This window comes from Corvus kubaryi, unplaced genomic scaffold (assembly GCF_017639235.1).
Source record: "Corvus kubaryi isolate FWS band 111438036 unplaced genomic scaffold, C.kubaryi_AGA036_p1.0 69, whole genome shotgun sequence".
In the NCBI taxonomy this organism is placed as follows: Eukaryota; Metazoa; Chordata; class Aves; order Passeriformes; family Corvidae; genus Corvus; species Corvus kubaryi.
In genome coordinates, this window is record NW_024582057.1 from 8483781 (window position 1) to 8772138 (window position 288358).

The 288358-nt window shown below is 39.8% G+C and overlaps 2 protein-coding genes across 2 annotated transcripts; one reads left to right on the plus strand and one right to left on the minus strand.

Moving 5' to 3' along the window:
- The first annotated feature begins 10854 nt into the window (after positions 1 to 10854).
- Positions 10855 to 26730, plus strand: IRF4 (interferon regulatory factor 4). Its single transcript, XM_042049160.1, has 9 exons — positions 10855 to 11289; positions 12867 to 13161; positions 13633 to 13819; positions 14580 to 14668; positions 15223 to 15364; positions 17118 to 17225; positions 18535 to 18888; positions 22824 to 22936; positions 24873 to 26730. The coding sequence occupies exons 2-9, from the start codon at positions 12958 to 12960 to the stop codon at positions 25014 to 25016; spliced, it is 1341 nt and encodes a 446-aa protein (XP_041905094.1). The 5' UTR covers positions 10855 to 11289; positions 12867 to 12957; the 3' UTR covers positions 25017 to 26730.
- Positions 26731 to 53535: 26805 nt separating this feature from the next.
- EXOC2 (exocyst complex component 2) lies at positions 53536 to 182200 on the minus strand. The gene is made up of 28 exons (XM_042049176.1): positions 182109 to 182200; positions 167474 to 167629; positions 162598 to 162774; positions 161038 to 161164; positions 150300 to 150413; positions 145730 to 145854; positions 134151 to 134231; positions 130114 to 130259; positions 129935 to 130016; positions 129329 to 129431; positions 126203 to 126321; positions 114502 to 114627; positions 111216 to 111340; positions 107820 to 107888; positions 107399 to 107556; positions 104200 to 104321; positions 100567 to 100628; positions 98233 to 98313; positions 97260 to 97319; positions 96345 to 96406; positions 95380 to 95446; positions 93248 to 93364; positions 89239 to 89380; positions 64445 to 64500; positions 61269 to 61391; positions 58940 to 59001; positions 57053 to 57112; positions 53536 to 55109 (listed from the first exon to the last, which is right to left on the minus strand). Exons 2-28 carry the CDS (start codon positions 167589 to 167591, stop codon positions 55016 to 55018), a joined length of 2778 nt encoding a protein of 925 aa, XP_041905110.1. The 5' UTR covers positions 167592 to 167629; positions 182109 to 182200; the 3' UTR covers positions 53536 to 55015.
- Positions 182201 to 288358: the final 106158 nt, after the last annotated feature.

Consider the following 288358-nt stretch of genomic DNA (forward strand, 5'->3'; position numbering starts at 1 on the left):
ATGTGGGAAGAGTTTATGAAGATTGCCTTATTTATTTATTTATTTAAACAAGGTTACTGATGGAGTGTAGCCCAAAGTTATTGTTTCAAAATATCTTCCAAAAAAGGTGGTGTATCCTGGCATCTGATAGTGGGAACAATAAACATGAGAGTAGTTTGAATTATGCAGGTATCTGCTGCGATCATCTTTAAGAGTAACACATAACATTTAATAGAAGAGAAAAGCTTGTAGTCATTGTATGACTTTGGGTTGTCATCAAATTTCTCTTTTTCCTACGGTCTTCTAGAGCTTTGCATCAGTGACTCTCAGTTTCTGTCACTGTTGGTGTGTTGGGCAGCCGTAGTGCACACTTGTTAAACCCCTGGAGGTGAACAGTCATACCAGATAAGCTGATCTTAAGGGGGTTTGTAGTGCTCTAGCTCAGTGAAGCTAAGAGAAAAGCATAACCATGTTTTTAGAGGAAAGCCAAGTCAGGCTTTGATTTTGCTCTGTTGGTTTCCTGCTGCTTTATCACGAGAGAAAAACTCTACAAGCAGACAGTGGCACTTGTGGGAGCTGGAAGGAAAAATTGGAGGAACTTTCAGGAACTGTGTAAGTTTCCTGAGAAAGACACACTGAGGGAGAGTAAAGGTTTTGTTCTGGAATTACTGAGAGGGCAAGAAAAGATGTCTAATATTGTTTGTAATCAGGAAGGTGAAAAGAAAAGGACACTTACTTGGAGAATTACATTGACTATTGTATCTCAGTGCACCAAAACCGCCCCCAGAACCCAACAATGAAAACATGACTAACCAAACTGATGGTTCTAGTCCAGAGTGAATACACAAACTGGCTGCCAGTGAGCTGCACTTGACAGGCCAGTGGTTAGAGCCCCATTCCAGAATTTCTTGTGTGGAGCAGGAACATGAGGAAGGAGCATAAATGCATCGGTAGAGAATATTGGGCCCAGCGCTGTTCAGTATCCTCATAAGTGATCTGAGTGATGGGATCAAGGATACCCTGATGAAATTTGGTGATGATACCAACCTGAGAGGGGAAGTGACACTTTGGAAGCGAGAGCTACCCTGCTGGATAGATTGGAAGAGCAAGTGAACAAGAACCTTATGAAGGACAAGTGTAGTATCTTGTACCTTGGAAAACATAATCCAGGACTGTATCACGGGTTGGGATCTACCCAGCTGAGGGGCAGCTCTGTGGAAAGGGACCTGGTGTCAGTCCTGGTGAACAAACAACTTGAGCAAAGGCTCAGAGAGGACTTTATCACCACATCCCAGTATTTATAGGGTGGCTACAAAAAAGATGGAGACCCCTTTTAACAAGGAGTCATATGGAAAAGATATGGGGTAATGGGTACATATTACTCTTGGGGAGATCACTATTGGTCACAAGAGGGAATCAACCACAGGAGTAATCTCCCCAGGGAAGTGGTGGATTCCCCAGCATTGGACACTTTTAAGATTCAGCTGGACAGGGTTCTAGGTCATCATGTCTAGACTGTGCTTTTGCCAAGAAAAGTTGGACCAGATGAGACTTCAAGCCCATTCCAAACTGATATTCTGTGATTCCATGGTAAGATTTAGGACTTGCAGACTTAGGCTACATGAGCCCGTGCTGACTTCTGATATTCTGAGCAGGTCCACTTGGTACTGATATTTTATATTTTGAACTCCTGCCTATGCAGAGAACTGAAAGGACCTGACAACCTCTGCTCCCTTAAGCTCTGAGGAGCTTCATGGAAGTGCACTAAGCTGAACAGTTTTTCTCAGTTCTGCAGGTATGACATCAGATCGTTTGTTTGTGCTCTTTAGTGGCACCAGCAATTATCCTCACCCCAAGGCAGTGGAGGCATCTATGACCTTCTTTGAATGGCCTCTGTGCTCTGGAAATGTGAGTTAATATTTTGAAGTGTAAATTTATAGACTGAGAGTTGCTAAAAGGATCCTATTTTATCTCTGGTGAGTGTAAAAGTTATGAGAACTCGATTCAAGAGAACCTTTGAGGGAAGAGGAAAGAATTGGTCTCAAGCAGAGCCCTTTTAATATGGATTCCCAAATGAGCCTTGGGCAGCAATAATGATGTTCTTGAGTTCCCTGAAGTGTCTCCAGACACTTCTTTTTTCCTAATGAGGACAGCCTGTCCTGCTGCTTCTCCAACACTATATGATATGTTCCTCATTTGCCTTATGAAAAATAAACACCAGTCCTTGGAGCTTTCCCAGACTCTACTAGAGAGGACTTTATCTGACTGCCTGATGTGGAAGCACACACCTATCCCAAACATGGCATGACTGGACTACCTAGGCACTGCTCTCTGTCAGACATTACACATTAAACAGATACTGGTCTAGGTTTCAGGCTGGAGTTTAGATGGATTGGGAACAACACCACTGAAGCTGTGTCCTGGGACTGCTGTCAGTCATATGGTGCTGCCAGCACTGTGGAGACTTGGAAGTAACTGTGGCAGTAAAGTCCTCGCCCCAGAGATGTCTCAGAAACCCAATACATGTGCCATTTTATGTGGAGCATTTACTGTTACTCAAGAAGCTTTACTATGTCAGCAGGGAATTTTGTTTGCATCCCCTTAAATGCTGCTGTCTGTTCTTTTCAAAAAGTCTTTTAAAAAGTCATTGCCTCGCAGCTGTGGAGGGAAACCTCATAATTCACAGCTACTGGGGCAGTGTAGCAGCAGGCAGCCCCTTGCATTGGCAGGACTGGGGCTCTCTGTACATGTGCAACAGGCAGCTCCTGGCCTGGACACTTTGCTCCCAGTGAAGCCAGAGGGGGAACACCTTCCTAGTTCAGTGACAGTAGGATCTGACTTTTGGTGCTTTGAGTAGCAGTTTAAGGCCCCCAAATGGTCATTTCTTTCTTTTAAAATTTTTTTCCCCTTTCTCAAGGCAGCCAGCCTGCAGCACCAGTGTGGGAGAAAGGCTCATGTGGTACTAGAGAGATGTAACAGGATTTTGCCTTACATAGAGATGCAATGGGATTTCATCCTGCTTCTCATATCACCAATAAATTCTCCCATCTTCAAGGACTAAGTGAAAGAAAAGGGTTAGAGAAACTTTAAAACAATGAAGCACATTTGACAATATGCTTCTTATAGCAGCCACTGGCAGTGACTTGTGTCCTTCTGAACAGTAAGACCTGGGGAGCACTGCAAGAGGATTCTCAAGGACTTTGTAAGGCTGGTAGGTCTGAATATCCAGAGGTGCTAAGGAGGGATGAACTGTCCCATGATGGGCCAGAGATGCTGCAATAAAACCAGTGGCAAGGTATTCATGCCATCTTGCTGGGACCAGTAGCCCATGGTGCCTTCCCGCTCAGTCACAGCCAAAATTGCATTTGCTATTAACAAATACAACAGACAGCTGGGTTTTTTAAGGGCCAGTGTATTTATTGACCCAATCCACAGCAAAAGGAAAAAAAAGAATAATTATGTAACAAAATGAGTAATGCTGAGTGGGTGAGGGAATTTCTTGGTGTTTTCTAGCATGCAGCTACCTTGAGCAGAAGTGTGTGTGGCTAAGCTTGCATCACTGACAAAGTGAAAAAAATTATTTTGCTTCAAAAGGGAAGCATTCCCCCATGCTAGTAAGTCACCCTTCAGAGCATCCTTCCTGTTCATGCCAACCATGAGTAGCCATGCATGCAAAGATCTCTTCTTCTTTCACCACTAGAAAAGAGCAACCTGGTACAAAAGTCAATGAAAGAGGCCATCCAGGCTGCATCAGCTGTCAACAGTCGCTGCAGCTGTTCAGTCCTCAGAAGGCACCGTGGGCCTGCATCAACTGTCAGGCAAACTTAGGAGAATATTCAGAATTTTCCTGAGATAAAGTGAAATGAAGCCATGCAGGCAGTGTGTCTAAAAAGGGGAGTATATCCCATGTCACTGGAAGGAAAGCAGCAGTTCACTGCCATTGAAAACTTCCCCCTCTACCTTTGCAAATCCGCCCTTGGTGATCCCAAATGCTGTTCTGATGAGACAGTTGTGGATGCAGAACTAAAGTTGCCATGGCCCTTCGTTTTACACTGATACCAAAAACTGCTGTGATCTGGGGTGGAGAAAGGTGGGAGGAGATGTAATAGTGTATTGTTACTCTAATTTCACATAGTCATTGTTCTGGGAGACATTTCCAAAAGCAGCCAAGTTTCTTTTTCTGAAGTGGCTACAATGTCACAGTGTTGTGAAGTTTCCTCCTGTCTTCTGACAACACTTCAGCTCTTGTGTATTTCACCTCACATTTAGTGAGTTTATCCTCCATCACCCAGGATGAAAAAATGCCAAAGCTGCTTTAGGCTGAAAGATGCTGACATCCCAGGAGAGAGAGGTTTCTTCAAGCTTGTCAAGTACTCTCCATGCTCTCATTCCCTCTCATTTATAAAGGTACCCGACAAGGAGGACTGTAACACAAATGTCCCAGTTGTCAGAGGACTGCAGAAGGATAAATTTCCCCCTGCAGGATATTGCACCAAAGCCCCTGCCCAGGACAGCTGGCCAGTGGAGTGCTTTGTGGGGCCTCCTGATCCAAAGGCTGGAGCTGAAACCACTGGGCATCCAGTGGTTCATCTGGTACTGTGCTGTAAAGTGATTTTTGGTTGGATTTGCTGTAACATGTCTTTGAAAACTTTTAGAAAGCCTTCACCAGTTTATGTATGTGGTAGACTGATCACTGATAGCAGGAGAAATTCTGACTTGCTACCCTCCGTTCTTGCCCTCCACTGAAATCCTTGTTTACAGAGACTTGTTTCCTTTTAAATCATTCTCCTGCATATCTAATGCGGCTGACCTGCTTCTTTTCAGAGTGAAATACCACTGTACATTCATTTAGGGCTTGCTTGCTCACTCCCTGTAGATCACAGCCAAACTCACATTGTGCCCCTGTGAATGACGAGCCAGGTCTCTCCTCAACAGAAAAGTGTAGGCAGGTTTTTTTTTGTTGCTGCCTAAAGAAGAGCAATAGATAACTGGATTTTTCTTTTTCTTTAAATACTTTAGATTATAGCCCCCCTTGATCACTAAATATTTTTCCTTTGGGGCTCTGGGTTCCTCTTTTGTCTATCAGAAAGAAGAATGTAACAAACTGCTAGACCATCACCACCTCCTTCTCACAACAATCTGCATGTCATCACCATCTGCTCAGCAAGTCTGGGTTGAGGATTTACCCCTCGCTAATCAAGACAGGATGAAACTGAATCATGTTTGAAATTGTGAAGTTCCTTCCACAGTGTTGTATGTGCCACAAGTGTGCCTCTGGGGATCCTCCCTGTTTCTTTAAAGCAGGGAAATCCTAGTGGAAGCCACATCTATGACTTCTGTGGAACTTCCCAAAGCTCCCTTCCATCTGAGTTCCTTTCTCTATCGTTTAAATTCCTGCTTTGCACTGCTTTTCAGAAAGATGCTCCAGTTCAAAAGGACGGAAACCCCAGACAGTTTTATATTTAATGGACAATTGTAGTAGGTAGTAGGAGCAGGATGGATGCAGTATATATCTTCTGGGTTTTTTTTAATATTCGCTGCTTAGTTTTTAGTGAGTTTTCTTGTTGTGCCACCCTAATCCCTCCCCTCTCCAAGTAATTTTCTTTTTTAACTGGGCTCCTTGCAGCTCACTTTCTTTGAAGTGGAACCTCAACCCCAAAATATACAAAACCATGTTGATCTTTTGAACCCAGGAAATTATGTGGGTTTGAACTTACATACCAAGGAACCCAAGCACATTGCTTACATATCCTGGTGTGAAAGCTGGCAACAATTGGTTAAAGCAAAAAGGACTTGAAGTGGTCGTATATGCAGCCTCCCTTCCCCTGGGCATGGGGCTCTCACAACGTCCCAGGGTGTCCAACACTTGGAGTGTCATCCAGCCACAGACTCTTGACAAGCTCAAAATGTGCCAGGAATCAAACAATGTGTCAGTCACACAGCGCTCAGTGCTCCCCAATTCCCTGGAAAGTCACTTCTTCCTTGCTGGAGGAATGGACTTAAGACAGTGATGCCGTGGGGCGTCCCAGCCCAGGCACACAAGTGACAACACCCCTGTCACCAGTTCTGTACTTGTCCCACTTCCACAACCGTCAGCCTGGCCCTCTCCTTGTGTGTCCCACAGTTTGGAAACGGGCTCCAACCATGGAATGTGTCCAAGGCAGGAATTCAGTCTTTACTTTGTTCTTTGCTGTAATAAATCTTGTTTAGATCAGGTACCACCTCTGGAGCAGTCCCACTTCTCCACTATGGTCAGAGTCCATCCCTAGCCTGGCCTAACCTCTGTGATCAAATTGCAGTAAGTGCTTTTTTGTCAGTGCTCATCATATTTGGGATGTCTTTGAGTGCAGTTTGTAAACTGCATTTATGGGAAATACTCTGAGGACACGACATGGCTGAAGAAGTTTGGTCAGGTGGGCTGATGGTCTGAAATCCTACCTGTCACCCCATCTTTTTACTGCAAATAAAGGAGGTTGGATATGAAAAAAAATTCCTATAATTAGGATTTGACTCTTCCACTGGATGAAGGGTAACGGAGGTTCCCAGGTGACAGTGAGCTGGGCCTGTTACTCCAGGGAATAGGGGACACATGGCCACGCTGTGCCTCACATCACTGGCAGAGGACCATGATTCCCTTGCCTCCATATGAGCAGTCCTGGGCAGTCCTTGGTAGCTGCCCCGCAGAGGTGGAAGTCTCAGATTATTTGAGTTAAGGAAGAGGTTGTTCTCAACAGCTCCTGGCCAGCATCAGGTGCTTTCCTTACTTTTTTTATTTGAAAACTACTTAAAATTGTTTCTTTTCCTATAGTTTTATTTATTTCTTTTTCTCTTTAGATTAATGACTGCTGCTTGCTGATGAAAGTAGCTGGAATAGCATAGTTTGAAATGCTTTGGGGAGACAGGTAGGCTGTTCAACTAGGAGGCAAGGAGCCTTCTTCCTTGAGGAGATGGAAGTCCATAAAAATTTTGCTGTTGGTTTTCAGAGGTGAAGGTGTCAACCCAGGGTTTCAAGCTCCTGGCCTGACAACTGGGCACTGGGGAAGGTCACCATGCTGCTTGTGTGCCACACTGGTTGGATGTGCTGGCCAACTTTTTCTCTTCAAAGAAAAGCCACAGAATAGCATTTTTGGTTTATGTGATGTTAATTTTCAGATTTTTCAAAAAAATAGATTTTGCGGTTAATGTATTGTCTTATATTGCGGTGGACTTGGCCAGTGCTAGGTTAACAAGGTTGCACTTGCTGATTTTAAAGGGCTTTTCCAACCTGAGCTCGTGATTCTATAATATCTCAGGAGTGAGGACATGTGGAGAGGAGCTCTTTCAGTCCTGTGCACAGGCTGATGTACAGAGGCATGTAGACAGCTTAATGAGAGTTAGTTTGAAATATTCTTAGCTATGAAGCAGAGGGGACGTACAAGAAAAGAAAACAAAACATCCACCAAATCCACCTAAAATAATGTCAACTGGGCTGTGAGACTCTTCTGCTTAAAAGACATAGCTATGCTCACTGGTTTGCTTTATTTCTAGTATTTAAAATGTCTCTGCAATTAGTATTATGGAAATATATGACTGGCTAATACTGTTTTAGGAGTCACTATTTTAAATGGAGGAACTGCAAATACCCTTCCAAAATGAGAAGGCAGTTCTTATGACATCAGAAGTTGAAGTCGCTACGATAGAAGATGCTTAAAATTGTTTCTTGTGAATCATGTCAGGCTGCTTATAGAGCAAGTGCTTTGCTGAAATAAATCAATGTAGTCAGAAATCTGCCCCAAATTTCCACAGTGTCTCTGAATTCAGTCAATTACATCTGCACAGGTCTTTCTGATGTATAAATGACTTTCGAATTCAACCCCATGCCTCAGAGCTGTTGACTGAAGTGTGGTGTTGGGAGGCTTTAATAGTGCCCCTGTTTGGGGTCTGAGTTGTGCTGCTGCTTTGGGTAGCGGGGGACATCCTTCCACAGGGACTTGCAACTGTGGATTTGCAAGGACTTCTAAGGGAAGAAGACCCTGTGGTAGAAACCTGTGCCAGCAACCTCCATCTCAGGAAAGGGGTTTTGGGACAGCTAAAGGTGTAGACAGGTAGCTGCGGGCTTTTCAAAACTATTTTTAGGGGTTTAATGCACTTCTGAAAATGTATTTACCAGTGTCATTTGCCAAGGGCTTCAGCACCAAGCTTTGCTGGGTTCCTGAAGAGCCCTGGTCAGGGTCTTCACTCGAGAGGAGAGCTGGGGAAGGAGCTCACTTGCTGCCACGCTCCTGCTCACCTGGGTCTGCTCTGGGCTGCAGCCAGAGTGCAGAGGGCCAGACCTTTACGGAGCACCGGGACCTGCCCCCACGAGCAAACTCCCAGCAGAGCCACAGGCAGATGTGATGCCATGGCAGCCAGGGCAGTCCTCCCACCCCGGGGCGGAGCAGTGCCAGGGAGTGGGTGCCCCTCACTCCCCTCTGTAGGTTCCTCTTCTGCACCGCGGAACTCCCCCTGTGCTGATGCCTGAGGGGATTTCATGGTCTCCAGTGCAGAGAGGGCCCCTGAACAAGCCACAGTCCTCAAAAGGTCTCTGCTGCCAGACATACTGCCTCTGGCATATCTCTAACAGGTCCCCCTGGCTTAGGGACTGAGTTCACTCAGTGGTATTTTAGGGAGACAGGAGACCCTTTGTACCCAGAGAGGAAGGAAAAACGTTTCTGAAGAAAAGGAGGAGTGAACTCCTGGGTGCAAGAGCATTTAATATGTGTGCCCTGTGGCTCAGCACTGCCCCTTTCTGTAGGGACGCACTTCAGAGAGCCCTTGGCAGCTGTTTTGAGGTGACATCTGTCTCTCTTTGCCTTTGTACCTTGTGTGCAATTCCCAGGTGAGTCAGCTGGGACTTCAGAGGGGTTTGGTGAAAGCAGAAGCCATCTCTCTGTGCGTTGAGGGCTTGTGAGCGACTGTTGAGAAGAAACAGTCACTTTTCCTGGCATGCCTTTAGTCAGTGTGACCTTAAGAGTGTGAAAAGCAGGGGGCCCGGCGGTGACTGCCGTGGTTAAACAGCAGCAAGAGCATTTTCACAAGAGGACTTCAGTCATTAACTCAGAAAACTTCCATGAAGGCAGCAGGGCTTTTGGGTGAGGTTTGAAGAGTCAGGCACTTGCAGTGGTGTGGAAAATGCCAGAAATGGATGAACAGGCTGTGAGCTGCTGGAGTGTTTGTATCACTAGCAAGGCTGGCTGGGGAGGAGTTGTGTCTTAGGATATGCAAAAAGCACCCAGCGATGCAGCATTTAATGGGGACACCACAGCCGTGTTCTTGATCAGAGCTTTCTACTTTGCAGACCAAAATGGTGGTCCTACATATTTTTGCCATCTTAAATGGAAATGGTTGATGTCCAGAAACCCTGAGTAACTAAGTCAGCAAAGCTAATGAGATTAGAATGTTTTACTCATGAGAAGACTGATTTGCAAAGGCCGAGTGTGCATGTAGGGGTCTGGCTTTAATCATCTCCTCTAACATTTAGGCAACTGGAGATAGTTTTGTAATAGAGTTCTTGCTGCACAAAGCAACCAACCACTCAGCCAGGTAATTTCCTACATATGTACTCTCTGGGGATTTCATGATTGACTTTATCTTCTCTTAATATGCAACTTATCTACCTCTCCATCTATACATGGATTTCTTTGGGCAAGAGCAACTTTTTTAAAAAAAATATTCTCCAGCATTTGAGAAAGAAGGTTTTTATTTTTCTCCTGAAGGGTTTGACCTAGTATGGATCCAATCTGCATGTTTCACCCTGGCCCAGAATTTGCTGGTTTAAGAACCACAAAGGAGAAGACACGAGAAGTGTTCCTTTTACAGTGATATATTTCAAGATGGTTTTATACTTAGTCAAATTACAGCTGGCACCCTGAATACCACACAGTCTTAATCCTGCAAATTGAAATTGGATTTTTAGAAAGTCTTTCAGATGCCTTTTGGTAAAGCTGTGGTTACTTGTCTTGATTTATGGTAGCAGTCACCTCCCATCTCAAAGATATATTCCAGTGTTTCAAAGGTACCTTGGCTCATGACTGAAAGGATTTTGTACTGGCCCTGCCAATGCTTTTTTTAGAGGATGGATGGTGTTTTGCAAACCCAGTACCTGAAGACGCCTGCACTTCTCACTTCTTCCTCCAAACGTGGTGATAATTACATTTAAATTTCAGAAGATGGCGTTGAAGATTTGCAATTAATATCCTACACCGTGCGTGTGCCCGGCTTGCCGGCGGCCTGCCGGCGCAGCGCGGTGACAGATTCTGCGACCTGAGACGTTGCAGCGGAGAGGATGTGGATGGAGGTGCGCTGGGGACGTTAGAACAGAACAACACCACCAGTGCCGCGGCACGAAACACGTGCTTGAAACCCGAAAAGCGGCAAGAGAGACTTTCATGCAAGCCGGGAGCTTGCTCATTCATCCACCAGCTCCCACCACGCTAGGGCAGGAGGCTCTGAAGGCAGGCGAGAGAGTGGGTTCCAGCCTGGTGCTTCACGATGGGCTTTGCGGAGGCAGCATCCCCTGGGCTCAGCGGGGCGGGAGTCGCTCCCGGCCGGAGCTGGCGGCTGGCCCTGATCCCGCTGCTGCCGCCCCGTCGGGGCTCGCTGCCTGCGGGACCGGCGCCGCTGCTGCCCCCCTACCTTGTCTCCCACTTCACACCTTTCGGGCTGCAAAACACGGTGTGGGCTGGACGGGTAGAGCCCGAGCCCAGGGGGGAAAGGAGGCGGGTGTCTGTCTCATGCCACTCCGCGATCCCGGCTGTGCCCCGGGCAAAGTGGGGTTGGGTCGCAGAGGGTGCCGGCAGGGGGTACCGACCCCGGGCAAGGCGTGGGTGGGTGGGCGGATGCCCCCGCGTCTCCCCGAGCATCTCGGGGGCCCGGCCGGCGCCGTCTAGGACGTTTCTGGTGGGTGTAGCGAGCTGGGTCTTTACAGTAAAAGCCGCCCGGCTCTCACTGGTAGGAGTTTCCCCGGGCTATTTATGTATGTCCGTCTGTCTGTAGAGATTAAAAAAAACCCTACCCAGCGGGGACGCGGAGAGGGCGCCGATCTGCACGCCCTCCCGCCCGCACCGTGTTTACCAGCAGCGGTATGTGTCACTGCCTCAGATGTTTTCCAACTCGCCAAGTCCCCGCTCCCCTCCACCGGCTCCACCTCCGGGCCCGCCTTCCCCCGCCCGGCACGACGCCCTCCATCATATAAAGAAACTTCCCGGTGCCACCGGCCCAGTCGCCCTGCGCCCGGTCTCAGCAGCCGCCCGGCACCGGCGGCCCCTGCCCGCTCCCAGCGCTGTGACAGAGGTAAGCGGGGGGCGGCCGAGCCGCCCGGGACCCCCAGCCCGGGCACAGCGCTCCCGCCGCAGCACCCGCGGGCCGGGCAGGGAGGCGGGGTGGGCGGTGCGGGCGTCTCGGCTTCCCCCAGTCGGGGCTTCTCCTGTGGCTGTCGGCACCTGAGCGAGAGCTTTGCCTTTTGGTTTTCTTCTTTTTTTTTTTTTTTTTATTTCCCCCCCTTATTCTATTTTTTCCTTAATTTAAAGCAAAAAAATAATACCCGCCCGTTACCTGCTCCTGAGGTGACGGCGTGCACCGGCCCCCAGCCCGGCCGGTTCCCGCGACCCTCGGGAGGGTCGCAGGAATGTGTGGAAGGGATCCGCTTCATGCACAGTGAAAGGGGGGAAAGTGACTTTTTTGGGGTCTTCGCAGAGACTCCTGCGGGCTCCGTGCTGGGTAGCCGTGGTCTCGAACCCTTCTCCCCGCAGACGCGCCCATGTGCAAGGGAGATGCTGGAGGACCGGGTTTGGTGTCCGGGGCAATGCTGCCCCTGCGGAGGGGTGTAAGAGGTGCGGAGCGGTGCTGCCCATCTGCCCACAGTAGTGTGCACCTGTCTGGCAAGGGGCTTGGGAAGACTCCTCGTGGGTAGGGGCAAAGATTCCCGGGTGAGGAATCACTTTATTTTGCTAGATGTAATAGGGGGAGGGAGTGAAGTGGGAACCCACGAAACTAAGATTTCGGGCATTCAAGCATTTTTCAGATTGGTGAGACAAACCTGAGGCCACGTCCCCATCACTGGTGCCGGTGTCCTGGCGTTTGCACCTTCCCAGTGGGCGCCCATCCCTGCAGAGCCACGCCGCTCTCTGTGAACGCCTGCACCTCTGCGTGCAGCTATAGGGCTCTGCGTGGTGGGCTGCAAGCTCCCACGTCCCTGGGGACATAAGTGCCCTTATGCCAGGCTCTGTGGGTTGCTGTCTTTCCACTTTTAGGTATATGCAACATATAGATTTGAGCGTTGCTATGTGTGTGTGCTGGGAGCAGTTGGAGGGGTAGATATGTATAGGACATCATGTGTTCAAGTGTGCCTTGCTGAAGTGAGCTTGTGGAAACTAGTGTGATGTTACAGATAGATGCCATATAAGTCATAACTGCATGTGAAGCCCTCGGAATCGTGTGCGTGTGTCTGATATCACATATGTGCACGATCATATGCAAATACATTTTAATGCAACTTTCCTCTTTTGGTTGAAAAGTAAACCCCCAGTTGAACTCTCAGCAGGACAAGGGAGTTGTGCCTTAAGTTACTTGCAATAAAAATTTTAACGACTGATGTATGTTCATGCAAAAGAGTGTCGGGACAGGGGGAAGTCTGTCAAAGTCTGCAGCACAGGCAGTGCCTGGGGAGGGCTGTGGGGGGCTGTGCCCAGTTTCCTGAGGCTCTGTACCGTGTTTCCCGGGGCCCCCAGGGCCCCCTACATGCCGTGGCTGCTGTTTGGTGTGGTGTGTGTGGCATCAGGGACCGGGCACCACTGGTGTGTACTTTGCCCAGCGCTTGACCTGCGGGTTTTCCTCTCCCCACATCCTGCCCATTTCCCCCTCCCCCACAGCCTCCCAGAGAGCCGGTGCTTGGACGTGTGCAGAGAGGTCAGCTTGGTGGGGCACCCCAAAACTCCCTGCCCAACCTCTGACACAAGTGGCATGAACTTGGAGCCGGGCGAGTGCGGGATGAACTCGGTGAGCTGTGGCAATGGGAAACTCCGCCAGTGGCTGATTGACCAGATAGACAGCGGCAAGTACCCTGGGCTGGTGTGGGAGAATGACGAGAAGAGCATCTTCCGCATCCCCTGGAAGCATGCTGGCAAGCAGGACTACAACCGGGAGGAGGATGCTGCCCTCTTCAAGGTAAGGCTCAGCCTGGGCTTGGGATTGCGGAACACTGGCAGGGCAGGAGGGATGCCCCTCACCATCCCATCCTTGCCACCTGCCTCTGCAGGCTGGTTCTGCTGGTTGGCTGCTGCTGGACGCTGCCTGGCTGGTAGCGCTGGCTGTGGCCTGGTGTCCCTGTGTTTGAGGGACAGCCCACCCTTCCACGCTTCTCTGCGTGGACTGAAATGCTTTTGGGACTGCAGCACATCTGTTTCCACACTCATTCCCCTTTCTTATGCCCTCTAAACTGTTTTTGATACCTTACCATGCTGCTTTTTTTTAGCCTAAACCTGTAGGGAGTAAATTCATGCACAGTTCATGCACATGTAAGCACACACACATATGCTGTTTCAAGCATTGTGCCTTGTAGTTGATTCTTTTTTTTTTTCTTTCTTTTTTTTTTTCCCCCCATTTTCCTGCTCTTTTGATTATCTGAAATGTTTCCAGGCTTGGGCTCTTTTTAAAGGAAAGTTCAGAGAGGGCATTGATAAACCAGATCCCCCTACCTGGAAGACAAGATTAAGGTGTGCTTTGAACAAGAGCAATGACTTTGAAGAACTGGTGGAGAGAAGCCAGCTGGACATCTCAGATCCCTATAAAGTGTACAGAATAGTGCCAGAAGGAGCCAAAAAAGGTAAAGCATCTTAAATTCCCTGTGTAACAGAATGTGAATATGGCTCATTGCAAGCATATGAGGACTGAAGTGTGCTTTTCTGGAATGGCCCTGCAGGCTTTTTAAGTCTTTTAAGGGACAAAAATGAGGGCTCAAGTGCAGCTTGTTCTGATGGCTAGAGAGGCTGTGTCTGTGGGAGGACCGCTGGCGTTTGAGTCGGAGCATTGAAAGGGAGCACTTGCAGGAAGATGCAGACAGGCGCCTGCACATCACTGGAGGAATTGCTCTTTTAGCTGGAGCCTCTCTGCCAGTTCTGTGTAGTGAGAGCCAAGCAGGCGGCTCAAGGGACAGGCAAAAAAAAAAAAAAAAAAAAAATTACATGCTGGATCTAGGTTGGGAATACAGGGAAGAGCAATTTTGAGGCAGACAGTAGGTAACTGCCTTGAGGGGGAGGAGCTGGGAGTGAGGGATGCCCAGCCTGCAGCCTCCAGGGCAGGGGCAGGGCAGTGCCTGTTCTCCAAGGAGTCCCTGGTGCCAGGCAGGGCCTGTGGGAGGCAAAGGCTTGGCATCACTGTGCACTAGGCTGGGCACTGCGGGACAGACTGCTTCCCGGAGCTGACTGCGAGGGGGGCCAGGGAATCCAGTCCCAACTGGGCTCTGGAAGGCATTTTGGTCTTCTCTCTGTTCAACAGCAGGTTGTATGGATTTATCTTTAATGTGCCGATTGCAGATTTCCTTAAGATGTGGTTGACATTTATTTTCATCCCTCTGGTGAACACAGGTGCAAAACAGATCAACATGGAGGAGCAACCATTAATGATGAACCATCCCTTTCCAATAACATCTCCTTACACTGCACTACCATCCCAGGTATGGCATTAGTTGAGTGTTTCTCTTGGTGCCTCTACACTGAGCAGGACAATTTCTGCGCTCTGTGCTGTCTGTCCTTGCTGGTGGGGCTCTCAGGTTCTCTCTGTGAAGAAACTTCATTATGAAAAGTGAGAAATTGAGAAGCAACTTTTCTAATGTCAGATGAGGCCACAGGGCAGTTGATTTCCCTTGGTGTTGTTTATCCCAGGGTAATAGCTCTTTTCTGTTGGACGACAGTTCCTAGTGCACTGCCATTCTGTTGATGCCAGAATGCAAGCATCCAATGAAGCCTTGCTCTTTCAAGCAGACATTTAGCAGCAGTGCTTTGACTGCCTTTTGTTATTCCACTCCACTTATTGTTTACACCAGTGGTGAGAAACTCATTTGAAAGCCTCATTGGTGGTGGTGGCGGAGTGCCATCCGTGTAGCCTGGGCTCAGACCTCCATGGGCTTTGGCAGGGAGAATCAAGGAGCTGAGATGAGAAAGCTGATGCAATGCACAGCATTAGTTTTGACAGCTGCCTACTAAAAGAATACCTCGTTAAATTGAATAGGTACCGAACTACATGGTGCCCCATGAACGGAACTGGAGGGAGTTTGCCCCGGAGCAGCCGCATCCTGACATTCCCTACCAGTGCGCCAGCGTCCCCTTCGCCGCTCGCGGTCATCACTGGCAAGGGCCCGGCTGTGAAAACGGTAAGATGCCCCTGTCTAGGGCTGCTTGCTGAGGCTGGCCACCTGGAGGATCCTCAGGTTCCAGGTTTATTATTTGTGGCTTTGACTGGAATTAACAGATGTGGATGGAGAGGAGTGCTGGGTTCCCTTCAAAGACAGCCACCTTTGTCCTGGCTTTTGCATTCACTGCCACTGAATGTGTGGTGTGTGGGCTGTACAGTCCTCTGAATTGATAGAAATTAGCCCCCAAAAGTCCTCAGCTGTCTCAAAAGCCCTGAGCAATAAAGAAGGCAACCAACCCTCACAAAAACCCCAAATGGGAACTTTAGCTTTTCTCTCTGATTTTGGACTTTTTGAGGTACACACCAGTGAGGTTTTCCCTCCAGCCTTGTGGGTTAGACTGGCATTATTCTCCCTAGAAGAAAGCTGGAATTACTACTTTATTTTAGTGCTGTGGAAGTGGGACAGCTTGTCATGGATTGAGACTCTCTTGGGGCTGGTACAGCAGAAACAGAATAAAGGGATGTTTCCTTCCCCAAAGATCTCACAGTACCAGAGCCTAACATAATCATGGCTTTCCAATATCTGCATCCATAAGAAAAAGCCCAAATTGTGAAAATCAGCAGTGCTGAAGCCTTCAGGGAATAAAACATAAGAGAAAGGGAACTGTGTCCTGTCGACCCTTGCAGGATAGCTCACCTGGGGATGCAGGCATTTGCTTTGTGAGGAGAAGCAGCTGGTTCAGTAGGGCAGGAAAGGATGGGAAGTGAGAAAGGACTCCAAAGAAGAGATGCTGTATTTTCAGAGGACAGCTCTCTACTGGTTTTGATGCAGAGAAATCTTTGGATCTGCTAAAAAGTAAATGCTCATTGCACTGCAACTTTTGCTGGCAGTATTTTGGAATTATTAGGCAGAATGCTTTGCTTTTAGTTGAGTTATTTGCTAATAAAAAAATCAAGGTTGCAAGCAGAATGAGCTCTGCCCTGAAGTACATCCTCTGCAGCAGTTAAACACATTTGGATACTTGGCTGAATTTGTAGGCAGTTGTTAGTGGTTGATACTGGGTTTCTCACTGGGCTCTAAAATGTGTCAAGAGATTGAGGGTGTTTTTTATCCGCATTGCTCCAGCTCCTGATTGTGGTGAGTTCTGCCACTGGGAAAGGTAACGCGTGCTTGTCTGCAAGTCACTTGCATCATCCTCCAAAGGCTTTTATTGGCATTAAGAAACAGAGGAAAACATCAATTGCCCGTGGTATAATCCACTTACTGAAAGGCATCTGTTGGAACAGTTTAATAGTAGTTCTGCTAATAAAACCCTAATAATCTCCTGCCACGAATTTTTATTTACCTACATTTAAACAGTGTTAGGCCCAGCTTTATTGTTACACCCGTCATTAGTAAAATTTCTTGTAAAAACAAATTGTTTTATGCTGGTGACTTTTAAGAGCACTGTAGTCTAGTTAAAAATGTGAATTATTTCTCTAATGGAATAACATGTTAGGTAAGGAAAAGGACTAGGGGGAATATTGAAGTGCAAAGGGACTATTTCATGCAGACCCAAAGAAAAATACAGTCCAGGTAACATCTGGAGTGACTGGTAGAGTTGGCCTGCCTGGAGGAATTTGGAAATAAGACCTTTTTAAGAAGAGGGGGAAAGAGAGAGAGAGTTCCTGTTGGGGCCCAGGAAAACTCGCTTTTTCATTGCTGTGATCTCTGCCCTAGCTTTTCTCTTAGGATTTAGGCTGCTGTCACTGACTTTTGTTTGTGAAAACAGGTTGTCAGGTGACAGGAACCTTTTATGCTTGTGCTCCTCCTGAGTCCCAGACTCCTGGCATCCCGATTGAGCCAAGCATAAGGTCTGGTGAAGCCCTCGCTCTGTCAGGTAAGGTCCGTAACCCCCCAGGCTTCCTGGGGAGCTTGAAAAGAGACTCCCACTTCTGACTTGCCCAGGCACCATCCCTCCTTTCAAATGAAAGGAAAAAAAGAAGCAAAAAAATAAAAGTAACCTCTTTAATGAATGAATTTGGTGTATGGTTTTAAGTCTCTGTTTTCCAGGATACTTAAGCACTTCCAGCCCCAGCTCCAAGGGATGGAGGTGGTTAAAGTTAATGGAAGTGCTTCACTGGCGCATGGTATTAGTGCTGAAGTGCTCTGGTGAGACACCAAATCAGGCCTTCCCAAGGCAAATTAGGAGTATCTGTGACTTAAGGCTTAGGTTTTCATTTAGGAGGAGCCTAAATGGGTACCTTGTAGTGCTCCTGCTGGTGCCATCTGGCTTTGCTCTGCTTTGTTATTCCTGGTGGAAAAAAAAAAAAACATTCAGGAAAGGAAAGGGAAGTTATTTCAGCCAGGTTTGCAGATGTCTGGATGCTGGGGAACTTTCTAAGTAACTCTGGGAAAAGGTGTGGGAATGTGCTTTTCACAAAAATAATGGATAGACCTGTAATGTGATACTTGGTGGGTTTCTTAAGTGGGATTGCTCTCCTGAATCAGGGTCAGTGTGTGTGTAGATGTGTGTGCCTTTGTGTATATGTGAACATATATTGTACACACATGTATATATTTTATATATATATATATATATATATATATTCAGTGCTGTGTGAATTCGTAGGAGTCAGCCAAGTTGACCAAATGGCCATTTGAAAGCAAGGCAGGGGATTTTGGGTACAGCCCTGTTGGAGCTGGAGCCAGCAGTCACTTCTCTCCAGGCAGCTGAGTGCAAGTTTGCAGGTCCCCTGTGCAGAAGCCTTTTCTATGCAAAGTCTGGGGGGAAACACAGCTACTTCCTTATTAAATCTGAGGAAGTGCACTGAGCCGGTGGGTTTAATTGTGACGTGAACTTGGAAAATGTGACCAATATCAACTTCTTGTGTGCAGATTTTTCCTTTTAAATGGAAATGTGAAGTTTGTGGGATTCTAGTTCCTACCAAATTCCCATGCATCAGTAGCCCTTTCAATAAGATAAGAGAGCATTAATGGTACTGTGCCCCAAAAATTTTAGTATTTATATTGTTTTATATGTTTTTATATTTTTTACTAATATGAGCTTCTGGGTGGTGCTGACCATTGGGATCAGAAATCTCATGCAAACTTGTCTCTTGGCCTTAGCACAGATCTGAAACATAAAACATCCATGCTAGTGCATCACAGTGATTGTTTTTTGTTTGTTTGTTTGTTTCTCCTTGTAGACTGTCGACTCCACATCTGCTTATATTACCGTGAAATACTGGTGAAGGAGGTGACAACTTCCAGTCCTGAAGGCTGTAGGATATCCCATGGCCAAAGCTACGAAGTCAGCAGCCTGGACCAAGTTATCTTCCCTTATCCAGAGGATAATGGCCAGAGGAAGAACATAGAAAAACTGCTGAACCACCTGGAACGAGGAGTAATTCTATGGATGGCACCCGATGGCCTCTATGCTAAGAGACTTTGCCAAAGCAGGATCTACTGGGACGGGCCTCTGGCACTCTGCAGTGACCGGCCCAACAAGCTGGAGCGGGACCAAACATGCAAGCTCTTCGATACTCAGCAGTTTTTAGCAGGTAATTCCCACCATGGCTTTGATACTGTTTTGGAAATGTCACCCTGTGGTCACTGTCCACATCAGCTCTATGGGAGTGCTCTTTTCATGCTACTTTATGAATTACAGTGAGAATTGCCCTTCGATATTTCTGGGCAAATGCAGCCAAGGAGTACTTGAATCCTGAGTAATCCTATAAATTTCTGTACTCTCTGCACATTCAGTGCCCCTGCACAGACCAGCAGGAGTGAACTGAGGCTCAGCTGGTGACACCCAACCCCCCACATTTCTATACGAAGCATAAAGAGGAACCTAGCAAAATAATTTCTCCATAAATTGACATAGAAAAGTGGATGCTGATCTTGGATTTGCTAGTCTTAAGTCCTGGATAGGTCTGTGGTCTGCACTCGTGCTCCTCTCAGCTTGACCCAAAAAAAGCCTGAGGTCTTGCCCAGAGTATAAAAATTTCAGTAGCAAGCCTTCTTTTCAGACTGTGCCAGTGTCTAAAAGATATCTGGGAATTGAAAAGGATTTCACAAGCTCTGGAATTTCAAGAGTGCCTAATATTCTGAGCAAGGAGGTGCGTACCTCACCAGAGCTCTCTGGGAAGGTCTCATTTTGCACAAGGCAGTGCAGAAGGAGCAGGGGAGTGCTTTAGGACAGTGCCTTCCCCTTCTAGCCCATGAAGGGAAGGGACAAAGCCTCAACCCCACTTCCCAGCACACCTGAACAGTTAGAGAGAGGAGAGCTGTCCACCCAGAGGAACTGGTGGGAGATAGTCATTGTTCCAGAGGACAGCTTGGGCAGCAGGAATAGACATTGGCTCTTCTTTGATATTTCTGGCATCGCTTAGAGGTGAACTAAGTGGCTATGATTTGGTGTGTTTTCTTACTAGAACTGGGCATCAACACTGGCATGACACTCTCAGGGGAATAATGCCTTGCAAAATTTAAAAAAAACCCATCAAACTAAATCCAAATCAGCAGCTTTAGCATACTTTATATTCCAAGGTTGATGTACTCTCCTAGAGAAACAGTCAAGAAAAAATGTATTTAAAGAGAGAAATCTTATATAGATGTGAGAATTGACAGTTAGAAAGGGGAATTTGAGGTCAGGGTGTTGGCTTGTGCTTCAATCACATGCTAATTTAAAGATGTATAATTCTGCGCCCAGTGATGGTTTTGGAAATCCCTTTCCCTTTTCTTGGGTGGTTTTTTAGGTGTGCTCTGGGTTCTTCCAAATGGTTGACAGGACATCTCTTTTTAGACACCTAACCCCAAAGATAAGCTCAAGCAATAGTTATTTTTCACCCCTCCTAAATTACTTATGCACCAGTGCCTGTGCAAACCCGTGTGTGGTTGCAGTCACAGTCTGTGGCGTGTGCAAAGTGAGTTTTTGCATGTGATGATGCTCAGTGAAGTTTGTAAGTGACTTGCCGTGGGCCTGTCACCTCTGCACATTAATTGAATGTGCTGAGGTCCCAGCCTGCAAGCAAGCTCAGGGATTCCCCTACACTGGGAAACTGGGGCTCCTCTGGGTAGAGAGGCAGGAGATCTCTGCCAGGAGAGGGAATCTTGAACAGCAGAGAAAGGGACAGATGCAGAACTGCTATGGACCAGCCACAACTCTTGGGAAACCACTGAGGAGCTGAACCCTGCAATGAAAACTGCACTGGAGCATCGGGGCCTGTGCTGAGAAGCCTCTGCTGCTGAGAAAGCTAAAATGGGGCAATAAATCAGAAATCAGGGGAATGGTCTCTGTGGAGAGAGATAAATGCATTGTAAATGTTGTAAATTGGGCTGGCTGGAGAGTAGGAGGACAGAGACTTGAAGTTTGAGGGTGGCAGCCAGAGAATGGTTGGTGGGACAGAAGGAGTGGCAGCTGGAGCCAGAGTATCAGGAGATGGGAAAGGTTTGGGGAGGCACATGGGGAGCCCTTTGGTGTTGGAGGATGCACTTGGGCCTGGAAAGGAAGACAGAGCAAGTGGAAGGTTTTGGAGAAGCGCTGGGCTGACCTCAAGCCATGATTACCCTGGTGGTGGGAAAGAAAGGGCTTTCTTCTCCAGGTCTGTGCTATGGGCACTCCCACAGGTATTCAGGACTTGGAGAATTGCTGAGGCGAAGTAAAACAAGGGAAAGAGGAAGTTGAAAGAAGTTGCACATTATCAGTGTGGTTGGATTGGGCTTGGGTGGATCATCCTTCCCTGTCCTGTACCAGCACAGAGGGAAGCAGGGTCCCATGGAAAACATCTCTTCTTTCTTGCCTTATTCCCAGAGAGCTCATGGCACTCTTCAAGGGTTTTTAGGGAGACTTTGGGGAAAGCTATGCTTTACTCCATGTTTTAAGTGAGATGCCCATTGTTCTACTTGTGTAACTGACCCTCTCAGTAAAACTGGTAGTCCAAGCAAGCGTTGGGATGCTGTTGTGGTAGCCACTGAATCCACCTTGGTCTGAACAGCTTGCAGTTAGAGTAGGAATGGCAGGGGTGTATTTTGGGAAAACATGCATTTGTCATGTCAAGTTCAAAGGCTCTCCTTTCCCTCTCTAGCAGGGAGGGTGCTCCATTATAACACATTGGCTTTAATATTAATTTCAGCTTTTTTCAGAAAGCATGAACAGGGTTATAAATGAAAATGATATCTTTATCAATCAGCTGTGTAAAAATACGGCACTTAACACAGACTTTAGCAAGGATATGTTAGATGGAATGTTCTCTTTTCAGGATGGAAATGCAGTGTCTAAACCACAACATTTGGTCCACAGCACTGGAGATTTTGGTTTGAGTGGAAGTACCTTATAAATGCCTGCCCTGCTACCTTTCACAGGGGACACTGACTATTAGAATAATAATATAATTTGACCATTTCACTTTGCACAAGGCTGTGGGTTAGTGAAGAGGGTGCAGGAGCACAGAAGACACAAAAGGCTCTTTTGCTGGCTCAGTACATGGCTGAAGTGCAGCCCTTCCCCTTTCCTTACCTCAGTGTCCTGCACCAGGCACAGTGATGACAATGGCTGGTGGCTAAACTTTGTGCCTGTCAGTGCTTTGTGTCTCTGGCCGCTACCAAGCCATTGGTTTCAGTGCTGCTCTTCTGTGTCTGCTTGGATGGTTCCCAGTTACCACTAGTGTCTGCTCCAGGGGCTCTGCTGGCGGGGTCCCACAGTAGTACTGAGAGACATGTTGGTTTGTGCATATGAAATTAATTGTGAGACAAAGCAAACAGAAAAATTGCAGTGTTGTAACTAGTTCCCCCTGACCCGAGGGAAAGTCTCCGAACTCAGTGTCTTGTGCTTACCTCTTGTCTTTTTCCTGACCTCACTCATCATCCCCTGGAGTTACTTTGTCTTCTCTCACTGTGCTCCAGGGTCGTCCACAAAGTCTATCTTACTGGCCTATACTGGTTTTGACTGGGGCAGGGTTAATTTTCTTCATAGTGGTCCATGTGGTGCTATGGTTTGGATCTGTGACCTAAACAGTGCTGATAACACAGGGACAATTTAGCTGATGTTGAACAGTGCAAGCACAATGCCAAGGCTTTCTCCGTGTCTCACTCTGCCCTCACAGGCCACAGTCTGGGGTGACCAAGAGTCTGGGAAGGAGCACAGCCAGGGCAGCCAACCCCAGCTGAGGGATATTCCATTCCATATGACCTTGTGTTCTGCAGTAAAAGAGGGCTTGGGGGAATTTGCCAGAGGTTGCTGTTGCTTGGGCACTGGCTGTGTGTAGGTCAGCTGGTCATGAGTGATTGCTTTTTCCAGTACTTGTTTTTCTTTGTTTTGTCTTCTTTGTTTTTTTCTTTTTACCATTAAACTGTCTTTATCTCAGCCCATAATTTCTTGTCCTTTTGCCATTCTGTTTTTCTCTCCCATGCTGGAGCTGGGAGGAAGTGAGTAGCTGTGTGGTGCTTGCCTGTCGTCCATGATTATTCCACAGCACGGTACTTTCTCTCTTCCCAGAGCTGCAAGCCTTTGCTCATCATGGACGTCCACTGCCAAGATACCAGGTCGCCCTGTGCTTTGGGGAGGAATTTCCAGATCCACAGAGGCAGAGGAAACTAATTACAGCCCATGTAAGTAGGATTTCTGCCTTACCTAAAACAAGCACACTCTTTGGCAGATATGAATCTGCCAGTCAGGCTTTTGTACCTCATGTGTATTATGAGGGAGGTAACAAACTGTTGAAAGTGCAGCACTTTCCAGAACAGGGTTTAATCCCCAGATCTGCCAAGGACTGGTAGCCCTCAGTAGGGCAGAGCACCTGATTTTCCCTCTCTACAGAGTGTGTCATTTGTGATCTGTTGCAAATCCCATCAAACCCTAAAGCTGAAATGTGCCGGGAACTGCAGGGCCGTGTTGTTATCACCAGCCCAGATGTGCAGCTCCTTGGACTGCCTGGCTGGTGCAGGATGCGGTGCTTTTACACCCACTGCACCTGCAGGGGCTCCAGAATCCCAGCCTGCATTTCCAGGACCTCAGCCCTTAACGGGACACAGGGGCTGCCTGTGCAGCTTCAGGGCTCAGTAGCTGTCAGGCTCACGGGCTGACTGACCACAGTTCACACACACTCAAAGCTGCTGTTTCGGGATGCTCTCTGAGAGAGGGTGATGACAGAGACTGAGACCAGGTACTTTCTGAATTGGCTCTATTGGTCCATAAAACCACAAGACAGGTGGTAATTCACACATTAGTGGCAGGGCTTAGCTCACTGCATCCTTGATAAGAAAACTGGTGTCTCTTTAAAATTTTTTGAAAGCCCCTTCAGTAGCAGCACAGGTCCCAAGTCAGACTTTTGCCCTAAGCTGTGGCCTCTCCTCAGCTGTGTAGCTTTCATGCTGCCACACTGCTGCCTAGCAGGTCTCTGGGGTGGAAGTTGAGAAGCTCACAAATCCATCCTGAGCTGTGTAATGACTAGTTAGAGATAGCTGCCCCTTCCTGACTCTCCTTCAACTCTTTTCCATTCCTGTTTTGGCTTTGCAGCTTTCCGTCCCTCCTTCCTAGCATCCTCTCTTCAGTACCCTATCCATCTCCTGTCCTGGTATCTTCTCTGTGAGCCTGTACCTCCTGGTCTTTCCAGAGCTTTGCTTCCCCTTTACCAACTGCTCAATCTCCTCATCTTCTTGATCTGTCCTGACTTGTGGGCTGGTGGGACTCTACCATCCCACCAAAGAGTTATGCACTGGAAGCTGCCTGGCTCAGCTGTCCCACTGCCTTCCCATCTCCACCATCTCCTCCAAAACAGTGCCTGTGTCTTTTAATATGGAGGGATTGGCTGACCAGCAGGAGAGGATTGTGGACAAGTGTCATCCAGCCTGTCCTCCACTGAGAGTAAGGAGAGCTTCAGGTGTTTGTTCTCAGTGTACAGCTCAAATATTTACAGTCAGAGCCCAAAGCCCTGAGAGGGAGTGGTGGTTTCTGAAGAGACAGAAGTGAAGGCATTGTTAACTCATACAAATCCCACTTGGTGGTTGATCAAATTCCTCATCAGAGCTTGAATGAACAGAAACAAGAGTAACCTTGATGTTAGGTTGAAATCTAACTTCAGACACAGTCATTTGGCAACGTATCTCAGCTTACCCAAGGGCTCCAACATTTCAAGTTAAGTCCTCAATGTGCTTTGCAATGCAGACAAGACTCTTGGTGTGTTCAGTATGTGTTTAAACACCTCGAGTGGCTGTGGACATCTGTGTCCTGTGGGCATTGCTCACATCCTGGGGCTGGCTAAGGGACTGCAATTTTTGATACATCATTTGTGTCACTACTACAGTCCCTTTTAAATGAAGGCAGTGAAGGTAAGGAGTGGGAGGCACTTGGCAGGAGAGCTATGCTAGGCTAGGCAAGACCTAGCTTAAAACAGAGATTAGTGAGACTGCTGAAATTGTGTTCCCATTCTGGTAAGCAGAACTGTTTTGTCCTGTCTTGGTCTTAACTTAGAACCACCGTAAATAACTAAGATAAGGAGTGTGAAGTTTTGTCACATGTCTGATTAACATTTTGTCTGTTCTTAAGGTTGAACCCATGTTTGCCAGGCAGCTGTATTACTTTGCTCAACAAAACAGTGGACATCTGCTGAGAGGCTATGATTTACCAGAACTTGTGCCTAGTCCAGAGGATTATCACAGATCTATTCGCCATTCCTCTATTCAAGAGTAAGACCCTCAGAAAGAGTGGTTTTAAAGGCACTGTAAAGATTGTGGAGAGTGGAAGAGCAGATCTGGGTCACGATTTGGAGATCCACAGTCCCAGCTGGATGTGTTCAGGGTTTCAATGATAGGAAAGTGAACAACTAGAACAACTGTATTGTACAATAAAAGTGACGGGTCTTCAACATTTGGATGCTACGTCTCACATAGGGTTCCACTGTTGCTGAGAATAACTCAAAACTGACAAAATGATTGCTGTGTTTACGTTTGCTTTATGTTCTCCTCGGCTTTTGAGGACTGATCCTTACCGAAGACTTAAATCCAGAGTTTACACTGTTACCTTTGCAGGGCTATTTATTTTGGATTACTGATCTCAGGGAAAGTACATAAATTTGTGGTGTTCCCAATTTGAAACTGTAGCTACTGTAGGTGGGTAGCAAATGTAGATGGTTTATTGAGAATAGCTAATACATGTAAGTGGTTATAAATTTAGATTCGTAAGTGTGATGCCTATATTCTTGTATAGAATATTTCAGTGTATTTTTTGAAAACAATGCAATTCTTCAGAGACATATTTTTTTAATGCCTGACTGACATTTGTCTTGACAATTAATTCTTTTGCTGCCGTTGTTGTTATTGGATTAGCCTCCATGATAGCAGTTTTAAAGTGATGCATTTATGGTACTGTGTTAAGAAAAGTGACCGTTCAACTCATATTACCTGTGAATTTAGTGGATTAACCACTAAAATTCTAGAGTCCCAAAGAACAGGTTTATAAATAAATTGCATTTTTCTTGTAATTGTAAGCTACTATGTATGCATTATACATACATATATATGTATGTGTGTGTGTATGTATGTATGCATTAGAATGAAGTTGGCAGACCTTGCAAATAGCACAGGAATGGTCCCACTGCCCCTTTTTTTGATGCCACATGCATGAGCCAGCTTAAAATAACCACCACCTCTGACTTATACAGAGCCAACTCTGCTGTTTGTGTGCACTCACAGCTTTGTTCCAGTGGTACTGAAATGAATGTGAAGGGAGAGCTCAAGGAGAGCAGCATTTGGCCTCCTGTACTAAGACAGTCAAGGAAATAGTTGTTTGAATGTTTGTAGAATTTGATGCAGTTTGTAGCTTTCAGTGATAGGGTGCTGTTAAAAAGACCAAGAGGAGAGGTCTGGTGGGTGTGTGTGTCAATGAAATTTCCTTGCTGGCAGGCAGACCATGTGATCTTAGCAGCTTTCACTCTAGAACGTGATCCCCCTGTACTTAGCAGACATACTTCACTTGACTTCCTAAATGAGGAAGAGAAAACGGTACTTGGTCTGGCAGCAGACTTGTGTTCTAGGGACTTTGAATTTATACATCTTAAAGATGCATCCTCTTTTGGGATATATTATCCCCCTCCTTCTCCACAGTGCCAAGCAGAATGAACAGATCAGTTCTACTTTGTTACTTGAAAGATTTTTTTTCCTGGCTTAAAGATTTTTGTAGGGGAGACCTCTTTCTTAGACATTAAAAGCAATGCTCTAGGTGACCTTCTGAGCTTTGCCTGTGCTTTTGTCCTGCACATACATTTTACTGAAAGGGACTTCTGTGTTCAGACTTAACTGGTACAATACAAATATTTGATGTGTTTTTCACTTTTTTTCTAGTGGTTGTTGCTTCATATGCTCATTGCTTCAGCTCACGTCTTGGAATAAAGTTCTATTTCCCTACCAACTTGGTGCGTATGTGTTGCTTTCAGTAGTGGGACAAATCTAATGTGTGTGGTTCTGCACTGTGAGCCTGGGCAGTGCTGCTGGCTGTCTATGGGGAACTCTGTTCTAAGCCAAAAGTGCAGAGAAAGGTCAAAAGGTAAGGATTTTTGTTTACGGAAATGTCTGCAATATAAGCCACAGGTAGCAGAAAAAGGGAAAATAGGGAGGTTCCCCTTTGGCTGTTGGTTTCCAGGTCCATGGACATGGCAGCAGAGCCCTGAAGCTGGGGATCTGGTGCTGCCATGCTGTGCTCCTGCCCCTCCAGGGCCTCTGGGGCTGGGGACCTGGCTGGTACCCTCCTGCCCAGCCCAGCATGTGGGGATCCTCTGACTGCCACTTAGTTCCTGGTTTGTTATAGTTTCCAGTGCACTTTCAAGTGAGTAAAGCTAGGAAAGGGTGAGAAGGAGGATGGTGAAGTGAACTAAAGTAGTGAAGTTGCAAATAGGAGCGAATTTACCAGGTAGCCCCTCTTTGTTGGAAACCAGGGTCCTGAGAGGGGTTTTCGGGTACAGATTACAGAGCAAGCAAGGTGTGAAATACAGTTACGAGATCTGTGAAGCGTCTGAAGATGGGGGGGAGAGTTATTTTCTCTTTTTGTGCCGACTCCTATTGATAATCTAGGTGCATTATCAGTTTTGGCTTTGGAATAAGCTTTTAATTATTTTCCTTGAAGTAGCATAATTTAGGTCTAGTGGCTGTGGAGAGGGAGGGAGAAGAGCACCATCTAATATCTGGCCAAACACAACTTGCTTAATTTGAATGCAGAGAGAGGCAGGTGAAAGGCTTATTTTAACTGGGCAAAGAGGCTGAGATATTTCCCTTGGAGCGATGGTGCAGGGGGGTGAGTGGAAGGAAAATCAAGCTGTTATTTGTACCATAAATTGTTTTGCATGTGAGGACTTAAAAGCTGCATTTACTTTTGTGATGATTTCTTACTGTTCAAAATAACTATGAATACCTAAAGTGGGGAAGAAACAAAAAACAAACAAAAAAAAACACCCTGGAAACATTTTCTCCTTTTAGTATCTTTTTTACAGTCACTACGTGAAAGCATTTTAGGTACTTCCTACCTCTGTTAAATTCTGTTTATAGTTTCTGAGGTCTACTTCCTTCCTGTTATGATTTCGGTGGCGTAAATGACATGTTTTACTCCTGTCAACACTGAAGGCATAGCTGTTCGGTTTTTTTTTTCAAACGTTTCTTGTGTCATTATTGGTTTTTCTGATTTTAATCCAGCCACAGTTGCAACTGTTTCTTGAAAGGGCTTTGTAGCAGAGAAGCACCTATATTCCAAATTTGATTCTTCTGAGTAGTTTTGCCTGATGCTGTAAGCTGTATTAGCCTCAGAGGGGTTGTAGGTTAACCAGAAACAAGGAGATATATTTTAAGCTGAACTACAGTGCAATGGGGTTTGTGGAAAAAACACAGGATTCACGTGAAAACCCCTGTGGCCTTTTAGACGGGGGAATATGCATGGTGTTTACATCAGCATTTGTCAGCAGCGTGGAGGTGGGGAAACACCACCCTCGGCAGAGGGCTTTCAGGAAAAAGTAAAGCATTTTCTCTTGCACGCTCTCAGATCACTGTCTGTGTATACTTGTAGAGAGGTGGGGGGGAGGGAGGGGGAAGGAAGAGAGAAAGAAAGAGCACTCATCAAAAAGGCCAAGCAGATTGAAACAATTGTATCTCTTTTCCCAGGCAGAACTCTGTGTCAATTTTAAATTAACTTGGATGGCAAGATACTAAAGATCTCCAGAGTGGTTTTTATGTGAACTCTGATCTGGCTGGTAGTAGGGTGAGAGTTACTGATTTTTGATTTAATGCTTGTGAGTTCGGCTGGCTCTGAAGAGATGTCAACAGGTCCCTGTGACTCGGAACAGTTGGGAGGTAGCTGGTGTGCAGCCATCCAAGCACTTAACTTCCAAGTGTGTACTCAGGGGGGCACATCCTTGTTGCATCCCAGGGGTGTGGTCACATCCACTGTGACCCACAAGCAGCTTCACTGCTGAGCTTCAGGAGCCAGCTGGCCCAATGCCTGCAAAATGCTCCATGCCCTGACCATGCTGAAATGACAGTGAAGGAGGAGCTAACTTAGGTGTCTCAGAATAAGACTCTTGGAGCTACAGACGTTAAATAACTTATGAATTGATTGGATGGGTTGTCACTGTCCTTTTGGGAACTGGCAAGAGGAAAATGCAATCACCTGTGCTCAAGTGGAAACTTAAAAACAGGCCAGATGCCTTGGTTCTGGGTTTGGACTTGTTTTTCTGCTTGGCCCTAGCAGAGACTGACTGGAAAGCTGATGTCTGAGTGGCTCTGCACAGGGTGATGTTCTACAAAAAGGCCATTGTCAAGAATGCATAGAGCCCAGTCCAGGTTTTCATCTCTTAGACAGGAGTAGCTTCATGCCCTGGCAAAAAATGGCAATGGAACACAGGACTTCATTTTGCAAATGCACTTTTATTGTTTCTGCACAGCACGGCTGCCTTGCATGTCTTTGCAGGCAGCTGGCAGCCTCCTGCCACTCCAGCTTACAGTGCTGCCAGCTGAGGCCAGACCTGGTGTGCTGGGCACTTCTCTTAGATCAGTCTTCCAGGCTTCAGCTATCGTTTCCTGCTCCCTTCAAAAGATAGGTCATGAATTATGCAAAAATTCTGTATTTTAATCTAAGAGAACGACAGATTCAGGTGACTTTTCACAAACCACAGATAATGCGTGTCCTCCATATTCTTGGGAAGCGTTTTCATCTTTGACCCTTGGGATTTCTCTGTTTTGGTTTTGAGACCAGTTTCTGAATTCTTGCTCTAGGAATGTCTGAAATCCAAAAACTTATGGTCTCTGGTTGTCCTGTCTGCTGACCCCAGCCTTTAATTCCTTTCCTGGCCAGGCAGAAATGATGTCCATGTAGTATTGATGAAACCACCTCCCAGAGGAAGTTCTGTGAATGTCCATGTGAGCCTGGTGAGGTTAGAGCAGACGCATCTTACTGGAAATACGCTTTCCAAGCTCTCTCAGCTGCGTCAGTGCAAGCACAGTGTGTACATCACCACATGCATCAAGCACCTTTCATCCCATCCTCACCATATAGTTCATCTTTCTCCTTCTCACTTTCTTTGTGAAGAGCAGATGTTTAAATGTGGATTTAAAGCCCTGATTTCTTCCGGTCTGCAAGATGCAGATTTTCTCTCTAAGCTGGGGATGGCCAGTGCAGCACAGGCAGTGGTCAGATGCTTTTAGGTTCTGCTGCTTGTCCAAAATTCATTAGCCTGTCATTGTCCATGGATAAGTCCTACTCATATATCAGGGACTATTTATGTCATATACATCAGGGATTGTTTATCTCTCTTACGCCTCCTCTTCCTGGTCTAATATGCCTTGGCAAATGGTCATGAGGAAATTTCCTTTTTTCCTAGTGGTTGCAGCCATCTAGTAATGTGCATTGCTAGGTACCTTGTTGTGGGTCTAGCTAACCCTTTTGGCTCCCTCTTGGGTCCTCTATCAGTTTTCCTCTGCACTGGCAGTGCCTCTTATTTGTGCATGCCAAGCATGCTGGGGCACAACCTTTACAGTTTAGTCTCTAGACAACACCACGATTTCTATAACTGTGAGTAGGCTGTTCTTGTGTCTTCCCAGTTGTGATTCTGACCCTCAGAATCATGAACTGCTCAGCAGAATATAATCATGGCAATCATCTATGCTAGGCTTTCCCGTAGGAAGCTGGTGTGCAGCTTCTCTCCACCCGAGGCACCACATTCAAATTACATTTTCTCGAGGAGGTGATTGAATCAATGGTTTCTCACGCTCCTGTCAGAGCCATTCATAACTGTCTCATAAAAGCAAAGGCTGAGCATTTCTAGTTTCTAGCACAGAGCATATAGACTCCAATAAAATTGCTTTTAGAGCTGGATGTCCTACTTTTTTCCTTTCAAACTTCTGGGTTTCACGATTTTATATCCTCAGAAACCAAAGTTATGGGTCAGGCCCTGTTACATCTGCAATAGCTCATTTTCATTTCCTTTTTTCACACACAATCAAGAGGTTTAGCCCTCTTCATGACTGTCCCCTCCCACAGAAAAAAACCCATGCAAGGAGTAGTGAGACAGAAAGACTTCAAAAACAGGGTGAGTGACCTCATCATGTATCTGCTGTGGAGACGTCAATCTCCAAGAAATAGGAGAGCAAGGGGGTTTTCACAACTCAGCTGAAAAACCCAGACTGGGTCTGAAGAGTTCTTGGTGCCCTCATCCTTTATCTCATCTTTTCCCAAACTCTTTGGTGACCCTCCATCCAGAGAGGTGGCTGCTCTGCGGTTTTTAACATGGATTACCATCCTATGTTCCATTACTTAACATGGACTTTCCAAAGGAAAGTGGTGAAATAAATGACAGATTTTTGCATGGGAATATTGCAAATCCTTTTTACCCTTTTAAACCAATCACATTGTTTTCTTAGAGCTTCTTCCACCCCAGTATAACTGAACCCTGGAAGTTTTAATTGCATCATCTTAAAAACTTTATTATTTGAACTAATTAGCCGGTTTGGTTGCTGAGGTTTGTGCAGCAGTCTGTGTGGGACAGAGGCGGACAAGCCCTCTCGGCGGTGCTGGCAGGAAGCCGGAGGAGCTGGGAGCTGTCTGTGTCCCTGGTGCCGCGGGCCAGGGACAGGGTTTGCCTGGTGTCACTGCGTGTGGATGCAGATCACCCGTACCCGCAGACAGCGCCAGCCTGAAGGATGACTCTGAAGTCTCACTTTCCTTTAAAACCATCACTCTACAAATAAAATGGCTTACCTACAATCCCCACACAGTTACAGGCACTGTTTAAATATAGCAAGCATCGATGTCTATCTGTAAATTACAAGGAAATGAATAAATCGAGGCGACATCAACCGCAAAAAGGAAGTTTGAAATCAGCCTGGAGCTGTTATAGGCTGGCGTCTGCCGAGGGACCCGGCCGAACCTGCCCCATCCCCTGCAGTGGCGACGCCGCCGCCGGCCCTGGCCGGGCTGTCCCGGCTCCCCGGCACATCCATGTGCTGCCGCTCTCCAGGGAGCTGGCCCGCGCAGCACGGTCTAGACCTGTGTCCCGGCGGCACCTGCACCCCCGCAAAAGCCAAAGGCATCCCGGGCACCTGGGGTCCCTGCTCAGGGAGGGGACGGTGCGGCGTTTTCTGGAAATGGATGAGTTCATTTCTGGGAGGCAGTGGTGGGAGCTGCTCCAGCACGCAGGGGAGCGCAGGGAGGACGAATGCAGGAAGTTGAAGCATGACTTCTGTGCTGCTTACCATCCTGCAGCCTGCTAGCTGCAGATATCTGGCAAAGTTTTTTGGCCTGGCTTCATTTTTTTATTGCGAAGGTTGATTACTTCCTTTGTTTGCAATATTTATATCAAAGCCAGAATCATTAAGTTAAACACAAAGGTATTGCATACTGTGTGTGTGTGTGTGTGTCTGCGTGTGTGCACGTGCAGCTAGCAAGCCACTCTCACCCCTCTCTAATAATCTTTTACACAATTGGCAGGGTTTATTCCCATGTGACTGAGGTGCTAATGACACCCTAAAAATTTTATGAAAATACTGGGCTGGGGAGAGGAAGAAAGATCAAGTGCAAATCAGCATCTGCTGCAGACTCTCAAAACATATTAGGCACTTAATTTTTCAGACTCCACCAGGGGAGGAGTGTCCTTTGATGCCTTGTGCCTTATTAACTGCACTGCAGGACATGGCCTGCTAATTCTGCTCCTCCAGAACTACATCTTACCTGCAAGGTCTTATGGAAAACAAACCACATACCCCAAGGGCCCAATAAACCCACTTCTCCTCCTTCCACATGCTAGGTGTTCCCAGGATGAAGGTTGTAGCTCTTGGCACCAACAACCCTTTCCCCTGGCCAGCAGCTTGAGAGGTATGTTGACTGTGGGCAGGGGAAGGTGAATGCTCATGTGCAGCCTCTTTTTCCAGCCCCTCTGGCACACCCCTGTGGATGGGGTAGTACTGAAATTAGTCTAGCAGGAAGCAAGGATTATCAGCATTGCTCTCTACCATTCCAGCCAAACCGTGTCTTCCCCAGGAATAACTCTTCATCTTTGGACGGGTAAGGCAGAGGACAGTGGCTGCAGCCATGAACCCAGTGAATGCAAGGAGCAAAGTGTGAGGAGGGCAGTGGGTTGAGGACAGTTCAGTTGCAGGTATAGCTGGGGTTCATTAGGGCCATTTAATGAGTTCTGCCTTTCACAAGGGCCTGATCTGAAGTAGAGAAGTGGGTTTTGGCCAGGAGGAGAAGTCAGCTTGTTCTCAGAAATAAGGCAGCAGGTGCAGCATGGGGAGCAGGGAAGCCATAAAAACATAAAAATAAAAATCAATGCATAAAGACAGGTCTCCCCCTCCAAAAAAAAAAAAAGAAAAAAAAGAAGAGAGAAGCTAAATCTGGCTGGAAAAAGAGGTGGACAGGTATGAGCTGCTGCTTGTGGCCACACCGGGTCAGTTATGGGGGGGGTGGGCGGAATGGGAGCTGTTAGGAGGGCAGGTCTGGAAGAGCTCTGTGAGAGTTGAGAGAAGGATACCACAAGGGAGTGGACCAGGAGCAAGCCTGGAGACCATCCTAGGGGAGGATGGAGGAGGGAAAAGGGAGTGAAAGGGCCCTCCAAGGGGCAGCAGTGGGGCCTTGGCTGTGAGGGAAGGTGACAGTGGGGCTGCTAAGTGTGGGTGTAAGTGGAGAGCAAGGGGAAGTTTGAGAAATACAGTATAGCGAGTCATGGTTGGAATAGGGGACGGAGCTTGAGCAAAAGCTTGGAGGGAGAAAAGGAGCAGAAAACCGCACAGCAAGAGGGATGCTGCAGCCACTGGTGCTCTGGCAAGCAGGGGAAGGGAGGCCAGGAAAGAAGATGGAGGATGATGATGGTCAGAAGTAAGGAGCTGGCTGTGTTTAGGGGAGTAAATGTTCGGTGTGTGGCTGGGTCTAAAAGAGCTGGAGGAGAGGGTTATTGGAAGGCTTTGCCAGGAGGCTTTCATCCACTCTTGGAGAATGGGGTAAAAGCAGCTCATGAGCTGGGATAGAGACAGCCAGAGTGAACGCAGTGCTGCAGAGATAAAATCAGGAGACTCGGAGCTGTTGGAGAGGTCCTGAAGGATCTTTGTGCAGAAGGACAAGGGGATGCTGAAAAAAAGCAGCAAAGCCACAGCCAGTGATACAGCCGAGGTCACAGTAAGGCCAGGTGGAGAGACAAGAAGATGATGCTGAGGGAGAGACAAAGGTGGCCATAGAGAAGGAACTGAGAGCCCAGAGATCAGATAAGGAGCAGAGCATAGCCTGAAGAACGTTTTTAAGAGGAGTGAAAGTTAGCAAGTGGTCCTGATGTGGTGAAGCCTTAGTGAAAGTGGGATGTTGAATATTTCCTCAGTTCCTCAACAAAGTCAAGTGAAGCTTCCTTGGCTTCAGGTAAGCATCTTCCCACAGACACCCACGTGCTCCTGCTCCTGCCCAGCCATCTCCAGCTCCATGTTTGAAAGTAGAAAGAGTATTACTTTTGGAACAAAGACAGCAGTTCCTGTGCAGTCCACCAGGGAATCTCATCAAGACTGCCAAGGGTTTAATGGGTCAAGAAGGCTGATTTTAAGTAGTGAATAGTTCAATAAATCATTGATTTTATGGCCGATGATGCGAAAGTACCAGCTGCCATTGCTAGTCAACACTTCTTTTCTTGAAAGCCCAGCTCCTTGGACTGGCAATGCCATGACCATGCTCCCAGCAAGAAGGTGTTGCTGCGAGCTGCATGGGTGCAAGGAAGTGCCATGTTCCCAGAATGCATGGGATTGCTCTGCATCACTCAGTCCAGCAGAGATGTTTCCCTTTCCATGAGCATGCAGCCGAGCCTTACGCATCAATTGTCTCCATCTCCCCTCAAGCCTCTTGCACTCCTTCTGTGGGCTGGGCTGGGGGAGACACTGCTCCTCTCCCCCATCCCATGGGTGGAGGGGAGAGGCTAAATGCATCAGGCAAATGTCATTTACTGGATGCTTGAGAAGGATTCGTGCTGACAGCAGTGCCTGTAAAAACCTCTTCAGGCTCACAGCCCTTGTGTTCTGGGTCTTGTACAAACATGGGACAAGGTCTTCTGCCTGGCAAGAGGGAAAGTTAACCTGCCCCCAGTGTGTGTGGGGAAACACCTGCTGAGGTTTGCTAAGGGGCAGAGAAAAATCTGGGGTAGGGGCAGAGAAAAATCTGGGGTAGGTCCAGAGTAAGCCCATGATTAAAGGCTACCCAAAGCCATCCTTCCACCCCTAAAATAGTCCTGTGCTTTGTGAGAAATCATTTTGGTTTGCTTTTAAACACACTGAAGGCAGATGAGTTTTAAGATAAGTACACAAAGCAAATGGGCCATTTATCACTTCTTACGCTGATGATTAAAGCAAAGGTTTTCTTTTCTCTCCAAGGAATATTGTGAGCTGTGTGCAATCATGTTAATGACAACAGTAACAACAACAGAATAAGCATTATTTTAGTGGAAACTGAGGTGTTGGTGAAACACAATCTAAGAAGCTGGAGCAGGACAGGGCTGGCGTAGAGGCTCAAAATCCTTATTCCACTGACTTTGTGGGGTGAGATGTCACCCCAGAGAGAAAAGTCTGTTTTTTAAAACCAGAGATGACTTCAGTTATTTGGGAGTGGGTCTGTTACCTAACTGCTGAGGACATCCCATGAACCTCACAGCTGCCTGCCTGTGTTTTGATGGCCAATTTGGAACTGAAGCAACTGATGTGGTGGAAATAATTAACTCACCATCTGATTTAGTCACTCCGGCAAGGTGTTTGCAGAACGTAGCTGCTTTGTATAGGATTACAAAAAAGCAATGGGCTGGCTAATTCAATTAAAAGCAAGTAACTACAGTCTAGGCACTGACAGCATGTGGGAGGAAGTGGTGTTGTTTCCACTGTGACTGGCAGCGAGCGACTAGCGAAAACAAGGTGGTTTGAGGAAGGCTTGCGTGTTAATGGCATTTCCCTGTTCTGTTTGTCAAGCAAAGGTGGGAATATAGTCACAATTTACTTGAATCAGTTCCTTTACAAGAATAGCTGGGGCGCTTCCATGGGAAAGGTGCCGACTCACAGGCAGCCCTGAGCTCTCTGCACAGTGCCGTGAGTGTGAGGGGCAGGTACTCGAAGTCGCTGTGGGTGAAACAGAGCAGAAGACACCAGAGCTGTGCACAGGGCAGGCAGGAGATGGTGGTCTGTCTGAGCTGCTTTCTCTCTGACTCTGTGGCAGCAGGCTCCCACCGCCTGCTGTCAGCTGGAGCCTTCTACCTAGAAAAAGTCTGCCTGTGGCGTGGCTGATTCACTTCGTACTTGCAGCAGTCGTAGGCCCACGCTGCAGCCACGGGCTCAGCAGTCTGGCTGTGGTGTTGGATCAGAGTTTTCCAGAAGTGAATCAGACTCTGCCTGATGGCTGTATCAGGTGTGATAACCCAGAAATGTCTAATAGCACCTTCCTCTGTCTCTGCCTGTCTGTGTTCACCTTGCCATCCTTACTAAGATTAAAAGGCTGCCTGTACTGATTCTGGGTGCTCCATCCTATAGGACAGCCTATGGGATGTTAATTCCCTCCTAACCACCTCAGATGACTTTGCATGAGGAGAAAATATTTCCGTATCAAAACTCGCTCTAAAAGAAAATTGCCCATAAATAATTAATTTCAGCCTTTCAGTGGCTTACTCTTTCAGGCAGTGTCTTGAGAGAGAGACAGAACTGAGGTGCAGCACAGAGAGGGACAGTTCCTGGGCTCTACCCAGGGAGGGTGGCAGTAAGCAGCGATGGCAGCTCTTGCCCATCACAGGAATGTTTTGGACCTGGTGTGCTCCCCTCCTCAGAGAGCTGTCTTCCTCCTTCATTGTCCTGCAGGGACCCCAGCAGCTACCTTCGGTTTGGCAGGAGCGTGGTTCCATGATGCACAAAGACAGCAAGCAGTGATGGAGACGACCCTGATATGCATGGGAGGGAGCACTAGAGAATGCCCTGAAGGGTGAGCCTTCCTCACCACCCACCTGTAGCAGTGAGGGGACAACAGACAGTGGCTAGCAAGTCCCTCACCCCTTGGCGCCCTGTGGAAGCAGCACATACGGCAGCCAGGGCTGTAGCTTCCTCTGCTACATCTGATGCTAAAGGAGTTACACGTCTCCAGAGAATCGAATGCATGTGTGCAGAGGAGGGGGCAGGAGCTTCTCAGCACAGAGATTTGGCTGTGTTTGACAAGGTACGAGCTCCCAACTACATGATGCCTCTCGCACTGGAGCAGGGTGCTGTGCTCCTACTCACAGTGCTTACTCTGGTCTGAAATCTTACACACCTGGCTGGTACCAAACTCCTCACTGTAGTTCAGGCTCAGCCTTCTAATAGGTCTTGTTTCTCCTCAAATGCGTGACAGCAAAACTAAAAAAATATGTAGCTTCTTCCCCTCCCACACCAGCTAATCTATTTTGTCAACAGAGGGATATGTTCCAGACTTAGCTCTGTGATTTCAAAGTTGTACAGAACAGCGTAAATCTGGAAGAGCTCAGGCTTGAGCTGGCATTACCTCTGGCCCGTCCTGATCTTCCCATGTTGGCTTTGGTGAGTTTTTTGTCTGCGTCTCGTCTTGGTTCAAATCAGACCACAAGCTCTCTGGCACAGTGCATGGGCATTTCTCTGGCGCTGAGCACTAAGATGAACTGGTGGCTCCAGCTGGGAGCTCTGTGTGCTGCCACACTACCAAGGCCAGGAGAAGGTGGCAGGGTGAATATAACAAATGCAGCCAAGAACTGGCGTTGCAATCACACATCTTACAACACACAAAGCACCAGCACATGCTTGCTGGCATGCTGTAGAGCACAACCATCCTGGGCATGCTGGGTGCCTTGGAAGACAGAGCTTGCAAGCGTGTCCTGCAAAATCCTCTGCCATCAGCCACAGGGGCACCCCCAGGAAAACAGTGAGAGGAGAGGCAAAGAGGCATTGCATCTCTGTGCAATCAGACATGCCTTAATACCACTAAATGAGTGCCCAAACCTCTCCAGGGTGTTAAAAACCCCCATGACAGCATAACCCAAGGATGTGCCCAAAGCAAAGCTGACAAGAGCATGGCTGTGTGATACACATGTTTACACTACACAGCTCCAGCTGTTCCAGGGCTTTGCAGCCCCGTGTACCCAAACCGTGTCCACAGCTGATGATATTGGATGTTTTGTCTGTCTGAAATGGTTTCCATTTCCAGCTGCCTCTGGGAAGGGCAGCTCCTGATGATCAGTAATGGGGATTGCATGAGCTGGGCACTGCTAGGAGGGACCAGGATGCTTCACCTGCAGGTAAAACTCGTATTGCTGTTGGGGGCCTGCTGGAAGAGAGAACAGCTACTTGACCACATTCACTTATACAAAAGGGTAGTTCCTTTTGTTCTGTGGTTGGCACCAGGAACTTCACGCCAGTGATTTTTTTTTTAAAAGTTGTTTTTTTCTCTTACCCGGTTTGAATGGGGCTGCCTTCTGCTCTTTGTTCCCCACTACTCGTTTATTCTCACTCACTGCTTCTGCCTCCCTGTAATTCAGCAGCACAGGCCGAGGAGGGAGGCAAGGTGGCTCACTGGTGTTCATTTTTTTGCAGCAGCTACATTGTCTCTGCCTGTGCTGGTTTGGCTTTGACAGACAGCAAAACAAACTCCTTGGCGTTTGCATGGCCTCGTGCTAAACCCCTTTCCAGCCCCATGGCATGTGGGTGATGGGAAAGTCTCTGGCCCCACACTTCCCAGCACCTCGTGGCTCTGCAGCCTGGGCAGTGCTCACAGCAGCAGTACCTTGGGAATTGAGCTGCATCTCAAGTGGAAGTGTTTGTGGTTTTTCTTTCTTTTTTGCCTTTTTTTTCTTTCCCACTGCTGCAACAGGTCTGTCTGCTTTGCCTCTGCCTGTCAATAAGTTGGGGCTGTGGGACAATAAGAATTCTGTTTTGCAGAAGAAACAGGGAGTTTTTTGACATTTGGAATTTAGGCTTTTGTTTGTTGTCTAGTTTGTTTTTTTTTTTAAATTCAGCAAGGGATGGGGGGAAAGCAAGATTTTTCCTGGGGAAAAAGGCCTTCAAGAAACAATAAAAATAAAATAAAATATAAAATAAAATAAAATAAAATATCAAAGGGAAGCCATTCGAAAGTACTTCACACCAGTAAGAAAGTCTGAAATCAGGAGCGGGTGTCTGGCCCAGTCCGGTGTGGGACTGTGTGCCTGCTCTGGTGTGGACACCCGTGCCATGCATGGATGCAAGTGACTCAGCAGAGATATTGAGATACCCAGACACTCCTGTCCCTGGAGGCAGCAGCCAGGGATGAGCAAAGGAGGCTTGAACTCGATGGAGAAGAGGCTCACTGGTGGGGAGGACACCTCTTCACCCCTGCCAAAGTCAGTGACTACAAGGCTCAGCCCTCAGCCCACGGGGAGTCCTCCTGGCTCTCCAGAGCTGTGCTCCATAAGTGCCCAGAGAAAGCCCAGCAGAGGGGATGCCTCCCCAGGAGGCGGGGCTGGTCCTGTGTGATTCAGCTGGAGTGTGGTTTTGGGTGCTCGCAGCGAGGCAGGGCCTGGAGCAAAAGCAGCCCCACCGCAGGCGTTCATGGCAGCACAGCGGGGCTGAGTCGCTCAGGGGCTGGGTGTGCAAAGCTGGGCTTCTTCTAAAAACAGGAGACTTACTCAGAAGCAGAATCGAGGTGCCACTTGCCTTTACTCCAGCTCTTTTATATATAGTCCCCGTTTCTCCTGATTTTACTTCAGCAGTCGCTGTATGAATTGCAGCTTTGAAGTGTGTGTAGGGGGGATGCAGGGACAACTGAGTGCTACTGGCCAAGCTGGAGCTGCTGGTTTGCTGCTGGATGTGGGGTTCCCTCTGCAAGGGCTGTGCTGGAGAGCAGACTTCATCCTCCAGATGGTTGTTGGGGGCTATGGGGGCTTATGTCACCTTAAATGAAAGTGGGGAGTCTTCTTTTTCCCCAGGGATAGACCAAGAGTATTTTTATTAGTGTTTTCCTTCCCGTTGCTCTTCTCTTCTTTCTTTTTTCCCCCCCCCAAACTTTTTAAAGAAACATAGCCAAGCTGCAAAACTAAGAGGTTTGTTTCCGTGCAATGCAGGATGATGCAGAGCACGGATTATTCTTCCAGTCTTTTCAAGGGAGGTGTCCGATGCCAGGAAGCATGTTAGCTCAAAACCTGTGCTCAAAGGGAAGGAAAGAGAGCAGTGGTGGTTTGACCTTACCTCCAGGAACCCTGGTGCTGGAGATGGCAATAGGACTCTCAGTTTGGCTGAAACTCAGAAGATCCCCAGACCCACCAGCCAAATGTCTCGAGGAGCTGCAGCGTTCCTGCTGCCCTTTCCCAGCACACGCCATGGTGATGTGAGCTGGTGCTGCTTTCACTTCAAGGATTCCCAAACCAATTAATCCAGGCCTCGGTTTATGACAGCAATTCCGAACACATAAATGGGAGGCCAGCTCCTTTCTCTCTCGCCACTTTTACAAAGCTATGGCAACAAAACCAGGGGGTCGTACCAGCCAGCAGAGAGCTCAATGGAGCAGTCTGAAGTGTTTTCCTAGAAAAGATTCACATAGACATGAGTCTTTGGCCTACATGATTATAAGCAGAGATAAACAGAAATGTTTATCTCTTTTTAAACATTGAAGCTGCCCTACTTGGATTTAGGGAATTTAAAAGTAAGGGATGTCTTTCCATTCTGGTCACTTTAAAGACTTGAGTTAATTTTCCTTTTTCCAGCAGTAATAGCGCAACTTCCAAAAGAGGAGCATGTCCTGTGTGAAGTTTCCTACTTTGATTAATAGAAACAGGGCACAATGAGCACACGTGTATGAAGAAGACACACACAGATCAGGTCATCATGCTGGAGTCAAAACAGACACCAAAAAACCCAAACCCAACAAAAACCCTCAAAAAACTCACAGGTTTGATTTCACCTCGTGGGAAGGTGAGCTTGAGACCATCAAAAAAAAACTTTCAGGCATTTGGTTGCTCAATTTTTATTAATGCTCTCTTCTGCTTTGCTGTCTAGACACCAAACCAAAATGAGGTTGGCAGCTGCAGTAGCTTTTAATGAGTGACATTTCTTGCCCTCAGAAGCTTCCTGTCTAAGTCAATGGGGCAAGTGGCAGAAGAATGGAAACATTACTAACTAAATTCCTCCCCCACCACCTTTGAAAAAGTGATACCATGAGCGGTTGATAAGAAAAATATTATGGTTTTGATAGTTGAAAAAAAAATTTAAAAATATGGACAGCATTTTTTGAATGGAGTCATATGCCTACAAGACCTGGAAATCACACCATGGACCCCTTTACAGTCTTAGGCATGGGACCTGTGTCTGCCCTGGGTACTCAGGGCTGCTGCAAGGAACCCTCAGGGTGCCCAGCTCCAGGAAGGCTCCATAACTTGCCCTCATGAGCTCACATCTCAGATATTGCCCTTGCCCAGGTAGTGCTGTCCTAGCTGGTGGTGAAGGGAAAATTTCCAGGAGCTGGTGCTGTTCCCTGTTTCTCCTTGCTCACTGCCAGATGAGAAATGAAGGACCAGGCACAGCTGCAGACAGGGCTGGCAGGAGGCTTTTCCAGCCCTGCTTTGACAGTCAAGGTCTCAACACAGTGTGCAGAGATGTGGTGCTGGTGGGGAGCTTGTGGCATCATTTTACAACCTGTCACTTCCCCAAGGACTCCAAGGTGCTGGCTGGACCAATGGTGGGATGGTGCCTAGTGGCTCTGTGGTGGCAGTGAGAGGCAGCTCTCAGCCCAGGGCCTTGGAAGTTGCTTTTGTCTGGTCAGAGTAACCACCAATACCTACCAAAAGTAAAACCAACCAAACCCAAGCCCTAGCAACCTATTTCTGTGAGCAATTGGATCCATTATCGTAATTAAGAAGGAAATTCCAGGATTCTGAATAAGGATTGGGATTGACTGGAGTGATTACCCACCATCTCCTTCCAGTGGCAGGTGCCTCTGTGGGTGCAAAAGGAGGCTAAAAGAGTTGAATGAAAGCGTAGCACATGAAAGGTCTCTGTCAATCTAGGGAAAAAGAGCAGAGATAAGGGATGGTTTTGGCACAGGTCTCAGAATATAGAAAGGCCTCATGGCCCATGATTCAGAGGTGCTGGTCACCACTGTAGCTGCGTCTGACGTGGTGGGTGTTCAGCTTCTCAGAAAGTCAACCCTTTATTTACAAACCCATCACTCACAAGTCTGCTTATTTACAAAGCCTTGAACTCTTGAAGGAAATCTCATTAATCACAGAAGTCTCGGATTGCTTCTTTGCTTTGGGTTGGTTTTTCTTTTATTCCTATTTTGCACTTCACTTACAGTATTATGCAGACAGAGGAGAATATTATGAAGGCCACATGGGCAAATTTAGGAGATGTCAGCGTTTGACTTATCTGTGCGGTGCTGGTGTGCCTGGGTATGTGGTTCCCTTAGCTTAAGGAGACAGAAATGGAAGGGACAGCAAACTTGAGCAACAAGATGGGATTCCATTTTATTGGACCCTTTTTGGCTGTAGCCTGATGCTGCACCTCCTAGATGTACTCTGAATTGCCATCCTTATGATCAGTCTTCATCCAGTACGTCCCGATATGCTCCAGGCACTTGCCCCTTTACTGCTTCCCTTTCCCATCGCCACCAGCTCTAAGGCACAGTTCTTCCCTCCATCTCTCATCCCTCATCCCACTCCCAGCTCCTGCCTTGCCCCCAGCAGCTCTGGGGCTCAGGCTGCTGCTGCCAGCACTGTCGGTGGTGGGACCTTCCTCCTGGGTGAGACCCCAACAAGACCCACTCCCTGGTGCTGCAACACAAAGTTCCATGCACAGGGACTCAGGAGCAGACCCCAGGGGGCTCATGGGGAGCCCTGAGTCTGGAATAAACTAGGGAGGATTTTTTAGCTGTCCAGCTCTAGAGAGTGCTTATGAGCAGGATGATTTATTTCTTCAGAGGTTTATAACTTGACAAAATTTGGATGGAGGTTTTTTGCAGGCAAGCAGCACATTCCTGACACACAAGCCAAAACCCTGCCACATTTCAAGTCCTCTTTCCAAACCCTGGGGACATGAGGAAAAGGTCACCAAGTTTCTTGAAGCATGGAGCAGGGGAGAAAGAGTATATTTTCTTCCAGCTAAATGATCAGCAAATACTTAAAATTTCCAGGCAGAGAAAATATACTGGGGCAGACTCCAACCTGGGATATTTTAGCCCAAAATTACAGGCAACTGTAACTAGGAAGCAAGAGGCAACTGATGGATTTCCTTGTACCCCATTTTTACGTTTTTCGAACACTAAAAGTTGCTGTGCAGTGTGTTTGCTATGGTTGGGAAGAATCAGCACCCTGCTTTGCTTCCCCCCCCACCTTCCTTTTTTCTGAATGAAAGTGTTTTACAAATGAAAAATGAGGTTTCCTGAAATGAAAGGTTGCCTTTTATTCTGAGTTGGCTTCCATGAAATATATTTGTGAGCCTTTCGTCCTTGTTTCTGAACTTTCAGGGGGGTGACAAGTGACCATACTGTCCTGGTCAGCTTGGACAGGCAGAGACCAGCGGGGCATTTGAGGAGGTTCCGGGCAGCCCCAGGGAAAGGCTTGTCACTCTTTTTGTTGCCTGTCCCCACATTCAGAGTCAAACCTCGTCTACCTCTGTTTCTCCTCAGGGTGCATTGGACACCTGGGGAGGCACAGGCTGCAGGAGGGCTCTGTCCCTGTCACGCCACGGGGTCACAGTCCCAGCCAGTGCACCCTCCTCATGACATCCTGGGGAAAGGCTTGGCTGCCTGGGTGGCATCACCCACCCCACTTGGTCACCAAAGGGTTCTGGTTCCCCAAACCACAGCAGGGGAAGATGTTCCTGGACTGCTCACCAGGTATGACCTTCACTTGCCCTGAGTGCTGCTGGCTAAGTCGCTCTTCCTTACACTTTCTGTCTCATCTCCATCACTTTTCTCCAGGTCTTTACTCCCTCTATCTCTTCAATGACCTCCCTTTGTGTCCTAGTCCCTCTTTCTCCCTTAATTGCTACTTTCCTAGAGTGCCACGGGGAAGGGTGAGAAGTGGTAAGGAGTCCCATTCCCTGGAATAAGAGAACAGAAGTGTTTCCAGAAATGCAGCCTGACCTGCATGGCCCTCTGGGCAAGTGACAGGGTGAGGAGGCACTGGGTATGTATTGGAGAGTGTGGGCCAAGGCCACTGTGACTGTGCCTAGGAACAGCTGATACTCATGAGGGAAGGCTCCATATGGGAATGGCAGCACCCCAGGACACTTAGAGGTACTCGATAACACAGTGAGCACCAAAACTCTCCCTCCCAAGGAAAAAGCAATGCAACTGTGTGTGATAAACTGTTGCATGGGTTAGGATAATAGTCTAAATGGCACATGAGCACAGGAGTTAAAACTTGTAAAAAATCCCCAAACTTCCTCACTCACTCTAATCTGTGGACTCAGTGCCACAAAGCATTGCTGAGGCCAAAGCTCCACAGGAAAATTAAAATCGTAGTAAGTCAACCCCTTGCCCCTCATCTATATGGCAGCTGGGAAGAGCACAGCAGTACAGCAGAGGAAAAGCCATCTTGGTGCAATCTTGTGCAGGTGGTAAGAGCTGCAGGGATGCTGCAGTGGAATCTTCCACCAGGTATGCAGGAAGGGCAGACGATGGTCCATAGAGCTGGAGCACTTGCTCCTCCTCATGCTCAGGAAGGCATTGTGCTTTTTAGAGCAATCCTAGCTTCAGTTTTCACCCTGTGGGACAAACATAAAAGCAAAAGGATGTGTATTTGTGTCTGTGAGCAGGGGTAGATCTACTGAGGAGACTGAACCTTTGCTCACCCCTATCTAATTCCTGCTGGCCTTGTGCCTACCACACATCCTCTTCTTTCCCAGGGCCAAAATGGAACAATTTCAAATGTGATATAACAGATTGTGTATAACAGATTCTGTTTTGCCAGAGAGAGAACCTTTGTTATGTTGAAGTTAAGCTGAAATAATATATTGGTGAGAAGTGCAAATTTTTTAAAAAAAGAAAAGATATTGCCACTGCAAAATCCCCTTCAAGTAATGCCCTGCTCCAACAAATCAAATACATAAAAAAACCTCTTCCCAATATAAGACCAAGCAAAACACATGAGACACAAACCCCCAAAGGAAGAACCAGCCCCAAGACTCTGACAAAATGGCAGCAAGTGCATTTTATTGGAATACAAGGAACTGAGTAGATGAAAATGCAAACAAAATGCGGATATGGAAAATAGGAAGAAAACACACAAAAAACTCAACAAGATGAAGAATAGAAGGAAATAAACACTTGGGGCATCATTCCAAAAAGCCCACACTTTGTGGTGTGAGTCACTTCAGATGATGCTCCACCAGCCCACTGTGTCTTTGTTCTCCTCCCTGCTCTCTGCAGCACGATAAAAGCACAGGAAGGATGTTCCATGGCAAATTGGCCATCGGCCACTTTCAAAGGGGAGTCATTTAGTGAGATTCACTCATATTTGTATAGGCTGAAACAAAAAAAAAAGATCAACATGTGCAAAGCAACCAGACTGATCTTGCAAATACACTTCATCTTGGATCTGGCTGATGGGAAAAACACTCTGTTAGAGAGAATGTGACACTATGAATACAGAGAACACCTCCCTGCAGGCCTTAAACACCTATTTCTAGATGAGTATTTACCACCATGTGGTCAATCATGGCTGACCATGTCATGTACGAGTCTGATTATTACAGCCCTAGTGTATTAGTTTTACTTTTCTTAAATATAGGCGTGTATGGGGGAGAGGGGGTGGGTGTTTGACTCGCCCTTCATTTCTGTAGCACAATGGAGCTGTCAAGCTTAGACCAAAATCTGTGAGCTGTTCTTCCCAAAGTGGTCAACCTGATAAAAAGGCTCCCCAGAAAGGTGGAACCATTTTTATCACTGAGTGTTTATCACTCACTATTGTTGGTAAAAGCTAGCTAGTCAGACTGAAGGTCATAAGAGACAGAGGAAACCCACAACATTTCTTCAGTTATTTGAGTGACATGCTGCTCCCGGAAAGGCTGAGAAAGCTTTTGAAGACTGAGTAGTTTTTCATTCATGCGAACTGAGTTGGTTTTTTTGTTTGTTTGTTTGCGTGTTTTGGGGGGGCTTTTATTTTTTCTTTCTTTTTTTTTCCCCCTTTTAAACCTGTCTTACAGATAAAACTTGACACAATTCACCGCAGGCAGGAAACCCTGGAGGGTGCGGTCTGCTGGGTAGAGGAGAGGCTCAGGGCTTTGAGTATCTCACTTCCATCCCTGCCACTGGCACGGACTCTGGCTGCTGGGGGTGAGTCACCTCCTGGCTGCACATCTCCTAGGGACATGGTGGCACACCTGATGGGACAGCTCTGCTGTTCAGGACAGCCAGTGCCAGGCACATGATTTGGGGGCTGTCGAAGCTGATGGGGTGGTGTCTGTTGGGTTTCACAAATTCTGGTGTTCATTCCTGCAAACTGCACTCGGAGTCAGAGATCAAAGGCCCAGTGTCACAAGAAGCTACGCTGGATTTGTAAATTGAGTTTTCAGTATGTTCACAGATTGCATGTGAGGGTGGCAGAGGAGTGAGAGCACTGCTGCCTTCAGTGTAGCATCAAGCATGCCTTGTCATCTATGAGCCACCCTGACATACCATGACTTTGCTCCAGGAGGACTTCAGGTTCATGTCTCTGCTCTTGCATCAACGCGTGTGGTCACAGGGGAGGTACCAGGGCTGATCTCATGTCAGGAGGGGAGCCTTGGGCACTTTGTCCCACCTCAGGCAGGGCTGCTCTTGACCCACCCAGCTCTAGACCATGTGTTCCTTGTCCCAGCCCTCTTCTTTGTGCCAGCCCTTGTGTTTGGCAAGCATCTGCTCAGTGATCTGATGCAACTAATGATGAATTCGAGGCAAGGGTGGAGTGCTTGGCCAGGGTGGCAATGCAGCAGCCTCACACTCCTCAGAGCCATGAGGTGAAGTGTTTTTTTCCAGCCTTGCAATTCCTCAGTCCCACAGCAGAATCCACTCTGAACACCATAAGAAAAGCACAAAGAAGTGTCTCAAGAGCACATAAGCTGCATGAAGAGGCACCTACACAAGTTGTTAGAAAGTCAGAAGTTCATGTTTAAACAATCCTTAGCTGTAACACTTCATCAGTCTTCAAAACTGAAATGTTGACCTTCACCTGTCCTCAATTCTTACTTTGAGCACCAAAACATCACTTGGCTCCTTTTTTCTGACCAAAAAAATCTTGAATTCATGGACTCAAACATAGAATGGTTTAGGCTGGACCTTAGGCCTCATCTAGTTTGAACCCCCTGGCCATGGTCAGGGACAGTTTTCACTAGACCACGTTGGTCAAAGCCCCATCCAATCTGGCCTTGAACACTGTCAGGGATGGGGCATCCAAAACCTCTCTGGGCAACCTCTTCCAGTGTCTAACCACCCTCACAGAAAGAATTTCTTCCTAATATCTAATCTAAATCTCTCCTCTTTCAGTTTTAAGCCATTCCCCCTTGTCCTACCACTATACATCCTTGTAAAAAGTCCCTCTCCGGCTCTCTTGCAGGCCCCCTTTAGGTACTAGGCGGTGTCTCCAGAGCCTTCTTTTCTCCAGGCTGAACAACCCCAACTGTCTGAGCCTGTCTTCATAGGAGAGGTGCTCTCAGAGGAGCCCTCTGATCATCTTTGTGGTCCTCCTCTGGATTTGCTCTAACAGGTCCATGTCTTTCTCATGTTGAGGGCCCCAGAGCTGGATGCAGTGCTCCAGGTGGGGTCTCACCAGAGCAGAGCAGAGGGCCAGAATCCCCTCCCTCGCTCTGCTGCCCACGCTGCTTTGGATGCAGCCCAGGGCACCATTGCCTTTCTGGGCTGCGAGTGCACATTGCTGGAGCTTCTTGTCCACTAGTTCCTTCCTGCACAGCTTAAACCATGGGAATCAGGGCTCCTTACCCTAGCACAACCTACAGCAGCCTACATCCCATCTTAGGCGTCCAAATCTGCTTGTGAAGCTGGGCGCATAAAGCGATGGGATCAGTACTGGAAAAGTAAATACAAAAGTTCACATATGCGATGGGGTGGGTTCCCAAGTACATTCAGGAGGCTGGACTGAAGCATGGGTTAACACAACTCAGGTGGGTCTCTGCAATGAGTACTCTCAGGAGCAGAAAACCACACACACACAGCATGTATTGCACTGGCACACAGGCTCCCCAGGGAGTGGAGTTTATCAAGGTTTATAAAGAGATTCAACATTCACACATATGGGACCCTAAGAAAAATTGCGTATTTGCCCATGAACTAATCCATGAACCACCTGGGTTTGTAAAGCTGTTGCTGACTACACGAGCTAGAAATCAGTTTTCCCGTTTGACTCAACACTTAAATAATGACCCAAAAAGGTCAACCTGGGCAATGCTGCAGCACAACGGTAAAATGTGCCTGTGAGAGATGTCTTCCTCACAGATTGTACCAGAACCAGTCCAGTTGTGCTGCTGATTTTGGAAATTTCAAAATGTAGAGTAGGTTTTATCCTTGTGAGACAGAAAATTTTGCTGGGGTTCATTTTATTCAGTTTTGTAGCATTTTTAATTGTTACAAAGAATCTCACCTTCCGCACCAAGATATCACCTTCTCCTGTTCCCCAACACGGGTGGGTGGAGATGTCTGAAGAGACAGCGACGGAGATTCCCTTTCCTGTGCAGGCTGTACCAAAGAGAGCTAGAACAGGTGTCTACCAACATTTTTTACCCAAATGGTTCAGAGCTCTCTCCAAATTTATTTTCAAACCTATGTCTGCCTGTAATTGTATCAGGTTCTAAAAATACGCAGCACCGTTAACATTTTGAATTTTAATTATCTGCTGAATATCTAAAAAGATAAGCTGGAACGGGAAGCCCCTCTGTGAGCAGAAGTACAATCTAGTTAAATGAGTGAAATTTATCAGAAAAAATGAGTAATGAGCAGTGAGAAAGACTGTCTCATTTTGCTAATTTTACTTTATAAATTATCTGATTTGACATTCTGTGCTAAAAATCTGCTTACGAACCAAGAAAAGTGAGGCATGTGCTCCACTTGGTTGAAGCAGAATCTGTGGCTGCAAAAATTCTGCTGCATTAGTACTGCAGCATGAAACCCTGTGCCACCAAAACAAGGCCTCTCGTGCTTGTTTCTAGATCACCGTGTATTTAGAAACAAACACGTACACCGGGCTTCAGGTTTGAGTCTATGCTGAGCCCCCTGGTTATCTGCAGTCACATCAGAACTGCAGTAATTTCACCACACAGGTGTCATCAAAGCACGGAAGCATGCAGCAAAGCTCTCCTTTCCCCTACCTGCACCCCATTTCAGGAATAAAGGAAAAGATAATTCTTAATCCTTAACTTGTATTTAATGCATTTTTCATGAGCTATATTGAGACCATCAGCCCATTCTATTTGTGCACTTTTGCCTGGGAATGGCAGTGAACTTTTAATATTAAAAGTTTTTTCCAGAAGAAAGAGGTGAAAGGCTGCCAGAATAGGCTATAAAACTAAGCATGTGTTAACAGCATCTGTTACAAATAAGGCTGGATTCCACTTTCCATTGTCTTACTCCTTTTTCCTCAAGTTGTTTAAATTTTCCAATTCAAAAGGAATTTGGCTGAAGATTTCCCTTACTTGGTCTTGAGCTCAAGGAGGGCTGCTTGCAGAAGAGTCGTACAAAACCTATTACAAGCCTTTAAATACTGAGGGTATGAGAGGAAACGAATACAGTTGTCTTCTGGGATGTTCAGACTAGAAGTAATTAGGTACAACAAAGAAGCCCACCCAGTCCCCCCATTTGTTCCCCAGAAACTCCCACAGCAGATCTGTCGGTGCTGCTGCTCCAAAAGCTGTTCTGTGCAGTGATAAATGTCGCCAACTGTGGCATTTAAGTTACTCACCAAGGCACATTATTTTAATGGACTTCAAGGTTGCACTGGTGATTCTCCAAAGGAAAGCCCCCTTGGGTTGTCACGTAATACTGAAAGGAGTATATAATTGACATGTATATGTAGTATATAATTTACATGTTCTGAAATAAATATACCATTTTGGACATGCCCTCCTAATACCTTCATTAAAGACAAGGTTTGGATCTCTGCAGCTCAAAACAGCACAGGAGAAATGGAGCTGAATTGCACATATCTCCTCTTTAACCCTTGGCAGTACTATATAAAACCAGAACTTAAAAGAGGTGAAGACAGAAATGGGTACCGTGTTCCTTAATGAAACTGTGTTCCCTGTTACTCCCAGTTTTGCCTTTCATTTCATGCCAAAAAAACTCTAGCAAGCGATGCTAAGTTAGAAAACAGCCTGTCAACCACATGAAGCCAAAATACACTTAACACGTAACACAGCTTGTGCAAAATTATTTTTGCCTATAATTAACCATCTAGCTCCCTTCTTTCTGGCTCTCTTTAAGAATGCTGAAAGAAGCAAAGTGTCCTGTGTTAGCACTGCAGAAGCATTCCTAACTACAGCCAACCTCATGTGTGCACACTTCGTACTAATGTTTGACACAGAAGAACAGCAGAACTGCTAATGAGGACATGGCAGGTAAATTGAACCATGTCTTTATCACTATATGGACAGGCTGGAATGTAACTAGGCATATTTTTATCCTTGAACAGTAAACACACCAAATTCTCTCCTAAAAATCTTTTAATGGAATTTACAAGTTACAATTATTTTTTATCTTCAGGTGTGGGTAGTCACCCAGAACTCCCCTAGTTACACAGCTAGACCAGAAATGCCGGAAGTCCAAAGTTGTATTTGAAGTCTATCATTATGTTTAACAAATTTCCAAATACTTCAATCTATCTGGAAGCGTGACTAATTCAAATAATATTTGCATCTTACTAGTTAAATAATGCATGTGCTATGGCTTGTTTTGACAGTAGTCAGAGTCTATTACTAACTCCTGACTGATGCTAAAATTTTAAGTGTCATGCAGAAACTACAGTTCCTAAAAACCAGAAACAGATTGCAGATACTATATATCCTCAGGGGTCTCTCCTTCTATCCCTGGATAAGATGCACCTGATCAATCAGATCCATAGAGCCAAAACTTTACAAGGTTAAAGATCCAGACGTGAATTCTGAATCTCAGGCTTCTGCAGGGGCACTGCATTCAATTTTCAGTTTCAATGTGTCCTGATGAGGTTAAAGATCTTAGATCTTTTCCTTCTAATTTTTATAGATGTTATAGAATGAAAAGAGCAAAATAGCTGTTACGTTTATAGTGTGGAAAACATGTAAACCCCCTCATTTCTAGTGAGTCCAGAAATCTGCTTGGATACAAAGATCAGTATTTGCACCCATTGATACAATCAATATTATACTATTTAATATTGTCAGGAAAAACACAGCTAAGAGTATTTTAGCTGGACATATCCAAAGCTGTTGTCTGGAGTTGACTTAAATATGGTCTGGCAGTAGGTTTGGAAGTATAAATCCCCTGTGCAGGACTATCTCTGATGATCATGGTAACCATGGCAAAGGATTCTTGAAGCTTCCTTCTTCATGAGGCCAAAACTGTATCTAGGAAACTGCAATCTTCTACCTTCTCTTGGATTAGAAACAGAAAATGTCTATCAGTACCTCCAACATTAAGGAGGAGTTGAATTTCAGTACATTCAGTGTTAAAAAGGAGTTGAGTTTGTAAATATCTTTACAATAAATTTCCTAGGGCACTGCTTAGCTAAGTATTAAGACTTTTGCAGAGGAGGGATTTTGTCATTTAGTAGGTTCAGCAAAAAGCTCCACAAAATTCTTCTATCATGATTTGAAAAAAATATTGCCATTATACCTGCCTTTATATCAACAATCAAGACTTACTCTCTTTTTTTTCCTGAACATACATAAGAGCATTTTTAACTTAAGTAGAATCAGAATAAGCAATAATTGTTTTCCTTTTTTCCCCAGCCTTATGTTCTGTACAGTGTTACACTAGTTTTTATAGGCCTATTTTATCTGCATCAGACTACTTACCAATAGAGCAGGGAAACATGCTGTTGCTTCAGAAACGTTTCCTTGGCTCTGGATGGCAAAAGTCTGCCTGTGTAGAAAACAAAACAAAAATCTCACCTTCACCATAAAGTACTCTCTCTTCAGGGAGATGCAATAGTTTTGGCAAAGGTTGAGAGATTGGACCTGTTTTACAAGGCCAACAGTCACACGTTATTGAGCAGCCATAAGCCCCCTGCAAAGCACAACTGCTTCTTATTTCCTTCTTTGTTGCCATACAGTGAAATTAAACTGGCAGAGTCCTGGGAAGATGCAAGGGGTTTAGCACACAGAATACAACCTGCCTGATCCTCAGTCATCTCATGCCTATTCTCATCCTTAAAATTCAGCACAGGCATGAAAAGTAGCAGGACTGTGGTTCCTTCTATATTACTAAAACAAATGGCTTTTAAAAAGCTATAGGAAGATGTTTAACTTGGACAATGACACACTGAGCACATTTCATAAACAATTTCTAAAGAACGTCAATGAAAAAAACATTTTGTGAGACAGAACAGAATTTCTTCTTTCATGCTACTTATTTGAGCTATTCCATTAAGTTAACCCCCAGATATATAATGATTTTTCCCTATTTTTTTCCCATCACTTTTATGGGGGATTAAAATATTTTTTCCTGTGTTGTTCCCTAATTGCACTGATGCAGCATTTGTTTTTTATTTCCTCTTTGCCTACCTCTTGAACTACTCATGACTATTCAAAATACATGTCAAAATACAGTAATAGAAGAATGCCTCATCATCTCCAGAGGCTGAATATTTCAACACAGCATATTATGGTTGAATTTTCTTGTAAGTCTTTACCTATTTTTAGTAAGATACATTTTACAGCCTTATTACTTCCTAAATTTCTCTCTTATATGAGAAATAAAGCTCTCTAGGTTTTTACTTCAATGACAATTTTTTCCAGTTTGTATCTACTTTGGATTTTTCTAGAGGTTCAAAGTTAATGTAATAATTCAATTTATTTTCCTTTGTACTGTTTTCAGCATCTACCTTGCCTTAAATGTCAGAGCCTTTCACTTCTGTTACTTTGATTTCCTTGCAGTACCTCTTCTCTGCAAGCCGTAACTGATGGTGTATTCTGGTGTGGTCTCCCCATCTTTTCCCACTTTCAACAACACTTTTTAAACCTAATTGTATCTTCTAACAGTTTTTTATTGCAAAACCCACACTGACCACTTCTTGTTTTTTGTAATCTTCTTGTCAGAGGAACTGCAGCCTGCTGTACATTGGCTATGAAGCCTCAGCAGTCCCAACTCCCCTTCCACGCAAGGGATTCCAATACCTCCTGTTGCAGCGTGATGCTCGCCGACTTCCTTAATCCACGAAGTGGATTTATTCAAATGCAGTGCTCTGACTTGACTGATGGAATTCAAGGAATATTTTGATCGATTCCACGTTATTCTCATTGCCGTCAATGAGATGTTCTGAAGTGTAAGTTACTACAGAGAAGCAACTACACAGAAGTCTGACTTCAGGTTTTAAAGACAAGCAACAAGCTGTTGTAATAAAAGATGAGTAAGAGAATGATCTTACAATAAAGAGATGTCTGAATGTGTGTTAATCCAGTATAGACAATAGAATAGGTTTTCAATACTTAGAACATGTCTGATACAAATACAGAAATGGTAGATTAGCAAAATTCAAAGAAATCACATTATTTTGGGAAGCGAGGGACTCAAGAAGAGCTTATGACCATATTTCTTAATATTTTATTATTCTGAAGTGAAATCTTTTACAGAACTGGATGACTATTTCAGTTAATACCAGCAGCTGGGACCATGACCACCTTAGAAAGGACAACAATTAAAACAACATCGCTCCAGGTGCTTAATGATAATAACATATATTTGAAGTCTCACACTTCCATTCAACATGCTGCTAATACTTACACAGAACTTTTTAACAAGTGACTACATGTGCATCAAACTTTCTCCAAAATTACGTATTATAGGAATTGTACACTGTATTTTTAAAGCACATAACTTAACTGGCAAAAGAAAAGAGCTAACACTAAAAAATTGCTTGAAAACTATGCACTATTCATGAAATGATTTATTCAAAATGACTTTAATTACAGGAAGAATATATTATTACTGCATTATTTAATTCCCAGCCATGATATCGGTTATAAAATTAAACTGACTTGTTACCCCCCAAAACAATGGCAGCCAAACTGTTCTTCTCTCCTGAATCCCTATTTCCCCCCATACAAATCCAATAACTAGTGGTGAACAGAGGAAAAGAGGACTGACTAACAAGAGGAAGACAGTGGTAGTAAGCCTGTAAGAGCAAGAAAAAACAAGAAGAGTAAGAAGGAAGAAGCAAAACAAATTACATATTGTGCTCTCCTTACTACGTGAGAAGCTATTAACTATTCTACTCCTTAACACCAAAGAATATTTTACTTGGACATTTTTTCTACTAATCTTATAAACTCGGAGTGCTTTTCTGCTAATTGCCAATGAAAGTAGAGCTTATTTCAGATGTGACGGTTACCATCAATATTCCAACAGAAGGGAGAAACATGAGAGGCAGCAACATGTTTAATTAGAAATAAGCAAGAAAATAAAAGCCCCCAAGAAATCAGACTTACAAACACTGAAACTGTAGATCAGAACAGAAAAAAAAGTTATCATTTTTAAATGCAAAAGAAGCAGTGTACTTAATATGGTATCTGGACAGTTTTTAGTCAGCTCTAGGGGGCAATGCTCATTACATACTTCTCAATAGTTTATAGAATTTAAATCTTCCAGTCACTTCAGTATTACTCTACATCTAGAAATTAAGATTGATACACTGAACAACATGAGTAATACTCAAATTTAAGGTGACATTTGCTAAAAATACATTTCAATGTATTATTAACAAGTGAAACTGAGACTGAAGAACAACGATGAATAGTTCTTCATGAACAAGTGTATGTAAACAAAATTGACTTAATTCCCTCCACAAAGCGAAATACAGTAGACAGAAGGCCATTTTATCAAAGTACATAGGAACAGAAGTCTCACTCAGCAGGACATCCCATACCATTACTGAAAAAGTTGTATCTCAATTTATTTTCCAGTGGAATTCCTTTTGTTTTCTTTAGGGTGTTCAAAGGAATTGAAGTAGTCCAGAAAAAATGGACAATCTTTAAACACATTTGTCTGCATTGTGCTGTTGTCTATGTTTTCATCATGGCTGATGAAGAAGCTTGAAAACAGGTCAGTTGCAAGTGCATGCTGCTTTTGAATTTGTTTAGCAACTCTTCTAGTAACCTGTAAAGGGAAAATAGTTACAACTTTAGGAGATTCTGAAAAGGGAGCAATTACTGTGAGTTTTGACTATTCTGTCTGGGACTTCAGGTACACTGTCTGCTTTTCTTCTGTGTAGCTGAATTGCAAATTTCAGTTCTCAGCCTTGTCTTTGGAAGTTATTTTGTAGATTTCTCTTAAGTATCATGACTGAAAGATCAGAGATAGTATGACTGTTCTAGGAGAAACATTAATTCACCCCAATCATGTGGTTTTGTCCCTAATAGATAAACTGTGTACGAGTTCATTTGGAGGCATAAAAATGGTTAATTTAGATCTACTGAGCTGTCCTCAGGTACATGAAGGTACCTGGTGCAGTGAATAATATTTATTATAATCCACAAATGACAGGTGTAGGAGCAGTGGTATTGATGGGCCTGTCGTAGAAAATATTTACTGTAACAGTGGAGATGCATTAAGTTATTTTACAGTCTTGGCTGGGTGTTTTATTTTCTCCTTTTTCTAGGGAATAATGTGATCTCTGAACTTTCTGCCCCATTTCAAAAACAAGCCACCTAGGGCAGACATGTATCACCTGAACTCTTTGGCATGCTGCACTACTGAACAGCCAGTAAGAGAGAGAAAAAAAAATTATACTGTGTGGTAAAAAACCCCCAAACTAGCCCAAGAATAACAACTTAAACCAAAAAATCAGTATCTGCTTCCTCAGCGGGTCCTCTGGAAGATGACTGTGTCCACATTCATCACTTAGCATCATAGCAGTGATTGTGAATGAACACACATAAACAGCTCTCAGAGCACAAACGTGTTATTTTACACAAATACATGTAGGTTACAACGAGCTGCCTGAAACAATGACAATTGTCACGTTGTGACCTGGGAAACAGAACAAGTTCTGCACTCTGGGACTCAAAACTCTGAGGAAGATGTAATAATGATGCAGTTCTTGATTCTCATCTGTCTCATGAAGCTCAGATGCTTGTAACTAAGTGAAAAAAAAATTTCTACAGGTGTTTTGGAAAATTTGAGTTAAAAGATCTGTCCTTACTCAAAACTGATGTCTAACAAAGCACAAGAGCTAAGTAAGATGAGGAGGTATCTTTAGACTTGTGGCTAGTGAAGAGTAGGTTTGACTAAACAGACAGAGGACAACTGAAACAAGGCACAGCCCACAGACCATGAGCTGCACAAACAGTCTCTTTATGTGTCGACAAAATATTCTAAATTCTGACTGCTAAGGGCAAACTGATTTGATGCAGGAAAGTGCAATGAAACCAATATCTAGTTCAAACCATTTATACTTACACTACTCTGCTCATTACAAATCTGTCCTAGTTTTACCATACTACTCTTTATTAAGCTGTGCTTGTAAAATAGGCTACCAAATACTAGGCTGGATGCAGCAATGGAACCTGTTCGTCAAAGGTTGTTATAGTGGAAAAGGAAGAACCCCAAATTCCTCCTCCTGATGTTAAGAAAGAGCCAAAGACCTTCCTTATTTGTTTTTAAAACAAAACACGCCATTTCTGTGAGTTCTCCATGCATCAGCTTGCAAAAGCCTGACCTTTGTTCTCGGCCATTTTTTTAATTACTGCTAAATTCGGTAATATAATACAATGGAACTCAAAGAAACCTTAAGATTAACAAGGAAGGCTAAAATAGACTGATACTGCAAGACAAATACAAAGCTGCACTGAACTGGTAAGACTAGGATGGGCAAGCAGGATATGTCACAAAGCCATTGGCTCTTCTGGGTAATTTAATAGCCCATGAACAAGGCAAGGACTGAGCTTATTCTTTACTCTGTCGACAGAGGCCTCTGCTCTGGAATTTGGAAGGGTCAAATACAGTGAAAGTTAACCCTCCTATAACAAAGTTTTCTTACAAGTGTAAAAAGCAATGGCTCCAAAGACCATAAAGGAAACAAGAAGGTGTATTGTACTCACTTTCTGTCAGTTCCACTTGAGAGCTGAGGCAAGGCTTCCAAAGCTTGCTTAAAGCTTGACCTGCAAGGAAGACAAAAATACTCATATTCTGCTAGTAAAAGACTCAGCATTTATGGTTTCCCTCTATAAATTCTACAGAGAAATGCTATATTTTATCCATTAATTTTTTTCAATAAATTGACAGAATATTTACCTGAGACCTGACATTCATGTGCAAATTGAACATGAAGTAGTGATGGGGTCAAGCAAGTATCTTGACATTCCTAATGCGATGTACATCATACATCAACAGGAAATGTTAAAACAGCAGCCAATTTAAGACTGTGCTTGACATCCTGGACTGTTCAAGAGTTAACAGGCAGTGGCCAGCCTGCCTTCTGCCTGAAGTGACCACCAGTGTATGAAGAACAGATAAAACATTGATTTTCTCTTTCTGCGCTTAGTAGGGCCACTGCATTCTGCCTTACAGAAAGGTGCCTACAAAGAGAATTACAGTAGGTTTGCATCAAGGTAACACAGAGTCATAGAACAATTTAGGTTGGAAGGGACTTCAGGTCCAACCCTGATCTCAAAGTAGGGCCGATTTCAAGGTTAGAGGAGATTTCTTTGGGCCATTATCCAGTCAAGTTTTGAGTAACTCCAAAGATGGGGTTACCACCCCACTCTGGGCAACAGATGTGGAACAGAAGTGAGGCAACAATGCAGGACCTGCATAGATAGGTAGAGTCTTGTCAGCAAAAGATTAATATGGTGACCTGTGGCAACTACTACTAGTGACAAGTCCAGGAATAAAAAAACCTCTACAATGCTCCATCTTTCAGGGTTCACTGTGCTTTGCCCTCCGATGATTACAGACAATATAGTTTCCAGTTTATCCAACCTGAGCCAGTGCCAAGCAGTGTTCTTTTAGAGGCCTTTGTCACTATCAGACACTTAGAATAGGGAAGTGAGTACTCCGAGTTGGACTGCAGTGACACCACAGGACACCGACACTGTGAAGACACATTAAGACTTGCAAGATCTACAAAACTGTTGATTAGGTAAGATGACCAAATTGCCACCTGCAGGGACATGTAATGCAAATCTTAAAAGAAGTGAAGGTTATTAAAATAATGAATGAATCTGCCCATATCCAATCCTCACCATAATCACCTAGAAATTTCAGTCAATCAACTTTACTCAAAAGTTCTGACAGCTATCATAGCCTGTTTTCACACGCCTTGGCTGCATCAACCACTATTGGTGCTAATGCTTTTCCTTCCCCCTTTATACTAATGTGTGTGTGTACCCCACACTATTTATCTTTGGTCTTGCCTCAGTGAGAAATGACAAATTGCTGAAAGCCTTTTGAAGGTGTTGATTCTAGGAAAGAGTGTGAACCTGAATTCCCTTTCCCTGATTAGGTGTGTGGAGAAGGAGTAGGGTATTATATAAGACTATGGAGAGCCCTAATTCTCCATATCCCTATAAGGGGACCCTGCCAGTGTCTGGATCTGTAACCTCTCTCATGCCTCTGGGCAGGTTATTTGTTTTATGCTTTATGAGATTGCTGTAAAAAACTGGATAAAACTCATCAACAACATCTGCTTGTATCTGGCTTTAGCATAATTATCCTCAGCAGCTGTACTGCTGTTAAGAAGTTTTACAATTTTTTTTGGTGGCAAATAATAGTTTGTGTCTAAAAGTCCAAGTAAAAAACAACAAAAAAGTAACAATTTTCTTTCAGCTTATAAAATCTTGCTAGTCATCTGTTTCGTATATTTACCCAGTAGATCACATATTCTACTTGAAGCAAAATTTCTTCATTCTGAATTTACATTGTGTGTTTTTTGCATGTTTACAAGGATGCCATTACACTGCAAAAAGTGACATTACAGCACATCTTACTTGCTTTCAGGTGTTAGGTATATGGCCACGGTATCCCTCAATGCACAGATTTCAAGTTTTGCCTAAAGACAGAAATACAAAAATTGAAACAATGACACAGTGGCCTTTCACCAAGTGTATACCAGTATCCCAGAGCTTCACCTTCTTGAGAGGCAAATACTATTGCACACTGCAGTTGTAAGCAGCCTTGGCTTTTAACAGGTTATTTCCTGTATTCTTTGTTGCCATGCTGCTCTGTCAGGAGACTGCTCAAAGGAACAATTTCATACTTTTGATTCAAGCCAAACTGTTTACGTAGTCACTGTGTAGCAGTCAAAAAACACTGGTTTGTCTTTCAGTAACAGCACTAAATCTTCAATTCTGTTCCACCTTCTCTGTACTGTGATAGAAAGACAGAAGGATGCAACTTTTGGGTTTTTTTTGTGAAATACAGTGAGCTTAACTTCTCACAGTACTGCTTAGCCAGGGAGGAAGGAAATACAAAAGTACAAAAATCTGTCAATACACATTTTATGCTTGCTTCTTCTGTTGAATTAATTTTTTTCCATCAGATGAGGAAGTAGAATGATTGTACTTTGTTTCTTGTGTGTTGCCAGGTGGGCACAAAAGTTTGGGGATTTTATTCCTGTACTGTACTGCGTGCTCAAGTATTAATTTTCACTTAGGCAAACTGTGGAGGAGCCTGAACTCAAAGATTAAACAAATTTCATAGATCATCCTTTGGTCTTTGAAGAGCAATCATTATCATAATAACTTTTATATGAAATACAAACATTCTGCAAGAGATCATTAAGTAATTTCATTTAAAAATATAAAGTGAACTTCATAAAAATTCACATTCTGTTCTTTTAAGCAGAAAGATGAAATTTAATCCAGTTAGACATTACAGTAACTGATCTACATTTAGACACAACTAGTGACATTAATCTTCCAAAACAGAACTTTTAACAATGCAACACAGACAACTAATTCCAGTTCTAACGAAAGCCTTTGACTTCTAGGTATTTTCCTCACCTCTCCTCCTAGGTAGGAAGACAGCTAAAAGTAATGGTTTTTTAGAGCCAGAACTTTCTGGCACAAAATATAACATAGCCACCCACCAACTCTATACTCATAACTTTTTGCAACGCAGAATATTTTACCTCTTTTTTATACTGTGCTCCAAGCTCAAGAGTTTTGGACTTTTTAAAGTCCTATACCTAAGATTCTGGAGTCTTTTTTACATTTTAGGAGGTACCAATACCCCATTCTCAAGTACCCCAGCCTAAGTAAACCTGGTGGAAGGGCGAGCCTGGCAAAACTGTGGGTCATGGGAGGGGAACACAGAGTGAGGCTTGATTGAGAATTTTTTGTTCAGCCTGACAAGGCTCTGGTGACTCTCACACTGCTGCTGTCTGTCAGACAGGATTTTCCATGTTCAGAGGAACAGAAAATGACCATGAGTGACAAACTTACAGTAAGGAGAGAAAATCCTTTCAAATACGGGTTTAGGCAGCAAGTCCCTACAGTGGGTTGTTTAGTCAGACAAAAGGGATGTATTCATAGCTTTGTTGTTATTCATGGATTTGTTTTAAATAGGGAGTCAATCTTACTTGGCTGCAATCTTCCTATACTAATTCTCTGTCCAATGCCATTACTACCAGCAACTGGAAAATAAGGCTTACAACTGGATAACTATTTTCCCATCATAATGCAAGAATGCTGTCATGTACAATGAAAATAAGGAGTTTGCTCTTTTTCTGTTACAACTATAGCAATCTGATTCAAAGGGATTTTTTAAAAAAAGGTGTTTTTCTTGGAGTCCTTTAAAGCTTACTCAACACCAAATACAACTACCAATCTAGCTGTAAATAAAACAAGCAAAGCTATTCTACCCATGTTACAGCAACAAGGTATTGTAGAGAGAATATAACAAGTGACTAGTTCTGCAAAGTCTTACAAGATCCTACTGCATCATGTTTTCAAGATTTTTAAACCTCAAAATATCACTACATTTTTTCTTTTTTTAAAGTGTTTTTTTTATGTCAGGCCAAAGAGAGTATTTAACAACATTTCAAAGAGATACCATTATGATGCTTTTTATCTCATAGGATACAGGTAGCCTTTTAATCCTGTCTGACACAAAGATAACTCTAAAATATAATCAAACTCAAGAACCAGTATCCCAAAGGGTATTCATCCATGAATCTGAAATAGGTTGTAAACTAATCCTTTTTATCTCCTTGCTTTCACTGCTACAATAAATCAAACAAACACCCAGATGATACCTCTATCTGTTATTCTCAGTTTTCTAGATTCAGATGTTTGACAACACAAAGTATTCAGGTACCTGTAAAGCTCCATTTTTGCTGAAGGATGAAACACACTGCATCAGTCGACTCAGTTCTTCAGAGACTGCTTCTACAACCCTTGACATTACCCGAGGAACTAAGTCTTTGGAAATGGTAAACACCTAAGTTTTATGAAAGAAGAACCATGAGCACAACATCTACATTAACAGAAACATTTTCAATACTAACATTTCAATAAAAAACATAAACCTCTTTGACTGAAAGGTCTCCTTCATTTTTATCAATGTACAAAAAAATTTCAAAAGCAACTAGAATATGAAGGATGTCTTTTGATGCTTGCCCTGCACTTGGACCAATCCCCTCTGTTAATAGCAAAGTTGGCTATATGATATGTGATAACCTTCTTGCAACACCAAAAAGCAGCTAAACTTCAAAATATGTGCTCTTGTCTGACGGATGCAGGTAGTCAGGTGGCTGTCTTGACTTGATAGACTGCTGTCTTGTAGATAGCACCTTTAATTCAGAGTTGTGTGACTGACTAACACAATTACACATTCAGCTACTTTTTACCCATATATTTTGCTATTTCTTCTAGACTCCTTTTTATTTGACCACTGTTGAATGGCTAGTGTTGTTATGCTCTGTGGCAGAGATAAACATCTGACAGCCTGTGGGAGTACCTGAGTGTCAATGGATTTTCATTTAGATTCTGCCACTGCTGTCATTTATTAGTTCCCTGGCAAAAAAAAATTAAACCTTACTGGTTTTCCCATGCATCAAGGCCACCTTTTTAACTGCTTATTTGTATAACTTTTTAAAGTGGCACTTTCAGAATAGTAACTGCAACACAAAATTATTAGATCTATGCTTGAAGCGAAGTATGAAGAGACCAATCTTCCTTAAAGGGAGCTTTACAGAAGCGAGAAATTGTTGGTGGATTAAAAAAAAAAGGGTATGATTTTTCTACACAGAATTGGGGAAAACGCGGGCCAAGAGGTTGGAATATAGGAGGAAGTGAGATTATAGGTTAGACACACCAAACTTGTGTCAAAGCTTAAAGGTGATGATAAAGCTGCATAAAACTGCACAGGGCTGGGAGAGAAGATGACACAAGAAGCTGAAGTGATGTATGGAGTGGTGTATGTAAGCTGAAGTGTGTGACTGGAGCAGTGCAAGAAGGAAAATGAACGTATAAAGTTTTGAAACACTTCCCCAGTTTCTGCTTTGAAATGGTCTAAAGAATTAAGTAGTGGAATGATTGTTTTGCTAGAATACGTTTGCTTTTACGCAAAGTTTAGATCTCATGTCTGACAAGGACATTTAGTGACTGACAGAAGATACCAATACATATGTGTAAAAATAAATTAAGGAAAAAAAAACCCAAAGAAAGAAAGATTCCTACAGAGTTTTCAGTGATTAAAATTAAGAATTGTGTACCAGGCATTCCATAAGGCTGACCATTCCAAAAAGCAGGTCTGCACCACAGGCTAAGTACACTGACCACATAAATGTCAGCTGCCATCTGTTACCAGTGCTGGAAAGGGGTTATCTTACTCAGCACCAAACACTGATGACCAATTCAACACAAACATACCAGGAACATGCCCAAAGATCATCTACTGAGAAGAGAATATTTCTGCCTGCAATGAGCACTCTTGAAGTTACTTTACAGAATCCAGGAAAAATAATTCTCAGCAAGGGTGAATCATCACAAATTTGCAATAAGAAGCCCTTATTTTGATTTCAGCTAAATTTGAATTCAGCAGTAGAGAAACAATTTCCTTTCCATTTCAGTCTATCCTTGCTGTTCATCTGATGGTTAATTTTTGCTGTTTCAAACTACAGAAACTTGCAGCCTTGCTAACTAAACTTAAACCTGACCCAGCTTACAGAATTTCACCAGTCGAAATGGGAGTTTCATCTTGACACACGTTCTCATAGTTCTGTAATATTTTACATCTAGAAATTTACAAGGCAATGCTATTTAGGCCAGAATCAGTATCGGTCTCAATGAAGAGAGCACAGCAACACACCCTTCTGCTGCAGCATTTTAACAAGTATGAATGTTTACAAGACTAGCTCAGTAAGTCACAAATGCCTCCAAATTTTTTAAAGCAAACTCTCTAATTTCCATTTTAATAAATTTCCACTACCCTGTAAAACAATATTAAAAACTATTACCATGTTGGTATATGTTTTTAGTGTTTCTTATTCCCTCATTTGGAAGTATTTGGTAAAATCACGATGCTTCTGTGTAAGTGCTTCTGCTATAATTTAACACTGAAATTGTATCAAAAACACTGCAAAGCAAATTTGAAGTTCCTGAAATATTTTGCTTTATATGAATCCTTGTAATTTAAGAAGTAATAAGATAAGTAGAATCCTCAAGTGAATCTCATTATATTTTAATTACAGGGAAAAGGTAGAGCAGCCATAATTGTGGTATTTTGGAAGGTAAGAGTAATATTACTACCAATGTTTCTACCAGGAGCAACGGTAATCTGTTAACACTCTTGATGATTAGAAGGAATGATTATGTAAAACACAGGCTCTGATATAAAGAACCATAGAAAATTCCTGCATATTATCACAAAAGGCTAAATAATTGCAGCTCCTCCAAGCTTATTACATTATAAGTAATGTTTTAACATGCACTCCCCAGCCTAGGTAGCCATTACCCATCTTAAGTATTTCAAGCACTATTTGTGCTGTACAGAGACTATAAAACTTTCTGGGTTTAGCTTTCCTATTTCCATTGTATGTAGAAGACTGACATATATTGGCTTTTCACTCTGAGTGGCATGTGTTGAACATATCTTTCAAGGTAAAACAGAAGTTCATTTACAGATGTTTTGGAAAATAAAGGTAATCAGAGAAAGAGAGCATCATAACTACCTATATATCTATATATTATCTGCATGGAAAGGGAGAATTTAGCTTTAGAATTTGGCTTTCCTCTTTATCAGATAATGGAAACAAAAAGGTGTAATGGAGTGTTACTGAGGATAAACAGGAACTGCTCATCTCCTTCTGCCCATAAAAAAAAAAGTTATCAGCTGCGTAACAGGCTGGCTAAACCTAATCTAAAACACATCTGTAATGAAGACACTTCAACAAAAGGGTGAAAAACCCTGGTGAAAGGCAGGATTTAGCAGGAAAAATACAATGAAATCATATGAATATAAGCATGAAACAATCTGAAGTTTCTCCTCACCTCTGCATGCACAGCAATGATATTCACTAGTGCTTCTTTCAAATAGTTTCTGACACCTGAAACAAAACAAACAAAATAATTACTTTCATTCTGTTGTCTCAACAATACCATAATATTCTGCTGTTCAATACTGTACTTTTTATTTTCATTTTTTACTACTACTTTTGCAATCAGAGGCAGAAAGAGAAAGTTCCATAGCCACACCACCAGTCTATTTCCTTTTTCAAATCAAATGGAGAAAGGCACATTTCCTTACAGCAGAAGGTTAAAGAAAGTCAGTAGGTTCCTGTTTTAGTATTCTTCTCTAGCAACATAATTTCACCAACTTTGCAATTTAATAAAAAACTAGCATTATTAAAAATATATTCTGGATGTTTTGCCATGGCAGAGAACATGCACCACAATTTGCTAGGTTCTAAACAACAAAGACAAGGGGCTTTGTTTGTGTAACAGTCTTCAAGATCTTATTACTTTATCAGCTTCTCTATCTGTGAATTATTATAGATAGGAATAACAAGGACTTGTTTCTCTGAATGCGGTTCAGAATATATTACTCATGGCAGTTTATAGGAGATGTCATGCCTTAGTAGAAATTTCCTTTTGGGGAGGGTAGAGAAGTCAAATAAGCATTTTCTTGCCAAGCTTATGAAATGCTTTTCAGTTTATACTAAGAAGTGAATTCTAAACAGAAGACCATCCAGCAGGGTGTGCTTTAGTTAGGACAGGCTCTTAGTACTCTCTGCTGCTGTAATTCTGTAACTTTCCCAGCCTGTACTCCAGTCATCCAAGATTTAAAATAGGCAAAAATCTAAAACTGCCTCACTTGTTTTTATGGCCCCTTCACTTTGTAGGCAAAGGAAAATTAGCAAGCATTTAACTCATTAAAGCATGTATAAATGCTGGAAGTACAAAATAATGAGAAAGGGTTACTGATCCACATGACCTCAACTTCTGATTTTGATTATTCTAGCACAAATCAGAGAAAGTGCAATGACCACATCACCCCTTCAATATATTCAGTTGACAGTAAAATATGAGAATCATGGACAAAGACTGGTGAAACCACACAGCTTGAAGATCACAGTGTGATTAAGGCTGCTGCTATAAAAATTACAAAGTGAACCTTTAATCAGTTCATCTTACTTACTCCACCTTTCCTCAGATAACACCAATGTAGCAACTTAGTCCTGCTACAAAAAACAGCTTTAAAAGGGGTTACCCAAGATCATCAGAACGAGTTATTCTGTGAGAAGAGTAATGTCTCACAACTGCCACCTCAGTCATGCTCACATCTTTAACCATTGGTCCCACAACTTGCCTCAAGATCTAAAAAGGTGACACTTCTCTTTGTTAGACAATTACAGACAAACATTTTATAATAGTAGGACTCAAAGACAACAGGACCCTCTTGCATGAGGAACAAACATCTAGGATGTGCAATGGGACATAGCCTGGGCGTTAGAAAAATACAAGCCTTTCTCCACACATTCCAAAACATCTCTAGTGCCTTTTCTCTTTACCTTTATTATTCTCCTTGAAAAATCTCAGTAGTTTTTTTCCATTTAAATTAACCCAAAGACAAGTCAAACAGTATTGTACACTAGGTTGCAAACTTAAAATTTCTTTCATCTTAGCAAGAAAGTGAGGGAGGAATAAAGCAATACCAGAAATTTTATGAAACTGACTTTTTTTCTCCTGCCCTGTAACCTTGCAAAACAAAGCAAGAATGGTACACACCAATACTTGAACCACACCAAAAGATCACAGGTATATGTGGAAATGCAACACCCCCTTCCTTTTTCCTCTTCTACTGTTTTCCTTCTTTTACTTCAATCTGCCCCTGTTTAAGTCCCCTGCATGCTTCATATCACAGAGGGCAAAATTTCTATCACATCCCAGAAGCAAATACAACTTGACCAGACTCTGAACAATGGTATGCAAATCACATCATGAGGTACAGGGTGAATCTGGGAGCTGATTTGCAATTAACCTCAAGGTGCAGAGTGTTGCTTTTGGTCTGTAAACCTATGCGGTATTCAGCTTTTGTCTGCCTACCAGCCTCATCTTGTGACAGTGGGATCTTTCATGTGGAAACTGTGATTTTACTTTTGCACAAATGCTGCACAAAATTAAGACTTTGACAGTCTCCCTTCTCCAGGAGCACTGTCATGGCATGTTCCTCAGTCAAACCAAATTTCAGTCATGACCTAAGCAGCATTTCTTTGGCCCAACTGAGTGTTCCCTAATGAAGTATCTCACTCAAACCCTGCTACTGCTGGGGAAAGTAGAGAGAAGGGGCTGCCATGTCAAACAAAGAGGGCACGTGTGTCTCCTGCAGAGGTGGGCAGCAGGCTGAGCTGGGAAGAAGTGTTACCAAGGAGGTAAGTGAAAAGCCAGAGTGGATAGAGACTGAAGTGGGTTGTGTAAGAGGGTGTTGTGATTCCAAGGAAGAATCCTCATTTCCCACTTATCCCACCTAAACCCCCGAGGTAGGGTGCCTCTTCTCATGCATTCACGCAACTTGGCTCAGGGTAGGAGCTGCTAATTCTGTTGGCTGCTGTGAGCACCCAAATTAAACAGCTTTTGGCAGTACTGGTAAAAGTTGGCTATCACTATGTCTGCAGAAACCTTCCATAACATATTTCATAAAGAGTTAGTCACTGAGTTACCATAACTGTTATAACTACATAAGAACTGTTAATTTCTAAAAGCATGACATAATAATATCAGCAACATTAGCTCCAGGTGTTGAATGCCGTTGTCTGATGGTGCACAGCTAAGCTAAAATGGTTATTTATGTCAGAGCTCAGAATGAATAGAGTAAGTGGAATGGAGATGGATGCTATGGTAAAAATGAAGTCACAGTAGCTTAGTATTGCATATTGCTAGCCTATCCCAGCTGCATGATAAAATTGTTAACTTAAACCTCAGTGAAAGGGCATAAGCAGACATATTTTATCTTTCATTCTTGTACCACACACAAGGACAAATGGGTGAACTAAGAATTTAAAGGAGATTAGTGTTACTGGGATTGCAAGAAATAAATAGGGTTTTCCTGACCTTTCATAGAAGGCTCAGTCCTGCAGTGACTTCAGGATCAGGGATCAGTACCAGCACAAACATTGCCTCAGTTTCTTAGACAAGTTTTACAATTTAAGAGCAAATAATTCAGCACAAACAGTGCAAAGCTATGCAGTTTAGAGACAGTCCATGTATACGAAATCGTAGTTGCCTTAATTGCAGCATTTAATAACCTGAAAGACCTTGTCTTGGTAAGCTAAACAAGCCAAAGACAGAAAGAACATGCAACTGCACTCCAAAAATGCCAGTTAGGGGAATCAGACAGGGAAAGAAGGGAGAACTATGCATGTTGAAGAACAACATAGGCACAAGAAAGAAAGAAAGGTATAAATGAATTGACCATCAGTGGAGTTAGGCTGGAAATTATGTGGTTTTATGACAACCATTGCTGTCGGGGAGTCAGTTTCCTACCATGAATAGAATATAAGCAAAAAGGGTATTTCCCAGCCCTTCTTTTTGTCTTATTTGTGAAGGATTTAATTTTTGGATGTGGAGACAAAGCCAAACATATCAGAATGTCAGGACCTGCAGGCATAGTTAATAACCGTATTATATTTTGAAAAGTTACGATTAAAAAATATCCAATTTCTGATTTATATCACTGCACTGTTTGTGGCAGTCTTTGTTGAAGCAAAGTATTACTTTTCTGGAGTATGATTCACTGGAAATACAAGCAGTGGCATCCAACTGTGAATTTGTTGTGAAATTCGTTTCAAAATGAAAAAATTCTGTCTAGAATAGAATTTTTGTGCAGCTTTCTCTACAACTGTTCAGCAGCCCACGCGATTACAGTTTTTGGGACACCATGCTGCCAGTCCTATTATACAGCACTGAAAGCTAATGCACCATGTAACTGTAGGTAGCAACTATTAGGCTAATCAAGTGAAACATAACATTCTTAAGTCTAAAATACCTCTTATTTAGCATATTGAAGCACAAATACAATGCCTTTCCATTGCTTCTGACAGAAATGTGTTAAAGAAAGTCTCAACAAGCCCTTGCAATTTCTCTGAGGAAAATCTTATTATTCTGTTACAACATAAATGCATTCCACTCCCACTCTATTCTTAATACCAAAGACTGACTTGCTGGAATTCTAGCTGCCACTAACAAAAGCCCCAGCATTGCTTTAAAGAAAAATGGATGAGAAGACTTAAGACATAAAAATGAAGGACAATTTCAGCCATCAGCTATCATAATGGCAGGCAGAAACTTCAGAGTAGCATCTTCCAATTCTGGACCTTCCACTGTACTTTTTACTGGAGAGACATATAACAAAATTATACCCTAATCTCCAGTTTACACCACCTACTAATTTTATTCCTTTTTTTTTCCCAACTTAAATATGTCAGTCTACATTTCAAAGCAATTTTAGCAACACTGTAAAGCCGTAGCAAGGATGACTCTGTGAATGATGGGAAAAGCAGAAGGGAAAAAGGTTTGTGGTTCTGAGGAGTAACAGAAACCAAACTTTTAGCTTGCCAATAGAGGAGTATTCAGGAGATCTTCAGATGGTGTAGTGCTACCAGCTGTCCCACTTGTAGTTCTCAGAGATATGTTTCCCCCAAGTACTTATATGACATCTTTATACTACGAAACCCCCAAAGTGATTGAGTAAGCATGCAAGAGCTGGGACTCCAATACCATGTGTAATTCTAGAACACAGAGAGGCTACAAAAACTTGCATGCAAGAAAAGAGCAAAGCTTGCACACACAGTAAAACGGAACTCATCAGGCTGCTTTTTCTGTGCCAGAAGCTAACATGGGTCTTCAAATGTTCCCAGTCCTTCTACAGTAAATTGATAGTGAGGGAAGATATGAGCTTCAAACATTTTTTAAGCCTTCTGCAGACTCAAGAGTTCAAAGAATGAACTGAAGTTAAGTGAGGACAACTGAAACACAGGAAATTTTAACCCAGGCATACTGGGTTTGGCATATTTTTAACTCTTTTGAGATTGGAACCTCATTTGAGTTGGGCTACTGGGAATCCAACCTTGCCGCTGCCTCTCACCAAATCAGCCTTTTAGCTTGCCTCTCGTGCAAGAAGGAGAGGAGGATAAATGCACAGAACCATTCAGAAAAAGCAGGTGATGTCAGCAGGTACCTCTGCTTACCAAGCAGTAAACCAGACATGAGGATGAGATGCTATGAAGGGTTAAAAGAAAAGAAGAAAGTCCTGAGGTAACTTTGGTTAAAGAGAAATCATGCAGGATTATTGAAAGCTACTGCTCCTCTGTGGAGGAGCTAGAAAAGCCATCCACAGGAAATTTTACAGTTTGACAGCTGTCACTCTTTCTTTTTTTTTTTTTTTTAAATAAAGTTGAGAAGATTGAACAGTTCTTAATACATTGACTAAGCTACCAGTCCTGTTTCACAACTGAATTGACTGACTTACTAGAAATCTAAGCTCTGAGGGACTGAAACAGAAATGAGTGTTGGGTAGGCACAGAGCCACCGATTTAGGGAAAAACAGAGAGCATTCTGTAGGAGGTCAGTACTTAACTGGGCAAGCAATTACTGCTGGTGGTAGCAATATCTCTTAGTGCTTCTGAAAAGATAGCACTAAAATTGTTGGCTTTGAGGCTTGAACATGACTTGGTAGAGATAGGAAAACTGATGCCTGGGAGTCTGAAATTTTGCATTTTAAAACACATCCAATTGTATGCAGTATTTTTTACAATTTATTGTTCTGTTTGGTGGGTTATGCCAGTAACAGTCTGAAACCTCTTTTTTTCGTGATTACTTTATAATGAAAACTTTCCTGAAAAAATAATAACATACAGAATTTGGTGATCCAAACAGATTAGTATTTTTCATACTCAGCTGCAGAACACCAATACTTGCATTTTCCTGGACATTTCATTTGCTACTCTGATAGTAAATTTAGAGGAGGGTGAATGCAGAGAAGTATTTAATCTGTTCTGTTCTAAAGGAGGAACTGGCTTTATTTTTTTTTTTAATATATATTCTTTTCAGTTACATTACATCCTATTGCCAGATTTAAGCAAATCAATATTGGAAATGTTAATTTCCAAGCTTCAGATATATCATGCCAAACTTTACAGCAGCTCACACACACAGCATTCTGAACTGTATGTCAGTTAAACTCCTGCAGCTCTTCTGTAAGTTTTTAATCTGCTATGTGAAACTGCTGGAAAAAAAAGCTGCACACATCTACTGCAAGTCGTTAATCAGTGCTGCGTAGTGCACATTAAAAAAGAAACTAATGAATGGCATCCACAAAGCCATGTAACTTCTTTAAACAGTCTGATTCTAACTGTTAAATTTCCTCTAGGTTCTGGCTGCATCACAGCTGCAATAGCAGTATTTAATACCTGCTTTAACTAAAATGATCCTGGCACCATTTCTAGTGTGGTCACACTCTTCCTCAACGCACCTCCTGTTACAGAAGCAGTGCTATGGGCTAGCAGGATTCCTTTTGGGATGGCAGACAATTATTTGTATTTCTGCAGCTCTTGAAAAGGCAGAGTGTGCTCTGCAACACACCAAGTGAGCACTGTCCTGCCCTATGCAATCCATGTGGGAATTTCAAGCTTAGATGGATGCCTCCTGACAAACCAAGCTGCCCAACACACACCACAGAATTCCACTTTTCAGTATAACCTAAACAATAACTTCCAGCTAAAATCAAGTAATCTCTTTCTGAAAACCCAAAATATAAACAGGTAAGGCAGAAGAGGTGGGAGGGGGAAGAGGTTCTACAGAGTATAACACTAAGGTCACAGCAGGTCAGTACAGCAGTCAGCACTGCCTCCATTCAAAAGCTGCTGGAACAATTTTAAAAAAGGTTATCTGTGCAAATGTGTCTTGGTATAAAAAGTTTAATTTAAGAGATCTACAGATAACTCCAGGCTTCCCATACTTATGGATGAGACACCTCCAGTGCATGGTAAAGATCTATCAACTACCTTATCCCAAGAAATGAACAGGAAGCAGCACAGACTAAAAGTGAAAATTCAAATGAACACCAAAATATTTTTATTTTTAGGGTGCAGGATTCCAAATAAACATGACTTATAATGTACCTTACACGTAAAATATTTCAGGACTCAGGCTACTGGACCGTGAAGTACATATAGCAAAAACCAGTTTACACTGTGTTGGTATTGTGAAGGTATTTATCAAGGAATATTCCTTATATGAAGGAATAAACATATTACTTGAATTCTTCTGAGCACTTAACTTGGATTTGAAAAAAAAAAAGAATACAAGCAATTTGGATATCAAATCAAGCGCCCAGGATAACATGAAACAGGGTGACATCTGCTATCTATGAGGACCAACAGCACAGCACACCTGAGGCTGCATTAAATGCATTTGAAATAAAGCGTTGGCCCCCAAAACTATTCAGAAACTTAATATTTATAACCAGGGAAAGTTTAATGTGACTGACAGTCTGTTAAATTTTCTATGTTCTCAGAACAACAAACTGTATTTGCCTCATTAGAAAATGCCCTAAATTATTTAATGTTTCTGGAAAATTATTTTAAAAGCTAGCAACTATTTGCAATTACTACAGTAAATGTGATACCTCATTTAGCAAAGTAGTCTTTTAATTTCCAAGCAGCCTACACCTCTCAAGATAGTCCCCAAACCATGGAATAGACAGAAACCTAACTTGTTTGCAGGCATGAGCCTTTCATGAACTACAGCACTGGCACATGAGTATGTCATGCTATTTTACTGAAGTGCCCCCACCCACACAGTGTATCATCTAACCTGACACCCCACAGATGTTAAAAAAAATATATATTAAAAAATGTAGAGACGTGACTTGGAATTTCCCCATGGACATACCAAAGCAGCTCACCTCTGTTCTTTACAGCAACACAAAGGTTTCTCCCTTAAAAGACAGTTGATAGGAAATCAGCTTCAGATAACAGTACTACGAGTGGCATGTTTTCTAAATTAAGGCAGATAGACAAGCCTGCTTGTTTCTTCCTAATTACTAAAAATACATTTGCTATCATGCTTTGTTGTTTGCCCTGGATAAAAACATTTCCAGAAAACTGCTTGCAGGATGCTTAGAGCAGAACATATACCTGGCAGTAGCTCTAAAAATACAGGAGCTCCACCAGGTCACAACCTTTACCACCACCTAAGTGGCTTTATTTGTTTATTATATTCCCTCCTCATTTTGTCTCACTAATATTTTTCAAGTTGATTTTAAAAAAGTTAATAATTAGCAGCTGTCAAAAATGAAATAATAAGCAGTGCAAATAATGACTTTCATTTACTTGTTACTTCTGCTTTGCCCAAAGAAATACAGATACCACCTCTAAGAATTAAATGGACATTATCATGTTCAGTAAATTCCTTACTTCACAATAAGATTTATGCAGTCTGATTAATAACATTATTTTTACAACCTTCAAACAGGATTACATGTATTTTTAAAAATGTGTGCATAGTATATTAACAAATAAATACAGCACCATATAAAATAAAAAGGTAAGTTGGAGGAAAGTAATTATTTAAAACCAGTCTAGAACAAGACATAATTACAGCATTCACAGAGTTTTATGGATCCATACGATACACCTGAGCCAAGTTAAATGTCATGCAACTGCTCCATTGTCATTAAAGCAGAAAAAAACCACTTGAAAACAGGGACTCCAGAATCTCACTTCAATTTAAACAAGAATGTAAAATTTCTCACTAGGCCACTTCCTGCTATTGCTGGAAACATTCCCTCCTTTAAACGGAGATGGATTTCAAGGTACTGTACTTAATGTTGTTTTGAAAGTACATTAAGAAGAAAATGTGAATGTGTAGGCAAACTGGAAACTCTCTGGAGAGATTACCCACTTATTTAACCACATTTCCTGTTTTTTAACCCATTTGTCCTAAGTCAGTCCTTAGACTGCTGACAAAAATAGATAAAAGTGTGCTATAAATAGTTCATTAGCAGGTTTTTCTCGGTAAAACTGAATGTTTTGATAAATCTATTGTTCTTACCAGATCCATACTAATTAAACTGTGAATCAGATTAATGTTTTCTTGAAATTCTTGTCTACATAGCTCACAGTAATTATAAATATAGAGTGCCTTAGGAATCTGTGAAGAAGTCCCAAGAACTAATAGTGACCTAAAAAATAGCTATCAGTAATTGAAATTTAATGAAGAAATTACTGTTAACCTATGTGGGGAAGTTCTGAACAACAGTTCTGAAGCAAGGGAAGAGGCTGATCACGCAAAGTCAGAACCTTCCTAAATATTTTGAGATCTGAAGGCCAGAATGTTACATCTTTGAATTAGTCATCTTGCACTTAGTTTCAGCCATGGTACTGTGTTGATCTAACACAGTCAATGTCATTAGAAGGACCTGACATAAGTAGCCACAAAACTAATTTCTAAAAATATTAAATGTGAAGGCTTTTCAGACTTATGTTACCTGTAGTCTTTGAACTATTTTAATTCAATCAATAGAAATTATGCCATGACATACAAAGAACCTGAAAGTTTCTGTTTCAGCTGCCTTGGAGTAGCAGGAGCTCTAAAGACTGCCAATACTGTGATTAATACCGGTGCCTATGCATGAACTTCAGTCTACAAGAGCAAAACACTAAGAGAGTAATACTGGTTCTGTGCCTTCTTGCATAGCCCAAACCAAGATGTCTTTAAAATTGAAGCTGCTGAGGCTGTTCTGAACTTTCTGCTACCCCATTCAAACCACACAATGATCTGAGGGACAGCTGAAGAGGTCTGCTGCTTTCCTAAATCCCATGGCTTCTGGGATGCGATAAAATATAATTTCCTTTATTATTAAGAAGGAGCAAAATCTGTAATTGTGAAAGACTGCAACAGAAAATACAAAGCCCAACAGTGCTTCACTTGGGAAGGAGAGTAATGTGTTAGCTAGCATCAAATATTTAAAAGAGGTGCAGGTAGCTGAAGGCCAATTTGATATGTATGCATGTTTTCGGGAGAGTTTTGTTAAGAGATGGATTTATTTTCACTTCTTCCACCAAACAGCAAAAAAACATTTTACCAATTCAGACCTGAAGGTCTTGACCAAAAGATGCTGCATATCATATTTAGAATTGAACCATAAAGACTCTCCAACTACTCAAATTATTGCAGAATCAGCCAAATTTTGACCCGCTAACCTGGCAACAAGAAATGTAAATGGTGAAAGAACAACAAACAAAAGCCTCAAACCCCCTTAAACTAAAAACTCCAATGCACTAATGTAAAAAAAATACCTACTTTAGAGGTTATAGCCATTCACACCTCTTCACCTAAGCATACACAGGTATCAACTCACCCAAATCACCACTGGTAAAGAAATTCATTGATGATCCTTAGATGAACCCAGTACTTGAGATATATGACCCACAGAAATTTGTCTATTTCTTGTTGTCGTTTAAGTAATAATAACATGGTCTGGCAGAGCTACAGCCTTTACAATGCTCTACAAGTGCAATTGCCCCACCAATGTGTGGCTGTAACCCATAAAAGCAACCTGGTGTCAGAACAAGAATACAAACACTTCAAAGCCAACAGTGTGCTCCCCTATAGATTTAGCACTACTTAAAAAATACCTTACCATTTCTACTTCAGCATTAACAGCTTTGGGGATGATAAGTCTTTTTTTTCTGTCGTTGAATTAAAGTGGCTATATGCTTGACTTAAGGGGAAACCCAACAGTATAAATTAATTACAACTATCAGATATTAAAATAGGTGGTTTGAGGCAGATGAAAAAAGAATTGCACTACAAGAAAAGCCATTTCACCCAACTAAAACGCAACATCCAAACCAAACCTGAATGGAAAAAAAAAAGGTTCTGAAGAATGAAATACATGCTTGAGACACTTAGATATAACAAACCCTCCTTCTTGACACGAAAATGAATACATCTAAGGATGACTCAGTATTACCTGAACTTTATCAACCAGCAATTCATTCGCTGTAGGATGCAGCTTCATTTTCCAGAAGAAAAATTTTTAACAAATTTCTTCCCTCTGCTCCCTTTGATTTTCAGTATATAATAGTCATAGCATTATGTATCTCAGTTCTACTATCACTAGATTTCCACTGTAAGAATAATTTTAATGCTAAAGGATTTTCTTTTGATAAAACAGAGACTACCAAAAGCTAACAGGTAAGGTGCTGAAAACAGGGCACAGTCCCTGGTATGACTAGGCTCCCCACTGATTTTAGCAGTTTGTGAATTCTGTGTGTATCCAGGAAATGTACCAGAGTAGAAACTTAATGGCTCTTTCCTGGTCACAGAACATTCTTAAGTTTCCAAAGTTTGTGGGCAAAAGAAACAGAGGCAAGACACAATATTGCACATAAGAGGGAACAAACTACTAAGTATATATAAATATTTGCTATGTATTGGACATATTTTCAAATAGCCATGTGCATCAACAGTTTTTTCATGAAATAAATTTAGATTATGCTGATCAAGAAACTGCTCTGCTGCTTAAAAGCTCTCTTCCTATTTTTTTTTTCAGAGTGAAAAAAATGGAGAGACTGCGAAACAGACCAGCTGGTGGGTGGTAGCCAAATGAAGAGCATCATCATCTTTTAAAACTAGTGCCTACATTCTTCTGCAGCTTGGTACTCATATAATTTCCAGTACTGTAACCTGTTTCCATTTATTTTCCAAATTCTTCACAAGTGAGCCTCTTGAGAAAAAAGAAACCAATTGTACCCCTTTGATATAGGCTTCCAAAAGTCTGAGTGTGATAACTCATCACACTTGGAGGTCCTTGCCACTCCCAGATCTCTCTCACTTTACAGAAGTGAAGTCACACATACAGTGGTGTCAGTGTGGATCAAAGTCAGCAACATGGATTAACCCCTTCAGACGGCCCCCAGAGGTCCCCATACAGGAAGATTTACATCATGACAAGAATGCCAATTTAAAAAGGTGTTTCACAGACAAAAGAGTGTAGCTGTATGCACCCCATGAAGATTCAGGATGACCAATTCAATGGGAAAAGCAAATCGCTTCCTTAATTGTAAGGTAGACTAAAAATCAACATCTCTATCAAAACTAAGAACAGTTGAATCCAAAAATCTCAAGCAGTATTTCCTTTCATTAACACAAACCAAGCATAGTCTGCAGGAATATTCATTTATTTCTTTCAAACACATCATTTTTAAGGCACCCTGAAGGTGTCCTTTCATGATTTTATAAAACCTAAAATTATTAAAACCTTTCAAAACACAGACTCACTCAGGAAACTATGTGTTCTTCTCATAATTCCTGAAGTCACTGGTACTGTAATAATAGCCTGTCAAATGCAAAATGACAGCAATTTCAAAAATGAAGAATGGGCTTAGAGATATACTATGTTTATGAATTTACTTTGGCTGTCATTCAAATATTATTATCATAAAAAATGAGAAAACCTAAGTCAATTGATCCAAAAGAGACTAATTTCACAAATAAAGTATTTGGAACAATACAGACACTAGTAATTTTAGTGTCCAGTTTTGCTCTGCATCTCTCTAACCTTCAAGTTACTGAAAAAATTTTAATTACCCATAAAACATATCCTGCATTTATTACAGTGACTTAAGACAGATATACTTGGGTAAGTAAAAGAAAAGGCAAAATTGGCAAGAGAAAGTAGAGTATGGACATTTTAAAAGATTTTTTTTTTAAGTAAGCAACTTCCAAAGTGGTGCTTTGAGAAAAAGCTTATGAGCAGCATTAAGATGCACAATTTTCATGTTTTCTACAGTACATTTTGTAAGTAATAATGATGATTTTTTTGGAAGTTGCTATTTCTATTGAATTATACAAATGTACAAGGATAATAAGCAGGAGGCAATGCATAATAAAAAAACCCCAATACTTCTGGACCCTGATTCTGCAAAGGTCTGTGATGCTCTTAACTCAAAAAATGCAAGTAGTCACCACACTGAAAGAAAGCACAGAACCAGTTCTAAGTATTTTCAAATACTTTCTTCCATATTGCTTTGTGTACCAATTGTACATGAAATAATGAAAGAGCATGAAATTTTTATTTGTCTTTAGTAACTAAATTCAGCAAATTGGCAACCAAATCAAAGCCACTGTATTAACTTATAAACACTAATAGGGAGCAGTATTTAGCAGGCATGATGGAAGTATCGAGTCATGGGAAAAAGCTGACTGCAGAAAGGGACTGATTTACAGATAGCGTGGATTCTTTGGAAGATGTAGTAGGAGGTTGTGCTCTGCTTCATTTCACCAAATTCTCAAACTTGATTTCTATGGTAAAATCTAGTTGTTGTTTGTTTGGATCTTTTTCCACAGACTTTGCAACTTGGGATGACCTTGAAGGGGTAGTCACCATTTTGACTTTCAGCCAGTCCTTACTTCTACCAATGTACGTATTTAAAAATGCAACACGTACTGCAGCCAAATGCATGTAGATCAGCATATCAGGAATAATTACTCACAGAGTATACCTTAAATTTATGGCAAAAATTGCTCTAAGTTGAATTTTATGTATAGCTTTATTTACCTGTCTGCTTAAATAACCAGTGAGTTGGAACCAGGTAAGAGCAGCTTTTAGATATGTTACTGCAGAAAAAGAAAACAAAACAAAACCCCAGAAACAAAACCCCCCAACCAAATCCCAACAATCAAATAAAACAAAAAACCTTACCCCACCTTACTGGCTTCTAGTCTGCTATGAAAAAGGAGAAAATGAGAGAAAATTGTTGCAAGACACATACAGTATTTGGTGAGATCCCATATTAATCCTATTTATTAGTATGAAGGTGAGAACTTGCACTGACTTCCAGTTTTACTATTTAATTTTTTTCACTTCCAAGCTTTACTGAATCCCTACAGCATTTTGAAAATGGCATGGATTTGAAATAAAGAATGTTTCTGCATGACCTGAACAATAGATTCTTAAAATTATTTAATCCAAAATCAACATTTGGAAGCTATCTTGACTCAGGAGTGACCCACAATAACTGGAAAGCTTAAGATTTTTCACACTTCAAAGTAAAGGCTTTTAATATTTTTGAATTACTTCAACTGCTGAACAAGCCCAACACTAATTTCATCCACACATCAATAAAGTTTAAGTGTTTCATTAAATTTAAATTGCTATTCGTTGTGTAAAGACATTTTAAGCTAATGAAATGTTTTTTATTACAATGGATCTGCTGTACTGTTAGAAGCCGATCATATTTTCCCACTTAAAAAGTAAGACTTCAAGAGCTTGATAACTTGGCTACTGAGAGAATATGCTCCAGGCTGAATTTTGTATAGAAGTTTTGTATAGAAAGCTGAGGCTTTCTGTTACACTAGAATTTTTAACTTAAAAACATGCACACACCCCTGGGCAGAAAGTGTTATGAAGTACTGAGGAGACAGCTATTTTCCCACTGTGCTAGTAGGCCTCTGCAAGTCTGTCCAGTGGCAAGGTTCATTTTGGAGACTGTATTTGCATCAGTGTTTTTAAAATGTTGAAACGACAGCATCCTTAACTACCGCATACATTCAGCGTTTAGAAAATAATAGCTTTTACTACTCCTCGTTCATCTTGAAATCTGTATTGTTTTATGCTTGACCATAGACCCCTTAGGCAAAACTTCAAAGCATAACCAAGAATGTGAACTGACCAGTGGGTTCACTAAGGGCATCAAGGTTATCAACCTGCAGAGTTGTCTGGGGCAAATTCCAGATGTTTTAAGATGATTGCATCTGCACAGGAGGAAGTATAATACTGTATTTTATATGGCCCTTGAAGAACCTCCACCACAAGACACTAAGCACCTTTATCAGGGGAGATCACTCATGGTTATGGATTGTTTCTAATGAGTACCTACATGCTAAAGGTTATTAAGATGAAACCATTCTCTAAGCACAACACTGTGAATTACAGAAACCACACAGGCAGGTACATGCACAGAAAAGTCTGGTTATTTTGATAGAGCTTAGTTTATTTGGACCAATACCAAAGTTTTAACCTGGGACTTTCCATTTAAATATCACACATAAATCTCCAATCCTTAATAATTTGAGCTAGAGGACTATGACTTAGCTACGAACAGCTGCAAACCAACCTCTACTAGAGATCGACCTTAAATGAGGGCCACATTCACCTATGAATAGGTAACAACACCACAATTAAATTTCCCAAATATTAATCATGACCAATAGATGCTTCTTGATCTCACAGTGCTACCATGCACACTGCCTTCTGAAACTGTGACGATGACCCCAGTACCATCTGTGTAAAGATTGCCAGAGGGACTTGGAAACAGTTCTGGGTACAAGAAGAGAGCAGTCCCAAGATCTTTTAGCAGCTAACACTACCCAACTGCATATTCTGAGAGAAAGAGAAAAGCATCTACAATTAGCACACCTGTGGAAATAAATCTTTGAAGGAAGAGAATAAATCCAAGCTAAAAAGCCTAACCAGGAACTCCAGAACAGAGCTGATACCACAGTTTGGGACTACAGCCAGTTCTACTTTTCATGTGACTTACCCTCCCCACTCCACTAGTTTCATTACACCTCAGTTTGTTAAAGACTGCCACAGAAACTACCTTGAGAATTACCAAGGTAATAAAAAAATCTGGTTTCTAAGGGTAACAATTGAAGGAGCAGTCTAATACAGCCCACTCAAACACCTCATTCACAGCCAAGGTTTGAATGTATTTTGGCTTATAACCCAACTAGTAATCAAATAAAACCAAATAATAGTAATAGTGACTATTGACTTGGAGTTCTAAGCTTTTTGGCCTATGATCTTCTCATACCTCCCCTCATCTCCCTAGTCTTCAGTTCTGGCTTTCAAACCCATGTAAACCAACCCCGTTGAGTTCTTCCTCTCACACATGTCCATCCGCTCATTTCTGTTCAGTTATCTAACCTGCAAATCCAACCTGCCTGTGCTCCAAAACTGCTCCCTGCATCATTCCGTAACATTGGGGCACCCAAAGTAATCAGTAAACCTCACAGGAAACAAAGGTGCCATTTGTGCCTATCAAATACAAAATAAACATGAGAACATTCACTATGCCAACAAGCTAGAGCACCGAGTATTGTTTTGGTGATGATACAATTTATTACTACTTTTGTTTTATTGAAAGGGTTGAGGCAGTACAAAACCTGTGTGGATATACCCTCATTCATGCTTGTAAATAAAGGGTGCTGGAAGAGGGGGGAAAAAATGCTTGCCCTTTCTCCTGTATGCATTATCATTGATTCCAATCTCCAATTAGCTTTCTGCTTTGAGCAATGCAGGGATTAGATCCTATTATCAAAGACAGTCATAAAAATACTAAATGATATTAGAAGATCTTAAGTGTTTCTCAAAGGGTATGCTTCAGGGGCTAAAAAAAGTTTAGGTCTCCTTGTAAAAAAATCAAAACAAAAAAAGATTGTTGACATTAACACATCCTCACAGAGACTGACCGCATAAACTAGAAAATGCTGAACTGATGACAAGTATCATACAACTTCCTACAACTGTCTAGACAACAGAAGAGACTTCTGAGTTGTCAGACATGTCTGATAAATAAATCCTCTGAAGTGGCAATAACTATCATCTCATTCAGGTATTAGAGTGATGTGTAATACCACCAGTTAGAACAGGTATGTGAGGAGACACAATTCTCAAGCTACAAGACTAGGCTGCCATCTGACCAAGGAATCACAGCAAGACTTCATTTTAGAGATACAAAGATGTTGCACTCATGCTCTTCCTATCCCTAAAGCAATATAAATGAAGTCTGGTTTAGGTCTTCAAACTTTTCAAATGAGACAAACACTTTTCCCAAATACGTTATTTCCCTTTTTAAAATACACCTTGCTTAAACAGCCAATTTTCAAATTTGCAGACCACTTTTATTTTGTAGTTTGAGAAGAATGCAGATTTTCCAACTTTTATTGAAAAAATACCGAAGATAAAATGTTTTTTGGAGCTTAATTCATGGAGCTTAATAGTTTTTAGCAAAGCACAGACATATAGACAGAAATGCCACAAGGTATCCTATCAGGAAGTTTGACAGATAAAGCCAAAGAGAAGCTGGAAGAGTGATGGACAGCAGTCTAGTAAACAACTACTGATAGACTTAATAACAGAAAATGCCATAAATCAGAACTGTGAGTGAAGGCAGATCTGTGAAAATCAAGAGGAAGCATAAGGTATAAACCAGTTAAGTTGCAGATAAACTCTACTGCATTCTTGTACATGTGGAGTCTAGAGGCTTCTGAGACCAGCCAACAAAAACTTGAATCAAAATTAGCAGCACAAAATCTTGCATGCAAGAAGTTGGAGAAGCACAAGAAATTGGCAAGCTGAAGGGCCATTGCCTTCTCCTGTTCTCATCTTCTGCAAGGACATAGAGGGTACAACGTGCATTCCATTTCACCACCTAGAATAATCCTTAAAATTTACAATTCAGACACCAATATAATATGACAACACAATGTTGACAGAAGTGAGAAATAGAATGAAACCCGAATGCCTGAAATTGAAATTGAAGAAAAATTTCACGTTAAAATTGAATAACAAAAATGAAGGTATTTTGAAACATGCATTGAAATTTGTGCTTATGTTTCAAGCAGCAAATTAATTTTTTTTTACAAAAAATGGCAAGGCTACAATATGAGGGCCCCTGGCTTTACAATTTTAGTACATGATTCTGCTCTGTGAAGAATTGTGTAGAGTAAAACAAATGCAAGAACTGTAGTCATTCAACACATGGATTGTTACACTTGCTGATTGATCGGTCATTTAAGGATGAATGAATTCAACTCATCCTAATACAAATTTAATTGTTATTTGGTTGGTATTTCCTTACCAGAAGCACGAAACATCCATTTACTAATGTATGTTGCATGAGTAGTTAGCTTGAATGAAAAATAACATATTTTAACTGGACTATTTAAAGACTACTATGTGTTAGAATCCTTGTGTCATAAACAAACTACTGGTATTTTGTAACAAAACCCCCCAAACTGACAAGACCTTTAGCAACTTCATTTGCCAGTGCAGAATACTCTTCTTCCTTAAAATTATATGCAACAGACCTGCAAAACATCGTTTTCTTTCTGTTCACGTACATAGTATATTATATCCCTGCATCAAAACACCAGAATTTGGCCTTACTAAAGCATAAAAAGTCAGACAATTCCTAAAGAGAGGACACCAACAGTTTGAGGACTATTGGAGTTCAAAATCATCTACTTTATTATTCTGAAGCCACCCATTTGAACGGTTAGGAGAAATCTAAAGGGTTACAGAGATTTCAAACAAAACTATTTTGCACATTTCAGTCAAAAAGTAATTGCTTATTTCTAACAAAAAAAAAAAAAGGAAGAAAGAAAAAGAAAATGATTTGTACTATATCCAAATGTTTTTAAGATGTAAATGCACTTGTCATCTTTCATGTAAGCAGGGTGCTGGTGCCCCAAATTAAACAAAAGAAGAAAAGTTAGGGTTGACAAGTATGTCACTGCGTAACTACAAATTAAATATGCCTTTTGATATTTAATTTTTAACTGTTGAGTACCTTTTCATCAGGCTATTGCCATTAGAAGTTTTTTATTAGATTAATAAATTAGACAAATAACAGATAAAAGATGTGACAAGTATAACAAATCTGATTTAGCAGATCTGACGCACTTAATCTTTTACTGTAATAGTGGCATTTGATATATTTGAAATGTTTCAAACAATGATCCCTTAACACACCAAAGAAGAAGAAATTCAGATTTAACTCTGCTATATTCAATTTATGCCAAGTACAGAATGAATATCTAAAAACCACAATCAACTTTCAGTTGAAAGTGCAAAATCACCTAAAACTTTCAAAGCTCTGTGAAATTTTATATACTACAACCCCCCTCCCCAACATCTGACAACACAAGCGAAACACAGAAGATACATATTTAAACGAGATTGCTAGAACAGCAGCTGAAAAACTGTATGCTTGTGAACTCCGAGTGAATGCTGGCTAGACTGCACAGCAGCCAGCATTTCAAAATAAGTTATGAAGAGATATTACCGTATCTGAATTCCTCAGAAAAATAAATGAACATCAACCTTTTGTGTGGTAAACAAATCCTCACATACTACAGTCTTTCATAAATTAATATAGTAGTTGCATATGTAAACAACTTAAATACAATCAAACTTGCCATATTATGAAAAGTAATTTGAGATTTGCATGCAAAAGCTCACATTAATAATCAAAAAGACTGAATGCCCACATACCACAACTACCTTTGCTTGTATTGCACAAACAATACACAGAAATTTCTTCTATCCAAATTCAGAGCAACCACCTCATTCCTTCTCCAAAAGTCTACAGCTTTGCAAGTAAAAAAAGATCAATTTTTAATATAAAAAAATTATGTAAAAATATAAACAAAAAGCTGCCTAATTTTGTCACATGAATAAGACATAACTTATGCTTTTTAAGCTAGAAATAAAAAACCCCCAACAAACACAATTTACTATCAAAAAAGAGAAGTATGAACAGGAACAAAAACCCCCCTTGTATGTTAAACTATCAGATTGACCAGTATACACAAAAAACAATCTAAAAACATACTTGGCAACTGATTAACACTATGTTTCCTATTGTTCCTTTCATCTCTTTTAATTATGTTAATAATGTAGAATAAATTAGAACAATGTTTCAAACAAGAGAAAAGAACTAAACTAGATTTCACTGTTGCTGCATGTTAAAATTGAAATCTGTTGTAAAGACTCAGAAGTCTACATTGAAACTAAAATGAAAACTTAAATGAGTTATTTATTAACAATAAATCTAATTAAGCTAATAAAACTGCCTTCTAACACCAGCAGTCACACCTTAGATCAAAATAAAGAGCCAAATATAAAATTACTTTGTGCACAAGCTCTGACATTCAGATCTTTCATACTGAAAAGAGCATGCATGTTGAAAAACTAAACAGTAAAAATTTTAGCACATAGGCTAAATGAAAATTTGCCCCATGCAAACAATTGATCCTTTTTTTATACTTAAAACTGTAACAAAAAGCATATGTATAAGGAAATATCTGATAATTATAGGACAATTGCCTAAATGAGCAAGGCATAAGCTTCTTCCACACTGACAGAAACATGGTACCACACTTGAATAGTATATATTTTTCAAAGCTTCCTCAAAAGACAGGCCTCTTAATTTTTTCTAAATTCTTCTTCAGAACTGTTCATTTAATGTTCTTCTCATTCTTGTATTTTCCTATGAATTTTATGATGCAAGGAAGTGTTGTCCTCAGTACTTACAGACAGATCCCTGCAGAGCTGCCAATGATAAATAGTGTCAAGGTTTTGGGATAAGATTTTTCTGAATGTTCTATACCTTACAAGACTTTAGCTAGTCAAATTAACCATGAATGTTCAAACTGACAGGATTCAAAGAAGGCATTTTAAAGATAAAGACAAAAACGCTTGAGTTATTTACATGACATAGCAAACTCTGAGGACAGAAACCTACCTGCACCATTTTTCCCCACCCAGATTATGCTTTATTCACTTCTCAAATGCTGTAACAGCTCAGGATAGATTTTTGCCTGTATCAGTTCCACTTAATATAAAAACCAGTTGTATTTCCAAATCAGCTGTCATTTTATGTAGCAAGTCAAGTGCACTCATGTGGGAAAAAATATTATTTAAAGATGGAATTATAAATTATTGCATTTGTGTAGTTCTTCTTTGTAGATAATTTTTACTGATATGGAAAAGAAAACAAACAAAAAACCAAATTGGAAAACAGAGAATTCCCTTACTGCATTGGTCTACATGGCTAAACAACAATATTGGCAATAAATAGATGTAATTTCTGTACCAGAAATTTATGTGGATTTGATTAATTTTGCTGATGATACAGACCTTGACTTTTGAAGCCTTGATTCTCAAAAAGAAAATGTTGATAGCGCTGTCAAGGCAAAACATTTAGGCTATTGCTACTTAGTGGTATTGCCTATATATAGCATTGCCTGTAGTGATACTCCAAGTATACAATAATTCATACATAACTTCTGTAAGCTGTGCAAAGAAAGTAATCAGTAATACAAATAGGCTGTTATCCCTAAAGGATGAAAGTGCAAGATCGAGGGGATTTCTTCAATTACACAGCAGCCTCTCGTAAGCTCACTTGTCTAGTGAATATCAGATTTCTCTGTCCTTTTATTTGCACTTCAAGCCTGTCTCTTGTTTGAACAGTCCCGTGCAATCCATTAATTTACCTAAATAAAAATGGATTAATTAATTTCATTTCTAAATCCTACCCTAATTTACGTTTTTAACTTGCTCATCCGGTCCCGGTTTCCTACCTTGCTCCACCTCCATTCCTTACTTGATACCAGTCTTCATGACAAGCTTTTTGTTCCAGTCTCTCCCTCTCTTGCAGTTACACTATTTCCTATCTCAGCATTAGCATCCTCCCCTGAATTATTCCATCTACCCAAAAGCATTACTTCCAATAGTCCAGATCAAGTGTCCTCTGCAGACAGCTGTTCAGAAACAGCCATAGTCTTGAAGCTCTGGACTGGACAGCAAATTCATCACCAGAAAATTCTTAATCTTGCTCCTAACCAAATCATGAGTGTTTTCATATGCACATTTTCAAAAATGTCCTTTGCAAAAGATGTATCATGGCATCAACATGCTCCCATTCTGGTGAGACTTTCAGTGGCCAGATGGGTGCTTGAAAGTTTCCGATTGAATCAGGGAAGTTATTTGTCTTTACCTTACCTTTTAAATATGTGCGAATTGGTGTTTTGACCTCTCCTTTCCCTTCAAAAAAAAACCTGATCTTGTCAAAATTTCTCTTTTTACTATCATTAGTACTATTTGAAAGCTAATGCAGAAACAACACATAAAAAAAATCTTCACTCCAAACTCTAATGTCCCAGCAATCATCCAGTAAGGGTGCAACACTACACATCACAGATAGCACTACTCAGGAACACAACTGAGGTCTAAAGAGTTTGCCTTGCCATTCTTTTTTTTTAATTCTATTTTTAAAAAGTAAGGCTATGAAATTCAAGATCCAAACCAGGCAAATTAAACAAATCAAATATTTAAATTTTGCAGTTGTAAAGATTACTGAAAACAGGTAATAGTTTCTAATATACGATTTTTTCTTAAGAAATCAATATGACACTCTTTAACAAATCCTTGAGTGAACGATGTGTCTGGCTCAAGTTAGACCCACTCCCAGTCATATGTATGCTATTTCAGTTCAATAAAGTAGGTATTTTTCATGCTCTTGGAGATTAAGTGTAACATAGAGCTTTGTTTGTTTTGGGTTTTTCTAAGAGGAAAATAAAAAAAGATAGCATGTCTACTGCAGCATTAACTGCATTGTTTAGATTATGTACAAGTATATTTTCTCAATTAAAATCTTACTGTACAATTTAAAGTTGTTTGTGACTATCAGTTTATTGAAAAAATCAATTATATGGCTGTTGGGTGATCTTTTTTCTTTTTTAAGTTGAATACTGGAAAAAGTCTGATTCTCATATGCCTCACAAAGAGGCTTTTTTCTTCCAGTCCTTTTCAATAATGAAGTTCCTCTACCTGCATGAAGAGGTCACTTATTACTCACTTACTAACTTTATCTTCAGAGCACCAAATATTTCCAGGGTCAACGAACCATTGCTATAATCAAACAAACTGAAGGTACTCAAAGTAACTCTTTGTCCAGGTTTTGGCTGGGATAGAGTCAATCTTCTTTCTAGTAGCTTGTATAGTACTGTATTTAGTATGAGAATAATGTTGATAACATAACCACGAATCAGGTGCTGCTGAGCAATGCTTACACTAAGTCAAGGACTTTTCAGTTTCTCATGCTGGCCTGCCAACGAGTGGGTGGGGGTCCACGAGAACCTGGGCAGCTTTTCCTGACTGGCTAAAGGATATCCCATGCCATATGATGTCATGCTCAGTATATACACTAGGGGGAAAGCTGGCTGGGGGCAGACTGGGCATCGGTCAGTTGGTGGGAGTGACTATTTTTCATTTGCATCACTTGTCTTTCTTTCTTCTTCCTGGTGGTTTATTCGTTATTTTCCTTTTCATTAGAATTTATTATTATTATTATTATTTTATTTCAGTTACTAAACTGTCCTTACCTCAACACACTTTTTTTTACTTTTACCGTTCTGATTTTTTCCCTTACTCCACCAGGGCAGGAGGGGAATGAGAGAGCAACTGTGTGGTGCTTAGCTGCTGGTTAATCATGATACTTTCATACCAATAGTCAACAGAGTACATTTGACAGAGGTTAATTAATCAGAAAGGTAGTTCATCAAGGTGGAGAAGCACAGAAGTGTCTATATGTTCCTTTTTAACATGTCTAGCTTGGGGATTAAAAAAAATCCCCAAACAACTTTTCTACTATTTTGAATTGGCCAACACTATCATATGTAATCCTAAAAGGGTGTCTCTAATATTCACTGTCATCAATTTTTGCTGGAAAGTTCCGGAGAAAGTATGTAAACCAACAATAAACAGGACAACAAGAAGGCTAAGGCCCACCTCTACCAGAAATTCAATATTCCCTTTAAACAAAAAAAAGACTACAAAATAATCCTAAAGGCAATGTGAACCTAGTAAATACATGCCAATGCACTAGATCAAGAAATGAGAATATAAAAAGCTGACACAACTTCTTTGTCTTGGTTAGCTGGTGGGAATCCAAACGTGCCAAGTGAAAACATACTTCAAATATGATGATAAGTTATGAATTATTCAGACACATTTTTGAATGTGCAAGATGAGTATCTAAGTTATTTCCACAGTACATTGTATCACAGAGTATATTCTGAGCACAAAAGTACTAACAAGAGATGGAAGAGACACTTTTCTCTAAAGCAATAAACTCTAAGATCCTTGTGGTTTTAAGCAAACAAGCACCTGCAGCTCTTGATTCACAGATTGCCAGTGTGCTTCTTGTAATTACCTCCATATCCAATTTTTAAATACAACAGAATTTTTACTAAGTCTGCCATAGACAACTCTATGAAAAAATCAAAACAAGAATGTACAAATTGATTAAGACAAGATCACCTTCAAAATGCCATGTACTATGTCACTGCAACTAATTTCTACTTGGTATTAACCAGGCATATATGCGATAGGGGATTTAAATGTATCGGTTTTACATAGGACAAATTACATGTTCACAGGACCTAAGTGCGCAAAAAAGGCAGACTTATTTATATTATGCTTCCTCAAAATAGAGGATCTTAAAGAATCTGAATAATGACTAACATCTCAGTCATTTTAAACACCTTATACCTGCCCTTCAATGGCAGTTTGCTGAACTACTGTTATAATGTGCATTTTCTCATAATTTTACCTTTTCAGAACTGTAATTACATCTATTATCAAAGTAGCCAGATTCTATTAGAAAATATCCCAAACTACCTCAATGAATTTCATTAGAAAATAGCAAAGATGGCTTTTATAATTCTTTCTATTATATATAAGCAATGAAGCAAAATAATCACAAAAAACAAGTATTAAAGAGATTATCAATAATGAAAGCAGCTTTAATCATTTGGGGGTATTTGAAAAATGATTTAGGAATTAAGTAAAGTCTGTGAGAAAGAACTCATAATGAGAACATGTCAAAAGTTAAAAACACCGACTAGAAAAAAGTTTTTAATTGTACAGTATATTTTAGCTCCTATCAATCACTGTTAAAATCATTTGAGTTTAATAAGCAGGTATTTACCTGTTGGAATGAGACAATCTTTCCAGTCAAAATATCCTGCATAAATGCCAGGTTCTAATGACCCAACTATTGGATCCGCCTTGAATTCAATGTACATTTCAAATAGTCTTTGATCCAGCTCTTTCAAGGATTCCATACTAACCTAAAAGATTAAATGAAAAAAAGGAAAGAGAAAGATGGTAAACAGTCATTAACTAAAAGAATTTAATCACACGCCCAAAAAATTTCCTCATGTCTTCTTTAATTTCAGCAAAAGGCAGCAATTATTGACACATTTCAATTCATAATTATGTACATAAAAACTTAAGAACTTCCATATTATCTGTCCATCCTACCCAGTATAATTTTTTTCCTGATTGTATTCAGCAATCGACATTTTCGTGAAAAACACAAGGAATGCCTAAGCAGGCAGATATCTACTGGCATGATTTTTTTTTCCTGCATGTCAGGAGGTCCTTATCTTGCAAAGTAAACAACTGAATTTTGTGAATGCTTTAAAATATTTAAAAATAAAAATTTCTGTCATTAAACATTAAGATTTTTATGTAATACTTCAGATCTATAAATTTTAATTTTACGATTTCTCAATGTGTTTAAAAAATACATGATTTATTAGGAGTCTCTGTCTTCTGAAACTGAACATATGGACTTCCCCTCTCTACTTCAACAAATCTCTGTACAATAGAACCATAAGCTGCATCACATTAACATCTACAGAATTCTTCTCTTTGACAGCTCTCCATGCATTTTTTTGTAATTCACAGAACTCAGCCACTCTGAAAGCTGAGGGGATATGGATAGTTTGTTAATTGTATCTGAACAACTTTAATAAAAAGCCTTGTATAAAATTTAAACACAGCTTCTACAAAAAAATTCTGTAACGCAATGTAGAACATCAGTACCTAAATACAGTAATGGATGCTATATGCAAATAAAATGAAATTAAAATTAAGATATAAATATCATGTGACTTCTGCTGAAATGTATTTACCTATATAAATAAGAGCTGAAGCAATACAAAAATAAAGCTTTTAAACTAGTGTTCATTTTCCTCAGCAATTAGGGGAAAAGGCACACACGCACACGCACGCATATATATGAACAATAATTTCCAGAATTAAAGGGGTTTAAAAGTGAGGTCTGCTTTAAAAGCAAGTCTCTAGATCAGACTGGGAATTCAGAAGAAGAAAAGACTCCTTACCATTCCTTTCTAGGGATTTAATACTGCAAACTGCAAAATAAGGGTTGAAACTTATTATTACAGGCATGTCTCTAAATTGTGTTCTATTCTGGCATGCCTACATTATTAAATGAAGAGAAAAAGGAACTGCAATATTTGAGTCAGGAACAGAGGCAGAGAAGTCTTCAGGAATGAGATCACAAGGGTAAGGGAAAACAGTTGTTACTGATGAAAGTTGATGTTAGGAAAGTTGGGATGGTGAAGTAGGTGCTCAGAAACAAGACACACCACAACTTTCCTGCTTTTGTAGGTAATGAACCTTCTTTGATTTGTACACAAGAGGATCTCTATCCCAAAGGCAAGTTTTCTATAAGGCATGAGAAGATCAAGGCTATTTTCTTCCTCTTTTCCTTCTACCTGACTGCCATTTTAAAAGAAGAACACATTTTAAAAGGTACAGAAATCTTGCTCTTTTTTCCTCTTACACAGGTTTCAAGACATTTGTCACTTAAATTTCTTATGATTAGGGAGAGTAACAACCCTTAGACCATTCCTATTTAGCTTTGAACTAGGGGGGAAAAATAAGTTTGAGTGCCAAGTCCCTGGAAATATGCACCCATTCAAAGAATCTGTAAAACAACTGCTTCAATGTTCCTTAGCAAAGTGTTTTAGAATTAAGGAATTCCACCGTCCACTTCTGCAGCCATTCACTACAAAAGATCATCTGCACATTCAGTACAGGTTTTTTTGTTTAATACAAGTTATCCTCAACCTGTTTCAGGTTCAATACACAATTAAGATAGTGGTAACCTGGTTTTTCAGCTGGTGGAAAGATTGCAAGAAAGAATGAACAATTAATCTGAAAGTATTTTGAGCCCAGGACTGGGGGAGAGAAGCAGCAGAAGTCCTTAACATCAACCATCTACACCCATTTTCCTGATCCTTAAGTGGGTTTAATGCTCACAAAAATTACACGATTCTCACATTGTTTGTCTTTCTGCTATGAACATTCCTGTGATTACAGTTTTCAATTCTTGCATTAAAGTCATTTTGAGCCTCTACCCTTCTACCTTATCTAATTATCCAGAACTGTGGAAACAATTTTATTCAGAAGCTTAATCAATAAGCTTGGATGAATTTTATGGAATATATCTTTTTTTCCACTTCCTAATTGAATAAACTGATGATAAAAAGTTGAATTAAAGAATCTCCACAGAGAAGTACAAGAGTCATGAGTATGTGCCAAGGTAGCATGTGCTAAAAGCACAGTGTAATGTTTGGCTGCTTTATGTAATTTTGTATTTGGAACACTAAGAAAAAAAATTGAAATAACCATATAGAATGTAAGGAAATGTTCTTGGCTACCATTTTATAATTTCTGTACTTCAGAATATTAGATAATAATCACTTCCCTACTAACAAAGGCAACTTTAAAAAGACCAACCCAATGTAAGAATAGATAGTTTTTTCCTAAAACACAGTACAAAATTCACTTTAAAATTAAATTTATAAAGCTGACAGAATTTAAAAGTATAATTTAATTTCAGTCTTCTCAGATAAAAACTAGTCTTTAAAAAAAGTTTGCCAATTCTTTATTACAATTTTTTAATCTAATATTTAAATAAATTAAAAACTTTCAGAAGTTTAGGTGACAGAACAAAAAACTGAAACTATCAACCCACCCCTCTAAACATCTATGAGCTTCCATTGTCATTAAAAATAAAGGGCTCAAAAATTGCCCTTTTGTGATGACTATCTAATTAATCCAAACCCTCCCAGCTGGCATTACCAACTGATGTGTCCCATACATGCAGTATTGCACCAGTCAGAGCTTTCAAAGGGTTAACAGAGACTGGAAATTAATCTGCCATTTCAACACCTGAATTTGGTAATTTCTAAACATACCAAACTTTTAGTGGCACTACTTTGATGTGGCTGTGCAAGGCAGGGTGTTGAACACATACATAACAGATGTCTTAGCTGCTTATATACACAACACTAACTGTACCGAGCTCAACTCGGTAGCAAAAAATGGCACTATCCAGAGTAATTTTCTATATTGTGCTAACCATACAAATCACAGCAATCCCTTTCAAATGCTATTCAAAACTATTTAGGCTGTAGAAATTCAAGCAACATTCAGGCATAATGGGACTAAGTATGTACTACATAGTTGAACAATCAATTTGAGTGAAATACTGTACTCTGTACTGGAAAAGATAACATTTTACTTCCAATCAACAAATATTTCTGTAAATAAACTAGCTTTATGGTCCTAAGGATTAAGTCACAACATTTCCCATAAGAAGTGATTAATCTTTACAAAAAGGCAGGAAAATGAGACAGCTACTGCCACCCACTTTGACATTTTCATTCTTTGAAAAAGAAAAAACAACAAAACCCCCCCCTAAAACACAACAAAAAACCCGTGAACTAGTTTATGAACAAGAGCTATCAGTAATGCAGATTTCCAGAAGAAATAATTTATCAAGTATATTCCTGAGATAACAATCTTTTACTCTCTGCATTGAGAGAACACAGTGACATTAAACAGCTTTACTAAGAAATCAGATAAGCTCTGCCATTGAACACACAAGTCCTGAACAAGAGCTCACATTTTCTACACCAGCTACTTAAGCCCTGTAAGAACACACAGAACCATATCCTTGTTGTTGTTGTGTCCAACGGATGCTTGGAGCCCCACCCATTTATGGAAGGCTCACCCAAGAGTCATTTTGGATGTCTGGACACTTGCACCTACTTTCCACAGAAAGTAAACCAAATAAAAATCTTCAAGCAATGCTACTTCATTCCAGTGCTCTCACTTACTTGAGTTATTTTATCAACACCTTGGAAGCCATGTTTCTCAAAGTGTTCAGCTATATTTAGGAAGGTATGACGTTCCAGGTAACGGCAGTTACTAAGCGCAATTAAAAGTCTCTGCTCCTAAAAATTTAAGAGAAGAAAGAGTATACCAGTTAAAAAAAGAAGCATCAGCATAACCAACACTGTAAATGTACACAAAGTACTTTACTGACTCTCTGTGCATAATAAACATCCTCATAAATAAAGTGGGGTATGAAAATACTTTTGTCAATAAACTACTGAGAACTGAATGAGTATCAGGTATGATGACTGAACATGCTTCTTCTTATAGGATCCGGACCATTCATTGGAACAGTTGTGACTAATACAGAATTGTGGTTAAGACTTCTTTACAAAAATTAGGTTTGGACAGCTTTCCAGGAAGCTGTTTCTGGATTTTACTTTGTTTCAAGAAATACACTAAGAATTATGACCATCATAAAATCAACTGAAGATCATCTTCACTTTCACATGAAGCTGGCTAAAACAAGAGAAGCAGGTACTGAACAAATGCACTCAACGACTCTAAAATACTAGAAGGCTCTGAAGTACGTTATATAATTTCAGCAATTGGAAGAAATTCTAGGTGGTTATAACTTAAGTCTGTTCTTCAATGATTTCTTTAACTACAAGGGAGGCAAATACATTCTGGAGTTGAGATATCACAACTGTCTTTCCCTGATCTTGATATAACAAGATACAGTTTCCAAGCAAAGAACCAAACAAGACAGAACAATTTAAATAGGTTGGGTCTTCCCTCTTCCTCTCTCCTTTTGATTGCAAACTATTTTTCTACCTCAGATAAAAGTTAAAAATCAACCGAGAAAATATTTTGAAAACAAAATTATCTGACAATGAAGTCACCATAACAGCACTGATCTGATTAAAAATGGTATTGGTTTTCAGACCCAGAACTCCTGACAGTTTTGTATTTCACTAATATGATGACTAGGACTGAGAGTTGCCTTCTACTCTAAGTTATAATCAGTCAGTATGCAGACTATTCGAAAAATGAGAATTTAAAAAATGCAGTGACCAATCTTACTCCAATCCTTCACTTTCTCTGTTCTCATTCAAGAAAGAGAAGACAAAATGTCTTGTGATTTACATAAGAAAATGATACCATGGAACTATGAAAGCCAGACATTGTCTAAAATGATAATTTCTTTTTTTTTTTAAGTGTTTGTACCTATGACATATGGGAAGAAGCCACAGCCACAAGTTAACAATTAATATCAAATCTTATGTGTTGCAAGAATAAAATGATATAAAGAACTAATTATTATAGTCTACAATTATTATATTATATTATATTATACAATTATTGTATTATTATAGTCTACAATTCAGAAACTTGCCCAAATTTGGCAATCTGTGATTCTTTATTGTAGCAGAAATTCTTATTGCTCTTGTAAATTAGGCACAGTTGGGCTTCTGACAACATTTAAAACCTGTACTAAGGAATATTAATTTCAGAAGAGGTTCTCATAGGTTTCTTGCAGGTGAAACCTACATTTTTTCACCAGCTGCTTAACTGGAAGAAAGTGCATTCACCAAAGTGTCAAGAATATTAAAAATCTTTTTCCAACTTCCTAAAACCCCAAAATCAAACAAGTCAAACAAATAACCAACACTTACTCTCAGTAAATTTTCTGGGGAAAACTGTATTACTGAATATCTGTATCTTCACGGGTTCTAAAAAGTAACTAGTAATCAGACTGATTCTAATCTAAAACAAGCTCATAAATCAAAAGTCAAATCCTCAGCTGACTTAACGCCAGTGCAATTTTCACTGGTTTCTGTGACACCATTTTAGTTTCTGAGGACTCACTTTCAAATATCATTTTCATGAGTTACCTTAACATAGTACACTAAGATACCATAAAAACCAGTGTTTTCAATAAGAACCTTATAGCCTTGTATTTTCTCATGCTGATGTGTCTAGGAAATGCCTATAGAATACAAAATTGTTCTCTATAAAAAAGGAAAACGAAATAAACAATATTTATAAGAGCATAACAATAAAAAAGAGCTACATCCCTGTATCTCTGAGAAATACTTTCACACCAGCTTTTAGAAATAAAAGCCAAACTTACTGAAGAAAGACTTGACTCTTCATGAATGCTTCCAAACAAATCCGGAGATGAAACATCAACTGAAAGACTAGGAATTTTGGTCAAAAAGTAAGCAGTATGGTGCTTTTGATTATTTGATACATGGTGGATTCAAATGAACAGGAATGAAATGGAACCTTGTTTCAAACCCCTCTTACAATAGATAACAAAGCAGCCCATGTTCAATTTTTCCAAGATGCCCACAAAGCCTGCAGGAGGAGCTTGGTGGTCTGATAGTACCATTCTAGCTACAGACCTTTCCATTCCTTCCTAAAGCATTTTTCTTTTCTATAATTTCTCTGTTTTGCCACAGATTCTGTTTTTACACCTATCCAGCCAATGGTCATCTGAGTAGGAAGAAAAAGAAATTGCATTAAAACCATAGTTAATTTGCCCTTTCTAATGCATATTGCTCTATTTGCCAAGTCTCTGGCTTTTCACAAACAAATGTTTGTAACTCCTGGAAGCTCAGGCTACTCTGACTTGTTTTGATCTCTAAAGTAAGTGGCTCATAAGCATTTATTGAACAAACAACTTTCATGAATTTAGCAGAAATACCAATAGAATCAGTAAAAAAAACCAAGGGAAGAAAAGATAGGCAGGGGATGTTTCACCATGACTGGACGTTACTTAGTGACAAGTGCAACTGGTTCCATGTAAAGTCATGTCAAAACCAACACATCTGCTTCAACAGCTTCTGTCACTGAATAAAATGGTATAAGTACTGTAATACTGATTATCTTGTACAATCTTTATTACATGATGCCACACAACTTTTTTTGACATAAAAAGTACCTGCTCTTATTCCAAAGCATCACTACTCAGAGGCAAAAGCATTCACAAGAAATATGAAATACAGAAAGGATAAAACCACACCCCACTGAAATTAAAGACTTGCATCCACAATTTCAGAATACTACACACAAATCCTGTTTCTTTTTACTTACTGTGATGTATCTATGTCACCATCAGGTTTGGTGCTCAGTTGTTCCAAACAGTCTATAAAGCCCTAGGAAATAATAAAGCACGATCTAAATTTTTTGCCAGAACTAAAAAAAGTTCTTAAATTCACTTTTACTACAGTCAATAAAAGCAGAATAATCATCATCACCTTTTTTTGTCTTAAACCTTACATAAATACAGTAACATTTTAGTTACTACTTTTGAATGCGTATTTTCTATTTTGTATGCATCATAGTTTACTTGTAGGAAAACACAGTAATTTTCAATACTGGTAAGTCATTTTCATGATGCATGTCTAAAATGATGCAGTGATGATCTGCTGATTAGCATGGTTAACAGTTTTCACATGTTCAGTCTGAACAGTGGATCCCAACTAAAACTTGCAGAAGCCTCACTAGAATCCTTTTATTGCTTTGGCTCATGATTTCTTATTTGAGGAGACTATTAAAATGCTTGAGAAACCGAAAGAATGCTATTACCTAATTTCAAATCAATTTAAAAAAATCCGATTATGTTACAAAGAACACTGTTTTCTGATACAAAAATTAAAAGCCAGATCTTCAGCTGATGAAAATCAGCATCTCTCCTCTCACTGCAGCATATAGATGTTAGATAGCATCAGGTCAGCACGTGTCAATTGTCAGCAAAATCTTGAACAATCACATTCAGTAAAATACTTGAATATGTCACTTACCCTCAGAGGATTTGCCATCCCCAGATTTAGCTAGTAAGCTCTACCTACTTTTAAAGTCAAACATTTCTCAGCATGCCTGAGTGTACCAGAGGAATAACACAGTCATCAACTTAAGATACCTTTCGGGAGGTGGATAAGGTACAACGCGCACATTTTTGATGGTCATTTGTTTTGACAATTTCATACTTCAAAGTGCTCAAGTTACCTGCATGATCCCAATGCTTAGCTGGCACACATCCTCCTGTGTTTTCTGCTGTTGGAAAACCTGCAGATGCAAGCATATTATTTCAGCAGAACAGCTTCACATGGCATTATTCTCAAGGAAGGCCTGAGTAACTTATCCCTAAAGAGATGACACAATTAAAGGAATGGCTGCTGGGACACTGTTTTCTTATGCATCAATTTCAATTTTTCTCCATCCTAAAGATGGGAGAGAGAATACAAGTCCCAGTAAACAGTTTGATAAGCATGAGGAGATAACACAGTAAAAAGAAGGAAGAGCTTGTACACGTGATATGTGTCATTGTTGGCTAATGGAATTGTAGCAAAAACTCCCAGGATATTTCAAGGTCTTTATGTCCTAAAAAGAAGGATTCATCATGCAGTTAAATTCACTGCAGATTCTTTTCAATAATGTTCATTAAGAAATAGACAAGCTAGTCATAAAGATTAATGTGAGGAGAGAGAAAAAAAACCAAGAGAGTTTGAAAAAGTGTTAAACTCCCTTACAACACTGAAACCTGAAAGAAAACATCCATGTTTCAATCAATCAGGGCCTCAAGGCACTGAGTAGAAGGGGACAAAAAGTTGAATTTAAGTCCTTCAAGTAATTTGGATCCAATACTGAGTGAAGAGTAACTCCTAGGAATGGCCTCTCCCTTTTTTATTTTAGATTTAATGTCTACTGCTATCTGAAAATAACATGAGTAGCATTTTTTTTCAAAAGAACAGCTCTAAGGATTTAAATATAGCTTCAATATGCCCCATACACACAAATTACCCTTAATAAAGGAAGCACAAACATAAGTCTAAAACCTAGCACAAGTGAAAAGGTGTACATGGGAAAAAAAATAAAGAGGAAAGTTATATCCTTGGATCATTCTCTGAAAGTTCTTTTAATATAAATTACTAGTGGTTTCAGAAGAAGGACAAAAATGAAACCATAATTCAAAACTTACACTGGCTTCTCCAGGTTTGCAGTCCAGCACAGTTTTAAGAGATTGCAAGGAATGAATAATGCACTGTTCAAACTGGGATGGCTGAAAGTCAAACAAGTTGTTAGCTGTAGATATGCATGCTAAATATACACTACACAAATACATAAAAACTTAAAAGCTATATGGTAAGCTCTCTATTTCCAAATGATCCCAAATAAGGGGTGGGGGGAAAAAAAAATTCACACTTCATATATTACCAGAGGATCCTTTCATAGTGATACACTTCCGTAAGTAAGTTGTCTACAGAATTATTAGCATAGATCAATGTACATTTTTTTATCCGAATGACAGACTTTAACACCAAACAGCCTCATATAAAAGGCTCATGAAAGCTTTTTAGAGCTGTTTGTAGCCTTACAGATGCCTGTTGACACACTCTTTCCTCCACTCCTTGATCTGAGCTGGGATAGAATTTTACCACAGATGTGCAGTATTTCTGCGTTGTATTTCAGCAAAAGGTTTCTAAGAAAATTGGACTGAAGCTGCTTTCAAATGGAACAAAAAATGGTTTGAGGGGCTGTTGTTTACCCTCAGGTTTCCAAACCTGAAATATGAGTGTCTGGATAACATGTATCAATTTCATCCTGAAAGAGCCAACAAGTTCACAGAAGAGTCATCAGTCACTTTTTCCTTGTCCTTCTCTCTTCCCTGGTAAGTCACACTTTTTTTTTTTTTTAATGCATCTGTCTGCTGGTATTGGGCAGGGACCTGTTGTGCAGGGCAACGTGAAGAAGTCACTGCTCCAGAAGAGAGGCATCATCTTACTGGATTTGGGTCAAAGAAGTGGACAAAAAAGTTTGTAAGTCCTGTGAACTTGCTTTTCATTCACTAGATAGTTTATGGCATGACACCAACTTCAGGCTTGGGAGTAACTTTTATTTCTGTAAATAAGAGGTGGAGGTGGATTGTGAAACTGATGCTCACATGGCAAAATGAAAACCATGAAAAAAGCCACTAAGACAATCTGTATTTAGTATTTTTGGATCCCCTAAAAGAAAAAGGCCAGTAGTAAAGTGCTGCTCTTGGGTTTTCGCTTCCACACTATAAAATACCACATGTCAAGAGAGGAAAGCTGTTTAGACATGTGATTCCTTGGATATTATGAGGCTGAGAAAACCTGGTTCTGTGTCTCACTGCATCTTTTACCTGGAATATAAATTATAAAGGGGTCCTCAACCAGTATTTCCTGCAAACTTAAAATACAGTTTCTACCTCAAGCCCAAAATGTCCCCAGAGATACTGCCTGGCCCTTTTTTATACTGTTGCTCTATTATTACCACAATGAACTCTACTTTCTTGCTATGACAAAACATAGTCAACTTCCACCTTTAAAATTTGGCATGTTTCAACCATGGCCTCAAAAGGTATCTAGGGAAGTGTTGTATACAAGGAATGAATGGATGATTTCTAAGTAGAAAAAAGTCTTAAGCAGTTTTTTAGTAAAGATGGGTCAGGATACAACACAAGCATAAAGAAACAACACTTTTGTGGAAGAACCTTCCCCCTGCCTTCATTCAGCAGATGAACATAGTGAAAAACAGAAAAGTTAAGGGACTTGCCCATGGCAGCAGCAACCAAAATCAAGACCAGAAGCTGTAAATCTGGTTATAGTACTACAATTGACAACAACACTTCTTCCTACAGTATGCATATTGTGACTGCTTAATGTACTCCTACTCAACTTCAAACACATATTTATAGAAGCAAATAAGAAGAACTAAAAAAGTCTGTGGAGCATTCCCTTAGATAACATACACAAAGCAACTCTCCCTCCCACAGGCCTTTTCTGCTTTCGCAGATTGTTTTTAAGTCACACCTACAACATACTTGCTGTGTTTTAGGCATTACTCATTACTGTTTATTTCCAGAAAGCATCTCACTAATTTATCTGAATTTGGTTTCAAGTCATCGGTTGTTTGCATGTAGGCAATCTCCTAAATTAGTTGCTTTTCAGTTCAATTTCTCATTATAAGTGACCTATTTATTTAGCTACAGACCAGTTCCATGGTAGTGTGCCTACTAAGTTTTGAAGCATTTTGATGTGAACTGAACTTGTGACCTCAAGTATGATTTTTTACTTTGATAAACCATTCAAATATGTAACCATTCAAACAATTAAAAACATTTTTTTAGCTTCTCATATTTTCATATTTTAATAAAATTACAGACACCAGTCTGCACGCATACAGATGAAGTCCAAAGTAATTTAAATTTCTAAGAATATAGAAATCATTACACATGCAAAAAAAAAAAATCCAGCAAAGAAAGTGCGTACAAGACACGAAATATACCCACCAACGATGTCAAACCTTCGTTGTCAACAACCCAGTCCTCCTTTTCAGCTAATCTCTTTATATCTGTAAAACAGAGTAATAGGGGAAAGATGGGATGGGTGGGTGGGGAGAGAAGGTATAAATTTTCATTATTAAAAACTCCTTGAACTTGAAAAGATAAACCACAGACACTGGGACTGCAATGACTAGGCATACAAGCAAATAGCACTACAAGCTTCAAAGCCTTCAGCATTCTCAAATGACTAAGAATGGAACTCACACATGGTGTGCTGGTGACTCCACACAGAGAAGCACATCTATGATACATGGCAGGACTTGCATGAAGCCCATCATTTACTGGAAAGCTTAGAATTAAAGGAATATTGTGAAGGCTTTGGTTTGTTTTTATTTTGTAAATTTTTAATCACAATATAAAATACTTCATCTAAGAATCCAAGTCTCTAATCTATTACACTCTAGCTCTTAATTAAAATGAAAGAAAACTGACTAGCATTTTAGTAAAGACAGAAAGGACAGCATATAATTCATATTCAGAACTGTAAAAGAGGCACGGGGTCCCCACGCAGGATTAAAGATCCACAGTGCTAGATTTTCTTCAAAAATACATAAAGAGATATGCAAAAAGCACTCTCTTCCACTACCCAGAAGGTGTTAACTTACACAGGCTTACTATACAACTACTTATTGGGATGTGAATCCAAAACTTACGCACTATAAAAACACAATTCCTTTAGGGATGGCATGCATTGTGCATCATCACTGTGTTTTGGGCTTAATTGAAGTGTAAACAGAACAAAGATCAACTGTGTGCAGTTTGTGGGGCTTTGATATACTTTTCCCACACACAAAGTACTCATCAGAAGTGCCTGCACACCATGAAACTCCCTTTTAAATGAGTAAAAATTTCAGTGAATTGTCATCTCTTCTAAAAATCCAAGAAAGGAGGATAACTAATGCATGCTGAAAGGTATCTTCAAAATCTTAGTGCTTTCTGCAGCTAAATTAAGAAGCTTAGTTATAGTGTCATACTCTGCAACTCTCACGGAAGTATAGGCTCAGTGAGGATAAAAGGCATTAAGGAATTGTGCAGAATAATTACACTGCTCACTTTCCTACTTAATTCAACTGATATTCTTCTAAAGGTTTAGATTGTGCTGGTCAGCCTTTACATGCTTGTGTGGCTGCTCAGTTTTGCATTCTGTTCTTAGCTAATACAAATATAAATCCCACCAAATTTCTTTCTCATATTTCACTGCTCATCAAATTCCAGTCAAATACAATCACGTAAACCCCCTGTCTAGTCTGGCATTCACATAATTTCTCTTTCATGACCTTTATGACCAGTGATCACATAACAGAAGGGAAAGAACACAGACTGCCTTCTCAGGGCCAGTGTGTGTATATGGTGTTTATCATAAGACAACAAAAAAACCCGGTGCGTGGGCAGGTTTACTATAGTTGAAAAGCTAAAGTGTTCTATTGAATATTTTAACTACATCTGAATATTTTAACTACAGCTGAATGCCTTTACCAACTTACAACATGCAGCAAAAGATGAGACTGAAGTTTATATTGGCACTTATATTTTGAGATATTTAGAGGGGTGAAATTCAAGTCCAGGAGGAGCTTTTTTGTATTGCAGATAAAGCTATATTTATGTATTGCAGATATAGCTACTTCTGAGATACATTTACATAGCTCCATGAGAATATCCATTACCTGTTCTTTCACTCGTTCTCCAATAATAAGAGTTTTTTCAAGGGCCCAATCAACCTGGTCATGTGCAGAAAAAAATCCCCACTATCTAAATACATTCCAGAAATACAATTTTGCTTCAGTAGGCAAAGAAAAAAAAGCCAGGCCCCAAAGATACCGCATGCAATGCATGGAATGAGAGTTATGATACAAGCAGGTATCTTTCCTCCTGCTTGATGCTATAGCCAACACACAGAACTGCTTCACTGATAGGGGATGGAAGCAGCGCTCGAGGAAGGCTGCTGTTATGGCTAGACAAAAGAGAGCGACATTATCCAGCCAATAACACATACCAGCATCTCTAGGGATCTGAATTCTTTTGATTCAAGAAAGAAAAGTATGAAATGCTTTTATTAAAGACTAAGGTGCAGATTACCATAGGAGTTTTTCTTACACAAAATGTGTAGCCAGCAATCAGAATATGCAGAGCAGAAACTCTGCATCCAAACAAAGAACCGGGCTATTGCCATGATGCAACAAGTAGGCAAAACTAGTAAGACAACAGAGTTTTTCATCACTGATCACATATTGGAGCTCTCTGGACTGTGCAAGAGAAACTAGATAGGTAGGTCAGAGACTGGATAAGCTGAGGACTGTCAAGAAAATGGTTGAGAGCTACTTTCTTCCTTTGAAACAGCAGGACATCTGAGGAATCACTCACAGTTCCTGGACAGAGGAATAAGTCAGTCCAATAAGACCATCCTCAAGTCACAATTAAAAGAAAAAAAATCTCTTTCACCTATCATTAAGAAAAAACAAACAATTGAACTCAATTGGGCTAAGGGATGAAAAGCAAAAATTACTTTCTCATACTTTTAGTGACATCTGAAATAGTGATAATACTTTACAGAGTTTTACAGAGTTTTAAGGAGACGACAACGTATGAACTTATCTGGCTGGCAGGCTTGATATTAATGCAGGAAAAGAATATTAATTGTGAAATGAGATTTAATAAAATAAGAGCCAAGAATGCAATTCAGATCAATATTGTAACAAATAAACCATAAATACCTAATGATTTGTTGTCACCAAAAGTTTAAAGACTTGCTTAATATTGCCACCTATGCTTGGCACACTCAAGCGTAGAGTAAAACCCTTATCTTCGTGTCAGCCTCCATAAAATCATATGTTAAAGATCAAAAGGGACTAAAATATAATACTAAAAAGCCCTAATTTTATTTAACATTGAGGGTAAGTAGTCTTTTGGAAAAAAACCCCACAGCCCTGCTAAGACAGTTAGTAGATCAATCTGCCCTGATTTTAGGAGAGACATTTATTTCTGGAAGATCTACTTCATTCAAATTTAAGTTTCAGAGACAGCAAGAAGAATGGCCCCACATTAGAGTCACATTAGATTTAGAGAATATGTTACTGGCCTTCACAATCCAGACATTTATGGCAAAAGTTGTGTACACAGTAGGAAGCCCTGGAGATTACAATGTTAGTAAAAAGCCCTGGAAACCACACAACTAATACTTCATAAATGGCTGCAAGATTTTTTTTTTTTTGTCCTTGGGGGTAGGACACTGCTTATTTAATTCTTCATGTTATAGAAAAACTCAAGAAAGAAAATAAATTATATTTCCAACACGGAAAAGCTGCATCATGAAAAAAATCACTTGTGTTGTAGAACTGTCTCAACCCTAAAGAAACAAGTCTAACTTACTCTATTTATTAGACTGAGGTAAGAAAATACTCATAACTTATTTCTGGAAGAAAAATGGAGTATTTGAGTAACTCTTGTGAGAGACTACAGAATCAGATGAGTCCGCTGCCACTACAACATCTGTAATAAACACGTTATTTTCCAGAACATGGTTTGGCCTAATTAGGGGCGAAAGAATGACAGTAAGCAAGGAGACCTGCAGCCTTCTATTACCTTCAGCTGTGTGCTGTAAGGTCACGATAATGCAACGTACACGAAGGTCCAGAATAAGATCCTGGATGATCTGAAGCATGTCATTGGGTATCTCGAGTGCAGTAAGAGACTCAGAACTAAGCCTGAAAAACAAATAAAGTTAGATGGAAGTGTAAATCTGAAGGGTTTTTTAAGCTGATATAACTACATTGAATTTTTCAGACATTTTCTGCATATATAAATACAAGAGCTCCATTCTCTGTGTATCTTTGAAAACCAATTATCCCATTCTGAGATGATCAATTATTTATTTAATTCTGAAGATTGTAAATGCAGATTTTTTTTTCCTCTAAGTTTACAATAATGTCATCACAGCAACATGCCACCTTTTTCTACCACCTTACACTTCCCTGCTTGTCTTTTTGCATCCATATCCTGTCCTCTGATCCAAGAATAATCCTTTTGGAGCAGAAGTAACTGGTTTTTTTTTTTTGTTTGTTTGGTTTTTTTTTGTTTGTTTGTTTTGTTTTGTTTTTCTTTTTAGGTGAACGCCTAGATCAAATACAAGATCTACAACAGGGTTTATGAGATTTTTTTTATTTGCATGAAAACAGTAGCAGTGATTGAACTCCCAGAGATGGTGATGTGGCTGTGCATCAGAGTGCTAAGAATATACACATTCAAGGAGCCAAAATACAGCCTACTGCACCATAAGCAGAATTAATTCACTGTTTTGCTTCCAACTCCGACCAGGTACAAATCACTGGTACTACAGGTAAGGATGGAGACACTAATTTCTGTTTTTCCTTTAGAAATAGTAACACAGCAGCTGCTTGCAAGAATTAGCATTTCAGCTTTTAAAGAAGAGGCTGCTGTTGTGCTCAGACTTAGTCAGGGGCACAGAGGGAGGTTCACTGCTTTTATCCAACTCCTGGATATATAAGCAAGGACAATTCAAAGGCAGTCACTGCCATCTGCCCTAATGATACTACTGAGGAAAGCACAGGTAATAGAAAGTGCCAAGGTGGAGAAATAGGAAGGTACAAGCAAACAAGTGGAACATTTCCAGTCATCCACCTGTAGGCTCCAGTTCCATACCCCCGGTATTGGGCAAAAACCACCAAACCCCCACCATTAGCCAGACTGCTCTCCACCCAGGACAACTACTGAATTAGTAGATTAAAAAAACCTATACTATCTCAGCCAGTCGGGAAACAGAATGTAAATACCCACCTGTGAGGAGTTTAAGTTACTTTAGACTGCACAGAAGACCTGTACTTTAGAGTTGATTCCATTGAGCACAGAGCTGTCACATCCCTAAAATCATCCTTTTTCTCATATAACACACCCTAACAAATGTGTACCTTTACACCTCTATAGTAAGGCAAAAGTCTTGCAGCAATGGCTCACTTGATTGCATAGTTCTAACTTATTCTCTGGAACCTATTCATACTGGGCTGTGACAGGATGGGGTACAAGAGAAAGACTGTGCTACCACCTGTGTGATACATACAAATATGTATGTGTGACATCAGCTGTGTGATACATACAAACAAGCAGAAAAATTAAGATCGCACAGATGTAACGGCAACTCCTTATTACCCAATATTGTGAGCTTTATCACTCTTAAACACAAGCAGAAAGCAGTAAACCATTTGTGAACTGACAGAAAAGAGTAAAATTCTGTCATGCGCTTCACAATGACTTTTAGCTACAAACTATGAAAAGAAGGCTTAAGCTATTACATAACTTTGCAACAGATAAAGGCCTCAGGCAATGTGTAGACTCTTCTTGGGAACAGCCCACCTTCATAATTAGTGTGAGTCACAAAATTTTTGTCAGACTGTCAAAGTGTGAGGGCTTGAAAATTAACGTACTTGCAGCATTTGCATAAACTTCTGACCCGGTCATCACCGATCAGGACCCTACGATAGCATGTTCCATTCCTCTTCTCCAGATGTCCCTTTTCTTCTCTACTTTTGATCACTTTGCAGTAAAGTCTAGCCCACTTTACTCAAGTGCCATCGCTACAAAAACAAGGTGGGGAAAGGAGTAGGAGGGAGAGAGGATTTCCCCAGATCTAAGTTCAGTTGTTCATTACAAGGGTAGTGCCCGGAAAGCAAAAGGAGATTCTCTGAAAGAGAGTCTTCTGTAACCTCAGCCTGGATCTTATCTCGGAAGGCAGGACCATGGCTAACCTTTAGAGAATCTGTTGGTTACATTTCCAAGCCAGTATTACACATGTGCAAGTGCTAAAGTCTATAATTCTATAATTTGAGTGAAACTCATGGCTTGCTTCCCATAAAAGGGCAACACTGGTGCCCCTTCATATCCTTTCATCACGTAGCAAGTCAGTTCCATCTTAAATTGAGAGCATTCCACAAAATTCAGCCAGAACAACAAACTTCACATGGAAATATTTTTCTACGTGGTTACAGTACAGAAAATTTAAGTGACAACAGACTGAGAGAAAGTGTTAAACAGACTTGACAACAGGTGGTTATCACCCCATCCACACTAAAAATATCTATACATGATTATACCCCCCCTTTCTTTTCTTCATCCATGCTTTGCTTGTTTCCGGCCTTGAAAACTCGAGATAAAAAGTACAGTATCATACCCAGGTACTACTCAGAAAGAGTAGTTACTTTCAGAAGATAGTGACAATTCCTGTAGTCCCCACAGACAAATGCAAGCAAATTCTTCATATTAGTGAGTCATTTTGCAATTAATGAAATTTGCATTATTAATTCTATAAAAAAATATAAGCAGGGTGACATTATAAGCAGGAGTATCACCTTCCATTAAACAACTGTAATGATACTAGAGTAAGAAACATGATATTTTCACCCATTTTGGCAAAGATGGGAAGACATGTAGCAAATGCAGCAAATAATTGCTTTCTACCCTAAAGAATCAAATCCTGTTTCATTCACAGAGTGTCTATGCTGTGCCAGGCAAATATTTTATTCAAACTTTTTAATAAGATGCTATGGGAAAAAAATGAATATATTATTATGTAATAAGACTATATCATGAGACATCAATAATTGCACACAGAATCCTAAATGTGACATAAGCAATTTTTTTGCAATCTTATTTTTGAAAATGTTAACATTCTCAAAACTTAGGGTACTTAATGAAATGAACAAAACTTTTTGTCTTATAGCACACAGATTGCAGGAATAGGAGGATTTTACAGGTCCAGAGACCCATTTACCTTACAGTCTGGATAATGTGTGTTAGCCACTGGCCAGAAAGTTCAGATTTCATTTCCCAGCCACCATACTGTCTTAATTCTCCTTCTCTGAGGCTGAATGGAAGCAAGGCTCCACGGATAAGTTTTACCAGAGAGTGCATCACTTCCTGAATCATCTTCTGCATCAGAAGAAGGGAAAGAAAAATCAAGGAAAGAGCTCTTCCAAGATGCTTAAGCAGCCATGTACTTGCTACATACAACAGGTAGCAATGTTAGATTTACAGGTAGCTCCATATGGTAGAGAAGAGAGGACAAAAAGGTATGAGGGTACACAAATGATTTAAGAAATTTTATTTTTCAAGGTGACACTAAAGAATCTTGCCATGAAGGACAAATGAAAGAAATTAAGGTTCTGCCCACCATATCTCCCCCAGCTACTTACCTTGAAATCATTTTGTCTTTGCCTAGCATTTTTCTTCGATCTTTCCATTTGGCCAGATTTTTCAGCAGTCTTGTGAAAATGAGAAAATTGAAAAGTGTAAGTATCTTATAACCACTGTTAAAATAATTCTGAAAAAGGGGGTTTCAAAGTGAAGAAGTGAAAACTGATGAGTTTATGATGTAATTACAAAAACTAACTCAGGGCATTTTACTAAGCAAAGAACATATACATATATCAATAAACTCTACTTACTGTAGGTAAGTACCCTAATGTTTAATTCTGAGGAAAAAATGTATGCTTAAGACAAAGTCAGAGACAAGCGTAAGAGTAGCTCAAGCAGTACAAACTTCCTGAGGTCAAAGTTTTCTCACTGCAGTGTTAGTGAGATCTAAAACATATAAAATATAGTCTAATTGTGCATCAAGTTTACACAAAGAAACTATTTTTTCAGCATGGAAGCTGACCAGAGAAAGACGCCAATGTGAAGTGGGAGACAATTTTTGGAACGACAATTTGGAAATGCAAGATGTGAGGGGGAGGGTTGCGGGGTTTTTGTTTGGTTTTAGGAACAGTATTTTGTTACAATGCTCTTTAAATAATTCAACTAATTGTAAAAGAGACTCTGCAAAATAAGCAGCATCTTCTTTTTCACTTATTTGAGAACAGAGGAACGTGAGTACACTTTGCATAAGACAGTTACAGTTGAAGAAAAACATGGTTTGACTAATAGTTTTCCTGTTTGTAGTTCTACCCTTCTGTGGAGACTACTGAGATCTCAGTAGAGCAAATTATATTGAAAAAGTTATTTCAAATCCTATGTGAAGTGCAGACGTTGAATTTAATACTTAGAAAATCTCCTATTCTATGTTTGTACAGCAACATCTACTGGACAAGAAGCGCAATAACATGACAGGAGTGCTCTCAAAGAGAATCAGTTTACTTTCAAATAACTCATTTGAAATGCTGTGTTTTTCAAAATCCCTATTTAGTTAAAGCATTTAAGATTTCTGAGATAAAATAAATAATTTGAAGTGAGCAAAAACTGCAGAAAAATAAAACTGCTTAACAGTTTTGGAAAATGCATAGCCATAAAACTCTTGTACGTTAAAGCTCTGAATTATACCATTGCAGACAAGGAGAACAACCTTCAAATTATTGCTGCATTTAATTTCCACTTCTCTCTTCCAAGGAATTAAAAAGAAAATAAGTTGTATTCCTTGAAACTTCAGATAGCAACTTTAAATTCACATTGGCTTACAGCTGGATTAAACAGAGCAATTCATAGATCTCTGATTTTTTTTTTTTTTTTTAGTGGTTTTGCTGAAGACCAATCTTAAACCTTTCCTGCACAGACAGACCAAAACTATCTTGTGGTAAGATCAACGGTTACTACTCACATTTGTGACTTCACCTAGAGTGATTCAAAGAACTCAACTTTTCAAACTGTTGAAATACCACACACATTTTTAACTGACAATGTTTTAAAGCATATAACTAACCTTTCAGAACTAAAAAGAACCCCCTCCCCACCAAAACCCTACAAACTGAACAGTAAAATACAATCTTGAAATGCATATGTGGAGATTTTCTTTCTACATTTCTAAAATGTAGAAGACTTGAATAAGCTAACTGGAATAACCCTCTATATCATTTTTCATAGGATATTTCTTAAAAAATGTAGCCATTGCCTTGCTTCCTGAATGATGATAAATAGCACACACCCATGGTAAAAGAATTTTCTTAGTGGACAATTAAAATCTGTACTGTTTCTGACAGAAAAACACAAACTTTCAGTCTTGAATGCACTGTGATGACAGATACTCTTAGGTCTTCTAGACATCTTCTAGCTTATGTCACCCCCTTCTCTCGCTCATCCTCAATTGACTGTGGCATGCACAACATACAGGAGGAGCAGAGGATACTGACCTTCCTATCTCCCCAAGAATTTGTGGGGCTTCTGTAAGGACCAAAGGAGCAGAAGCAATCAAATGTATAGGGATTAATCTCTCAGTAGTTCAGAATTAGGCCCAAAAAAAGAAGAGCATATGCCCCTTACAGACTAACAACAAAACTACCTCTTTTGTTTTAATACATTTAAACAATGTTTTGTTCAGGCAGGACAGAAGATCACTACATTTTCCACTTGCAGTCATTTTCATGAGCAGGATTTCTTCACCTTGTTTACAGTTCAAGTCTCCGTTTCTCTAGAAATTGCTTTCTTTTTTATTGTACACAGGAAAAAAAAAATCACAGTAACTTTACAGGTGAGTTTGTAAGGTTTAATTTTCAACAGTACTGGTGTCAAAAAGAAAGGTTGTTATTTCCCTTACGAAATTAATTATTTTTGTTGAAGTCAACAGTACTAAGGTTTATTCTTGATTTTACTTTCTTCACTGAACATTATGAGTAAATGTCCTATCTTTTGATTTTTATCATGTAAAACGAGGATCACACGTATCATCTATTTCACATAAGCTATAATGCTCTGTACATTGTATTCAACATCTAAAGGGCTATAGTACCTATTAGTATCATCATATGAAAACAGTATATTGATTTATAAACAGTGGCAATAAATAGATAAATTAATTCTTTAGTTAGAGAAATAGAAAATGAGAACATAAGCTTCCAAATGTTCTTTTTTGAATGCTTTTGTTTTTTCTACTAAAGCTGCAAAGAATAGTAGATAGACGTGCTGACTTCAGAATTTAAACACAGCACAACATTGTATACTACAAATTAATTAATTTATCAAAAACTAATTTTCAAAATCTGTTAAGACTGTGCATATAAAACCAGCATGGGTCATAAATAATTACTTTTGTTTTTCCTCTTCTTCTTGGATTATCAAGATTATATTTGCATGATTTGGAACAATCAGATCATCTAAGCAAGAAGGAGTACCAGCACAAGTAGTTGCAGCTGACTAACCTTCCAGACTAGACTCCCTATAATGTGTCTGTGAATTCTGCTCTGTGCCTTGGTTATTTTGCAGTTCTGGTCTTGAACCTAACCTCACTTCCAAATACTTAGAACTGAAGAAATGAGCACTCCTTTTCCAAAGAAAGGAAACAATATTTTTTCTGTATGACTCTGTCTTTTACGGATCTCTACCCTTCATGCAATGTGCTATTTCTTCAGATCACCAGTGAAGGGCCAGCTATGAGTAAGAGGTGAAAGTACACAGATATTATTGAGTCCAGCAACTGGAACACAGACACACACACAATCCCCACTGTCAGAATTTGAAGTTATTCTACTGTATGCTTATGGTCTTTTAAAAGAAAAATTTCTTACTAAAATGTCGTTACTTCTACCAGGGAAATACAATACTTCAGATATAATTATTACAGACCTTTGTTAACTTATAAGTCCTTTATATAGAAGAATCCATACCTCACTGAATAAACTTCCATTTACGTAAGAAACCCAGAGCTTCCAGAAGTTGGGCAGCTGACTTACAACAAGTTTTGTCAACTTTTCAACAAATACAACTTGCTGAGGAGCTTTGTATCGCCAGGCTAAAAGGGAAAGAAGGGATGGAAAAAGCAACATCAACATTTTTAAAAATAACAATAGGAATGTACTACTAGGTTGCTGCTACTTTGTATTACACAGGTGACTATTGAGTATATATAAAACCTTTTGGATAGAAATAAAAAATTTAAAGCCCAGTCCATATATGTGTACACCATTTGTACACATACAAGCTCCTTCTTCTCCTCTCATATGCTTACAAGGTGCCAGCACCATGACAGCATCTACAGAATTGTTCCCCTTGCAGGGGTATCTAAGGCAATCCACCTAAAAATCCATTCAGACAGTCTTCTGTCTTCAAACCACTCTAAAAAGTAAGGTAACATGAAAGCAATCAAGACATTAGAAAAGTTTCAAATGAAATCTTGGCAACAGGTAACTTTTTGCAGTTTCCTCTGTAATGGGTGAAAGGGGGCAAAGAGAAAGCTGAACAGAGGCAGAAGTACTCATTAACGTAGAAAATAAAGGAAACTTGTGAAATACTCTTCCATAACCATTTAAGTTCTCTGTTGAAACCTTCATGATTACAACGGTTTAACAAAACAGGGTATCCGCACAGCAGTGAAAAGAGACTTGTATTTGACTTCAAGAACTAGTCTACTTTGGAACACTTGGACAAAGAAATCATATAGTTTTTGAAAAACCACAAAATAAATAGCCAAAGCCCCCAAAAACCAAAATAAAACCACTTCAAAATGGCATGTTTGTTAGTGTGGTGGTTTTTTATGTATAAACTCAGGTCTTGTACAAATGATAAATTTAAAAATATATCATCCTATATAACACTGCGGAAATGCAGAAAAACATTGCATGAAATAACACTTTTTCTATCTACTTTACTACAGAATGTTGCCTACACATGACAGGATTTCACCAGTTAGGCAAAAAATAGCTGCCTAATAGCACATTACACACTAGTAGGCTTCACCAGAGCCTCACTATTTTACTGTGTTGGTAGACAACCTTGAATCTTCATGCCTTCAGCAGCATCCATTTGTTGAGGTGTGGATCAAGTATTGGGCCATTTCTTTACTGGAGAATTGAATGTCTGTACTACCCACTTTTTCTCGTGGCCGAAAAGTTTAGGCAGTTTGGATTAGTACTTGGAAATAAAATCATAATGGAAGTCCAAAATTTGGAAAGAGGCTCTGACATAACTCAAGTGCAACTGTGCTGAGAGTGATGTATCTGTTTAGGAGGCATGAAAACGTCAAAGCTCAACTGGAAAAGCTCCTAGTGTGGACACAGATAAGATACTTTCACCAGCTTGGTTTGTGACTGTCATTATAAAGACCTGGTCTAGACCCAGTGGCAGAAAAACTCTTATTAACAAGCTGTGACTATGTCAGGAAGCTGTGCCAACACTGCTATAGCAGCAGAGGCTCTGTAACTTCCACAAACCCCATCTTCTAACAAAAAACAATTCAGTTCCTTTGAGAAACCATTTCATCTTTGCCAAAAGCTCCCGCACAAATCCAAGGTTATAACCAAGGATGTCTGCTGGCTACTGGAAACATACTGGCAAGATTTACTTCGTCTATGAAATTCTTTTCCCCTTGAGGAAGCATACTTCAGGCTTAGTCCCAAGCCTGCAGACAGCAGATACTTCTTAGAAAAAGCTACTGCACATCATATCAAAAGGTTATGGCCACAAATTCAGGATATTTTTACTTTGTTGCTAGAGAAAGCTCTATATTTTATTCCATTGATTCTATTATAATCTCTGCAATACCATTCTAAAGATGAAACTAGAGCTATTGTCTATTGTTTACATATTCTCATGAACATATGCTCAAAGAGCTGAAAGTTATTTGAATGGTGCAATTTTGAATTCATAGTAATTTCTTTAAACAGTATCTTGGACAATCACTGTTAAACATATTGGAGAAAAGAAACCCCAAACACACTAAATCACCAAAAAACCCCAGAGGTGCCATTCCTTAAATTTACCAAAAACCAAAAAGATCCACAAGCAAACTGAAAACAGAACGCATCATAGCACAATTGGAACGGCAGCCCTTGCAGGCATCCTAAATGGTAGGTTTGCTTCGTCTCTCCACTCAAAGTAGAACAAAGATGGCAGAGCTATCAGTGGTCACGTGCACCTAAGTACCAAGGAACTCAACTCAGAGGCAACTCATTCTAACTCTAGGATATTGGGACGGATTATTATACTGCTCCAATTCCCCAGTTTTCCTTTGAATCTTGGTTTAAATTGGTGTCTACAGAATATGCAAAACTTGCTGAAAACTTACCTTTTTCAGTTTGTAAAAAATAACAGATCCATAACTAAGACTCTAAAAGCAAAATAACTGATTGAAGTGGAATTGCCTGCCATATATGCAATTAAGTCCCTGCACATGCAAAAGAATTCAAACAAGTTAAAAAAACCCTGGATTTTGGATGTTGCTTGCTGCAATAAGTGTGGCATTTGTATTGTTAGTGGATGGCATTCAAAAACAACCAGCAATTTACTGTTTTGCTTTGTAATGCTTGTTAATCAACTCCATGCAAGGCTTTGGGCTGAGAAATAACAAGGGTAACAGTAAGACAGTTACTTCAGTAAGAAATTATCTATTCTGTGAAAAACATGTTTTCTGTCTCCTGTGATATCACCATTGAAAGGCTCCCGAGAAGAAGTTGTTTGGACAAGGGTACTGAGGAGACTTACAACACAGGAGGTCTCAGCTGGCTGTGGACAGACAGACTGCTTGAGCTTAGTCAAACATTTTGTTTCCGTTTCTGGGTTTAGGGAATCAGAGATCCAGATATGTAAAGTCACAGAAGGTGCAAATGCAAGGAGAAGCATCTTAGCAAAAACACACAAAAGGTGTAACAAGCAAAAGGTAGTAGGTCGCTATGCATACAAGAAAAAAGATCTGGTTTTGTTGAAAAAAAGACTTTAACTACATTCTAAGAAGCAAATTTTGAACTTGAATTTAAATTTTATGAACTGCTCTTTACTTGCAGAAAAAAGAGGAGTTCTTTAGTAAGCAACATTGATGTATGAGAAGAAAGATTTGTAATTCGTAACAATACAAAACAAACACACGGAATGTGGGTTTTTGTTTGGGTTTTTTGACTACATCACACACTGGTCACTGGCAGCTGCAACTTTGTGTTTTCAAATAAAACAGATGCCTACCATCATCACGGCCAGACTGAAAGCTGCTGCCCCTTTTCAGTGAAGCAGTTTGACTGAGATGGCCAATCGGCGATGGACGCACATCACTGTCCAGGTCTAGCATGGGGCTGTGGAGCAATGCATTGCCTGGGGAGAGGGGGAAAAAACCCAAAAGTTAGAATAATTTTGCACATCAGTTGACATGGAACTGCATGCTGCATGTGGAATTCTAACTTAATTCAGTGATACAAATGTTATCTTACAAAAACATTCTTAATATTGCTTTATTTAGACTGTTCCTCTGTATCAATACTATTCAATACCACCACTATGGACTCCTGTAGCAAAGCCAAAACCACAAGAACCATGGGGAAAATGCCATTCTTCGGTCTGTATGTTTCTCTGTTTATAATTAATGCCCTAAAATCAGTTGCTTGAAAGCCATGGATAAACATGTATTTATGCCATTAATGACATTGCCCATGCTTTTTTCCTGGTGTATGTCCTAAATACACTTTTCAACAGCAAAAGCTTTTTTTTGTGTCCAGCTGAAGCAGTTAAGGGCAGAGTGCTCAACTATTACTCAGCTGTTTGACCTCAACAGAGTTCAGGTAGAGAGAATCCATCCATCAGGAATCAGACGAACTAATGGCACCTTTCCTTTGTAAATGTCCTTATTTACACGTAACTACAAACCCACAAAATTTTTTCCAGTGTATCAAACAATTATTTTTCACCTTGGGTGCCTGTCCACATGTAGGTCACTGTTCACATGTCTAAGCAAGGGTCCAATCTGAAGGAGGTGGATACTTGGAGTCTAATGTGAATTTTGAAAAACAATCATATAGGAATAAGAGGACTATGATGTTTTTTTAATATACTGGGACACACTACCAATATACTTTTTAAAGTCTAAATTGCTGCTTTATGCATTTCGCCTTATAGATACATTTCTGAAAGTAGTCGTCAAAAATTATTTCAGCATTGCTCAACTGAGCTGTAACAATTAACTTAAGTGAATCACAATTAACAGAATTATAGAACAGCCCAGGCTGGAAAGGATGTCAGAAGACCATCTAGTCCAACCTTTCATGGGAAAGGGAGCCAGGGTGAGATTATCTAGCACCCTGTCCAGTTCAATCTTGAAAATCTCTAGTGATGGGAACTTTACAACATCACTGGGGAGGTCACATCAGTGACTGATTGTTCACAATGCAAAAAAAAAAAAAAAAAAAAAAAAAGTCTTATATTGAGATGAAATATCCCCTGGAAATTCATGCTGAATTTTATACTAAGAATCTCAGCATTTCAGTTTATATTGTTGATCTTTTCCATTGATACCTACATTCACTTAAAATAACAGGAAGGTCACATAGGACAACCATCAGCTGTAACACTGAAATACTCAGATTCAGGAGTAACACAAAGCAAAAATGATTCAAAGCACATTTGCTCTGGTGTTAGAGCAGCATGGCAGAAAAGATATACCTAATCCTTTTAATTAAACAGCTGGGGCTTAAAGAGCAATATAAAGTATTGTGAAACTTATCACAAACTTCCAATAGGTGACAGTATTGGGTTTTATTTCATTTTGAAAGTAGTTTTTTCTCCCATAATTTTTTAAAGGCTTTTAAAGAAATTTCCTGTGGCCTTTCACTGCAGCATTATCATTACCAAAATACCTGTCAGTTCTTCTGTTCATCTTATTAGTGTTCATAGTATAAGACACATAAGTAAACAGATCCAATTTGCTACATCATTCACAATTGTGATTGACACACTCTATTAACTGACTTGGTGAACTCATCCCTCCCATCTTTAGGCTGTATTAGGATTCTGTTCACTATTTAACTCCTACACCACTTACTAAACACATCTTTATGACACCTTTAAAACTGGTGAGTTTTCAGCAACATAGAATCTGCTCAATGATTTAAGTGTATTATTCACTGTCACCACAAACAAGATCTACAGTGAGTTTGAACAAGTGTTTGTGGAAAGACTTTGCCTTTTGAAAGAATTAAAAATGCACAATAATGAGAAAGCAAAAAACTAATGCTTTGCAGTAATCAGCATCCAGGAAAACAATCTGGTCATCTTACAGAATGAAGTAAAACCAAAACAAATTAATTCCCCTCCAAATTAAACAAAATAATATATTCAGTATCTTACAGAAATTCTACACAGAATTAAAAAAAAAAAATTGTTGAAGGCCCTGAGAAATTTTAAGTGTCTCACATAGTTCCTGGGATTTTGGGAGCACTTGAGTGAGATTCAACATATTTGCACTTTATTTGGGGAAAAAAAGGTATGCCAAGAAGGCTAAGTCAAAATTGCCACAGGTACTGCTATTTAAAACATAATTTATTAAAAAATCACCAGCAAGAGTATAGCAATGTTATTTTCACAACTACTACAACAACTACAAAAAAATCCCTCTGATCTCTCTGCATAGAATTAAGACAGAATGTTAATAATTTAAGACAGAATGTTAATATAAAGAATGTCTTGTAAACAGATGGTCTCTAAAAATGACAGTGCCAATTAAAGCTCAGAATTAAGAAAAACAGACACACTTACCAAAACACCTTAATGTGAATTAGTTCAATTAAAACACTTGCTCGAGGTAGCTGTATTGCTGCTGATGCACTAACCCCATGCATCCCAAATAGTTTATATGTTCACCAGTAACAGAAAACATGTAAAGAACACTCTCTTGTTCCACCAGGAAAACCACATCATCAGTTTGCTGGCATACCAGGAAAAGAAAGTTTAACATGAACTAATTTCTTAATTGGTTGTCTAGCATTACAAGCAAGTATAACACAGCAGCAGGGAACTACAACAGCACATATACCCTCAGGACTAATAAACATCTGGACTACATTAGCAAAGCTGATCTTGCTTTCACCCTACCAGAAGATAGCGCTTGAAGACTGCACACTAACGCATAAATCTTGGAAAAAAAGTGGGAGTTAACTTACAAACAATTTTTTTTCTATCCCAACTTGTTCCCTTTCTGGAGCCAGCAGCTTAAATTTAGCAGCATAATGTAATACAGTGAATTAATAGTAGTATGGACTGGAGACAATAATATTTATAAACCTAAATAAACTAACCAAATAATAATTTACTGCCCACTCAGTATTTGATTTGTGTACTATTTTTACATTCCTAGATCCTGAATGTAGGACAGCAACAATCTAAAGTTTCAAGAAATTAACTTTTTACTGGGCTAACAGGTTTTAAGATGTATAAACAGTATAAAAAAAATACTCCTGGTAGATCTTTACTTTTAAAAAATACACTGCATCTTTGAAGCCACACAAGTATTTTTTTCCAAAATACAGCATCTACATGGAGCATATCTGTAAATGACTCTAGTGCCAAGTGTTTATTTAACCAAGGTAACACAGGAAAAATAAATGTACTACATTCTCTTCTTCTATCCAACAGTAATGACAAAACAAAAGTACAATTAACATCTTATTACATTTACAACTGTACAATCATGAGAAGATCAAATGCAAAGTTTTAAGGATCTCAATACTGCTTTAGTTTTTTTTTTAAGGATTTTACTGGCTTTCAACTTTTTCTGCACAGGTATTTTGAAGGTGCATATTCAGATGCTGTGTGAAATAAAAGTATTTCGGTGGTTTTGTTCACACCTCTTCTGTTCTAGCGCAGTAAGATCTCACCAAAATAAGAATCTAAAGAACACAGTAAAAAGCACAATTCTTGTTGATATTATTTCTCTAATTTGTGCTTCCACTTTCTCTAAATCAAAAGCCCCCTGCGCTGAACCCTAACTGCAGGTTTATCATACTATAGAGTACTTCAGTTCCTACGGTGCCTATAGCTCATGTAAAAATCCCAACCCCATATTTTGGATTGTTACCTGCAAGCTCTTGGCATTCAGTGAATTACAACCTCCATTAAAAAGACAGCTGACGTGAAATCTGCCTAAAATAGATTTTCCCATGATATACAAACCACTCAATGATTTAAACTTTTAAAAGTTGCATTACTTTCATATTCCTAAACTACTACCAAACTGAGGGTAAAAATTGTTCTGCAATTTCCATTGCTACACAACTGCCTGGGTTTTTCTCCCCTCTGAGGGCTGGTAAGTGGAGGTTTCTCGAGGGAGTCACACATCTCTCGCCTCCCTCAATAGTCCAGCCTCAGCCACCCTGCAATTCTGCCAGCCTGGTGCATCAATTACATGACTTCCAGTAAAGATTTTTACAAAAGCTGCTGGTGATCAGGGGATAATATAGTGACAGTACTTCTGCAGAGACAAAGAAAATTTTTAACAAGTGACCAACCTTAGGCTAAGCAACTTTTCAGTGAGATTTTCTACATTAAGTCAAATGTCAGTCATTACACAGACTTGCTCATATACAACAAGCACATGTACACACAGTGTATACATCATGTATATAAGCAAGATTAATTAAAAAAAAAAAAGAGACCGTGCAAGATGTGCAACCAGGTGAATACAGTTACTGTATTTTCTCATCCATTATGTATCTTACAGTGAATTTTCTCACAGGCTACCATAGCGAGGGAAGGCTGACCTACAGCCTCCTGACTCTCTGAAGGGCGGCAGACTTCCTTACCAGCCTTAAACACCTTTGAACATTTTTTCCTGTGCACAGCAGGCCCTTGTCCTGTGCTACAGCCTGACCACCCACTGTTGCTTGTTGACCAAACACACAGTGCCTGGAGCCCGCACCGACACAACCAGGATAAGATTCCTTTCAAGGACACCGCATTGAGAATTTCAATTTGTCTAGGCAAGAAATTAGGCAAGCGGGAGAAATTACTGAAAAATTAACCTGCTCAGCAGACGAATTAACTGCATTTTATTCTTTTTCTTAAGTACTTTTTCCTTCTAACCTTATATTTTACAGTGATCAAGAAGAAAATGGGTTGTTTTTCTAGAAAAGAGATGAGCGTGCAATATTTAAATTGATAGAAAAAATGGTTTTGGGAGACATTTAAAAATGAATGCTTTTTTAAATCTTAAGGCTAGTCTTCATTATTGCAAATAATGTATTAATAATGAAACTATTTTTCAGTTTACTACAAAAAGGGTAACTGGGCCTATTCTAGTGGTATTCTAAGTATTTCACAGCCTAGGGCCTTATTGTCAGCCCTTCAGGCCAAAAAATTCTGAAACAAGAGCCAAGCATTCAAGTCCAGCACATAAATAAAAATTACTTCATTTTACTAGCACTAGCTCCAGCGGACGTTAAGATCATCAGCACTTTTGGAAAAACTCACTTTAACTCAATTGCCCGAATAAGGACTAAAAAGACAGGAGCAAACACAAAGGTAAAATTCTGGCCACTGTAGAGTTTCACTCTATCTACAGTCATACTAATCTTTTAAATTTTGATTGTAAGCTAGCTGTGTTGCTTTTTAATCCCAATAGTTACTCTCTTTATATTATATTTATATTATATTATTTAAATTATTATATAAAATAAGAATGCCCCCTGAACTTCTGAACATGCTGGATTCTACTAGAAATACTAAATTACAGCTAAGTTACAAATACAGGTAATAAAAGAGGAAAATGAATCTGCTATCAGTTTTTGTACTGATCAATTTTTATTCTCTGTCTCACTTTTTTTTTTTTTAATTAATAACCCATTAAGGGTTTGCTTGACATCTGCTGTCAAAAGGGTATTTCTGCTATGGACAGGGGATGTGGTTTAGACATGAAATGGCTCCCAGCTGCAAGAATTCTTCTTCCAGATGTACAGTAAGCAAAGGCAATGGAAGAGAACCAGCTGCTAGGATAACAAATTGAAAAGGCCCTTTTGACACAAGCCTTGCCGGCCTGTCTGATCTAACAAAGATGGATCATTCATTGCAAGGTGAATAGAATCTCAGTGTGGCACAGAAGAAAGAGCAACATGGTCTAAGCATCCATTTCTCTCTTTCACACTAAGTACAGCTGCTGTTACTCTGGCACAGAAAAGCCCGGCAGAGTTTTTAGCAGTATGTGGAGAGCTGTGCGTCATACTCAGCGCTGCAAAAATTATACTTTTTTCCAGCATTAAGAACTAAAATAATAATAATTTAAAAAAATATCACGGTGACTGTACTAGCATGCTTCTGTTTGAAGAGCTGGCTCCACACTGGGAACTTTAATAGCTTGTATATTGCATATTTCGCAAGCCAAAGGGCAGCAGAAAGATCACACTACAACCATGTCAGTGTTTTCATTTACAGCTGTAGTTTTTAAACAGGTTAGCTATTAACAGGTAACTTATTTGCAATAATATTACACAATATCTCAAAGATTTGCATTACAGATGAGTGATTTAGGTTGCTCAAAGAAGACAGGCAAAAGTGGTTTTAAATAAGAATTTGTAGGAGTGAGACTTGATAACGTTCGCAACAACCTGTTAAAGAACTACGGCTTTCTCAGCCAGTTTGATGATAACTGGATGGGAGTCCCTACCCATTTCAGTTCAAAGGATCATGAAACCTACTAAGCCACTATTAAAGTCTAAGCAAATAACCACTGGCCACACAGAAAACAGTCTTAACCTCCACAGCTTCTATCCCTGACACTTGCATTAAGAATCCCATTGCTTAACTCCTTTTGGCTATCTGCCCAGTGCCTCAGGCAAATTTTAAACTAAACCTCATTTATTTACATTTATTTTCACGTCATTTTATGTCATTATGTTCTCCATGTTTCCTGCACTCCAACAAATCTGGGAAGCATAAACCATAATGAAAAACTACAATTATGCTTTAATAATAGAGGAATTACCAAGTATAGTTACAATTAAAAAATACGTAAAATCTTAACTGAAGGAAACCATTTAGTATACAGGTACCAGAACTGAAAGTCCCTAGATGTCTACAAATCACAAGATCAAGGGTCAAAAGCAGCAATTCTGGCTTCAGCCAATACAAGGCATAATATGCCAACACAATTCAGTTTACCATTCAAATATTTATTTTTAGAGATCTAATAAATACTGTTTTGAGGGAGCATACGTTCTTCCATGGTAACCTTTATATTCATGGCTTGGAAAAATACTCTTTTTCCATTTTTTTCTGTCTCACGCATCTCCTTTTTAACATATCTACATACTAAGTAACAGCAGCAAACTGGCTTTACCTACTTCAGGTCCTCCCAGTGGATAAAAACAGTGGGATATGACCAGATAGATAATACTAATTCATCTATGCATCAGGAAAACTTCGTAACCATAAAAAAAAGTTTCAAAAACAATAAAAGAGCACAACTGCCTATTCCATGAATAAGACAGATAGCATTTGAAGTTTTCTATTTAATGTAATAAATCCCTATATTTACAAGCACTACTACATAAGCAGATCTAGAGCTCCGGCCAGTTGCATATGGGTCCCACATCTACAGCTGCACCTTTAATGAAAGAATCTGAACAGCAGAGAAACAGGAGAATGACGTAAAACAAGGACAGGAGCAAGGGAACTCTGTGCTTCAGGTATCCCCCTGTACTGCCTCACTATGACTTTGGCTATGCTGTTTGGTCTCTTTGTGCTGGCTCTTTATACTTCTGTGCAGGAGAAATTCTGATCTGCACTTTCATTCACTCCTTAAAACATGTGGGCTTGGATTCAAACAGTTTCTCATAATATGAGCATCACATGCCTGCATTTTTTTTGCCTCATAAATGAGGAAGGTCTGCTACAGCAAGAAATAGATAGGCTAAAGGCAATGATGGGTGAGTAACAATAGCCATATCTTAGCACATAATGAAACATTAATCTGCATAATACAAAATTAATCAGCCAACCAACAGGGTTGTTTAGACTGAGGGGAAACACTACATTCATACACATACAGAGTTATTGCTCAAGGGAAATAATACACTCCTGAATGCTGCTGTGAAGTACTTCATACACAGGAGTTGAGAGAATTTCCCGTCCTACTTGTACTCATTGAAATAAATGCAACCAATTAACTAATGATCAGATTACTGTATCTGTTATGATTAATGTCTATAAAAATCAAAGGAAAGATTCAATTAAACAATTTGCTGTTGGCAGTTGAGAGCTTTTTAAGTCACAACGCTAAATTATTTGACAGAGTTTAGCACAGCTTGATATACCCTTTCAGGTTTTGGAAACAATACTAACACAAGTTGGATTAACTGGAAACAGACAGTATTGGAAACACACAGGATTTCTGCTGACCCCTGAAATAAATTCTGAGAAAGAACTCCAAGATCATTACAGTCCTGTAAACTTGGCCATGGTTTCTTCTTTCAGGTTGCATCAGAGACTGCCCCATGCTGTGATACTAAATGATACTTTGCACATCTAGAACATCATTCCAATTGCTGAGTATTTCTTACAAAATAGAGTTCATCTCTGATAATATACAAGCCCAGAGCTTTTTTAAAAAAAGTTCTTGTGATACTGCTGAAGGATTAACACTTAGATCAAAAATACTTACTTAGATATCAACCTAAAACAAACACGTATTTAAATATATCTCTAATACAAAAATTTGTGATAGCACCTTCCAATACCTTGGCATCTAAATTAGCTCACTCTTCTCTTTCAATCTGCAGACCCTTGGAAGTGCAGCTATTAACAAGAGGGCAATCATCAGGTGAAGACCCTAGAGAGGATGTTAGAAAACTAGACTTAACTTCTTGTCAGTATTGGGAATTTTCCTGACTGCCATTACTATTGGCCTGGATGACATAAGTCACAACCTCTTACAGACGGTAGGAGAAGATGTTATTTCTATATAAGCAAATGAAATTATTTCAGTTGTAATGACTAATGGGTCAGCCTTCTAGTTGTGTGGAGACAACTGGAACAATTTTATCCCATATAATATACTGTTGACTTATACTAGTGACTAAATTTGGAGTAAGTTCTCCTTAGAATTCACTTAGGATTGTGTTTTAGCTTGTTTAGCAAATAATTGCAGAGTTAATCTTCCCTTCCTGAATACATCATAGCCAGCAAATAAGTTCTTTGAGAATATTTGCAGTTTGACAACCAGCTGCAAAAATCCTATCCAGAATGTCTAATGGTTTAAAGAAACCCAACCTTATTCAGGTAAGAAAAGCAGAGACTTTGCCTAATTCCAAATCCATTTCAAGTAGTAAAAGTCATGTGTAATGACTCAGAGCACAGTTCTCTTTTCAAAACTAATAAAATAGCAGCAAAAGGCTTTGGCACAAGCTCAGCTGAAAGGCGAAAAATTTTGCAGAAATGTAAAAATAGATACAATCTGCTAACTAAGGTTTAAGTTTACTATGATGAAAAGTTTTGACTCAATCAGTTTGAACCCACAGATTCAGTTAGCAAAAGAATTATGGTAAGAACAGCCAGAAATAGCTGGTATGCTCAAGGTGGAGCTACAATTACTGTCCGCTTGTTCCAGCATTCATAATATGAAGACTGCCATCTGCTAGAAACAATGGAAACCTAGAAAAACTTTCATGCCTTTTTTATTGGAATATCAGTCTTATGAGCCATCTCTTCCTACAAATTCTTGATAAACAAACAGAAAAAAACCTTTTTTTGAAGCACGTGTTACGTGGAAGACTTAAATGTTTGAAAATTTAGTATTATTTTATCTTAAAAAGAGCCTATGAATTTATGAACATATAAATAACATTTCTAACTTGTTTAAGTTGATTAGATTCCAGAGTCTTGCATAACCAAACTGAGTAAAACTCCACACTTTCCCTGTTTGAAAAGCATACACCTATTAAAGTAGATTAAAATGCATGCCATGTCTCCGATCACAACCAGCATTGTTCTACGTGGCAGTTAAAATCAATCCTTCTGCGTTTTCTTTTTTCTTTCTCCCACCTGGTGTATGCCAAAATTAAAGATCTATGGAAAGCAAAAACCATGCTTAGCAACTTTCCTTTGTCCTACTAGATACTAAGTGAGAAATTCAATCAGCTAGGATTGATTCTTGAGTATTTTAAAACCTGTGCAAAAAACTATAATCAATAGAACACCACACAGAAGGCTGGAAGAAAACAATTGGAATTCGATGAGCTGTTAGCATTTCTTTCATACGTGCACAAAATATTAACTATCGATACATGCATTTTCTGGGCATTCAAGTTATTTAAATTCTTCTGTGAGCCAAACAAAGCTGTAACATAACAGCCCCTTTGATATTAAGGCTGAGGTAAGCAGTTTTTTGTTGCAAGAAAATACCAAACAGGTTGAGATTCTTCAAGACAAATCTAGGAATTTAGATGCATTTTCCACTTATTCATTGGAGCCTGCACATCAAGATTTCATAGACCACTAAAACGTTTCAAGCACTGAGTATCTTTGTCTCTATTTCTCTTGCTAAAAAGCTGAAAAATGGCCATACAAAATTTTGCAAGTGAGAGAAGAAGGAAGCTTAGAATTATTAACCATGGCTGTTTTCACAAGTGAGTTTTGCTCCTGGTAACTGAATGTTGTGAGGCTGGTGGCGACGTCTCATGAGGGGCTTTGACAAGGAAAGAAGATGGGGAGGTTTTGGAAATGTTCTGATTTTTGACCAAGATGCCAGGAAAACAATTTGGCATTCCAACCAGTTCCACAGCACACTGTGTAGCGGAACAAAGATGGTCTGCGCACACTTTTAAGCTAAAACTTACTGACATCGCTGTCACAATTGATGTACCCAGTGAACTCCGTACCTCATGTCACAACCTCTGCAACAGAGAGTTAAAGCCTCCTGCAGAAAATTTACAGCACATTTCTGCAGCAGCTCCAACTCAGAAAAACCTTTGTGGTTTCTCAGAATACACCACCGTATTTGGCTGGGGATATGCATGCACTAACACTAAACATGGGAGTTACCTATAAGCCAAGGGATGCCAGATTCCAATATGCCTATTCATTTCAGAACTGGCAGCAAACTCTGTAAGACTTCTTGAGAAACAAGGCACTGCTTCTGTTTCCTAATTTGAAAATCCAGTTTTCAGATTTTACTACTAGAAATGTCAGGCCAGCTGCCTTCCACCTACTGGAAGGCTTTTTATATGTGGGCTAATGTGATAGATCATGTTAATTTGTAGCTAAGTTGCTGCCACACCTGCAATACTTACACTTCTCTTTGAGGAGCAATGTTGGCAAAGACGGAATACAACTATGTATTCATATTGGTCTTAATAATAACTTTGCCTAAATATCCCCTTTGTGCAGATTTAGTGTAACCTGAATTTTGAAACTGCACACAAACAAGGAACAAGAGGACTCCATAATATCACTCATTACATATCAAGGAATTAAGCATTATCCCACTGTGCCCCAATGTCCTGTGTATCCATATACTAATAGAATATCTTGAGACAAAGAAATCTAACCGGCAGATTCAGATAACAGTCCAAACTTGATATGACCTCAAAGAAATGTTTCAAGAGGACAGTAAACCATAGATAAATGACTGAAACTTAATGCTTTTCCCATGTAAAGAACTTAAAAGTTATAAGTTAAACAAAAAGAAAACTCCAACTGCTGTTTCATTTTTATAATAAAGAAAAAATATAAGTCAGTATTCAACTTCGTAAAAAGCTATCTAAATTGATGGGGAATAACTAAAATATCCTCTGTAGACTAGAACTTGTCAAATAAAAGGCAATGCCAAATTCCTAAATGTCAAATATACATATATATATATATATATAAAAATACATATATATATAAAGGTAAAATAAAAATGTATCCTTGCCTTTTTGTTCTTTAACATAGCTCTCCTTACAGTTGTGCATGAGCTGCAGAATCCACTGATGTTGAGCACCAATGCACTGCCAAGCTGGGTCCCCAGGCGCATGAAGATCAGAAAGATATCTGTAAAATCCAGTCCAAAAATCACAGCTCTGACTTGACACACTGAAGGCCTCATTAAAACAGACCAAGGATGTAGTAAGAAACACTTTTTCTTTTTTCCACATAATTTTAAAAATTCAAGAATAGGTATTAAGATACACTCCCATCCACTGCAAACAGAAGTTTTGCATTCTCCCTTTTTCAATTAGTGAGGCAAAATTCCACCAAAAAATTTTTACAGAAATAAAAACCCACCTGTATCTTTAATATCATATTAATGTATTTCCAGTTGTGCCTCTAGTAAAGTATGCAGGAAACCAAACTCTTTATCTGCATGGTTGCAGTTTAGTGCTTCAGATTTGAGTGGAACCAGTGGCATCTCAAGCACATAAAAGATGGTATTTTTCTTCCTACTGTATATGTCCTGATTGTATCATCATGTAATCTTAACAAGCAATTACAGGAAGAATTAATTTCTGGTAGCTCATTAATTTCAGCACATGCACGCACAAACATATGTAAACCAAGCTCCTAGGTTGGCTTTTTGTTTGTTTGTTTTGGTCTGGTGGTTTTTTGTGCACACAGTGTCTGAAAAAAAAGAGCAGGGAGAGAACAAAAAGGATTGGGGTGTCTAATCTGCAGAAGCAAAACACTGTCTTTAGGGAGAGAGGAGTATTAGAAGCCAGCTGTTGTGATTTTGAAGAGAACACAAAAGAAATGTAGTCTCATGTACGGCACTCAAGACTGTCTGACAAAGTACTTTCAAAAGGGTATTTTCAAGAAGTGGTAGCTGCTCTACTGTTTAAGGCACTCTGTTATATTCTGCATTAATGAGACTTGGGATGGACTAAAAAATTTAAGATGCTTAAGGTGAACTATACTGATACGTTATCTCAAGCAGCGCAGGGAATGTTTAACTCCCTCACAAAAGCTGTTTTACTACAATAATACCTAATGTTAATTAGGACTGTGTTGAATTCTGTCTTCTTTGACAAACGTCTGCAGCACTTGAACGAAAAATAAACTGTCAAAGTAGGATTGGTTGGATGGACAAGAAAATTACACAACCAGCCATTTTGACAGGGTGACATTTATAAATTATGAGCTCAAGTCCTTCTCAGTGTTATGGGGGGCTTCAGTCTTTTCTTAGACACAAAACATAAAAAAAAATTACCACTGGTCATGAAATACATACATCTACTTGGCTGCTAAGTGCTACGGTAAACTACTTCTGAACAGTGTAAAATAATTAACAGTGTAAATATCCTAATAAAATGAGAGGAAAATATGAATTGAAGCCTAATCATAAACATTAAATATCTGAAGGAGAAAATGACAGTATTTTAGGTTTTGGTCAGCCTTCAACTTCAGAGACATACAAAACAAATGTATCAAGGAAGAAAAAACCCTCATAAAAATCGCAGGGTTTATGCAAACTATTTTACAATTCGTATTTTGTTAATTTCATTTTTGCTGAAGTCCTCTGAAGAAAATTTACTTCATACCTTGCCTTCAGAAAATTTACACTAATATAACCATGTATATTTAGAGTATTGAAACTAATGTAACAATTTTGTAGGCTGGGATTCTGTTGATTCATTAGAACTAAATTATTCCACATTCATCCACTCCCTGCTCTTCTTCATTATACTTTCTACATGTGGAATACATTTGGTTACATTAACACAGTCTGCTTTATCATAGGCTGGGCTATTTTTAAAGATTCAACAGTTCAAGGTAAGGGGCTAGAATAAAAACCCACCTTAAAAGCAACCAAACAAAACAGCCAACCCCAAAAACCCAACCAAGAAACAATAAAACACAGTCCAAACCAAAAAAACCCACAAAAACCCCCAAGCAAAACTCGACCAGAATCAAGCACGTGTACAACTATGAGTCTTTCAAAGAATCCTTGGAAAAGGTCATACAACCTGGCTTAGGCTAAGCAGCTGCTCTTTAAAGTTTTCAAGTGCTGCAGAGAAAAGGACTAGCCAGTGCTGCCTTCACAGACACAAAACGCTTAACTATTAATCTTAAAAACCAGTTCCAATTAATAGGCAATATTTATGTACCATCCAGAAGAATGAGAAGCACTCTACATAAATGCACACAAGCCACTGTACTCCTAAACTCTCATGATGCAAAGGGACCTAAGACCCCAATACCGCACTTGGGCCCACGTGGCTGGGCCTGGTGCACACACAAAACACTCAAGACCTTGTGCAGGTGTCTGAATTTTACAAATGCTTTCCGCACAGCACATTTGGTCTGCTTCTTTTAAGATAACTGATAAAAACACCGAGATTGTCAAGACACACTAGGAGCCCTAGTAGCAGCCAAATCTCAAAAGCTTTCTAAACAAAGCTATCAAATGTTCCAGAGCACTCTAAAGTTTGGCACCAAGGTCTCAAAGGTTAAAGTCTACATCAACTGGTCTCAGTAGCCCTACAGCAGACACTAGCTTTGTGAAAAACAGCAAATCTATAAATGTTAATGAAAACTGGGGAACTGGTTCATATTCATGAAATACAAAGGAACTACATTGTTTAGCCAGAGCAGTAAAAGAGCCAATTCCACTTTCAAACAACAGAACAGTCTGGATTAAAACCTCCCTGTTATCTGACTCAGGATGATTCCATTTCAACATCAAGTCAAGCTGAAGTGTAAGAAAAGTTAATAAGGAATCTATTTTGAGGTATGCAAACTAGGAGTGATCATTTCAAACACAGCTTGCAGTATGTTGGTTTAGAGAAAGCAACAGAATCTCAACATGCCTTAAAGATTTAAAAAAATTAAATTCAAATCTTAATTATGGTTCATGAAATTGTTCTCATTCAAGAACTGTTTTTCAGTCATTCAATAAACAATCCAGTTCGCCATTATTTATATAATCATAAAGTCTCAAAATACTCACAGCTTTAAAATCACTACTTAGACCACATTAAAACTAGTCACTACCCCATTTAGGAAACATTTAAATACACATCTAACACCATATGTCTTATGAAGGCACTAGTCAAATGATTACCTTATATAACGTTTCTGATCATGCAATGTTGACGGAGTTTCAAGCAACTTATCCAACAAAAGTTCTCGTAAAGCTTCAATTCTGGTTTCAACTTCAGCATAATCTAGGAATAGGGAGCAGAAATAAATCCAACGTGTCCTTCAGCAGTGTTATGAACTGAAAATTACGTTATTTTTCTAGGGTATCAGACACTTCTGGAGTTAATGTGGAAATCAATATAAAGCATTTTATAACAAGCCACATCTGAAAATATTATACATGACAGCTTTACAAAACCAGAGAATTAGACTTTAAAGTCTTTCCAACAATATATGAGAAAGATACTCAAAGTCACATTTTAATTACTGTAATCTTTTTTTATGTCCAGTAATACCAAGCCTGAATAAATAAATAAAATTGGCTGTGATTTCACATTTTGTAGCAAATACCTCACTCAGAAAACTTGCCAGAAATATTGCCTAGAGTAATTGGCTTCTATAAATCCATAATTTGTATGGATGAAAATCTGTATCAAACCCACATAAAACTCTTTGGTCTCCTGTGTGCATTTTAGCCTTTAAGTCAAAAAAACCCCAAAACCACTAAATAACAGAACCCATATCTTACATTTTTTGAACACTTGAACCTCAGTCTTTCCAAAGAGGGACTTGGCTTTTTCGTAGTCATTAATAACCACATCGTAATCGCCCTTAAAAACAAAACAAAGCATTTTCATTTGTTAAGAGAAAGACTAATGTCAACAGGCTACTTTCAGCAAATAGAAAATTATTTTTAAAGGATTATACCTTTTGGATATTTCTTTCAATATTTAAGGGAAGATTGAAAAGAAATTTAAAGCGCTGAAGAACATTAAGCGCATTTCTCGTTGAATCGGCTTTGTCCTTGCGACCCAGCACTTCTTGAAACAAGGTATCTGCTGTGTTACTGGCTCCTATTTCAAAAAGGGTGACAGTAAGAAAAAGTAGAGTCAGTAATCAGTTGAAATCACAAACAGATTTTCTTTATTTTAATGAGTTATTCAAGGTTTTTTTGAGAGCAAATGAGTAATTATTGCTGATTTTCATACTTTTTTTTTTCAACTGTGTTAACGTTTTACAACTGCTGAAATTCTATTTCAAAGTGAACCACTTAGCATTTTAATGTGGTAAGACCTCTGTGAGATTAAAAACAATCACTCTTTCCTATTTCAAATGCTTAGCTTTGCTGCAGATATCTTATAGTTTGCTTTGGCTCCAGATGTACATTTTACAACCAAATTATGCATCTCAGGATATAGAAAAAGTCATAGAAAGTTTTATTTTTTAAAAAAGTATAATTTCGTTTTGGTAATTAATGTCAGAGCTTCTAAGTTATCACTGGGTTTTGCAAACATTTTTTTTATATTTTCCAGTCAAGTTTTAAAAATGATTAACAATATTTGAGCCACTTGAAAGTACCAAGGATTAAGACAAAGACAGTATCATGACTAAAAAAGTCTAACTAGCTGGTCACTGTAACAGAATGAATACCAGTTGTCTTCATATCGCATTAAAAGTCTTACCGGCTTCGTCACACACAGGATGAAGCCTTGGTCAACAATTTCATATATTTAAGTTTCTATACCATCTATGAATAGTCTTCAATAAATACATTAAATATAGCCCTAAAACTTTTTCTATCCAAACTAAAAAGCATTCTACTTTCTAATAAAGATTTGTTCCTAACACAGAACAATAAAATTTCACATATTGTAGAGAAGACTTACACTGCATGTGAATATTTGCATTTTTCAACTTATGACTTACTTTTAATTAACCAGGAAAAAAAAAAAAAAGTGGAACTGTTTTAGCCTTTTTGATCGTTGCGTGTAGAAGTTTCTACATTATCTGGTCTAGTGACTATACTTTAAGCAAAGATGAAAAAAATTACATCAGTCTCGCTGGGTGGCTTGCATGCCATTTTCTCTAGTCAACACTGTGGGTGGCCTGCTCATGTTAAAAGTAGTCTTTGTAAAATAATTGTTATATCTAAATAATGTTTAAACTTTGTTGAAATTTTGAAGCCTTGATGTAAAAAAAGTTTTGTCAGGACATCTATTTCCACCACATACTATGCAGCATAGAAGACTTTAATCCACTAAGGAGAAATGCACAATGAAAACAGTTAGCTGGACATTTAAATACAGATCACTGTTAAAGTATGATTTTTCTCAAGGTTGTAAGAAATTATTGTTTTGTAAATAGTAAGTAACATTTTGTTTGTTTGAATTCATATGTTTCTTGTCCATTCTTATAACAGCCCAGAAGCAATGTGCTGTACCTGGGAATTGAAGTTATATTCACGAAGTTGTTATTTTTTATTCAATGCAAACCTTTGTTAAAAGGTAATTGACAACTGCAGGAAGAGCACAGTGACTTCTACCTTCATCTCTTTATGAACTAGTTTGCTGTACAAATCTTCAATTCAGGTAAATGATTCTATTTTTTTTTTCCCCTAAGGGTACTTTTCTGTTTTATAAGAAATTGAAATATATCAAATTACTTATTAATGTCTTAATGAAATTCAATACTTCATGCAAAACAGGTCTATCTTTTTAGAATTAAAATATTGTAATATTTCTTCCCTCCTCATCTCTCCAAGTCCTTTCTACAATAACCTTTAATAATAATCTTTATCTGTTGACTACTGATGAACCATCCATGGAAAAAGTTTCAGTTCTTATATGGACGAACTATGTTTTCAAAATGGATGATTCATCTACAGTGCGTGAGTTTTTTTACTTCAAAATAAATGTCTAGTTATCCAACAGTTGTCTGTCATAGAGCCTGACAAAAAAACTACATAAAGGAATTTGATTGATCTCCTTTAATGTACAATTCTTCATTAAATTCATTATAAGACACTGTATATTTTTAATAATATAAATTTAACAGCTAGTTTAGCAATTCAATTTAGCAAAAACTCCAAACATCTATAATTCCAGCTAAAACACCAAACTGTTCTTCTACTATCCCATGCCATTTCAATTCAATAATTTGGAACCCTCTTAACATACATTCAGATGCTGTGGAAAACATCCTCATTGTTAAGGGTTTGTAACCAAGCTCACACAACAGCAGTTGTCTCTCAAAACATGCACCTACAGTCCATAAAACTCAAAATTCAACTAAAGAATTGAAGTCATTTTTGAAAGCAGTCCTTGTTGCTCATGGATTATGGAAGCTTTTCAATGGTCAGACAAGAAACAAAGCTTTGATCCTAAACTATTTTGCATAATATTATTTACTCTTTTTACATCCTTGTATTCCTACTTCCCTGCCTCCCACCCATCGTGACTTGCAAAGTATTGTGAGGAAAAGCAGCCAATTCTTTTCATAGCAGAGCCAAACTTAAAACCACTCTGAAGTATCTGGCACAAGCTCCTCTACAGATACAGTTTGAAAAAGACAGTTTGCATTGTCTACATACGGAGTTCAGCCACCATTTATCAAATGGAACAGTAATTATATATTATAGGTAAATTTCTCTTATATTAGTGTATATAGGAAAATATCACAAACCTAAATTTTTGCTTTTTCATTTAAAATCTGTCACACAATTTAGTACAAGGGAAAGTGCTCTCCAAGGAATCTGTGCTTGGTGCATGACATGGCATAAATACAGAGTACTAAGGATTGCACTGGAAAATTTCAGCAAATGCTTCTTTTTCTCCTACCCTAGATGTACCAAATATTGTGCACACGTAGAAAGACGCTATAGTCTTTATATAGAAGTGTGAGGTTTTATGTGGTGTTTTTTGGTGATTTTTAAATTTTTTGGCAGTTTGTTTTTTTTTCATTTCAGGCATCAAGATGAGGGAATTACAATGTTCAAACTACAACTTTATTGCGAGCATTAAAGAATCCCTAATGAAAAGAGCTAGAGCTGTTCACAAAACCCCCTGCTTTCTTTGTGCTCCCCACACAAACACACATACAGTCACTGCTTTCTTCATACAAGACAAGAAAAACAGTGAACTTCCATGTCACTTTCTTGATTTCATAAAACACACTCAGACTTTCCAACACTGAGTCAGCTATCTGCATGTCATTCCTGCTTATTGATACAGCACTAAGGGAAACATCCCTTCCTCTGTGAAAAAAATCACAATGAAACAAAGTAAAATTATCTTGGCAGAACTCCCAGAATTAAAAAAAAAAGAAAAAAAAAAAGAAAAAAAAAAGAGTAACTTTTTTGATCTTATGAAACACATACCGAACTGCAGCACATTCAAGCCATCTCTCTCAATTGCAACCTTACAGCTAATACAGAGAAAGAGAAAACAAAGTACTGACAGCTTTTCAAGGTTTCTACAAAGAATGCTCATGCCAAACAGTCTAAATGCCAGCACATTAAGTGAAAAAGATCCTGTCAATAGACCTTGTTATTGCAAACAGCTTATAATTGGGTTTTTTTCTGCTTTTACTTGAACATCTTACAGTAATCTTACTGGTAATTAGGTCAGCTCATCCTTCCACAGTTCTGTCTATCCATGTAGTTCTTCTGTTTTCCTTGTCCACTCAACATTGAGATGCCACCAACATTAATCTAAAGTAAATACTTTAGAACATCTTTATTTTGATATTTATTTGCTTTGTTATCACAAACACTGCCAAAGGTCATGGTAAACACTGCCACTTATTTCAAAAGATGCATTATCACACCCTGGAACCACTATCACCAAACAGGGAAGGGCACAAGAGACTACTGTTTTCTACTTTCTACAATATTCCTAGGAAAATATTAAAGCCTGTTAGAAAGTCTAAAGTCCATAAATAGTTGCTGCTGTTAGGACAAAACTTACTGTTCAGTACATTCTCCAGTTTTTGCGTCATGGATCCTTCTACTTTTTCCGTTCCATCCGCTTCCAGTTTTTGATGGATTGCTGGAATAAAGTGTCTAGTTAAAATGCAGAACATTTTAATAGGTGGGAACACATTACATCAAAGTGACACTTTTAAACATTTTTAAAATTAAAAATAACGTGTTATTTTTCTTTTTAGACACAAAAAAATACAAACATGCTTCATGGCAGCAGAGTCTAGTGGAGGACAGGGCTTAGAGCCAGACATTGCAGAATTTTAACCATTACTTGGACATAGACTTCCTTTATCTTCTTGAACGAGACAGTAATGCTTAAGGAAAAAAACCCACAAATATGTGGACGGAATAATCTATTGGCTATTATAATCTAAGTTAGCCACTTTGTACAGGTATTAATTAAAATTTGTATTTTGAAAAGTACCATTTAAACACAATACTTCTGCTTTGTAAGTCACAGATGTCACCAAAAAGAAATTACCAATAATTAAAGGGTAGAGAGTCACTGGGAATTAGGATGATCCCAAAATCAAGTGCTAGAACACTCCCCAATTACTTCTTTTCATCTATAAAAAGGCACTCCTAAAATACAGTTTAAGAGTTTCTTGGAGCATTAACCATCATCATGATGTTTCTCTGTAATTTTGCTCAAAGCAAGAGGAAAACAGAGGGGAGGTTGCTTTATTTTTTTAAGATGCTATTTTTCTCCTGTCCTAAAATGCCAAAATCCTGAATTCTTATTTCTATATGGTATTACTAATGGATGTGGAAATGCCTAGTATGAGCACTAATTTGTTCTTTTACTATAATTTACTCTGATTTCTTTTTCAGGAGGGGGAGATTTAACAGCACGGCCTGATGACACTATCTCACTCTGAAAATATGAACAGTGGATGTAGTGCAGATAGTCCTCTTTTCTACATCCCCTCTCTCATGCAGCCCTCCTTCCCTCTTGTACTGTTCAGCACAACCAGCACAAACCAGTATTTCTTTTTTTTTTTTAAGCATTATTCCTGCATATTTGCAGCACATATAAAGTATGATTTTCCTTTCAAATTTTTAATTTGTTAACATGTGTAAAATCTACTCTATGAAATAGCCATCAGCTATTTCAGCTTTATATATATTTCAGCTTTAGATAAATTTGAGGCTTAAAAAAAGTCCTACTGCTTTCTGCTGGTTCTCAGTAGAATGGAAAGAAGCTAAGCTACCCTTGAAAACAGTGATACCTGGTGCTTTGAAAAAAGCAAGTAATGATATATTTTAGTTCAAAACACAGATACAGTTCTGAAACCAGCCTCTCAATTGCCACAGCTTATCTTGCTCTGGTTTGTATGGTAGAGCAACATAAGCTCCTCAACTGGATTCTTTTAAAGTGAAACAACATTAGAAGAAGCACTCCAAGACTACACCTGATGTGCTGAAAGAGATATCTGGAATTCAATCCACCGGGTGAGACTTGAACTAGGTCTGAAATATTGCCATAAACTGCACATACCGTGCACACAGAGATGCCATTGCCAACTGGTTTCCTCTACAGTGCCTACTTGCCCATGCCACGGAGATGCAAGCTAAGAAGTGAACAAGGACAGGAACTACCTTTAGGAAAGGCAGCCCTGCGGCCTCAGCCTTACTGCAAGGAGTGAGTGAGGGTGGCTATTCTGAAACAGGATGGCCCTTTATAGTCTCTAGCCTCTTTCAAAGGAGGAATTTTCATGGGGGGCCCCCCCCCCAACGAGATAAAGGTGACAGGTGAGTAATGCCAGTGTGTAATTTAAAAAAATAAAAAAAAATAAAAAAAAAAGAAAGAAAATTACATTATTCTCAGACATCTAAATTTGACCCTTCAATCCCTTGATCCCACATAAAGAATTACAGGAAGCTTTGCTTTCTTGAAAATACAAGAGCAACTCTATTTTTGTTCTTGAAGTCATCAGAGGGGGAAAAAAATCTAACTAGGACACCATATTTCTTAAGACAATCAACCCTTAAATGGAATGAACTAAAACGAACAGATTCTTGCATATTTTAAGGACAGAGGTCTATCTTAAAGATGGTGTGTTAATTGTCACACATATTTTGTGTACAATGTGGACAGCACTTAACAACAAGAATACCTCTAAAATTTTATAGCAAAAACATTAGTGGCTCTAATAACATTATTCCATTTGTATATGTCAGTTTCAAACAGAGGCAGCCAATTACTGTAGTGCAATTAATGTTACATACTGAAAAGCAAGTTCAGCACAACAGCAACCACAACATACACATTTTAAAGCCAAATGTTGCAAGTACTATTGGAAACACATCAAATTGTAATGATTTTAATTTACATATTTTGAAATCACTCTATGAAACATACTTTTGGAAAGATACTTCAAAAATAGATATAGACAAAAATCTGAGTTACCTACTACCTCAGAGATTTTTAAAATTCAGCATTTTGGAACCATTAATTACTGACCATTAATTGCTGACCACTTCAATATCACATAGCTTCTGAAGGGGGCATACCTACGCATTTCCAAAAGTGACCTGTAATATCTAAACGTCTATCAACGCATATATATTAGCAACAGAAGGTAAACACATGATGAGGAATTCCTTTTTGTACATAAGTTTTGAAAGGGCATTATTTACCATGTTACAACTTTCAAAAAGTCTTGAAATGTAGCTTCTTATTATGAAGGCAGCTTATTTAGAAATTTTATTATGATCTTTAACTAGTTGCTGAAAGCTAAAATACATCTTCTCTAAAGCACTTCTCTTCGTCATCTTGTTCAGAAAAGAACATACAATAGCAATATACTCTTCCCTCCTCTTCCTTTAAGAAGGCAGAAAGCAATTTTTTTTCACACTGGTAGCATTTGTGCATAGTAATCTGGAATAAAGTATTCAAGAATCCTAGTTTGAAAGTTTTGATGTTGGAAACCCAGAAGAATGGTCCCACTAAATCAATTCATAACGCATATTCAGACAGAGAAAAATATGTCAGTGGGGCAAAAAACCAAAAAACCCCCAAGGTGTTAAGTTTCAGAAAGGTGGCAAGCACTGCAGAGTATAGATAAAGGCATATTAAGCATATGTAACTAGGAGTGTAAACCAAAAGGCATTTTTGAACCATTGTCTGAAATAAGGTATTTTAGGACATTCTGTAAAGTCTGAACCTACTTAAATTACACTCTGTTTGGACGATAAATTTGTTATATTTCCTTCTTCATGTTTAAGCTACTTTGTGTACTGAAGCTATTTTTACACATTATATTCAGATTTAGCAACAGGTACATTCATTGTGTTCCAAGGCTGAGTTACAAAAGAATAAAACCGTCTTAAGCTTTCATAGCGAAAAATTTTATGAAAAATGCTTTCTAATAAAGTCTGAGCTTACCTTGTTTGCATCAAATGATTTTGAAAAAGCTAAGTGCATGTCCCTTCCATGGGGACCAGACAAAAAGTCCTGGAATTAGAAGTTTAGACAAGCAGAACTATATGCAGTCAAGAAAAGTGTCTGTAGACCTCATCTGTTTGGAAGGAATCTAGAGATAATCAAGTTATTTTTTTCTACTAAAGTGCTAAACCCATCTAAGAGTGGAATGACACTGTTTGGGACAACCCCTGTTCTCCTGCACCCACGTGCTTCCTTCTGCTGGATCTGGCAATCACACAGCTGCAGGGCAGCTGCAATGAGGCAATTTGGTGGAAAATTAACTCACTAAGGAAGAAATGTTTCTTTACTGATCAGTGAGCTTGTCTAAACCTTGCCCCAGCTGCAGCACTGCAGTATAAGGAACGAGAAAGGAGCATATGGCCAAGGGAACGTGGAAAGCCATCCTACTCTTCCCACACTACCCAGTATTTAAGATTACCTTCAACTTCTTACTCTCAACTCATCACTGGATACAATAAGAAGAGTAAGGAGAAAATTTAGGGTCTTTGAATGCTTGGAGTAAAGGATGGATGGGATTTTTCTCAAACTGCCAATTACCGTGGATTTACCTGACACAAACTATACAAGTTGGAAAAGCAGCTGGAAACCTAGCAGAATCTGTTCCTCATTTTTTGGAGCTTTACTGTAAGAAGCATAAAATAAATAAAAATGAGGAAAGGCTAGGTCTAGATGCTTCAACTAAGGCCAGATAATTAACTGTATTTTGTATCATCTTTGCCAGTAAGTGTTCACATTTCCCAGCTAAGTCAAAATATTTAAAGGCTTGCAAACTTCACAGCTGCAGGCAGATACTGATTAGTAATAGCAAAGAAACTAAGTTCAAAACTCACAACCACTAGGCTGTGACTAAATACACCAGAACACATGCAAAGTTCAATATGGCAAATAAGCCATAATACAGGCCTTGTAGTAAAATAAATAGCAATTAATTCATTGCTACTTGTGTTGAAAACAATTTTATTTAACCTAAGAAAGGATATGGAATTTTTTGGTAGATTTATGAAAACCATAAATCTAGTAAATTAAACCACACTTGCCAGGATCACGCAACTTTTGCTTGACTTGCAAATTTCATACTTGATTTCCTCATCAGATGTTTTTAAAATGTGTTTTGAGATGGGTACCAAGAGTGGCATTCTCAAAAGCTCCTCAGCCTAACTCAGCTCAAAATGACACAGATGAACATTTTCTACCATTTTCTGACTAAAAGATGTCTAGAAATGCATTGGCATATCTCAAATCTCATTCATTTTCAAAGAAATGTAGTTAAAGACAAAAAGTACCTGAAATAAATCGCATCCTTTTAGTCAGATGCAGAAAACAGGAGTGGAAAAAACACAAAAAGGGCAGGGCTGACTCAGCAAAGTATTTCTGAAGATCTGATATGGTAACTGTAAGAACCTGGCACCAAAGAATAGCAATGGAGGAATGAAGAACAATGCATGAATAAAAATGCCTTTGGTTTCCTTTATTGGAAGAGGAAAGCTGTCGTGAACAGAGCTCTTAAGACATTACTCTATGAAAACCTAAAAAAAAAAAAAAAAAAGCTGTTTGTTTCCTATGGCCACTAGTTAATAGCACTAAGTCTAGTTTGGTTTGGTCATTCCTGCAGTGTCCCTTGAGAATTCTAGATATTTTTGTACTGGCATAGCAAACTTGGCTTTGTTTTGGTTAACATTAATCCTAGCAAAAATGACAAAATACTGAACTAAATGCAGTATTGTCTTAAGTTGCCTTTTTGAGATTTGCTTCTCTAGCATTTACTTCTTCAAGCTTGTTTACCCAACACAGTGGCAAAAATCAAAGAAAACAGACAGCCTTAACATGATAATTTAAGCTAATTAAAGCACAGTGCTAGGAATGGAGGCTTTATTGATATATGAACCCCAAAAATTTTAGTCTAAAAACATTGTGAGACCAGACAACTTGTTCTCACTTGGGCTTCTATTAGAGCAAGTCTGTTATCTCTGGGCAAATGTCTTGGAAATAGACAGGAAAATGTGGCTTATTATTCTGCCTATGGATGCACTAAAAATTCTAGGGCTAGACCCAGGCCTTTGCCAGAACACTTCAGAATGAAAGAGTACAGAACATGCTGTTCTCTCTTTACTGGTGCTAACTTTCTGCATCTGTGAAAGGTAATAGTAAAAATAAAAGCAGCTTTTAAATGTTGCATTTAAAAGGTGGTATGGAAATGGAATAACGTAGCATGAAATTAAGGTGGTTTTAAGGCTTGCAGGATAAGTCTAGGTCAAATTTAATCATAGGTAACTCTTTTGCACACTTGCAATCAATTGCAGAATTTGTTGCTTGAAAATTGCAATTGCAAAATTTATTTCTCTTTCTACATTCTTTACTATTTTTCAAATTCAAACAAAATAGTTAACTTACCTGAAAAAAAACCAAGTTCATAAAATATGACAGCCACACAGTAACTATATGCTGCCAAAACTGCATTCCTTTGGAGAAATTCTGCTAGAAATTAGCAGAAAATCTCTGAAACAATAACTGATGGAGAAGCTACATGAGCAATCAGCATAAAAGCAGGTACAGGCTCGGGCAGAGAATTTTCACTACATCGTGTGACAATTCCTGTCAATGTCCAAATGTTCTCTGATCAGATTTTCTCTTGCTTGAGACAAAAAAACCCCAACTCCCTACACAATGACATGCTAGAACTCGCACGAAGGAAAGTTTGAGCCTTTTATCAGTCATGATAACTTTTGCTTTTATAAAGTTGCATTAAGATAACAACTGGTTTACTACAAAAATTGACCATAGGCATTGTAGGAAGAGGAAGCATTCACCCGAAACTAAATTATCTACTGTCACTTAGATACTTTATGGCACTCTTTGTCAGGTCATCTTTCTCTCATAATACATTTCTCATTTTAATGTCCCTCTTGTTATTTAGTGCTGCAAGATCAGAACACAAGTTTTCAATAAGCAAACTTCAATTAAGTTTAATTTAGCACACCTATTTTTAGATTGCCTAATTTAGCACGCTATTTTTTCATTGTGCATGCTGAGAAGGCCTGTAAATGTAAGGACAAAATATGAAGCAACGATAGTACTTATTCTTCTCATTCAGCTTTTGTCTGTAAGTGTAGCACAAAGATGATTCAAGTATTCAGACAGGAGCACCCACTTGGAAAGACAGTGAGCAGAGAGGACATCAGCTATTGCTTCATGATGACTACATGGAGGCATGATACTAATTCTTAACCTGAAAGAATCTAACTTTCACCTACTATGGTGCACACACATGCAGGGGAACTGCTACTCTCAAGTGACCGACACGCTCTCAGATATGTGCCTGATACAGGCAGCATCATTTTTTTATTCTTGCCAGTTTGTTTCCATGACCCTGTTCTTTCTTATCCTCTACAAATTATCATCTTTAAAATCACTAGCTGTAACAGCAGACTGTTCTTACCCTGCAAAGACACTCTATCACTTCAAGTGGGATGAGGAAGGTAACATTAATAGACACACACCACACAGAGGATTAGACATAGAGCTATTCCAGACATTTCAAGTCACCTGCACAACATTTAGGTAGCAATCATATATTTGAATTTGATTTACCCAAATCCATATGTTTAACAAAAATCTTTACTATTTGAAATCACATACACCAGTGAAGTAAAGCAAAAGTGTGAATTAGATTTCTTACAAAACAGTGATGTGACAACAGCAAAACCTGGTATACCATCCGAAAAACACGCTACCAAGCAAAACCAGCCATGTGCTAGCATTGAATTGGACAAAAGAAAGCCATTTCAAAATTAATCATCAGTTTAGCTTGCAAGCAGAATCACTAATGAAAAATTGGGTTGGCTCTCCATAATCTCCTTAAATTCAAATGTAACAAAACTCCTCAAAAGTCGTAAGTGAAGGGACACATTTATGACAGACAAGCATCAGTTTTTAGCTTCTCAAATTCCCAGTCTGACTCAGAATTGAATATAGCTCAGGTGGTATTTTTTGTTTTACTTTCAAAGAAAATGAATTTAACAGACATAATGGCAGCAGCACAGACTTATTCAGCCTGAATCCAATCCTGGAACACTAACATGCTCATTCTAGACTAAGCCTTAGGGGATGAACTGTAAAAATAGTCTGTAGGAAGAAAAAAACCAAACCCAAATGAAAAAAACAGCCATTGCCCAGATTAGGATCATTTCAGCCAGGTAATTTCAACCAGATTATCCTATTTTATGTATCAAGAAAGGTAGTAGACAAAAGGGCAACTACAGTCCAAGGTCCCTATCATGCAGGTATTCCTACAGGCCACATATCTGAACAGGAGTGGGAAAGGGCAAAAAGGAACAGTCCTGTAAAAGCCAGCAGTGCTTCTTTTGTACAGACATATTCCTGAAAATCACGTAGAATATATTTTAGTTGTAACTGCAAAAAAACCTGTTGCCATGGTGAACTAGAGAGCCAAATCTAAATCTCAAATTTATTCCCAATATCTGTGTTTTAAAGACATCCCAGCATCTTCTTTACCTGCCAACAGAGATCTCATACTTACATGTTTTTGTGTGAGAGACTGAATTTCCCTATTTTTTTCCTTTAATTTAAATAAGAAGAAACTGCAGCCTTAGGTTCATTGCAAAGAGCATTTCAGAAAAAAATATATTGTAAGAAAACTACTTTGCTAACTTTCCAATGACTTCTGCGTGGGACCTGATTTGCTCATGATGATAAAATACGCCTTAACTACAAACATATAAACAGCCACTCTTTTAGGAATGCTACTTTCTAGGTTGCAATTAGAATTACAGGAAATGAACCAGCTGAACTCTCTGATGCTGACAAGTGGGTCAAGTTGAGATAAACCCTGCTCCCTGCAGCTCAGTTTACAGCTCCCTTCAGCTGACGAAACAAACTTCCCGTTGAACATCTCCTTTGCAGAGTCACTGTCAAACTGTCAGCCAAGCTAACAGGCAGAGAGACATGGGGATCTGATAAGGCTATTCTATTTTCCCAGAAATTAAACCAAACAAGGATGGGTTCTGGTCTATTTGAGCTCTTATTTTCTTAGTAAACAGCCTCTAAATCACAAAATACAATAAATACCTTAGGACTGCTTTTTATGCTTTCTATTGATTATTTATGAAAATATTAACACTTATTTAAATGTGTAATAGAGTCTGACAATATAATTAAGATCAGACTGTACTTACTGGTCCCAACTAATAAAAAAAGCTGCAAAATAATTAGTAATTCAGGGTTTCCTTAATCAAGGTAATATATTTGAAACAAACATTCTTAAATGTCTGTGAGTTAAAAAAAGGATGTATAAAAGCTGTAGGAGTATGAAGTACCTGGAAAAGCAAGTGTTATACCTCCTAATGTGATCCTCCTATGAAAAGTTATCCTGTACTAATTTAGGGAGACTTAAGAGAAATAACTGCTCAAAAGTAGCTCTGTTCTATAACAACAATGCAACAGACCTGCAGTTTATGAAGCATAACCACTGGGGTTAGAAAATGTGTTCTAAGATATCTGAAGGGGAAAATTGAGAGTCTAAATAAAAGTTTGCAGAACAATGGCTATGTCCCTAAGAGTTTGTGCTGAATTGTTCAGCTTTCAAATATAAACTATTCCTCATGTAGCTTTGTTGAAATGCATACAAATTCTAGTTGCACTTTTTTAAAGGAGAAAATAAGACATAAAAATTCACCCTTGCATGTGTAAGGGCAGAAAAGTGCCACCATATCATCTTGCACAATCACTGTCTAGCCAGATGATATTTTTAATTTAATATTCTTCTGTTAAACAGCTTGAATTTCATAACTGCATGCTGAAGAATTAATGAGGGGTTTGTTTGCCTGGGGGTTTTTGTTTGGTGGTTTGTTGTTGGTTTTTTAAAATCTGTATCTGAGCTCTTTCTCTAGAACAATGCTAATAATGCTTACTCTTAATTCTCAGCATCTTTCACTTGAGAATACTGTAGTAATCAAATGTTCTGGAAAAACCTTTGACATCCGGGCAGGAGTGCTAGACGATGGCACCAAAGAAGACCTTTTTTCTTCTTACTACTGTAAGCCACATCCGACTTAACAGTTGATTGTACCCATCACAAGTCCAAGTCTTTAAAAAGTTATGCAATTTTTCCAGCTACACTCTCACAAAAGTATCCTGCATTAAGGAGGAAGAATGGGCAAATAAGTATTTCTGCATGCAAAACTGAAATTCATAAGCAATAAGAGTGGGTTTATTGACTGAAAAGAAGCAAAAACCCTTTTGCTCATGCATTTAATATGAAATTTCAACAGAGAAATGTGTATTAAAATGCTACAGAAGGCAGCTGTGACCTGTACTTCATCCTCATTAAGAATTTGGATTTGGAATTTAAAAACCAAATATTACATTGATGATGCCCTTGAACTTCAGGGTTACAGTTTTGAATTTATAAGATATTGAGGCTTTAAGTCTCTAATTTTCTTTTACAACAGCATCAAGGCCATTCTTCCATTGTACCACTTTAACTCACTGTATAAGAACGTAAGATGAAAAGTGTGCTTCCTTTTGAGCACTAAAGGGAGATCACTGAGGGGAAGACAAAACCAAGCCATTTTGGTTACAGACAAAAAGTGACATCAAGAACCACTTGAGTCATCCCAAGTCTAAGTTCATAATTTAGCTAAAGGACTGCACTGATAAACCCTGATTTTAGGTAAAAATAACACTAATAAAGGTAAAAGATGAAAAACAATATTACAGCTACTACATATATTTTTTAAATTAAGACCTTAGTAGTTAATAAAATAAATGAGGTTGCTTTCCCTACCATTCCTTTATTAATATTTCTCACATTTCTACTTGCGTGCTGACCTCCTCATTTATCAGAACATCAGTCTCCAAAGGCAAAAAGCCTATCTATACTAAGAGATGGAACAAGAGAAAATTACTCAGTTGTGCTCAGCTTTTTTAAAACCTCACAACATTTATGGTTTGCCTTATCTTTCTTAAAATCCAACTAAATATTTGCTGATCCAAAAAATAATCTTACAAGGTAACACTGTTAGCACTACTTTGTATCCAGAGCAGTAACTTCTTGAAAACAGAACTCTAAATCTTTTAGAGTATTTAATATTCCATATGTAAAGCAGATTTGGTTGTGAAAAACAAGCCACATTTCAATATTTATTTGGGATTATGTTTCAGATTATTTGGGATTCTGAACTATTCAAGAAAAAATAGCATTTCCATATTTTCAAGACGTGTAAGAATTACAAAGAAATAGCCTATTATTTTTCCTAGCATTTTATAAAAACTCAGCTCAAAAAAGGGTTAAAGAATGCCAAATAACCGTTTTTCTTAATGTCTTTTCTTATGAGCTTCACCACATTCTCCAGGTTTTCCGCTAAATTCTTTAATACTTTTGTTATTGAACCTAGTTATATTTTGGCCAAAGGGGTCAATGACCAGGATAAGTAATCAGCCTCGTGGTAAATGACAAACCTATTGGGGATGGTTTCCTGGGCACTGTTACTTTCTTATCCAGAGCAAAGCCTCACTAGACAGGACTACAGCGGCCCACAACGAGATTTGACCTGAGAGACACTTCATGCTCTAAGACTGTGTCTGTGTGTGTCTATATACAATAAAAAGATACATAAAAATGGCAACTACAATAATCTCACTGGTGTGCTGCATTCTCCCAAAGGCAAGCAGAACAGAAAGGCTCTCTGATTGCCCAAAGTAAGAGGTATATTCAATACTCATGTAAATAGTACTGTCTGACTACTGAATAATAAGGCATCATAAAATCAAGTTTTTTCTGTTGCTCCCGTTTGCAAGTCATCTTAACATTAGCTCCAGCTTAACACTACTTCTCTTTCCTGCATTTGTGGTCTAAGCAATTTAATCTAATTCCTCCAATTCCTCTGAGATACATTTTGTGACGTCTTTTGCAAATATACCACAACAATCAGCTAGTCAGTTCTAGCTTGTGACCAGCATAACACGGATTTTGGGTTCATGATACAAATTTAGTACAGACTGTGAAGAGAAACAGTATTTTTAGTATTAAATTCAAGCATACATGCATATAAGTCTTTTCTTTTATACTGTACTTAGTAAGTGCAAAGCATCTTTACCTGACAGAGCATCTTGTGCTTCAAAAAACGTGCTGAGACCTCCTTTCACATAAGCTAGACTCCCCTCATTTTTCTTGTTGGCTTGTTTCTTCAAATTCACAACAGCCGTTTTGAGCTGATCAAAACTGAAAACAAACAAGAAAACCTCAGTGATGTTCAAACAATAAAGTCAGCTAATGAATAAACAGAACAAAGTACTTGGAAAAGAAAGCATATTACTTTCAGAACAACTACTAAGGGACAGTTAATTGCTAATGAGTGTGCTTTTCAATAATGACAACTCATTCTTAGTCCAAAGATCTTGGTTTTTTAGTTCCAACCCTAAATGGAGCTGCTATCACTTGTGATGGAAGTGATTTCTTTATAATACAAACTAGTCAAGAAGTTTCTTCTGAACATGCAATATTGCTTTTACTTAACTGTCTGTACTATATTAAATAGGTGACAGTACAATTCACTACACTTAGTACACGGTAGATTAACTACTGAGGTGTTAGAAGTCTCTTTAGTAATGATATTTAGCTCTGCAGCTTCGCTCATAACTCTTTCTCACTTTTGTTTCTGAATTCATTAAATATTTTTATGTTGGTTTGGACATACAGTTCAAAATTGAATACTGTATTAGTGCAAAATAAAGAAAAGCTAAACAGATTCCTGCTTTATGGAAGTATGGTTTCTATACGCAATCTACGGAAATATTTGTGAAAGACACTTCATAGAGCAATATTAATTGCCAGCTCATCATTGTTGTTTGTATGGTAGCTTTCTTTTTATCTTAGATTCGTAATATTTCTCAATTTTTGCCATTTTACATTTGATTTCACATCTGTATTTTCTGCAAGCACCTGCAATTAATTGAAAAGTCTTAAGTTGTGAATAAATTTTCATTAATTGTATGTAATTATTTTTTGTTGATGATGATCAATATGATCTCAGTAGTTATATTACTGAGTAAACTATAAAAACACCACCATGAACAAGTTCAGAACTACAAATACAGCACATGATTTTCAACCTTAAAGTCTTTCCTCCTACCTGCATGCCAAAGCCATCTCCCCAACACAACAGAATTAAACAACAAACTGCGCTACACCGATGCGAGGAGAGGGATCAATGAAGTAGAAAATTAAGACATAATACAATTCCATGAATATTCTGCCCATTTCAAAAAGAGCTGGTAGAAAAAGGCACATTAAGAGTACAAAACAAAGTTTAGCCCTGGCAGTGAGAAGGCTATCACCACCTGCTGGGAGACAAAGAACACTGGTGTACTTAGTAGCATGTCTCTTTTCATACTGATGATGACACAACATTTTGCCTAATTTTCTGTTTCCATCTGCTGGACAGAAATCACATTACTCACCACCTGGACTGGTCCACTTGGGCATATGAGAAGTACTTACCAGCAGCATTTTCAAAGTAATAAAAATCTGTACAGTTCTCCTTTTAAGCACTGTTTTATGTTATCTGATGATTGAACAGTGTGTCAAAATAGTTTATTTATATTTGTCAGGATACTGCCAGGATTAAAAGAATTAGTAAAAAGGACGTTATACTGATTTCTTAAAAAGAATGTCCTTCATGGAAAAAACAGACATAAGCTAACCAAAATGTCAGTGCACCACACATTTACCATTTCTGATAGCTAAGGTTATGTAGAGGACAAGAACTAAACCATTGCTGTGTTTCTGGAAAAACAGAACAAATTATATGGGACAGATAATTATACAATTCCAGAATATTTTTTAGACTACACATTTTGAAATGGGAAAGAAAAAAAAAAACCCAATCAAAACAGTTTTGCTGCTTCTTTACTTAAAGAGATACTTATAATTAGATTCAAAATATGGCTGGATTCACCCTGCCCTTTGAACATTTATTCCTGTTGAGTTTTACACTGCTCTTGAACCTTCAACACTAAGATTTGGACTTCACAAACCAACATAAATGGAGCTAATATGCAAAAACCTCCAGATTTCATTTAAAAGTGCAATTTAACACTCTTTATTCCATTGGATGGAGGAGATCATTACTTCAAACTGTTGACATGCAAGGACGTAAATCTATGGAGTTTTTTCAGCAGGAACGATGAAGTACTTAAGCTGATAGTGGACAAAGTGTTAAATATGTTTTCTCTTTTCTAAAAGCACTTAACTCATTCAAGCTGTGTAGCCATCGACATTTATACACTCGTGGGCTTGTGGCTCAGCTCTCACATCTTTCCTTTAGCAGTGGCCATAGCTGGGCAGAGCACTTCAACTGCAGCTTTACCAATGCCAAGCAGAAGAATTATCTCCATATCTCACCTAACACATTGCTGCTGAAGATGATCACCCCAAAAGATGACTTGCACCAGACAGTCAACTGTTACAAACACTGGATTGTCTTCTGTATGGCTGCTTTCCAATCCCAGGTGTGTGCTCCTCCTGCTTGCCTTCCCCACACCCCTCTGAGTCTTGAATTCAACTACTTCACAATTGCTACAGCCACGGCTGCCACTGGTTATCACATCCCCTGCCTTGCCTGCAAGAATCAGATTTAGAATGTAGCACCCCTGAAGGCCCACACTGTCGCTATGTTAGAAGTCATTCCCAGAACTCCTCACAATCCTCCTGGGATTGCTGCCCCTCCTGTAAATATGAAGGACATTAAAGTCTTGTACAAGAACCAAGGTCTGCTCTCTGGAAACTTCCCCAAGTTGCTTAAGGATGACTTTCTTCACTTCCTCATGCCACTGCAATGTCACCCGTTCCAGACTCCTGAGAAAGAGCTCAACCATCCTGCTCCATAACAGGGACCATATATTTATTCCAGCTGTTATTCACATGAAGGTCAAGTCCCTCTCTTCTTTCCTGGGTATCTTTTTCAGGTGGCCTCTTGCTATCCATCACAAAATACTAGGTACATGAGCTATCCCACTTTATTCCAGTAGTATATTTGTCTAATCCCACATGGAGCCCTGTCTCTTACTTTTTTCTCAGGCAGCACAAGAGTGTGTAAAAGCACTTGAGGTTAGACACTTCCAGCTAGTTTTGTAACTACCTATAGCGCTCTTAATGCCATCATTGAACCCACAGGTAGCACTCTGTCCCTTCACTTAACTGCAGGCTGTTATCACCATCCCTTGGTATGCCAAATTTGAAGTTTCTGTCACCAAAGTGCAAACCTGCTGACAAAGATGCTCCCACACTCCCACCCAGCTTTTTCAAAAGAATTCCATTTCTCACTGGTAGTGTTTGTCCTTTAGTCATGGATCTGGCTACGGAAGTAAAAAGTGCTTCCTTTGAAACTAGGGGTACAGCCATGTGTCCCTATCACCTGACGCTTTCCCCTTCATGTGTAAATCAAAGGGAAGACCTAGGCTCCCACATTCTCCACTGTTGTCCCCAGTCTGCAATCTGCCTGCAATCACTCGTGATCTGTTCTACATCTTTCTTGGCAGTGTCACTGGTGCCCACATCAATGAGCATCAAAGTGGCAACAGTCCAACAACCAAACATCAAGAAAATTTTTTACGAACAGCTACATCAAAAGCTGTTTGCTCTTTACCACTTAATTATCCCCTCATTTAAAGAAAAAAATTAATGATCCCCAAAGTTATCATATTCTGACAGACAGAATCAATTTGGAATAACTCCTCTTAGGTATTTGATTTCAAAAGATGCTGTCACTATACGAGTATTAGGTAATAATGTTCTCTTGCTGTTGTTCTGGCTCTTTAAAGTACCATCATTTTGAGAGGAAATTTAAGTATTTCCCAAGTAGAGTAATGGTTATTTCTGGAGCTCCAAAACCCCACATATCCTCCCACCCCCAAAACCAAGAAGCAACCCATACCTTTTTCCACCAGTAGTAAACAAAATTAAATCAATTTGTAAAGTAGTATTTCCCTTTAAAATACTAATTGGAATACCCAGCTGAAAACAACAAGAAAACCTCATTTTCTCTATTAAAAATGGCTTCCAGTATTATCTGAACACAAGCAGATAAAAGTTTAGGAACTCAGTTATACATGCAAAAATACATTTATATAATGCGTTCCTGTAACTACATACTATGAACTATATTTCTGAATCAAGATCTTAATTGTCAAGATTTTAAGGGATTTACCTCAAAGATCCTACTTGCTTGTCCAACTTCTGCTACTACAGCATTTTCCACAAGTGTTAACTACAACCTAATTGATACTAACAGTTTCAGTCATCTGTTCAGCGCCCATAACCTGTGTCTCTGTTCATGACTTAACACCTGGAGTTTCCGCTCAAGGCCATACTAACTTCTTGATTCCTAAAGCTTGAAGAAAGACAGCTTCCATCTGACATGGGGGGACAGGGATAAACAACCCCCCACTGCCCATCATAAATTAGGTCTGGTTAAAAACAAGGTCTTTCTCAGAAGCACATTAAGCAAACTGGTTGATTAAAGCTGCAAGCCAAGCAGAAACACCAGAGACAATCGTGACTACAGTTCTAGTGCTGTAAATGCAAACCACCATTGACACATCTTCTGCATAATGAAATACCATCAGTGACTTGCATTTAAAACAATTGCTTATATGATAGCAACAAACCTTGTTGTCGAATGATTCTCAATCAGGTACCAGGCAGCAGAAAAGTTTTCACTTGTGAAATCAGCGCTCATCCCAGGAAAGAGTGACTCTAAATCTTTTTGAGGAAATCTGCCCCTGAAAATGAATATTCATTTCTTCAGTGAAACAGTCTTGTGAACAGTTTACAATTAAAAGAGTCACAAAAAACCCCAAACTAACAAAGCCCAAATCATTTCCCTCTAAGATGGAAACATTAACTTGTATCTCACCTTGAAATTAAAGCTGCTATTACAGACACATGTAACATGACTGGGAAAGACTGAAATCTAATCTCAGTAAAACTAATTTTACCATTTTGATTTCACCACTACACATAAGACAGAAAGGTTGTCTGTACAAAATATTTTGATTTAACTTTAAAGTGGCAGGACATCAAAAGTTTGACAGCTTGTAAGTGATCTCACACAATTTTTGTCTATTAGTTCCTGAGCAGCAGAAGTCACACAGAAACATGAAAGGGAGATACACAGAATACACTTCCATTACATACAAACACTGTAAGAAATACTGAGTTAAAATAATTCTCTTGCAAAGCAGAATACACTGTTCACCATACACAAAACAAAAGAAAAACAGGCTAATCTCAAGTGACAGCCAGCAGGTTTTGTTAGTTTTTATTAAGTCTTACAAATGCATAAAGAAAGCATGCGAGCCAATTCCTTGTGAAAACAGATTCTCTACAACAGCATTTTAAAACTACAAGTAGTTTCTAAGATACTCATCTAGAAAATGTATTCCATTTACTTTAAGTCTGTGTAATAAAAATATTTAAAGCACTTTTTGATGAAAACATGACAACCTTCATCCCTCAGTCCAGACACACACACAACACTTGGCCAAATTTGTCCCACCATGCACTCAGTACACCACCAGGTGCACTCCCTCCTCTCATCTTCACCACCAGCTGCATCCTATCTTCAGAGACTAATTGTGGCAAAAAAATTCACTTTTTGTCAGCCTTAAATGGGTCAGTCAGTTGGACTAGACGGCCTTATGTCCCTTCCAACTAAAATATTCTCATCTATTTCAAAAATTTACTATGTCACTTTTGGATCACAACATCCAACTCAAAAGACAATGAGGTCCCTCTCTGATGCTCACAAGCGAGGTGAGTGCTGCTATACAAAGTATACTGTATGCAAATGAAAATCTGCCATACTTTGCATTTGACAGCAAACTTGGGTGGGAGTAGAAATCCAGAGTCAGTTATAAGAACTACATTTAACACATATGAAAAGCCATTTAAATGGACACAAAAGCAGTGATTTGTTAGTTTTAGTTTTTTTCTGTAATCTAAACATGTTTCAAGATAGCTGTTTTTATTACAAAAAGCAAACAGCAGATTAAGTGAAACAAATCTAAAGGCAGGCACATTAAAAAGTACAATTATATAGAGAGGAGTTGTTTCCTGGAAGTTTCTTTTCATATCCAAATGGCCATTAGCACAAGCAGGTACAAAGGACCTACGTACATAATGACATGGTACAGAAGTCTTTCATCAGTAGCACCTGATTACAGCAGAGGCATGAAACAATACTTTCTACAAACCAGAAAAAAATCAAATGAGAGGCAAGGAAAAGTGATGACAGATATGAAAAGTAGAGATACGGGGAAAATAGTGTGAGAAACAAATGTAGCCAGCAAAAATGAGGGTCCCAACATTTGTCTGTGTTCAATGAGAAAGTGATGATGTTAAAATAAAACTTTAAGACATAAGTACTGAGATTCAGGTTTTTCAATGACCTTAAATTTCATGAATGACAGTAAGCAGAAAATGCTGACAGACGTAAGAAGAAGAAGAAAGTTTCAATTTATTCTTCATTTAAAGACAATTTAGGATACCTCATTTTACCCTCAAATTAGTCAAATTAGTGCCCAGTAGGCAAATGAACTTGAAGGATAGTACTTCACATGTGATACACAGTACAACTGTACAAAAAAGCATTTATATTAGATCCACACATGGTGACATCTTTGTGGACGACTGCACTTTTAATGCTACAAAATAAAACCAAGAAAACAAATTTGAGTTTTCAAAAGAGACTTGGACATTCTGTGCAAGCACTTTAAGTGAATGCAATCAATACAGAAGCAAAATTTCGCTCATATTTTCTGAATTTCCATGTATGTTCTCCGAAACCAAAAGAAACAGATGTAACACAAAAAGCACACACACTCAAATATACCATTACCAAATGCTACTCATTACTGCAGGTTTGTAAGAGATATGCATGACAGTTTAAGCTTGTGCATGAGCTATACAATTCCTACGGGAAAAAAACGAAATTATTTTGTAATATATATATAGAGAAAGACCAAGATAGACATGTAATCAATTACTGCAAATGAATCTTGTCCACAGACAGCAGGACAGAAATGAAGGAATTTTTTTCAGTTTGATGTTTGACTGCCTTGAAAAGTTATTAGGAGCTTTTTTCCAACAGATGTATTTGTGTAGAACCATAAATTAACAATGCTTTTATCTGTGCAGACATAATTTTAGACATAGTCACAACAGACCAGAAACATGAATGTGAACGTGTGAGGTATGTTAACAATATGTTATACTCTATGGTTTCATATCCTTATTTTTATCATACATTTTACCAGTAGTTTTTCCACTAACAGATATGCTACAGCTTGCTACATAGAGACTTGCTACAGCTGTCTTCAAAACAAAGTGCTCACTAAAATGCTCAAACTGAAAGCAACTGTATTTCTAGAATGTCTGGCCAGATGCATCTAAAAAGAGACTGACTCCACATACACACAAGTTTGTTTCATTAACTTCCATTAGTAAATTAAATAAGTCAGTTTTTAGAAGTTGTTCTCATGAAAACTTGCTTACCGTTTACTTATAAACAAGCCCATATGTGACTTGAGAGAGTATTTCTGGCTTATTCTTTTCAACATTACAGGGTGAAGATGAACTAGTAGCAAAAGCTTAGATCATGATGACATGCAATTAAACTGTAAATCATTTTTCTGTTGACTTGCTTATTATACAAGAATCACTTCATGAAGAATATTTAATCATTATTAAAAAGTAATCACTGTAAAAGAAACTGGGAACCACAAATTGAATCCACAAAACCTCAGAAAAAGAACAGTGAAGCTTACCACCCTTGACAACCCTAAGTATTACACTAACTTTACAATTTTAGCAAAGGTACACATACTGGATTTGTATAGTAGTACTTTCTGCTAGGCACACTATTTTACCTAAAACAGAACTAGATATGATACTAGATCTATAGTTAACATTTTAAAATAGTCTTTTTCATCCTTCAGCAACAATTTTAAATACAAAAGAAACCGAGATTTCACATAGTGGTTATATTAATGAGAAGTATAATAAAAATACATTTGGTTACAAGCCACTATACACTTTCACTTCCCTCAAGTTTTTTTGTATAGCTAATTTTGAGTATAGCTAATACATTTTGAGTATAGCTAATACAATCATACAACATTTGATGTGGTGGTCCTTGCTTCCCTGTAAAGGCCACGCACATTGACTTCGGATTCAAAACGTGGAGTACAATCAATTCACTTGTGCCACAAGTGCCCATCAATAGAAGTCCCTCTTTGCACTACCCCACGCTCTAGGTTCTGTATAGCCTAATAGCAATAAACCTAATTTAACAGCACAGGATACGTGGACCCTTACAGATTCTTCTACAGAACTTGTGCCCATACAAAGCATTTATACTCTCCAGAGATTTGTTGAAAATCTCCATGGGGAAATCACAGCCTCCAAGCAGTCACAACCAACTGAGAGCAACAGGATACAACAGATACTAATTAACAAAGCCTGACAAGAAATGCAGCTTAGCAAGTTGTAATTTTTTTGTAAAAATTGTTTTCCTCCCAGAACTTCAGAATCTCACAGTAATAGTTTCAGCATATATGACAATATTTGCAGTTTAAAGGTGGGTCCCAAAGCAAGATCCAGCCACCACAAGGTAACTTGAAGCTCAGTTCCACAGAAGTACACAGGGCAAAAGGAGCAACTTTAAATAAACACAGATTCTGAACAGCAACCAGCATAAACAAGCTCCCGCTAGAGCTGCTGTATATCCCCCCCCCCTCTGTCTGGTACCATTCAGACTCCTTGAAGCTGGCTTTGTACCAGCTGTACTGTGTTAATAATGCATGCAAAAAGACCAGCATAAGGGACACTGGTGTAGACTAAACACGACAAATCAGAAGGTGTTAACAAAGGTCTCTCCAACAGCAACAGGACAAGGGTGCACTCTGGCGATTCCTCCCTGGTAGCACTGGGTTCATTAGAAATATGAAAACAAAGTGGCAACTGTATTTTAGAGCTGGCAGAACGTGGTAAGAGAAATCCACTAAGAGATTACAGGCTGGCAGCTGCAGCTGATGCATCAGCCTAACAAACAGTAAGTGCTACTTTATTTTTTAAAGTCATAAAGCTAGGACTATACTGCAACTCTCTTCTGCAGCTTTCAGAATTTTTTTGCATGCATCTCTGTGATCAAGTTTCCATGCACCCATCACATTCAATGATGAAATTTACTGCATTTCCATACAAGCCATTTAAAAAGAAACATCGCGGCCTCCAGAAAGTGTTTTCTTATCTCATGTATTAAGCTGACGTTTACCATTAGGTGGCAGCGTAAGATCATCTGCTTCCTTCTCCCAGATGAACTGTTTTGGAAGCTGGCGTGGGAAGAGGAAAGCATCTGTATTGAGTGGGTGGATACAGAAGTATGTGGAATGTACTTAGCATGTCAGCCTTTGCTTTCATGTACGAGATGGATCCACCAAAGTGACCTCTGCTACATGCAAAACAACAAACACTATTCAAAAATTTTCTAACCACCACTAGGTCTGACTGATGTTACTGTTCTGCAGAGAATGAATTTTCTTAGTCTGACAGAGTAGTAAGAGGAGTCAGGGAACCCTTGGTTAAACAAGCACTTGTCATGCAGGAGGGGGACGTATGCGATGCATCAGAACAAGCAATTCATTCACAAATCTCACGTAGATCTAAATTTTCCATCAACATATTTCAGCCAGTGTCTACAAGACACAATCTCTCCTAGAATGATCTTGTGTTACCAACCTGCTTTGGTAACAGCTCTAAACTGCTAAAACCAACCCAAGTACTGCCACATGGCTGCTAAGGTCAGAATTTTCACACCAAGTTCCACATTTCTCTGACTGAGACAACTACTCTGCACACTCTTTTTCTTCCTGCAACCTATTTCAGACTTCTCCTGGAAAAGCTGGCAGCCAAATGCTTGGACAGGTGTATTCTTCACTGGATTAAAAACTGCATGGCCACGCCTAGAGAGTGGTGGTGAATGGAGTTACCTCCAGCTGTTGGATGGTCACTACTGGGATTCCCCAAGGGTCAGTACTGGGACCAGTCCTGTTCAATATCTTTATCAATCGAATGTACTCTAAAAAAGTGTGCAGATGACACCAAGCTGGGTAGGAGTATTGATCTGCCGGAGGGTGGGGAGGCTCTGCAGAGGGATCTGGACATGCTGGATTGATGGGCTGAAGCCAGCTGTATGAGGTTCAACAAAGCTGAATTCTGCTTGTGTCACAACAACCCCAGGCAGCGCTACAGGCTGGGGACAGAATGGCTGGACACCAGCCAGGCAGAAAAGGACCTGGGCGTGCTGGCTGACAGTGGCTGAACATGAGCCAGTGCATGCCCATGTGGGCAAGAAGGCCAGTGGCATCCTGGCCCGTATCAGGAATGGCGTGGCCAGCAGGAGCAGGGCACTGACTGTCCCCCTGTACTCAGCACTGCTGAGGCCACACCTCTAGTGCTGTGTGCAGTTCTGGGCCCCTCAATTCAGGAAGAAGACTGAGGTGGCGATACGAGTCCAAAGAATGGCAGCGGAGCTGGTGAAGAGTCTAGAGAGTCAGCTTTGTGAGGAGTGGCTGAGGGAGCTGGGGCTGTTTACCCTGGAGTAAAGGAGGTTCAGGGGTGACCTTACTGCTCTCTACCGCTGCCTGGAAGGAGGCTGTAGCCAGGTAGGGGACGGCCTCCTCTCCCAAGCAACCAGCGACAGGACAAGAGGACACAGCCTCAAGCTCTGCCACGTGAGGTTCAGGTTGGACATCAAGAAGAATTTCTTCCCTAAAAGGGTTGTCAGGCATTAGAATCGAGGTGGTGGAGTCACTGTCCCTGGAAGTGTTCAAGAAATGGCTGAATGGCACTTGAGGATGTGGCTCAGTTGACAAGGTGAGGATTGGTCAAAGGTTGGACTTGATGACTTTGAAAATCTTCAACTGTAACAATTCCGTGATTCTATTTTATGATTCAATGTTTCTGTAAGTGTCCCTGGCTACATCTGCATAACACAGTCAGGAATACTCCCTGGGGAGGAAGGTGGCATAGACCTACTTTCCACTGAAAGTCAGCATACAGATAGTGATAGGACGCTAAAGCTTTGTATCAGTCTTTACCCCATACCGAAAATTAAAAACTAGAACTCAAAGATTTTAAATAACTATTTTCTGGTGGGAACTGAACACCTCACAGCATACACACAATAGGCACTAAGTTATAGCAATGCCAAAAAACCCTTATCTGATTGGATGAGCTCTGTGTTTCAGAAGATGAATGAACAACTGCTAGGAAGGCAAGAGAACAAACATGTGCAAACACCCTTCTACAAATACATTTGTGACTTCAAGGGTCACAACCACTGAAACACAAGAACCAGCATGTTCAAATTTCATTACAATATAAATTACTTTTTTTATTAGCAAGTGAGATTCTTAGTTATATGACACAAGAAATGCAATTAATTATTAGAAAATATCAAGAACTTATCAGCCAGCAAAATACTTACTACTTGCTAAATTTGCAGGCTGAAAGATGATGGCCTGAACATTATGTATACATGTAACACTTAAAATATCTTGACTACACATGTAACATTTAAAATATCTTGATTATGTAAAAGAACAGCCAGGAGGATGACTGCATATACATAGTTGCTTTTTTTGTATCCTTGCAACATTTGAAGATGAATATGAAAAGACAACTCCAGTGTGTATTTTGAGTATATATATGTTACTCCTACAATATATCTATAGGCAGTATTCTAATTATTAACAGAATGTCAGACCCACTATTACATATTTCCCTTAATTCACAGTTCAAACCTTTTTTCACTTAAATCTCAGTCATTCCCAATTAAACTCCAATCTTCAATCTACTGAGCTGAATAACTTTTTTTTGTCCCTGTGCATGCCTAATAATTTAACAAAATGCTGTACTGAAGCTCTTCTGTTCATTACTTACAAGGTCTTTTTTCTATTATTTCAAGGTCTCATTTGCAGCAGCTTGAAAGCATCGACCTGAATGGTTTGCAAGCTACAATCAATTTTTAAACACATTTTAATTGGACAAAGTAACATAAAAAAAGGTTTAAAAATCCACAAAAGGAACTTTTAAAACCAAGCATAATCCATATTAAAAAAAAAACCCAAAACAACCCCTCCAAAAAACAATGAACTCATTCCCATGCTGCAGCTTGTCTTTTCTGTATCATTTGCTAATGCCTGATGACCACTTTTTACAGGGAGGGCTTCTTTCTCTTTCAGTTTGTAGTCTAACCACCTTCCTCTGCCTTCTCTTCAGTGTGCTCCTATATAGTTTATTCATATTCCATTTTATCACATCTATTTTTCACTGCTTTTCTCCCTGAGCTTCTTGATTAATGTTTCTTTTGTTTACCACTATTTGCATAATACAAGGTGCTCCTTTCTCTTCTGTGTCAGCCATCATGCTGCAAAGACTGTAAATCCCACCAAGTCAGACCAGTGCCAAATGCTTCAGCTTCAAAATTAAAATACATCCCAATTTGTACATGTTTAAAGAAAAAGTTCGAAGAAGCCAAAGGTATGAAAAAAAGAGAGATCCATAATGTTGCAGGGTCCCATCTGCATACACAACAGTATTATTAGGATCATATTAGGATGTCTTTCATTTTAAAGCACCCTAACAATTTTTATCACTTCTAGTGACAAATTATTCCCATATCTAGTAATGGTTATTGCTACTTTTTTGCTTATTCACTCTCTTTCTTGGTTTACAATTGCCTTCTTTCACTACTTTGTACAACTTCTCAATATACACCCATCACATACATAAAGTATTTGCAAACATGTGAGTTTAGTTAAACTATATGGTATTACAGAGTTTTTTATGGAAGTAAACATCACATTGCTCCAATTTATCAAGAAAATGATGAAAGATTTTCCATTGAGAAGGCACTCTTTAATTAAACCCAGAATGTTCATCTATAGTCAGAACTATTAACACTGTGCTGTCAACCGTAGCACGAGGGCAGACCAGGCTTTTCCTCTCTTTCCCCTCTCCACAATTTAACCCCTCAATTCCTCCACACAACTACTTGTTATACTGATCACTGTTCCATCTCTCAAACTGGTGCTTGCCATAATCTTCCTGCTTCACCTGCAATGAACCTGGGAGTTCAAGAACAATGAACTAGGCTTGATATGCTTGCCCAAAGATTTCCTAATTCCCTCCTTCTCCAAAAGGTTATTTCCTAGCTGTATTTACATGTTTCTGATTATTTCTTTTCACACAAAACCAGACGTTTCAGTAATACATTTTCTAATGCTTTCAGAAGAAACATTTAAAATATAACATGGTTGGTTTTCTATTTAACAAACATCCAAATAGATAACTCTAAATTAAGCAAATCCTAAACTAATGCTGCTTAAGTTTCTATACGATAATTCTTAATCTATCATATTGACAATGTCTTAACTATAAGAAATATTAATTTTGGCTATGAAGTCAAATACGGCATTAGAAGTTTTGTTAAAATCAGAACAAATTAAAAGTAACTGTGTCATAACCTCTGTATTTATAGAAAGACATATGGTGAGAAGACTATGGAGTGAGGACTATACAACAGAACAAATTTTCTTGACTTAAATCCCAGATAAAATATTGCAAAAGTTGTTGCAGGGTTCAAGAAATACAGAATTAAAGCAGAGAAAATTAGTTTTAATGTCAGCCAGTCACAACTGCTTCTTACAATGTGTGAGAACATATATAAATTTTGAGACTAAGTGTTTCACTGGAAAAAGTAACAAGACAAAATTAACATATCACCATTAACATATCATTTCAAAGGAGACTTGCTACAATAAGATTGATTAAAACTCAGCTTTATGCAATAGAATACATCAAATGGATTAAAGAACAAGTTACAAATAAAACCAGAACCCAAAACAAATCTATGGAGAAGGAAATGTGAAAACATTGGTAGGTAAAGTTTTACCAGAGCCCAAATTACTCTTTCATCAGTATTTGTATCATCACCAATAACAGCTTTATCACTAGTAATTTTTTATAAATAATTGGTAGGAAACAAAGACTGTCATCTAGAATGAGAAGACAGACTTGTCAAGGAAGGAACAAACAGAGAAATACAGGCAAATGCAAAAAGATACAGTTAGAATAAAGGAATCCTGGCCATGCCTACAGAATAATGACCAACCATGCCAGCAGCCAAAGTAGTGACTCAAAGAAAATCAGCTAACAAAGTACTCAATGCTAGTTGCCTGTGCAGCACAGTGGTAAAAAGGATTATTAGGTTTTTAATTTACAAACAGGGGAGGGAGAGTGGAAGAGTGACAGAAAGTCTTCTAGTAACACACTGGAATATTGTCCATAGTATGAAGGCCCGCATTTTTCACGGATTGGAAAACTGAGGAACATGAAAGAATTATCTGCCAGAAGTTACACCAAAGGCTAAAGAAAAAAAGAGATAAAATCTCCATTTTATTGCAAAAAAATGGCTTAGGACTTTGAAAAGAAAGAAAAATACCTATTCAAGCTAGGAAAGAAATGCCAGAGGCTAGAAGGTGACGTGGATCCACTAGAAATTCCATACAGATTTTGGGAAAGTGCAGCTTTCTCATCAGAATAATTTAACAATGGACATTGCAGATTTTTTCCAATGCACTGCCCCTCACAAACAAGAGTATTCAGCAGATGACACCTTAGTAATAGTTTAATTTTAAATCACCTTTTGTTTTGGAGAGCTGACAGATGTACTCCTAATACTATTTCTATGAGTTGGGCAGGTTTAAAGAGTGTCCCATTTAAAGATACCTAATTCCATTTATCATTCACTATAAAGTTTCTATTTCAGGAAAAAAAAGTCATAAATTCCACCATACTTAAGAACTAAAGTAAAGACGACTGTGGGCTGGAAAACAGTATTAGTATTTCAATAAAATAAACTAGCTGATGTGGCATAATAAATCACATTTTACAGTGCAATTTTAGCAACAGATAGCAATCTAACATCCTTAAAAGCCCCATGAAACTCAAATGCAACAGTAGGTATTCCATAACTACAAAATATAAATCTGAAGCCTTAGGTTATTTAGCAATCCTCAAAATCTAAACATCACTGGGGTTCAATATATCAGGCTTTTAGATTATCTACAGTTCTAATTGATGATCCAAAATAGAGGATTATGGAGCAGGATACAATGTACACTAACAACTCCGAGTACCAAATAGAATACTAGCAGCTACTAGATGTATGAGTTTTTACATCCTTCCCTGCCCTGAAAACCATTAAACTTTCTTGGAATTCACAAAGACACATATAGAGAAAACCACTAAAAAAGTGGATTAAAGGCATTTGGTACTCACTTGTCTATCTCAATACCAAGCGGATTAGCCGGACGTAGGGACAAGGGGGGAATCCCTTTGTTCCTGTCAGTGCGCATGTCATAATAGTTCATTTCATCCACCCAGACAGCAGACTGATCCAAGATACCTAGAGAAAACAAAGCACAGATCCTTAAAACAACAAGGGCAGTCCAGCACCATCAACTTCTAACATACTGAATTAATTTGAAAAATCCTGATAAATATAAAATGCATGGCTAGGTAATATATTGAAAGATAAATGGCAAAACAACCTGGATGCAATTATGCTAAATTATTTTATTATAGCTGCTGAAAAGGTATTCATGGCTGGGCATCAAACATTACCCTCTTGCAGAGTGCACAGTTTCACGTACATTAGGAGCACTTGCCTGACCACAAAGTATTAATATTTTCATTCCTGCAAGTATTTTGGTATCTATCCAAATCTTGTTATTTGCTACTTTCAAAAGAGCAATTAATTGAAAGTGTTCTCATTTGCATATTTTAGGGAAGATTCCTCTTCTGCCCCATTTGCTATCCAAAAGGTAACTGAACTTTGGCCACACACCAAGATAAATGACTTCAAGGACACAGAACTGGCTTTGTTTCCAATGCCTTAGCACAGACAATGCATAAAGGTGAGGCACAATATGTCCTGGAATCTCAGCTGAAAAGGGAGCCAGTCATACCCTTGGCCTTACCCACCTTTAACATACCCATCAGATACTCAACACCAGAAATCACTCCATCCCCCCACTTCCCCATATTTTCAAATATGAATTCTCCTCTCTCATCACCAAAAGCTTCACTGTATAACATTTGCACTTACACATTTCACCTTTCTATTATTAAGATATTAGTGCACCTTGGGAGAAATTACATGTTATTTAACTGTCACTGAAAGGCTGAGAATAAAAACCTAAAACAGTTCTTGTGGGAACTCCTGCGTTAGAAAAGATAACTATCCAACTTCACCAATGAGGGGTTCTGAGAGAAAAAATTTCAATCCACAGGGTATTTAGACTGGATTCTAGGTTAAGCAGAGGTCCTAGACTGCTTGGCAAAATAATTTCAATGGTTAAGCATCTCATGAGAAATACTTAAGACTTTTTGTTTTGCAGGATGGTTTGAATTACAAATAAGAAATGGCACTGAGGACTCAACTTTCTTTAAACTGCTAGCTCAGGATTTAGGTGTAAAGCTCATGAGCTGGCTCAGATTTTGTATTTATCTAGTACACTTAAGAGTAATTACTGGATCTGTTATTACGTTTTTAAAAATTTTAGAAGTTTAGTACTATTCCTTAAAGAAAGGGCTACTTTTCATTCATCACTGAGGGTTTTATCAAGACATTGAGAAAGGATTCATTTTACATATACCCTGAGTTTCTCTCTCTATATATATATACTTGCACATTTTATTGATATACACTGCATTTTCTAAACAACTGAAAATTTTCCTAGGTGGATCCATTTCAAATATACATTTTATAGAAAGAGGCATTCAGTCATGTATTTGCTTAGCAAAGAAAATAGACATGGATTTGAACAAGAAATATACCTATTTTTTCAGGTTTAAGCAGTTTGAAAGAAACAGTTGAAGTTCCTTTGCCACCAGACTTTGTAGTAACAATAATGTCTCCCTTGTCATTTTTAGCCTGTCCAACTCGACACACGATTTTACTGGCAGACATCCATTCTGCAGTGAGGAGACAGTTGTGCCCACAGATTGTTAAGCCTGGGAAAAAGGGAAAAAAAAAAAAAAAAAAAGAAATATACTACTGTGAATAGAAGTGTCTTTTGAAATTCTGCAATGCAAATTCATTTATGATGCTTCATGTATTTTATGTAAATATATAACCCTTCACCAGTCCCCTACAGTCAGTTATAGTCAAGGAGTCACAAATACATTTTTCAGATGTTTCCTAGGTGACTGCAGGTATTTTGTCCCAGCAACAATTCACGAGACATAAGCAGTGCTGTTTGAAATTTATTTTAATCTCTTCCACCACTTTTGGGCTACTGTGACTTTTACTTAATGTAGTACAATAGATTTTCTGTCTGCAAGACACTAGAGAACTGCTGCTCAGTATTGTATTTCTGTGAAACTTCCTCTAAAAGCTGCACGCAGCAAATCTTTCACAAGTTCAGTCTGTATGACTTGGCACCGAAAAAAAAAAGAAGATGCTGTAAAATATTCACAAGGAACAATGTTTCTTCAACTTTATTTGTTTAGCAGTACTTCTGTGGACATAGAAGGCTGTTTGGGTTGAAGTAGTATTAATTCACAAATATTCTGTCCAAATCCCTTCTGTACAAAATCCACAATGCAAGACTGATTCTGATGAATAAACTGCCCTTGTTACATGGAAGAATGATCATGTAATGCTCATCTATTCCCTCTTCTACACTTTCTCACAAGAAGGATGACAGGAAGGTCTTTTTTCACAGAAAAAGACTGTGACAAAATATGTCAAGCTTTAGTGTTCAAGAACACCTCTTACAATTTTAAGAGTCAAGGTGCACCTTAATATAAGGTCCAAGACTTTCTGAGATTTCACATCAAATTGGTCTGATCAAGCCAAGAAATCACCAACCAGCTGATTGGTTCTGGTCAGATCAGGACTCTGAGATCAGGACTCTGGATGCTGGAATAGATGGATTGTTTTCTCACATCTAGAAGAACAATTTCCATATTCCTAGCTGGAGTTTTGATGTCCTGAAGAACTAGCAAGATCCTAACTGCTCTAGTATCTAATTTGGAGAACAAATTCATTACATTCTTCTTAAATTTAACACCCTTAGCTAGAAACATTTTACCTTATGTCCAAAAGGACAAGGCTGTACTAGTGTGCTGGCTGAACTGGAGCATAAATTTGTCAGGCAGAGCAGTTTCCCCCCCGTTGGCTTGCCTTTTGTTTTTAATTTCTAGAAAGCTCTGACCAATTTAGAAAATACTTAGAGACAGAAAAGGGTCAGCATATGTGGCTCAGTATCAAAGCTTCACACTTATTTTTTCTCACAATTTAAGTCTCTGACATGACACAGCAGACAAATTTGGCAGTTTTCATGGCTGTCAGACATAAAAATGCATTACTCCCTGCCAAAAACTATCTTGAAAACGAAATAAAAAAAATAAAAAAAATGGAAAGGCACTGAATCTTATTACAACTGAAATTAATTTTACTTGAGAAAGGACAGTAGATTTGTTTCTTAAATATTCTTTCTGAATTAAAGGGGGGAGTGGCATGAAATAGGATATACAGACAAAAAGACTTAAAATAAAAACAGTACTTTGGTTATTTAGTCATAAAATTTTAACCAGGTCAGGTTTTAGTTTAAAGAGGGAAAGGAAAAAGCCCATACATTATGATGCATATTACATATATGCAATAATATAACCTTACATTATATTGTTATAATTTTACATCTCTTACTGTTTTATGCTAGCATCTTCTCTAAAGGAAGAAAGATTGTGATAGGAGCTAACAGAAATACTTTGCCCAAATGATTCATACAGACGTTTTCACCACATATTTTCTGAATTCATGGTTAAATAAAGTAATACTTTAAAATCCAGAACTAAGCTATAGCAATTTAGTAGGGTAAAAAATTTTGAACAACTGTTTGAAGATCCTTGTATCAATTATTGTCTACTCATCAGAGGTTCCAAAAGCTCTCAACAGAGCAAGATCACAAGGTCCAATACTTCTGAAATGGCAGGAAATGGCCTTTGCCTGTATCTTAAAAAATGCAAAAGAAAGTTAAGTCTCTATCAACATTTTATATACCACATGAAACACAGTAATGGCACAACACAATTTCTAAAACAAATAAAGGCATGTTGAGGGAGAAGTTTTGATAGCACAGTTACCACATTTCTTTCTCCAGAAATAGGAAACTTCCCTTTAAATAATATTTAATTTGAATCTGTTGCATGGTACAAAGAGCTCAGAGAACATCATTCTCAGCTTCTAGTTTTTATGTGCCTTTCTATAAATAGGCATAAGTAATACTCCTATCGAGACTTTCCAATTTTGGTTAAGCTTATGTATCGACAATTTTACAATGTCTGAAAAATATAGCTGCAAATGTCTTAAAAGACAAACTAAACCTTGAAAACACAAATGTTACAGGTACCTCCTGGATTTGACATTTTGTACCATGAGCTATAAAATTACAAATAAAAAGTTTATTTGGTTTCAAAGATACAAAGAGATTACCAGAAGGCTCTCTCCTAAATGAAACCAAAAGAATATTCTTCTATTATGTGATACTCTGTTTATATATAGAAAAAAGTTTCTTGCTTTTCATTTTATACTAATGCATCTCAAACTTTATAAACTTTATAAAGACCTCACTCAAACTCTCATGCCTACAAAGAAAGCCTCACTTTCACAAGTATTTCCATTCAAGTCACAGGGAGTATTTACACGCCTAATTTAACCATTAAAGAAATCTTTACATATCTGGGGCCTTAGTTACTTACTGGAGAAATCTGACAACTGAGCTAAGGAAAAAATAAGGCAATGCATTATTTATTTTTACCTCAAAGCCTAAAATTATTAGCAGCTGTGTGTTACCAATGTTATTCTGAAAGAAATATAAGTAGAAATATTAGCAGTTGGTCAGCTGAAATACTGAGGTACAGTTCAGGACATGTCTTCCTTCCAAGAACGTAGCACTGATCATTTCTAAGAGGATCATACCAATGAACTAATGAGGCTATTGAAATACATCAGCCACACAAATACACAGACATATACTCACCCCTAACATCATCAGTTATTTGAGGATTTCTCAATATGGATTCTATAGTGTACTGCAACCTCATCTAGCAGCTCAGGAAAATACTACTTCCCCTTTTGAGAGACAGCAAACTGAAGTGAAAAACTGTAGTAGCTGATGCTTGGCCATAAAGCTCATTGTGGTGGCCATGAATGGAATTTGTGAATCTTGGTTTACAGCCATGAAGTGAAATATTTTTCCTAGCAAAGTCAAACAAAATTCCAATGGCCTTCAGAGGAGTCGTGATTCCACAACAAATTAGACAAATTGTCTCTAACATGACTACTGAAGTACACATAGGCATAACTTAAAAAAGAAATAAGGGAAATTCCAGTAGTTATAGTTAACTTGGATTTCCAGAAGATTTTATGGAGTCATTCTCGAAAGGCTTAAGAAAATGAACCAGCTATAGGATACGAACCTCTAATGGATAAATAGCTCAGCAAGATAGAAACAGGGTTACAGTAAATGAGGTGTTTGAGGAAAGTTTCCACAGGGTTTATGACGGGATCACTTATGTTCAGTACATTTATCAACTACAAGATAAAGAGGTTATAAAGCTGGCTGATGATACTAATTTATTCAGTGTGAAGACCATAAACTGCAGAAAAATGCAAGCCAGAACTTATTAGACTGAGTGGATGCACTATAATGCAGATGCTATAATACAACAGCTGAAATTCAATGAACAAAGACAAGATGCATGCAGGCAAAACCTTAAATTCACAGATGGCAAGCTCAAACTAACAACTAATCCTCGTGCATTTAATTATGGAACTATAGTAGGCAGAACAACAAAAACATTAGTTTGATTCTTAGTAGGAGTTATACAGAAAACAGAACTCTACGGACAAAATACAAACCAAAAGTGAAAGTACAGTATTATGCCACAGGGCATTCACATCCTGAACACTGCATGCAACCAAGATGTGTCACCCATGACTGGTAGTGAAACGAAAAGAAATTTGCTGAAGAGTAAGAAGAAGGGCCAAGGACACATGCAGAAAATTTAAATAAGCTATGATGTTTCAGCCTGAAGAGGAAGCAACAGAGCAGCAATGGACAAGCTCTGTGACCAGGAGAATCAGTGAAGAGGTCTTGTCCCCTCCTTCAACGAAAGAGCTATGATAATTCAAATGAAATTACCATGTTAAAAATCAAAACAGAAATGAAAAGGGTTCTTCACCTATTTTGTAGCGAAATCACTGAACCTGCTTTGTCGTAACTGCTACAGATACACAAACTGACTTTACACTAATGCAAGGAATAGCAATCCCCAGGGACTTTCTGAATACACTGAAAACACTTCTGACATGAAAATTTCAATGCAGAAATTCTCAGTTCCTGAGAAAGTAACAAAGGAGCATCTGTCTACCCTCTTCTAGTACACTGCACTAAGCATTCACTCTTCATGTTCATGTTCAGCACCAGATGCTGAGTCAGATTAAGGGTTCATCTAAAAAGGTACAGTCAGTTTGTTTAGCTGCACACTGGGCAGCACCCCTGAATTTCGTGGATTCCAGTGCATATTTGTGTAAAGGGCATTCCTCATAGCATCCAACATAGATTCTACCACGCAAAAAATTTATCTCTAATCATATCCAAAATGTTACCTTCTGCAGTACCAAAAGGCTGTTTTTTTGACTTACCTATGAGGTCTGTAGGTCCAGTCCCCAAATTTTCTCCTCTAATTGTCACTTTTGTCCATGAGATGCCTTCATTGGGAGAGATGCCAGTTACAAGTGGGGGCTGTCGTGCTCGAGACATGATGGCTGTTCACTTACTGCAATCTGAGCTGCTTTTATCTGTTCATCAAGAAATAGCAAATTAAAAACCCACTAATTATATTATGTAAAAAATTATTAAAACCATTTCAATCTGTTCTTCTAAATCGGTAGGGAAATATAAATGTAAATATGGAACACCACTCTGAAAGCCTCTTTTGACACACAGTCATAAAACAATAAAGAACAATTATACCTTCTTTGCACTTCTAAAAAAATTAAATATAGTTTTCTGAAAGAAAGCGAACATATATTCAGAAAAATATTAAACCTTCAGAATGCTTAATGAAGCTATATACACAGACTTCAAATTACATTTGTCAGAATTCAAATGAGTCTATTCCAACATCTATTTAAAAGTTATTATTGTATTCCTTAGAAAGTTCAGAACTGGTAATCTGGAAAGATAAGTAATAGACTATGATTACATATTTGGATAACTTCTCCATGAAAGTAAGACTTACTGGCATAGACAGTCCCATGTGAAGAAGCCTTCAGCACTTATTTGTATAAAGCATCTATGTTAACATGCACTGAGAAAATTAGAACATGACTTGCAAACACTACACTAGCAGAGATCAACAAACAAACAATATCCCAACATATTAACAAAAATGTACATAAAATTATCAAAGAACCATTTCCAGAAGAGTATTCCTTTGTGCCTGAAATTGAGTCAACTCAGACCAGTTAAATTAGCTCTGTCATTAATAAGCTCTGCAGCTCAAACACAAATATGGTACCCATGTTACGTGGTCTACATTTAGTTTACTATGCAACTGATCACAAAATCCTGCTGTTTATTAGCAGTTTCCTTTGTGCAGCTCTGCTGTAAACTGCTATAAGAAGCTGAGTACATATATATGATGATACATATGATGTATAACCTGAAGGATATCCCACGAACTTCTCCATATTTACACTTACTAAATACCATCACCATTCCAAACCTCAGTTACACATATACAACACCCCGGTGTTGTCCTGGGTTGCAGTGTATTCTATTACCATCCCCATCAGCTGTTAAAATCAGGTGGGGCAGTGTTTCCTTGCCTCCTTCCCCCCAGACTATCTTGCTGTTAATTGCCCATCATTGTCCTGCCGCCTGACTCAGAGATAACTCCCTCCGGACTATCTTCTGTTAATGAGCCTAATCAACACTTTGCCTCATGACTCGTTACCCCATTGTGAGATGCTCCACCCAGAGGGAGGAACCAAGCATCCCATCGTGGATATAATCTGAGGCTGAACACCAGAGACACTGGCTTCCCACTGGATTTCCAGAGGACAGGAGCTACACAGCCACCACTGGACTTCCTGAGGAAGAGCAGACTGTTTTACTACAGGATCACTGCTTCAGAGGACTGCTACCACCACCCTGCCTAACAGGGTGTCAGGTTGTACCTTGACTCTGTCAGTTTGACAGTGTTTTCTTTTACCTTTTTTTCCCCTTTTCTTTAATTTCCATTAAATTGTTATTCTGACTTGGTGCCTCCCACTGGTTTGTTTTCAAACTAGCACAGGTGTAAACCATTTCCGAAGTTCAGGTTGATAAAAAATATGTGGAATATAAGCCAAGCTTCCTAAGGTTGCTCTTAGCTATTGCTTTTTGAATTGAGATGTATTTTCTACTTTTACTTGCAAACAGTCAAGTCCATGAAACCCAGAAACTCCTTAAACCATCTCTAACAACAAATTGCAGCAAAACTGCAGTCTCCAAGCACCTGCAGTTAAGAAATACTAGAATTAAGACATACTTGTTTCAGCTGCTTCTGCATATAAAAAATACTTTCATTGTACCAACATAGCCCATGCTTTTACACAGCCTCCCCACATTTTTCAGTGGTAGTAGATAGATCTGACATGAGAATCAAAGAATCTGACTAGATCTGACTGGTTTCTTTCGTCACATTCCAAAGTTGGAACACACACTGAAAATGAAGATGGAAATAGAAAAGGCAGGAATTGGGCGGGAGATCTCATGCTAAAAGTAAAAATACACTGCCCTCAGAACAGGATCTCCTGTCTCTGTCTGTCCATACCACAGATGCATAGGTCACCTACAATAAAACTTTGCATTTTTTTCTGATCCAGCTTTAGAGCCCACAGCCACACCTGAAGTCAGTGTGAAATGCATCCTGAATAGGAGAATACTGCACAATGCCCTGAAATATTGAGGTCCTAAACAATGTCAATTCTCTAAATACGTCTGATTTTAAATGTCTGCTTCTTAGTGTCACATATTTAAAATAGAAATGCTACCACTCATCTCCAAAGCTATTTTTGAAAACAAATTCATTAACATAGAAAAGGCATTTAGATACTTTGAACACAACAGAACTATTAATATCTTCAGAGAACTTTTCAGACTGAACAGTGTGCAATTAGTAAGAGATGCAAATTCATGTTGAACAAGCAAGAGCATAGTAAGCTGCAGGATGTGAGCCATGTCCAGTGTATGAAGGAAGGCTGATAAGGGCCCATGATAACACACACAATGTATATCTAGTTTGCCTTTGTATCTTTACCTGGCAAGCCTCGTAATATTTTTTGACATTAAGAACTACACAGTGTGTTTAATAAAGCACTGGTTTATCTTTTTTTTTGCAAACAACAATCTAATGAAAAAGGAATTAAGTTATACAGCAGTATATGGGTACTCTTAATAGTCTTATATGTAAAATACTGGAACCTTTTACATGAGGCTGGAGAAGCAAGTAGTCAACAGATGCAGACTATAACCATGTGGATAGAACAGCACTGAAGGAAAGAACTGTATCAGCAGATTACAAAGAAATCAGATGACTGAATCTCCAGCTATGGAAAAGAGGGTTGTGCTCTGTGCTTGTGCCCTACTCCTATTTCTTTCACAGAACTGCCTTCTCCTCCTCACACAGAGATTGTCCTGGCCTCACTTCAAAACTGAGGCCAGGTCCCCATCCTGCAGACAAACTGTCTCCTGCCCCTATCCCGTCGATTGTCCCTCTGACTTTTTACCCGTAAGTTCAAGCAGGGAGGGAAGAAGGATGTTACCATTCCATCCTCCTTCCAAATCCCGACACTGCAGTAATTCCTCTTACCCCGCATTCCCTACTCCAAGCCTTCTCATGCAGATACCCCCCCATCTGCACTACTACTGAGCCACTTCCTCACCACTGGTGAATAAATTATAGACCTCATCTTCTGTCAACATCCCTAATCTTAGAGTCATAAGGTTTGCTCAGCTTTCCTCTCATCTGTGCTGCATTCAAAACTACATCACCACACCACTGCCTGACAAAACAGTGGGCAGCACAACAGAAATAAGCTTCCCAGCTCTCGTTGCCAAACCTAATAGTGCCTGGAGGAAACAGAACACGAAATTACAAGGGAAGTCTTGTTTATTCCTGTACAAGATGCATACACACAGAAGTTCAGACCTTTCAGAATTTGAAGTTTCCTCTGGAGTTCTGGGCATAAATGATGCTAGAGAAGAATCAGGTCCCTAATTTTACCAAGAGGGAGGAGAACAAACTGCATCTATTCCTCATAATCTTATCTTGCAACTTTTCTCACAGATCCTCAGCAGAGCTCAAAAAACCACAACAGCTGTAAAGGAACAGTGGTGTTATGTCCTCCCATGCACACAAACACCTTCTGCAGGAAGCAACATGTGTCTAGACACCAGTTAGTCAACATAAAACACCTCTTTTATTTTTGAGCAATTTTTGGTAAACATTTATGTGGAACATTAATCAGTAACATTGACATAGAAAAGCCATATTCAGGAACATCAGGTAATACAGAGAGGAAAAAACCTTGAGAAACACAAGTAAAATAGAAGCTACTGTAGTAGCCACATTATTTGTGTGGTATTATTTGGTTGATCCCTCCTCCCCCGCCCCCATGTTATAGTTCCCTTGCATCGCTGCTATTGTTGCTTTCAAAATACCTAGGCACACAGGTAATTGGCTTGTTTCAATACCAAAACTCAAAAGTAATATTACAACATATGTTACTGGATTTCAGAAATTGACACTAGATCCCCCTTCACGATGAGCTAAATAAATGTAATAAAAACGCTGAGCCTCCTGAGATCTAGTATTTCTTCTAAAGTATTTCCATACTTACTGCAGAATTGCTTTAAAATACCTCACCGGAATGAGAATACCACAGTAAAGCTGTGCAAAGCACTACTGCACTGAGATGCTCTATTATTATTATTATTTTTGAACAGCAATTGTATTCATTTATTTCAAAGAGTGGAACTCTTTGTAATATGTCATTACTATAAATATCAAGCAAATGCTTGGGAGCCTTCAATTCATTCATAATATTTCCTCTCCTTCTTAGGACAGATGTCAATAGCTAACATGACTGAGGTGCTTACTGGGAAGCCTAGCCACTATACTGCTGTGGCAAGTTCTTAAATTTATTTTAAAAATAGTTAAGGCAAATCTGACAAAAAATTACTTTTTCATTTCACAAAACAAGACAACCACCTAAGTAAAAGCTTTTGTTGCAATTCTGTATGTTTCCCTAAAGATAAAATCTATTATTTACAAAATATGTATTACACATAAAATAGTATTTTATTTAATAACAGCGCTCCTCCTGAAAGACTGATTCTCATGCAGACAAGCAGGGATTGCAGAAAGACAGTTTTCTATACAAGATCCTTCCTCTGAGGAGCCAGACTCACAAAGAGGTTTCAACAAGACTGTTTTTTACAATGGACAATCTTCTACATTAGCAGAGGTCTCCTTCCCTCTTTATTTCTCTCCACCCTTTATTTTAAACTTAATTTCCTCACAGTATCTCCCTAACAATTTAATATGGATATCTGATTGACCGCTCCCACGATCTTGTCCATACTATTCTATTATTCTGTCATAATTCTTGTCATAAAAGCACAAGAAGTTAGAAAATGTCTGTAAAGACCATCTACTACAAAGTCCTCTTGAAAAATGCCTTTCATAAACAACATCTTTGTCTCTACACCAGCTTCTCAAATGAACTGTCCTCTCACAAGGTTTGGTTAAAAATAAAAAAATCCAGACAATTCTGAGCATTACAAGCTTGCTAAAGAGAAGACATCTTCTCTCTTTATCCTAAGAAAAGCCACTTTAAAATAAATAATAAAGCAATGAAATATGGCCCAGCATAAGGGAAAGCACAAATCTATTTGTTTTGGGTTTTTTTTAGTTCTGTAAGCCTTCAGTTTAAAGTTGGTTTGAAATGGGAGTTTTTACATAGGTTTCCTCATTCAACTTTCAACGGCAAAGAGAGCAGAAACCCAAAGTAAAATGCCAATAGCTGCCATACCTGTTCTGTAAAGCAAAGTACTACTTTCTACATTTAACTACATTCTGGAAGTACCACCAAAATACGAAATACATGAACAACCAATGTTCAGGATTGAATTATATTAAACTGGCTGGTAATTTCAAATCCCAAAAGAAAACTACAAACATCCTGAAGGCATGGAACTTTGGAAGATGAGTAACAATATGCTGCCACCTTACAAATTTTACCAGTGGGAAAAATTAGCAGTTGAAGTGTTTTAAAACAAAGTTTCTGACTTCTAAAACAAAATAGCAAGATAGTTCCAGTGACTGAAAAGTCAGTTTAATTAAAGTTTCAGTGATGCTTTGTCACAGACACTGAACTTAAAAGATTCTCTCGGAGGAAGGCAGGCTCAAGGTCAATTCAAGTGCCATAGTCATCTAGCAAAGGGAATCAAAGCTGTCAAGAAGGGAGGGAAGAAAAAGCCAATTTGTCATCATTGAGAAAGTCTAAGTTACAAGGAAGCATTTAAGCTGTCAGGTATCAGATATTTATTTGTTCTCACTCATACATATGTGACAGAATACAATTTAAAAAGTTTTGAGGCAGGAACAGCAAAGCATTACCCATGTGCAAATCACAGTATGCCTCAGCTGTTGTTTACTTTAAAAAAAACCCACAAGAAAACCAACCTGAAAACAATAAGTGAGTTACACTAACATCACGGAATTAAATGATTCCCAAATGAAAAGATTTATGACATGCCTTTTTAAACAAGCAATAAATACTCACATTCCAGAATGTAGGTGATGGCCTTTTCACCTTAAACTACACAAACTTGTGCTTCTAGTACATAAATCTAATAATTTGTTTTCACTAGAAAACCCAGAGAGTCCTGAGTACAACACACTATGACAGTCAGTGAAGGGACACAGCAAATGACCCCAAGAAGAACGACAAAGCAAAATGTTTCCTAGATGTTTGTACTCAAAACCATTACAAAAGGATGAAAAACACTGTTACAACCTTTTCTGTGCTTTATCTTCCCAACAATATAAATTCAGACAGACAATCTACATAAACCAAGAATTAAAAGCATCCAAAAAGCAGCACTGTGAAAATAACTGACATTTATTAACCCCTCTGGAGATCTTCAGTGCCCTAGAATTTCCACAGCCTTCAACACTGCATTAATAATATAAAGTCCATTCCTGCAAGCCTGCCAGAAAAGACTGGGAAGTGAATAAGCTAAACAATGCTGAAATTCCAAGTGATATTAAGAATCTATGCATGTTTATTTAAATAATAAAAGAAGACTTGTCAATTTAAACAAGAAGTGCTCACGAATCTTACATTTAGGGGGAAAGAAACTCTTCATAACACCACTAAGCTACTTATAATGAAAAGATGAACAAACATAAAAAAGTGGGTAATTTCACCATCACACAGAAAAAACAAAGCCTCATTTGTCTTGCCCTGTCATATCCGGCATGTTGATTCAAGCCAATATTAACACTGACAAACATGTTAACCTACAGGACATCATTACATGCCAAAAATCAATTCCAATTTGGGAAGATGTGCAAATTTTGCGACAGAGAGGGCAAACAACAAAAAAGAAAAGACTTGGAGTATTAAATGACATGTGATATCCTGTGCTTTTTCAAAAGGCTCCTGAATATTCCAATCAGCCACAAAGGGCACACTAGACAGTTTTAGGGTGACCAAGGAATGAGCGCAGCAGCTTTGCTTTCACAACACCCGTCCTCGCATAGTCCCTTCAGTATCTCAGAGGTCCCACTTTCCTTAACCCAGCAAGGTACATCTTCATGGCGATGCATCTTGACAGAGTGAAAACAAAATAATCACAGCACTCAGCGATGCCATTAACATTTCTGAGTCACAAGGGATTAAAAGACTTGGACCCGGGGCAGATGCTGGGAGAGCCCTCGGCAGAGGAGTTCAGCGCCCGCCGCAGCCTGGGCTGCAGCTGCGAGGGATTGACACCGCTGACGGTGGAACCCGGCTCGGGAGAAACTCCGGGCACAGTTCCGGCATCCGAAATAAATTAAAGTAAACAGTGTTGCTCTCTCTCATCCACCCTGTTAGCAGCCTCTCGGTTGAGCTGGAGACCACACACCCAGACCACACAGCACCAGCTGAACTCACTCGCACGCAACATCTAGAAGCTGTCACTCTGCTGAGGTATGAGAAGGAAAGAGGGGGGCCGGAGTGCGAGAGTGTGTGTGTGTGTTTAGAAAAGCTGCTTGCTCTCTCCTCCTATCATTACAGCTGGTTATGTTTTGTGCGGTTGGGAAGGAGAGAAAGAAGGGAGGGATAAGAAAAAAGACCTATAAAGCTCACTAAGAAAACATACTGGCCTTGGCCTTTTGTAGTAATGATTTGCACTCCTCCTGTACTAGTTTAGTAGCTGATGAAGGGCTAACAAAGCATCCATTTAACATCAATTAACCTTCTATCTATCACATGTCAAAAAAAAAAAAAATCTAGACTAGTATAAATTCATTTCCTTGCACATTTTAAATGACAGCATACCGTCAGTTACAACATGAAAAATACCTATATATTGATCTATTTTTACATCAGGAGTTCTGAGATGTTATTTATTTGGAGAGGGGAGAGATTCCCCACAAAGAACAATCAACCACACAGATGCCACTATGACATCAAAACACTGAATTTTCTCCAAAAACTTTCCATTGTAAAATGAAGTTTTGTTCATTAGCATCGTATACCATAAACAATCTGAAGGAAGTTAATGAGGCAACATTCAGTTTGTAACTCATCAGCAAGAAGTAAAAATAGGAAAACACTAAAAATAGATTAAACCCAACAATAACCTATAATACAGATGAACAGAGACTTTTAAAAGGGGGGGGAGTTCTTTGTTTCTTTTAGCTCAGAAAATCATTTCATCTACCAATTATGTCACCTGTTCAAACAGAGAAAGCTGAATAAAACGTTTGAAGACTAATAAAATCTATTTCAGTGAGTCTACCTTAAAAAAGATTTACACATACCTCCCCCATCAAGCTCACCACTGCACAAATTTAATTTAATACATACACGTCTGGACAGCCCAGAACCACAGTCACATTTTCACCTCAGTTCAAAATCTTTTTACCTAAGTGACAATGACAATATCCAAATGCCACTATTAAACAAAACCATCAAAACTACAATAATCCAAATGTCAGTAACAGTCTTATAAACTTGAAGGAATATATTTTTGGTTTTGTGAAAACGCTGAGAAAAAAAAATCAAAAAAAAAATTTCACTTTATCAAATACATTTTAAAAAATGTTAGCTTCAAAGTTCTGTAATTTCGCACTGAAGATAATTTATTCCCCCCAATTTATTAATTAAGTCAACCTGCTGGTTTATACCAGTTTTTGAATGTACACTTTTGCTGATACAGTCAATGTTACAGCACCTATTCATTACCAAGACTCAAACCAAACCAATTTAACTTTTCTGAATGTCTATTTTGGTCATACTGACTTGCCTAGAAAAGGGCAATAGCATACAAGAAAATATAATTAAAGAAAGTTTGAACACAGACGTTTCTCCCCAAAATTTCTGCTACTTTCATTATAAATTACATTGCAACTCTCAAGAAATTAATTCATCTACTGTTTAAAAGCTTCTGTATTTATTACGTGACACATCACTATAATCTAGCAACATTGTAAAGAGAAGTCCTAAACATCTACATATAAACATATATGTAAAAAAGTCAACTCAGCTTTATACAAAACCATATCACAGATGGCCATAAATCTCCCATTATTTTCTAAATTCTCACAAAGCACATCTTCCTACATCTGCTTCTACCTCCAGCATTCAGCAATGTTTGCTTCATCCAGAAGTCATTATCCTACTCTCCTCCAGTTAAGCCATTCATCCGTCTTTTGTTCTAAAGTTATGATTAATTTTTTGTGCATCATTTTAGTTAATAGGAAAATGGTAAAAAATCTTCATACCTCATTATCCTTCAATCTTATGTTATTCACAGGCAGAAATTAGAAAACAATACTTCAAGCATCAAAAACTTTCAAATGTGTTTATGCAAATGCATTCAGAAAGATCCAGAAGTTCAGAAAAATAAACTAAATGAATCCCAAAGGGATGAAATTTTTCTAGAGAAAAGAAACAAGACACCACAGATTTTTTTTCTAAGCCCTGTAACTATACACAATATTCTTTATAAAAACTATACAACCACTGCAATTACACAGTTCACATGGTTAAAGTTTTAACTTGGATGCTTGTAGGTAGGACTGCAACACTAACATTTACTGTATGACTTTTTTGGCAGTTCCTTTTGTTTCAAAAATATTTAAAAGATGAGACATACACTTGTGTTACTGAGATTCTTGTAGTTTTCATGTTGTCTCCCCAACACCTCTTTTTGGCCTTTGCTCAGGAAAGTACTCAAGCCATACACTACACCATTTTTCTCACTTTGCATGGTCCAACACGCACTCAAGTACTTCCCCGACAGACTGTATGCACAGGTATTTTTCTAGCAAAAGCGTGTCTTTGCCTTACATACTCTAAGTCTTCATTTCCACTCATCCACCTAAAATTCCATCTCCTGTATGGAGGTATCATGCTTACAGAGTAGTGTGGTTGTCTTGTGAGAAACCCAAACTCTCCTGCCGTCTCGGCTAAGGAAACATGAGAAGAACTCATCTGCTATATACATAACTTCTTAATTTTTTGCCAAAAATCCAATGTACAGTTTTCCAGCAAGAAGCAAAGTACACCTGTTAAAATCACAGTGAAATTCCAAATTTCACAAGACTCACAGAATTCTTAAATAGAAAACTGAAAGTAATTGCTTTTTTAATTGAGACATTTTATGAGTATCTCAAAAAATCAGTTTAGTTTGTCCTCAATAAAAAGGGGCTATTTAAAAAGGAACTTTTGCTTAGCATAGCCTTAAATCTCTAACTAATGCAGGCTTTTTGATGAACTTCCAAATACGGGATATATCGCTTTTGGGTTAACAACAATGTCAAAGGGAAAAAAACCCCTAAGTCTAAATATACCTAAAAATCCTTGATTTATACTGTAATCTGATCCACAGACACTTTTACACTGCCAGAGACCCCACTGGTTTCTGCACAATATAGCCTAAGCTCTGCCTTTGAGAATAAAACTGAAAATCTGGGAATCTGCAGTTCCGTTAAGGTCAAGGGAAAACCAGACCCATTAAGGACTTGGTGTCTCAGAAACTTTGTTTTCCTTAAAAACAAAGCAAACAAAATTAGAAAGGAAACATGGGCTTTCCCACTCACCAAAGGGCTCTCACAGTCATCACCAGGCGTAATAACAGTATTTTCTAATGAAAATGCTCAACATACTTTCTGCAGACTAATAACGTCTGTAGTCAAGAAAAGGCTACACAGACCAAGTTCTTTTTGGAGAAAAAGCACTAAATACTTCCAAAATAATATAAAAAGTGCAATTACAAAGAATTTCTCCAGAGGAGTAAGGTGTATGACTTGGTGTTGTTTAAAATACTAAATATGTAGCTTACCTTTCCCTATGCAAAGCCTGTAACATGGCAATCACACAACTAATAGTTATTTGTAGGCACTTCTGTCATTACTTGGTTTCTAGGGAAGTTGCTTTAGGGGGTTTTTTGAGGTTTTTTTTCCCTCCAGGATATCACAAAAATGATTTTTTTCTCCCTCCTGCCTTTCCATTCTCCTTATAACTTCTGACACTGGGAGAATAATCCAAATGCTTTTCAACTGAAATGCTGATTGAAATTCCTTAAAATAATTTTCAGGATAAGGTACAAAAATTTTTATCAGCCAGATTTTTGAACTCATACTTTGCAAGCTGTAAACACAGACCTTTGCTTTCATGTTCAGCACAAAAGATGAAACATGAATCTGACGAGACTGTGCTGTGCATGTGCTGTCTCATCATCCCTCATCGTCCAAGCACCTTTACAAACAAGATTCCCTCCATTACCAAACACCATATTTCTCCCCTGGGAAAAGTAATTTGAAAGACAATGTTGCACAGCCCAGATTTACAGAATGTAGGTGGTCCAAGACAGAAGGTCAAAGTTAAGCTGAAGAGCTAACATCTGACTTCTGCTAAAAGATACTAATTCAGCTGTTTTTGGATTTTGAACCTTCAGCTGGCTTTTAAGTACGGCAGTAGGTTCCACTCTGTCTGAAAAACTGACATAGAAAATAAATTCACTGTAACGTGTACAGTCTTCTGAGTACTATTTTCAAGTCCATGACTGTAAAATGAAGTACTTCTGACTTCTCCTGAAGAACGTTTTCTTTGACTGTTTGCACAAATAAATAGTGACCTACAGGCATTCAAAATACATGCAGGTAGTATCTGTATGTGCTTCACAGGCTTTTGTCCTGGTGTACAAAACTTTAACTGTGTATTATTTCATGGATACTTTCCCTAGTTGTCAGAATCTGTGTTTTTAAGAACACCTTTTATATTCAGTCTTCTGTCACCATCCTATCAAGATAAATACTTTTTTATTTTCATTCCTGGTTGGTTTCATTTTTTTTTTTTTAAGTTAAGTCAGAAAGCCGAAAAGCGCAGAAAAAACAGAATTAAAATAACTCAAAACTGATGTTTAGTTTCAAGTACAGTGATTAAGACTTACTGAATTTACAGCTAAACATACCACTACATTGAAAGAAATGGATTAAGTATGGTTTAACATATCTGAAAGTTTTGATTAATAAAAGTGGTCAGTGGCCTCTGCCTTTCTAGTCAACCTACTTATTTTGCTTTAGTCCAGCTTCTGTGGGAAGAGCAGCATAATAAAGAATGGACTGTATCAGAGGATACAGTTTCTTTCTAATAGGACCTCAGGAAGACAATTGGTGAATTACAGATTTTAATGTCTTTATTGTCCGATTTTGCCTCAAATGCTTTAACAGCTAGCATAAAACCCTTGATGATACTCACAAGAAATCCTACAATTTAATTTTTTTTACTGTTCATGACTTAGAAATTTACTTTTTTTTTTATTAATTCATTTGGAATTTCAATAACCTAGACTGCTACTCAGCTCTAAAATATGAAGAAGCAATTATAGCATTAAAAAACCACTCAACTATCAAGTCTGTAGAAATATTTTCATTTATTGAATGAAGACCATAAAAACACAGGACAACTTTACATTTTTTTTTAAGAAAAGCCAGCATAAGTTTGATGGATAACAAGCTTTTAATTAAATTGCTTCACCTCTGACACATCCTAAAAAATTATGTTTTCCATAAAGAAAACTGCCCTTACCATTACAACTTAATTTTCACCGAGATAAGTCCAACCGGTATAATGAAAATAACCGCATCTGTTTTAAATGATGTTGCAGACAACAGAAATCTCATCTAAGCAAAAACACTGTTGTCCAAGGAGTGGGCATAAACCACAAGAACTGTAAACTAAGCTATCCATAGGAAAGAAATCAGCAACAAGATATGCCTCTTGCTGCTTCTTGCTGGGTCAGTGCAAGCTGTGATAAGATACTATAAAAATAGGGAAGTAAGATTATAGAGTATTCCTTCTTCAGGTGAGCAAAATGTAAAGGAAGAAAACAGACCTGTTTTTCTAAGCCACAAGTTTGTTTATTTACAGTCCTTTAACTGTTCTGACAAGTTTATCATAAGCAAAAACAAACTGTCAAAAGCAAAAACAAAACAAAGTTTATAGCAATGAAACGCAGAGAAATCACTAAAGGAGAAAAGAAACTGTTTACTCGTTATAAGAATGTTCAGAAAACCTGGAAAACTGAAATGAGATTATGATTTTAGCTACATTTAAAATAATGAATACTTGGAGCTTAGATTCAATCTGATACCCTGTCAGAGCTAGGATGGCTTAATATTTTACTGGCTTTTGACTCAGAGCTTTTGAGTCTATGGCTAGAAGCATTTAGCCTGCAATGAGCGAGGAAACTGCAGAAGGAAGACTGTTTTAAAAACCAGTAAAACTGGGCAGAATAGAAAACTCCCTTTTGGAAACAAGATCATCCCAGATTTCAGACATCTACCCCTTGCTAAGAGATAATTTTCAGGTTCCTAATTAGGATATTGAAGAGGCAAGGAAGAATGTTTGGTCACCGAGCTCATGGACACTTGCGGACTGCAAGACAGTCCAAATGAGGCAGAAATGTAAAACTGGGTACGAAGTTAAAAAAAAATTAAGTCCCAGAAAAGTGTAATACTTCCAGACAGATATGAATGAAAGTGACCATCTCTTAACCAGCATGTTATTTCAATTCCTTCCACATTCCTTTCCCTGTTATTTTCTTATTGCACTTGTCTAGATACCCAGTCATTTTGGGAAGTTGTATCTGAAACTTGACGGCACCACTAAAGGTGAAGCTAAAAAGAAAAAAGCTAAAAAAAAAAAACCAAAAAAAAGACCCAAACCAAAAAAACCCAACAACCCACTCTTGCCCAGCTTTTCAGCAAGTCCTGCAGGCAACCAGCTTTGACTCACCTCTCTACCCTGCTTATTTCCTCTATCCCCCACCCAGCACACCCACACTTCATTGAGCCTTACGACTCCATCATTTCACATGGGTCGGACTGGATGATGTCAGCAGCAGTTTTTGCCAACCTAATTGACTCGGGGACTTCGCACAGCTCTGGCCCAGCCCGTGCAGCCCAGCGGGCCCCGGAGCCCCCGCAGGCCCCTGTCAGACGTGTGAGACGGAGGCTAAGGCCACGGAGCTGCTGCTGCCGGGCCCTGGCTCGCAGGGACGACGCCACCAGCGCTGGGAAGGGCTCCCCGGCCCGGGCCCGACCTCGCACGGGACCGTCACCCAGCAGGACGCCGTGCGCCCCCGGGGGAAGTCGCAGGCGGCAGGAACCCCTCGCCCTGCCGGCAGTGCCCCGCCTCCTGGCAGGGGACTGGGGAGGAGGAAGAGCTGCTGCAGCCAGGAAGTCACCGGGGGGCAGACGGCCGGAGCCCAGCGACGCCCCCTGCGCCCCGAGAGCCATCGCAGACAACTCCGTCCCCACGGGGCCGGGGCGGGGACGCGACGCTCGACCCCGCCCGGGGAGCGGAAGGCGGGGGGAGGCCGAAGGGAGGGGAACGGCCTCCGCCCCGGGAAGGCCAGAGAGGGGGGAAAGGGAGGGGGCCGGAGCTGCCCCGCAGCGCCCGGCGGGGCCGCGCGGGGCGGGGGCCGGGCCCGGGGCCGGTCACTCACCGCCCGCCGCCGCCGCGATCGCATCCGGCACCTGCGGCCGCCCCGCTCCCGGCAGCGCCCCGCGCCCGCCGCCTGCAGGCGCCGCCAGCCGCCGCCCGAGCAAATCGATGGAGCGCCGAGCCACCGAGGCGGGCGGCAGAGGCCGCGGGCGGCAGCCGCCGTGCCCCGAGCTCCGCCCCACGGGGAGCTCCGCCTCCTCCCGGAGCCCCCGCCTTTTCCCCGCCTTCCTTTCCCGCTGTTTCCCTCCTTCCCTCGCACCCAACATTAAGCGGGAGATCCTAAAGGCGTCGGGGGAACCGGGAGTTGGTCCTCCCGTGGATGAGGAGCAAGGGAAAAAATAGAAACATTGTAATAACGGCGTTGACTACGGACAACAACGACAGGACCCGAGGAAACGGCCTGAAGTTGTGCCAGGGAAGGTTTAAGTTGGGTATTAGGAAAAAGTACTTCACCCAGAGGGTGTTTGGGCACTGGAACAGGCTCCCCAGGGCAGTGGTCACAGCACCAAGCCTGAGAGAGTTCAAGAAGCATTTGGACAATGCTCTCAGGCACATGGTGTGACTCTTGGGGATGGTCCTGTGCAGGGCCGAAGTTGGACTTGATAATCCTTGTGGGTCCCTTCCAACTCTGCAGGTTCTGTGATTCTGTGAACGACAGTAATAAATTATAAAATAACCACTCTCGAGCACTGTCCCTCTGGGCAGAAACTCACCCAGCTGTAGTGTGGAGACTCCCAGCCTGGGGTGTGAGGAAGGCTGCCATAGAGTCATAGAGTTTCCCTCTCTGGAGTAATTCCGAACCCACGTGTTCCCATGTCACCTGCTCCAGGTGACCCTGCCTTGGCAGGGGGGTTGGACTGAATGGTCTCCAGAGGTCCCCTCCAACCCCAACCATTCTGTGATCCTGTGAGGGGAGGTGCAGAAGAAAGAGTGGTGGACAAAAGCCCAGGCACAAATACTCAAGCAGTGCTGTCAGCCCCGAGTAACACAAATCCGTCCTCCTTTAGCGATAAACCAGTAAAAATGTTTTTTACCAAACTTGTTGTCTGCCTGGGGGGACTCTGAAAGCAGGTTCTTTTCCTTATGGAAAGAGTCGGGAGATCTCCTTTTTCACTTTTTGCTGGTATTGTTCGATACTTGGTTGCAAAAGCAAAATTCAGACAAAATCTTACTGGGAAGGAGAGGAAAAGTAATGAGAGGAAAAAAAAACCAGAAAGGAAGAATCCATTCCTCAGTTTTGCCAACCCAGCCCAAAGCAGGACGTTAATGGGAAAACAAATTACCTTCCATAAAACCTTAAAGCACCATAAAAAGCATTATGGCCAAACCCCACAAATTTCCTCACTGTTTTTTCATAGGTTAAAGCTGCTCAGGTTAAATTAATAGAGTGGAATACGTCATCACATGAATAAGCAATACTTTTCTGACTCTTTCCTCTTCTCTGTAAAACATTATTTCCAAAGTTGTAACTAGTAACTCTGCAGTTTTCTGCTGTGATCCAATGCAGAAAATGACCTCCTTGGTTCTCCAAGAAAAGTAAAGTTGGCATCAGATTTAAAAAAAAGGGCAACTTTTTGCCACCCATTTCAAGATTATATTTTTCCTCCATGACATCTTGTTTGAATTTTCTCCTTGAACGCCTGTCATCAGATGTGCCAAATAAAACCACTCTTTGAAAGGTTTGGTGGATGCAGAAGGCCCCACCTAGCACACTTCATACCTGGGCCCCAGCCCAGTGCCCTCTGAGAGTGGATACCTGCGCCCAGAAAGCCCATTGACTTCTGTGGGAGTCCATAAAGGGAGCTGTCTCTCCAGAAGGTTTCATAATAAACAACCATGAGTTCAGATTTAGTTCAAGTGACAAATTTCAGCGCAAAACTGAAGTTTGGTTGCAGATTTGATTGAATATTCACCTCTGTTGTAAGTGAAAAGACCCTAAATAGGTGAACCATTAAGAAGAGGGAATCTGAACTTGAAAGGAGTCAAGCTCCCTGACGTTAACCCCCCAAGTGAGGACAAGGTGACAGATCTTTTGCTTGTGAAAACATCACCTAGCTTTTGGAGACTTTAAGCTGCTGTTTCTAAAAGGCTGCTGAGCAGTGTTTTTATGCAGATTGTGGTCCTTGGGAGTTTGTCAGAACCAGGCTAAACTCTACAGGAACAGAAGCCTTATAAAAGGCATATGTAGTTTCTTCACAGGCATCCACGCAGGCAAATCCTCCTATTTCTACAAGCAGCATCTAGGAGTCTTATGATCTATAGGGGCAGTGAATAATACTGTCAATGAAGAACTTCCTGTGTGGTGCACTTTGTTAAATCTGCTGTGGGTGGTTTCCCCAGCTGATGTTTAGTGACCATCACCTACCCCTCCAGTGACTCCAGAACAAAGCTGACAGTGACTGACTGCAGACGTGACCCTCTGGAGAAAAGAAACACACCCCACATATCTCTTTAGAACAAAAGGAAGAAAACTGGTGTGGTTAAAATATATATATATATATGTCACATATATATAACTTATGATGTATATACCATAATATATAGTATATATTTGCTGTCATATATAATGCTGCTAATATAAATATATTACTCTATGGAACTCCAGATGCTGTTAAAGAGATTAATCTATGCAGTTAAAACTGAGGAAAGAAGTGACAATTTGTAATGTAATGACCTGGTAAATAGTAAGTGTTATACCTCATAGAGGTCACAAGAGTAATTGCTCATTCATGCCTTTTTCTAATCCATTTATGCAGATTTGACAGTGATCTGTAAACATTACATCTCTCTACAAAGTTGGGTAAACAGATTTGAAAGCCAGAGAGATTATTATGATCATCTTGTCTAACCTGAATATTGAACACTATAGAATTTCCTCCAGCCATTCCCACACCAAGGTCTTTCTGTAGTTGTTTTTTTAAAAGGCATCTTAATTTTATTTCAAAGAATAAAATTTATTATTTATTTCTTTTAGAGAAATGGCAAATCCATCATTGCACTTTTGAAGATTTATCAGTAGTTGCCCTAACACATACCACGCTACCTTAACGTGTAAAAAAACACTGATAGAAATATAAATGTTGTTTGAAAAGGTAAATTCATCTAGCTGCAGCATCTGTCCATTGCAAGCCTGGTTTTTGTTAACTGAAATATCTTCCTTTTGAAGATGTTTGTAAAATGCAGCAGATTTACTCCTTCACCTTCTCTTGACAAACTGTATGGATTAACTTTGATTCTTCACTGTATAAGTGCTTTTCCAGAACTGTTTTCTGAATGCCTTCAAGCTTACAGCTATTGCCTGATTTTTTTTGACATGTGGATATTCAAACCAGATCTCTTCCTACTTCTGTTTAAATTTGTGAGGTGAATATTATAACCAGGGAAATCCGAGGAACAGAAAAAAGCTAAGAAGCATAAGGTTGAAAATGACCTTAAGAAATCACCCTTTCTAGTCCTTTTCCTTGCCCCAAGACAGGATCAACTCCTGTTTTGTTGTAACATAACTGTTTTTTCAATCTTGTTCTCAAAGGCTTCCCAGTATGGTGCTTTTGCCATCTCCTCAGGCAATCTTTCCCAGTGTTTCTCTACCCTTATCACTAGAGGTCTTTTTTTCTAATGTATGCTCTGACTATATCCCCTACTGCAATTTCAGTCCATTAGTGAAAGGTCTGTCTTTGCTGGCCCAGAGAATTGACTCTTTGCTTCCTCCCTGTAGCAGTCTTTCCCATATTTAAAGGCCCTGTATCTTCTTTTCCTCATTATTCCAAACAGTCCCATTAATATCCTGATATTTAATCTTTTCTGGACTGGTAATCAAGTTTGAACTCTCCTGCAGTCTTCTGCAGACACCCAGTGTTATTCTGGAAATGCAATTCCCCAAGCCAAGAACTATTCTGGTGAAAAAGTTCTGAAAAAAACCCCAAACACTAAAATTTAAGCTGTACCATGGAGTAGCAGAGCAAAGTAATTGCTTTGCCTATTTTTCAGGCTCTTTTCCTGTTTCTACCCCATTTGTATGGCATTTTCCTTTTTACAACAGCATAACAGTTGGTGACTCGTGCTTAGCCTGTGATTCACTCTACATTTTTTCTAGGCAACTGTAATCCTGTTTACTTTTCCCCTTCCTGTATCTGGGGAACTGATGATGCTATGTCTATTGCACCTATTGAATATGATCTTTTGTGGTTTTCTTAAATAAAACCAACCCAACACCAATTTGACAAATTCCCTCTGAATTCTAATTCTGTTCTCTGACACTCTTTTATCTGCTCTCTTCTTCATGTCCTCTTCAAATACATTAAGCTTAGTGTCTACTCTGTTCTTTGGATGTTTTATAAGGAGTATCAGACACAGGATATCTTGAGAAACCTTTTTCAATACATCTCTCCATTTGATAATAGCCTCATTTTGCTAATTCCTCCCCAGCCCTGCCTTTTCTGACACCATGGGGTTTTCCGTTTGGACCATATTGTCTTTGCTTATTCGCAAGAAACATTGTCTAAAGCTTTACTAAAATGAAGATATATGACTTTTTAATACTTCTCTCCTTTGTATATCATCTATTACCTTATTGTAAAAGGAGGTCTTATTGGTTTAATAGGATTTGTTCTTGACAAATCCATGTTCATCATTATTTGTCTGTCTTGTAATGCATACAGATGGTTTGCTTCATAATTGCCACAAACTGAGTCTACCTGATCTGTAACTCACCAGCTTCTCCTATTTTTCTATGTGTAAGTAATTTTAAGCGTGTTTGAAATTAAGAGGGATGCTTCCATGACCATGTTGTGTCTTCTGAGCTGGAGATCGGTAATCTGCCAAAGCCATGGCAGTAGAACCAGGAGCAGAGCCAAGAAGCCCAATCCATCCTTGCCTGCGCTAATAAATCTATAATTACTGCACAACCTGTCTTCATCTCATTGGTTCCACTTCCCTTTATTTTCTTGATCTGTCAATGGAACATCCCTGTAGATGTTGGTTTCTAGCAGTTGCCATAGATTTTCTGAAAAATTCATGCAGATACTTCAGTTTCCAAGAAGATTTCCTGCATTATATTTTGCTCCCAAGACCAGCTGCTGTCTGCTTCCTCCTAAATTGAAAATCACCTGGATCTGTGTTGTCAAACCAACATCCAGGAACTGATCTACTTAAATCTTATGGTTCTATTTCTTTTTTTAATACATGGGTACAGAAATAAATTCTTTGACCTTGGCAGCATTTTGACCATTATCCAGGAGTTTAAGCCAGAGACTTTCATTACGAAGTGAAATGTATTTATCTTCACTGAAAGGCGAGAGAGAAAGAAACAACTTACTGATCAGTGTTTTCTCCCAGATGATTTCTAGTATGCTCCAAGAGAAACAATATAAAAATTAATGCACACAATATTTTGAGTTTTCTTCCAGAACATGTACAGTCACTTTTTCCACATCAAACAAAAAATATAGTCTTTGCACTTTCAACCATTTCCAACAGTACACAAAATTCTCTCACTCTTTTACTTTCTTGGCTAACACCACCCTAATTCTTCCCTGTCGAGACTTATCCAAGGAATCTGTGCACTACTGACCCAGAGGCATTATTTCTCTAAACAGCACCAATGAAACAAATTACTAAATTACTTTGTGCTGCTAAAAATACTTAATGCTGTATACCACAGCTCTGTCAAGGGTGTCACTACGAAGTTGCATCAGTTTAAATACATCTTGGGACCAACCTTTCTGTACTATGTGTATTTTAAAACAATAGACAGGGAGAAGTTGAAATCTAAACCAGCTTAAAATTTTCCCACATTTCTTTCTCAAAGGAAAAAAAATATCCCACTTCAAAGGCTATTTGGCAGGTTTCGTCCCTCAAATTCCAGGTGAGATTCTGTTTCTCTTTTTCACAAGAACAAAGTCTGGCACAACTGCTTTAATTTCCATACTTTTGGGAATAAGCAGGGGAAAGCTATTCATCAGAAATTTTTTTCAGACTTCTGAAATCATGTTTAGTGAGGGCAGAGATCAGATCGCCTGTTCTGACTTGGACTGTACCCATGGGACCATTCATTGCTGCCTGAGCACTCCACTTCCCCTCCACTGGAAGGGAGTGTATCTCTGCTCCAATAGCAGCCAACACTTCCTAATGTGTCCAAGCAAAAACCAACTGGAGTAACAAAGAACTGTTACTTAACTATCAGATGGGCTCATTTTGATGTAACCAAGTTGTTTCCCTCAAATTCAGTGGCTCTGCAAAACTGTATTTATTTTAAAGGAAAAGATACAGGAATTCTTGTGTTAATGTTACAAATGAAGATTCCATTTATTACTAAATACCTTCTTGTTTGCTTTTCTGTGGTGATGCGATGCTTTTACTGTATTTTTTTATGTTCTTTGTACCCTAATGGTTCGTCCCTACCTCTCCCCACTTCCACTCCCAGTTGGCCTGTCCCAGATCCAAGCCTCTCCCCCGGTGCTCCCATAAATGGTTATCCCCTCCCCTTGGTCCGGCTCCTTCCCTATCAATCGCTCGAGCCCCTCCCGGAGTTCTGGACTGTTCTGTGCCTGTCACCAAAGCCCTCCCTAATCACCCTTATATGGTCCCTGTCAATCCCCTGAGACCCTGCCCCCTCGGATTCCTCCCCTCTTGGAAATCCCCTAAACCTCGACGCCCCATTGGAGCATGTGACCCCTTTCCCTCCACCCCTCGAGACTATTGGTCCGCGTAAATGTCTATCCCTGTCCATATCCCTCCCCCAAAGACCCCTATTGGTCCCCTGTCAGGCCATCCCCGTTGTAACACCTCTCTTTATAAGTTGTTGCACGGCTCTGATCTGTGCTTGTGCTCCTTGCAGTCCCTTCGGGAAGTAAATCTGGAGCTGTATCCAAAGGCAAGCCTCCCCGCAACTTTCTATCCTCTCCCTCGTAGGGGCTGCTGACAGCCACAGCGCCTGGAGTTTCAGCTCCCCTGGGCAGAGCTGAATTCCAGAGGAGCAGCTTTAAAGCCTCGAGTCTTTGGCTGCTCCCTGCTCCTGCCGCACACTGCAGGTGCTGGCCGGGCTGAAGAGAGTGGTCACTGCGACACTTTTTTTTTTTTCTTTATGAATAATTTTACCTATCTGTGTCTCTCTTCTTCTTTGCTCTTCTCTTTCTTCCAACCACCTGATTTCTTAAGTCTCCTAGAGTGAAAAAGAAAAGGAAAATTACAAAATAGGGCTCAGAAAAGGGGGACAAGAATGGTAAAAGGCATATTGATAAATTATGTAATCTAGGCCAAGTATAATTGGTTTTTCAAAACCTAACATTTTAGATAGTTTACATTCAAATTAGTATCACAACTATGCTGTTAACAAGAGATTGCGTTTTACATCAATTAGATATAGCTATGAAGTTCCTTTTAGAGACAAAAAATATTTCAGTATCTCAGACAAGCAACATTAAAGTGTGAATCTTGATCTATGCCTTAAATATATGATCAAATGTACTAGATCAGACAGCTTCGTCTGAAACCTGTTAAACACATGACAATATTTGATTTTAATGAACTATAGTTCCAGTCTGTAGTGTTTCTTAGTGACATTTATTCTTAGATGCAGAAGTCTTAAGAGGTGTTTGGCCTTGACTTCAGATCTTCAGCAATTTCCACAGAAATTCTGAGAAGAATGTTAGCCAGAGTTTTAAAACACAGAGGCCTAAATTTAGACTGTTAAATCTGTATTTAGCCCTGCAATGTGCTGAGCTCTTGGGCTGCGATCCAAGAAAGCACTTACGAGTTCCCATTAACTTGAAAACACTTTCAGGTCTATTATTCACTTTACTGAACTCAATTACTTAAATTCATGCATGCACATTAAGTAGCCTGTTGGACTTAGCCTTATACAGTCCCCAGTTCAGTTCAGCTCGTACCTGAGACCCTGACTCACTTTATGCTTTGAGACACACGTTTTAAAATATGGTCAATATCTGAATACATTTAGAATTAATATTCTGTCCTGTTTCTACATGACTATTACATAATAATAATAGTGTTTTGCATGCCAAAATCCTGCTTGTGGGAAATATTTAACCACTTCTGAAAGCATGATAAAAGTTGCACCACAGTGGTTAAGAGGGACAGGGTGATGAATAGGAGACACTATAGCAAAGGCATTAGGAAGAACTGTAACACTGAAGACAATGAAATACTGGTATAGATTGTTTAGGGAGTCCACTGAACCTTGTTCATTGGAAGCCTTTAAGAAGTGGCTAAAGCACCTCCAGGAACAATGCTATTCCTGGAGCTATAGTCAGTCTTTCCTTAAGAGGCAGGATGTAGTAGGCGCATTCATAAGGTGCCTTATAGCTCTGTGCAACTTCTAAGTTTCAACATCCCGCTTGTGTTTGCTCTTGCTATGTACTGGCTAGCCTTCTACACTCATATCCATACATCTGCCCACTTAGGACCTGTGTCATGATTCAGTCATGAGCAAGCAGCAGCATTAAACAATTTATTTTTTGATTGTGTAAGTATTTCTAGTCACACAAAAAAAAAGATGGCATGTGAAGACTGGCTAGAATAATTTCCTTTCCATTTGTGCATTTCCCAAAGCTATCAGCTGCGGTGAAACACAACATCAGTCAGACAGAAATCCTAGTGTTTTCTTTAAAGGCATTTGCAGAAAAAGAAATACAAAATCAGAATTAGAGGAGTTAGTAGTGGTCATTTGTGTATGTGACAATTGCTAGTTGTTCAGCATTGTAGGAGATCCAACCTCTATGTGCAGCAAACCCACTTCTAAAAGTGCCCCATGTGCCTACCACATGATCCCTCCTGTTCTGTGCTGTGTCTCAGTTGTGCTAAATGCCAAGCTGATGGTGTGACTGTATCCTCAACAAGGTAGAGAAACGCTCATGTGGGAGAGACAGGGCTGGAGGAGCACCGTCTTCTTCCATTTCAACCCATCTTTCCCAATCAATTACTGCTCTCATTTACAAGGCAAAATTAACCAGCTGTAAAGAAAAAAACAAAGTGCTCAATTACTCACTTGTGTTACCCTTCATAGAATTGTGGAATGATTAGGGTTGGAAGGGACCTTAAATATCACCTAGTTTCAACTCTCCAGCCAAGGCCAGGGACATCTTCAACTAGACCAGGTTGCACAGAGCCCCATGCAACCTGGCCTTGAACACTTCCAGGGATAGGGCATCCATAACTTCCCTGGGCAACCTGTTCCAGTGCCTTACCACTCCCACTGTAAAGAATTTTTTCCTACTATCTAATCTAAACATTTTAATTTGAACCCATTCCCTGTTGTCCTGTCACTACATGCTCTTGTAAAGAGTGTTGCCACATCTTTCCTGTAAGTTCTTTTCAGATACTGGAAGGCTGCAATTAGATTGCCCCCAAGCCTTCTTTTTTCCAGGCAGAACAATCCCAATTCTCTCAGCCCTTTGCCTCAGGGAATTTGTAATGTCCAGATGAACCAGAACTCACTGTTAATTGTAACGAGGCACAATATGCACGTGCGAGATACACTTTGATCGATTGCTACACAACCCTTAGCTTGGGGCACTTTTTAACTGCCAAAATCAGCTTTCTCACTGGAAAATGCATCATGAGGGAGTTTGGAAATAGGATTCAGAACAGGCTGGAAAGGTCCAGTTAAAATCTGAACTTTTCCAGTGGGGAGATCTTGACTTTTCAAAGAAAGAAATGGACGTGTGGATGAATGCTTGGGCTGACATTTTGATTTGAGGTTGCTTGTGCTAAAAAATCAAAACCCCCCCAAACCCCAACAACAAAACAAACAACAAAATCCCAAAATAAAACCCCACAAAAAACCCCACAACAAACCAACCAAACAAAAAACCCCACCCTGCTTATTTTGTCACTTTGCTAAATTACAAAAAATTCTTGGTGCTTGACTAAAAAGTCTCCAAATGTCATCCTGAAAACTCAGAAATAGGGGAGACATTGTGTTTTTTCAAATTTCTTTTCCTTTCAACATCCAGTTTTATCTCCATTCTGAAACATCTATAAATTCAAATAGTTGGGTAATCTAAAGATGTGTGCCTGTAGGTAAAAATAGACTCCATCTTCAGTTCACTCGTCCTCCAAATAATTTCTGAGATACAGATCAGCACCTTAATTGCATATTTATTGTTAAACATTTCCTTATGCCTGAATTCTGGGAACAAAACATAATTCCCAAAAGACTTCAATAGTTGCACTTAGTGTATTAAGAAAAAAAAAATGAACAGGATTGTGCCAACCTTTAGTTTTTGCACACACAATAAAAAATCACCATAAAACAAAATAATCAGGCATGAAGAGAAAATGTAGACTTGAAATTTTGCTAAGGGATTGGTGGATTTTTTTTTATCAGAACTTGAAATTTACAACAGGTACTCATGCCCAAGCACATGCGTCTTCAAGCGTGGAGGTAACAGTGACATATTAAGCCTGTCTGCTGTGGAATTACATTCCTGCAGAAATCCGGGGAGGCAAAGCACAACGCTAGTGCCAATGGCACATCCAGACATAGTTGGAATTTTCCTAGAGAGTGCAGGGGGGCTGTTTCTCTTTTCCCTCCACACACGTTATGTAGCTATTGAACTCTGCAAGACTTGCAAAGAACACACTTTATATTATCTTTTCATTTCCATGGCATCTGTACATTTAAAGTTTCATGCCTCATTGTGTCTGCATGTGATCATCTTGTACATGCATTTAAATTGCTTCTCTTGCCTCTGATCTGGAGAGACAAAAGCAACATTGAATTCTTTTTCCATTATATATTTTTACAAAAGAACTACTGTAAAAATTAATCAAAGATATGCTGCTTTTTATTGTTATTTTTTCAATTTTGGGGGTTACTTTTCCTCATATTGCAGTGGTTTTGAAATTGAAACGTTGCACTGCTGAGAAAGTGCCATGAAAATATAACCCACTACATTCCAGGAAAATAAATAAGCAAGGCCACCCAAATTTTCAATTAGTGCTAGTGCAGTATGCAGGAAATGGCTGGAGAACCGTCAAAGGCAGCCTTAGGCTGGGTCGTGGATACGGAACAGTGACAGGAAGGTTTGAAGCAGGAATACAAGCTCAGTGTGAAGATGGCTCTTCTCCAAGGAAAACTGCATACTAATAGGTTAATACTGATTTCCTGAAACATACAGCCTGGGTATTACATGCTGGAATTTACATTCTGACAAAGGCAATTGCTGAGCCTCAAGACTTTGCTTTTTTGGTGATGAAATAACACTAGAAAGTTCAAGCTGCATTATATATTTCATGTTTTAAGCTTATTAAACATTCAAAGTACAAACTGTGCACATATTTTTAAGCCACCTGAAATAGCAACAGCCTCACTAGTTTGGGAAACTAGTATGAGAAACATTACATTTCAACAGGTCAAGCTTGTTTGGAGTAATCCCAGCAAACATATCGACCAAGGTGGAGTGATGCCACTTTTAGAAAAAATCTGCCTGGAATCCAAAATTACTGCCCAATCAAGCAGATACACACAGGATCAGGAATCACTTTTCCTTTAGCACAGCCTTTATGGACAAAGTGATATTTTGAAGGTATCTGGAGACTGAGTTGGACAAAGCACTTCAGAAAATAAAGAACTGAAAATCACAAATGAAGATGCTATCTCTTTCTGAAAATCAGAGGAAGGGTTGACAGAAGATGCTGTGCCAGACCTTCATCCTGACAGTAACCATGTAAAACAAGAACAAAATTCATAAAGCAAAGAAACTTAACAATAAAGACCACTCCAGATAAAGAATCCCTACAAGTGTCTATTTCACTCTATCCAACTGATGTTGCAAGTGTCAGCTGAGGGTGGCACTGCAGCATCACAGGAGACCCTCATCCCCTCAGCCAGACCCATGTACTACCTCAGCTATCTTTATAGAGGGTGGTTGGCACAGGAGCACAAAAAACACGTGCAGCCATCAGTGGAAGTGGGGAAGAGATGGTGGGTTCTTCACCGGCATCAGCAGGGCCTAAATTTTTCTGTTTATCCATCTTAATATCAGCAGGTATGATATTTTGAGTCATGTTTTTACCATAATACTATTGCAGGCATGATCCCATGTCACAGCAAGCAGCCAGCAGTGTCCAGCTGTGCACCCACTTAAATCACAGGCTATGCCTCTAGTGGTTGATCATATATTTATTTATGAGGTACACACCATTTTCATTGTGTTTCACTGTACAGAAAACGAAAGGAAGCCATCCTGCAAGTCTTTTTAACAGTTCTAATTGCATTAAAGTCACTGGGAAATCTGCCCAGATAGAGCCTGAAAAAACTGGGCCACAAAAAGAGACCCTAATTATTTGCAGTAGGAGGCAGAAACAATCCCTTTTCAGTCCCTGCCTCTCCCTTGGAAATGTTCTGTGGGATTGAATTTGCTGAAAACTACGTGGGGTCCATTGAATGATGCACTTTCTACTTCTTCTCAGGGAAACTGTTTTAAATAAGCTTTATAAAAATTTTAATCAGCACATACTATTTTAAGTTCTGAGTACCATCCCTACCCTGGAACCTTTTTAGTTTAACATCAGTAATTGTGCCACTTGCCTCTGAAAGAGAAATTAACAGAGCAAGGGAGGAAGTGGAGGGAATTTGGGGACTTTACATTTGTGTTCACACATAATGGTACATTTTTTGGTCGTATGTGATAATTATTTAATCAAATGGAATTTTCCCTGTGGTGCTTTACATGACACTGCTGCCAATCACCCCAAAGCAAATAAATCTTTCAGGTGGTGAAGGGAGCATTTACTTGCCTGTCTTCTGGAGAGCTGCATGCTGTGAATGCCAAATAGCACATCTAATACTACTGAAATGATCTGTGGGCAGCTATGTGGAATAGGCACTAATTCAGGGCAGACTTTATGCATTTTGGGGAGTCTAGACAACTTTTACAGAAACTTGGATATCTTTGTAAGGCTGGATGTATTCTCAATAATTGTCCTGAACAAGATGCTCTGCTGAACTGAGGACACACATTTTAAGAAAAGGTACTTCTTCCCTATAGGAGAAAGTGCCCCATTTTTTTTCCACATGAACACTCAATCCATGATAAACGTTTATAAATTTCCCCTTCACCAAGTTTCTTAGCTGCTGAAGAATAAATATTTAAAGAATCACAAATGCTATAATCAAAACCACGTAAGATGCTACGAGAGTGCTCCCTTTTTGTACGAAAAACAAAGGAGCTCAAATGTGCAGAAAACTTCTTTTGCCTGGTTTGAAAACTGATACACTGTACAATACAGCTTGTTTTATCTTTGTGCAGTATTTTTATAACAATACCTTAAATGCCATTGGCTTAATTCTTACCATATTACTATAACAAATCTATGGAAGCTCTGCAGAAGACCAGTGGAGAGGAGGCTTGGGGGTCGCATCTGCAGGGTACTGAGGTCTTTAGCCTCTGTTTGGTGAAGTCCTGGGGATTAGACCCATGTTTGAGATTAAGGACATGCCTAAGTGCCTTGCTGGATGGGAACTTGAAGGACTGAGCCCTTTTCTGGCACTCAGGACAGAGACTTTCGACGCTGAACAAAATCCTTTGGTGGAATAAGTTATTATTAATAAAAATAAGTTTTAAAAACCCCAGAAAACCACATTTACTAATTGTAATAGGTAAGTAACACCTGTAACATTCTGAGAAGAAGGGGGCCACCTGATGGAATCTACCAACTGATTTCAGAATTATAATGATATACATAAAGTTGAACAATAAGACTTTTAGTTAACTCACTTGGGTAAAAATCCTGGTTCTGTGGAAAAAAATGGGATCATTGCCATTTTTGACATGGGGGTAGGATTTTGCACATCCCTTTTACATGACACAGGCTGATTTGGAGCCTTCTTCTGACTCTGAATTTGACTCTAATATTAAGTTAAATGGCAATTTCCTATGGCCAGTGACCAAATTATCCAATAATATCTACCTAATACAATCAAAATAAAAAAGGTGGAAGTCATGTTATTTTAATGCAACTGATTTGCTTCCTGAATTTTAATCAAATGGGACAGAAGGATCAAGTTAGTCATCCAAGAATTTACAATAATTTAGAGGTATTTTGAACACAACCACACACCTTTGCCCAGGTAGACCTTTCTCAATTCTATGTCTTTGTCCCTTCTTTCCTTCCCTACAAGTATTAGGGGGAAAAAAGGAGGCAAGAAAAGCTTTTCTATTTAGGAAGGCAGGAAAATCTAAAGGAAGTATAACCACAATACCTCTGGACTCCTGGAGATCAAAGGTAGTTTCCTGCTTTCCTGTCCAGACCATCATACAATTACTCTGGGAAAAAAAGCCAACCAAAAAGAAAGTGTAGATAATAAAAGGTGAGTGGACTGTCCTGGAGACATTCCTGTGCTCTTGCAGTCACCTGACTGCCCACGCACTCCTGCAGCAGTCACACAGCAGATGCATGACCAGCACCCGAGCATCCCAGCTCAGAGTTTGGGCCATAGCCCCCATGCATACACCTGCACTGAAATCCTAGCCCACTGCCAGGCTGCTTGCAAACAGCGCTGACTTTGGCAGAAGCAGAGCATGATCAGGAGCAGTTTTCACCTTGCATGTTCTGTATATTTGTAATTTACTGTGCATTAATGCCAAACATTTCCGTACAAGTTCTCTTTTCACCAGCAAGAGGCATACCCCATGTATTTGAGTCTGGGGAGAAAGAGAATCCTGTTGTTGAGGTCAATGTTTTATTATTTTTGTTTCACTTTCAGCCTGCAGGCATAAATGCTACATTGAGAAAATGAAAATTTGAGAATGGGGTCTGACTCTCCATCTTTGCTATCCTTAATTTTCACAGTAGCCACCAAAAATGAAATAATTTAACCATATTTTTTTCACAATAAATGGCTATGGATTAATTTCAAATCCAATGCAGGAGCTGAAGAACTAGTAGGAGAAATAGGTGAAAAACTAACAGACATATGCAGGTTTTGTTTGTGAAACCACTAATGAAAACACAGGCCCCCAGCTGATTTACCTACTTTGTTGCTCTCTGATGCATCACTTTGCATTTCTCCTCTCTCAAGATAAATCACCAAAGTAAAAGACTTCTATAAAAAAAACTAGCTCAAAAATAAGCGTGGTAAAAAACAGAGGAGGAATTAGGCATGCGGCCTTGTGCAAATTATAACAACTTCTTATGTACAAAACTATTGTTTATTTGATTTATGTTCTGTTCAATCTTTCTGGTTTTCAAAAACCACCAGAGGGTGCCCCAAACCTCTCATAAATATAAGTAAAGGCCTGTTGGAGTAGGCAATGAAAAAAAATAGAGTAAGAATTAAGATGTCTTTGGGTTTCAAGGACGTACACTTATTGCTTATTCACCAAGATCTGCATAGATGCAAAAGTTCTGGACAGTGATGGGTGAATCACATAGAGCTATATTAGAAGAGTCTTTTAAACTTGGGCCTGACAATTATGAATACAACCCAGAATAGTCTGAGCATGCCAAAAGATACACGTTTAGAGGTGAGGATGAAATTATGTAGGCAGCCATATACCATCCACTACATAATCATTTAGGAATGTACTTTTGGGCTCCACTTCTGCATCTGTTCAACACTACGCATTAACCATAAGTGAAGTTGTTTATGAGACAGCCTCAGGGGTTGCTTCTCATGATTGCTGGTGTTTGCTCCCTTATAAGTGCTGGTGGCTAAGGTAATCACTGGGGAGCCCCCTGGTCTAGTGCAAGGTGTCCCTGCCCATGGCAGCGCTGTTGAGACTAGATGACCTTTAAGGTCCTTTCCAAGTCAAACCACGCTATGATTCTGTGATACTGTATACATCTTTCCCTTGATGAAAAGTCACATGTTTGAATTGCAACATTTTTCAAAACAAAGTTCAGCCCTGGTTCTGGAGGTGCACGAGAATGTAATTGCCTACAGCTTTTACAGATGTAAATGTAGGGCATTATTTTCATCTTTTACAGCAAATATTACCACTTGTCTCACTCCTATGTCCTCAGCAATTGAGGAAACAGTCCTTTCCCAGTTCTAGCTCTGTAGTGTTCTGGGGAAGGAGTTGCTTTAAACAATGCCTGAAGTGCTTGACTAATATGCAGTTCTGTTTACATACATATTACAAATAGACGGGTCAATGCCACAAAGCAAAAGCCAGTAAAACTTGGATTGGCAATATTCCTGCAGTGCCCATCTCAACTACACCAGTGAGTTCTGTAACGCTACTGATCTCAACAATAAAAGGGTCTAGTTCAACAATAAAATGAACACTCTATCTGATCTACCATACTTGGTCCATAGGATAACTCATCAAAGATACTTAAATAAAAAATAAATAGAAGGAACAAAAGGTAACATCATGTTATCTCTGGTTCACTTCCTTTTAGGAGACACAGCACAGAATTGCAGCCAGTTTATTATTTGACTACTCTGCACGTGAGGGATCAGTTAATTAAAAAAAAGGAGGATATTATTAGAACATCATCATTAAAGGGGGAAATTGTTTGAAAGCCAGGAAATTCCTCGTTTAGTGTTCACAAAGTCCTGACTGATACAGCTTCCTCATTAGGAGAGAAAACTCACTCTACCAGAGGGCACACAGATTGCAAGGTGCAGAAGAGGATGAAGGCAAAAAGTACATTCCTACATCAGGTAAAAAAAGGCATCCCATCACTGGAAACTAAGTCCACCCTGACAAAGTTTTCTGCAAGGGACCATTGCAAAACCCCCAAACATGACTCTCATGTCACATCTCTGATGAAACCCCATAAAAACCAATCTACATCTGCTCTTACTTCTTTAATGTGACAAAAGATAGCTATTTGCAAAATGGAAAAACAGGTGAAAAATCTATGTTCTTCACCCAAATTGCAGATACCCTTCCTCCCCTGAGACCATCCCCAGACGGGCTGCATCCAGGGCTGGAATGCCGCGGTAGGTCGCGGTGTGCCCATGCAGGTGGGGAAGGCAGGGTGGCCATGCCAGGGGCTACTGGCACAGTGGCTGGCACTCCAAGGGGCCTGACAGAGCTCTGCTGTCTGGGACAGCAGCTGGAGTCACCTCCAAGGCACAGGCATAGTGCAGTCAGGCCTGTTGTTAAGCCTCAGAGCTGTCTGTGGTGGGATGCATTAAAAATCCTATGCCCAGGAGGCAAGCGTAGGACTGTAGCTGTTCCTGAAACTCAGTGAAAACGCCAACATCCAGCCTCAGGCTCCTTCCTCACCCCCATTCCCACGACTCAGCACAGTTGGGGATCGCTTCTGCTGCCTCGGCCGGCTGTCACTCCCTGCCCATCTCTCTTTGAGCCCATGAGTCACTTCCTCTCCTCAGATCCCACCTTTCAAAACTTCCTTTTTCCTTTTTGGGGGTATGTGTCTGAAAGCCTTTTCTGAAAGAGGGCATTGGGCTTACCATGGACAAAAGCACTTCTGGGAAGCAGCATGTTCTCCCGTCTGATGACACACAGCCAAGACCTTACAGTCCCATTCGTGTGGTGTCCATGATGCCGGCACACACAGCTCTGCACTCACCTCCTCCAGTCCTCTACCCTGACACGCTGCAGCTGTGGGGTCTGTCAGAGGGCTTCTTGCCCCATACCCTGCCTGGAGGCATGGATAGACAGAGGGAAGAGGAGAGAAAGGAGAGGCCCAGCTCACCCCAGTTTCCCTTGCTGGCCCCAGCTGCTGCCTCTTGTTCAGAGAGCAGCAGCCCTGGAGTTCAGTCACAACTGGAGAGAAAGCAAGAAAGTAAAACAAAAAAACCCCTTTGACTTAAAAAATGGGGTTTCTTTCTTTTATCCTTTTTTGTTTTGAGCTATTGCGAATTCAGACTTAATGTTTTCTCTACATCCAAAAAGGTTAGAGACCTGTTTCTTGGAGAGCAGTAGTGAACCCTCCCAAAATCAGTGACAGCGTAAAGAGGTCCTCCACCAAGCTAGTAGTGCCATACCCTGGGAAGCTCCCACGTCTTTGTGATACTCCCTTGTGTGCAATGAAGAGTCCATGTATTCCTGTCCCTCACAGGCCATGAGTACAGGGAAAGTGAAAGAGGAAAGAGAGTGGGGATGTGAGTGGAGAGGTGTGTGTGGGGGAACCTGTCAAGGTTTGTGTGGTGGTTCAGGCACAACTTGTTCCCTGGGAGATTTCTATGCTATCAGACAGATAATCATATTGGCTAACAACTTAATCTGCTGCTACAGAGGCCAAATCTGCCTGCACTCAACAATTCAGCATGAAACTGTTAGTTTACTGTCGTATTTGTCACTGTATTTTCAGGATTATGCTGTCGGATGAGGGTCCTTTGACATCTTTAGCCTTCAAACTATTTGAAAGAATGGGTTTTTTTTTGCTGCAGGACCTCTGAGGCCTGATGTTTTGCCTACCTGTCAGGCTGTTATTTCTTCTTTACCCTGTGGCACTATTAGGACAGGAAGCATAAAGTTATCTGGGCCACATCTCAGCTGGTGTAAAGCCACATCTGGAACAGGGGGCTATGCAGGTTCATGCTGGCTGAGAATTCAAACTAATTTATAACAAGTATTTGCAGTGGAAGAGATCCTACGTTTGAGTTTCTTTACAGCAGGGACTCACAGTTTTCAGGCTGATTTCATGCCATGTTAATTAAGTTACTGGGCAGACAACTGCAGTATTTAAATTAAGCATGCAAATGGATGTGGTGTTAAAAGATACTGTTTTGTTAGTATCTTCCATTCTCAAACATTATGATGCTTTTCATTGCCAAATACACCCACACTGAGAAGGAACATGAAGACAATAAACTGTGTATAGATCCCCATGTGTTGCCATGCTGGTGTTACAGAGCTGCATCACTCCTGGTCAGGAGGTTTTGACCCTGGCCAGTCTGCCATGTCTGCCCCAACCTGACACTGTGACTGAGGACTTGATGGGCCTTTCTAGGCAGGAATAAAAAAGTAGGAATAATCAATGCTTTTTACTTACATTGGGTGGACAACACTAATACAGATAGGAGAAAAATTTTCCAGGGAAAGAAGTGCCAATTTTACATTGAAAGATTAATAAATGACCATAAAGTCAAAATAGGAATGCACCCCCTCCACAAATGCTTCTAAAATATTATTATATTTGCAAGGTTTTTAAAACACAAAACCCACAAAACTCATCATAGTCCTAAGTCTAAATAAAAATTTAGTTTTCAGATGAAATTTTTTCCAACACAGTGTTGCTGTAAATTCCTTATCAAGAAATAAAAAAGAAACGGATTTCTCTTTTCGGATCAAGAGAGCAGCTTTGGTAATGGCTGTATTCATTCATCCTTCCATTCCAAACATCATCCATCATACCTTACTTCCCTTACACTGGACTGCAGAAAACATACCACCCATTCTGCTTGGAATAGCAATGGATCTTGAACAAAGCTGACTAAACTCAAAATTAAGTTTTCAACAACTGCATGTTAAAAAGAAAATCAATGAAAGAAAAACAGCAAACTCTACTGAACAAACATCCCACAGTTAAAAAAAATATGTTTTGATTGATGAAGGAAAAAGCCATGACGTTTTAGGTGGCTTAAAAGAAATTTCAAGGATCATATTAAGAAGAAAGTTGGCATTCTATTAAAATATAGTTATCCCAAGAGATAACTGGAATATACTGGGAAACGAGGACATAGTCTGGCTTTTCCCATTTCTCAAAGCAGTTCATTCAATTTTCTTCATCTCATGTCCCCTGTTGAGGGAGTTTACCTTCAGGATCATCAACTTTCTTGGTTGTGGAGCAGCTCTAATCCACTTACTTGATCCTCCTGCAATCAATTAATGCCAGGCTAATCCTGTGCTGGCCAGGCACAATGTGGAAAACTAAATGTATCACATTATCTACAAGAAAAGTATTCAGGAATCTAGATCTGAATCCAAGACACTTTTACCTCTACAGAAAGGTCAGGATGAAACACTCAATAGGATTTATGATATCTATGAAAACAGCAAGGTAGGCTCTAAGGAGAAGCAATATCTTTCATCAGATCAACTGTTCCAGCTGGAAAAAACAGACAACATTTCAGGCACAGAGACCCAGTGCAACTATGGGCAACATCTGAAGTTTAGTTTAGATTAGCCCTGCAGTGAAAACAAGTCTTTTAGCATTGGGCACTTACACAAATAACCCTTACTAAGATAATATTTTATCCTCTTTATGAAAAACATTTTCACGGTGTAATTAGAAATAAATGTTCAGCTTTTATTTTTATTAGAGCAACCCGTAGGAATTTTTATGCTAGAACTAATAATGCAGATGCATTTGTCAAAACTAGTTATATTTGTAGTATTGGAAGCCTCTGTCCAGTCTCACAGATTTTTAAACTGAGTACATTGATTCCAGAGGGTTGATGGTCCTTTTCCAATGACTTAATTTCTATTCTTACAGACAGTATGAATCACATTCTTTCATGAGAAAGTGTAGGTCAAAGGAATTACTATGAAAAATGCAACTTCCTCTTGAGTGAACTTTCCAAGTGAATGTCTTCACTTATAGTACTTTGGATACTAGTCTAAGGGCATCTCTGCAAAGCAGTACCTCTTTGGGAGAAGCAACCTGCTGCTATTCTTTCTTGTATGTGCCTGAGCTTGTTTATCTACTTCCAGTCCATTATGCAGGCAACAAGATGGCACAAGTGATCCCATGGGACTATGACGCTTGTGTATGTCATCCTCCCTGAATTTTTTCCTGAATTTCCACTACTCCTGTGCATTATCAGTGGGTTTCTTGAATATTTATGCAGTCCTAGTTGTCTACAGCTGGAAAAACCCATGGCAGGTTCCTCCCCTGTGTGTATTAGCTACCATTGCTGTACTCTATCCTATTTTATTTCTCTTTCAGATATAGAAAGAGGGGTGCAGTGTAAAATCACAGAGACAAAAAAAAAAAAAAGAAGCCATAAAAACACTGAGCAACTCAATGCAATGGTATTGTTTTGTTCACAGACAGCCTTGCCAGCATGAAGGAAGTGAGGTGTGCTCACACTGAAAAGAAACAGACCCCTTCTGCAAGGCCAGGGCCCCAAGGCTTCTGCTTGTGAGGCTGCTGGTGCTCATGGCTTGGGCTCTGGAAGAAAACTGCTGGGACCTTCTTGTCTTACCTCCCTCCTGGGCAAGCACAGCTTCCTCCTCTCTGGGTGGTCTTTCCAGCAATGGAGGTCTTGTCCTTCTGCTCTGGTGTGACCCAGGAGTGAACTGAGCTCATTAAATGTACTTGCCTTTCCTTTGAAAAAGAAAGGGTGGAAATAGATAGATCCAAGTTATGACGATAATGCATTTATATGAAAAGAATAAAGACAGTGCACTTGTTTGTAGAAAACAACAGCATTTCATGTCTGTGATACTTCTTTCTTGAGAGGCCACAATTGTCAGATGAAGCATTTCAAGACACGTCATTTCCAGAAGAGAAGAGTTAGACACACTCTTGATCGTGTGCTTCTGTTTATTCTGCGTAAGGGATCTAGGACACCTGTGTTAGTTTTAAAGCTACTACATGTACAGCACTTGACTGCTATATTTTGGCAAGTCCCAGCTGTTATTTCACATGTGTGAACTAAGAAAATACCCAAGGTAAACACAGACTTAGAAGAAGTACCAAAAACATTTACAATAAAGTGCAAGTATAGCCCAGTATGTTAACCTGCTAATATATACAGTGTGCTGGCCCTGATCTATTTCCCTTTAGAGAGAGTCAAAGGAAAAGAGATGTAACAAAGCCTGTATGAAGCACCACAACCAGTTACCGGTTATTTCTCCTAAAGCAACAGCACCAATATGAATTGCTTTTCTTTTTCTTTACTTATGGTTGTTACCAGCCAAACTTACTCAAATGCGGGCAATGCAGAATAGAAACATTTTTTTTCTGTTCATTTTGTGCATCTGACAGCATTTAATTTAAAAATCAGTTTAAATCCAGATTACTTACATGTGTGCACATGCTCACACTCCCCCTCTACAAACACAGTGTTAAAAGGACATTACTGATGATCATTTATTTTTCTCTGCTCTTGCTGCATTTCATAATATCCCTTCTCTCTTGAAATACTGCCAGAGAAGATTGTCTTTAATAGACTTCAATGGTGTCAAAAGAACCTCAGGAAATGAGGACTGAGGTGAACCTAAGGTCCACTGTGTGCCACCAGGACTCTGATTTATACATACTGCTTTGTACAGGAGGCAAAGATCTGCATCCCTGATGTCTTGCCCCCAAAATCCAATATTCTGTCTGCTTTCTGTCTCCTCTTATTAAAGCCAATTTTTTTGACCTGCTTGGTTTCTTCTCCAGAAGTGATGTTCTTTTACAACCTCCTCTTGCTCACACTGAGTTTTGAGTTATGTCTCAGAAACTCCTAGATATCATTAGAAATGAGTTTTACTAGAAAAACAGGGCTACTTTATCTCCGCGATTTCCTGTATATGGGTCACATCCTTTTAAGTACAATCATCAGCTCTGTAAATACTATCCATAGAGGTAAGCTTTCCAGCTGCCTCCTGACATGTCCTGACGTAATCACCCTGTGAGCCTGTGAGCCAAATCTTCTATGGGGCAAACAAATTTAAAAAAATGAGCTATTGATTCAAATTAAATGAGTCAAACAAGAAATTTCCAGGCAGCTTGAACCCAGAGTAATGTTTGCTGAGGTATTTCAGACAGGAGCCTAGCAGGTATGAGAAGCTGTAGTAAAAAAGGTTAACTCTTCATTAGTGACAAGACTAAAATTTTTTAATGTGATCGCAGCATTTTGCGTATCCAGGGTCAGCTCAAGATCCAAAGGAACGTTTCCCAGTGTTTTAGCTGTCACTTGCTAAATTAGTTCCTGATGTAAATGAGACCTGTTCTGATGCAGTTATGCAAGCTTGCTGTGTAATAACCACATGCCATTTTGTGATTAACTAATTTCTTGCTCAAAAGCTTTCAGGAGTAAAAGACAAGTATTGTATTTGTCCCATGTTTGACATGGCAACTTTCAATTGAAATATCATGTCCTTCTAATTATAGGTGCTTCAAACTCAGTAATGTTTTGCTTACATCCGTCACTGATCATTCACTACTTCCATTCATCATAATCCAGGATTGCTCTAGTTCACTCAGCAGTAATTCTAGCTGGCTTTCATCATTCCCATGGAAAACATATACGAACAATTAAATCTCTCAGCAGAAGGAATCAAACTCATCTGGAGATTTATGAAAGTGTTGCAGAAAAAAGATCATGTATATATTTATGTGAACAATAGCAGTGAATAATTATGTAAATGTCTGATAACAATATGGCTCATTTTGTCAATGGTGAAATGCTAATTTGATTTGATTCTTGAGAACTTCCTGGATGACCTGAAAAGAAGGAGAGGTGGGGAAAAGACAAGGAAAAAGCACATGTGGTTATCTCTAGAAGTTCATAGAAGGACCCGGTGCAATCTAGAAAACATTCATTTACAATAGTGATATAACCATGAAATATTTAAATATAATATCTAGAAACAGCAAAGTACATCCCATTACTTTAAGGCAAGGAGAGCAGGTGCTCAAGGCAGAGAAAATTTTACCTCATTTCACTCATTTCTTACCCTTGCAGGTTTGTGCATGCTGGCCTCTGATCAACAATCTGCACTGTCCATTCTGTTGCACCTGCTCTGGTGACTTGTTTGAAGTCCTGCAGAAAATCTGTGTGAGGGCAGGCAATGAAGAAAGGTCTTCCTGTCCCATGCTGTTACCATGAGACCACCCTCCTATGTCAGAGCCTGAAAACATCACAATATCAGGTGAAAGGCACTTTTATAGCTTTCCATAGATTTTAGTGAACATAGCTTTGCAATAATAGAGAACAAGCAGTAAGCATAATGGTTTGAGGGCTGATAGTTTTCATGAAATAGTTACATCATGTTGATACTGGCCTAATGTTGTCTTTACAAGCTCCCATTGCAATGATTTATGCCCTTCCAAGCCTCGAAAGAAAGAAATGAGGCTTAGTTAGCTTCCTAAAGGCTACAGTTGTGCTTCTATAAAGAAGGAATGTAACTGGTGGGTAACTGTCTACGTGTAGATAATGTTAGTAATGAAGAATTGTAAGTGGTGCTCATTTTGTGTATGCATGGACAGCATGTAGTAAAGGAGCAAGAGAAAGGAGGAGATGCAAAGCTACAGAAAGAAATTGGCTTGGTTGCAAGACGTCCAAAAACCACTCTACAGTACAGAGCATGCACAATAAAATAGCAAAAGAGGATTTGATGAAGCTAGTGCACAGGCCTCTGTCCTATAGACTACTGTACAAAACCAATCCTTGTGATGTAGATTCCCCTCATGATGAAAAGTTTTGTAACTCACCAGCAAGAGACACTTTGATGTAAAAAGATACTTAGAATCACAGAATGATTTAAACCTTCAGAGGCAGGGCTAATGTTAGGCCAGATTTAGTATGCACACCTGAAGTTCCTAAACCAAGGAACCCAGATTTATTTTAATTCTATCCTTAGATAATCTCTCAGTACTTCAACTACAGCATATACAAAACAACTGAAAATGGATAAACAGCTTAGCCCTCTTTGGGCTCCCAGTGGTCCTTCCATTGACTTCAAGGATTGTGTATCATTTGCTCTTTCTAATACTACAATGTTCATATAGTTAATGATATATCATCCATGCCTTGATCCTTCTAGTTTGCAGACATAATGGCTGAGAAAGAGGAATTGACTTTAATTTTCTGCTTTGCATGACATGAAAAAAAGATTCTTCCAAGAACAAGTAGGTACTAAGAGAAAGCTGTTTTGGAGATACAAAGCCTTATAAGGACTTTTCAAGAAGTGAGATCCATGTACAACTATCAGTGTTATGAGAGATTAGCACTGAGTAGAGCAGAGCAGGGATTATGAGTTAGGAAAAGAAAGTGCCGAGTCTTAAAAGAAACAATCTATCTTTATTGCCTTTTAAATCAATTAGGGATCAGACCACCAGCATTTCTACATCCTGCTTTTGCTCATGGCACTCACAGATTACAAAAATGTTGACATTTCACATGCACTTGATAAGTTGTCTTTTTTTTTTAAATAAGGACATTATTTTTTAGATACATTGTTTTTTATAAGTAGTGTTGTAACAGTGATGATCTAAGGGTAAAACCAAGACCAGATGTAGAGAGAGGTATTGTCTTTTATTACAGTAACTAAAATAGTTGAAAAAATAGACAAGATTTAGAACATGACATCACTCTGCAAGTCAAAGTAATAAAACATCCTCAATTGCATCAAGCTAAACTGTGGAAAGAGATGAACTATAAGGTGACAGTCAATGACCTTGTTGTTCAGGCTTACTGGGAGAAAGAGGCATGAAACCTGTCTGTCATCTGCCCTGTTCAAGAGGAGTCCCTCTTTATGATTCCTGATTCTGAAGGCATTTGGGGATTGTTGTCCCCAGAGACTGTAAGGGACAGGACTATTTTTTTCTCTTTTCTGAGTCTCATGCATGACAGGCTGCTTTTGACAGTACTTTTATACCTGCAGTGGGAAGCTAGGAGGCAGACAGACATCCTGTTGGTTGATGCACACATTCAGGATGGATTTAAGTCTTTGAAGGAAGGAGACCTGGAAGAACAGAATCACCATCTTTATAAAGCCTGCAGATGGCATTGCTCAGGCAAGCATGTTTGAATTCTGCATGAAAAGAAAAACATTTCTGAATAAAAACTATCCAAGCAAAAAAGCTCCTAACAGTTGGCATCTTCTGCTTTCTAGTATGTTTTGCCTTGGATTCAGCTATACTTAGTAACTGTATATAAAACAAAGCTTTGTGTCCTGAAACCTAACTTTGTATCCTTGCTCTGTTAAAGTCAATAAATAAATAGGAACACTAACAAAATGTTAGAATTTGGATGAGGAAGCAGTGATTTAATAAACGGTACTTAATTCCAGTCTTAAAAATAAATGCTCACTGTTCGGAGACTATTGTGTTCCCATTCTAGTGTAATTAACAGAGATGTGATCACGAATATTTCACAAGGACACTAATCCAGCCAGGCAATAGAAACAGTGCTCTCAGTGGGCCAGCAACAATGACTGAAAAAGAAGGTAATGGCAAGTGCTGTGCATTAGAAATCAAAGCACAAATATTTCAAAGTTCTGCAAAATTACATGCCAACAGTGATCAGCCTGAAAAAAACAATGATTTTTTTTACTCAAAGATTACACTTAGACAATTAACTTCTTTTTTTCCTTTTCCTCTTTAAACCTTTTTAGGTAGATAATATTAGCAATGTTTTTCTGTTTATCTTTCTGTATATATTTTACACATCTATAGAGTGTGTGAATGTGAGTGTTTATGAACATAGTTATAACTTAGAAAAATATGAATGCATTATAGTACAGTAATTGTTTTAATGTTTAATAATGATATGCAGTGTTAAATTATAAATAACCAGCATTTCATGTTCCTCTAAGAGAGAGGGAAAAAAAAGGATGAACAGCCAACATGTCAGGCCTGTTGCTGTTGGTGGTACCTCAAGACAAATTTTGCTATTTCTGAGGCTGAGGCTCTTTCCAGAAGCCAGCAGGAGACTCGCACTGAGCCTGCCAGGGCACCCAATAATGACTGCAAAAGCCCAGCTGCCACAGGGGATCCCAGCCTCAGGTGAAACCATACAACCCTGAAAGGGGATGTGGAGCAGCACAGCAAGTGATGGAGACAGGCTTCAGTCCTCACTGGCTGCTACCTTTTCTATGGAATCCTTTTCCCTGGGTCATTTCTGTTAGCCTTCAGTGATGTATTGCAATGCCAGTATATACAAATCACTACAGAATAAGTCACAACTCTTTGGCATCCTGATCCTGATCAGGACCAGGTTTAAACTCCACCCATTCACATACCTGAAATAATGTGGGCATTTGGTTGCCTGCAATGCAAGTTTTGTCCTCAGTTTGATTCGCAAGAAACCCTTGCAGTGAAAATACATGTGCAAGCTAGGTCATGGTGTTGTTCTGGGGGAAATGGAGAATCTGAAAACAAAAACACCTTTTGCAAGCTAGGAATGATTCCATTGATATATAAAATTATCTTAGTGCTGGTTTGTCTCTGTGAGCTGTTTGTATGTGTGTGCACATGATACCTTGGCATGATATTTACTGAGCCCAAACACATTTTTAACATATGCTTAGCTTCTGGTGATTTATTTTCTGGATGTCATGGTGTCATTAACAGGTTAATGCTGGGGGTGGCCAAAAAAGGGGGTCATGATGTGCTCTCCTAATTAATTGCCTCCTTTCCAAAACCTTCACAAGTCTGGCAAAGTCACAGGATTGCAAGGAGAAAGGTAAGCTTAATAACCAATGAGGCAACGGAATGTCCAGCCCCAGGGCAAAAGTGTGCACATTCATCCTGTATCACATGAGTCTGGGAGGGAACAGTGCCAGACCCTCAAGTCATTCTGCAGTACAGCAGGCAGATTACTCTTAATACAAAAAATGTAAACCACGATAAATGGGAGCAGATTTTAGCTATGATAGTCCATGTAGCCTTCAATGCATGAGTTAGTTCTGTGATGGAAGTCTGAGCTATTTGCATTGTTGACAGATACATTTCTGCTCATATGGGTGGTTTTATAAAAAGTGATGCTCTAAATAAGAAAGTATAGCTTCTCCAATTCAGATTCCTGGAAATGAAACATGTAACTTTAACAGGTCAGAAGATTGCATTCTGCTTTAAAACTGTTGCTATTTTCAGTTCCAGCTGAAAAAAAGGTAGCTCAGGTCTATGAGGTTTAACATATATGAATTTTATTCTGTTTATTTCTTCTTTAAAAAGATGTAAAGCAAAAGAAAACTCAAATACCCTAAGTCAGAAAATCCAAAAACCTAGCCAAAAGAAATGTATCTGTCCACTTCTTAGTGAATTAACGCATTATCCAAAAAGCATGTGCTTTGAACATACATAGGTCCTTCTTGCAGTGGTTCCAGCTGTGCAGTGTAGGACCACCTGGAATAACAATGGAGCCACTAGAATTACTTTTTATGCATATACAGCAGCCAGGATCGGGCCCTATCTACATATGAGAAAACTTCCGGTTTTGAAGATGTTCCCAGCCAGCAACACCTTTTTGAATAGCAAAAGTTGCAATTTAAATACTTGAGTTGTGTCTCACATCTGTTTGGGTCCAGCACACTGTAATTGGTTCTCTTGATTAAATCTATGGCATGACAGGGAAACCCTATGAAAGAAAGTCTGTCTTTAACATTCCTGTTAGATGGTAGAATTTTATATGTATTCCTTACTCTAGCCTCCAGTGGAAATCACATTCTTGGAGTTATGGATAGGTCCCAGGGCTGACGGGAGCCAAATTTCTGTCTTCCATTACCCAATAGGAAATGGGAAAAATTAAATGTACGTGGAGTGGTGCAGTTAGTCAACATCACATCTGAACCCTTCCCAGTAATTAAACAGAAAGAGTTAGAGGAGGGAATGAATAGGGAAATTACTGTGCTACAAAGCGTTTTGCAAGAGTTTTGCAAGAGCAGAGTCCATTAAGTGATGATAAGAATCTTGACTGGCAGCTGGCAGGAATATTAAGTGCATCTGTTTTAATACCTGTGTACTTCTAAAATATACCAAACCCCACTGCCCCCTTTTTCCCCTTGCACTCATTATAGTGACAAAGCCACCTCTTATATTAAAAAAAAAAAAAAAAAAAAATTAAATGTCTGTTTCATGCCTTCCAGAGTAAGGGGTTTTTTTTCTACTTTTTAATATGATTAATAACTCTAACAGGTATTTTCAAAGCCAAACAGCTGGGTTATTGCTCAAGAAACAGCTGTTTCATTGCTAAATATATCCTTATTTCACCAGCCATCAGCTTGGTGAAGCTTTGCTGGTTACTTGCCTTTAAACATTTGCTGATAGTGAGAAAGTCCTGGTACTTAATCATAGCTGGTGCTACAAAAGCCGGAGCTACTTTGAAAAAATAATACACGAAGAAAAACATTGGCAGAACACTTTTTTCTTTGAGGGTGGGGAGGGGTTTTTTTTGTTTCAATGCCACACATTAGGTTGCAACCAGATGTTCATGTTATAGATCCTGCCTGGATTGAAAAAACCCCCCCACACACAAAAAAACCCCCTTTTTATTCAAAAATGTCAATATCGTTTAACAGCAAATGCAATATAATTACAGTATTCAATAAACATTTAACAAGACAGACATTTTCTGCAAGAAAATATTACTAGAGTGAGCCTTTTAGCAGTTTAGCAGTTAAATTAGTAATTTCTTTTATAACATCTGGTGAGCAGTCTCTAATTTCTGAAGTTTTGGAACAAAGAGACATCGGGCAGATTTAGAGTTATGAATAATTTGCCAGTTGTTTACCTTTATGCCAATCTAATTCTCCATTGCATAGATGCAATTGAATACATTACAAATGTGTTTTCCATAAAAATCCCTAAAATGCAGGAGGGGGAAGGTAGAGAACAAGTTCAAGCCACTCTTCACAGGCACTGCCACGCCTGTTGCCATCCTCCTTGCCTCTCTCAACATGTGATGGAGCCTCAGGACCCCACTTTGAACTCCCAAAATTCAGGAGTGCCTCTGTGCACTGACTCAAACCAAAGCAGTTGACCTTAGTAGAAACCTTTCCATAAACTGTGTGGATTTGGGATCAAGTCCAATGGGAAGCCCTCATGGCAGGAGGAGTCTCTCAGGAAGCGGGAGAGAGGCAAGGGGCCATCTGGGTGGAGGAGAACGGCCCCAGCCACCTGCTAATGTGCTTCTGGGGACATGACCCATGGAGTAGGAAGGCTTCTTCCACAAGGAGATGCTGCCAAGCCACTAAACCCTTCTCTGTGCTGAGAGATTTCCCTGGGTACAGGTACTCCCTAATATCCCAATACTTCTTGTTCTGTGTTTTTCCTGACTTGGCTGAAGATCTTGGATGAGTTTGTGGCGGTTACCCTCCCCCTTGCAGCTCAATGCTTGCCTGCACTGCAACTGCAGTGGCTGCAGTGATACCTCCTCTGAAGGACTTAGGTCAGCTCACCACATCTACTGTGCCCACTTCTGTCCACCACAGGAGCTGGATCCATCCTGCATTACAGCCTCTGCAATCCTGTGTGTTGGGTGAAGAGTGCCAGCCCGAGTAACTGACCTGCACCCAGCGCTCTACAAACCACATGCTGGAAATGGTGTGATAAACCTTTCTCTAAGTTGTGGATTTCCAGAACACAGTTAATTTATTGCCCCTTATCTTGAATGGATGATAATAAGAAGTTAATAAAAATTACTCTTTGTCATCATGTCCATCCATCAAAGATACAAGAGTTTTGTATATTTTTGATGAAAGGCTAATAATTAAACCTATTTCTAAGAGCCATAATTTTTATTCTTTAATCCCAAAAATTAAACCTGCAAGATTTTTTAATGTATGTGTTCCATACATGCTCATAAAACTTCTGAAAAAGTTTTGTCCATAAAGATGGTCTTCTAAAATATGCCTCCTGTTTCTTAAAGTATCAATGTTGAAAGCCCAGAAAAAAAATCTCTTCTTGTGGGCGCTTTTGTTGTGTGCTGTGGCAAAGCATGGCTGGATCTCATTTGCCTTGTGTTGTCCATTCAGTGACATCAGCTGAGACTGGTGCAAATATAGGCCAGAATGTTATCTGATGTAAAGCACAATAGTGAATTTTTAACCCATCAGATCCTTTCCTTTTTCAGCCTGCTTTTTTTTTTTCCCCAAAAAAAGTTCAGAGGAGGCACAAATAAAGCACACATACTTGTGGAAGTTTTGTGCTTTGCTAGATCATCTAGTGCACTTCCAGTTCCCCTGCAGGTCATGCAAACATAAACAGACCTTAAAGAGGAAAGAGAGAGAAAAGAAGAAACAGAAGCTTAAGCTAGGCTTTGTTTTGCTCAGTAACTCACTTCCACATGTGAGAAGTGAACAATATTTTCTTCTATAGCCTTAAACCCCAAAGCAAAGCTACGTAGCAGAAAGAAATAACATGTTTGCAAACACCAAGCAGCATCTGAAATGAGAGGCAGTACAAACCATCTTCTCTGTGGAGAACAAAACCACTTTGGATCAGTAGAGAAGGGCACCCCGAATCCAAAATCTGCTAAAGCACAGAAGGACTGAAGAGCATTTCATGCCCTTGATGGTAGAGGATCAGCTGTTTGCAATGATAAAAGTGCACAGTCTGTCCAAATTCTGCGCTGCCTTCACTGACAATGGTTCTTGCTCTAATGACTGTGAACAGTCCTTGTGACCACTGCAGGTAACAGGACTCAGCCTTCTCATGCCTGTAGGAGCGCACCTCGCCGCTACCTGCTAGGCCAAGAAACAGGAATGCAAATGGAAATAGGCAGAGTTTAGGATAATTAATTCAGTGAGATGAGATAATTTTAATGGTGATTTTTTTGGGGTGGTGGTAGTTGTGTGGGATCTTTTTTTTTTCTTCATGATTTGGCATTTCTCTCCTGCAGAGCAGCAGAGCATATCTGGGATGTGACGCTCTGTGGTAAGTGCTCCATCCAGCTGCAATATAAACAGAGCTTTTCACAGCACATTCTAAAGCTGTAACATTAAGGAGAATAATGGACGATGCCTTTTGATATCTTTGTGTAAACGAAGAATTTTATTACAGTGAATTACCATGTTAATTTATGAAAAGTAAACAAAACCAAGTGCAAAACTGATTCAATGTATAACCTAACTTTCCTGGTGCCTAATGAGGTGACAGTGATGGAATCAAAACAAATATCTTTATGTTTCATAAATGTAGGGAAAAATACTTCTGTGTTTAATCACCGCCTGGAGTCACTGACAATGCTGGCACACCAACACCACAGGTTTTAAAGTAACTAAACGTCACTTTATCTAGTGGCTGAGGATACAGGCAAACTCACTGTGGACCACCATGGGTTGTAAGATAACAAGGATGCAGGGAAATGGCAGATAAGGTTCAGAAGCAGTTGGAACATTCTACACATAAGTAATACACTTTGCCCCTGTCATTGTTCCCCCATTCATCTATAAACTATTGCAGAAGTAAAACTGCATAACGCTTCATACAGAGCACCTCTCTCAGGCCAGAACTTTCCTTTGACTTCCAAGGTTTTTTTTTTGAAGAAGGCATTGAAACCTGGGCCCATGGAAGACAAAGTGCTACCACTACCCCTAACACATTATCCATCTCGAGTTGGCAAGTTTCTTCCTGTGATGGTATTAACTAGGTGCAGGTCCCCTGATGGGCCATTTCTCCAGAAAAGTGTGATCATGGGAAAAGATACAGCCCAGGCTAAACCTTCAATAGGAACATTGTCCAGACCTGTCTGGGGCAATTGGTATGGATTTTTAGCTCTTTACGTGTATGCTCTCAGATGCCCAAGAGGTGTATACATATTTGCTGTCTGCAGACATTTGGGATTGAAGTGTCCACAAGGACAGAATCAACAGGTTATGGTGTGTTGATATATTCCCTGCCTGAGGATGAGACTCCACAACAGCTGCACACTGAAGAGTGTTTCTGTGCACAGATAGGAATTGACAAACTTGGTTCTTCAGAACCGTTTCCATTCCAGTTACATAAACTGCCATGCAATGCAATAGAAAAATCAATACCCTACCAATAGTGAACAACATCTGGCTAAATTTATCGTGGGTCCAAGAGATGTGACATAAAATTAGCTTAATTCTTATGTCTGTGGATTGGACCTTTATGCTCTTAAAAACCATCGGAGAGTAGCCATTTGTGTCCCCTATACCTTATGAGCTTTTCCTGGGAAAAAAGAGAGAAGGCACAGCCTCCTAGCAACACTCTTTCCCCCTCTCTTGTTTCACATCAGAAATATTTGCAGTGAAAGTAACTTTTTTAATATGGAAACTTAACAGAGAATTTGGGGATCCCTGGCAGAGCTCAGCATGGCAATTTCAATTGCTCTCTACACAGCCAAAGATTAATATCGTACCAAAAGCTGTCAGGCTGGCAGCAATGACAAAAATAGAGCTGGGAAAGAGTCCACTTGTCACTGTCCATACATTTCTTAATCTGATCACGGGAATCCGTGGTGTTGGCAAGATGCTAACAAACAGTCAGGGCCTTGGACTCAGCCTCTTCTTGAGCTGCCAAGACATAATCACTCTAACATCCTGGACAGCCTAAGCCTGCCTTCTTTTTAATAAGCTCCTATATAGGGAACCATTTATAGATAAAATAAAGGAAAATTATTGTGCTCACTTTATATTCCTGAGAAGGAAATAGAAGCAAAGTAAATTAAGTCTGATTTGCATGGACTTTTGAACATGCACAGTTTTGGATATAAGCTATGGAGCAGACATAGAATGTTGTAGCCTTTATAGTCAATATTTTATTAAATTTTTCCTTGTAAATTTTGCTGTGTCTTTATTGCAGTCATTCAATAATGGGAGAACTTTCCTGTAGCTAATTCTGTACCTTGAAATTTCCCTTCTTGTTAACCTGTGACTGCAGTCTAATGCAAAGAGTGTCTGCCATGCAATACAATAAGGGTAGATTCAGGTACCAAGGTGACTGTATTTTTTATTAAAATACCATTTTATATGCTCAGTTTCAAACTGATGACTGCATCCGCAACACCTAATTGCCACCAGTATCTACAAATACTTCGTATTTAATGAAAATATCAAGCTACGTTTCTTATTTCAGTTGAAGCAGTAGGTTGTATTATGCAGTGTAAAATCCCATTTTATGAAATTTCATAGAAATACAGATGTAACTTTGCAGTCTCCATTCTTTTTTAAACTTTATACTCTCCATATTGCAGGGCTTTAATAATTTTTTCATGGTAAGTTTCAAAATATTCCTGTTGCATCAGGGAACTAAGCAGTTCCATTGTGGCTAATTTAACACCTGCAAATTGCCATGGCTACCAACAAAAAAACTTTCTAGCTTTATAAGGTAAGTATCTATTTCATATTTTAAATCAGTAGTAGATTTGGATCCACTAGTTGCATTTTATATTAAAAATTCTATTAACTTTATTCGTCAGCACACCATCAGGGAGCGTACAACTTCTCACACTTTTTAAGGCCAGGAAGTAAACATCTTCATCAGCCAAGGCTGAACTTCCTCATACTCTGCTACATAGATCCTCACCTAATAATGGCTGAATTGGAATTTTTTTTGAGATCCAAGATGCTTTTGCTGCTTACAAGAGCGAGCAAGAAAAAAAGTTGAGCTATTTGAAGATTTTATTTGAAGACCTGGTTAAAACAGAGATCTGTGTCATCTTTAGTTCTGTCTGTCACTCCACAGCTGCATCAGACATGAGTTTTGGTAAGACCCAGCAAGGATCTGAAGGTCGTCTTATGTGCAGCCACATCCTCTATCCCTCAACTATCCTGTTAATGCAGCTTTGGACTTTGAGGCAAAGAGCCTTGTCTGCATCAGGTATGAAATGGCCTGGTGTTCACAGCCATGTCATCCATGCCTAATGGAAGGCATGACGCATGGACTTTAGTTTGCCTTATAAAGCAAAATCAATTCACAGCAATACAAACCAAAGATTATAATTCTTCAAAACTCACAGGACAGGCAGATGCCATAAAACTAGGATTTTTAGTGCCCAAAGATATCCTTCATGTATCTGCAATGTGAGTATGACGTTGCATAAGTGATACCTGGCATAAGAGCCTACCCACTTTACAGAGACAAAGCTGGAACCCAGCAGCTGGAATACCTGCAGAGGTGAACCCAAAGGGTCTCAGTTTCATCCTTATTCCATATGAATTACACCTCAAGAAGACAATGAAGCTCCATAATTTGCAGGGAGAGAGAGCCTGCCTCCATCTCTTAAGCAAAGATTTAAAAAACAGTAAGGGTACAGCTGCCAATAAAAAAGCTCCATACTTCAGTGATTTAGTTCTGGGCCAAATTCTGGATTATGTTTATGTGACATGACTGGTTGAGTTCGTTACTGCAGAGGCACTTGGTATGAAGAGAAGTGTCGAGAGGGCACGAAGAACGACTGAAAAGGCAAAAGAAACTGTGTCAAACTCTCTAACCTCTGCTTTGTGCTTTGGCTGCTTCTCTTGGACAATCTTACATCTCTGTGGGTATGTGTACAGAGTCCTCCTTTCAAAGGCTGCAAACATTTTGCAAATGGCCCACTAGGAGAAGGCTGTAACATAGCCAGATATATTCACTTCACCCTTCTGATTTAGTGGGAATTGGTCAGAAAGGTCTCATGAAAAATATACAACACTTTCAGACTGAAAACAAGAAAAAGGAAAAGAGCTTGGAATACATTGAAAGGAGAAATGAGGATACAACTGCACTGATCTCTTTGATAATGAATCCAGTAGGAATGTTACTTATCTTTGTATGTGTGACAAGATTGTGGGATTTCCTTTGTAGCAAGTCCCTTCAAAAATAGGAGATTGCGACATAAACTGGTGCTGCTGATTCAGATGAGGAAGGCTGCCTTACATGTACTAGATGTATCTTGGCAATCCTGAATGGAAATATAAAAAAAAAAAAGGAATGGTGAGATGCTTTTTGCAGGACACATAAATGCAAGTCTACCATTCCACTGGGTTTGGTTTAGTTCTACAGATTTTCTCTATTAAAATCAAACCCAAACAAAAGACCTAATTCTTCTTTCATTTATACACACATCATGTAAGTCATATGGCAAATCCACTGAAACTAGTGTTTGTGAGACTGAAACCAAGTGTTATACACACAAAAGATGTGCTTAGGTCCTGTATACCAAGGCAGGACTGGATCTGGACATATTTGTATAATATCAACTCTACATAACACCCATTCATTCCTGCCTCAGAAAAAAAGCCCTGGCCCCTCAAAAAAAGATAATAAAATCCTTTCTTTAGGATTGCACAGAATTCATCCCTAGAACAAACCTTGGTATTAAGGTGTATTAGTCATCTTACTTTGTTCTATATTTCCTCTCTCTTTTTATTTCTTCTTCCTCTCTATAACTATTTCTCTGCCTTCTCCTTTTCCAGGCACCAAGTGTCTGTCTGCTTCAATGAACTTGCATTGATTTCAACTTCTCACAAATCAGTTTCTTTTGAAGAATTTACACTGACAGAGTTTCTTTTGTGGTCTTATAAAAAACCAAACCAAATACCTGTTGAAAATCTGAAAAGCTTTGGGTATGGAAAGTCAAAAAGGTTAGGTGTGCTGAAAGGCAATAAATACGTCTTTCTGCTCTACTTTTTCCAAGAAAACCTGAGAGAAGGTGTAGATATATTTTATGCAATAGGGATTCTTAAAAGTGGCCATGTAGTTGCATTGCTACCTTTTCTGTGACAGTTTGGAGACACGCGTTTCTTTTAAACATTAAATATTTTTTCTTTGTGTATGTAGAAACCTTTTAGTTTTAAGTATTAAAAAAATAACAAAACCAAAGGAACAAAGATGCCATCAGGACGACAAAAAGCTGCACAAGGATTCTGAGTCGCCTTTCATGCAGGGGGAGCCTGAGATCTAAAACGGCCGAAGCTGATGGAGCGGGGAAGTGGAAGCGGATGCCCGGAGCAGCTGCAGGGATGCAGGGGAGGGCAGGAGGGGCGGGGGCAGCCCGGCGGCCACCAGGGGTCAGCCGAGACCTCCCCAAAACGCCGCCGCGGCGCTCGGTGCCCGGAGCAGCCGTGACAAACCATCCCCAGACCGGGGGATGTGGTACCCTGTTCTGGCAGGGATTTCTCGGGCTGCTGCCTGCACGGAGCGCACTGACGCATCCTTTTATTTCCATGTGCATTTATGACGCAATTCCACTCGCAACTGTTGCACTCGCAATATCCACTCTCAAGGGTTTCAGTTTGTGCTGATACAGCACGGCAAGGTTTATTTTTTTACTTTGGTTTTTTCGTACTCCCAAGAGAGATGTATTTCGGGCTGCAACTTCGGGGCTCAGTGAGAAGCAAAGCAATCCCAGCGGCCAGCAAATGATTGTGGGAAATGTGTCTCTATGTCCCATAACTTAGCCAGAAGTTATGGATATAGCAGGTCAAAAACATTTTCCAGAAATTATGGATATAGTCATACCAGGTGCCAAATTTGTGCTTTTAAAAAAATTCAGTTCATATATAGCTCACTTTGTTTCAGATCAAATGCTTCACTGAACTAAAACTAAAAAAGAAACACAGCTAGCCAAACAGCCCAAGATCACAACGCTACAATAACAACCCAGGACACACACACAATAGAAAAGCAAAGCTTCTGCAGCAGCAAGGAAACAGACTTCAGTCTCAAGCTTCCAGGGGGGTTAAAACAACAGTGAGTTAAACGTGCAACTTTGCATAATAGGAAAATATCTCAGTCTTATATTCCATGAGTCAAGAGTTGCAGAATCAGAGCACAAGAACTGTGTGCTGTAACTGAACCTGCATTACAAACCCCGTGTTTGTCTGCGTGTGCAGACCAGGTTTTGCCAATGCCAATTCAAGGAGAGGACCTGAAATTGGGAAGAATGCTTATGCACACATACTAGAACCTAGGAAACTCTCTGAGACAGAAATATATAAAGCAGCATGTATTTAAACACTTTCCTGAACGAGGGCCAGTGTCTGTGGTAATGATTAGAGGACTTTAATGATCAAGCTATTTTAATTAATATTCAGATGGTTTTATTTTTCATGGAAAGAAAATATAAGCTTACAAATATCCCCCAACATAAACTTTTTTTCCTTACATAAATAATTGGGTTTTTGAAGAATGATTTCTTTCCTAACAATTTTTTATCAGAACAAAAAATAAAATAATACTAACAACGCCTCTGATAATCAAGCAAATTGAAAAAATAAATCAAATGCAACAAAAAAATAATATTGTTTTCTTATTTTCTGACTGACTCTAGAATTGCGTGCGCTTGGAAAAAACAATTCACTTGCACATTTTGACCACAATTTAGAACACTTATATATTCCCTCCTGCTGGGATAGAAACTGTTCTTATTATTAAATACAATGTAAATATAATAACACACTTTTAGTATAATGAACTTCTCCACATTCAGCCTTTTTCCTGCTCTCAGTTATAATGACTACTTACTCTGAATAAAACATTGCTTGCTATACAGCTTGTTTGTACAGGATAAAGCAACATCATTTTTATCTAAAACACAGTTATAGCTTTATTCTTTCTCAACTAGAAAACCAGTCATATAATTGTTTTAAAACTGTTTATTTCAGTGTTGGAGACAACAAAAGATGACCTCAGCTTACAAAGCTCTGTCTCTGTAAGTGCTCATAAAATGATGTAATTCAGAAACATTTCTGCCTGTTCCTCAGGAGGGGTGGTTGGGATCTAGATTTGAGTCACACCATGCTATATCCAGAATTTCTCAACAGAAGATCGGGAAAGAATCACAGCCATTATTCTATCAAGGTAGCAATGGCCAACGTAAAGGCAGGATTAGATGGACCAGGCATTGACCTGCCAAGACTGGACATAAATTCAAAGCTTATGACACTAAGTAGATTAAAGAGTGAGGCAACACTGCATGTGAAAGTTACAGTGAGTGAACTGAATGTAATATTTGCAAATTCAGATTTCTTCCAAAAGCCATTCCCCATTTGACACACATGTATGTGTAGATGTTTATGTGCTACACATCTGTAGAAGTAAAGGCAGTGAATTTCCGCGGTATTTTCCTATAACAAACTGAGCCAGCTCAATGGGGTTGTACCGATTAATACCGGCATGTGGGTTCACTCAAATATGTTCCAAATCAGACACTGCCTTTTTCCATCAAAAGCAAGGGACATGACCAGAATACTTTTAGAAGGATGTGTTTCATGGGAAGTTTCAAAACTTTATTGGGAAACATTGTTTGCATAAGAAATGGCTCAGAATTGAGGAACTTTTCAAATAAAATAAAGCAGACTTTAGGAGTTTTGGAGGACTTAAGACAGAGGAGAAACTTGTGTCAGAGCAAGATTTCAACAAGGCTGCTGTGCACAGGATTTGTAACAGGGTTCAGAGGCAGCTGAATGGTTGAAGAAGGAAGTTTGTTTTTCTTGTTTTAACCGCTTGGGCACAGCAGCACTGCTGGGGTAGAGCCTGTCCTATCTGCTGCCTGTGATGTGCCTCTCTTCCCAAACACGGTGCAAAACACGTCAGTCATTACTGGCAAAAATTATGACTTTTTTCTTCTACTGGAGAATTCTGTTGGCTCTTCTCCACACTGCTCTGCTTCCAACTCCCTTACACCTTCCCCTGCAGACCTCAGCTCTCTTAACCCTTCCTTCAGCACCCAGAAGTGCCTCTGGTCCTTGTACTAATCCCCTCTCATTATAGCTCATTGCAAACAAGAGGTGGTGAGGAAAGAGGAATTGGAAACACACCTCTGAAGCTTTCAAAGATAAAAAATCCAGTAGAGGTCTGAAGTGGAAAATTTCAGCCAATTCTACTTCCTTTTTTGCTCAACACAACAGCTCAACTGACCCAAAGCTTTTAGGAAGCGTGAGAAGTGCACAGTTCAACGACAGCAATGCCTGCACACACAAATATAAATATACATACATACTGGTGTGTGTGGATCTTTTCAAAAAAGCTGCTGCCACCCTTCCTTTGCTGCTGTCAGTGCTTCTAGCTGTGTTCCCAGACAAGCCCTGTTTCAGACTGACCTCTGCTTCCCAGCATCCCAACAAAGACTACCCAGGTGGCTACCCAGGGCTGGGGTAAGGAGTTGTGCCTCTCTCCAGACAATGTGGATGTTAGGAAAGGAAGCTGGCACTAGTGTTTAGAGACACCACTGGTAGGGCTGAGGCAGAGGTCCCTAACAAAGAGGATACCTGTACCTGGTGACTGCTGGAACGTGTCCTACATTACAATTGGTGCCCAAGAATCCCAGCAAAGGATCTATACTTCTACAGCCAGAAAAAGACCAAGAGCTAAACTACAAGGATCCAAGGCATACAGCATCCATGTGAGCATAGTTATTCAGACAGACAGCAAAGCCACGCTGCTACTGGAGCATGAAGCAACTCCAAGGGACTTAACAGCTGTCAGTGCAACAAGTTGGGAGGTTCTGCCAGGCAGCCAGATGCTGTTGGGGAAATGTATCCAGTACAGCTCAACATCTGCCACTGAAATGTAGGAAAGCACTGTAATATGGTGGACAAAATGCTTTTGGGGCTGTACCCCACCCTTTTTTTCAATTAATTGGGAAAAATTCTTGGAAAGGTGGGCTGCTGTAAAGGACAAGTCTTGTAACACAATTGAAGAGGAACTTAAGCATGTTATTTATATATTTACAAAAACATATGTGTCTTATTAGGGCTCTTTATTATAAGACCATTGTTTGAGAGCTGGGAAATATATACTGAAATTAAACCACTCAATATTAATATTATATTTATAGTATGGTAGATATGTGGGAGGGGGGGAGTTTTCCTATAGGTGGTAACTCTGTGTCTGAACCTGCTCCCAGTTACATCCAGGCAAAACTCTCATTAACATTAATGAGAGGTGAATCTGACCTGGTGAGAGTCAGCTGGACTTCCTCTGAACTCAGCAGGTCCTGAGTAAAGTCCAAAGGATGATTCGGCTCATGGAAGCTCATTCAAACCCACTTTTCCTGAATATAATAATAAATCACTTTCTCTCCTAGGTCAGCTTCAAGGAAATTTGTATCCTCTCATGCTTATTTGTGCCTGGATGAAACCAGAGATACCCTGTTGGTACATTAGGAGTAGAGTTTGCTACATTTCTTTTTTCCAGTTTCTGTTTTATTCATTAAGGACACTAGCATCCATAAATGCCAGTACTTTTTTGCTGTTTTCTGGGAAAGGTCTGATTTTTGAAAGCATCCTGCATTTGCTGCTCCTATTGAATTTTCTTGCAATGAGTGCTCAGCAGCTCTAAAGGTCTCTCGGGCTCACAGAGAGACACAGTACATAGAAAACAACAACCTGATTCAAAAAAGCCCACAACCCCATCTAAAATCTTAATATCTTTTCCCTGTTCACCCAATGCTTCAGAACATGCTGAAGTGCTTTGCTGGGAATTGGATGTGTCTAGTGCCAAGTACTTCTCACAGTGCTTTGGTGGTGGATGCTGAAGCTGAGCTCCCAGAAGGCAGAGCCCACGTCTCCAAGGGGGGCATGGCACCACACCTCATGTCCCAGCCTCAGTTCCTGAATGATCTTGCAAAGACCACTGGAACCATATGAACCCAGACAAACTAAAACAATACCAAAATGCCCTCTTCTCCTCTGATTTGCACTTTGAATGGCTCTCTGCAGCACTGCTAAACAGATGAGCAGCATTACTAACAGCAACAGGAGAGAACTACGCTGTGCCAGCATTTCCAGCTCTTTCTTACATGGGGGGCACTATGGCACAGCCTACGACAGTTCCTTATCAACAACTGACAGGCAGAGATTTACTGTGGAGAGGGGAAGGGGCAGAAGGAAAGAGCCTCTGCCCTGTTCAGGTGGAGTCAGCCAGAGCAAAGTTCACTCCATACAACACAGTTGTCTGCCCAGCGCCTGTTAAAATGGGAAACCTGAGCTTGCAAGTGCCACTGTGGGGAGTTCTGCAGCACAAGAACAGGACAGCAAGCTGTCTGCCCTGCAACAATTTGATTTTGTATTAACTTAAACAAACTAGGGGCCTATGTATAAGTAAATAAATAAACAAATAGAGACTGTGTGAGAAAAAAATGTCAATTTGTATTAATTCAAATTGCCTGGGTTATTATCATTTGAGAGCTGAAATTAAAACAAGCAGAACCCTAAGAATAATTTTAGAGGGTTAGACCTTAAACAGGAAATAGGTAAGTAGCACTGAACAAGTTATTTGGCACAAATATTTAGACAGTCAGCGGCTCACAAACCATGGGCAGGTAGAAATTCTTGCTGGTGGAAACAGAACACTAAGACCTGTCAAGCTCAAAATTTTGTGTTATAGCTCCTTAACTGTTAGGTTTTTTAGAAGCTCCATGTGTTCTAAGAGGTATTCTGGGATAAAATACTGGTGTTTCATGAAGAGATATCTTAAATGCTATGGTTAGGCTAGAGACTACCATATAGGATGCATATTTCACCTGCACAGCCCTGGACACAGTAAAGACCTTCAATGGATCCTCCTTTGTAACTGCAACTAGAGAGGCAAACACTCTAATCAAAATTATAAATAATAATTTAAAAACTAATCATAGTTTCCATTCATTATTTCAACATTTTTCTCAAGCTGGCACATTGGAAATTTCTGCCTCATGTCTTATTTTAGCTAGCAACATGTCTTACATGCCCATTCTTCTAGATTACATTTACATATTTATGATTACATTTCCAGGCTCTCCAAAATTGGTGCTCTGACTCATAAGTTTCAAGGAAAGCTTGAGTAGCAAGAAAAAGAATTTTAAAATAGTCCCCTTCAGAAATGTTCAAACACCTTAGAATGGAAAAAAAAGGGCAGTGAGCTTTCCAAGTTGCACCTCTAGACCTCAATGCATTTCAGCCCCTCAGATGGTTTTCACACAGTGTTTTTCAGGGTTTCAAATTATTAGAATCTGAATTGAGAGCAACTCTAAAGCACGGTGTGTAAAAGGCTCTATAAAGTAGGTTAGCCTATTTTTTTTTAATCCAAAATTGTTTTGGCCTCCATAACCTGTGCTTGGAAAACATTCTGGGCAAGATGGAGTTGGCTGACTCTATAGCCATGTATTGTACAAGCAGGCATCACACAAGCCAGTCATGTATAGCCAGGACTCCTAATAGTCTTCAGCTTTCAAAATACTAACCTCTACTGAAGGAGTGAAAGGAGCTGCCCTGCTTGTGTGGAGGGAACCTAACAAACACACTTTGATACTTTCCAGTTTATGGACATCGAAAAAACCCCACAGCTTAAGAAAAAAAAAAAAGCATTGAAACGTTACTCGCAGTGTAGCCCTGATTTTGGGAACCTTATTGATGAGGATGGAAGGTAGTACATGCACTTTTGCTTTGCTTTCTGTGAATGGAGGATGAGCACTGACATCTGATGCTTGTTAAATGCGGGGAATAGCACCCTTGCTCTTCAGGAGTGATGTTTGCATCAGAACTTCATGATATTAAATTCCAGAACATGCTTAATTTTTGACCCATACTCGTTCATGGGAAACTCTGAGCATACACAGCAATGAAGCAGCTGGCCTTGGTGCTCACCTATGCCTTCCATTGACTGGGGATATGTTTGAAGCCAACACAAAGAAATATTGCTTTTGTTCTTGTTTTCAAACACTTCCAAGGGGTCTCGACGCACAACAGTACCATGCAGGCACGAAGATGAATGCATGAGGGCATGAGGTATAATGAACCATATAACTGGGCAATGGCTTCAGGAAAAGTTTTGTTGGTATGAGCAGTAGCCATTATCTTAAAAGTTCTGTTTAACAAACGACAAAAGCAAAGCAATGCAGTTGGTACAGCACTTTTTGTTTTGAAGTATCCCAGAATATTCCTCAAAATAAGCAGCCTTTAGACTGCTGACAGACAACTCAGAGTATGACAGCCAGTTCTCACCAAAGGCAGAAAGGTTAGACCTGTTACAGAATACAGCTACTGCTTTAAGATCAGTCCACCAGAAGCCATCTCTGTTGACCTAATTATTCTGCCTCCACTGAAACTGTTGGAAGTCTCTGATAGACTTCAGAGTCACCAGAATAAAGCTAAACATAGTTTTACTTCTGAAAATCACATCCATTGTGACCACATTTCACAAAAAGGATTTTGCTCTTTATGCCAAGACATCTGCACAGAGCTTAGGGAATCCAATACTGGGCAAGCTGAAACACATTTATTTTATTTACATTAAATCTACTACATAACATCTGGGCTTAATGTAGAAGTACATCATAGCAGACAAAAGCATTGCAATCAGAAAACAGCCCCTAATCTACCCTAGCACCTTCCCTGCACATAAATAAATTTGCCATTTACAAAAAGGCCAGGTCAGAGAAATTAGTGTAAATGTCCTAGGCTGGGTTTGTCAAGCTGAAACTTTTCAAACCTTTGAAAATTTGTGGCCAGAAGGCAACACCATGATCAGCCACAGTGCTTTCCTGCAAAACAGCAACCCTAGGATTTTACTCCACAATTTTTGTAGGAAATGTAATAACTTGTGGTAGAAAAAGAGAGTTTAAGAGTTTGCAGTGAGTAATTGCACTGTTATAAAAATATTTATATTTATCTTGAAATGAAGCTACAAAGCAAAGAATTTCTGCATTAAAGGTTGGAAAGAGCCTTAACACTCCCTCTTCTTTTTTCAACTGGCCACCTTTAGGATACTTGGTATTGACCCATTCAAAAAGTTAATCAACAAAGAACACACCTGCTGTGCCAGAGGTTTTTGAAACATGTACAAACTCTTTCCTACCTGATTTTTTTTAATGTTCATATTTAAAGGAAAAAAAATCCAAAATGAGAAATAGTTTGCCATTTCACTTCTCATTTCAAAATTCTTGTCTCCATAAGAGAAATTCATTTTCCTGCACATTTTCTTTGGCAGAAAAATAAAATATTTCTTATTCATATTCCACAGATGTTAAACTGTGATTGCTAGTATTGTTCATTGTAGAATTACAGACTGCTTTTAATGCTTAATGTGATTTAGCAGTCTTGACCTAAGAATGCTCCTGTGAAATACATTAGCATTGAACTGATTTAGCGTAAAAAGATCTAGTGTTGTGCTTTTTTGAACTGATTTGTCTGAGCTTTTTGTTTGTGTGTTTCTTTTTGAAACAATAATTAATAGAAATAGCAATAACAAAACCAAAAAAATCCAAACAGAAACCCCACCTGAACAACTAAAAGTAATCAAAACAACTGAAATTTACACACTGATTCATGTCAGGAGGTTTACCTCAGAGATAACGAGCTTCTCATTATTTCAAATAGATTTCAAGACTGAATTGTGTAGAATTGGAATCTTTGGTGGTATGACCCAGACTTTCACTTACTTTTATTCCCTTATAAATTTCTACAGTTGATTAAAGTATATTTCAGGCTTCCCAAACATTTCCATCAAAGTTTCTTTGTGTTCATGAAATGTTCTTTATGAGAATGCCAAACCTCAAAGTATATCCTGAATCGCTGGTTCGGGCAGCTTTTAACATTTCTTTGGGCCCAGGTCTATGAAGTCCCCAGCATTTATCTGCAGCTAACTCAAAGGCCTCATTAACCAGATGTTGTGGGCACCAAAAGATTGAGCAGTCAAACCTATATTTCTGGTACAGCAGTGGAATGGGAGGCACAGTTTAAACCCCAAATGGTGAAAACTTGTTTCAGGAAGTTACAGGGCTATTTTGGGCAAAAGGACAAGAAAATACTGTAACACCAGCCTATTTTACAAAGTCCCATTAGATCATGAAAACTTTTTGGCTCCTAAGAACAAACCCTCAGAAAAGAATCTCAATTACCTTCAGATGCACATGAGTAACTCATTGGTTCCAATAAGGACCAAGCCTGTGCATGCGCTTTTTGGATATTTATGGACATACTACCAGGTGAAGATGCCAGCAGATTTACATGCTGGATGCAGTTCTGCTTTTTGGTAGAAGGTGAAGAAGAGCACCTCTCATTTTGGAAACAGCAACTATTCCATGAGCACAGGAACAGCTTTTCTCAAGGTGCATTCTGGCTAACAGGAGGAAACCTCAGATCCGCAACACTCCTAGTTTTCTATAAGACAATGTGCATTCATTGCAGCCTTTAAATCAATGGCAGAACAGCTTTGCTTTGCCTGAATGATGAACAAAGATTGTTATTTCTAAATTACATGCTAAGAAAATGAAATTGCTATATGCTTTCCTGAGGTTTCAATATATTTCTGAACTGAGATCTTACACTGGAAATGCCAGAAAAAAATTAAAGAAAGAAAAATTTTAAAATATTTTGAATATTTTCTCATTCTACCACAAGAGAAATTAAGTTTGACTCTTTGTTATTTAAATATTTGAAAAATATTAACTAAATATTTAATATTGAATAAGGTTTTACAATAACGTTGTAATAATACTACTGTTGTTTTACTTTAAATCTGGCTAATTTTCCCCCAGATTTCTATGAAGGTCTGCTGGCATGATGCAGAGGGATTTTAGGTCTAAAGAAATCAGAAAAAAAAGGATTAGCAATTGCTACAGTAAAACTATAAAGCAGGAAGAACTTATTTGTGCTGGATTCTAATGCTATGTTAAGACTACTAAATAAATCAGACCCAGGGAATATTCCTGGCCCGGTGGACAATCTGCTTGAATCTGCAGTATTTGGCCTTGGTTCTTTCTACCGCCCCACCTTTGTGCTTTGCACTGTGCAATGGTGGCCCTAAGACGTAGATCCTATTTTAGTGGGGTTTTTCATCCAGTATGCCTGAAATAATGTGCAGGCCCACCAAAATGGTACTTCAGTCTTGTGAGTCTGATGCATGTGTTTCATGAGGACACAGAGATGCTGGAGGGTGCAGAGTCTGCTGAACCTCAAAGGTCTGTCCTGGCAAGAGGCATTTAGATTTGCTTCAGGCTTATCTGTATTCCCTATTGAAACTGATTTCTGCTCCCTGCTTTCCCAGTGCCAGGAGTAGGTATTGCCTTAGAAAGCACCATACAGCATAGGTCAAAACAACCAGGGAACATACTCAAAGTTAGGCAGCACGGATGCTCAGCAGGCAGTGCGCAAACACTCCCTGGACAAATTTTATTTAGCAACAGAAACCAAGCCCAAATATTTAAAGGAGCTTTACCACGCCCACAAGAACTGTGGGTTGGGATAAAGGCCAAAATACCATTTATGGAAGCCCACTTGGCTTTTTCAGCAATCTTGTTAGAGTTACAGCCCAGCTCTAAGGAACACACAACCAGCTGTGTGTGAAGGAGACCCTGTGCTCTGGGGTGAGGAGAAGGAAAGGGGCCACCCAGCCAGGACACCTTCCTGGCATTGTCCTGCCCTCCTCCAACACAGCTTCTGCCACAACTTCTCCACCTCTAAATTCAGGTGATCATCCTGTCTAAAGGGATTGGAGCAGGGGTTGGGACTGTTTCATGATGTAAAGATTAACATAAAAAAGAAGGTGCTAGTAGTTTTGAACATTAAAATGGTATTTGCTGTCAGTGATAAAACTAAAATGGATCGTAATTTGCTTTCAACAAGTGCTGTAATTAGGATTCTATTTGCTTTTGTGTTCATGTATGGAACAACATTTTATCTTTTGAGGAAGGGGCGAGAAGGTGCATTTTCCATTTTTATATGCATATATCTGTATCTATCTTGTAACATTTACACTTTTTTTCTTTATAGAATACCAGGTGAGCCAGTAGTGCCTCACCTAAAAAGGCATTCTTTGCTTTTTTGTCAGACTTCTTTAGTGTGAAAATGCCTGCATAGCCATCAATTAGTGTTTAAACGTTAGGAGAAAGGTTTGAAAGCTCAGATAGGAAGATACCAACATAAGAAAATGATCCAGGGCCATCCTCAGGGCTGATTCTAACTCTGTGACTTAAAGCATATCACATTGACTCACAGTTTTGAAAGGTATTTAAACTCATAGCTCCAATCAAAAGCAGTAACTTCAAAATGAATTGTTAAAATAGGAAAAAGTTAGGACTTTCACTCAGCTAAACTTAGATCTCAAATCCAGATATGAGTTCTAAAATGTCTTGATTTCTTTTCCATATTAACTGAGGTTAGTATGAGTTATGCTACTGTAAACAAAGGAAGAATTTCACAAAAAAATTCTGTATGTTGTGGTTACATACACAGTTATTCCCTAAAATTAGGGGTAATTCCTCACAATAAATAACACCCTGAAGTAATAGAAAGGCAGAAGCTTCTTAAAATAAGTCCGAGGTGAATTGTATGGAGTACTGTTAAAGTATAATGGTAGGAGTCCTTTGTTCCATTCATAATATATCTTTTCAGCTTAAAAATGAATAATGAAAGAACTATTATATTGAAAAACTGTAACGCTTACAGCAGATGTGATACATTTTCACTGTGGTCAGAAAATGGTCTGCAGATAAATTGTCTGAAAGCACCTTTGGCTACTATTATATCTTTTTTTTTTGGTTTGAAATATCTTTTATTCCAATAATTTATAAATAAGTTTGTCCTGTCAGGTTTTGGGGGTTTTTTTCCGAGAAGTCTGAGGTGTGCTTCAGCAGTTTTATCCCCTTAAACTGAAGGGAGCTGAAAAGAGGTACAAAAAAATTTTCTCCTGAAAATGGATTAGGTAGCACCTTCTGCCTACTTTTCTTCTTGTCAGTCTCTCTGAAGTGGTTTGACCTTCGAATTTTCTGGGACTCCAAATGTTGAACTCCCTGAGCTCCTTCCTTGGAAGCACTAAGGTCTATGGAGGCACCATAAATGTTGCAAAATACACCTTCTGGGAGCTTCCACCACAATGCAGTTAGGGGGATTCAGACACCACTTCTGATGGTCGAGTGGGAGGAAAGAGGACCTGAAGACTTGTGAAGTCAGAACAAGCTGCTGCAGGCAAAGCTGTTCCCTCTTTCTACCTCAATGATCTGTAATTTCTCAGAGAAACTTTCCACCACCCCACAAGCTGGAACATGAGCCAGACTGGGCCCTTTGGGCAGTCTCGGTGCCATGTTTGGTAAGGGTTTCTGGGACCCTGAACACTTGGGCTGCCCCTTGATGCACCTCTGGCATATCCTGCCAACCTACGAGAAGGGAGAGGCAGACACACATAGCAACTGATGGGATATGCCTTGCTTTAGCCTCTTTCACATCCCAGACTATCCCAGCTGATGAGAGCTGTTGAGATGAGCCTCATACATCACCTTCTTCCCAGCTACCTCCCTCCAACAGGTTTATCCATAATGAACAGAGGCTTTCTTCAAAGAAATTGTTGCCAAAGCCCTGTCCAAACAGCAGATAATGTCTGACTCATAACATATCCAACCCATTAATTTTGCTTTTAAATGGTGTGACCATCTCTAAGAGTACACTAACTGCTGTCTCACAGTTCAGTGGTAAGACAACCTAATAGGGCTTTATTTTCAAAATGTAGTTTTTGTATTTTATTTAAAAGAACCAACACAAAGTCTTCTAGCTGTTCAAACTTCTTGCATTTCATGGCTGTGTTCTCTAATCCTCCTGTTATGAATGATCAAACAGGAGAACTAGACTTAAATTCTTTCTAACTCTTGTTATTTTATATACCTTTAACTTCTCCCCTTTAAAACTTTGAAGACAATCTTCTCACTGCCCCTTTCCATGTGGAAGATAATGCAAGTCCGAGAACATCTTGGCAGGATCGGGGTTATCCATGTACAAAGTTTGCCAAGAAATATGTAGCAGAACATATTCTGACAATACAGTGAAAAATTTTTGAAACTTTGTTGAGCTGAACCAGAAAAAAAACCCAATCTCCTTTCATTACTGTGTGTCACAGGACAGCTGTTCCAAAATCTTTTGCCCTTTAACATCCTATTTTGTTCTGGGACAACATCCATATTTCATTAACTTCTATTTCTCATTTGCATCATGTGCACATTAAGATACACAGTACATCACAAAATATTTCTTTGTTGACAGGCAGCTTATTTATGGCATTATGGTACTGACAGTGTGGCACATTTCATGGCACATATTTTTAGTACTTAGACATAGGTAATATTTAAAACATCTATTTTGCTATTATTGAATCTTCCCACTCCAGAAGATTGAAAATTACCGGAGAATTCACGTTTACAAGTCTGACTTTCTACAACTACATTTAAAACAACAGTGTTGGTTTCACTTACTTCTGCATAAATTTCTACCTGTTTCCTTGTGTAACTAAAATTCCAATCAAGAGAACCAAACCTTTAATATGAGCGTTCACTAACATTCTTTAGTAGCCAAAGCCATTATTTTAGACACTTTAAAAAGTGATATATTCCAGGGAATGGTGAAACATTACATGCAGAAAAACATGCTGGGTTTTAACGTTCCTTTAATTTCAGGGTTTTACTGAGGTTTCTGGTTCTCTGTGTTACAAAATTTACAATAGTGACAATACTAAACTCTTTTAAAATTTTCTAGTTACATTCAGATGTTTACCAGTTCACAAAAAGTTTCCTCAGAGTGAAATGTAAGCTTTTAAGAAAGTACTTCAAAAGAATAAAACAAATACATTGTGGCTGGCCATCGGTATCCAGATAACAAAGAAATTAATTCATTGTTTTGACAGGTCAGTGAGTAAAAAGTAACCGAATTTTTGGGGAAGATCAAGTACTTAATACAACACGTGATTGGTATTGGCTTTAATTTGTAGGAAACATATAGTGAATCCAAAATAATTTCAAAGTAAATCTATTAGAAAGCTTATGGAGATTGTCAAAAGAGTTTTTTTTTTAAAAAGACTGCATAGCTACTCTTGCTTCCAAACAGCATATGAAATATTTTTCTAATGCAAGCGCACAAAACATTGAAAGCAAAAAATGTTCTTTATGGAATAAAGCACAATAAATTCTGTAAAGACCTAGAGACTGTGCCACTTAGGGAAAAATTGAGTACAGAGGTTGCAGTTTTATTGTTAGTCTGCACAGAACTGTATTTTACTTTAGACAAAGTTCAACTGTGCAGTGAGGGAGAAATAAACAAAAGCAGCCCATTTAATGTGCACTCTAACAGCTTCCACATAAGAGAAGAGGAAAGATTGAGGACTAAAGGAAAGAGCACTTTGTGAGGTGTGTGGCACTTGGGGAGACTGCACTGTTCCTGGGGAGGAGGTGACACCTCTGTCAGCTTCTGCTTCAAAGAGTTGACTGGGACTGGCCTTGCTAAGAGCCCTCAAATGTCCCCTCAGAAACCTCCCTTTGCCCTTCGACCTTTGTGTTTGCCTTCCCCACCCATGGAAGAGGCAGATGTGGTGGTGCCTCTATTTTCTCAGCTCAGAGTTAGGTGGAGGTTCCAGCCATGTCTCTGGGCTGAAATTACCATTTTTACCTCCTCTTGGGCTTCAAGCTGTTCTGGGTGGACTCAGAATTTAGGAAGACTGGTGGAACTGGGGCTGGTGCCCTGCTACATAACTGGAAGAGCAAGGCTGCCATACAGTCGTACCCATGCATGGAACTCCCTGGGCAGAATTGCTACCAACCAGACTAGCCAACCTGTGCTGTAGAGGGAAATTTGAATCATCTTTCCAGGATGTAAGTTTATAGAGGAAATGGGAAATTACTCTGACTTGTGGCAAAATTGAAGCTCTAACTTCAAAAAAATACCAGTCAACCCAAGAAGCACCAAGGAAGCTAACTGCAACAAGCTGGTGCACAAAGCATAAATGCAGCAATTTCAAATAGAAAACACTAACAAATTTGAGTTAGTACAGTTAGAATCACCACCAGCAATCAATATTGATATGTCACAGCTCTTTCCACATGACAGCATTGTGTATTTAGCTAAAACTGTAATTGTTCTCATATGAGGAAACTCAAAGTGAGGATGAATGAGAATATAAAATCTGCAGAATGCTTTCAAGAGATGCCAAACAGATCAATGTCATAAGAAGAGATTGATTTAGACAACAAGATTAGCACCCAGAACTAGGAAGCACTATATCTCATATCCGAATAAAGAAATGGAAGCAAATAACTGGAGAAAGCGACACTTACTGACCAAGTTAACATATACAAGAGAAGGTAATTGATATGAGCAAAATTTGGTATTACGATTCAATTTACCAGATAAAGAAATGCAGCACAGACCTCATTGTCAAACTAGAACACCTTCTCTTGTTGCTCTTGTTTGGCTTTGCCATCCATGTCACTATTAAGACAAAGTACAGATGAACACAACACAAGTATCACATGATTTGGCATTACACCAGGAGACTCACAGAAATAGTGAGTATAATATATAGCTCACATGCTTGACAATTTGGTGTACATGCAAGTACAGACAAAGATTTTGGCCAGGGCTGCAAAAGAGAAGCAAACATATATTTTTGGAAAAGAAATGATCTGCTACAACTGTCACACCCCCTCACCCTAAAGGAAGAATCCTCACAGATCTCAACTCCAGCTTAAGTCTAAATGCATGAATCTTGAAATATTGAAGGGATCTCAAAATACAAAAGGAATTTTATTGTCACAACAGGCAACAACTAAATTTACCTCAATAAACTGCATTTGTTCATCAAAAGTCTGTATTTTAAGAGCTAAATTACAGATTTTCAACTTGATTAGCATTTCCATGTGGATATATGGATCTGAAGACCGGAAATGCATCAAAGCTAAAAACAGGTGTCTGTACACTTCCGAAAGCAAATAGACATCTTAGGGAACAAAACCTTGGCAAATGTAAGGATGAATCTTAACTTGGCTTAACAACCAAAAGTTATTCAGAAGAGTAGGAGGAAATTTCCAGGATATACATTAAGAATGAATATAGAACATCTGCTAGGAGAGGGATGTACAGAGGAGCAGGGCCAAATACTATTATTCAGCACAAGAAAAATTCATGGGGCTTCATAATAGAAAGGACAGAGAGCAGTCAGTAACAGACTGGACTGTCAGGGGCCATGCTTGTGCCTGTAGCACATCGAAAAAGAAAGCTTCACCCGTGATGTAGGCTCAGATGAACTCTGACTGGACTGGACTCTAGTAATTCAAAACTGCTTGCTGGCACATTTGTTTCCAAATGAAAGGAGAAAGTAAAAGCCCTTTGATAGGGCAGTGGCTGTAATTGTGGTCCTTATGATTTTACTGACCAGCGCTGTGAAGTTCTTCCTCTATGTTAACTCATAGCCAGGAGTAACTCCAGATAACCAACACCTCCAATCACCAAGAACTGCAGCTCTCCCCTTTGTCCAGCCCTTTATTTGTAGCTCTTGCCTGTGCTGTTGCCATCTGGACTATCAGATGGACTACCAGACTCCACAGCCAGGAGTAGGTGGTGGAAAAGCTCATCTCCTCTCCCTTCCTCGGAGAAAATGGGAGCCTGTGAATGAGTAATAAGCTAAACAACTGTATCTCTCATTAACCACACTGCTGGACAGCAACAGCCCCTCCCATTGTACCAGCTAACACTCATGGTCACTGGTTAATTTTCCAAGCAAAAATGTTTAATGCAATCTGACCATCCCTGAAGCTGTTCTAGCAGGACTTGTATTATGCAGTATAGGAAGGATGAGTATGTTCATTTAAAGCCCCTTTGGAAAAGCAGCTTCAGTTCTACTTCTTCGGAGGGTAACAGAAGGAACAAACTCTCACTGCCTCAGGGAAACGTTCCCAGGCTGTTCTTTATGCACTGGCCACTGCTGCCCAGGGGTGTCCTAAGTTTGTAACTCTTGACCTCAGCTTCATTCTGACTTCACCATAATATGGTGGTGTGATTACATAAAATATATCCTGGAGTTCCCCAAGGCAACACAAATGACAAACCTGCTCTAGTCTTCCCATTTGGAAGAGTCTGATTGCATCAGATGAAGCAATTTGATATTCCAACTAATTTCTAAAATTATGCCTGGAGACTTTTGTTTGAGTGACTACTCCCTCATTTACCTGAAAATTCAGGACAACCAAAAGAAAATGAGGTCATAAAACATGCAACAGATTTGCTCATCCCTAAGAGAGAAACTTGCCAGTACGATTGCAAAAGAATAACCTGCCATAATTTGTCTTTCAAGAATCTACACCCTTGTTATGGTCTGAAAAGTAAGACAACCAAGACAAACTTAAGGTGTTTGTCAGTTTGAAAGGGTCTCCCCTCAATACAATCGAGTGAAAGTCTCTCTCTGCGGGTACTTTTCAGATTCCTGCCCATGTTCTTCACATGCTAACTTGGGATTATCACTTGTACACTTATACGTTGAGAGACCAAGTAAATCCCCCTACTATCTTATTTTTACTGGGACTGACCTCCAAACAGAACAGGAAATCTCTTTATAAGCAAATTCCCATAACCAGTCCCCTTGCTGTTTAGTCTGCATTGGATTAAGCAGTGACTTGCTTGCTTCTTTGATTGGCAACTATAGTACTATAAAAACAAATGTACAGAGCAAATCTCACCAGAAAAGCCTCCCAATCTACAGATCCTTTCAGCTTTATTTGGACTGAAACTTGATGATAGCTCCACTAGACAGGAAACACTCTCCCTTCCTTTCTAATACGGCACTACCAGGAGGACACATTTTCTCACAGACCAAGAAGCAGAGCTGAGAGCAGGAGAGAGAGCAGCAACACCAGAGACCTCCTATAATACATGCCTCAAATTCAAGCTGTTGTAAGACAGCAGAAGCTGACAACACTATTTATTTAACCTGCATTTAATTCTTTGACTGAGAAAAAACATGGTTTACACCATGCTTGAAATTGGGTGAGATACGGAGGAAGCAAAGCAAAAGCATGCCAGGCATTTTAAGCCCATCACATGGCAGAAGCTGGAGGGAGCAGACACTTGAACAGCAAACCATTTTGTTTGTTTTCTCACTGGACATAACACACTGCTTGTTAATGATGCTTTGCAATTCTGTATCACCAGGAAGCTCCTCCTTGTGGCTAGGACTCTGCCTTTGGTGATGTAAGAATTCACAGATATGCAGAAGGGGTTGTACAGCACTCAACACTAACATAAAATCTTAAGGTAAACACACATGTGACAGAAAAGGAATTAAGTGCATTATCCTGCTGTTCTGTAGCATATCTATCAGGTCATGATATTCATACGAAGTGACCACATACTGAAAAATCAAAGAACTGAAACACTTACTTTTGAGACCAAATAAGAGATGCCACATAGTTGAGCTAGCATTAAACAACGGAGCCACCAGCAGGTGAGAAGTGCAAGCCCTGCCCTTCTTACACTTGTATCATGTCATTTGTCTCTGCTCTCAAACCTCACCAGACATGCCAGCCAACTATCCCAGTTGCTTAGAATCCTAGAACATCCTGAGTTGGAAGGGACTTACAAGGATCATTGAAGTCCAACTCCTGGCCCTGCACAGGATACCCCAAGAACGACACCATGTGCCTGAGAGCATTGCCCAAACGCTTCTTGAACTCTGGCAGGCTTGGTGCTGTGACCTCTGCCCTGGGGAGCCTGTTCCAGTGATCAACCACTCTCTGATCCAAACATAACCTCTGCTACCTATTTGACATTGGGCTATCTGTTGGGAAGTTGTGGATTCACCTCCTGCTGCTACCAGTACAACCATGGTCAAAGAATACACCCAACAACTGGAAACTGTACAGGCAGGTGTATGTGTGTGTGTGTGCACAATTCATCCAAGTCTGGATGGCCACAGAAAAAATTTCTTCTGCTCTTTCTTCACCAATATAAAAGATGGATCAGTAACAGGTTTGAAATTATGCAGTCACCTACCTGTGTATAGCAACTTGAATCCAAGGAGTCCTAGCACTGTGAGAAAGGCAAATTGCAGCTGCATGCCTGCGTCATTTGCACTCCACCTGGGAATGTTAAATGCTGGTGCCCAGCGATACCCAACCAGGGCGAGGCCTCCTTCCTAAAAGCCCAACAGGAAGGACACAAATAAAACTTCTGTGAGATACTCAAGCTTTTTTTAACTGAAGAAGTGGACATGGCCACTTACTGTGAAGCAGCAGGGTGCTAAATCCAGGAAACACCAGGAAAGCCATGGACTCTTCCTTCTTCCTCCCAACCCCAGCTATATTCTGACTTTTTATCTCACTTTCCTTCTGCTGACTCTCTTAGCTGCTCCATTTGGCATTCGCTTTACTGTTGATCTCCAAGATCTCATTTGACGGGGTGAAAAGCAGGAAGAGGTGAATGCCTCCATCACATTCACCTGATTCATTTTACTCTGGAGCACATTTCCACACCTGCTCTCATACAATCCATCTGAAGGTAGTTAAAAAGACACTAGGAGAAGTATCTTGCTGGCAAAAAAGTAGTGATCTCATGGTGGCCTGCACCTTCCTTTGGTGTAGGGGACCTACATTAGCCACTTCTTGTGAACATCAGCTCCTGTGCAAGATGGCCACAGGCTGATTTTGCAGATCACCCACTGAACTTCTTCCCTGAAAAAGCAAGGAAAAAAGTTAGGCTTCTTAGTTAGTTTTCTGGGATGCCTGAAGAAAGCCTTTGCTGGAGCTGGCACCAGCCCATCCCCACCAGCAGGGCTGCTTACAAGGCTTTCTCCCAGCCAGCTCTGAAGGTGGCTGGATCCCTCACAGGATGACTTAACTCACTAAACCTGCAGAAGGCTACACCTGCCAAGGGTGTGAGGGGGAATCTTGCTGGCGTTTTAGGAAGTTGAATTGCCTCAGCAGAGGCCAGTGATGCCAGAACTGCCACAAGAGAGGGCAGGGCTCGTGACTGTGGGGTGAGGGAGAAGGGCCTCCCCCTTCTTGGCAGCAGGGATGGGTGGTTTGGCCATCCGGAAGCACAGCCTGAGACTCCTGCCAAATGCCTGGATCACCAGGCTGGAGGCAGAAAGCTGCAGTGCTCCCAGGCCCTCCCTGCTGAAACTGGCACTGTGCCTGGCACCCCAAGGTGTTAACTGGGACAGGGAAACAGAACTGCTGGCTGGACAGCAGGGCACAGGGACACTTGCCAGCTGGGCAGAGCTCCAGGGACGTCCCTCATGCAGCCAAGAGAGGCAGGTCTACACCCTGCAAAAGAGCATCAGCCTTATCTGGGGAAACCCTCATGATGCCCTAGACTAGGTAACAATCCTTGCCTTTAGCTTGGAGCACAGCAATAAGGAGGGGTGTCCCCTCTCTGGCAGAGAAAGGACCTAATGTTGGGTGTCCTGTCACTGTGGAGAGCTTAGACTGAGGTCAAAACACTGTTTCCAGCAGCTGCACCGCTTTTTGGGGTTGTGGGCTATTTGGGGGGGCTTTTTTGGTGTCAAGGGACAATTGGAGCTTCTCAAAGGACATTTGTCAGAGCTCTCATTGGTGGATGCCATCAGGGGTTAAACATGAGCTGAATATCTACTTACTTAGCTCAGGAAGGGAAGAGGAAAATAAAAAAGAAGAAACTAAAAGCAGAGGCAGTCCCAGGCATGCCCAGGAGCAGACCTTTGGGCACCTCAGGAATTTTACTGGCAGGGACGTAGGCACTTGCAGACTTCAGACGCCTCTAGGGTTAGGCAGTAGCTGAACAGGGGTTTTGAGGATCTAAATATTGACCACAAATGCCTACGAGGCAGTTAGGCAGAGCTTACATGCCTAAACCTTTTTTGTGGCTCTAGCCCTAAACTAATATTATGGAAAATACCAGCAATTATTAGGGACTTCTTATCAGATTGGATACATAATTCCTTTGCATAACTTTACCATGGCCTCATTTATGTGGTGCTTAGAGAGGACGAATACCTGTTCTGCATGAGTAATTATGCCAAAGGCTCGTGTGAGGGAGGTAGTTTATGACCGCTGAGTAAGGCCAGCTATGTTTACCTACACATCTACAGCACTCCAGCTAAAAATTGGTCTTACCGCTAAATCTCCCTTGTTGCTTCGTTTGCCTGATTGCAAACAGATCCCAGAATATGCAGTTGCACTGGGATGATTGATGCCATGATGCTGCAGTGAAAAGGAAGTATTCTTTTAAGTGTTATCAAGTCCATGAGCATAAGCAAAGCCATGTCACGTGACAAAATGTAAATAGAGCGTTTCTTAGAAAAGCCATTTATTTGCCTCCATGATTTATTATTCAATGACATGTAGGCTATTTTTTCTTTGTTACTGGCACTCATGCTCATAATAACAAGGTACTTGACTTGAAGGTATTTGGCCAACCTTTCCAAAGTGCTATGTAAGCAGTAATCAGAGAGAGTTAGGTTCGTGAGTCAACAAATTGCTCTCCCATGCTGATCAAACAGTCTTGGCATCTCTATAAAAAAAATACAAAAGCAGATTTTGGGCTGGCTTACCCAGTTTTCTCTCTGAAATTATTTATTGTATTTGCATTTGGCAGAGTTCAGGCTTAAAATAACCAAAAGTGACAGTTGTTTTAATAATAAAATTTTACATGTGATTTTCATTTACGTTTAGAAGGATAAATGAGACAGCAAGTTAGCCTCCAAAGTTTTTGTTGCCATAAATTGGGTTTCACTTGCTCAACCTAAAGGCAAATGATGCTCTCATTTTACACTGTACCCCCACAGCCTGCAGGAGAAAGCAGTCTAATACTTGTGTCAAAGCTAGTCAGATATCAGATCAGTAGAGCTGAGGTTTATTGTGAAAACCTTTTATTCCAGCCTACACCAGGTTATTACTAATAAGGCAAGTAACAATCAGATACACTGCACAAGCTGCAGACTTTACCAGGAGAAGGAATTCAAATCTAAGTGGGATTTGTACTCGATTTCGATCATATGTGTTCACAAACCGTGGTCCTGAATCCAAAATACATATTCCCATTCTCAATCTTCCTACTTCCCTGTGTAAATGAATGTCTTAAAATGAAATATCTTTAGTTGTGAATCAGCTCTCTGCTTCTGTGTGCGAAGTGGGTAGATCTGCGTGAATAATTGCATTTATTTTCACTGTGACTGCTGAACTCAAAATATTTTGGAAGCTTTCATTAAACAGATGCAACTTCCCTCTCTCCCTGTGCTCCTAATTTTTTTTCCATTAAATGAAAAGAGGACAGCCTCACGTGCACTGAAAAACTCCTCCTGACCCCCAAAAGGAAACACTTCATTTCTGGACACATGTAGTAAAAGCAAAGGAAATTAAAAGGCTAGATTTCATAAAGGAAGAAACGGTGCTCTGCCCCTTCTTATTCAGTAGCCAGTATGCAAGAGACAAATACTTTGGTTTCCTGAGGTCTTTGAAGCTGCCACGTCCTGTCCCTGGAGATGCCACTCACCATGCCTCAGCTTAAGGGGGGACCACTGGGCTGTGGCTTTCCATGCAGCCAGTCGGCTGTGGAGCTTTTCTCCATGCTGCCTGTTTTGTGGTGCCCCAGCCATGGAAGCCACTCACAGGAAAATGAGGTGAGCTGTCACCACCTGAACCAGCTGCCTCCACAGCAGCAGCTTATCCTGCTGCAGACAAGATGCTTCCCCAAGGTACAGCTCTGCAGGTGGAAGCTCTTCCAAGCACCCTCCTTTTGGTTCTGTTTTGATTTGTCTGTGTAGTAAGCTGTTCCCTGAACCCAGAGGCTCCTTTATTCTCCATGAGGGAGCCCTTCCCATCAGGCTACACAGCTATGCTGCTTTTTAACCAAAGGGTTACTTCAGCATTTGGTTTCTACCAAAGTGCTGTTAAAATATTTTCACTTATTGCAGGACCACAAACATCTGTTAATTATGGGTCTGGGGTTTATTTATTTATTTATTTTAATAGCTAGGTTTTATTGACCTTCACTTAAGCACTTTTGAATATTTTATCCCATATAAAGACTGCTGTGTTGAAAAGTGCTAACAATTACCATCATGGGAGTCTTGGATTCAAAGACAGTTTGCAGACCTCATTAAGCCAAGGAGTTTGCCAAGTCCAGTCTTTTCAGTTCAATGGAAGCAACACTTAAGTCCCTTCATGTAGCAAAGCAGCTGCAAGCAATGGAGGCTGCCTGGTATGGGCAGAGAGAGCTGAGCTCACCCAGGGAGACTGGTTGGCCTTGGTACCAGAAGACAGGGACTCACACTGGAAACAAAGGGAGCTGTGAGAAAAGCCCTAAAAAGCAGCAGGATGGCAGGGTGTTTTTTGATATCAGTTTTGAGATCAGTGAAGCAGAGTCAAGATCTCTGAGCTAGACAAAAGCCTCCTTCCTGGTTGTTTCGCATCAGGGGAAACAACTTCTGTATAGTCTCTGTCAAGAAGTGTAGTTTCAGTGATAAATCTTGACCAATGCAGAGCAAGACTGCCAAGGTCTTCCAAGCCAGCTAGTGATGGGTTAGCCTGCTAGGAGGTCTGCATTATGCCATTGAGAATTCTTGTCTCATATGCAGGAGAAAAGCAGATATTTGAGAAGCTTCGAAAAAGTAAGATAAGCAAAATCAACTCTTCAAAGAGAAGTAAGATGCTTTAGGCATTCAACAGATCGAAAAGCCAGACTCCATATTTGCATACTAAACATGGAGGTAGGAGAATGCCTCGGGTTAGACAACAGTGTTTCTATGCTTTTCAGCTCTGTGTGTGAAGGATTGACAACAGGCACTCAACTACATCAGTCTGAGCGAGGCAGATCAATCCTACATTGTCACAGGAATATGCACAGGGCAAGAGCAGTTTAGAAGCTTTCAGTCTAAAGAAGTGAGAAGCATAGTGGCATTGGTATTCTATCAGGGAACTCAAAAATAAGAACGAAATGCACAGATCCACAAAAGAACTGAGGCTTCTGAATACAGCACTATTTAGGCACCTTTTACCTGTGAGGGAAAGGAGAAGCTGTGAAAACACATGACAGGTATCCTGATTGCCAGGCCAGTGCTGTCCACAAAGTCCATCCTTCATTCATTGCATCATTCTCAGCTCAGGATGTTTTCAAATGAGTATTTTCAAAGGACAAGTCCTCTTTCCTCTCTACTTGAGGTGAAGTTACAGAGAAGAACCCTTATATTAGCTCAGCACAATTCCTCAAAATTTGTTTGCCCAAAACCACTCTATCATAGTAAGGATGCTCCCTACATCTGTATTCAACCACACATCCTTCCAAGCAATAATCCAGTATGAAAACCAGAAGGTGCCCAAACACAATTTCCAAGTGCGATGTAAGTGAACACCTCACTGTGGCATGGCTATTAACAAGTTTTATAGAAATAAGAGAATAATACAAGATTTTCTATGGAACAAAAATGAATGATAAAATCCCTTAGTGAACATTTGAGACATTGTTTTTGCCTTTAATTTACAGCCTCCTAGTTTTTATCTCCTCAGGTGGGATTTTACAAATTAACCATAGGTAGAACACACCCCACTTCATAATTCCCTTATCTTACTTAAATAGGAGACAGATAACAACTTCTATACATGCTCACTCCTTCTAATAGAAAACAGTGATATAATGAAAATTTTCTTATCACCTCCAGTTCCCACACAGGTGTTCTTGGTGATAAACTACTGAATGATATAAACAGTGATTTAAGGTCAAAAGTAGCAATTAGTCAAAAGGAAAGGGAAAAAAACCCCAAAATGCAAATTAAACCACATTTCTTGAGTAGGATTTGGAACTGAAAATACTCAAATACAAGAGTGTAAGAGTGATTTTTTTCAGTGAGGCACATAATCCCTTGGACTTCCCTTTAGTAATGCTTGCTCTCACCTCTCACAACCCATAGGCAACTTCTCTTCCATTTTGAGATGATCTTGATGGGCTATTTGGAGATATGATAAGGAACTGTATGATATTCCCTTTGGTTTTAGCCAATGCAGGCTTGTCTCCAGTGGGTGCTATCACAAAACAGCTGTTTTACAGCTATTCCTGAACAACAGTGCTGCCAGAGTAATTCTGGAAGGAGGATTACTGAGTAAGGTCTCTTCATTTTAGTTCTCCCGGGATTGTTTCTTCAGATGTAATAGAGAGCATTTAAATGTATTTAAACCAAATAAATTGTGTTGCTACTATTGTGCAATGAGTGTATTGAATACCTCAGGTTCACAGAAAATTGTTTAAGTTTGTGTTCTACATTGCCTTTGATTATTTTCATTTTTGTATTCCAAAGAAAATCTGTATTTTCTAGCCATTGCTAATTCCTTCCAAACAGACCACTGGAGGCCCAAAAAAAAAATGCACACCTGTTGTTGTAGAAGTGCATGACCAAGTCTTCGCTCCTGAAGGCCACAGCTTTCTGGGCAGTGTCATTAGGGACAAAACTGGAAACCTCAGTATGTGATGATATTTTCGAAAATCCACCCTCTCCCAATTTTCCACCATCTGCATCAATCTGTGAGGGAGCATGCCACTGCCCAGCTGAACAGCATCTTTACCATATCTACTTAGCAAATATTGCTTTCTCAAACCCTCAAGGCAGATGGGAGTAGGAATTTAGACCAAAAGTGCCACTGGCAGAACAGCTATTCCAAGGGCAATTGTACAGGATATCAAATATATGTTGATTATTCCTAAGCATTCTTGATAACCGTCACATATGCTTAACACTTCTCAAGATATCTTTTCATAGGAGCAGGACCCCATAGGTATAATTTAATATGCATTAAAGAAAATAGCATAAAGCTCTTGAAGCATCTTTGCATTCTTGAGATTTGTTGCATTATTTTTATCTGGAGTAGCCACAAGCAATCACAGAAGTATTTTTCATTCTTGCTGCAGTTCTTGTAATGTGAGTGTTGCCTGTGGATTTTGCCTCACACTCCAGCACCACTAGTACTGTCTCATGTCATGTCTTCCTTACTGTGCTCAGTCAGGGTCCAGTTGGATGCCACCATCTGTCACAGTCCACAAGGAGACATGGGGTCTGAGAGTGGATTCTCATGAGAAAGACAGTAATGTGAACAGGAAATGTCCCATCAGGAATCCTTTCTTGGGACAGGGTCCTGTGGAAAAGAACAAACCCTTATTGTCACTATTGCAGCTTTAGCTTTATATTCTTGTGCTCATCCTTTGATTCATTCTCTCTCCCCCCACTCTATTCCCATCTGATGGGTGGGAAACAGGATATTTTGTGAAATTCTTTCCTTCCTGTGTGGGTCTACATGACATCTTTAATTAGCAACTCTCTGCAATGGAAGTGAACAATTAAAAAGCACAACTATCCTGCTGATGAGATCATAATACAGTTGCTTTTTGAACAGGTATTTAAGGCATCACTTTCTGTCATTTACAAAGATCATTGATGTTATTATTTAAAAATACCACACACCAAAAAAAGTCTTAAAACACTTCCCTACAGAATGAGTGGTCAGGAAGAGCTTTACAAACATTGTCTGTCTTTGTGTCCCCCTGAAGATTTTTTTTGTGTTGCAAAAGAGTGATGGGAAGGAGACCTCTGCCTTCTTCCATGGACAGAGCTTCAGCCAGCTGGTGCCTGACATTTCACCTGGAATGAGTAGGAATACTTGTTTCTTCAATAATCTTAACTCAGGAGCCAATCAGAGTGATGTGTCCTTCTACAGAAGACCACAGTGGTTGAAAAGATTTTTCTCAGGGTGGGATTTGACACTATGGAGGCACAGAGAGCAGCACTGCTTTGGAAGAAGACCAAAATAGAGGCAAGCCTGGCATGCTCAGAGGACCTGGAACTGATCCTTCCTTGCCTTGTTCTGTAGACTGGTAGGTGTAAATGCTATTAAGCCTCATCTGGCAGGACTGCCCTTAAATACCAGCAGTCCAAGTGATAGCCCTCAACTTCTGGATGTCCTACAGGGTTGGCCTATCCCTCTCTCCCAGACCCACCATGATGACATTTTCTTTTCCCACTGCTGACACTGTACAGCCCCAGGGGACATGAAAACGATCCTGCTTTCTGTTTTTCTTTCTATTTTTCCTTTGCTTCTTTTTATTAGTTTGAATCTCTGATGTTTTACCTGGCACCTGAGAAAACTAATTCACACCACTGCAGAGCAGTGTATGCTCATTTTGTGAAAACAAACAGTAACTACACAAGAAGATGGATCAGGGAAATACCAGGATGTCTGAGCCAGCATGGCATTCCAAAATTTGGGTCTGTGAACTATGAAAACAGCAGAATGAGATGTACAGGGTTGTGTTTTTGCTAAAATATCTGTCATTTCCCAAAGGTGTCTGAAGGTCCGTGTGCAAACCCATGTGGGATCTCACCAGGCTCTACGTCACATCTGAGAAGACACAGACAGGAATAAGAATTTTTTTCATGCTGAGCTTGTGCGCCAAATCTCCCAGCTGCTATCTCACTTGTCACAGCAACAGGTTTGTCCACAGCTGCTTCACAATACAAAGCAGCTGCAGGCACTGCCTCCTCATTTTCATACAGATCTAATCATGAAACAAGAATGTGCTTGGTCATATTTGTGCTGGGACTGCATGTCCTCAGCAAAGTTTGCACACCCCGATAAATTGGCTTGCAGTTGAAAATAGAAACTACTACTGCTAATGACTGAACATATAATTCTGAGCAAAGATTACCAGTGTGTGAATATTGCTAATGGCATTAAGTGTCTTTATCACATCATGTGAAGTGTTATCAATCAAACTACAGGTGTTAAACAGGTAAAAGCTGTAGTTTGAGGCAATAGATAAGAACTTTTCCCTTGGATCTTAAGCACTGTTTCCTACTAGACCTTTCCTGAGAGAAAGTGTCAGGATATCAAAGGGGAAAATAAAGATATATTTTTAGGCCTTGGGGCAAAAGAGGGAGGGGATTTTGTAGACAGTTTCAGGAGAAGCATTATCAGCCTCTCAGAATGACTTCAAATAGCAATCTCTTCCCCAATCATAACCAGATGTTTATTATATTTACCAAAGAATTTGCCTTTTTTTTTTCTTAAATAAAAATTTACTAATAATATTAAAGCTATGTCTTGTGAACTTGTGAGGTATATGTGGAAAGAGAGGCAAGCATATTTGAGCCATATAGCTTACCATATACCATAGACACCCAAAATAAATGGGTGGCAACATTACACTGGGGCTCGTTTGATGTACTGGGATCTAATGCACATCACTTGATTTGCTCCCAGCAAGTGTTATGCATATTTAATACACAGAAGGTAAAGAAATCAATTTCAAGGCTATAACCAAAAGCCACTATAAAATTCCACTATTACTGCCATGCTGTAAATTACATATGTTATTGATTCCTCTGGCCTCTTTTACATGTGAGGTGACTTGGTGGGTTGGGGCCTCAGCCTTTTACCTGAATTCAGACCCTGCCCGAGGAATCTGTTGGCCTTACTCTGAGTCTCCTTTTGGAGTACAGAAATAGCTGCACTTACAGAAAGGGAAAAGAAGATACTTATGCCTAGTTCTAGTTTGAATTACAAGTTTGTATTTTTGGGAGCTGAAAATCTGTAATTCAGAGCAACAAGGTTTTTTTTCTGAAACAAATAATTTTTTCATAAACAACTGTATACTTTCTTCCTGGTCCAAAAAAGAGAGGGAATTACCAAAAGGAAAGATAGATGTAAGAGTTACATGTCCTAAACAGCTTAAAACTAGGGGGACAAGTAAAAGCCCTTTTCCCTGTGCAGTTGGTCAGAGGCTTCAACTCATTTTTAAGGCAGGGAAACCCTTTGATAGTGATTTTACAGTCTGGGATGTACCCAGGGACCTTACTTGGGGTGGGCACCAAAAAGCAGAGGCCAGAAACCTGGCCCCACATTTCCAGTTTTGAGTTCCAGCTGCCCAACCTGAACTCTAAACCATGGGAACTGCAAGCCAAAACCAATCATGAAAAGAGAAGAGAAAAAGAAAGCTCTCCTAGGAAAAAGATCTGCAAAATACTGTGCATATGACCTGATATCTGATAAACTGATATCTACCTTCTAACACAAACCACTGCAGATGAACAGCCAATCTCCTCACACACAGGTATGTTTTTAAATGAGCTGATTTTGTCTGGATTTCAGCCAGAATTTTAGTGTACTATGGGTTCAGTTAAAGCATTTTTAATAATTATCTCATATTGCAGTGGTCATCTCCTATGGCCACTCAGTTTTCACAGAGAGTGTTAACAGTATTTTTTTATCTAATGGTCTAAGTCTATTAAGAAACACAATGCTCCTGGAAAGGTGAGAATTTTTTTGTGCCTAAACTGACAGTATATTAAAACTCAAATGCCCACTCTGAGCCCTTTGTATGCTGGAGACAATAGACCTGGACTTGTGAACCCAAGCTGTGTCTGTGCTGTGGTGTGGTCCATAAGTGGAGGAGCTATCTTTCCAGATGCCCATCTGCAGCATTAAGAAATACATGCCAGTTAATTTACCCCATTTATTACCCGAATCCAACAGCAGTTGATCAGCCTCTGAACTGAAGAACTCAATCTCAGTTACCAAGATTGACTGATTGGAGTAATTGAAGCAATCTTATTTAACATTTGCCTTAAATGATCTGGCAGTCTGATTCAGATAAGATTTCAAACAGTCTCTGTGCTTTTGATCTCAAATTAGCTTCAAGATTAACTCAAGTTTGGTTCAGACACAGTAAAAAAATCTCTCAAGTGTATCTTACACCATGCTCAAGCCCTCTTCCCTATTCCACCAGATTAATTAAAATCTCATTGCAATCCAGTTGTGCTAGTGATGGTCTGAACTGTAGGACAGTGCAGGGAAGCTGAGGGGGGAAGCAGAACAGCACTTACAGAAACTCCTGTGGCTGAAGAGTGGTTGCAGGAGGGAGAATCCTTGCTGCCGCTTTCTTTTAAATGCTGTGATTTCTTGTCTCTCTGGTACACAAAGAAAAGTGTCTGTGAGCAAGATCAAGAGACAACATGCCCTTCCAGCACAAGTGACATTAAATTAATTTATACAAGACAGCAGTCAAAACCCATTTCTACCAGGGAAAGCTCACAGTGAGCCTGAGCCTTTAGGTGGCTTTCCTTCTGCCTTCTGTTCACTTCACAGGACTGCTTGAGACAGAAATGCTTCTAACATTTTGAAGGCACACTACACGAGAGGTAGGATTTCTTTTAACATAAAAAGACCTATTTTGTTATAAGTACCTGCTTTTAACAGCTCTGTTCCTTTGTGCATTCCTTTCCCAGGTACAGTATAGGTGCTCCAGGGCAACTCTAAAGACAATTTTCAACAGCGGCTTAGGAGCCTAACTACGGGTTTGCTAAACAACATAGCTAAGCAGACAGTCAGATGCCTGTTAGAATCAAGTTACTTCTGTAACTAAACTCATATAATAAACTCTCCCAGGCAGCTTATTTACAATTTGAGAGGAAAACATACCTTTGAAAATTGTTTTCTGAAGGTATTCTGGCTCACATTTCTCTGTTCATGATTAGGCTTTGTGGTATTAATTCCCATGTTTTTTTTAAGTTAGGGAGGTATCTAGGCTCAGGTTTCTAGAAGTACATAGGTGTGAATGGCTGCAGACATTTGCACTGGTACCTCAGGCTTGCTGAAATACGTACCTATGACTTGCAGCTCTCTATTTATCATTTACCCTTTGCTACTGTTGAAAGGGGCAATAAACACTTGGAAAAAGCGGCTCCTAAGTACCAAGACTGCTTCAGAAGGTGAGTTTGAGGTTCTTAATTCCCTTAGGAATGCTTCACATTTTTTACCTCAGGTCTACAGAAGTGTTTGTGTATCACCTAAAACCACAAAGCCTGATTTTGATTAGGCTGTGGGTACCACTGCTAGGTTATTGTTTTAAGATAGCATCGTGGAAAAACTTCAGTTATAACTTAATTAATTCAAACACTATCGTTAGTTTTGAATGGAAGCATTTTATCCAAGCAAAGGATCACCCCTGAATGACTGTATTTGTACTGCAGAACCACCAGGGCTCTAGGGTTCAGCTAAGGTCTGCATTCAAAGTTATTGCATTAACACTTATGTTATACTGCTGCCTACAGGTCCATATTTAAAATTAGGGTGTTATGCTAACTTATGTTTAAACAAGGCTCCTGTTCCAAAGCTTAGGGAACAAGTAAGATAAGAAAGGTATGGGAGAAGCTGAACCCATTTTAACTTTCCATGGTTATGTTTATGTATGTAATTGAATGCATTTCTTCCACTGCCCTGAAGCCACCACAGAGGAGCTGGTTTCGTTGTAGAGCTAAATATGGGAATGTAATTCAAAAGGAAGACAGGGATTATGGCAGTGCATGTATTAGAGGTGCTGTGGAGGAAAGCACAGTGATACCTGGAATGGCAGCCCTCCACATGACAGATGGGTAGGTATCTGATGATCTCTCCTGTGGTGTTTGTTGCAAACTGTGATTTCCACTTGTGGAAACTGCACATTTTTTAAAGCAAATGTATATGTGTTTTGAGGTTGGACACAGAATATAAGGACTGTCTTTTCCTAATTAGTAGTTTAAAGATCCCTTACAAGTAGCCTATAAATCTTAAGATCTTGTCATGTTGCATCTCACTACGGTATTGGGAAAAAAAATTACACGTGCAACATGTCTCACCAAAATAGAAACATCATTCTTGCAGAGGCTGGAGTGAGAAGGGGTAGTTTTCCTTTCCAGTTCATGTGCACAGTTCTTCTTTGGGTAACCAACTTAAATTGCTACACACATATTTTGAATTTCAAAATATTTTCTGAACACAGGAAGAAAAAATTTCAACTTAGTGCCTGTAGGGGAGCCAGACACTTCTGCAAGCACTTCCTCTTCTCCCTAAGCAACTGATTGATTTTGGCAACTCAAGATGCTGGTGGTTTCAGCTAAATCTAACAGCAGCTGAAATTATTTTCTTTCACGTTCTGTAAACTATGCTATTTTTACAAAAGGAGACTCCTTTATCTGAACAATTAGCAAACTGATATTTCCTAAGGTCATGTAAATTAACAGAAATGTTACCATTTAGTACTCAAAATCCTCTGCACCCAGGAGGCTGGGTAACGTATTAGTCATCTCTAATTAAAGTTGTCTGATGCCAGGCAGTCCCTGGTGACTGCCACAATACTGCTTCCTATGTAACTGTTGGTCAATTTGTTGCAATATATCATCAGGATTACTGAATTATTAGTTACAATTACAACTTCAGAGTCAATAGCAGTGTCACAGCAAGGGTAAGTAAACGCTAGAAAATTATGAGGGATGGAAATACCTTTCTAACAGCTACATCATATCAGTAGTACAGAGACCACCCACTGTAACAGCTAGGCACAATGATAAATTTCTACTTGGAGAAGGTGGAGTTGGATGTTTTTGCCTTAAAGTTCTTCATTCATCTCAGTGACATCCCCTGTAATCTCCTCTTTGATTCCTGCCCACCAGCTGCAGAGCGCACATGTGAGGTAGTTTAGACTGGCTAAAACCCATAGAATCTGCCAGACTAAATTTTATAGCTACCAATGTGAAACCATTTGCACAGACCATCCCCAAGGATACATCTCCCAAAGTTCTGCAGGTCATTTTCCTATGGCACTTCGGTCACCCCAAGTCCCATTTTTGCAAGCGGTCTGGGGGATCAGGAGCCTGTCAGACAGGTACCAGTGCTCCATTCTCCAAAGGCCACCTCTCCAAGCACCATTTACTTTTGATTCCTGATATGGTTGGTGGGTTATGGCCTCTTGGAGAATTTGCCCCTTGTGTATTTCTGAGAATGGCAACAGGAGGTCCTCTATGGAAGAAGTGTGATAGAAGCGTCTACTGCTTTTCAAAGAAGAACATAGTATTTGCTGTTACTACTTTGACTAACACGAGAGACACTTTTCAGAACTATTCACAATTTCAAAGGATGCATTAATTTTGTGAGAAAAGAAAAGGGAAAAAAAAAAAGAAGTATTTTTCTGCAGGTCAAGTCCAGGACTTCCAGGAAATCCAAAGAAAAAATATTTCTGATAAGACATTTCAAGTTTTACTCTAAGTTCAAGGTGTGTTGGGAAATGGACTGAGAGTTCAGTGTGTGGAAACATGACCCATAAAGTTCAGCATATACTGCAAGAACCAAAATCTAATTAGGGGAGTTGGTCAGGCTTTTAACTTATCTACCTAATCTCCAACCACAGCCTCAAAGGTTGAAAATGTGACTCCATCTTTTAAACCAAGAAACAGGTCATTAAAATTCAGGCTGTACAACTAACATTGCACTCATTTAACAAAACAAGAGTTCAAAACATAAGAAGTTTAACTCCACATCAGAGACATTTCTGGAAACCGCAGACTTAACGAACTATCTTCCCTCCATTGGTTTCAAATGAAACAGGCACAGAGGCTTTCTTTGGCACAGCCTAACCCTGTTCAACCAGGTGTGGGTTTCAATTAAGTTACCCTTGTGCAGGAATTTGAAGGCAAACATTTGTAAACTCTTTTCGGTTTGTTTGTTTGTGTTTAAAAAATGTGCCCACAGTGGTTGCCCTGCTGAAACCAGCCAGGATGGCTGGAACAGCAACCCAGAGCCAACCAGCCAAGTCACAGCCCTGGCTGCGTGTGAGCTTGTGGTCTGCTCTCACAGCCCTTAGCCTGACTCAGTGGAAAAAAAGAAGTCTGTGGAAGCTCAAGCTACAGTGAGATGACAGGTGACTTCTGGGGGAAAAAAAACCTACAGCTGTAGCTCTACACCCATCTCTGGAAACCTGGCACAAGTCATTTGTGGGAGAGAAGGTGTCGAGAAGAGCTGGCTCGGTGATAGTGGAATAAGTCCATTCCAAAACTGTGCAGGTTTTCCAAGTTTTTCGTATGGTCTTGAAATGAAAACAAAAACTTTTAAAATGGAAGGGTGTGGAATTGTGTTGAAACATCTATTTCTGAGTTAGAGAGATCGAGTTTACAGATCAGACATAACAGGAGACCTCAACCTGGGATACAGAAATCTCCCCATTCATCAACACCAGCACCTCTGCAAAATGTTTTGGCATCCAAGAAGCAGCATATTTTCATTAAATATATTTCATCAAATGTGTTCTGACGAATTCCAATCTTGAAATGTCATTGTGTCACCAGTTTGTGGAAAGATCAGTATTTGAAAAAACCTCATAAAAATAAAGGACTGGAAAAGAAGCTGAGGTACAGTCATTCACTCAAAAGACATTTGTCAGCAAAATTAAATATAAGTTCAGGCATATTCTGTTTCATCACATACTGTTCCTTTTAGGGGTGAGGCACTTAAGTAATTTCTCTATTTTGGAATGAGACTGCAAGACAAACAGTTTATCTTCAGTTTGGCAAAAGAAAGTTACATTAACGTCTATCAAGATGAAAGTGGTGCAAACCAGAATATTTTACAGCTTAAATAGTGACTCTGTTCTTCAGCTATGCGTAAACTATTCGTCTCACAGGATGTAATCAAATGTCAGTGTCTCGATATGAGTTCCCAGTACTCTGGAAAACACAAACCCATGTATTTTCTATATGTACACCTATATATACACACACACATGTCTATATAGTGCCTATATATATATGTATACACACACATAAATATAATGTTTGCATGTACACACACACACACACACAGATGCAAACCACATCTGGAGTTCCATTAAAATATTTCTCCTACCTCCTCAATAACCACAGCTACAGTAATCCCTAGAAGGAACAGAGTAGGGTTAAGGTCAGCCGTCTCTGATCACCAGTGTTTGTACAAAGTGATTTTATGTTTCATTTGCACTAGAGATTGATATGGAGTTAGAATTTTGGCTCAAAAGAATTTTTATGGAAGAAAAATGTTTGGAAGGTTGTAAGATGTTCCCAAAGGAAGGTTCAGGGAATAAATGAGAGCTTATTTATCTTTCTCAAGACTTTTTCAAGTTGGGAAACAGGGAGAAAATTCCCAACCTCGCTCCTCACACCACTGCATTATCAGGTACACAAGAGAGTCCGTATTGTATTTTTTCTGCTGAAATTAACATAATTAAAAAAAAAAAAAAGAGGGAAAGCATAATTTGTAAAAGTCAGTCTGCTCTTCAGTGAACATATTATAATTTTTTCATTTTAAGAGTGTTACCATCTTTTCACCAAGATGATTCCAAACATGATGTACATTTTCCATCAATTTTGAAAGAGTATTTAATAAACACCTTCATTTCCATGAGAGTTCATAGTTAGGGTTTTTCTTTATTTTTTTACCCAAAATGTTTTTATTTAAACAAATTTCAGCCTGTTCAAACTTGAATTTCGGATACTCTCAAAATTCAGATTCAAAACTTCAAAGCGAGCCATCTCCACAACCATTACTTTTGCAGGATTTTGATCAAAGCCATGGAAATTCCTGGTTCCACCCCACAATAATGAACCAGCCTAGGTTTCATTTGAAATCCAGCTCTGAGGAGCTGACTTACCTATCTGGTTTGCAGCAATCCTGCTGTCTGCACCTGACCCGAGAGCATCTCTGCATAGCAAAGCTCTCCTCCAACTGGAATGCATCCATGTAACACAGTCCCCATTCCCTCGATGTGGGGGGGCACCAATGTTTGGCTGTCAACCTCCTGTTTACCAACCTTCTCCCAGTTCAGAAAGCTCTTTCTTTCTGCATCCTGAAGATCAAGGTTTTTTTTTTCTTTAGCAGTTCACTAGATAGCTGTGTTTGCCTAAAGAGACCCTCCCACTGCTCTTTTATCCTCTGAAGGCAGGCCAATTTTCAACTACAGCCTGATGGTTGCCTGGATTAACCTCTCCCTTGTTTCATGAGGCTTAGAAACCCCAATACACCTTTCAAATGGCGTGTCTGATCACACTGCTCTGGCAGATAAGCAGAAAATTAGAATGAGCTTCTCCAGGTAAGTGCCGGCATGAAGGTACCATCATCTTCCAGGGGGGAATGCCTGGCAGGCAGGCATGCAGGCAGGCAGGTTTGGAGATCAGTTATGATGGGGACACAGAAAAGGCAGCTGTGTAATAGCACAGTAACAACACTCTTTCCATGCTTCTGCCAGGCAAGGCTGTGGTGCCTCCTTCTACAGGGAATTCTGGACAAATATATTGACAGCACTTTTAGCCCTTAAATATTGTACGTAAGACATTTAGGTGGCTGTTGAAGATGAAGTTACCCCCACCTTGTTCTATATAGCTTATATTCAAGTATTTTATATTTGAATCCTCATGTTTCAATTCAAGGCCTTTATCCTGTAAGTTTTCCTACAATTTATAGGATTTTTTCCATCATGCTGCTAGCCTCTTCCTCCTCTCTCACCAACCATGACTGCATGCCACAGTCCTGTGCAATAGCACAGTCAAAAAACATGGGTTATTGCAACTTGTTTTTTAGTTTCCATCCTTTATGTTTGTACAGGTCCAAATGCAAACTTCACTGCACAGAAAAATTTGGGTCAACTGGTCCAGATTGCTGTCACCAACTAAATTGTCCTTTGAGTGAGGGGTGACATCCAGAACAGCCATCTGAACTTTCCAAACTGAGTCTGAGGATCTAATTTCTCCTCTGGATACCTGGCTTTCCTGAGGCACAAGTTGTCTTTCCTAAATCAGGATGTGTTAAAAATAAGTACAATTGAGAGGAAAAAAAAGGAAAAACCCAAACCCAAAAAATACAAAACAGAAAAAACCCCAACAACTTTCATTTTGGCATTTAAGGTGATTTTTTTTTAACTACGAAAACATAGGAGTTCAGAATTTACCACCAAATCCCCACTCTTTAGATCTCCATTCTCTTGTGTGCCTTTCACAGCTTTTCCCCAAACCCTAACCAGACATTTAACCATCTCCTGCTGAGGTCAATGGGATTTAGGCAGATCCATGCCCCTGCAGCATGCAGGAACTCAGCTCCTCTGCACTGACAGCAACTCAGCTGCTCAGATTCATTCCACAATGTGGCCTGCAAAAGAAATTGTTTCAAGGTGTACGAAGCTTTTGCTGCCTGCTGCTGTTGGCAGGCTAAAACTGCCGTGGAGCTGTTGCCAGGGGAAGGAAGAAATAAAATCCCCTCAGGAAAGAAAAGAACACACAGGTAGAGAAGGGGGAGTGGGGTGGGAGGCGTGGGGTCCCCCCCTGGGACCCAGCCCTCATTTGGAAATAAGATGAGCTTGCTGTTGGCACAGGGTTTGGCCAAGCTTGCTGATCCTCCTGTGTGCACCCGAGCATCCCTGTACACGGATGGCTGTCACACGCTGAGGAGTGTTCTTGCCCCTCTGAGCCTTCGGTGTGAGGCCTCCTCGTGAAGGTCTTTTGAAAGCAGTGACTCTTACTCCACTTCCTGGCAACTTGTTGTCTAACAGCACTTCGAGAAGGGCACCCAAAATTCCTCACTGTTTGGGAATACGAGTGACTGTGCGGAAGCACAGCCCTTCTGCTAATACCTGGGTGGCAGGCGAGAAGTCTTCCCTAGGTCTGCCCCTTTTTCCCAACCCAAAACACACTGAAGTGCTTTCTCACCCACAGTGATTTGCTGATACCCATTTATGGTACAAGAAACTGGACTACAGACCATGAGGCAACAATTTTAATATCTATAAACCCCCTTCTTATCCCCATGCAGCCAAATCTGCCTGGATTGTGATGAAACAGCTTTGAAAGGGAGGGAAGCCACACTGGGGCAATAAGCTGAGAGATGAGGAGCAAAAGCCATAGGAAAGGTCTGGAGCCTGATACTCCCTCCCTTCATCTCAAGTCTTAAATTTTCTGTTGTACCTATGGTTTCCCCAGAATATTTTTCTCCAGCTAACACAGCAGGTATATCCATGCTCGCATTATGTTATCAGGAATAAAATGAAAATCCAAATTTAAGAGCTTTAAATGTTAATGAAATAAAATGGCTAGATACACAATCTTATTTTCCTTCATTCATTTTGAGGTCATGCATATATCAAACTTCCTCTTCTGTAACTTCTCTCACAGTCTCACACAGAGCCCTCCTGCAGATAATCCCAGCAGTAACAAAACAATGCTGTCCTTGCTGAATGACAGCACCAATTCTTGTCACTCTACTGAGTGGGTGCCTAAAACAGGCACTTTGGCTCTCAATTCATTGTTTTCTCATCACTCCCTGAAAAAACATTACACCTCCCAAAGAATGAGACTGAGTTTCAAAAAGGGATATTCCCTAACAGAAGATTTTACAATTCACGTCAGTATACTATAGATTAAAAAATACAGTTTTTCTTACCTATCTTATTGAATAGACATTTTCAAACTATTTCAATGGATTATTTGCCCAGAGTTAGGTCCAAACCACGGTTTTATGCAACAAAGCTCACTAAAAGACAGAAAAATTACATGAAGTTTACAGCTGGTTTATACACTAGGCATATTTTCCAACTAAATTCTCTTTGATCTCGTAATGCAATGTTTCATTTTGAAGCAAGTTCTACTACTACTACGACTCAAAAAGTGTTGCCCAATGTCACACAGAGACTGTATTTTTCAAATATTAATTCACAGCATTCATTTTAAGGACATGTTTATAGAGGTTGAAAGGAAGTTCAGATAAAGTTGTTGCATTGTGGCAATATATGAAATGAATTGTTTTAATAGGAAAGAAGTTTAAGATAATCTCTCAGCCCTGTTTCCTTTACTGGTTTAACCCCTTTGGTCACGTCTGTGAGAGCAGTGCTGGCCACTTTTGTTTATTTTTCTTTTACTGAAAATTTTTAACCCTGAAAGTAAAGTTAAGGAGAAAAAATTAGTCCAAGGGGATGCTATGCCAGTGTGAGTCCTTTTCCAGTTGCAGATGACTCAGTAAGCAAGTGAAGTGATGATTTTTGCCTTTCTCCCTGAATTTCTGTGTTCCATTTGTTGTACCCACCATCTGCAAAGAGAAGATTGGCATTGCCATATGCCAACTCCAGAGACACATAAATGGAGGATCTAACTGTAGCCAACCAGAAAAATTGTAAAGCTGATGGAAACAGGACAGACCTGACAAGAAGAGAGGAAATCCTCAAAGGAGCTGTCAGGCAGAAAACTAGAAGTGAGGAGATTATACAGCACCAGCACAAGTACAACACTACCTTCTTAAACCATAACATAAATATTTGGATTTTGGTGGTGAAATCAGAGCAGGGGTCTGAAATCCAGAGGCTGCTTTCAATCAAGATTTCCATGGTTTCTATGTCTTACGCAGATAAGTAGAGAGGTTCCATTCCTGGATGACTGCCAAATTGTCCTTCCCCATTGGTTCCTTTTTTCCAGCAGAGAGGGCTAGACAATTAGATATACAGTTACTTACGATTTTTTTTCAAATGCTAGAAATTGAAAATAAGAGGCAGACTAGCCAGACAACACCAAGTTTCTGCTGGTCCCTTATCTAACAGACCCGAAACCTGTTTTCAGTAATGTCATCTATGTTTGTCTAGATTTTACCTCTCTCAGGTCCAGGACAGAGGCCTGGATCAAAGGTCCCCATTTCCCACACAAGTGCTCCACATGGCTGAGGAATCTGAGAGTGCAGTGCTGCATCTGGGGTCTGAGGTGGCTAAATCAGCAGCCTTGGAGCTCACCCAGGTGGCTGCTTTGTGCAGGCATGTCACCAGTATGTCCTACACCCATCTCTACAGAAAGGGTCTGGCAACATTCACATCTGTCCTCCTGCTCGTCAGGTACAACGGGTCCCCCCCAGGTTCGTGAGAGATCCCTGCAGAGGCTAAGGACTTCCACGAGGCACTTGGACCACGTAGGTACAAAACCTTTCCTCAGAGACTGCTTCTTATCTCTAACATTGTTAGCTCAGCTACAGGTAGTCAAACCTGACTGGAAGGCTTTCTGTCAGTTTGCTTGTACCTGGCAGCCTCTGCCAGACCACTCACAATGACACGCTGCAACCACAAAGTATACAAGTCATAATGCACAATGCACTTGAGCATTAACAGAGGTGTTACAACATGGATTTAGTTATGTCCATCGCACTCTCAAGGAACCCTTGCAGACGTCAATGGGCTCTTAAAGATTTACAGTAATACTAAGGAACAAACAAAAAACCCACAGCTTCATTTCCCAGTATCAAAGAGAGAATTTGCTGATAGCACAGCAGCAAGTCACACTGACTGTGAGCAAACAAGCTCATTTCTGCGTTGCCTGTAACTGACTTTTGTTGAGGTACCTAACTTTGATCTTTGATAAATGAAAATGTCGGCAGGTAGCTTCTTTTTATGCTGTTTCTGGAAATCCTGCACATTTGAAAATTTGCTGAGCTAGCCTGACTAATATATTCATGAATGCTGACATTTAGTTCACAGTTACTGCTGAGGTATAACCTGAGTTATTTTTCTCAAGACAGCAGTCACATCCAGTTCTGCAACTGAATTGATTTTAACATAAGTCAAAATTTTTTTGTGTTTAGATACAACAGAGCATTAATTGTAGGTATACCTTTTTCCAGCAACAGGACAGTTTATGTCTCCAAAATTGAGAGCAAATGTTCTGTGGTGTCTGTCTCCAAAGTACCTACGTGCGAAAGCAGACACTCCAGTTGTGTTAGCCCGCACAAAAAGGCAGCTGCCAGGACCTACAGTATCACTGCTGCGTTGGCTTATTCATTAGAACCTTTCCAGTTCATTTTTGAAAGTGCTGTAGAAATAAAGCGAAGCAGCCATGCCAGGGGACACCTTTGCAAGGGTACAACTTATACAACTTCCTTGTTTTAATTATCTAAGTGGTAGGTGGGTGGAGCACCTTCATAATTTGCTTTTCTCTTTCATTGCTGAAATAAAATATCTGAAATATCCGAGGGTGCTGGGAGAGAGGTCGCTCTTATTGCATTCCTTTGCAGGCAGCATGGCTTTTTCAGGGACACCTGTCTGCACGAAACTCTGTAAACGCTTTTTAACAGGTCCCCAGGTAGTAGAAAGAACACAGCTGCTAAAGAGCGTTAATGGCAGCACAGCTGCTTGGCTGACAGAATTGGAACCAGCATGGTGCATGTGCTGGGACTGTAAACAGGAATGAATTTTCCTAAAAGCTTTATAAGTAAAAATGTTTATTTTTGGAATATTAGCAAAATAAAAGGAGTTACGATGTTCCTTTAATTTTAAGTCAAAACATAATGACATGCAGCTTTTAAGGAGGTTTGTTTTATAGAAAAATCTCAAATTAAAACAAGGTTGCTCCGAAACAACTTCAGAAATACCATGGATTTCTTCCTGGATGTATATATAAAACATGCTTGGGCATTTATTTTTTGTCTTTAACATGTAGTAAAATTGATCATGAAATTTTGCTTTCCACAAACCACGCATGAGGTATTGGGAACACCATTCTGTCTGCCAAGCTGGTCACTGACAGGTGTGTGGTGTGAGAAGGCACAACAAGGTATCTGGAACAGGTTATTCACATGCTAAAAAGATGAAATAGAGATCTTGTTTCAACGACAGGCACCAAGATGAAGACCCCTGACTCCCAGCCTTCCCCCAGCCATAGTCTTCCTCTCTGAGTCAGAGCCATCCAGTCCCAAGAAAGTGCCCTCTTGAGACAACCTCAGTGCAGGCTCAGAGATGAAATTTTGAACCCAGACAAACACTAGTATCAGACTAGTTGCAAACAAATTCTTTTTGGAGTGCTAGTAAAGCAACACATCCTCTTTGGGAAGTTCACCTAAGGACAGCAGAACACAAAACACTTGCTACTCCCCCCAGAGCACATGCAGTGCAGCATGCCAGCCTGGAGGATGAGCAGTACTTGCCTTGCCCTCTTGAAATGCCATCCCTACCTTTTTAGGAGCAACAGAGACATTCTAAAATCCATCTAGACTTTATCATGTTTCTCAAAGTCTCAGAAAGGTATTTTCTGCTCTACATGCCTCACCAGCATCTCATCAAGGGATGAAAACAGTGGGTCTGTCACTTGTACATAGCTCTTCACAACTTCCCTTCTTGAGTGTGAAGCTACGCTTGGTTTAAAGTTATTAATTGCCTTTTTCACAGCTGGCACCAGCAGCCTTGCATGTTGACTCAAAGTGTGATGTGATAATTAGGCAGGGTGAGGAATCTTTGTTAAATTTTGTTCTTTGGCACTATTTTGCCTTTGATCTTCTCTGCTCTCCTTTCCAGAAGAGTTACACCGTTCCAGCAGAAGCCAAGGGTGGGCCTTTCATCAACCTGAGGGAAAAGCTTTGTCCTGTGCCCCACGGCACTCTGCTCTCAGTCTTAAACATCCCATTTGGATGACTGCTATGTGCTTGCTGGAGCGCCTGTGAGGTGCCTACAGTTGGAAAAGCACGTACGGTGCAGCCTCCACCAAAACACAAATTAAAAGAGAAGTAGGAACAGAGTTCAGTAATGAAATAAACAAGTAAGCAGGCTTTTAACAATGGCATTTCTCCATTAACTTGATTGAAACTTTGTATTTTACTCTACAGGTTAGGAAGGCCATGGCACGATAAATGTAACATCCTGTAAAACCTATGTCCACTTCTCTCTTGGGCTCCAGAGCTGCCCATATTCCAGAGTCATGCAGGCAGTTAACTTGAACATTCTGGTGAATTTATTGGCCAATTACAAATCACTTAACAGATGGTGTAGAAATAGTTATAAAAATTCAGGAATAAATCCTAGAGCATTTATACACCTATGAATTACTCACTTCCCCAAAGGTTAATTCTTGGGCTTTTGTCACTTATCATTTGTTTGAGATCGAGCCTTTCTACTTGCCACAGCCTATTCCTCTCCAGACCTGGGATGGCATGAAATTCAGGGAGACAGTGGGCACACCTGAATCTCATGAATCTTGTCCCTGCCATATTGTTAACAACACTGGGCTTTCAGCAACACATAAACACAAGTCAAAGTAAAGCATCTGCCCCAGCAGATGTAATTGGTAGGATTTTTGCAATATTCATCGAGCAAATAAATGAGAGAAGACTGTGTAGCAATTCACTTTTTCCACCCCAGGAGGAATATGATTGCCTGTTACACTGTGATGTGTGTTGAACTATGTCCCAGAGCTATTTTGGTACTAGAAGTTAGGCATGGGTAGGACACCTGCAACACAAGCGTGTAGCTATGCACACGACAATGAAGTTAATGTTGAAGTGGTCATATGTGAAGAAATGAACTGTGTGATGTGTCATACATAAAGAGTTACTCTTCAAAGATGCTCTCCCCAAGCCACTCTCCTCACTGTCCCTTGGTCTTCCAGACTGGGGAGGCTGAATATTAACTGCCTGTTTTGCTTGCTGCCACAGCTCTTTAAATGGTGGTAATCAACAGAGCTTGTGCACATCATCTTCAGTTTCTTCTGGGCAAATGTGTGAAAATTCCAGTAGGAGATTTCACGTGACTGCTGGGAGGCTGACGCTGGTGCAGGAGCAGGTATCTGGCTGCTCCATCTCTTATCTGATGGCTAGCATGTTGCTGCTCTTACCCCAGAGAGAGTTCAAAAGAGTAATTCCCTTCAGGAGTATTAGACCTCCCTTTCACACACAACGGGCTGAGCCACAGAACTTTTTTGCCCTCTTATGCCAGTCTGCTTTCCCCCTCTTCCACACTGCACTCCTGGCTGCAGCCAGCCATATCCAAAATTCAAGAACTGGGATGAAAAACAGCAGCTCACAGGTTGTTATGAAACAGCCACAGCAACAGAAGTACAGAAGAGGAAAGAGGCAACGAAGCCCCTTTCTTCTCCTCAGCGCCTAAGGATTATGCAGGATACATGATCAGGGCAGGTTTTTTTTGTGGATTGGGTCAAAGCGGTAACCTTGTCCCAAGAAGCAACAAAGACAACGCAGTGCTGGGTCACATTGACACTGGGCTGTCCACAGACAGGAACAAGTCAGTCCTTCCCGTTCTTCTGTGGCTTAAGCTTCTGCAGTAATTTTAAAGGATGCTTCTTACAGAGAGTGTCCCCATGGCAGTGAGACAGGCAATGTACTGCACTAGGTAAGACCCAGCAGCACTCTAAGATAATCATTGTTTTCCAGTGAAGTTAATTTAAATACATTTTCCTAAAGAGTGGCTCCATTGTAACTGAGACACCATACATCCATAGCACATACGTGCTAACTGCATGTCTTCCAGGCTCACCATTGTGGGGGTTTTTATGACATCTCCAAATTACTTCTACTCCACAGGTACCACCAATGGTTGGACTGATTGCCGTGACTTCAGTGAATGGAGCTCAAATAATTTCTTTTCCTACTGGGGCTTTTGTCTTTGTGCTTTTAGTTTTCTATGAGGGTGTCTTCAAGCTTCTGTCAAATTCCTGTTACAGGCAGCCAGATAGAACCAGACATAGAATAAAGGGCTCATCTGTTCCATGTTCTAATTTAAGCACCTATGTTCACTGGACTTTGAGTGCTATACACATGAAAGAGAGAAGACAATTCGATGGTAGGAAAATGGCCCACCAGAGGCTCCACTGGGGCTGAGCCTCTCTGAGATTATTCTGAACTGGAAAAGATATAAAAACTTCTTTGAATCTGAGAGGGGAAAAAAAGCAATCAGAATCTCTTCTTACTTCTGACAACAGTGAAGCCGCTGGTAGATTTTCAGATTTCAATTAATCCAGACAGCAAGAAGTGAGATCACATCACAAAAACATGAAGCCTGCTGTACGCCAGTGGGAAAATGAGATGTGAGACACGACAATTCTTGAACGGAGAATACAAATAGAAGGGAAAAGAAATGCCTGTCTGCAACTGAACCCAGGCTGTGGCTATCCTGTGGCAGAACACTAGACAGCACATAAACAGACCTTGAAAATGTGCTCAGATTTACCCAAATAAGAGAACCCAGTGGACCTACCTGAGAAAATTGATAGATGACAAAAGAGTGGGAGCAAAAGGCAGCAAGGCTGTTTAAGTTGGAACCCAGCAAGAGATGGCCCCTGTAACTTGAGACACTCTGCCAGCTAGTGGTCACCATGATCCTGCCCAACAGCTCTGGGCATATGTAGCACTTCCTATGACAGGATTTCCTCAAGCTGCACTTGGGTTAATTACAGGACACAAGAATTATACCAGAACATGCAAGGGTTTAGATTGCCTGTATCTACAATAGGCACTAAGTTCGACAGAGACAGCATTCTTTGACTATGGGAAAACCAGTCAAAGAACATGATTTGAGCCTGGAGGAAATTTTGGGGAAAAGAAGAGGGGTGCTAGATTGACAGTAACAAGAGTCTGTGTAAGGCAGGGTGAGGGGGTTGCTTTAGTTGAGTTCTGCCTCTGACAGACAAAGGAGACATAAAAATATTGCTCAGAGTAATGAAATATGTATTGGGAAATTTGTTCCTCGTTGGTCTGATGGAGCAGGGATGGTGTAAAAAGTTGAAGTGCTGGAAGAATTAAGATGTTCCAGAACTGCTTATATATCAGAAAGCATAACATTTAAATTGTTCAAGGAAGTTACTCATTCAAGTTCTGACAGCAAAATACAGTCACAACTGACAACTGATGGCTTGAGACATCAGGAGCTCTAGCAGTGAAAGAAGACTGCTGCAATTTTAAGCCATGGTTTGAAATATATTTGATATTTTTACTGATAGGAACCTTATGAACTTCAAATTGACTGTAAACTCTTTACTATCTTTGCCAGACACACATTTTGAAAAAAGCACAACTATATTTACTTTTTCCCAGCTACCAAAAAATGATCTGCAAGGCAAATTTAAGTGATGTTGATAGTGCAGGCATATGCATTTCAGCCTTCAAGGAAAGTCTGGGGTAACAAACTAAATTTGGTGGGAGCCAATCTAACTTTAAAAGCCTTGTCTAGATGAAATACGGACCATGAAATGTGTTCTTGCTGGAACAACTGCTCAGGATGTGACCCCACGGAGAGAGTGTAACAGCCTGTGGGTTGTGTTACAGCTATTGGGTTGCCGGGGTTTTAAGTGCTGTTACTCCATTGAAAAGAAGTCATGGGACTGAGAACTGTGCTTTAAAGGCTTAAGCCACTCAGGCAGAGACTCCAGGTCTGGGTTGGGACCCTGAGGCTGTCGTCAACACTAAGCACAGCCACTTGAAAACGCATATGGGAGAAAGTAGTTATTTTATAAATGCCTTCAGAGCCTATAGTCTGTAGGCCAAAGTCGAGTGATGAGATGCTGCTGCTGTTCAGAATCTCATCACTGACATACAAACATGTCCTTGGGCAAGTGCCTCCACTTTCAGTATGCTTCAGGCTCAACATCTGGAAAACTGAGAAAATTTGATGGGTTCCATGGAGATGCCACATGAAGCTACTGATAGCTGTCAATGGCTCTGATTTTTCTGAGTGTGAAGTTCACTAAATGCAGAGAGTGGCTGACAACAACAAGTTTTGGATCAGGCTTTAAATAAAACCTGTATTACTACTGAGTCCCGAAATGAAACTTTTTTAAGCAGCTCTCTAATGTGTACTAGTCTAAACTGATAAGTTTGTAAAGAAGCCACTTGGGAATTCCTTCATGCAACTTTCCCAGTCAGAAAACACTAATTTGACAAAAATAAATCAGTTATTGGTTTGGGTTTTGGTTGTTGTTTTTTTTCTCAAGAAGCAGTCACTTCAGATAAATGTCACAATGTAGAAAATATTAACGAAAATGCTTCCAGAGCAACAAAATAATTTGTTTTTAAGAAAAGTTCACACAATAATTTCAGTTAAAAATTATTTTTTCTTTGAGAAATCTTCACACCTACCTTGTAGTTATACTAGAAAAGTAAGTCCACAGCCCAAGGGAAAAATTTCTGACTGACTGCAATCAGGATGAAAGCCATGGTTACAAAACCAAACTGGGGGACAGGAAAGCAGTTCCTGGTCCAGTACTAGCCATGGTAATATCAAGCAAGCTGCTGCATAAGCACAGAACCACCCTTTTTTAACTCTTAATATGCTGTGTTCAGAAAGAGTAGGACTATTCATGTTGGGAAACTGAAGACATGTTGAGCATCTATGGAATGGCATGGATAAGGAATTGCTTATTCTCATAAAGTTAAAGAATCTGCTAGTGATAGTGAGGTAAGGAAAAAGAAGGAAAACAGCAAATTTAGAAATTGTGAGCCCATAACTGCTTTCTGAATTGATTCCTTTTTTTTAAGAGTTTGAATGGGACAAAGGAAGGAAAGTTACATACTGCTGTGGGTAACAAAGCCAGCAGGAAGTATGGTTAGCAGTCAAAAGAACGTACACGATAACACTTACCCAAGTTCACACGCAAGAACAAAATTTATCTCCTCTTCCCACCACTGTCAGAAAAATATAAGGTCCAAAGAAGAGTGTCTGCAAAGTGCTCATATAGCAAGGGTTTAGAAAAAGTATTACAGCACATCAAAATCTGAAGGACCAGAGGCAGATGTGTACCTTGATTCCAAAGAAGAAAGTGAACTTGAGATGAAAAAGAGAGATTTGCCTCATATCAGTCAAATAGAGAGGGGTACAAGCCTCAGCATTAAAATCCGTGTTTCAGACACCTGTTCTGATCTACAGGCTCCACTCAGCAGTTATAAAGGCAGAGGCTGGGCTGTGTGTATGGTGTCTGAGGGCAGCACATCCGTATCTAGTACAGGCAGTCTCTGAGTCCTGGTTTCACCAAGACGATGCTCTCCAGAGTCACCTTTCTCAGGTACTACAGTGCTTCCAAATTGTGGTGTACTTTTAGTGAGAATTGCCTTTAGATGAACTGTATGCTCTCAATATATGGAAAATATGGTGAGGATGCAGGTTCCAAAGAGCCTTTAAGTTTAAAAATACTTAGGGGCAGGGATCTGCTTTCGAGCCATGTATATTAAATAAAGATGAGCCATAGCTTGCAAAGGAGTGGCCTGCTTGAGTCTTCATTCATGTCATAGATTTTATGAAAACCCCATTACTCTTAAAAAAAAGAAATCTAATTATCCCATTTCTATTGTGTCAGTTACTGTAGTTTTGGAATTAGGCTTCAATCCCCTTCTCTTTTAAAATTATTATATCTACACTTTCTGGCTTTAACTGGATGAAGAAATGCTGAAATAGAATGAAAAATTGCTTCTTTTGAAATGTTTCCAATCCAGCTAAAAGCTGTCTGTATGAGAAATCTTTCAAGAAAATCTGTCCTCGTCTTATATCCAGCTGGGCTGTATCCAGTTTCAAAAGTACTTGCTGATGGTGGGAGAAAAGTATCTGGATACGGACAGTTATGTTATTTGAGCCTCTGAATTTTGGTTTGTGAATACAAACAACTCTAGAAACACCAGAGAGATGCATTAAAGCCAATAACAGAAGGGAGAGGTGAATTGAGACAGCTTCTTCTCCTGAGGAAAGGCCACCCAGCCTCTCCAGTCCTGCTGTTACCGCCCTTGCCACTTCCTGCACTTCCCAACCTTGCTTTTCCCTCACCTCTGCTCTTCTCATAGGCAGCAGCTCATAATCCCCTACAGGCTTTCTAGGTGTTTCATACACCTTTCTCTTTTCTTCATGTTTTGAAAGTGAGATCTGTCATTGCCAGCACAGAGCTAGTCTGTGTCGTTCAAAGCACCTCCTAAAACTCTCCTCTGCCATCACACCCAGAAAAACCTGGGAAGAGGCTCCCAAGGCGCTGCTCCACGGCCCAACATACAACAACCATTGGTGTAGATGTACTGTTTTCCCATGTTCCCTCACCTCTTGGTAAGCACTTACTTGGCAAGCCTGAAGGAGGCTCTGTTTTCTTTCTCTGTTTATACAACACTGAGGTTCTTATCTGTGGCTAAGTCTCCTTGATCCTATCATCACACAAACAACAACAGGTAATGATTTTTAAAAAAAGCCAAGCAAAACCACAAAGCTTAGCTGTTTGAATTGCTTTCACGCAGCGCTGAAAAGTCATTATTTGATAGTACCAGAAGTGAAAGAATCTTATTATTATTTTTTTACATTGCTGTGTTGTTCCAGGGTTTTTTTCAACAATCACTGTCAGTTCTAATTCTCCAAACAGGCAAAAATTTGGGTGGAAATCCTGTCTGCACTGAAGTCAAGAGACGGATTTCCATTGGCCTCAATGGGCCTGGAATTCACCCGGTCACAACCTAGAGAAAGAATATTTGTAGTAGCAAACCAAATAAATATATCAGTGTTTTTCTGTGAAAAATCAATTTGAGACCCCTTTTTCCTGGCAAGAGTTATGCATAGCGATATAATATGAGATACAGCAGTACTTGGAACAGGAAATGACTGTGGACACATTGTCAGGGCAGTGCTGTGCTATGCCAATGGCTGAAGCAGAGAAAACTCATAAGAATTCGTTAAAATACTCCAGGAAATAAAATAAAACAAAATAAAAAACAAACCCAGAAATAAAACAGAGTGCACAATGAAAATACCAGAGTTTAAATTTCTGTGAGCTTGAGAGGAAGCAAAGAGATGGGAAACTATAATGAAAGAAAAACAGTACTGCGTGTTGGGTGCCAGTGAGGTGCCAGCTGTTGCCCTTTGCAAAGGAAAGAAAGCATCTTGACAGAGATTGTCAAGAACTAGAATAGCAACACAGCAGAGTACCTGAGGGAACAACAACCCTACAAAAATATCTTAATATAGAAATTGGGTTCAGGATGTAACAGCTTTGTTAGACATCCAAAGATTTTCCTATTCTACGGAATTAATATCAACTGAAGCATACGCGTGTGTACTCAACAGATCACATGAAACAGAAAAGGACTGGATTATTAATTACGTGTTTGTTGTCTAAACATGGGCAACTAACCCTTAAAGGTGGGAGGCCTATGCCAGAAGTACTAGAAGCAGAACATCCCTGTGAATCAAAGGACATAAAAGATGTTCTCTACATCAGATATCCATGACTTTTTCAGGTATTTAAAAACCTTGTTTAAAGAAACAACTACTCATTATGTTAAGTCAGAGCATTATATACGAGTGGGTAGTTAGTGAGTAGTAGAAGTGAGAAATAGCCCAGAAACATGAAATATCTGTGTACAAAACCAGTGACTTTGTGCCCGAGTGTGACTGGAGGCACTATGCTTGTATACATGTGACAGTCACATCAGTTCAGGATTTTGAGGGAAGTGACTGACCACTTTCTCTCCTGCTCACTGATAATTCAATCAAAACATTTCTCTCACTCTTTCCCCATTTGCTTGTTGTTTGTTTAATCAGAAGATTAATATACTTTTCCCACTGAAAATGGTAACTTTTTGCAAGAGTTCTAAAAGCCATACAGACAAAAAATATTTCAGGTGAATAATTTTATGATTACATGTGAGAGAATTACTACACTGGCTTCCAACGGAAATGTTGAATTCCCATGACAATTTAAAGTAATTATTGGAGCATGAGACACATTCTTGTAACATGAGCTACAACAATGCATAGTTTATATCATATAATAGGGGATATATTTGTACAGCATAAGTACATCATCAGAATCCAGTGTTTCATCCAAAGTGTAACAGGCAAGGTTCCAAATTGCATTCAAACTGATGATCATTTATGTCATATCAGTCACATTCAGTTTGTAATATGCTTCTTCACTGCAGTGCATGTTGCACAATTCTAAATGTTCCTCATTCCAATGTATTGTATAATGAGTTTTCATCTTTTAATACTTCGTTACTTCTTCTGGATGAGATACTACTAAATAGTTTCTGTATATATGCTTCTAACTTTTAAGAAAATTTTTTGTGCATTTGATGTGTACTTGATATGAACATTCTAGCAGAGGGTTTTTGCTGGCAGAAACTCAATCTCTGGGCACAGAATCTGTGAACAGATGTGTGTTATCTTGCACACAGACCAGATCTGTCGGGGAAGCAAGCAGTACTCATGTGCACTCCACTCTTATATAACAGTCCAAGTCATCAGCCCAAAATGGACTTTAAGGGCAAATGGACATGCCACATAAAAGAATATATTTTTTAGCCCAACTGCAATCTTTTTACTGAAGTTTTGCTCCATTTCTTAAGATGTGGCTCATATACCTGGGTTTTCACAGTTGTTCAAACTCCTGAAGATTCAAGCTTCCTTGCTATCCAAAGAGTGACTTCTATTTTCTTTAGCTTTTAACATACACTTTGACATAAGAATATTTTTCTTCAAAATTTTTTTGTAAAAATACAGAATTTTTCATGAAAGTGAGTGACTTCTGACTATCAGATCCAGAACACCAGCTGCAATGCATATCATGGCATGAGACCTTAATTTTGTTTCCTTTCTTATGTCAAATCTCCCCTTCAGCTCTCCCTCACAGTCCCCAGCTCTACAGATTGTACAACATGGGTAGACTCTACATATGCAACTTCCACCCAATAGATAAATGCACATTGACCGTTGTATCCCAATTCTTTCTATTTTAAATACTTCTGATTTTATTTTTGCAACTATTTTCTTTTTTTCCTCTCCTTAACCAGATCAAGTGGAGGAAAAAACCTAACGTTGACTTTTTTTAAATATTAGGAAAAATAATTTTAGAATTAAATAGGATAATTGAATAAGAGCTTGTCCTTTTCCTCCTTCCTTGCAGTCCTTTTTATCTTCACACCACAATTTTCCTTGATTCAGACTGTTGTTATATCACAAGCTTAGCTGACGTCCTGGTAGCAACAAGGGTTGTGAAGAGATACAACCAATGAGAAAGAGAGCTGTGCTGTTGCCTTTGTGACACAGAGGTTGCTTTATTTGCAAATTGAGAGAGTCATCTTCTTTTAATTTGTGAGCGGAAACAGGAGAAAGAATAAATGATACAAATAAAAATGCCATGTTGCTACTATGTGCGTAGTCATATCATAAGGAAAAGCTCCTCTGGCAATGAAATTTCCAGGGTTACTTCACACCAGTAAAAGCAGGAAGATAACCTTAGACAGCAAATTAATTTGTTTTTATTAATGCAGCTGTTCCTCAGTTCCTATGTAAAAAATTAGTGCTATATATTAGCTGTAGTGCTTGCAGTAGGAGGAGTGCTTGCAGTAAGAATTAGTACCAGAAATTTTGTAAGCGCATGCTCCCATCTTCTAGGTTTTTATTCCACAGCACATGGAGTGTATGGTTACTCTATCATGTGAAGAGTAGAACCAAGACCTCACAGCAATGACCTGTGTGATACCCACTGAGCAGGCAGCACCAGCACAGCTCTTGTTAAAATGAACGCAGACAGAAGAATTCCCATGAGGAGCAAGACCAAAGCAACAGAAGCAGAAGAGAGCTTAATTCCACAAAAATAAACCTCAGGATATTGGTACACTTTAGGACTTTCTACACTTGGTGTGAAACTGGCAGAGAGCATGAGGAAAGCTGTTTGAGGAATAATGACAGACCTGTGTTAGAAGCAGGACATATGCCAAAATAGCTTTGTGGGAGAAAACAATGCACATTGTGCAAGCCTGTAAAGGCAGATGAGACTTTGCAGGTCTATAAAACACAACAAAGTAGTCCACACTAGTGGGTATGGAGATTAGAACCCAGATGTCTCACTGATTAGAGCCTTTGTTTCGGTTGAAAGAAAGGGAAGTATGAAAGTATTTTATATTTGAAGGACCTGAGTACACAACTTCATAGATACTCTGCTATCAAAATTATTTATTTCAGTGAGCAGAACCAAGGAGGGAAACATAACAGAAATGTGAGCTTATGAGGAATAGCTGAATTAAAGAAACCCACAATCTTAAAAAACTTTGTAATAGCCTAATGTTAGAAGAGACACTGTTAGGTGGGTTTATCTCTTTCTCTTATTCACTTAGATATTTTACTTTCAGTTCAGTTATTCTATTTTCTTTCATTATTCCCTGTGGAGCAATAAAAGCACATTCCTGGCAACCGAGGTTTTTGCAGGATAAATAGATGAGCAAAGCCGTTTCCTTACACAATCCTAACCACCCTTTGTATGGTCTTTTTCAGATACTGTTCATGAGAAACTGTATTTACAACAGAGGAAAAAGTCTCAACTGATGAGCAAATAAAGACACTCTTAGTATCACCAGTCCTTATGCTGAGATCTCTCAGCCCTGCATACACCAACAAAACTTCCATAATCATCAGGCTATTTTAATTAACATGCTATTTAAGTTTATGTATCAGTGAAAGACGAGAGTTGTGATACACAGCAAAGTAGAACTCCTGCCACGTGGCACCAGAGTAGATCTAGCAAAGTCAGACCATTTATGAAGTCTTTGTAGCAAATGTAAAATAAATCATCCTAAACTAACACATCATTCCTGAATTTAGCTCAAGGTGTGTGTTAAGAACATACCCAATAGCTTTCTCTTAGAGCCTCTGCAGATTCAAAAATGGTGACTCATTTTCAACAGTGATCATGCTGTGATTGCATGCAAAGAGTACCACAATATAATAGATGACTACATTAATCTGTAACATAGAAGGCAATGGGGGAAAAAAAAAAAAAAGAGGACTGCTGACCAAACAGGGTTTTGAGAACATTTTTTGATATCAGATACAATAGTGATAGGCAGGTTAACAATATATGACGAACAGGGAGTTAGTGTCTTAGAAGCACCAATACTTTGTTAAGCTATAGATTAGATAACAGCTTGGTCTCAATTGGTTTGTTTGTCCCAGTATTATCACCTGCAAGCCATGGCAGAGGGAGCATGAAGACCTTGTGAAGAGCTTGGTTACCTAAATATTCTATTGTTCCACTCCAAGAAATACTTGTCCTGGTCATTTTTTTTTTTTTATGATTGATACAAATGCCACACAGCAACATGGCCATGATAGTGCTTTTGAAGGAGATGGAAGTCCTTTGCACAGCTGTTGTCTTTTTTGGAGTACCTTTGAGTTTAGAAGACAGGATTACTTGGCAACACAGTCCAATTTCTATTCAGATTCAAGGTAATTTCTTAACTGTAGAATGCTGACAAGATAAAGAAGATAAAAGACAGTAAAACTGGAAGTAGAAATAAAATAAGATCTTTTATTGAATATGTTGAATGGGAAGCCTCTAGCTAGAACAAATCAATGCCTCAGTTCTAACTCCAACTGTTATTATCTTTCATAGGCACAAAGAAATTCACCTCATCCACAGACATGAAGACAGAAAAAACACACATTTTCTAAGTAAGAGGGGGTGGAAAGCAGCCCAAACCCCTCATTTTCCTCCTCATCCTACAGACTACAGAGCTACAAATGTCCCTGTGTCGTCCTGTCAATACTGATGCCAGTGTGTACACAAACACATCTGTCTTCTTTATTTATTCAGTCATCAAAATTCCAAGTCTGCAAGCTAGTCATAATTATGCCTTCCAAAGAAGCAGGCACCTGCCATTTACTCTACCTTTTTCAATTACATCTAATTGAAGACTTGAGCTCAAATAGAGGAAGGGAGACAAGAGTTCTTCAAATTGTCTAAACACTCTCTGTTGAGTAGAAAAAGAGATATTTCCTACCACAGCTCAAAAGAAGTCCTCCAACATGACTGGCATAATAAAGAACTGAAATATGAGATGCATTTCCTTCCTCTAAACACCCTACCCCATGAGGATGTTTTTTACACAGGTGATGGCTCACAGCCAGAAGAAAACCCCCCTCACCCCTACCCTCATCCCCCACCCCCTATCACTGCTGAAGTTAAGCCATTAGAGAATTTTTTTGAGTATAAGAACTTATCCTTGACAACTTTCAGTAATTTTCTCCTTTCAAGAGCACCCATATGGAGAAGGACAGCATGTCAGGAATGAAAGAAAAAAAAAAATTAAAAAAAGAAACCAAGTTTGCATGTGATGATACAGATGAGATGACTGAGAGTATATTATCCTCTATGAGCACAGCTGTGAACCCCTTGGCAACAGTAACCTGATAGTCCCTGTGCTAGAGTAACCTTCTAGGAATTGAAGAAGCTAGAAAAAAACCTCCAGCTGGCTCCACTTATATAAGGGATGTAATTAAGCTTAAAAGAGAGGATGATTTCAGCCTGTGTGATCTGCATTAAGAACAGGTCCCTGAGAGCTTTCTTGAAAAGGTACTTGTGGTACTTGCGTTTGTACACACATGTGTCTTGGGATTTTCCCTTTCCTCAGACAGTGATACAGAAGTTTCCATCGAGAGAGTAGGAGGGTGTCATTTGGAGAGAAGATGGGAAGAGGCAAAGAAAGAAATCCTTCTATCATGTGATGAAAAAGGTTGACCATGTTGGTTCGCCCCTCAAAGTCATAGACACGAAACTACATATTGTAGAAACTAACATAGTGTTAGTAAATGAGACTACTTATGCTAAAACCAAAATGGCCAAGTGGAAAATCTCTCACATTTGTTAAGGGGGAACCAATGGTAAGTTGTGTAAGAGGAAAAGCAGAGTAGTTAAAAAATAACAACCCATCTTCAAATTAGTGATACATCCACAAAGATGCCCCAGTATAATCCTTTAGTTCATTTATAATCAAAGCTAAAAAGCTATTTGTAATCTAAACAGAGGATATTACTATATCAGAATTTCCTAGCCCCATTACCACATTTCTAAGTGCAGAGTGAACCTGTAGTGATCATATGTTTAATTTTAAGATAATGGATGATGAGGGACATTTAGCTACTGAGGACTCTGTACATAAAAATCTAAGCTAGATAAATGAAATAGAAATGCTATCATGAAGTTGTCCTGGCTGTCAGAAAGCCTAAAGGAGTTAATGCTGTTGAGTAAAAGCAAGGAAGAACTCAGCTATTTTCCACTATTTGTATCATCTGCTGGAAAATGCAAAGAACTCTATCAAGGGAAGGAGAATGGACGATTCCCTTCTTCTGCCTTTCCACCCATTTTTTTTTGCTTTCTACAGAGAAATGTAGGCTGATGAAGTCATCATTAAACAGTCTCACAAAATCATGGTGATTCTTTCAGACTTTCCTAGACATTCCAGAATACCATTCATCAATGGGTTTTGTGCAGAATGCAATGTCATGGGCAGGAACCTCAGGGGCAAACACACTGCACTAACTCCACCAGCAACTAGCTAAGCTGTATGCACCTGCTTCTTTTATCTCCTGCTTTGAGGGGCAAGAAACAGAAAAGAATAGTTAATTTGCTTTCCTAGCTAGATGCTTCAGTAGAAGAGATACCTGCCAGGCCACAAAAGCTCAGTAAGAAAAGAAGACATATTCTGTGGGTTGTAAGTGTATACTTTCAATTTTACTGTGTAGCCTCTTTTTGTAATCTATAAAGAGGATGAGAAGAACTTGATTTGTCAGTGTCACTTGAATAGCTCTCCTTATGTTCATCTCTAGTATTTCTTTTTGTAGCTCTGCATATTTCTTCTCATTCTTGTTTATTTCTCCTAGTATCTCCATCTTTCATTAGTGTTTCCAAGCAGCTCCTGAGCAGATGACACTGCCTCTCAGACAAGGCGAGAGACATTCAACTAATTATTTTCATATGTGGATACATATTGTCAGTGATGGGGGTTGCCAGATTTGATGATACAAAACATGCAAAGAATCATGCTCAGTTCTTCAGGATTACTTAAATGCTTTAAAGCAGGTGAAAGACCTGGTCTTGGTTTTTATAAATTAAATAGAAGCACAAATTTGTTTGAGAGACCACTCTACTGGCCAAGAAATGCAAAACTGGTGAGTGACCTTAATGGAGTGACTTGAAATATTCACTTGGCTTATTGGCCGCCCTGCCAATTCATTCATTCATGCCCCTAGGAAACTGAAGCACGATTTCACTAAATACATGTCATGGTTTGTGTGCAGGTGTAAGGGGATACATGCATGCAGTAAGCCTGCAGTCTTTCCTTTACCTTGCTAGCATCACCCTCCCTTTCTGTTGCATTTTATCAGCCTGGTGTGAAGAATAAAGGCACTTACTTCACCCTCTTTCACTGACATGAGCAAAAAGCCTTGTTGTTTGACAGCACAGGTTAACCATGTCCACAATGATGACCAAATCCAGGGAGAAGCTGAGAAACTGTACTCAAGTCTTTCTCTCTCCACCAAAGGTCTGAGCACTAGTTCAGTTTAAGATGGGGGGCAGGGGCACAGGGAAGCAAAACTAAAACAAGCTGAAGTGTGCTTAGGTAGATAGCAAGTGATGCCGGTGAGTAAACCAAGATGATGTGGCACATTACTGTTGCAGTGACTGAGAAATACGAGATTGCTGTGGTGGGTTCAGGACTCTGCAGGTGTATTTCTCTTACAAGACTGAAAACAGAATTCAGACCTGTTATGCACAAATGTTATACAGAGCTAATTCTTACCTTTGCAATGAGAAACACTGCGAGTAAATTATCTATTATGTTCATGTCCATTATTAGACCCTCTTTCATCCATGCACCACAAATGTAGAGCCCAACAACACACACTGAGCAATAAGAAAAGCCAGAACTCTTTCTATATCTCTTGTATTAATATATTTAACACATTGCTATTTACTGCACTTTACCCTAAGCTGGCATTCACTGCTTCACTATTCCTTTTATTTCATAGTCACTGTTATTTCAATGTTAAAGTAGTTTCTTGGTCACATGCTTCAAATAATTAGGATAATTAACAACATTTGTTGTTTCCCTCCTACATGACTTGGCTTTTTCATTGCTTATTTTCAAGAGAAGAACCCTGTTCATTCTTTTTCTACATATAAGATCTATAGTTCAATTTTTTTAAATTCAGCATAGCACAATTAACAGAGCTTTTGTAAAAGCCTCAACAGCCTCACAGACCCACAGTCTGTGAGTTAGACTGCATTTAATACAGTGCAAGCAGAATAAATAAAAGGTAGGCAGGGTAAACTGAACTTTAGCCTCCAAAGCATGTTTTTACTCTTAGAATGGGACAATCCCCATTCATTTATGTGGAAAGGGGAAAGGAAAGCACGGTATGTTCCTTGGTGCAGAATGAGGCTGCTCCAGAACTCAGCGGGACTCCTGTTGAGGGCTGCCCTCAGAGGGAGCAGGGAGCCAGGGACACTTGCATCTCCTGGACAAGAGAGACTGGGTTCACAGGCAGCCTGAACATGTCACTTCCCATCAAAAACAACACTGAGCTATTGAAACATCTAAAAGAAAGATGTGGCAGGACAAACACAGCACAAGCTCCATGCGAGACAGAGGACTGCTATGATGATGCCAAACTGCATTGCCACTGAGCTCTGACAAGCAAACACCTGTCATATGGAGGTAGTTTAAGGAGTTACCTCATGTTGTTACTTCCAAATGTACAGTGCTGCTTAGGAATATTAATGCGCTGGCTCTGTGCAGCATTGTACTATGTTGACATAACCTTTCTTTTTCCCTTGCTTGATGTGTTCTCTCTTCCCTCTTTAGCCTGTTTCATGTTGCTTCAGATTCAATTTGTTTCCTGAGCATTTGTTTAAGGAGCTGAACAAAATGGGGTGGCACAAACTTTCCCAAGGCAGTATTGACATTCCAAGTGTGGTGAAATGGTGTAATGTGCAAGAGAACAGACTCCAGATATTCACTACAGCAAAAGGCAGGTTTGTTTTTTTTAGAAATGTTTCATTTGTTCTAGCAGGTGTGTCTGATACCTTTTGCATAATGATAAACCCACACACATTCTTCATGCAAATAGTGACCCAAGAGTTGCTCTGAGTTGCTTCAAGTAGTAAGTGCGTGTAACAACCTGCACTTACATACACACTGTATGTTTATAGAGCGTTCATACAGTGCAAGGTAAACAGAGCCCATTGTGCCAGGGCAGGGACACACAGGGCTGCTGGAACAGAGGTGTCATACCACGGCCAGTGCAGTCAGGATCAGCCAAAATTCCCAGAAAATCTCTTCAGAGGTACTGGGAGAGTCATACATCTTATCTTTCTCCTCCCTTCTGCAGCCAGAAAATACGTTTCTCTCACATGTGTTATTTGAAATGCCTCACCTATATCAACTGTTCCTGTTCCAAAAGGTATGGGAGCAAATGTGGAGGCTCACCAATCTGGACCTTACATGCTGTGACCACTGCTCACTTGGGTACCTCCATGTGCTCCATTGACCTGCCTTGGAAACTCAGCCTTGGTCAGCAGAGAGTTTCTCTCACCCTATCTCACATTTGCTTGCTTTCTCTTTCCTTAAATCTTCCAGGTGCTGTGCCTCAAAAATCAGCAGAGTACTTCTTATATCAGCTCTCACCATTAATTAGGTCAGATTATTACTAGGAGCTTCTTTTCTTATTAGTGATTTGAACCCAGTCCTGATATGTTGATAGACATTTTCTTAATAGGAAAAGATAAATAAGAATGTTTGTCCAAAGGGTTATTCTGGCAAACTTGTCTGTGAGCTAGCTTGTTGACAATTCTTTAATCTGCTGCACTTGAAGGAAAGTGGAAAGGAAAGAAATAAAAAAAGAGGCATTTCAGTTTGTGGCAATGCCCTAATGAACCTAAGTCTGCTTTTTCAACACAGAATTATCACTCTAGATGTAACTCTGATGCACTAAAGCATTAAAGTATCTGAACTTTCTACCTTGAGCCAGGAGGTCAAATCAGTACCCATGTTTGATGCAGAACCTTCACAACATCACGGCACCTGTCTGAGCTTAGAGATTGTGAATTAAAACAGATGAGAGGCAGATATTTGTTTGCATCTCTGTTTTACCTGCTCTTTGGTGTCTACAAACTGAGTTTGACAGTAAATAGTTTAGCTTCACCCATTTGATCTTGCACTGAAATGAACTCAAGTGCTGACATCACTCACCTTGGAGTGTTAACTGGAGCTGTAACCACCCGAGGACCAAGATCCTGATATGCTTTTCAGACCACATGGCCCACCTCAGTGTTTTTAATGCATTCAGGACAGTCAAACATATATCTTTAAACAATATAAGTCATCTACAGTGGCAGTTTAAGTTTCCAGGTTTGACTTTGCACAGGAACATGCAGGGAGTGCCCAGTCAGCAGAAATGTGTTTGCAGAGGCTGGCACCCCTGCATGGAGACACGGCGTCTGTGTGAGCGCCCAGCCTAGCAGCAACAGCCCTGGTCCTCCCTGCCTCTGCTCTGCTCCTGTGCTTCTAGGAACCAGGGAGGATATGGAAAATGGGCTGTATCTGCAGGACTTTAGGAGGCTCTGAATGGAAGGTTCCCCACCAGGACTGAGGTATGGTCCCTTGGGAGATTGACTTTGTTTTCAATGGGGTCAGGATTTCATCTGATAATATATTTACCACTCTAAAACCTGCTAAACTGCACAGACATTTGATAACTGGATAATTAATAGTGTTCATGCACAGAGTTCCTGTGAAACATTGGACTCCCACTACAAGTCAATAAATATTTATGCCCATTTATGCCAGCTACAACATGCCATAGTAAGCAGGGTGAGTAAACCCAGAAAATTCACACGGGTTGCCTGGGACAGATTCTGACCTCTACATCTTCTAATCCCTCAAATATGTGATGAGTTTTGTCTTTCCCTGTGAGCAGTTTCATTCATTTCATAGTATTTGGTTTTAGTAAAAGCACTAGAATTTGTCTCAGTATGACTAAGAAAAGTAGCTAATAATTGTCATCAAGCTTATCTCTTTGGCATTTTAGCTTGAGTTCCTACTAATAAAGAACTATTTGAGATTTTAACAGAAATGTAAATGTTGAAGTTTCACAGGTCATTGAGTTTTATAATATTGAGTCATTGGGCTATTATACATTGATCGAGCAAATAGCAAATGGTGTGACTTGCCAAAGAGCATTATTCAAATATTGACCAGGAATTGATGACAGTCGGCTACTCTCCAAGGACTACGAAAGTTAACAGGAAATTTCTACCTGAGGCAACTGCAAGCTTCTGCCATAGGACAGGCAGCTTTTCTGGTTCCTTTTTGTTGGCATCTTTTTTAGTCTCCTCTGCTACATCCAAACTCTCTTGTCATGAACAGAACTGTACTTGGAGTAAATGCTTTCATTTATGTAAATTTTCTTAGTTCAGTTTCTCAGTCATCTCTTATTTCCAATGATCTGTATTGATTTCTTTAGTTAATCATATCTACTCTTCTTCTTATATTTCAATATTATTTTATTATCATGATATACGTTTTTGGTTAGTTATACATACATATGCTTCCACCTATAAAGGGTGGACGCAAGGACAGGTAGCCTGGGAGGAATAGAGAGATATTATCCAGCATCATGTAAGGAAAGCTAAAGCTCTGATAAAATTAAATTTGGCCAGGGACATTAAGGTCGACAAGAAAAGCTCCTATAGGTACATAAAAAGGAGATTTCGGAAAATGTGGTCCCTCTCCAGAGGGAAACAGAAGACGTGGTTACCCAGGATATGGAAATGGCCTCTGTCTTGACCAGCAAGTGATCCAGACACACTGCCCAAATTGAAGAACCTGAAGGCAGGGACTGGGAGAACAAAAAATTGTCCACTTTAGAAGATCAGATTTGAGGGCATCTAATAAACCTTAAGGTGCACAAGTCCATGGGACTTGTGACAAGATGCATCCACAGTTCTTGAAGGAACTGGCCAAGAAAGTGGCTAAGCCAGTACCCATCATATTTGAGATGTTGTGGCAGTCCAGTGAACTTCCCACTGATTGGAAAAGGGGAAATGTTGTCATCAGTTTTCAAAAGAGAAAAATGAAAGACTCAGGGAACCACAGGCTGGTCAGTCTCCCCTCTGTGCCTGGCAAGATCATGGAGCAGATCTGCCTGGAAACCATGCTAAGGCATGAGGGAAATAAGGAGATGGTTGGTGACAGCCAGCAAGAGCAGATCAAGCCTGACAAATCTGGTGGCCTTCTAAGATGGGGTTACAGAGCTGGTGGATAAGGGAAGAGTGACAGACATGATGTACCTGTACTTGTGCAAAGCATTTGACTCTGTCCCACGTCAGCCTTGTCTCTAAACTGGAGAGACATGGATTTGACAGATGGACCACTCAGTGGATAAGGAATTGGCTGGATGGTCGCACTCAAGGAGTTGTTTTCAGGGGCTCACTGGTCCAAGGGGAGATCAGTGACAACTGGAGTTCCTTGGGGTTGGTGCTGGGACCAGTGCTGTTCAACATCTTTGTCAGTGACACGGACGGGGGATCAAGGGCACCCTCAGCAAGTTTGCCAATCATGCCAAGCTGTGTGGTGCAGTACCTAAAGGAGACCTACAGGAGAGATGGAGAGGGACTTTTGACACGGGCTTGTAGTGATGGGACAAGAGGGAATGGGTTTAAACTGGAGGAGGTTGGGTTTAGATTAGATAATAAGAAGAAATTCTCTGCTGTGAGGGTGGTGAGACACTGGAACAGGTTGCCCACAGAAACTGTGGATGCCCATCACTGGAAGTGTTCAAGGCCAGGCTGGATGGGACTTTGAGTGGCCTGTTCTGGTGGAAGGTGTTCCTGTCTGTTGCAGGGAAGTTGAAACTAGATGATTTTTAGGGTCCCTCCCAACCCATTCCATTAATATTAAAAATCCAGGAATGCCAATATATGCAGTGTACTGCTCCGTTCTAAAAGGTGATTTGTATACAGTACAGTGCATCTTATCTTGAACAAAGAATGCTAAAGTACAAACTTCTAATATGGCCTTATTTGATTTTACTTCTCCAGAGTCATAAGCCTGATCCCAATGACAACATTTCAGCTCAGATAGGAGAAACTGCTGTTGAGAAGACCTGGTCTTAAATCCTACCTTTTCCTAGGACACAGGACACCTTGCAGAAGTTTCAAAACCTGGTGCTTAAGTAAGACTCTGATGCAGTTGGGGGTAGGAGCTCATTCTGTTTTTCAAAATATACAGCAAGAGAAGGTTACTTCTGGTTTGACCACCTGGCTCTGAACCAATGACCTCACCCATAGCCACAGAGGAATGGGCTTCGTTCTCCTCCTTGCTGTAAAAGAATTTGAATTAATTCCCTGAAGAGCCCATAAGGCAGTTTGGGAACAATGTTCTTTCCTATGAAAGCTATTCCACACTACTTGGAACAACCAGATATTGTCTTGGCCAGAGAGAGTGCTCTTGGACATTCAGCTGGACAGAGGTAACCAGTGGGTCAGTCTCTACTGCCTATTTCACACTTTTGTACTGTATGCTTAATAAAACAGGAACTGACATCAAAGTATCTTCTCTCCCATGTGAGTTATTAACATGAGATCATAGAATCACATTCAATCTCCTTCTTTAGTTTAATTTCCTTCCTTTTTAGTCTTATGGATGTTGAACTAGTCCATAAAAATCAGCCCAATTTCAGCAGAACAGCTGTGAGGATGAGAAGACACTGCAAGAGCTCACCCAGAGAAGAGCTGTGGATGCCCCATCCCTGAAAGTGTTTCAGGGCAGGTTAGATGGGCTTTGAGCAACTTCCAGTATCACTGAACGAGACACAGGGTCCAGGTTCCCTGTGGCAGAGGAGGAACCTGAGCTCAAACAGTCGTGTTTGTACCAGGGGTCCCTGCATTGAACACATGCCTGTTAAGCAACCTCTCCACACAGACTGTGGCCAATTAGGCATTTGGAGAGCAAGCCACTGGATCAGGTCCTGCCCACCATGAGATGAAGAGAGCAGCTTATTCATGAACACACAAGCAGTTTAAGCACAAGACAAGAACCAATTTGCCAGTTACTCTGACTGTGCTGGAGGCCCTCGGCCAAAGCCAGGTCTTTGTCACAGACCAGCAATCAAGGTAAGCCTCTGGACTTCCCATTACACTAAAAGAGGGCAGCCTGGCCACACTCGAATCTGCCCTGCTGCTCTGCCCAGCTGCTGCCACACCACCAGGTAAACAAAAGGATCACCTCCAGAGCCAGCTACACCAACATACCTCAAGAAGTGTTCAGTCACCACCAAGCACACAGAGTCACAGAGCAACTGCAAATAAATACCTGTCAACACCTGAGCTGTGAATATCACATTGCTATCCTTTGTGTAAAATGCCAAAACCTTTCCTTTGTATTTTTAGAGATTTGCATAATTCTTTTCCAGCTTTCCTTGGAGTTCTAAGCCACCATCTAGAAGGGTTGATATTCTGCTCCTGGTTTGGGAGCAGAAGTGTCTCTGGAATAGCTTTTGCAGTTTTCTGCCAGCAGAGGATACCCAGGACCAAAGCTTCCCACAGCCTTGAATGCAGATCCTGCTTTGAGGCTACGTGTACTCACTTCCGCTGTCTTTGAACTAGGAGCACACAAGACCTGATGCCTCACTTCAGTCATCTCTATAATATGGGGAAAACACATAAAGCTACTTTTGAAACTTTACCATTTTCATTCAGGCTTGCAATGTTTTCCAGCAGCAGGAATTTTGCACTGCCAGTCTTTGAGGTTTTAGGAACTACTGCACCTTGCCAAGAACATTTCTCATGACACAGGCTCATGATGGATAGATCAATAGATTCTTGAATCCTCATATCCTTTTCAAATTACTACCTGAGATATCTACCTGAGTAGGCCATCTTATCAGATAACTTAAACAAGCAACCTGTCTACATTTTAATTGTTATTGAGGATTAATGTTGTTTATAAAATGAAATCAATACAATCTCTATTGCTTATTAACTGAAACATTCTAGGCTCTGCTCTGTTTGCTTTGCTTTTCAATTAGTTTCTATTATTTTCCCTATTGGCTTTTAACAAATAGCTGTAGAAATAAACTTAATGGTTGTGAAACTGTTATCAGAGTCAACAAAGTCCCTTAATGGAAAGTCTTGTATATTTAAATGTAAAAAAGAATCCACTGTTTAATCATTTGACATTATGAGATAAGTTTATTACTATACATCTGTTCTGTGCTGGGCCTTGGCTTTTTTTTAAGCTAAGCAATAAAGAGTTCTTAAGGGTTCTCTAAAGTTCAGATGTCAGAACTGTTAAGTTGGTTGCTACATTTAAGATGAACAAGCTCCACAGTCTAATAACTTTTGTTAAAATATTGCAAAACTGAAAATGGGCCACAAACAATGGGATTCCTAGGAACACAATAAATATCATCCATTTACACTGCGAAAGTCTTCTCAACACTGTGCAACAATTAAGTATCTGAAACATCTTACAGACACTGCTCATGCTTCCTCTGTGACCTCAACATGCAAGTGGACTGGGTTGCAGATGCCAGGGTTTGTTCCTCCCCCTCAGAATGGAAGAAGAGCAAGAAGGGTCGAAGGATGGTTTCTCAACTCAGGAGTAGATGTACTCCTGAGTCTGAAGTAGGACCCAGACCAGTAGGTCAGCAGGTGAATGTGAAGGATAGATGGACAGTTAGAGTAGTTTTGAGGGTACTGAGGGGATGATGTAGGTGACAAGTCCCACTATATAGCATGACAGTAGCATATCTCATTCCAGCTAGCATCAAGATGGTAAAAATCTGTTTTCTCAGTCATTATTTTTTGCACTTTGGATGAAGAAAACTTTTCTTCCACATTACTCACCATGTATGTGGCAGAAGTGTGTTTGCTGATGGCCTTTCAAGCAGAAAGTCTCAGTCTATGGGAATAGAGTTCCACCACGCTCGCTGAAAGTTGTACCTTTATGGATCTTTCCTGCACTGCAGTTTCACACTTCACTAGTCATAGCCAGAGACACCTGCAACCCACACGCTCTTGGCACACTGTTTGTGGGCTCTCAGCAGTTTAGCTGGACGTGGTCATGAAGCAAGCAAAGTTACAGGAGAGTGTTACATAACGAAGTGACGAGTTCACACAGGCCAGCAGCTTTGCCTGCTGCTGCTCAAACCACAGGCACTGAAAACAAGTGGCACAATTCCTGCACTTCTCTACAAAACTATTCTGCTTTGGCAGCGTCACCTCCACTTTGTGTTCAGTGACATAAACGAAGAGCTGGTAAAAATGCAAGACATGGCTGAATCAAGCTCCGGAAACACAGAAACTTTAGGATGCAAGTGTATGACCCCCAGCACAGGTTACTATTTTGCTTCTGGGAGCGTTCTCAGAACTACACACAAGTAAGGAGTTCTAAAATCTACTACAAGTGGTGTGTGAGCTATCCAGTGCAACCTATCTCAGGAAAAGCCTGCGCTCCCCCAGCTTCAAATGACTCTGCTTGCAATCACCAGAACTGTTCCTAGCCTTCACACAGCACAGACACATTCCAGGGTAGGGCGAGGCAAATGGTTATGAAGCTTACTCAGGTGTCATTTATTTCATGAAAGTTTGCTGGTTATTATAATCAAATGTCAATTGTCTGTAATTGTGGCATGCAATGGAAAATCCCTACTTAGGACATGTTCTGCCACTTGCTGGTGAAGTACACTAACCCTCAACAATGAAGCAATACCGAAAAAATAGTTTTGACATGTAAGCAGGTCTAGGAGTATAATTAACACATATTTATTTTGATTTTTTTTCTTATGGTTTTGCTGTAAGGAAACCATCCTATAGTTTAAAAGAAAGCTTCCATGCAGAATTAAAGAATTGTTTCTACTCAGTTCATTTATTAATCTAATTACTAATTAATAAAACTTTCTGCTTTAATGGCCTTTGTTTTGACTTATCTTCACAAACATAGATGAAATGTGCAGTGACCTTGCAATACACAAATATATCAGTGGCTTGTAAGTAAGGATCAGAGTGTAGAGCATAACTTGATTAACCCCAGATGCTATTAGAAGACATTCTCTGACAGGGAGCTTGCATTCAGAGCTTCAGAATTAAGTAATAAATAATTTTAAGGGATTCTACTTGAGAGGAGTAAAATTTGGTGTCAGAACTGTGACTGACCATTGACACTGGGCTGCATGGGGCAGGGAAGATCACTCAGTATTTTAATTCCTTTTTTTCTTTCCTTTTGAATGAAGCAAACTAATGGATTTTTACACATGTGTACTAACCGTATTATTCTGAGGAGTTACAAAAGTGTGGAAATGGCTTGACAATGCTAAAATTGATGAAGTGAGCTCTTAAAACTTAAAAAAATTTCCAGTAGCAAACATCTTTTTAGCATTAGAGGCTCTAAAAAATAAAAGCACAACGACAGTTTACATTTTGAAACTGAGGATGAAGAAATTCATATCAGAATCTAACCTCTGGGTCAGCTTGCACATAGATGCAGTAGACTTGCCATCACTTGCAGATTGAAGTTGAGGCTGATCTACTTCCTGAAAAGATGGTACAGTTCAAACAGTCACGCTGGGCTTGATGCAGAAATCACATCACATGCACATTGTGCCGTTTTATGGGTTGTTCTATGCATATGGAAAAATATTATCTGTATCTACCCTTAAACTCTTGGAATCTTGTGGAAAGAAGAGAAATTAATAGTATCTCAGCAGTCAAGTAATCAGTGTAGATTATGAGAAGATGTACTTGAAAAATTAAGAGGGGAAAGGAAAGGGAGGAATTTCCGCAAGGATTACATTAGCATGCCAAGTTGGTCTAATATTCCTCATTAGTTTTTGTATTCTCTGTGCACTGTACTTTTTTTATAGCTGGCCTACTGTAGATGAAAATACACACAAAGAAAATGTGTAAAGATTCCTTGAGCCTGTGCCTGAAGAATTCTTACAATTCTGAAATTATCTGCACTGATTTTAACCGGCACACTTATGATAAACACCCAGATTTTATGCAGGTTTTCTAGAAAAGCTGAATTAGGGTGATTTGTAGTAGTCACTCCGGTGATCACATCAGCACTTTTAAACACATGCACTGTCACTTCCCGTAATGAGAAGTGACATGAACATGAGACCCAGTGGGACTTCTAATTTTTTTCCAACCACTGACTGTATGTATCACCCATGTATACAGTGAAGAATAGAAATCATGGAACAAAACTAATTAAAGTTTTACTGGGAATAAAGGTCCGTAACTCTTAAAGAAAGTGTATATGTGTATGCGCCTCTATAAAAATACAATTATACATGCTGGTCATTTTGAGAAACCACTTAATTTGCAAAAAATCATTTAATTCTGGGTATTCAAATCATTAGCAAAAGAGGACTTATTATTGTGTTGGCATAATAATGCACTTTTTTATACTTGCTTGTGGAACTGTACAACAATAGTACAAACGTTCTGAGGATTAATTATTCTGAGGATTAATATTTTCACAGCTTGAACTAACATGATTTTAGCTATTATTGTATTACAGCTCTCCTCTTTACCATCTGCATCTATTCACTTCTTTGGACTCCTGTGACTACATTTTAAACAACCCTGACCTTCGTTAAATTACTTGGTTAAGGCTGATGTAGGGGCACAACTTTATTATTATTAATATGCACGCCAGTAGGAAAATTGGAGAAATGCTCTGCAAAACCAGCATTTTATTTAGTAGAGAGAAGAACAAAGTATTATGGTTTTGGCACAAATATGCAACTCTTCACTCATAGGATGGAGAATAATTGGTTAGCAGCTCTTCAAAAAAAGGATTGCAGAGTTATAAACTGCAAGATGAACTTGAAATTACAGTGCTGGACCTGTGAGCAAGATTAAACATGGTCTGAAATTTTCAGAGAAGACATTTCAAGAAAGCTTCTTATAATGATATACTTCATACACAGAACACAAAAGGGGTTGAAGTTCAGCACCTAACTGTCAAACCTGCAAATTATTTTTCAGAGAGTACTACTGGCAGTGGTTAACAGTTACTGCAAATATATAGGAATAAAATAACATGAGAACTCAACAGAATATACCCCTAAGTACAGTTAGAGACACTAAGTGACCATAAATGCAAGGTATACTACCAAACTTACAGGCAAAATATATTTTACTACAAAATGGCCAGAGTTCCGTATTGGCTTGCACAGAACCATAAGGATCACATCCCTGCTGGTGTCCTTGCAGGGCAGACACACCTCCCTCTCTAATCAGCTTTTGCAGTCTTGGCAAACAAAAAAAACTCACTACAGTCACACAACCTGTAGTAGAGAGGTGTAGGCACAGCAGCTCCAGGGATCACACAGAGCAGAAAGTATCATTCAGATGTCTAGGGCACATACAAATATGAATTTTTGGGCTTATTCTCTTGAATGGTATGTGTCTCTATGCTTAAAATAAGTCATGTATTCTAATTAATTTTTTATATAACATGAATAATTGTACTTGATGTATTTTTTATGTAAAAAGAACTCAACGAAATTTAGAAAAAGATCACTTGGCCCATGTTTAGACTGACAACCCAAATATCACATTCCCCCTCTGGATCCAAGCTTGCTCAAAATGTTCTCAGTATTATTTTATTTGGTTTGATTTCTGTCCCACTCTCCTAAAGAAAAGCAAGTAAAATGGGATCTCACAACACACACTCAGAGACACCAAGTCCAGTTGCAGTAAGTCAGCACTCTTTGAAAATATCAGAAATGCCTGCTAATAGTTAACCAAAAAGTTACATAAAGTGCCAGTATGCACAATTAAAAACTCTACTGAATGCTTGGCAAAACAGTGGCCATTTCTCACAAAAAGCTATAAATAGAAAGAATATTGAAAAAAAAACCAACTAAACCTCCCCAGAATGTCTCTTTAAATGGCTTATTTTCATCTGAAGCTTTATTTATTTGAAACAGAATACAAAAGGATACAAAACATACCTTACAAAGCTGATTAAACTTCACCATGGGTCACACACCCAGATGAAGGGGTATTTTTCTTTTACCTCCCAGATCAGTTCTTGTGAATATTACTTTGCAATAACAACCCTGGAAATGACCTAGGAGCCAAAGAACCCTGCAGCAAGAATGGAAAGGGTAATATCCTCTCCAAGCAGACCCAAGGATCCTTTGGTGAGATGCCAGCTCTCTGGTGGAAAGTACCCACATTTTTCTGGATTGGCCTGTATCTCCAACCCCTTCTCTTTTCCTACCCTCTGGCTCAGCAAACCACTTTCTCCCCAGTCCTCCCTCCACAATACCGCCTGTGCCAACACAACTTCAGAGCCTCCTGGGGGAGTGTTTTGGCTGTGCTCTTGGAGGCTCAGTGTTGAGCCATGGAGAAAATAGGAGCAACTTCTTGGAGAGTGACTGCCATGCTCAGCACTACAAGGGCACCTTGAGTTCTGCACTGAAGGGCAAAATTGTCTTCTGTGTGGGAACAGTGAAGAGTTGGTACCCTGCTCCAAACCCTCAAGCTCTGTGATGGCTGACCATTCAAGGCCATTCCTGATGGACCAGATGGAGAGGGACCCATGCAGGTGTTTGGTTT

Bases quoted from the DNA above. Each gene is read 5' to 3' on its own strand.
- EXOC2 (XM_042049176.1), bottom strand. From the start codon at position 167,591: ATGTCTCGAGCACGACAGCCCCCACTTGTAACTGGCATCTCTCCCAAT. The intron at 134,232-145,729 runs GTAAAGATGCTT...ACTTTATTCCAG, and splicing joins AGCACAAGATGCTCTGTCAG to CAATCCATCAAAAACTGGAA. The intron at 64,501-89,238 runs GTAAATACCTGC...GTTTTGTTTCAG, and splicing joins AGATTGTCTCATTCCAACAG to GTGTCAGAAACTATTTGAAA.
- IRF4 (XM_042049160.1), top strand. From the start codon at position 12,958: ATGAACTTGGAGCCGGGCGAGTGCGGGATGAACTCGGTGAGCTGTGGC. The intron at 14,669-15,222 runs GTATGGCATTAG...TAAATTGAATAG, and splicing joins ACACTGCACTACCATCCCAG to GTACCGAACTACATGGTGCC. The intron at 18,889-22,823 runs GTAATTCCCACC...CTCTCTTCCCAG, and splicing joins TACTCAGCAGTTTTTAGCAG to AGCTGCAAGCCTTTGCTCAT.